We start from the raw sequence: 288,358 nt of genomic DNA, 5'->3' as shown, positions 1-288,358 counted from the left end.
TCAGCGGCATGTTCACACTCGCAGATGTGCTGTTCAATTGGCTATCCTCTCGATGCTGGTCAGGTCTTCTTTTTCCTGTTCACACAAACCAGCCTTCAGAAATCATTGGAATCTCCACTACAGAATGTTCCACTCAATCATTGCGTTTCTGGAATTCATCTGAATCGGCAGTACAGGCAGTCTTTCGTTACACCCCTGGTGAATGTTCAAGAAAACCAATGCTGATTTTTAGCGTCCCGTTCACACTCGCAGCCATGCTGCTCAATTTCCTCTCCATTCAAACCTGGTCAGCTCTTCATTTTCCTGTGTACACAAACAAGACTTCAGAAACCATTGGAATCTCCACTACAGAATGTTCCATTAATTCATTCACTGCGAATCTGGAATTCATATGAATCTGCACTCCAGGCAAACTTTCGTAACACCACTGTTGAATATCCAAGTAAACCAATACTGCTTTTCAGTGGTCTTTTCGTACTCGCAACTGGCTGCTTAATTGGCTATCGATATATCCCTGGTCAGCTCTTCATTTTTCTGCCCACACAACCAGGCCTTCAGAAATCATTGGAATCTCTGCTACAGAATGTTCCATTCAATCATTGCGATTTTGGAATTCATCTGAATCTGCAGTGCAGGCAGTCTTTCGTTACACCACTGGTGAATGTCCAAGTGACTCCATGCTGGTTTTAAGCAGCATGTTCACAGGCACAGCCATGCTGGTCAATTGCCTATCCACTCAACAGGGGTCAGCTGTTCATTTTCTTGACCACACAATCCAGTCTTCAGAAATCATTGTTAACTCCAATACAGAATGTTCCATTCATTCACTGCGGATCTGGAATTCATCGGAATCTCAACTCCCAGCAGTTTCTCATACAACACTGCTGAATTTCTAAGTAAGCCAATTCTGATTATCAGCAGCCTGTTCGTACTCGCAGCCATGCTGCTTAATTGGTTATCGATTTATCCCAGGTCAGCTCTTCATTTTCCTGTCCACACAAACCAGACTTCAGAAACCAAGGGAATCTCCGCTACAGAATGTTCCATTCATTCTCTGTGAATCTGGAATTCATCTGACTCTCCACTCTAGTTAGGTTTTCGTGACAACACTAGTGAAGGACCAAGAATCCCAATGCTGGTTTTCAGCTGCCTGTTCACACTCGCAGACGTGCTGTTCAATTGGATATTCGCTAAACCATGCTCAGCACTTCATTTTCCTCTCCACACTACCCCACCTTCAGAAATCATTGTTCTCGCCGCTAGAGAATGTTTTTTCTCTCACTGCGAATTTGGAATTCATCTGAATCTGCATTGCAGGCAGTCTGCGGTGACACCTCTGGTGAATGACCAAGTAACCCAGTGCTGGTTTTCAGCAGCATGTTCACACATGCAGATGTGCTGTTTAATTGGATTTCCACTCAAAGCTGGTCAGGTCTTCATTTTCTTGTCCACACAACCCAGTTTTCAGAAATCATTATTAACTCCAGTACAGAATGTTCCTTTCATTCACTGCGAATCTGGAATTCATCTGAATCTCCACTCTAGTTAGGGTTTCTTTGCAACACTAGTGAATGATCAAGAATCGCAATGCTGGTTTTCAGCTGCCTGTTCACACTCGCAGACATGCTGTTCAATTGGCTATCCACTAAACCCTGCTCAGCACTTCATTTTCCTGTCCACAAAACCCAGCCTTCAGAAATCATTGTTAACTCAAATAGAGAATATTCCATTCAATCACTGCGAATCTGGAATTCAAATGACTCTACACTCTAGGTACATTTTCCTTATACCACTGGTGAATGACCAAGTAACCCAATGCTGGTTTTCAGCGGCATGTTCACACTCGCAGATGTGCTGTTCAATTGGCTATCCTCTCGATGCTGGCTGGTCAGGTCTTCATTTTCCTGTTCACACAAACCAGCCTTCAGAAATCATTGGAATCTCCACTACAGAATGTTCCACTCAATCATTGCGTTTCTGGAATTCATCTGAATCGGCAGTACAGGCAGTCTTTCGTTACACCCCTGGTGAATGTTCAAGAAAACCAATGCTGATTTTCAGCGTCCCGTTCACACTCGCAGCCATGCTGCTCAATTTCCTCTCCATTCAAACCTGGTCAGCTCTTCATTTTCCTGTGTACACAAACAAGACTTCAGAAACCATTGGAATCTCCACTACAGAATGTTCCATTAATTCATTCACTGCGAATCTGGAATTCATATGAACCTGCACTCCAGGCAAACTTTCGTAACACCACTGTTGAATATCCAAGTAAACCAATACTGCTTTTCAGTGGTCTTTTCGTACTCGCAACTGGCTGCTTAATTGGCTATCGATATATCCCTGGTCAGCTCTTCATTTTCCTGCCCACACAACCAGGCCTTCAGAAATCATTGGAATCTCTGCTACAGAATGTTCCATTCAATCATTGCGATTTTGGAATTCATCTGAATCTGCAGTGCAGGCAGTCTTTCGTTACACCACTGGTGAATGTCCAAGTGACTCCATGCTGGTTTTAAGCAGCATGTTCACAGGCACAGCCATGCTGGTCAATTGCCTATCCACTCAACAGGGGTCAGCTGTTCATTTTCTTGACCACACAATCCAGTCTTCAGAAATCATTGTTAACTCCAATACAGAATGTTCCATTCATTCACTCCGGATCTGGAATTCATCGGAATCTCAACTCCCAGCAGTTTCTCATACAACACTGCTGAATTTCTAAGTAAGCCAATTCTGATTATCAGCGGCCTGTTCGTACTCGCAGCCGTGCTGCTTAATTGGTTATCGATTTATCCCAGGTCAGCTCTTCATTTTCCTGTCCACACAAACCAGACTTCAGAAACCAAGGGAATCTCCGCTACAGAATGTTCCATTCATTTTCTGTGAATCTGGAATTCATCTGACTCTCCACTCTAGTTAGGTTTTCGTGACAACACTAGTGAAGGACCAAGAATCCCAATGCTGGTTTTCAGCTGCCTGTTCACACTCGCAGACGTGCTGATCAATTGGATATCCGCTAAACCATGCTCAGCACTTCATTTTCCTCTCCACACTACCCCACCTTCAGAAATCATTGTTCTCGCCGCTAGAGAATGTTTTTTCTCTCACTGCGATTTTGGAATTCATCTGAATCTGCATTGCAGGCAGTCTGCGGTGACACCTCTGGTGAATGACCAAGTAACCCAGTGCTGGTTTTCAGCAGCATGTTCACACATGCAGATGTGCTGTTTAATTGGATTTCCACTCAAAGCTGGTCAGGTCTTCATTTTCCTGTCCACAAAACCCAGCCTTCAGAAATCATTAGTAACTCGAGTACAGAATGTTCCTTTCATTCACTACGAATCTGGAATTCATCTGAAGCTCCACTCTAGTTAGGGTTTCTTTGCAACACTAGTGAATGACCAAGAATCCCAATGCTGGTTTTCAGCTGCCTGTTCACACTTGCAGACATGCTGTTCAATTGGCTATCCACTGAACCCTGCTCAGCACTTCATTTTCCTGTCCACAAAACCCAGCCTTCAGAAATCATTGTTAACTCAAATAGAGAATATTCCATTCAATCACTGCGAATCTGGAATTCAAATGACTCTCCACTCTAGGTACATTTTCCTTATACCACTGGTGAATGACCAAGTAACCCAATGCTGGTTTTCAGCGGCATGTTCACACTCGCAGATGTGCTGTTTAATTGGATTTCCACTCAAAGCTGGTCAGGTCTTCATTTTCCTGTCCAAAAAAACCAGCCTTCAGAAATCATTATTAACTCGAGTACAGAATGTTCCTTTCATTCACTGCGAATCTGGAATTCATCTGAAGCTCCACTCTAGTTAGGGTTTCTTTGCAACACTAGTGAATGACCAAGAATCCCAATGCTGGTTTTCAGCTGCCTGTTCACACTCGCAGACATGCTGTTCAATTGGCTATCCACTGAACCCTGCTCAGCACTTCATTTTCCTGTCCACAAAACCCAGCCTTCAGAAATCATTGTTAACTCAAATAGAGAATATTCCATTCAATCACTGCGAATCTGGAATTCAAATGACTCTCCACTCTAGGTACATTTTCCTTATACCACTGGTGAATGACCAAGTAACCCAATGCTGGTTTTCAGCGGCATGTTCACACTCGCAGATGTGCTGTTCAATTGGCTATCCTCTCGATGCTGGCTGGTCAGGTCTTCATTTTCCTGTTCACACAAACCAGCCTTCAGAAATCATTGGAATCTCCACTACAGAATGTTCCACTCAATCATTGCGTTTCTGGAATTCATCTGAATTGGCAGTACAGGCAGTCTTTCGTTACACCCCTGGTGAATGTTCAAGAAAACCAATGCTGATTTTCAGCGTCCTGTTCACACTCGCAGCCATGCTGCTCAATTTCCTCTCCATTCAAACCTGGTCAGCTCTTCATTTTCCTGTGTACACAAACAAGACTTCAGAAACCATTGGAATCTCCACTACAGAATGTTCCATTAATTCTTTCACTGCGAATCTGGAATTCATATGAATCTGCACTCCAGGCAAACTTTCGTAACACCAATGTTGAATATCCAAGTAAACCAATACTGCTTTTCAGTGGTCTTTTCGTACTCGCAACTGGCTGCTTAATTGGCTATCGATATATCCCTGGTCAGCTCTTCATTTTCCTGCCCACACAACCAGGCCTTCAGAAATCATTGGAATCTCTGCTACAGAATGTTCCATTCAATCATTGCGATTCTGGAATTCATCTGAATCTGCAGTGCAGGCAGTCTTTCATTACACCACTGGTGAATGTCCAAGTGACTCCATGCTGGTTTTAAGCGGCATGTTCACAGGCGCAGCCATGCTGCTCAATTGGATATCCACTCAACAGGGGTCAGTTGTTCATTTTCTTGACCACACAATCCTGCCTTCAGAAATCATTGTTAACTCCAATAGAGAATATTCCATTAATTCACTGCGAATCTGGAATTCATCTGACTCTCCAATCTGCGTAGGTTTTCATTACAACACTGGTGAATGACCAAGTAACCCAATGCTGATTTTCAGCGTCCTGTTCACACTCGCAGCAGTGCTGCTAAATTTGCTCTCCATTCAACCCTGGTCAGCTCTTGATTTTCCTGTCCACACAAACAAGACTTCAGAAATCATTGGAATGTCCACTATAGAATGTTCCTTTCATTCACTGCGGATCTGGAATTCATCTGAATCTCAACTCCCGGCAGTTTCTCATACAGCACTGCTGAATTGCTAAGTATGCCAATTCTGATTATCAGAGGCCTATTCGTACTCGCAGGCGTGCTGCTTAATTGATTATCGATTTATCCCTGGTCAGCTCTTCATTTTCCTGTCCACACAAACCAGACTTCAGAAACCAAGGGAATCTCCGCTACAGAATGTTCCATACATTCTGTGCGAATCCGGAATTCATCTGACTCTCCACTCTAGTTAGGTTTTCGTGACAACACTAGTGAAGGACCAAGAATCCCAATGCTGGTTTTCAGCTGCCTGTTCACACTCGCAGACGTGCTGTTCAATTGGATATCCGCTAAAGCATGCTCAGCACTTCATTTTCCTCTCCACACTACCACACCTTCAGAAATCATTGTTCTCGCCACTAGAGAATGTTTTTTCTCTCACTGCGAATTTGGAATTCATCTGAATCTGCATTGCAGGCAGTCTGCGGTGACACCTCTGGTGAATGACCAAGTAACCCAGTGCTGGTTTTCAGCAGCATGTTCACACATGCAGATGTGCTGTTTAATTGGATTTCCACTCAAAGCTGGTCAGGTCTTCATTTTCCTGTCCACACAACCCAGTTTTCAGAAATCATTATTAACTCCAGTACAGAATGTTCCTTTCATTCACTGCGAATCTGGAATTCATCTGAATCTCCACTCTAGTTAGGGTTTCTTTGCAACACTAGTGAATGACCAAGAATCGCAATGCTGGTTTTCAGCTGCCTGTTCACACTCGCAGACATGCTGTTCAATTGGCTATCCACTAAACCCTGCTCAGCACTTCATTTTCCTGTCCACAAAACCCAGCCTTCAGAAATCATTGTTAACTCAAATAGAGAATATTCCATTCAATCACTGCGAATCTGGAATTCAAATGACTCTCCACTCTAGGTACATTTTCCTTATACCACTGGTGAATGACCAAGTAACCCAACGCTGGTTTTCAGCGGCATGTTCACACTCGCAGATGTGCTGTTCAATTGGCTATCATTTCGATGCTGGTCAGGTCTTCTTCTTCCTGTTCACAAAAACTAGCCTTCAGAAATCATTGGAATCTCCACTACAGAGTGTTCCACTCAATCATTGCGTTTCTGGGATTCATCTGAATCGGCAGTACAGGCAGTCTTTCGTTTCACCCCTGTTGAATGTTCAAGAAAACCAATGCTGATTTTCAGCGTCCTGTTCACACTCGCAGCCATGCTGCTCAATTTCCTCTCCATTCAAACCTGGTCAGCTCTTCATTTTCCTGTGTACACAAACAAGACTTCAGAAATCATTGGAATCTCCACTACAGAAGGTTCCATTAATACATTCACTGCGAATCTGGAATTCATATGAACCTGCACTCCAGGCAAACTTTCGTAACACCACTGTTGAATATCCAAGTAAACCAATACTGCTTTTCAGTGGTCTTTTCGTACTCACAACTGGCTGCTTAATTGGCTATCGATATATCCCTGGTCAGCTCTTCATTTTCCTGCCCACACAACCAGGCCTTCAGAAATCATTGGAATCTCTGCTACAGAATGTTCCATTCAATCATTGCGATTTTGGAATTATCTGAATCTGCAGTGCAGGCAGTCTTTCGTTACACCACTGGTGAATGTCCAAGTGACTCCATGCTGGTTTTAAGCAGCATGTTCACAGGCACAGCCATGCTGGTCAATTGCCTATCCACTCAACAGGGGTCAGCTGTTCATTTTCTTGACCACACAATCCAGTCTTCAGAAATCATTGTTAACTCCAATACAGAATGTTCCATTCATTCACTGCGGATCTGGAATTCATCGGAATCTCAACTCCCAGCAGTTTCTCATACAACACTGCTGAATTTCTAAGTAAGCCAATTCTGATTATCAGCGGCCTGTTCGTACTCGCAGCCGTGCTGCTTAATTGGTTATTGATTTATCCCAGGTCAGCTCTTCATTTTCCTGTCCACACAAACCAGACTTCAGAAACCAAGGGAATCTCCGCTACAGAATGTTCCATTCATTCTCTGTGAATCTGGAATTCATCTGACTCTCCACTCTAGTTAGGTTTTCGTGACAACACTAGTGAAGGACCAAGAATCCCAATGCTGGTTTTCAGCTGCCTGTTCACACTCGCAGACGTGCTGTTCAATTGGATATCCGCTAAACCATGCTCTGCACTTCATTTTCCTCTCCACACTACCCCACCTACAGAAATCATTGTTCTCGCCACTAGAGAATGTTTTTTCTCTCACTGCGAATTTGGAATTCATCTGAATCTGCATTGCAGGCAGTCTGCGGTGACACCTCTGGTGAATGACCAAGTAACCCAGTGCTGGTTTTCAGCAGCATGTTCACACATGCAGATGTGCTGTTTAGTTGGATTTCCACTCAAAGCTGGTCAGGTCTTCATTTTCCTGTCCACAAAACCCAGCCTTCAGAAATCATTATTAACTCGAGTACAGAATGTTCCTTTCATTCACTGCGAATCTGGAATTCATCTGAAGCTCCACTCTAGTTAGGGTTTCTTTGCAACACTAGTGAATGACAAAGAATCCCAATGCTGGTTTTCAGCTGACTGTTCACACTGGCAGACATGCTGTTCAATTGGCTATCCACTGAACCCTGCTCAGCACTTCATTTTCTTGTACACAAAACCCAGCCTTCAGAAATCATTGTTAACTCAAATAGAGAATATTCCATTCAATCACTGCGAATCTGGAATTCAAATGACTCTCCACTCTAGGTACATTTTCCTTATACCACTGGTGAATGACCAAGTAACCCAATGCTGTTTTTCAGCGGCATGTTCACACTCGCAGATGTGCTGTTCAATTGGCTATCCTCTCGATGCTGGCTGGTCAGGTCTTCATTTTCCTGTTCACACAAACCAGCCTTCAGAAATCATTGGAATCTCCACTACAGAATGTTCCACTCAATCATTGCGTTTCTGGAATTCATCTGAATCGGCAGTACAGGCAGTCTTTCGTTACACCCCTGGTGAATGTTCAAGAAAACCAATGCTGATTTTCAGCGTCCTGTTCACACTCGCAGCCATGCTCTCAATTTCCTCTCCATTCAAACCTGGTCAGCTCTTCAATTTCCTGTGTACACAAACAAGACTTCAGAAATCATTGGAATCTCCACTGCAGAATGTTCCATTTATTCATTCACTACGAATCTGGAATTCATCTGAACCTGCACTCCAGGCAATCTTTCGTAACACCACTGGTGAATATCCAAGTAAACCAATACTCGTTTTCAGTGACCTTTTCGTACTCGAAAATGGCTGCTTAATTGGCTATCGATTTATCCCTGGTCAGCTCTTCATTTTCCTGTCCACAAAACCAGGCCTTCAGATATCATTGGAATCTCTGATACAGAATGTTCCATTCAATCATTGCGATTCTGGAATTCATCTGAATCTGCAGTGCAGGCAGTCTTTCATTACACCACTGGTGAATGTCCAAGTGACTCCATGCTGGTTTTAAGCGGCATGTTCACAGGCACAGCCATGCTGCTCAATTGGATATCCACTCCACAGGGGTCAGTTGTTCATTTTCTTGACCACACAATCCAGCCTTCAGAAATCATTGTTAACTCCAATAGAGAATATTCCATTAATTCACTGCGAATCTGGAATTCATCTGACTCTCCAATCTGCGTAGGTTTTCATTACAACACTGGTGAATGACCAAGTAACCCAATGCTGATTTTCAGCGTCCTGTTCACACTCGCAGCAGTGCTGCTAAATTTGCTCTCCATTCAACCCTGGTCAGCTTTGATTTTCCTGTCCACACAAACAAGACTTCAGAAATCATTGGAATGTCCACTATAGAATGTTCCTTTCATTCACAGCGGATCTGGAATTCATCTGAATCTCAACTCCCGGCAGTTTCTCATACAGCACTGCTGAATTTCTAAGTAAGCCAATTCTGATTATCAGAGGCCTATTCGTACTCGCAGCCGTGCTGCTTAATTGGTTATCGATTTATCCCTGGTCAGCTCTTAATTTATCTGTCCACACAAACCAGACTTCAGAAACCAAGGGAATCTCCGCTACAGAATGTTCCATTCATTCTGTGCGAATCTGGAATTCATCTGACTCTCCACTCTAGTTAGGTTTTCGTGACAACACTAGTGAAGGACCAAGAATCCCAATGCTGGTTTTCAGCTGCCTGTTCACACTCGCAGACGTGCTGTTCAATTGGATATCCGCTAAAACATGCTCAGCACTTCATTTTCCTCTCCACACTACCCCACCTTCAGAAATCATTGTTCTCGCCGCTAGAGAATGTTTTTTCTCTCACTGCGAATTTGGAATTCATCTGAATCTGCATTGCAGGCAGTCTGCGGTGACACCTCTGGTGAATGACCAAGTAACCCAGTGCTGGTTTTCAGCAGCATGTTCACACATGCAGATGTGCTGTTTAATTGGATTTCCACTCAAAGCTGGTCAGGTCTTCATTTTCCTGTCCACACAACCCAGTTTTCAGAAATCATTATTAACTCCAGTACAGAATGTTCCTTTCATTCACTGCGAATCTGGAATTCATCTGAATCTCCACTCTAGTTAGGGTTTCTTTGCAACACTAGTGAATGACCAAGAATCCCAATGCTGGTTTTCAGCTGCCTGTTCACACTCGCAGACATGCTGTTCAATTGGCTATCCACTGAACCCTGCTCAGCACTTCATTTTCCTGTCCACAAAACCCAGCCTTCAGAAATCATTGTTAACTCAAATAGAGAATATTCCATTCAATCACTGCGAATCTGGAATTCAAATGACTCTCCACTCTAGGCACATTTTCCTTATACCACTGGTGAATGACCAAGTAACCCAATGCTGGTTTTCAGCGGCATGTTCACACTCGCAGATGTGCTGTACAATTGGCTATCATCTCGATGCTGGTCAGGTCTTCTTCTTCCTGTTCACAAAAACCAGCCTTCAGAAATCATTGGAATCTCCACTACAGAATGTTCCACTCAATCATTGCGTTTCTGGAATTCATCTGAATCGGCAGTACAGGCAGTCTTTCGTTACACCCCTGGTGAATGTTCAAGAAAACCAATGCTGATTTTCAGCGTCCTGTTCACACTCGCAGCCATGCTGCTCAATTTCCTCTCCATTCAAACCTGGTCAGCTCTTCATTTTCCTGTGTACACAAACAAGACTTCAGAAACCATTGGAATCTCCACTACAGAATGTTCCATTAATTCATTCACTGCGAATCTGGAATTCATATGAATCTGCACTCCAGGCAAACTTTCGTAACACCACTGTTGAATATCCAAGTAAACCAATACTGCTTTTCAGTGGTCTTTTCGTACTCGCAACTGGCTGCTTAATTGGCTATCGATATATCCCTGGTCAGCTCTTCAATTTCCTGCCCACACAACCAGGCCTTCAGAAATCATTGGAATCTCTGCTACAGAATGTTCCATTCAATCATTGCGATTTTGGAATTCATCTGAATCTGCAGTGCAGGCAGTCTTTCGTTACACCACTGGTGAATGTCCAAGTGACTCCATGCTGGTTTTAAGCAGCATGTTCACAGGCACAGCCATGCTGGTCAATTGCCTATCCACTCAACAGGGGTCAGCTGTTCATTTTCTTGACCACACAATCCAGTCTTCAGAAATCATTGTTAACTCCAATACAGAATGTTCCATTCATTCACTGCGGATCTGGAATTCATCGGAATCTCAACTCCCAGCAGTTTCTCATACAACACTGCTGAATTTCTAAGTAAGCCAATTCTGATTATCAGCGGCCTGTTCATACTCGCAGCCGTGCTGCTTAATTGGTTATCGATATATCCCAGGTCAGCTCTTCATTTTCCTGTCCACACAAACCAGACTTCAGAAACCAAGGGAATCTCCGCTACAGAATGTTCCATTCATTCTCTGTGAATCTGGAATTCATCTGACTCTCCACTCTAGTTAGGTTTTCGTGACAACACTAGTGAAGGACCAAGAATCCCAATGCTGGTTTTCAGCTGCCTGTTCACACTCGCAGACGTGCTGTTCAATTGGATATCCGCTAAACCATGCTCAGCACTTCATTTTCCTCTCCACACTACCCCACCTTCAGAAATCATTGTTTTCGCCGCTAGAGAATGTTTTTTCTCTCACTGCGAATTTGGAATTCATCTGAATCTGCATTGCAGGCAGTCTGCGGTGACACCTCTGGTGAATGACCAAGTAACCCAGTGCTGGTTTTCAGCAGCATGTTCACACATGCAGATGTGCTGTTTAATTGGATTTCCACTCAAAGCTGGTCAGGTCTTCATTTTCCTGTCCACACAACCCAGTTTTCAGAAATCATTATTAACTCCAGTACAGAATGTTCCTTTCATTCACTGCGAATCTGGAATTCATCTGAATCTCCACTCTAGTTAGGGTTTCTTTGCAACACTAGTGAATGACCAAGAATCGCAATGCTGGTTTTCAGCTGCCTGTTCACACTGGCAGACATGCTGTTCAATTGGCTATCCACTGAACCCTGCTCAGCACTTCATTTTCCTGTCCACAAAACCCAGCCTTCAGAAATCATTGTTAACTCAAATAGAGAATATTCCATTCAATCACTGCGAATCTGGAATTCAAATGACTCTCCACTCTAGGTACATTTTCCTTATACCACTGGTGAATGACCAAGTAACCCAATGCTGGTTTTCAGCGGCATGTTCACACTCGCAGATGTGCTGTTCAATTGGCTATCATCTCGATGCTGGTCAGGTCTTCTTCTTCCTGTTCACAAAAACCAGCCTTCAGAAATCATTGGAATCTCCACTACAGAATGTTCCACTCAATCATTGCGTTTCTGGAATTCATCTGAATCGGCAGTACAGGCAGTCTTTCGTTACACCCCTGGTGAATGTTCAAGAAAACCAATGCTGATTTTCAGCGTCCTGTTCACACTCGCAGCCATGCTGCTCAATTTCCTCTCCATTCAAACCTGGTCAGCTCTTCATTTTCCTGTGTACACAAACAAGACTTCAGAAGTCATTGGAATCTCCACTACAGAACGTTCCATTAATTCATTCACTGCGAATCTGGAATTCATATGAACCTGCACTCCAGGCAAACTTTCGTAACACCACTGTTGAATATCCAAGTAAACCAATACTGCTTTTCAGTGGTCTTTTCGTACTCGCAACTGGCTGCTTAATTGGCTATCGATATATCCCTGGTCAGCTCTTCATTTTCCTGCCCACACAACCAGGCCTTCAGAAATCATTGGAATCTCTGCTACAGAATGTTCCATTCAATCATTGCGATTTTGGAATTCATCTGAATCTGCAGTGCAGGCAGTCTTTCGTTACACCACTGGTGAATGTCCAAGTGACTCCATGCTGGTTTTAAGCAGCATGTTCACAGGCACAGCCATGCTGGTCAATTGCCTATCCACTCAACAGGGATCAGCTGTTCATTTTCTTGACCACACAATCCAGTCTTCAGAAATCATTGTTAACTCCAATACAGAATGTTCCATTCATTCACTGCGGATCTGGAATTCATCGGAATCTCAACTCCCAGCAGTTTCTCATACAACACTGCTGAATTTCTAAGTAAGCCAATTCTGATTATCAGCGGCCTGTTCGTACTCGCAGCCGTGCTGCTTAATTGGTTATCGATTTATCCCAGGTCAGCTCTTCATTTTCCTGTCCACACAAACCAGACTTCAGAAACCAAGGGAATCTCCACTACAGAATGTTCCTTTCATTCTCTGTGAATCTGGAATTCATCTGACTCTCCACTCTAGTTAGGTTTTCGTGACAACCCTAGTGAAGGACCAAGAATCCCAATGCTGGTTTTCAGCTGCCTGTTCACACTCGCAGACGTGCTGTTCAATTGGATATCCGCTAAACCATGCTCAGCACTTCATTTTCCTCTCCACACTACCCCACCTTCAGAAATCATTGTTCTCGCCGCTAGAGAATGTTTTTTCTCTCACTGCGAATTTGGAATTCATCTGAATCTGCATTGCAGGCAGTCTGCGGTGACACCTCTGGTGCATGACCAAGTAACCCAGTGCTGGTTTTCAGCAGCATGTTCACACATGCAGATGTGCTGTTTAATTGGATTTCCACTCAAAGCTGGTCAGGTCTTCATTTTCCTGTCCACAAAACCCAGCCTTCAGAGATCATTATTTACTCGAGTACAGAATGTTCCTTTCATTCACTGCGAATCTGGAATTCATCTGAAGCTCCACTCTAGTTAGGGTTTCTTTGCAACACTAGTGAATGACGAAGAATCCCAATGCTGGTTTTCAGCTGCCTGTTCACACTCGCAGACATGATGTTCAATTGGCTATCCTCTGAACCCTGCTCAGCACTTCATTTTCCTGTCCACAAAACCCAGCCTTCAGAAATCATTGTTAACTCAAATAGAGAATATTCCATTCAATCACTGCGAATCTGGAATTCAAATGACTCTCCACTCTAGGTACATTTTCCTTATACCACTGGTGAATGACCAAGTAACCCAATGCTGGTTTTCAGCGGCATGTTCACACTCGCAGATGTGCTGTTCAATTGGCTATCATCTCGATGCTGGTCAGGTCTTCTTCTTCCTGTTCACAAAAACCAGCCTTCAGAAATCATTGGAATCTCCACTACAGAATGTTCCACTCAATCATTGCGTTTCTGGAATTCATCTGAATCGGCAGTACAGGCAGTCTATCGTTACACCCCTGGTGAATGTTCAAGAAAACCAATGCTGATTTTCAGCGTCCTGTTCACACTCGCAGCCATGCTGCTCAATTTCCTCTCCATTCAAACCTGGTCAGCTCTTCATTTTCCTGTGTACACAAACAAGACTTCAGAAGTCATTGGAATCTCCACTACAGAACGTTCCATTAATTCATTCACTGCGAATCTGGAATTCATATGAACCTGCACTCCAGGCAAACTTTCGTAACACCACTGTTGAATATCCAAGTAAACCAATACTGCTTTTCAGTGGTCTTTTCGTACTCGGAACTGGCTGCTTAATTGGCTATCGATATATCCCTGGTCAGCTCTTCATTTTCCTGCCCACACAACCAGGCCTTCAGAAATCATTGGAATCTCTGCTACAGAATGTTCCATTCAATCATTGCGATTTTGGAATTCATCTGAATCTGCAGTGCAGGCAGTCTTTCGTTACACCACTGGTGAATGTCCAAGTGACTCCATGCTGGTTTTAAGCAGCATGTTCACAGGCACAGCCATGCTGGTCAATTGCCTATCCACTCAACAGGGATCAGCTGTTCATTTTCTTGACCACACAATCCAGTCTTCAGAAATCATTGTTAACTCCAATACAGAATGTTCCATTCATTCACTGCGGATCTGGAATTCATCGGAATCTCAACTCCCAGCAGTTTCTCATACAACACTGCTGAATTTCTAAGTAAGCCAATTCTGATTATCAGCGGCCTGTTCGTACTCGCAGCCGTGCTGCTTAATTGGTTATCGATTTATCCCAGGTCAGCTCTTCATTTTCCTGTCCACACAAACCAGACTTCAGAAACCAAGGGAATCTCCACTACAGAATGTTCCTTTCATTCTCTGTGAATCTGGAATTCATCTGACTCTCCACTCTAGTTAGGTTTTCGTGACAACACTAGTGAAGGACCAAGAATCCCAATGCTGGTTTTCAGCTGCCTGTTCACACTCGCAGACGTGCTGTTCAATTGGATATCCGCTAAACCATGCTCAGCACTTCATTTTCCTCTCCACACTACCCCACCTTCAGAAATCATTGTTCTCGCCGCTAGAGAATGTTTTTTCTCTCACTGCGAATTTGGAATTCATCTGAATCTGCATTGCAGGCAGTCTGCGGTGACACCTCTGGTGCATGACCAAGTAACCCAGTGCTGGTTTTCAGCAGCATGTTCACACATGCAGATGTGCTGTTTAATTGGATTTCCACTCAAAGCTGGTCAGGTCTTCATTTTCCTGTCCACAAAACCCAGCCTTCAGAGATCATTATTTACTCGAGTACAGAATGTTCCTTTCATTCACTGCGAATCTGGAATTCATCTGAAGCTCCACTCTAGTTAGGGTTTCTTTGCAACACTAGTGAATGACGAAGAATCCCAATGCTGGTTTTCAGCTGCCTGTTCACACTCGCAGACATGATGTTCAATTGGCTATCCTCTGAACCCTGCTCAGCACTTCATTTTCCTGTCCACAAAACCCAGCCTTCAGAAATCATTGTTAACTCAAATAGAGAATATTCCATTCAATCACTGCGAATCTGGAATTCAAATGACTCTCCACTCTAGGTACATTTTCCTTATACCACTGGTGAATGACCAAGTAACCCAATGCTGGTTTTCAGCGGCATGTTCACACTCGCAGATGTGCTGTTCAATTGGCTATCATCTCGATGCTGGTCAGGTCTTCTTCTTCCTGTTCACAAAAACCAGCCTTCAGAAATCATTGGAATCTCCACTACAGAATGTTCCACTCAATCATTGCGTTTCTGGAATTCATCTGAATCGGCAGTACAGGCAGTCTTTCGTTACACCCCTGGTGAATGTTCAAGAAAACCAATGCTGATTTTCAGCGTCCTGTTCACACTCGCAGCCATGCTGCTCAATTTCCTCTCCATTCAAACCTGGTCAGCTCTTCATTTTCCTGTGTACACAAACAAGACTTCAGAAGTCATTGGAATCTCCACTACAGAACGTTCCATTAATTCATTCACTGCGAATCTGGAATTCATATGAACCTGCACTCCAGGCAAACTTTCGTAACACCACTGTTGAATATCCAAGTAAACCAATACTGCTTTTCAGTGGTCTTTTCGTACTCGCAACTGGCTGCTTAATTGGCTATCGATATATCCCTGGTCAGCTCTTCATTTTCCTGCTCACACAACCAGGCCTTCAGAAATCATTGGAATCTCTGCTACAGAATGTTCCATTCAATCATTGCGATTTTGGAATTCATCTGAATCTGCAGTGCAGGCAGTCTTTCGTTACACCACTGGTGAATGTCCAAGTGACTCCATGCTGGTTTTAAGCAGCATGTTCACAGGCACAGCCATGCTGGTCAATTGCCTATCCACTCAACAGGGATCAGCTGTTCATTTTCTTGACCACACAATCCAGTCTTCAGAAATCATTGTTAACTCCAATACAGAATGTTCCATTCATTCACTGCGGATCTGGAATTCATCGGAATCTCAACTCCCAGCAGTTTCTCATACAACACTGCTGAATTTCTAAGTAAGCCAATTCTGATTATCAGCGGCCTGTTCGTACTCGCAGCCGTGCTGCTTAATTGGTTATCGATTTATCCCAGGTCAGCTCTTCATTTTCCTGTCCACACAAACCAGACTTCAGAAACCAAGGGAATCTCCACTACAGAATGTTCCTTTCATTCTCTGTGAATCTGGAATTCATCTGACTCTCCACTCTAGTTAGGTTTTCGTGACAACACTAGTGAAGGACCAAGAATCCCAATGCTGGTTTTCAGCTGCCTGTTCACACTCGCAGACGTGCTGTTCAATTGGATATCCGCTAAACCATGCTCAGCACTTCATTTTCCTCTCCACACTACCCCACCTTCAGAAATCATTGTTCTCGCCGCTAGAGAATGTTTTTTCTCTCACTGCGAATTTGGAATTCATCTGAATCTGCATTGCAGGCAGTCTGCGGTGACACCTCTGGTGCATGACCAAGTAACCCAGTGCTGGTTTTCAGCAGCATGTTCACACATGCAGATGTGCTGTTTAATTGGATTTCCACTCAAAGCTGGTCAGGTCTTCATTTTCCTGTCCACAAAACCCAGCCTTCAGAGATCATTATTTACTCGAGTACAGAATGTTCCTTTCATTCACTGCGAATCTGGAATTCATCTGAAGCTCCACTCTAGTTAGGGTTTCTTTGCAACACTAGTGAATGACGAAGAATCCCAATGCTGGTTTTCAGCTGCCTGTTCACACTCGCAGACATGATGTTCAATTGGCTATCCTCTGAACCCTGCTCAGCACTTCATTTTCCTGTCCACAAAACCCAGCCTTCAGAAATCATTGTTAACTCAAATAGAGAATATTCCATTCAATCACTGCGAATCTGGAATTCAAATGACTCTCCACTCTAGGTACATTTTCCTTATACCACTGGTGAATGACCAAGTAACCCAATGCTGGTTTTCAGCGGCATGTTCACACTCGCAGATGTGCTGTTCAATTGGCTATCCTCTCGATGCTGGCTGGTCAGGTCTTCATTTTCCTGTTCACACAAACCAGCCTTCAGAAATCATTGGAATCTCCACTACAGAATGTTCCACTCAATCATTGCGTTTCTGGAATTCATCTGAATCGGCAGTACAGGCAGTCTTTCGTTACACCCCTGGTGAATGTTCAAGAAAACCAATGCTGATTTTCAGCGTTCTGTTCACACTCGCAGCCATGCTGCTCAATTTCCTCTCCATTCAAACCTGGTCAGCTCTTCATTTTCCTGTGTACACAAACAAGACTTCAGAAACCATTGGAATCTCCACTACAGAATGTTCCATTAATTCATTCACTGCGAATCTGGAATTCATATGAATCTGCACTCCAGGCAAACTTTCGTAACACCACTGTTGAATATCCAAGTAAACCAATACTGCTTTTCAGTGGTCTTTTCGTACTCGCAACTGGGTACTTAATTGGCTATCGATATATCCCTGGTCAGCTCTTCATTTTCCTGCCCACACAACCAGGCCTTCAGAAAACATTGGAATCTCTGCTACAGAATGTTCCATTCAATCATTGCGATTTTGGAATTCATCTGAATCTGCAGTTCAGGCAGTTTTTCGTTACACCACTGGTGAATGTCCAAGTGACTCCATGCTGGTTTTAAGCAGCATGTTCACAGGCACAGCCATGCTGGTCAATTGCCTATCCACTCAACAGGGGTCAGCTGTTCATTTTCTTGACCACACAATCCAGTCTTCAGAAATCATTGTTAACTCCAATACAGAATGTTCCATTCATTCACTGCGGATCTGGAATTCATCGGAATCTCAACTCCCAGCAGTTTCTCATACAACACTGCTGAATTTCTAAGTAAGCCAATTCTGATTATCAGCGGCCTGTTCATACTCGCAGCCGTGCTGCTTAATTGGTTATCGATTTATCCCAGGTCAGCTCTTCATTTTCCTGTCCACACAAACCAGACTTCAGAAACAAAGGGAATCTCCGCTACAGAATGTTCCATTCATTCTCTGTGAATCTGGAATTCATCTGACTCTCCACTCTAGTTAGGTTTTCGTGACAACACTAGTGAAGACCAAGAATCCCAATGATGGTTTTTAGCTGCCTGTTCACACTCGCAGACGTGCTGTTCAATTGGATATCCGCTAAACCATGCTCAGCACTTCATTTTCCTCTCCACACTACCCCACCTTCAGAAATCATTGTTCTCGCCTCTAGAGAATGTTTTTTCTCTCACTGCGAATTTGGAATTCATCTGAATCTGCATTGCAGGCAGTCTGCGGTGACACCTCTGGTGAATGACCAAGTAACCCAGTGCTGGTTTTCAGCAGCATGTTCACACATGCAGATGTGCTGTTTAATTGGATTTCCACTCAAAGCTGGTCAGGTCTTCATTTTCCTGTCCACACAACCCAGTTTTCAGAAATCATTATTAACTCCAGTACAGAATGTTCCTTTCATTCACTGCGAATCTGGAATTCATCTGAATCTCCACTCTAGTTAGAGTTTCTTTGCAACACTAGTGAATGACCAAGAATCGCAATGCTGGTTTTCAGCTGCCTGTTCACACTCGCAGACATGCTGTTCAATTGGCTATCCACTAAACCCTGCTCAGCACTTCATTTTCCTGTCCACAAAACCCAGCCTTCAGAAATCATTGTTAACTCAAATAGAGAATATTCCATTCAATCACTGCGAATCTGGAATTCAAATGACTCTCCACTCTAGGTACATTTTCCTTATACCACTGGTGAATGACCAAGTAACCCAATGCTGGTTTTCAGCGGCATGTTCACACTCGCAGATGTGCTGTTCAATTGGCTATCATCTCGATGCTGGTCAGGTCTTCTTCTTCCTGTTCACAAAAACCAGCCTTCAGAAATCATTGGAATCTCCACTACAGAATGTTCCACTCAATCATTGCGTTTCTGGAATTCATCTGAATCGGCAGTACAGGCAGTCTTTCGTTACACCCCTGGTGAATGTTCAAGAAAACCAATGCTGATTTTCAGCGTCCTGTTCACACTCGCAGCCATGCTGCTCAATTTCCTCTCCATTCAAACCTGGTCAGCTCTTCATTTTCCTGTGTACACAAACAAGACTTCAGAAATCATTGGAATCTCCACTACAGAATGTTCCATTAATTCATTCACTGCGAATCTGGAATTCATATGAACCTGCACTCCAGGCAAACTTTTGTAACACCACTGTTGAATATCCAAGTAAACCAATACTGCTTTTCAGTGGTCTTTTCGTACTCGCAACTGGCTGCTTAATTGGCTATCGATATATCCCTGGTCAGCTCTTCATTTTCCTGCCCACACAACCAGGCCTTCAGAAATCATTGGAATCTCTGCTACAGAATGTTCCATTCAATCATTGCGATTTTGGAATTCATCTGAATCTGCAGTGCAGGCAGTCTTTCGTTACACCACTGGTGAATGTCCAAGTGACTCCATGCTGGTTTTAAGCAGCATGTTCACAGGCACAGCCATGCTGGTCAATTGCCTATCCACTCAACAGGGGTCAGCTGTTCATTTTCTTGACCACACAATCCAGTCTTCAGAAATCATTGTTAACTCCAATACAGAATGTTCCATTCATTCACTGCGGATCTGGAATTCATCGGAATCTCAACTCCCAGCAGTTTCTCATACAACACTGCTGAATTTCTAAGTAAGCCAATTCTGATTATCAGCGGCCTGTTTGTACTCGCAGCCGTGCTGCTTAATTGGTTATCGATTTATCCCAGGTCAGCTATTCATTTTCCTGTCCACACAAACCAGACTTCAGAAACCAAGGGAATCTCCGCTACAGAATGTTCCATTCATTCTCTGTGAATCTGGAATTCTTCTGACTCTCCACTCTAGTTAGGTTTTCGTGACAACACTAGTGAAGGACCAAGAATCCCAATGCTGGTTTTCAGCTGCCTGTTCACACTCGCAGACGTGCTGTTCAATTGGATATCCGCTAAACCATGCTCAGCACTTCATTTTCCTCTCCACACTACCCCACCTTCAGAAATCATTGTTCTCGCCGCTAGAGAATGTTTTTTCTCTCACTGCGAATTTGGAATTCATCTGAATCTGCATTGCAGGCAGTCTGCGGTGACACCTCTGGTGAATGACCAAGTAACCCAGTGCTGGTTTTCAGCAGCATGTTCACACATGCAGATGTGCTGTTTAATTGGATTTCCACTCAAAGCTGGTCAGGTCTTCATTTTCCTGTCCACACAACCCAGTTTTCAGAAATCATTATTAACTCCAGTACAGAATGTTCCTTTCATTCACTGCGAATCTGGAATTCATCTGAATCTCCACTCTAGTTAGGGTTTCTTTGCAACACTAGTGAATGACCAAGAATCGCAATGCTGGTTTTCAGCTGCCTGTTCACACTCGCAGACATGCTGTTCAATTGGCTATCCACTAAACCCTGCTCAGCACTTCATTTTCCTGTCCACAAAACCCAGCCTTCAGAAATCATTGTTAACTCAAATAGAGAATATTCCATTCAATCACTGCGAATCTGGAATTCAAATGACTCTCCACTCTAGGTACATTTTCCTTATACCACTGGTGAATGACCAAGTAACCCAATGCTGGTTTTCAGCGGCATGTTCACACTCGCAGATGTGCTGTTCAATTGGCTATCATCTCGATGCTGGTCAGGTCTTCTTCTTCCTGTTCACAAAAACCAGCCTTCAGAAATCATTGGAATCTCCACTACAGAATGTTCCACTCAATCATTGCGTTTCTGGAATTCATCTGAATCGGCAGTACAGGCAGTCTTTCGTTACACCCCTGGTGAATGTTCAAGAAAACCAATGCTGATTTTCAGCGTCCTGTTCACACTCGCAGCCATGCTGCTCAATTTCCTCTCCATTCAAACCTGGTCAGCTCTTCATTTTCCTGTGTACACAAACAAGACTTCAGAAATCATTGGAATCTCCACTACAGAATGTTCCATTAATTCATTCACTGCGAATCTGGAATTCATATGAACCTGCACTCCAGGCAAACTTTTGTAACACCACTGTTGAATATCCAAGTAAACCAATACTGCTTTTCAGTGGTCTTTTCGTACTCGCAACTGGCTGCTTAATTGGCTATCGATATATCCCTGGTCAGCTCTTCATTTTCCTGCCCACACAACCAGGCCTTCAGAAATCATTGGAATCTCTGCTACAGAATGTTCCATTCAATCATTGCGATTTTGGAATTCATCTGAATCTGCAGTGCAGGCAGTCTTTCGTTACACCACTGGTGAATGTCCAAGTGACTCCATGCTGGTTTTAAGCAGCATGTTCACAGGCACAGCCATGCTGGTCAATTGCCTATCCACTCAACAGGGGTCAGCTGTTCATTTTCTTGACCACACAATCCAGTCTTCAGAAATCATTGTTAACTCCAATACAGAATGTTCCATTCATTCACTGCGGATCTGGAATTCATCGGAATCTCAACTCCCAGCAGTTTCTCATACAACACTGCTGAATTTCTAAGTAAGCCAATTCTGATTATCAGCGGCCTGTTCGTACTCGCAGCCGTGCTGCTTAATTGGTTATCGATTTATCCCTGGTCACCTCTTCATTTTCCTGTCCACACAAACCAGACTTCAGAAACCAAGGGAATCTCCGCTACAGAATGTTCCATTCATTCTCTGTGAATCTGGAATTCTTCTGACTCTCCACTCTAGTTAGGTTTTCGTGACAACACTAGTGAAGGACCAAGAATCCCAATGCTGGTTTTGAGCTGCCTGTTCACACTCGCAGACGTGCTGTTCAATTGGATATCCGCTAAACCATGCTCAGCACTTCATTTTCCTCTCCACACTACCTCACCTTCAGAAATCATTGTTCTCACCGCTAGAGAATGTTTTTTCTCTCACTGCGAATTTGGAATTCATCTGAATCTGCATTGCAGGCAGTCTGCGGTGACACCTCTGGTGAATGACCAAGTAACCCAGTGCTGGTTTTCAGCAGCATGTTCACACATGCAGATGTGCTGTTTAATTGGATTTCCACTCAAAGCTGGTCAGGTCTTCATTTTCCTGTCCACACAACCCAGTTTTCAGAAATCATTATTAACTCCAGTACAGAATGTTCCTTTCATTCACTGCGAATCTGGAATTCATCTGAATCTCCACTCTAGTTAGGGTTTCTTTGCAACACTAGTGAATGACCAAGAATCGCAATGCTGGTTTTCAGCTGCCTGTTCACACTCGCAGACATGCTGTTCAATTGGCTATCCACTAAACCCTGCTCAGCACTTCATTTTCCTGTCCACAAAACCCAGCCTTCAGAAATCATTGTTAACTCAAATAGAGAATATTCCATTCAATCACTGCGAATCTGGAATTCAAATGACTCTCCACTCTAGGTACATTTTCCTTATACCACTGGTGAATGACCAAGTAACCCAATGCTGGTTTTCAGCGGCATGTTCACACTCGCAGATGTGCTGTTCAATTGGCTATCATCTCGATGCTGGTCAGGTCTTCTTCTTCCTGTTCACAAAAACCAGCCTTCAGAAATCATTGGAATCTCCACTACAGAATGTTCCACTCAATCATTGCGTTTCTGGAATTCATCTGAATCGGCAGTACAGGCAGTCTTTCGTTACACCCCTGGTGAATGTTCAAGAAAACCAATGCTGATTTTCAGCGTCCTGTTCACACTCGCAGCCATGCTGCTCAATTTCCTCTCCATTCAAACCTGGTCAGCTCTTCATTTTCCTGTGTACACAAACAAGACTTCAGAAGTCATTGGAATCTCCACTACAGAACGTTCCATTAATTCATTCACTGCGAATCTGGAATTCATATGAACCTGCACTCCAGGCAAACTTTCGTAACACCACTGTTGAATATCCAAGTAAACCAATACTGCTTTTCAGTGGTCTTTTCGTACTCGCAACTGGCTGCTTAATTGGCTATCGATATATCCCTGGTCAGCTCTTCATTTTCCTGCCCACACAACCAGGCCTTCAGAAATCATTGGAATCTCTGCTACAGAATGTTCCATTCAATCATTGCGATTTTGGAATTCATCTGAATCTGCAGTGCAGGCAGTCTTTCGTTACACCACTGGTGAATGTCCAAGTGACTCCATGCTGGTTTTAAGCAGCATGTTCACAGGCACAGCCATGCTGGTCAATTGCCTATCCACTCAACAGGGGTCAGCTGTTCATTTTCTTGACCACACAATCCAGTCTTCAGAAATCATTGTTAACTCCAATACAGAATGTTCCATTCATTCACTGCGGATCTGGAATTCATCGGAATCTCAACTCCCAGCAGTTTCTCATACAACACTGCTGAATTTCTAAGTAAGCCAATTCTGATTATCAGCGGCCTGTTCGTACTCGCAGCCGTGCTGCTTAATTGGTTATCGATTTATCCCAGGTCAGCTCTTCATTTTCCTGTCCACACAAACCAGACTTCAGAAACCAAGGGAATCTCCGCTACAGAATGTTCCATTCATTCTCTGTGAATCTGGAATTCATCTGACTCTCCACTCTAGTTAGGTTTTCATGACAACACTAGTGAAGGACCAAGAATCCCAATGCTGGTTTTCAGCTGCCTGTTCACACTCGCAGACGTGCTGTTCAATTGGATATCCGCTAAACCATGCTCAGCACTTCATTTTCCTCTCCACACTACCCCACCTTCAGAAATCATTGTTCTCGCCGCTAGAGAATGTTTTTTCTCTCACTGCGAATTTGGAATTCATCTGAATCTGCATTGCAGGCAGTCTGCGGTGACACCTCTGGTGAATGACCAAGTAACCCAGTGCTGGTTTTCAGCAGCATGTTCACATATGCAGATGTGCTGTTTAATTGGATTTCCACTCAAAGCTGGTCAGGTCTTCATTTTCCTGTCCACAAAACCCAGCCTTCAGAAATCATTATTAACTCGAGTACAGAATGTTCCTTTCATTCACTGCGAATCTGGAATTCATCTGAAGCTCCACTCTAGTTAGGGTTTCTTTGCAACACTAGTGAATGACCAAGAATCCCAATGCTGGTTTTCAGCTGCCTGTTCACACTGGCAGACATGCTGTTCAATTGGCTATCCACTGAACCCTGCTCAGCACTTCATTTTCCTGTCCACAAAACCCAGCCTTCAGAAATCATTGTTATCTCAAATAGAGAATATTCCATTCAATCACTGCGAATCTGGAATTCAAATGACTCTCCACTCTAGGTACATTTTCCTTATACCACTGGTGAATGACCAAGTAACCCAATGCTGGTTTTCAGCGGCATGTTCACACTCGCAGATGTGCTGTTCAATTGGCTATCCTCTCGGTGCTGGCTGGTCAGGTCTTCATTTTCCTGTTCACACAAACCAGCCTTCAGAAATCATTGGAATCTCCACTACAGAATGTTCCACTTAATCATTGCGTTTCTGGAATTCATCTGAATCGGCAGTACAGGCAGTCTTTCGTTACACCCCTGGTGAATGTTCAAGAAAACCAATGCTGATTTTCAGCGTCCTGTTCACACTCGCAGCCATGCTCTCAATTTCCTCTCCATTCAAACCTGGTCAGCTCTTCAATTTCCTGTGTACACAAACAAGACTTCAGAAATCATTGGAATTTCCACTGCAGAATGTTCCATTTATTCATTCACTACGAATCTGGAATTCATCTGAACCTGCACTCCAGGCAATCTTTCGTAACACCACTGGTGAATATCCAAGTAAACCAATACTCGTTTTCAGTGACCTTTTCGTACTCGAAAATGGCTGCTTAATTGGCTATCGATTTATCCCTGGTCAGCTCTTCATTTTCCTGCCCACAAAACCAGGCCTTCAGATATCATTGGAATCTCTGATACAGAATGTTCCATTCAATCATTGCGATTCTGGAATTCATCTGAATCTGCAGTGCAGGCAGTCTTTCATTACACCACTGGTGAATGTCCAAGTGACTCCATGCTGGTTTTAAGAGGCATGTTCACAGGCGCAGCCATGCTGCTCAATTGGATATCCACTCAACAGGGGTCAGTTGTTCATTTTCTTGACCACACAATCCTGCCTTCAGAAATCATTGTTAACTCCAATAGAGAATATTCCATTAATTCACTGCGAATCTGGAATTCATCTGACTCTCCAATCTGCGTAGGTTTTCATTACAACACTGGTGAATGACCAAGTAACCCAATGCTGATTTTCAGCGTCCTGTTCACACTCGCAGCAGTGCTGCTAAATTTGCTCTCCATTCAACCCTGGTCAGCTCTTGATTTTCCTGTCCACACAAACAAGACTTCAGAAATCATTGGAATGTCCACTATAGAATGTTCCTTTCATTCACTGCGGATCTGGAATTCATCTGAATCTCAACTCCCGGCAGTTTCTCATACAGCACTGCTGAATTTCTAAGTATGCCAATTCTGATTATCAGAGGCCTATTCGTACTCGCAGCCGTGCTGCTTAATTGGTTATCGATTTATCCCTGGTCAGCTCTTCATTTTCCTGTCCACACAAACCAGACTTCAGAAACCAAGGGAATCTCCGCTACAGAATTTTCCATACATTCTGTGCGAATCTGGAATTCATCTGACTCTCCACTCTAGTTAGGTTTTCGTGACAACACTAGTGAAGGACCAAGAATCCCAATGCTGGTTTTCAGCTGCCTGTTCACACTCGCAGACGTGCTGTTCAATTGGATATCCCCTAAACCATGCTCAGCACTTCATTTTCCTCTCCACACTACCACACCTTCAGAAATCATTGTTTTCGCCACTAGAGAATGTTTTTTCTCTCACTGCGAATTTGGAATTCATCTGAATCTGCATTGCAGGCAGTCTGCGGTGACACCTCTGGTGAATGACCAAGTAACCCAGTGCTGGTTTTCAGCAGCATGTTCACACATGCAGATGTGCTGTTTAATTGGATTTCCACTCAAAGCTGGTCAGGTCTTCATTTTCCTGTCCATACAACCCAGTTTTCAGAAATCATTATTAACTCCAGTACAGAATGTTCCTTTCATTCACTGCGAATCTGGAATTCATCTGAATCTCCACTCTAGTTAGGGTTTCTTTGCAACACTAGTGAATGACCAAGAATCGCAATGCTGGTTTTCAGCTGCCTGTTCACACTCGCAGACATGCTGTTCAATTGGCTATCCACTAAACCCTGCTCAGCACTTCATTTTCCTGTCCACAAAACCCAGCCTTCAGAAATCATTGTTAACTCAAATAGAGAATATTCCATTCAATCACTGCGAATCTGGAATTCAAATGACTCTCCACTCTAGGTACATTTTCCTTATACCACTGGTGAATGACCAAGTAACCCAATGCTGGTTTTCAGCGGCATGTTCACACTCGCAGATGTTCTGTTCAATTGGCTATCATCTCGATGCTGGTCAGGTCTTCTTTTTCCTGTTCACACAAACCAGCCTTCAGAAATCATTGGAATCTCCACTACAGAATGTTCCACTCAATCATCGCGTTTCTGGAATTCATCTGAATCGGCAGTACAGGCAGTCTTTCGTTACACTCCTGGTGAAAGTTCAAGAAAACCAATGCTGATTTTCAGCGTCCTGTGCACACTTGCAGCCATGCTGCTCAATTTCCTCTCCATTCAAACCTGGTCAGCTCTTCATTTTCCTGTGTACACAAACAAGACTTCAGAAACCATTGGAATCTCCACTACAGAATGTTCCATTAATTCATTCACTGCGAATCTGGAATTCATATGAACCTGCACTCCAGGCAAACTTTCGTAACACCACTGTTGAATATCCAAGTAAACCAATACTGCTTTTCAGTGGTCTTTTCGTACTCGCAACTGGCTGCTTAATTGGCTATCGATATATCCCTGGTCAGCTCTGCATTTTCCTGCCCACACAACCAGGCCTTCAGAAATCATTGGAATCTCTTCTACAGAATGTTCCATTCAATCATTGCGATTCTGGAATTCATCTGAATCTGCAGTGCAGGCAGTCTTTCGTTACACCACTGGTGAATGTCCAAGTGACTCCATGCTGGTTTTAAGCAGCATGTTCACAGGCACAGCCATGCTGATCAATTGCCTATCCACTCAACAGGGGTCAGCTGTTCATTTTACTGACCACACAATCCAGTCTTCAGAAATCATTGTTAACTCCAATACAGAATGTTCCATTCATTCACTGCGGATCTGGAATTCATCGGAATCTCAACTCCCAGCATTTTCTCATACAACATTGCTGAATTTCTAAGTAAGCCAATTCTGATTATCAGCGGCTGTTTGTACTCGCAGCCCTGCTGCTTAATTGGTTATCGATTTATCCCTGGTCAGCTCTTCATTTTCCTGTCCACACAAACCAGACTTCAGAAATTACTGGAATCTCCGCTACAGAATGTTGCATTCATTCTCTGTGAATCTGGAATTCATCTGACTCTCCACTCTAGTTAGGTTTTCGTGACAACACTAGTGAAGGACCAAGAATCCCAATGCTGGTTTTCAGCTGCCTGTTCACACTCGCAGACGTGCTGTTCAATTGGATATCCGCTAAACCATGCTCAGCACTTCATTTTCCTCTCCACACTACCCCACCTTCAGAAATCATTGTTCTCGCCACTATAGAATGTTTTTTCTCTCACTGCGAATTTGGAATTCATCTGAATCTGCATTGCAGGCAGTCGGCGGTGACACCTCTGGTGAATGTCCAAGGAACCCAGTGCTGGTTTTCAGCGGCATATTCACAAACGCAGATGTGCTGTGTAATTGGATTTCCACTCAAAGCTGGTCAGGTCTTCATTTTCCTATCCACACAACCCCACCGTCAGAAATCATTATTATCTCCAGTACGGAATGTTCCTTTCATTCACTTCGAATCTTGAATTCATCTGAATCTCCACTCTAGTTAGGTTTTCGTGACAACACTAGTGAATGACCAAGAATCCCAATGCTGGTTTTCAGCTGCCTGTTCACACTCGCAGACGTGCTGTTCAATTGGCTATACACTGAACCCTGCTCAGCACTTCATTTTCCTGTCCACAAAACCCAGCCTTCAGAAATCATTGTTAATTCAAATAGAGAATATTCCAGTCATTCACTGCGAATCTGGAATTGAAATTACTCTCCACTCTAGGTTCATTTTCGTTATAACACTGGTAAATGACCAAGTAACCCAATGCTGGTTTTCAGCGGCATGTTCATACTCGCAGATGTGCTGTTCAATTGGCTATCCTCTCGATGAAGGTCAGGTCTTCATTTTCCTGATCACACAAACCAGCCTTCAGAAATCATTGGAATCTCCACTACAGAATGATCCATTCAATCATTGTGATTCTGAATTCATCTGAATCGGCAGTACAGGCAGTCTTTCGTTACACCCCTGGTGAATGTTCAAGAAAACCAATGCTGATTTTCAGCGTCCTTTTCACACTCGCAGCCGTACTGCTCAATTTGCTCTCCATTCAACACTAGTCAGTTCTTCATTCTCCTGTGTAAACAAACAAGACTTCAGAAATCTTTGGAATCTCCACTACATAATTTTCCATTCATTCATTCACTGTGAATCTGGAATTCATCTGAACCTTCAAGCTAGCCAGTCTTTCATAACACCACTGGTGAATAAACAAGTAACCCAATACTGGTTTTCAGCAGCCTTTTCATACTCGCAGCAGTGCTGCTTAATTGGCTCTTGATTTATCCCTGGTCAGCTCTTCATTTTCCTGTCCGCAAAAACCAGCCTTCAGAAATCACTGGAATCTCCGCTACAGAATGTTCCTATCAGTCATCTCGATTCTGGAATTCATCTGAATCGGCAGTACAGGCAGTCTTTCGTTACACCCCGGGTGAATGTTCAAGAAAACCAATGCTGATTTTCAGCGTCCTGTTCACACTCACAGCCGTACTGCTCAATTTGCTCTCCATTCAACACTAGTCAGCTCTTCATTTTCCTGTTCACAAAAACAAGACTCAGAAATCATTGCAATCTCCAATCCAGAATGTTCCATTCAATCATTGCGATTCTGGAATTCATCTGAATCTGCAGTACAAGCCGTCTTTCGTTACACTACTGGTGAATGTTCAAGAAAACCAATGCTGATTTTCAGTGTCCTGTTCACACTTGCAGCCGTTCTGCCCAATTTGCTCTCCATTCAACCCTCGTGAGCTCTTCATTTTCCTGTGTACACAAACAAGACTTCAGAAATCATTGGAATCTCCACTACAGAATGTTCCATTCATTAATTCACTGCGAATCTGGAATTCATCTGAACCTTCACTCCAGGCAGTCTTTCGTAACACCACTGGTGAATATCCAAGTAACCCAATACTGCTTTTCAGTAGCCTTTTCGTACTTGCAGCCGGCGCTTAATTGGCTATCGATTTATCCCTGGTCAGCTCTTCATTTTTCTGTCCACACAACCCAGACTTCAGAAATCATTGGAATCTCTGCTACACATTGTTCAATTCAATCTTTGCGATTCTGAAATTCATCTGAATCTGCAGTGCAGGCAGTCTATCGTTACACCACTGGTGAATGTCTAAGTGACTCCATGCTGGTTTTAAGCGGCATGTTCACAGCCGCAGCCTTGCTGCTCAATTGGATATCCACTCAACAGGTGTCAGTTGTTCATTTTCTTAACCACACAATCCAGCCTTTAGAAATCATTGATAACTCCAATACAGAATATTCCATTAATTCACTGCGAATCTGGAATTCATCTGACTCTCCAATCTAGGTAGGTTTTCATTACAACACTGATCAATTACCAAGTTACACAATTCTTGTTTTCAGCGTCCTGTTCACACTCGCAGCCTTGCTCCTTAATTTGGTCTCCATTCAACCCTGCTCAGCTCTTCATTTTCCTGCTATCTATTCATTCAGTGTCAGCTCTATGTTTTCCTTTTCACACAAACAAGTCTTCAGAAATCACTGTTAAATCCACTACAGACTTTTACATTTATTCATTGCCATTTTGGAATTCATCTGAATCTGCACTACAGGAAGTCTTTCCTTACGCCCCTGGTGAATGTCCAAGTAACCCAATGCTGATTTTCAGCGTCCTGTTCACACTCGCAGCAGTGCTGCTAAATTTGCTCTCCATTCAACCCTGGTCAGCTCTTCAATTTCCTGTCCACACAAACAGGACTTCAGAAATCATTGGAATCTTCACTACAGAATGTTCCATTCATTCACTGCGAATCTGGAATTCATCTGAATCTCAACATCCGGCAGTTTCTCATACAGCACTGCTGAATTTCTAAGTAAGCCAATTCTGATTATCAGCGGCCTGTTCGTACTTGCAGCCGTGCTGCTTAATTGGTTATCGATTTATCCCTGGTCAGCTCTTCATTTTCATATCCACACAAACCAGACTTCAGAAATTACTGGAATCTCCGCCACAGAATGTTCCATTCATTCTCTGCGAATCTGGAATTCATCTGACTCTCCACTCTAGTTAGGTTTTCGTGACAACACTAGTGAAGGACCAAGAATCCCAATGCTGGTTTTCAGCTGCCTGTTTACACTCGCAGTCGTGCTGTTCAATTGGATATCCGCTAAACCATGCTCAGCACTTCATTTTCCTCTCCACACTACCCCACCTTCAGAAATCATTGTTCTCACCAATATAGAATGTTTTTTTTCTCTCACTGCGAATTTGGAATTCATCTGAATCTGCATTGCAGGTAGTATGCTGTGACACCTCTGGTGAATGTCCAATTAACCCAGTGCTGGTTTTCATCAGCATGTTCACACACGCAGATGTGCTGTGTAATTGGATTTCCACTCAAAGCTGGTCAGGTCTTCATTTTCCTCTCAACACACCCAGAGGTCAGAAATCATTGGAATCTACACTACGGAATGTTCCACTCATTCACGGGGAATGTGGAATTCATCTGAAACTCCACTACAGTCAGCCTTACATTACACAACTTGTGAATGTCCATGTAACCGAATGCTGATTTTCACACTCGCAGGCTTACTATTAAACTATTCGGAAATCTTTGACATCTCCATTAGAGATTTTTCCATTCGTTCACTGCGAATTTGTAAAACATCTGAATTCCAACTCCAGGCGAGTTTTCGTTACACCACTGGTGAATGTCCAAGTAACCCGTTGCTGGCTCTCAGCGGCCTGTTCAGACTCGCAGGCATGCTGTTCACCTGGCCATACACTCAACGCTGGTCAGCTCTTCATTTTCCTGTCCACAAAAGCGAGACTTCAGAAATCATTGGAATCTCTAGTACAGAATGTTCCAAACATTCACGTCGACTCTGGAATTAATTTGTATGTCCACTCCAGGCAGATTTTCGTTACACCACTTGTGAATGTCCAAGTAACACAATGCTGGATTTTGGCAACCTGTTCACAATCGCAGGGGTGATGTTCAACTGGCTATCCACTCAACCCTAGTCAGCCCCTCATTTTCCTGTCCACACAACCGAGACTTCAGAAATCATTGGTATCCTCTCTACAGAATGTGCCATTCATTCACTGCGAATCTGGAATTCTTCTCAATCTCCACTGAAGGCAAAATTTATTAACGCCACCTGTGAATGTCCAAGTAACCCAATGCTGGTTTTCTCTAGCCTGTTCCCAATCGCAGACATGCTGATCAATTGGCTTTCCGATCCAAACTGGTCAGCTCTTCATTTTCCTGTCCACACAACCCACCCTTCAGAAATTATTGGAATCTCCACTACAGAGTGTTTCATTCATTCACTGCGAATCTGGAATTCATCTGAATCTCCAATTCCACACATGCTATGGTTAAACCACTGATGAATATCCAAGGAACACAATGCTGGTTTTCAGCGGCCTGTTCACACCCGCAGGCGTGCTATTCATCTGGCTATCCACTCACACCTGGTCAGCTCTTCATTTTTCTGTCCACCCAACCCAGAATTCAGAAATCATTGGAATTACCACGACAGAATGTTCGAGTCATTCACTGCATATCTGGAATTCATCTGAATCTCCACTACAGAAGGCTTTAATTACACCACTGCTGGATGTTCAAGTAACCCAAAGCTGTTTTTCAGTGACCTGTTCACACTCGTAGGCATGCTGTTAAACTGGCTATGCACTCAACCCTAGTCAGCTCTTCATTTTCCTGTGCACACAACCAGAATGTTCAGAAATCATTGGAATCTCGACTACAGAATGTTCCGTTCATTCACTGCGAATCTGGAATTCATCTGAATCTCCACTCCAGGAAGGTTAATGTTACACCACTGGTTAATGTACCAGTAATCCAATGCTGATTTTCACCGTCCTGGACACTCTCGCTGGCGTTCTGTTCAATTGCGTATCTAATCGAACCTGGTCAGCTCTTCATTTTCCTTTCCATGAAACCCAGACGTCAGAAAAAATTGGAATCTCCACTAGAGAATGTGCCACTCGTTCACTGCGAATCTGATATTCATCTCAATATCCACTTGAAGGCAGACTTTCTTTACACCACAGGTAAATGTCCAAGTAATGCAGTGCTTGTGTTCTGCGGCCTGGTCACACTCGCAGGCGTGCTGTTCATCTGACTATCCACACAACCCTGGTCAGCTCTTCATTTTCCTCTTCACACAACCCAGACGTCAGAAATCATTGGAATCTCCACTACAGAATGTTCCACTCATTCACGGCGAATCTGGAATTCATCTGAAACTCCACTCTAGTCAGGCTTTCTTTACACAACTGGTGAATGTCCATGTAACCGAATGCTGATTTTCACACTCGCAGGCTTACTATTAAACTATTCAGAAATCATTGGAATCTCCATTAGAGATTTTTCCATTCATTCACTGCGAATTTGGAAAACATCTGAATTCCAACTCCAGGCGAATTTTCGTTACACCACTGGTGAATGTCCAAATAGCCCAATGCTGGTTTTCAGCAGCCTGTTCACACATGCTGATGTGCTGTGTAAATGGATTTCCACTCAAAGCTGGTCAGGTCTTCATTTTCCTGTCCACACAACCCAGCCTTCAGAAATCATTATTATCTCCAGTACGGAATGTTTCTTTCATTCACTGCGAATCTGGAATTCATCTGAACCTTCACTCCAGGCAGTCTTTCGTAACACCGCTGGTGAATAACCAAATAACCCAATATTGGTTTTCAGTGGCCTTTTCATACTCGCAGCCGTGCTACTTAATTGGCTCTCGATTTATCACTGGTCAGCTCTTCATTTTCCTGTCCACACAATCCAGCCTTCAGAAATCATTGGAATCTCTGCTACAGAATGTTCCATTCAATCATTGCGATTCTAGAATTCATCTGAATCTGCAGTGCAGGCTGTCTTTCGTTACACCACTGGTGAATGTCCAGGTGACTCCATGCTGGTTTTTATTGGCATGTTCACCAGCCATTCTGGTCAATTAGCTTTGCACTCAACAGGGGTCAGTTGTTCATTTTCTTGACCACACAATCCAGCCTTCAGAAATCATTGTTAACTCCAATACAGAATATTCCATTAAGTCACTGCGAATCTTGAATTCATGTGACTCTCCAATCTACGTAGGTTTTCATTACAACACTGGTGAATGACCAAGTATCCCAATGGTGGTTTTCAGCGTCCTGTTCACTCTCGCAGCCGTACTGCTCAATTTGCTCTCCATTCAACCCTGGTCAGCTCTTCTTTTTCCAGTTCACCAAAACAAGACTTCAGAAATCATTGGAATCTCCACTACAGAATGTTCCATTCATTCATTCACTGCGAATCTGGAATTCATATGAACCTTCACTACAGGCAGTCTTCCCTAGCACCTCTGGTGAATATCCAAGTAACCCAATACTGCTTTTCAGTAGCCTTTTTGTACTTCCAGCCGGCTGGTTAATTGGCTATCGATTTATCCCTGGTCAGCTCTTCCATTTCCTGTCCACACAACCCAGACTTCAGAAATCATTGGAATATCCACTACAGAATGTTCCATTCAATCATTGCAATTCTGAATTCATCTGAATCGGCAAAACAGGCATTCTCTCTTTACACCCCTGGTGAATGTTCCAGAAAACCAATGCTGATTTTCAGCGTCCTGTTAACACTCGCAGCCGTGCTGCTCAATTTGCTTTCCATTCAACCCTGGTCAGCTCTTCATTTTCCTGTGTACACAAACAAGACTTCAGAAATCATTGGAATCTCCACTACAGAATGTTCCATTCATTCATTTACTGCGAATCTGGAATTCATCTGAATCTTCAAGCCAGGCAGTCTTTCATAACACCAGTGGTGAATAAACAAGTAACCCAATACTGGATTTCAGCAGCCTTTTCATACTCGCAGCAGTGCTGCTTAATTGGCTCTTGATTTATCCCTGGGCAGCTCTTCATTTTCCAGTGCACAAAAAACAGCCTTCAGAAATCACTGGAATCTCCGCTACAGAATGTTCCATTCAAAAATTGCGATTCTGTAATTCATCTGAATCTGCAGTGCAGGCAGCCTTTCGTTACACCACTGGTGAATGTCCAAGTGACTCCATGCTGGTTTTCAGCGGCATGTTCACAGGCGCAGCCATGCTGCTCAATTGGCTATCAACTCAACAGGGGGCAGTTGTTCATTTTCTTGACCACACAATCCAGCTTTCAGAAATCATTGTTAACTCCAATACAGAATATTCCATTAATTCATTGCGAATCTGGAATTCATCTGACTCTCCAATCTACATAGGTTTTCATTACAACACTGGTGAATGACCAAGTAACCCAATGCTGGTTTTCAGCGTCCTGTTCACACTGGCAGCCGTGCTGCTCAATTTGCTCTCCATTCAACCCTGCTCAGCTCTTCATTTTCCTGTTCACAAAAACAAGTCTCAGAAATCATTGGAATCTCCACTGTAGAATGTTCCATTCAATCATTGCGATTCTGGAATTCATCTGAATCTGCAGAACAGGCCGTCTTTCGTTACATCCCTGGTGAATGTTCAAGAAAACCAATGCTGATTTTCAGTGTCCTGTTCACACTCGAATCCGTGCTGCTCAATTGGCTCTCCATTCAACCCTGGTTAGATCTTCATTTTCTGTGTACACAAACAAGACTTCAGAAATCATTGGCATCTCCACTACAGAATGTTCCATTCATTCATTCACTGCAAATCTGGCATTCATCTGAACCTTCAAGACAGGCAGTCTTTAATAACACCACTGGTGAATAAACAAGTAAATCAATTCTGTTTTTCAGTAGCCTTTTCAAAATTGCAGCCGGCTACTTAATTGGCTCTTGATTTATCCCTGGGCAGCTCTTCATTTTCCTGTCCACAAAAACCAGCCTTCAGTAATCACTGGAATCTCCGCTACAGAATGTTCCATTCAATCATTGCGATTCTGGAATTCCTCTGAATCTGCAGTACAGGCAGTCTTTCGTTACACCACTGGTGAATGTCCAAGTGACTCCATGCTGGTTTTAAGCGGCATGTTCACAGGCGCAGCCATGCTGCTCAATTGGATATCCACTCAACAGGGGGCAGTTGTTCATTTTCTTGACCACACAATCCAGCCTTCAGAAATCATTGTAAACTCCAATACAGAATATTCCATTAATTCACTGCGAATCTGGAATTCATCTGACTCTACAATCTACGTAGGTATTCATTACAACACTGGTGAATGAACAAGTAACCCAATGCTGGTTTTTAGGGTCCTGTTCACACTGGCAGCCGTGCTGCTCAATTTGCTCTCAATTCAACCCTGCTCAGCTCTTCATTATCCTGTTCACAAAAACAAGACTTCAGAAATCATTGGAATCTCCACTCCAGAATGTTCCTTTCAAAAATTGCGATTCTGGAATTCATCTGAATCTGCAGTGCAGGCAGTCTTTCGTTACACCACTGGTGAATGTCCAAGTGAGTCCATGCTGGTTTTAAGCGGCATGTTCACAGGCGCAGCCATGCTGCTCAATTGGATATCCACTCAACAGGGGTCAGTTGTTCATTTTCTTGACCACACTATCCAGTCTTCAGAAATCATTGTTAACTCCAATACAGAATATTCCATTAATTCACTGCGAATCATGAATTTATCTGACTCTCCAATCTACGTAGGTTTTCATTACAACACTGGTGAATGACCAAGTAACCCAATGCTGATTTTCAGCGTCCTGTTCACACTCGCAGCCGTGCTGCTTAATTTGCTCTCCATTCAACCCCTCAGCTCTTGATTTTCCTGTCCACACAAACAAGACTTCAGAAATCATTGGAATATCCACTATAGAATGTTCCATTCATTCACTGCGGAACTGGAATTCATCTGAATCTCAACTCCCGGCAGTTTCTCATACAGCACTGCTGAATTTCTAAGTAAGCCAATTCTGATTATCAGCGGCCTGTTCGTACTCGCAGCAGTGCTGCTTAATTGGTTATGGATTTATCCCTGGTCAGCTCTTCATTTTCCTGTCCACAGAAAGCAGACTTCAGAAATTACTGAAATCTCCGCTACAGAATATTCCTATCATTCTCTGTGAATATGGAATTCATCTGACTCGCCACTCTAGTTAGGTTTTCGTGACAACACTAGTGAAGGACCAAGAATCCCAATGCTGGTTTTCAGCTGCCTGTTCACACTCGCAGACGTGCTGTTCAATTGGATATCCGCTAAACCATGCTCAGCACTTCATTTTCCTCTCCACACTACCCCACCTTCAGAAATCATTGTTCTCGCCACTAGAGAATGTTTTTTCTATCACTGCGAATTTGGAATTCATCTGAATCGGCATTGCAGGCAGTCTGCTGTGACACCTCTGGTGAATGACCAAGTAACCCAGTGCTGGTTTTCAGCAGCATGTTCACACATGCAGATGTGCTGTGTAAATGGATTTCCACTCAAAGCTGGTCAGGTCTTCATTTTCCTGTCCACACACCCCAGCCTTCAGAAATCATTATTATCTCCAGTACGGAATGTTTCTTTCATTCACTGCGAATCTGGAATTCATCTGAACCTTCACTCCAGGCAGTCTTTCGTAACACCGCTGGTGAATAACCAAATAACCCAATACTGGTTTTCAGTGGCCTTTTCATACTCGCAGCCGTGCTACTTAATTGGCTCTCGATTTATCACTGGTCAGCTCTTCATTTTCCTGTCCACACAATCCAGCCTTCAGAAATCATTGGAATCTCTGCTTCAGAATGTTCCATTCAATCATTGCGATTCTGGAATTCATCTGACTCTCCAATCTGCGTAGGCTTTCATTACAACACTGGTGAATGACCAAGTAACCCAACGCTGGATTTCATCGGCCTAGTCAGACTCCCAGCCGTGCTGTTCAATTGGTTTTCCACTCAACCCTGCTCAGCTCTTCATTTTCCTGTCCACACAACCCGACCTTCAGAAACCATTGTTCTCTCCACTATAGAATGTTCCATTCATTCACTATGAATTTGGAATTCATCTGAATCTGTATTGCAGGCAGTCTACTGTGACAACTCTGGTGAATGTCCAAGTAACCTAGTGCTGGTTTTCAATGCCATGTTCCCACACGCAGATGTGCTGTTTAATCTGTTTAATCTGGAATTCATCTGAATCTCATCTCTAGCAATTTTTCATACAACACTGCTGAATTTCTAAGTAAGCCAATTCTGATTATCAGCGGCCTGTTCAGACTCTCAGCCTTGCTGTTCTATAGGCTATCGATTCATTCCTGGTCAGCTCTACATTTTCCTGTCCACACAAACCAGCCTACAGAAATCACTGCTATCTCCAATACAGACTATTACATTTATTCATTGTGAATTTGGAATTGATCTGAATCTGCACTACAGGCAGTCTTTCCTAACGCCCCTGGTGAAAGTCCAAGTAACCCAATGCTGATTTTTAGCGTCGTGTTCACACTCGCATCCGTGCTGCTCTATTTGCTATCCATTCAACACTGGTCAGCTCTTCATTTTCATGTCCACAAAAAGAAGACTACAGAAATCATTGGAATCTCCACTCCAGAATGTTCCATTCAATCATTGTGATTCTGGAATTCATCTGAATCTGCAGTGCAGGCAGTTTTTCATTACACCACAGGTGTTTGTCCACGTGACTCCAGGCTGGTTTCCAAGGGCATGTTCACAGGAGCAGACATGCTGGTCAACTGGCTTTGCACTCAACAGGGGTCAGTTGTTCATTTTCTTGACCACAATATCCAGCCTTCTGAAATCATTGTTAACTCCAATACAGAATATTCCATTAAGTCACTGCGAATCTTGAATTCATGTGACTCTCCAATCTACGTAGGTTTTCATTACAACACTGGTGAATGACCAAGTATCCCAATGGTGGTTTTCAGCGTCCTGTTCACTCTCGCATCCATACTGCTCAATTTGCTCTCCATTCAACCCTGGTCAGCTCTTCTTTTTCCAGTTCACAAAAACAAGACTTCAGAAATCATTGGAATCTCCACTACAGAATATTCCATCCATTCATTCACTGCGAATCTGGAATTCATATGAACCTTCACTACAGGCAGTCTTCCCTAGCACCTCTGGTGAATATCCAAGTAACCCAATACTGCTTTTCAGTAGCCTTTTTGTACTTCCAGCCGGCTGGTTAATTGGCTATCGATTTATCCCTGGTCAGCTCTTCCATTTCCTGTCCACACAACCCAGACTTCAGAAATCATTGGAATCTCCACTACAGAATGTTCCATTCAATCATTGCGATTCTGAATTCATCTGAATCGACAGTACAGGCAGTCTTTCGTTACACCCCGGGTGAATGTTCCAGAAAACCAATGCTGATTTTCAGCGTCCTGTTCACACTCGCAGCCGTACTGCTCAATTTGTTCTCCATTCAACACTAGTCAGCTCTTCATTTTCCTGTTCACAAAAACAAGACTCAGAAATCAGTGCAATCTCCACTCCAGAATGTTCCATTCAATCATTGCAATTCTGAAATTCATCTGAATCCGCAGTACAAGACGTCTTTCGTTACACCACTGGTGAATGTTCAAGAAAACCAATGCTGATTTTCAGCGTCCTGTTCACACTTGCTGCCGTTCTGCACAATTTGCTCTCCTTTCAACCCTTGAGCTCTTCATTTTCCTGTGTACACAAACAAGACTTCAGAAATCATTGGAATCTCCTCTACACAATGTTCCATTCATTTATTCACTGCGAATCTGGAAATCATCTGAATCTTCACGCCAGGGAGTCTTTCGTAACACCACTGGTGAATATCCAAGTAACCCAATACTGCTTTTCAGTACCCTTTTCGTACTTGCAGCCGGCTGCTTAATTGGCTATCGATTTATCCCTGGTCAGCTCTTCATTTTCCTGTACACACAACCCAGACTTTAGAAATCATTGGAATCTCTACTACAGATTGTTCAATTCAATCTTTGCGATTCTGGAATTCATCTGAATCTGCAGTGCAGGCAGCCTTCGTTACACCACTGGTGAATGTCCAAGTGACTCCATGCTGGTTTTAAGCGGCATGTTCACAGGCGCAGCCGTGCTGCTCAATTGGTTATCCACTCAAGAGGTGTCAGTTGTTCATTTTCTTGACCACACTATCCAGCCTTCAGAAATCATTTTTAACTCCAATTCAGAATATTCCATTAATTCATTGCGAATCTGGAATTCATCTGACTCTCCAATCTAGGTAGATTTTCATTACAACACTGGTCAACTACCAATTTACACAATGCTTGTTTTCAGCGTCCTGTTCACACTCGCAGCCGTGCTGCTCAATTTGCTCTCCATTCAACCCTGCTCAGCTCTTCATTTTCCTGCTACCTATTTATTCAGTGTCAGCTCTACATTTTCCTGTTCACACAAACCAGGCTTCAGAAATCACTGTTAACTCCACTACAGACTTTTACATTTATTCATTGCGATTTTGGAATTCATCTGAATCTGCACTACAGGAAGTCTTTCCTTAGGTCCCTGGTGATTGTCCAAGTAACCCAATGCTGATGTTCAGCGTCCTGTTCACATTCGCAGCCGTGCTGCTCAATTGGTCTCCATTCAACCCTGGTCAGCACTTCATTTTCCTGTCCACACAAAGAAGACTTCAGAAATCATTGGAATCTTCACTACAGAATGTTCCATTCATTCACTGCGAATCTGGAATTCATCTAAATCTCAACTCCCGGCAGTTTCTCATACAGCACTGCTGAATTTCTAAGTAAGCCAATTCTGATTATCATCGGCCTGTTCGTACTCGCAGCCGTGCTGCTTAATTGGTTATCGATTTATCCCTGGTCAGCTCTTCATTTTCCTGTCCACACAAACCAGACTTCAGAAACCAAGGGAATCTCCGCTACAGAATGTTCCATTCATTCTGTGCGAATCTGGAATTCATCTGACTCTCCACTCTCGTTAGGTTTTTGTGACAACACTAGTGAAGGACCAAGAATCCCAATGCTGGTTTTCAGCTGCCTGTTCACACTCGCAGACGTGCTGTTCAATTGGATATCCGCTAAACCATGCTCAGCACTCCATTTTCCTCTCCACACGACCCCACCTTCAGAAATCATTGTTCTCGCCACTAGAGAATGTTTTTTCTCTCACTGCGAATTTGGAATTCATCTGAATCTGCATTGTAGGCAGTCTGCTGTGACACCTCTGGTGAATGTCCAAGGAACCCAGTGCTGGTTTTCAGCGGCATGTTCACACAAGCAGATGTGCTGTGTAATTGGATTTCTACTCAAAGCTGGTCAGCTCTTCATTTTCCTGTCCACACAAACCAGACTTCAGAAATCACTGGAATCTCTACTACAGAATGTTCATTCATTCGCTGCGCATCTGGAAATCATCTGACTCTCCACTCTCGTTAGGTTTTTGTGACAACACTAGTGAATGACCAAGAATCCCAATGCTGGTTTTCAGCTGCCTGTTCACACTCGCAGACGTGCTGTTCAATTGGCTATCCACTAAACCCTGCTCAGCACTTCATTTTCCTGTCCACAAAACCCAGCCTTCAGAAATCATTGTTAACTCAAATAGAGAATATTCCAGTCATTCACTGCAAATCTGGAATTCAAATGACTCTCCACTCTAGGTACATTTTCGTTATAACACTGGTGAATGACCAAGTAACCCAATGCTGGTTTTCAGCGCCATGTTCACACTCGCAGGTGTGCTGTTCAATTGGCTATCCTCTCGATGCTGGTCAGGTCTTCATTTTCCTGATCACACAAACCAGCCTTCAGAAATCATTGGAATCTCCACTACAGAATGTTCCATTCAATCATTACGATTCTGAATTCATCTGAATCGGCAGTACAGGCAGTCTTTCGTTACACCCCTGGTGAATGTTCAAGAAAACCAATGCTGATTTTCAGTGTCCTGTTCACACTCGCAGCCGTACTGCTCAATTTGCTCTCCATTCAACACTAGTCAGCTCTTCATTTTCCTGTGTACACAAACAAGACTTCAGAAATCTTTGGAATCTCCACAACAGAATGTTCCATTCATTAATTCACTGCGAATCTGGAATTCATCTGAACCTTCAAGGCAGGCAGGCTTTTGTAACAGCACTGGTGAATAAACAATACTGGTTTTCAGCAACCTTTTAATACTCGCAGCCGTGCTGCTTAATTGGCTCTTGATTTATCCCTGGTCAGCTCTTCATTTTCCTGTACACAAAAATCAGCCCTCAGAAATCACTGGAATCTCCGCTACAGAATGTTCTATTCAATCATTGCGATTCTTTAATTCATCTGAATCTGCAGTGCAGGCAGTCTTTCGTTACACCACTGGTGAATGTCCAAGTGACTCCATGCTGGTTTTCAGCGGCATGTTCACAGGCGCAGCCATGCTGCTCAATTGGCTATCCACTCAACAGGGGGCAGTTGTTCATTTTCTTGACCACACAATCCAGCCTACAGAAATCATTGTTAACTCCAATACAGAATATTCCATTAATTCACTGCGAATCTGGAATTCATCTGACTCTCCAATCTAGTAGGTTTTCATGACAACACTGGTCAATTACCAAGTTACACAATGCTTGTTTTCAGCGTCCTGTTCACACTCGCAGCCGTGCTGCTCAATTTGCTCTCCATTAAACCCTGGTCAGCTCTTCATTTTCCTGTCCACACAAACAAGACTTCAGAAATCATTGGAATCTCCACTACAAATGTTCCATTCATTCACTGCGAATCTGGAATTCATCTGAGTCTCAAATCCCGGCAGTTTCTCATACAGTACAGCTGAATTTCTAAGTAAGGCAATTCTGATTATCAGCAGCCTGTTCGTACTCGCACCAGTGCTGCTTAATTTGTTATCGATTTATCCCTGGTGAGATCTTCATTTTCCTGTCCACACAAACCAGACTTCAGAAATCACTGGAATCTCCGCTACAGAATATTCCATTCATTCTTTGCGAATCTCGAATTCATTTGACTCTCCACTCTAGTTAGGTCTTCGTGACAACACTAGTGAATGACCAAGAATCCCAATGCTGGTTTTCAGCTGCCTGTTCACACTCGCAGACGTGCTGTTCAATTGGATATCCGCTGAACCATGCTCAGCACTTCATTTTCCTCTCCACACTACCCCACCTTCAGAAATCATTGTTCTCACCGCTATAGAATGTTTTTTCTCTCACTGCGAATTTGGAATTCTTCTGAATCTGCTTCTCAGAAAGTCTGCTGTGACAACTCTGGTGAATGTCCAAGGAACCCAGTGCTGGTTTTCAGCGGCATGTTCACACACGCAGATGTGCTGTGTATTTGGATTTCCACTTCAAGGCAGGCAGGCTTTTGTAACAGCACTGGTGAATGAACAAGTAACACAATACTGGTTTTCAGCAGCTTTTTCATACTCGCAGCAGTGCTGCTTAATTGGCTCTTGATTTATCCCTGGTCAGCTCTTCATTTTCCTGTCCAGAAAAACCAACCTTCAGAAATCACTGGAATCTCCGCTACAGAATGTTCTATTCAATCATAGCGATTCTGGAATTCATCTGAATCTGCAGTTCAGGCAGCCTTTCGTTACACCACTGGTGAATGTCCAAGTGACTCCATGCTGGTTTTCAGTGGCATGTTCCCAGGCTCAGCCATGCTGCTCAATTGGCTATCCACTCAACAGGGGGCAGTTGTTCATTTTCTTGACCACACAATCCAGCCTTCAGAAATCATTGTTAACTCCAATACAGAATATTCCATTAATTCACTGCGAATCTGGAATTCATCTGACTCTCCAATCTAGGTAGGTTTTCATGACAACACTGGTCAATTACCAAGTTACACCATGCTTGTTTTCAGCGTCCTGTTCACACTCGCAGCCGTGCTGCTCAATTAGCTCTCCATTAAACCCTGGTCAGCTCTTCATTTTCCTGTGTACACAAACAAGACTTCAGAAATCACTGGAATCTCCGCTACAGAATATTCCATTCATTCTTTGCGAATCTCGAATTCATTTGACTCTCCACTCTAGTTAGGTCTTCGTGACAACACTAGTGAATGACCAAGAATCCCAATGCTGGTTTTCAGCTGCCTGTTCACACTCGCAGACGTGCTGTTCAATTGGATATCCGCTAAACCATGCTCAGCACTCCATTTTCCTCTCCACACTACCCCACCTTCAGAAATCATTGTTCTCACCACTATAGTATGTAACCCAGTGCTGGTTTTCAGCAGCATGTTCACACATGCAGATGTGCTGTTTAATTGGATTTCCACTCAAAGCTGGTCAGGTCTTCCTTTTCCTGTCCACACATCCCAGACTTCAGAAATCATTGGAATCTCCACTCCAGAATGTCCCATTCAATAATTGCGATTCTGGAATTCATCTGAATCGGCAGTATATACAGTCTTTCGATACACCACTGGTGAATGCCCAAGTGAGTCCATGCTGGTTTTCAGCGGCATGTTCACAGGTGCAGCCATGCTGGTCAATTGGCTACCCACGCAACAGTGGTCAGTTGTTCATTTTCTTGACCACAACACAATCCAGCCTTCAGAAATCATTGTTAACTCCAATACAGAATATTCCTTTAATTAACTCCGAATTCTGAAATACATCTCACTCTCCAATCAAGGTACATTTTCATTACAACACTGGTAAATGACCAAGTAACCCAGTGCTTGTTTTCAGTGGCATGTTCGCACACGCAGATGTGCTTTTTAATTGGATTTCCACTCAAAGGTGTTTGGGTCTTCATTTTCCTGTCCACACAACCCAGCCTTCAGAAATCATTATTATCTCCAGTACAGAATGATCCTTTCATTCACTGCAAATCTGGAATTCATCTGAATCTCCACTCTAGTTAGGTTTTTGTTACAACACTAGTGAATGACCAAGAATCCCAATGCTGGTTTTCAGCTGCCTGTTCACACTCGCAGATGTGCTGTTCAATTGGCTATCCACTAAAACCAGTTCAGCTCTTCATTTTCCTGTCCACAAAACCCATCCTTCAGAAATCATTGTTAACTCAAATAGAGAATATTCCAGTCATTCACTGCGAATCTGGAATTCAAATGACTCTCCACTCTAGGTACATTTTCGTTATAACACTGGTGAATGACCAAGTAACCCAATGCTGGTTTTCAGCGCCATGTTCACACTCGCAGATGTGCTTTTCAATTGGCTATCCTCTCGATGCTGGTCAGGTCTTCATTTTCCTGATCACACAAACCAGACTTCAGAAATCACTGGAATCTCCACTACAGAATATTCCATTCAATCATTGCGATTCTGAATTCATCTGAATCGGCAGTACAGGGAGTCTTTCGTTACACCCCTGGTGAATGTTCAAAAAGGCCAATTCTGATTTTCACCGTCCTGTTCACACTCGCATCCGTGCTGCTCAATTTGCTCTCCATTCAACACTAATCAGCTCTTCATTTTCCTGTGTACAAAAACAATACTTCAGAAATCTTTGGAATCTCTACTACAGAATGTTTCATTCATTCATTCACTGCGAATCTGGAATTCATCTGAACCTTCAAGCTAGGCAGTCTTTCGTAACACCAATGGTGAATAAACAAGTAACCCAATACTGGTTTTCAGCAGCCTTTTCATACTCGCAGCAGTGCTGCTTAATTGGCTGTTGATTTATCCCTGGGCAGCTCTTCATTTTCCTGTCCACAAAAACCAGCCTTCAGAAATCACTGGAATCTCCGCTACAGAATGTTCCATTCAATCATTGTGATTCTGGTATTCATCTGAATCTGCAGTGCAGGTAGTCTTTCGTTACAGCACTGGTGAATGTCCAAGTGACACCTTGCTGGTTTTCAGCGGCATGTTCACAGGCGCAGCCATGCTGTTCAATTGGCTATCCACTCAAAAGGGGTCAGTTGTTCATTTCCTTGACCACACAATCCAGCCTTCAGAAATCATTGTTAACTCCAATACAGAATATCCCATTAATTCACTGCGAATCTGGAATTCATCTGACTCTCCAATCTTCATAGGTTTTCATTACAACACCTGTGAATGACCTAGAAACCCAATGCTGGTTTTCAGTGTCCTGTTCACACTCGCAGCCGTGCTGCTCTATTTGCTCTCCATTCAACCCTGCTCAGCTCTTCTTTTTCCTGTTCCCAAAAACAAGACTTCAGAAATCATTGGATTCTCCACTCCAGAATGTTCCATTCAATCATTGCGATTCTGGAATTCATCTGAATCTGCAGTACAGGCAGTATTTCGTTACACCCGTGGTGAATGTTCAAGAAATCCAATGCTGATTTTCAGCGTCCTGTTCACACTCGCATCCGTGCTGCTCAATTTTCTCTCCATTCATCCCTGATCAGCTCTTCATTTTCCAATGAATATCCAATACTGCTTTTCAGTAGCCTTTTCGAACTTGCAGCCGGCTGCTTAATTGGCTATGGATTTATCCCTGGTCAGCTCTTCATTTTCCTTTCCACACAACCCAGCCTTCAGAAATCATTGGAATCTCTACTACAGAATGTTCCTTTCAGTAATTTCGATTCTGGAATTCATCTGAATGTGCAGTACAGGCAGTCTTTCGTTACACCCCTGGTGAATGTTCAAGAAATCCAATGCTGCTTTTCAGCGTCCTGTTCACACTCGCAACCATGCTGCTCAATTTTCTCTCCATTCAACCCTGATCAGCTCTTCATTTTCCTGTATACACAAAAAGACTTCATAAATCATTAGAATCTCCTCTACAGAATGTTCCATTCATTCATTCACTGCGAATCTGGAATTCATCTGAACCTGCACTCCAGGCAATCTTTCGTAACACCACTGGTGAATATCCAATTAACCCAATACTGGTTTTCAGTGGCCTTTTCATACTCGAAACTGGCTGCTTAATTGGCTCTCGATTTATCCCTGGTCAGCTCTTCAATTTCCTGTCCACAAAACCAGGCCTTCAGAAATCATTGGAATCTCTGGTACAGAATGTTCCATCCAATCATTGCGATTCTGGAATTCATCTGAATCTGCAGTGCAGGCAGTCTTTCGTTACACCACTGGTGAATGTCCAAGTGACTCCATGCTGGTTTTAAGCGGCATGTTCACAGGCGCAGCCATGCTGCTCAATTGGATATCCAGTCAACAGGGGTCAGTTGTTCATTTTCTTGACCACACAATCCAGCCTTCAGAAATCATTGTTAACTCCAATACAGAATATCCCATTAATTCACTGCGAATCTGGAATTCATCTGACTCTCCAATCTAGGTAGGTTTTCATTACAACACTGGTGGATGACCAAGTAACACAATGCTGAATTTCAGCGGACTAGTCAGACTCGCAGCCGTGCTGTTCAATAGGTTTTCCTCTCAAAGATGATCAGCTCTTCATTTTCTTGCTTTCGTTTCATTCAATTTCAGCTCTACATTTTCCTATTTACACAAACCGGCCTTCAGAAATCACTGTTAACTCCACTACAGACTTTTACTTTTATTCATTGCGATTTTGGAATTCATCTGAATCTGCACTACAGGAAGTCTTTCCTTACGCCCCTGGTAAATGTCCAAGTAACCCAATGCTGATTTTCAGCGTCCTGTTCACACTCGCAGCCGTGCTGCTCAATTTGCTCTCCATTCAACCCTGGTCAGCTCTTCATTTTCCTGTCCACACAATCAAGACTTCAGAAATCATTGGAATCTCCACTACAGAATGTTCCATTCATTCACTGCGAATGTGGAATTCATCTGAATCTCAACTCCCGGCAGTTTCTCATACAACACTGCTGAATTTTAGTAAGCCAATTCTGATTATTAGTGGCCTGTTCGTACTCACAGCCGTGCTGCTTAATTGGTTATCGATTTATCCCTGGTTAGCTCTTCATTTTCCTGTCCACACAAACCAGACTTCAGAAATCACTGGAATCTCTGCTACAGAATGTTCCATTCATTCTCTGCGAATCTGGAATTCATCTGACTCTCAACTCTCGTTTTCGTGACAACACTAGTGAATGACCAAGAATCCCAATGCTGGTTTTCAGCTGCCTGTTGACACTTGCAGACGTGCTGTTTAATTGGCTATCCACTAAACCCTGCTCAGCTCTTCATTTTCCTGTCAACAAAACCGAGCCTTCAGAAATCATTGTTAACTCAAATAGAGAATATTCCAGTCATTCACTGCGAATCTGGAATTCAAATGACTCTCCAATCTAGGTACATTTTCGTTATAACACTGGTGTATGACCGAGTAACCCAATGCTGGTTTTCAGCGGCATGTTCACAGGCGCAGCCATGCTGGTCAATTGGCTACCCACGCAACAGTGGTCAGTTTTTCATTTTCTTGACCACACAATCCAGCCTTCAGAAATCATTGTTAACTCCAATACAGAATATTCCTTTAATTAACTCCGAATTCTGAAATACATCTCACTCTCCAATCAAGGTACATTTTCATTACAACACTGGTGAATGACCAAGTACCCCAATGCTGGATTTCAGTGCTTGTTTTCAGCGGCATGTTCGCACACGCAGATGTGCTTTTTAATTGGATTTCCAAATAAAGGTGTTCGGGTCTTCATTTTCCTGTCCACACAACCCAGCCTTCTGAAATCATTATTATCTCCAGTACAGAATGTTCCTTTCATTCACTGGAAATCTGGAATTCATCTGAATCTCCACTCTAGTTAGGTTTTCGTTCCAACACTAGTGAATGACCTAGAATCCCAATGCTGGTTTTCAGCTGCCTGTTCACACTCGCAGACGTGCTGTTCAATTGGCTATCCACTAAAACCTGTTCAGCTTTTCTTTTTCCTGTCCACAAAGCCCATCCTTCAGAAATCATTGTTAACTCAAATAGACAATATCCCATTCATTCACTGCCAATCTGGAATTCATCTGACTCTGCACTCTAGGTACATTTTCGTTATAACACTGGTGCATTACCAAGTAACCCAATGCTGGTTTTCAGCGTACTGTTCACACTCGCAGATGTGCTATACAATTGGCTATCCACTCTATGCTGGCCAGGTCTTGATTTTCCTGTTCGCACAAACCAGCCTTCAGAAATCATTGGAATCTCCGCGACAGAATGTTCCTTTGATTCACTGCGAATCTGGAATACATCTGACTCTCCACTACAGACTGTTACATTTATTCATTGCGAATTTGGAATTCATCTTAATCTGTACTACAGGCAGTCTTTCCTACGCCTCTGGTGAATGTCCCAGTAACCCAATGCTGATTTTCAGCGTACTGTTCACACTCGCAATCGTGATGCTCTATTTGCTCTCCATTCAACCCTGGTCAACACTTCATTTTCATGTCCACAAAAACAAGACTTCAGAAATCATTGGAATCTCCGCTACAGAATATTCCATTCATTCACTGAGAATCTGCAATACATCTGACTCTCCACTCTAGGTACATTTTCGTTATAACACTGGTGAATGACCAAGTAACCCAAAGCTGGTTTTCAGCGGCATGATCACACTCGCAGATTTGCTGTTCAATTGGCTATCCACTCAATGCTGGTCAGGTCTTCATTTTCCTGTTCACAAAAACCAGCCTTCAGAAAACACTGGAATCTCCACTCCAGAATGTTCCATTCAATCATTGCGATTCTGAAATTTATCTGAATCTGCAGTACAGGCAGTCTTTCGTTACACCCTGGTGAATGTTCAAGAAAACCAATGCTGATTTTCAGTGTCCTGTTCACACTCGCATCCGTGCTGCTCAATTTGCTCTCCATTCAACCCTCGTCAGCTCTTCATTTTCCTGTGTTCACAAACAACACTTCAGAAGTCATTGGAATCTCTACTACAGAACTTTCCATTCATTCATTCACTGCGAATCTGGAATTCAACTGAACCTTCACTCCAGGCAGTTTTTCGTAACACCAGTGGTGAATATCCAAGTAACCCAATTTTGCATTTCACTACCCATTTCGAACTTGCAGCCGGCTGCTTAATTAATTGCCTATGGATTTATCCCTGGTCAGCTCTTCATTTTCCTTTCCACACAACCCAGTCTTCAGAAATCATTGGAATCTCTGCTACAGAATGTTCCTTTCAATGATTTCGATTCTGGAATTCATCTGAATCTGCAGTAATGGAAGTCTTTCGTTACACCCCTGGTGAATGTTCAAGTGATCCAATGCTGATTTTCAGCGTCCTGTTCACACTCGCAGCCGTGCTGGTAAATTTGCTCTCCATTTTACCCTGGTCAGGTCTTCATGTCCCTGTGCACACAAACAATACTTCAGAAATCATTGGAATCTCCACTACAGAATGTTCCATTCATTCATTCACTGCGAATCTGGAATTCATCTGAACCTTCAAGCTAGGCAGTCTTTCGTAACACCACTGGAGAAAAACCAAGTAACCCAATACTGGTTTTCAGCGGCCTTTTCATACTCGCAGCAGTGCTGCTTAATTGGCTCTCGATTTATCCCTGGTCAGCTCTTCTATTTCCTGTCCACACAAACCAGCCTTCAGAAATCACTGTTATCTCCACTACAGACTGTTACATTTATTCATTGCGAATTTGGAATTCAGCTGAATCTGCACTACAGGCAGTCTTTCCTACGCCCCTGCTGAGTGTCCCAGTAACCCAATGCGGATTTTCAGCATACTGTTCACACTCGCAAACGTGATGCTCTATTTGCTCTCCTTTCAAACCTGGTCAGCTCTTCATTTTCATGTCCACAAAGGCAAGACTTCAGAAATCATTGGAATCTTAGCTACAGAATATTCCATTCAATCACTGTGAATCTGCAATACATCTGACTCTCCACTCTTGGTACATTTTCGTTATAACACTAGTGAATGACCAAGTAACCCAAAGCTGGTTTTCAGCGGTATGATCACACTCGCAGATTTGCTGTTCAATTGGCTATCCACTCAATGCTGGTCAGGTCTTCATTTTCCTGTTCACACAAACCAGCCTTCAGAAAACATTGGAATCTGCACTCCAGAATGTTCCATTCAATCATTGTGATTCTGAAATTCATCTGAATCTGCAGTAATGGAAGTCTTTCGTTACACCCCTGGTGAATGTTCAAGTAATCCAATGCTGATTTTCAGCGTCCTGTTCACACTCGCAGCCGTTCTGGTAAATTTGCTCTCCATTTTACCCTGGTCAGGTCTTCGTGTCCCTGTGCACACAAACAATACTTCAGAAATCATTGGAATCTCCACTACAGAATGTTCCATTCATTCATTCACTGCGAATCTGGAATTCATCTGAACCTTCATTCCAGGCAGTCTTTCGTAACACAACTGGTGAAAAACCAAGTAACCCAATACTGGTTTTCAGCGGCCTTTTCATACTCGCAGCAGTGCTGCTTAATTGGCTCTCGATTTATCCCTGGTCAGCTCTTCTATTTCCTGTCCACACAAACCAGCCTTCAGAAATCACTGTTATCTCCACTACAGACTGTTACATTTACTCATTGCGAATTTGGAATTCAGCTGAATCTGCACTACAGGCAGTCTTTCCTACGCCCCTGCTGAATGTCCCAGTAACCCAATGCTGATTTTCAGCGTCCTGTTCACACTCGCAACCGTGATGCTCTATTTGCTCTCAATTCAATCCTGGTCAGCTCTTCATTTTCATGTCCACAAAAGCAAGACTTCAGAAATCATTGGAATCTCCGCTACAGAATATTCCATTCATTCACTGTGAATCTGCAATTCATCTGACTTTCCACTCTTGGTACATTTTCGTTATAACACTGGTGAATGACCAATTAACCCAATGCTGGATTTCAGCGGCATGTTCACACTCGCAGATGTGCTGTTTATTTGGCTATCCACCCAATGCTGGTCAGCTCTTCTATTTCCTGTTCACACTAACCGGCCTTCAGAAATCACTGTTACCTCCACTACAGACTGTTACATTTATTCATTGCGAATTTGGAATTCATCTGAATCTGCACTACAGGCAGACTTTCCTTACGCCCCTGGTGAATGTCCCAGTACCCCAATGCTGATTTTCAGCGTCCTGTTCACACTCGCAGCCGTGCTGCTAAATTTGATCTCCATTTTACACTGGTCAGCTCTTAATGTTCCTGTGCACAGTGCAGGCAGTCTGTCGTTACACCACTGGTGAATGTCCAAGTGACTCCATGCTGGTTTTCAGCGGCATGTTCACAGGCGCAGCCATGCTGGTCAATTGGCTATCCACTCAACAGGGGTCAGTTGTTCATTTTCTTGACCACACAATCCAGCTTTTAGAAATCATTGTTAACTCCAATACAGAATATTCCATTAATTCACTGCGAATCTGGAATTCATCTGACTCTCCAATCTAGGTACATTTTCATTACAACACTGGTGAATGACCAAGTACCCCAATGCTGGATTTCAGCGGCCTAGTCAGACTCGCAGCGGTTCTGTTCAATTGGTTATCCATTCAACCCTGTTCAGCTCTTCATTTTTCTGTCCACACAACCCGACCTTCGGAAAACATTGTTCTCAGCACTATAGAATGTTGCATTCAGTCACTGCGAATTTGGAATTCATCTGAATCTGCATTGCAGGCAGTCTGCTGTGACACCTCTGGTGAATTTCCAAGTAACCCTGTGCTGCTTTTCAGCGGCATTTTCCCACACAGATATGTGCTGAATAATTGGATTTCCACTCAAATCTGGTCAGGTCTTCATTTTCCTGTCCACACAACCAAGCCTTCAGAAATCATTATTATCTCCAGTACAGAATGTTCCTTTCATTCACTGTGAATCTGGAATTCATCTGAATCTCCACTCTAGTTAGGTTTTCGTTACAACACTAGTAAATGACCAAGAATCCCAATGCTGGTTTTCAGCTGCCTGTTCACACTCGCAGACGTGCTGTTCAATTGGCTATCCACTCGATGCTGGCCAGGTCTTCACTTTCCTGTTCACACAAACCAGCCCTCAGAAATTATTGGAATCTCCGCTACAGAATGTTCCAATCATTCACTGCGAATCTGGAATTCATCTGACTCTCAACTCTCGGCAGTTTTTCGTTTTAACACTGGTGAATGACCAAGTAACCCAATGCTGGTTTTCAGCGGCATGTTCACACTAGCAGATGTGCTATTCAATTGGCTATCCACTCGATGCTGGCCAGGTCTTCATTTTCCTGTTCACACAAATCAACCTTCAGAAAACATTGGAAACTCCGCTGCAGAATTTTCCATTCATTCACTGCGAATTTGGAATTCATCTGAATCTGCACTACAGGCAGTCTTTCCTTACACCCCTGGTGAATGTCCAAGTAACCAAATGCTGATTTTCAGCTGTCTGTTCACACTCAGAGCCGTGCTGCTAAGTTTGCTCTCTATTTTACTCTGTTCAGGTCTTCATGTTCCTGTGCACAGTGCAGGCAGTCTTTCGTTATACCACTGATCAATTTCCAAGTGACTCCATGCTGGTTTTCAGCTGCATGTTCACAGGCGCAGCCATGCTGCTCAATTGACTATCCACGCAATAGGGGTCAGTTGTTCATTTTCTTGAACACACAATCCAGCCTTCAGAAATCATTGTTAACTCCAATACAGAATATTCCATTAATTCACTGCGAATCTGGAATTCATCTGACTCTCCAATCTAGGTACATTTTCATTACAACACTTGTGAATGACCAAGTACCCCAATGCTGGAAGTCAGAGGCCTAGTCTGACTCGCAGCGGTGCTGTTCAATTGGTTATCCACTCAACCATGCTCAGCTCTTCATATTCCTGTCCCACAACCCGTCCTTCGGAAAACATTGTTCTCAGCACTATAGAATGTTGCATTCACTCACTGCGAATTTGGAATTCATCTGAAACTGCATTGCAGGCAGTCTACTGTGACACCTCTGATGAATGTCCAAGTAACTCAGTGCTGGTTTTCAGTGGCATGTTCCCACACAGAGATGTGCTGTATAATTGGTTTTCCTCTCAAAGCTGGTCAGGTCTTCATTTTCCTCTCCACACAACCCAGCCTTCAGAAATCATTATTATCTCCAGTACAGAATGTTCCTTTCATTCACTGCGAATCTGGAACTCATCTGAATCTCCACTCTAGTTAGGTTTTCGTTATAACACTATTGAATGACCAAGAATCCCAATGCTGGTTTTCAGCTGCCTGTTCACACTCGCAGACGTGCTGTTCAATTGGCTATCCACAGAAACCTGCTCAGGAATTTATTTTCCGTTCCGCAAAACGAATCCTTCAGAAATCATTGTTAACTCAAATAGAGAATTTTCCATTCATTCACTGCAAATCTGGAATTCATCCGACTCTCCAATCTCGGTAGATTTTCGTTTTAACACTGGTGAATGACCAAGTAACCCAATGCTGGTTTTCAGCGGCATGTTCACACTAGCAAATATGCTATACAATTGGCTATCTACTCGATTCTGGCCAGGTCTTCATTTTCCTGTTCACACAAACCAGCCTTCAGTAATCATTGGAATTTCCGCTACAGAATGTTCCATTCATTCACTGCGAATCTGGAATTCATCTGACTCTCCACTCTCGGTAGATTTTCGTTTTAACACTGGTGAATGACCAAGTAACGCAATGCTGGTTTTCAGCGACATGTTCACACTAGCAGATGTGCTATCCAATTGGCTATCCACTCGATGCTGGCCGGTCTTCTTTTTCCTGTTCACACAAACCAGCCTTCAGAAATCATTGGAATCTCCGCGACAGAATGTTCCATTCATTCACTGCGAGTCTGGAATTCATCTGACTCTCCACTCTCGGTAGATTTTCGTTTTAACACTGGTGAATGACCAAGTAACTCAATGCTGGATTTAAGCGGCATGTTCACACTCGCAGATATGCTGTTTAATTGGCTATCCACCCAATGCTGGTCAAGTCTTCATTTTCCTGTTCACACAAACCGGCCTTTCGAAATCACTGTTACCTCCACTACAGACTGTTACATTTATTCATTGCGAATTTGGAATTCATCTGAATCTGCACTACAGGCAGTCTTTCCTTACGCCAATGGTGAATGTCCCAGTAACCCAATGCTGATTTTCAGCGTCCTGTTCACACTCGAAGCCGTGATGCTCTATTTGCTCTCAATTCAACCCTGGACAGCTCTTAATTTTCATGTCCACAAAAACAAGACGTCAGAAATCATTGGAATCTCCGCTACAGAATATTCCATTCATTCACTGCGAATCTGTAATTCATCTGACTCTCCAATCTAGGTATATTTTCGTTATAACACTGGTGAATGACCACGTAACCAAATGCTGGTTTTCAGCGGCATGTTCACACTAGCATATATGCTATACAATTGGCTATCTACTCAATGCTGTTCAGGTCTTCATTTTCCTGTTCACACAAACCTGCCTTCAAAAAACATTGAAATCTCCACTCCAGAGTGTTCCATTCAATCACTGCTATTCTGGAATTCATCTGAATTTGCAGTACATGTAGTCTTTCGTTACACCCCTGGTGTATGTTCAAGTAATCCAATGCTGATTTTCATCGTCCTGTTGACACTCGCAGCCGTGCTGCTAAATTTGCTCTCCATTTTACACTTGTCAGCTCTTAATGTTCCTGTGCACAGTGCAGGCAGTCTGTCATTACACCTCTGGTGAATGTCCAAGTAACCTAGTGCTGGTTTTCAGTGGCACACAGAGATTTGCTGTATAATTGGATTTCCACTCAAAGCTGGTCAGGTCTTCATTTTCCTCTCCACACAACCCATCCTTCAGAAATCATTGTTAACTCAAATAGAGAATATTCCATTCATTCACTGCGTTTCTGGAATTCATTTGACTCTCCATTCTCGGTACATTTTCGTTTTATCATTGCTGAATGACCAAGTAACCCAATGCTGGTTTTCAGCGGCATGTTCACACTAGCAGATATGCTATACAATTGGCTATCCACTCGATGCTGGCCATGTCTTCATTTTCCTGTTCAAACAAACAGGCCTTTACAAATCATTTGAATCTCCGCTAAAGAATGTTCCATTCATTCAATGCGAATCTGGAATTCATCTGACTCTCCACTCTCGGTAGATTTTCGTTTTAACACTGGTGAATGACCAAGTAATCCAATGCTGGATTTCAGTGGCATGTTCACACTAGCAGATGTGCTATTCAATTGTCTATCCACTCGATGCTGGCCAGGTCTTCATTTTCCTGTTCACACAGACCGTCCTTCAGAAATCACTGTTATTTCTTCTACAGACTGTTACATATATTCATTGCGAATTTGGAATTCATCTGAATCTGCACTACAGGCAAACTTTCCTTACGCCCCTGGTGAATGTCCCAGTAACCCAATGCTGATTTTCAGCGTCCTGTTCACACTCAGAGCCGTGCTGCTAAATTTGCTCTCCATTTTACCCTGTTCAGCTCTTCCTGTTCCTGTGCACAGTGCAGGCAGTCTTTCGTTACACCACTGGTGAATGTCCATGTGACTCCATGCTGGTTTTCAGCGGCATGTTCACAGGCACAGCCATGCTGGTCAATTGGCTATCCATTCAACAGGGGTCAGTTGTTCATTTCCTTGACCACGAAATCCAGCCTTCAGAAATCATTGTTAACTCCAATACAGAATATTCCATTAATTCACTGTGAATCTGGAATTCATCTGACTCTCAAATCCAGGTACATTTTCATTACAACACTTGTGAATGACCAAGTACCCCAATGCTGGATTTCAGTGGCCTAGTCAGACTCGCAGCCGTGCTGTTCAATTGGTTATCCACTCAACCCTGCTCAGCTCTTCATATTCCTGTCCACACAACCAGACCTTCGGAAAACATTGTTCTCAGCACTATAGAATGTTGCATTCACTCACTTCGAATTTGGAATTCATCTGAATCTGCATTGCAGGCAGTCTGCTGTGACACCTCTGGTGAATGTCCAAGTAACCCAGTGCTGGTTTTCAGCGGCGTGTTCCCACACAGAGATGTGCTGTATAATTGGATTTCCACTCAAAGCTGGTCAGGTCTTCATTTTCCTGTCCACACAACGTAGCCTTCAGAAATCATTATTATCTCCATTACAGAATGTTCCTTTCATTCACTTCGAATCTGGAATTCATCTGAATCTCCACTCTAGTTAGGTTTTCGTTACAACACTAGTGAATGACCAAGAATCCCAATGCTGGTTTTCAGCTGCCTGTTCACACTCGCAGAAGTGCTGTTCAATTGGCTATCCACTAAAATCTGCTCAGCTCTTCATTTTCCTGTCCACACAACCCATCATTCAGAAACCATTGTTAACTCAAATAGAGAATATTCCATTCATTCACTGCCAATTTGGAATTCATCTGACTCTCCACTCTAGGTACATTTTCGTTATAACACTGGTGAATGACCAAGTAACCCAATGCTGGATTTTATCAGCATGTTCACACTTGCAGATGTGCTGTTCAATTGGCTATCCACTCAATGTTGATCAGTTCTTCATTTTCCTGTTCACAAACCAACCTTCAGAAATCATTGGAATCTCCACTCCAGAATGTTTCATTCAATCATTTCGAATCTGGAATTCATTTTAATCTGCAATTCAGGCAGTCTTTCGTTACACACCAGGTGAATATTCAAGAAATCCAATGCTGATTTTCAGCCTCCTGTTCACACTTGCAGCCGTGCTGCTCAATTTGCTCTCCTGGTCAGCTCTTCATTTTCCTGTGCACACAAACAAGACTTCAGAAATCATTGGTATCTCCTCTACAGAATTTTCCATTCTTTCATTCACTGCGAATCTGGAATTCATCTGAAGCTTCACTCCAGGCAGTCTTCTATAACACCACTGGTGAATAACCAAGTTACCCAATACTACTTTTCAGTGGCCTTTTCGTACTCGCTACCGGCTGCTTAATTGGCTATCGATTTGTCCCTGGTCAGCTCTTCATTTTCCTGTCCACACAACCCAGACTTCAGAAATCCTTGGAATCTCTGCTACACAATGTTCCATTCATTCATTGCGATTCTGGAATTTATCTGAATCGGCAATGCAGGCAGTCTTTCGTTACACCACTGGTTAATGTCCAAGTAACTCCATGCTGGTTTTCAGCGGCATGTTCACACACGCAGATGTGCTGTTTAATTGGATTTCCACTCCAAGCTGATCAGGTCTTCATTTTCCTGTCCACAAAATCCAGTCTTCAGAAATCATTATTATCTCCAGTACAGAATGTTCCATTAATTCACTGCGAATCTGGAATTCATCTGAATCTCAACTCCTGCAGTTTTTCATACAACACTGCTGAATTTCTAAGTAAGCCAATTTTGATTATTAGCAGCCTGTTCAGACTCTATGCCTTGTTGTTGAATTGGCTTTCGATTCATTCCTGGTCAGCTCTACATTTTCCTGTCCACACAACCCATCCTTGAGAAATCATTGGAATCTCCACTAGAGAATGTTCCATTCATTCATTCACTGAAAATCTGGAATTCTTCTGAACCTGCACTCCAGGCAGTCTTTTGTAACACCACTGGTGAATAACCAAGTAACCCAATACTGCTCTTCAGTGGCCTTTTCGTACTCGCAGCCGGCTGCTTAATTGGCTATCGATTTGTCCCTGGTCAGCTCTTCATTTTCCTGTCCACACAACCCAGACTTCAGAAGTCCTTGGAATCTCTGCTACACAATGTTCCATTCAATCATTGCGATTCTGGAATTCATCTGAATCTGCAGTGCAGGCAGTCTTTCGTTACACCACTGATGAATGTCCAAGTGATTCCATGCTGGTTTTAAGCGGCATGTTCACCGGCGCAGGCATGCTGGTAAATTGGCTATCCACTCAACAGGGGTCAGTTGTTCATTTTCTTCACCACTTCAGAAATCATAGTTAACTCCAATACAGAATATTCCATTAATTCACTGCGAATCTGGAATTCATCTGACTCTCCAATCTAGATAGGTTTTCATTACAACACTGGTGAATGAGCAAGTAATACAATGCTGAATTTCACTGGCCTAGTCAGACTCGCAGCCGTGCTTTTCAATTGGTTTTCCACTCATCCCTGCTCAGCTCTTCATTTTCCTGCTATCAATTCATTCAGTGTCTGCTCTACATTTTCCTGTTCTCACAAACCGGCCTTCAGAAATCACTGTTAACTCCACTACAGACTTTTATATTTATTCATTGCGATTTTGGAATTCATCTGAATCTGCACTACAGCAAGTCTTTCCTTATGCCCCTGGTGAATGTCCAAGTAACCCAATGCTGATTTTCAGCGTCCTGTTCACACTCGCAGCCGTGCTGCTCACTTTGTTCTGCATTCAACCCTGGTCAGCTCTTCATTTTCCTGTCCACACAAACAAGACTTCAGAAATCATTGGAATCTCCACAATAGAATGTTCCATTCATTCACTGCGAATCTGGAATTCATCTGCATCTCAACTCCCGGCAGTTTCTCATACAACACTGCTGCATTTCTAAGTAAGTCAATTCTGATTATCAGCGGCTTGTTCGTACTCGCAGCCGTGCTGCTTAATTGGTTATCGATATATCCCTGGTCAGCACTTCATTTTCCTGTCCACACAAACCAGACTTCAGAAATCACTGGAATCTCTGCTACAGAATATTCCATTCATTCTCTGCGAATCTGGAATTCATCTGACTCTCCACTCTCGTTAGGTTTTCGTAACAACACTAGTGAATGACCAAGAATCCCAATGCTGGTTTTTAGCTGCCTGTTCACACTCGCAGACGTACTGTTCAATTGGATATCCGCTAAACCATGCTCAGCACTTCATTTTCCTCTCCACACTACCCCACCTTCAGAAATCATTGTTCTCACCACTATAGTATGTTTTTTCTCTCACTGTGAATTTGGAATTCATCTGAATCTGCATTGCAGGCAGTCTGCTGTGACACTGCATTGCAGGCAGTCTGCGGTGAATGTCCAAGTAACCCAGTGCTGGTTTTCAACGGCATTTTAACACACGCAGATGTGCCGTTTAATTGGATTTCCACTCAAAGCTGGTCAGGTCTTCATATCCCTGTCCACACAACCAGCCTTCAGAAATCATTATTTTTTTTATTCCAAATACTTTAATGTGTTAACCATGTGGTATAAAAGCCATCATATGTCATTTAATTTCATTATTTCAGTTCTGAAAAATAGATATTCTGGGTATCACAGGAATGGGATACTTCACAGATAATGAAACTGATGCTTAAAGTATAAATATTGCCTCCATGCTATATGCTAAGTGCTTACTGTTTAATGGGACTTTTCTCTACAATTGGAAAATGTATATATTCTTATACCTAGTAATAACGTTCACCTTGAATCTCTTTTCTAGAAAATATTCTTATTATATTTATAATCTGCCACGATTTTTCCATCTTTTACAGTTTAATCTACCTCAATTTGTGCAAATTTTTTAAAAATACTTTATAATTGATAATTTTTATATTATTACATAACTGAGATTATTTTACCGCAGGATTTAATCATTTTTTTTATTTTCATAAATCTTTTTTTCCCTTTATTTATTTTATTTTTTTTTACAGTTGTAGACTTACAAATTTTTGTGCTTTGGTTTCAATTATACAATGATCAGATACCCATCCCTCCACCAGTGCCCATTTTCCCCCACCATGGATAATATCCCTCCCACCCCCATCCCCCCATCCCCCCTGTCTCTGTGGCAAGGCAATCCCCTGTGTTCTCTCTCTCCTTTTGGGTGTTGTGGTCTGCAAAAGAGGCATTGAGTGGCAAACATGTTCAGTCCATAGTCTACTTTCGACATGCATCTCCCCTCCTGGGAGGATCTTCCAAACATCCTTTATTTGGTGCTCTCTTGTCTATCTGAACTGCCCTTTCCCCTAGGAGACCCGGCTGTCCTCTAAGTTATGGAGTAATCATCCTGGTGCTGATATGAGCTATTCTTGGGTATTAATCTCATACTTTGTTACTTTATATCCCCCAGATGAATGCAATCTTTCTATGTCTATCTCTCTCTTTCTGACTCATTTCGCTTAGCATGATTCTTTCCATATTGTACCACATGTATGTAAATTTCATGACTTCATCTTTTCTAACAGCTACATAGTACTCCATTGTGTAGATGTACCAAAGTTTCTTTAACCAGTCACATGTTCGTGGGCATTCAGGTTTCTTCCAGTTTCTGGCTATTGTAAAGAGGGCTGAAATGAACAAACAAGAGCAGATGTCACTTCGACTATACTTCAGAAATCATTGTTGTCACCACTATAGAATGTTTTTTCTCTCACTGCGAATTTGGAATTCATCTGAATCTGCATTGCAGGCAGTCTGCTGTGACACCTCTAGTGAATGTCCAAGTAACCCAGTGCTGGTTTTCAGCGGCATGTTCACACACGCAGATGTGCCGTTTAATTGGATTTCCACTCAAAGTAGGTCAGGTCTTCATTTTCCTGTGCACACAACCCAGCCATAAGAAATCATTACTATCTCCAGTACAGAATGTTCCTTTCATTCACTGTGAATCTGGAATTCATCTGAATCTCAACTCTCGTTAGGTTTTCGTTACAACACTAGTGAATGACCAAGAATCCCAATGCTGGTTTTCAGCTGCCTGTTCACACTCGCAGACGTGCTGCTCAATTGGCTATTCACTAAACCCTGCTCAGCTCTTCATTTTCCTGTCCACCATACCCAGCGTTCAGAAACCATTGTTAACTCAAATAGAGAATATTCCATTCATTCACTGCGAATCTGGAATTCAAATGACTCTCCACTCTAGGTACATTTTCGTTATAACACTGGTGAATGACCAAGTAACCCAATGCTGGTTTTCAGCGGCATGTTCACACTCGCAGATGTGCTGTTCAGTTGGCTATCCTCTCGTTGCTGGTCAGGTCTTCATTTTCCTGTTCACACAAATCAGCCTTCAGAAATCATTGGAATCTCTACTACAGAATGTTCCATTCAGTCATTGCGATTCTGGAATTCATCTGAATCGGCAGTACAGGCAGTCTTTCGTTACACCCCTTGTGAATGTTCAAGAAAACCAATGCTGATTTACAGTGTCCTGTTCACACTCACAGCCGTGCTGCTCAATTTGCTCTCCATTCAAACCTGGTCAGCTCTTCATTTTCCTGTGTACACGAACAAGACTTCAGAAATCATTGGAATCTCCACTACAGAATGTTCCATTCATTCATTCACTGCGAATCTGGAATTCACCTGAACCTTCAAGCCAGGAAGTCTTTCCCAACACCACTGGTGAATAAACAAGTAACCCAATACTCGTTTTCAGCATCCTTTTCATATTCGCAGCAGTGCTGCTTATTTGGCTCTTGATTTATCCCTGGTCAGCTCTTCATTTTCCTGTCCACAAAAACCAGCCTTCAGAAATCACTGGAATCTCCGCTACAGAATGTTCCATCCAAGCATTGCGATTCTGGTATTCATCTGAATCTGCAGTGCAGGCAGTCTTTCGTTACACCACTGGTAAATGTCCAAGTGACTCCGTGCTAGTTTTCAGTGGCATGTTCACAGGCGCAGCCATGCTGGTCAATTGGCTATCCCCTTAACAGGGGTCAGTTGTTCATTTTCTTGACCACACAATTCAGCGTTCAAAAATCATTGTTAACTCCAATACAGAATTTTCCATTAATTCACTGCGAATCTTGAATTCATCTGACTCTCCAATCTACGTAGGTTTTCATTACAACACTGGTGAATGACCAAGTAACCCAATTCTGGTTTTCAGTGTCCTGTTCACACTCGCAGCCATGCTGCTCAATTTGCTCTCCATTCAACCCTGCTCAGCTCTTCATTTTCCTGTTCACCAAAACAAGACTTCAGAAATCATTGGAATCTCCACTCCAGAATGTTCCATTCAATCATTGCGATTCTGAATTTCATCTGAATCTGCAGTACAGGCAGTCTTTTGTTACACCCCTGGTGAATGTTCAAGAAAACCAATGCTGATTTTCAGTGTCCTGTTCACACTCGCATCCGTGCTGCTCAATTTGCTCTCCATTCAACCCTCGTCAGCTCTTCATTTTCCTCTGTACACAAACAAGACTTCAGAAGTCATTGGAATCTCCACTACAGAAAGTTCCATTCATTCATTCACTGCGAATCTGGAATTCAACTGAACCTTCACTCCAGGCAGTCTTTCGTAACACCAGTGGTGAATATCCAAGTAAACCAATACTGCTTTTCAGTAACCTTTTCGTACTTGCAGCCGGCTGCTTAATTGACTCTTGATTTATCCCTGGTCAGCTCTTCATTTTCCTTTCCACAGAACCCAGCCTCCAGAAATCATTGGAAACTCTGCTACAGAATGTTCCATTCAATCATTTCGATTCTGGAATTCATCTGAATCTGCAGTGCAGGCAGTCTTTAGTTACACCACTGGTGAATGTCCAAGTGACTCCATGTTGGTTTTTAGCGGCATGTTCACATGTGCAGTCATGCTGCTCAATTTGCTATCCACTCAACAGGGGTCAGTTGTAAATTCTCTTGACCACACAATCCAGCCTTCCGAAATAATTGTTAACTCCAATACAGAATATTCCATTAATTCACTGCGAATCTGGAATTCATCCGACTCTCCAATCTAGGTAGGTTTTCATTACAACACTGGTGGATGATCAAGTAACACAATGCTGAATTTCACAGGACTAGTCAGACTCGCAGCCGTGGTGTTCAATAGGTTTTCCTCTCAAATATGCTCAGCTCTTCATTTTCCTGCTATCGATTCATTCATTGTCAGCTCTACATTTTCCTATTTACACAAACCAACCTTCAAAAATCACTGTTAACTCCACTACAGACTTTTACATTTATTCACTGCGATTTTGGAATTCATCTGAATCTGCACTACAGGAAGTCTTTCCTTACACCCCTGGTGAATGTCCAAGTAACCCAATGCTGATTTTCAGCGTCCTGTTCACACTCGCAGCCGTGCTGCTCAATTTGTTCTGCATTCAACCCTGTTCAGCTCTTCATTTTCCTGTCCACACAAACAAGATTTCAGAAATCATTGGAATCTCCACTATAGAATGTTCCATTCATTCACTGCGAATCTGGAATTCATCTGCATCTCAACTCCCGGCAGTTTCTCATACAACACTGCTGCATTTCTAAGTAAGTCAATTCTGATTATCAGCGGACTGTTCGTACTCGCAGCCATGCTGCTTAATTGGTTATCGATATATCCCTGGTCAGCACTTCACTTTCCTGTCCACACAAACCAGACTTCAGAAATCACTGGAATCTCTGCTACAGAATGTTCCATTCATTCTCAGCGAATCTGGAATTCATCTGACTCTCCACTCTAGGTAGGTTTTCGTGACAACACTAGTGAATGACCAAGAATCCCAATGCTGGTTTTCAGCTGCGTGTTCACACTCACAGACGTGCTGTTCAATTGTATATCCGCTAAACCATGCTCAGCACTTCATTTTCCTCTCCACACTACCCCACCTTCAGAAATCATTGTTCTCACCACTATAGTATGTTTTTTCTCTCACTGTGAATTTGGAATTCATCTGAACCTGCATTGCAGGCAGTCTGCTGTGACATCTCTGGTGAATGTCCAAGTATCCCAGTGCTTGTTTTCAGCGGCATGTTCACACACGCAAATGTGCCGTTTAATTGGATTTCCACTCAAAGCTGGTCAGGTCTTCATTTTCCTGTCCACATGACCCAGCCTTCAGAAATCATTACTATCTCCAGTACATAATGTTCCTTTCATTCACTGCGACTCTGGAATTCATCTGAATCTCCACTCTTGTTAGGTTTTCGTTACAACACTAGTGAATGACCAAGAATCCCAATGCTGGTTTTCAGCTGCCTGTTCACACTCGCAGACGTGCTGCTCAATTGGCTATTCACTAAACCCTGCTCAGCTCTTCATTTTCCTGTCCACCATACCCAGCGTTCAGAAACCATTGTTAACTCAAATAGAGAATATTCCATTCATTCACTGCGAATCTGGAATTCAAATGACTCTCCACTCTAGGTACATTTTCGTTATAACACTGGTGAATGACCAAGTAACCCAATGCTGGTTTTCAGCGGCATGTTCACATTCGCAGATATGCTGTTCAATTGGCTATCATCTCGATGCTGGTCAGCTCTTCATTTTCCTGTTCACAAAATCAGGACTTCAGAAATCATTGGAATCTCCACTCCAGAATGTTCCATTCAATCATTGCGATTCTGGAATTCATCTTAATTGGCAGTACAGGCAGTCTTGCATTACACCCCTGGTGAATGTTCAAGAAAACCAATGCTGATTTTCAGCGTCCTGTTCACACTAGCAGCCGTGCTGCTCAATTTGCTCTCCATTCAACCTTGGTGAGCTCTTCATTTTCCTGTGTACACGAACAAGACTTCAGAAATCATTGGAATCTCCACTATAGAATGTTCCATTCATTCATTCACTGCGATTCTGGAATTCATCTCAACCTTCACTCCAGGCAGTCTTCCGTGAAACCACTTGTGAAAAACCAAGTAACCCAATACTGGTTTTCAGTTGCCTTTTCATACTCGAAGCAGTACTGCTTAATTGGCTCTCGATTTATCCCTGGTCAGCTCTTCATTTTAGGTCCACACAAACTAGCCTTCAGAAATCATTGGAATCTCTGCTACAGAATATTCCCTTCAATCATTGCGATTCTGGAATATATCTGAATCTGCAGTGCAGTCAGTCTTTCGTTACACCACTGGTGAATGTCCAAAGGACTCCATGCTGGTTTTCAGCTGCATGTTCTCAGGCGCTGCCATGTTGGTCAATTGGCTCTCCACTCAACAGGGGTCAGTTGTTCATTTTCTTGGCCACACAATCCAGCCTTCAGAAATCATTGTTAACTACAAAGCAGAATACTCCATTAATTCACTGCGAATCTGTAATTCGTCTGACTCTCCAATCTAGGTAGGTTTTCATTACAACACTGGTGAATGACCAAGTAACCCAATGCTGGATTTCAGCGGCCTAGTCAGAATCGCAGCCATGCTGTTCAATTGGTTTTCCACTCAACCCTACTCAGCTCTTCATTTTCCTGTCCACACAACCCGACATTCAGAAATCATTGTTCTCTGCACTATAGAATGTTCCATTGATTCACTGCGAATTTGGAATCCATCTGAATCTGCACTGCAGGCAGTCTACTGTGACACCTCTGGTGAATGTCCAAGTAACCCAGTGCTGGTTTTCAACGGCATGTTCACACATGCAGATGTGAAGTTTAATTGGATTTCCACTCAAAGCTGGTCAGGTCTTCATTTTACTGTCCACACAATCCAGTCTTCAAAAATCATTATTATCTCCAGTACAGAATGTTTCATTAATTCATTGCGAATCTGGACTTCATCTGAATCTCAACTCCCGGCAGTTTTTCATACAACACTGCTGAATTTCTAAGTAAGCCAATTCTGATTATCAGCAGCCTGTTCAGACTCTTAGCCTTGTTGTACAATTGGCTATCGATTCATTCCTGGTCAGCTCTACATTTTCCTGTCCACACAACCCATCCTTCAGAAATCATTAGAATCTCCACTACAGAATGTTCCATTCATTCATTCACTGCGAATCTGGAATTCACCTGAACCTTCAAGCCAGGCAGTCTTTCGTAACACCACTGGTGAATATACATGTAACCCAATACTGGTTATTAGCAGCCTTTTCATACTCACAGTAGTGCTGCTTATTTGGCTCTTGATTTATCCCTGGTCAGCTCTTCATTTTCCTGTCCACACAACCCAGCCTTCAGAAATCATTGGAATCTCTGCTACAGAATTTTCCATTCAATATTTGCGATTCTGGAATTCATCTGAATCTGCAGTGCAGGCAGTCTTTCGTTACACCACTGGTGAATGTACAAGTGACTCCATGCTGGTTTTAAGCGGCATGTTCAAAGGCGCAGCCATGCTGGTCAATTGGCTATCCACTCAACAGGGGTCAGTTGTTCATTTTCTTGACCACACAATCCAGCCTTCAGAAATCATTGTTAACTCCAATACAGAATATTTCATTGATTCACTGCGAATCTAGAATTCATCTGACTCTCCAATCTAGGTAGGTTTTCATTACAACACTGGTGAATGACCAAGGAAAACAATGCTGAATTTAAGCGGCCTAGTCCGACTCGCAGCCGTGCCGTTCAATTGGTTTTCTACTCAACCCTGCTCAGCTCTTCATTTTCCTGCTATCGATTCATTCAGTGTCAGCTCTACATTTTCCTGTTCAGACAAACCAGCATTCAGAAATCATTGGAATCTCCCCTACAGAATGTTCCATTCAATTATTGCGATTCTGGAATTAATCCGAATCGGCAGTACAGGCAGTCTTTCGTTACACCCCTGGTGAATGTTCAAGAAAACCAATGCTGATTTTCAGCGTCCTGTTCACATTTCAGCCGTGCTGCTCAATTTGCTCTCCATTCAACCTTGGTGAGCTCTTCATTTTCCTGTGTACACGAACAAGACTTCAGAAATCATTGGAATCTCCACTATAGAATGTTCCATTCATTCATTCACTGCGATTCTGGAATTCATCTGAACCTTCACTCCAGGCAGTCTTCCGTGAAACCACTTGTGAAAAACCAAGTAACCCAATACTGGTTTTCAGTTGCCTTTTCATACTCGAAGCAGTACTGCTTAATTGGCTCTCGATTTATCCCTGGTCAGCTCTTCATTTTAGGTCCACACAAACTAGCCTTCAGAAATCATTGGAATCTCTGCTACAGAATGTTCCCTTCAATCATTGCGATTCTGGAATATATCTGAATCTGCAGTGCAGTCAGTCTTTCCTTACACCACTGGTGAATGTCCAAGCGACTCCATGCTGGTTTTCAGCTGCATGTTCTCAGGCTCTGCCATGCTGGTCAACTGGCTCTCCACTCAACAGGGGTCAGTTGTTCATTTTCTTGGCCACACAATCCAGCCTTCAGAAATCATTGTTAACTACAAAGCAGAATACTCCATTAATTCACTGCGAATCTGTAATTCGTCTGACTCTCCAATCTAGGTAGGTTTTCATTACAACACTGGTGAATGACCAAGTAACCCAATGCTGGATTTCAGCGGCCTAGTCAGAATCGCAGCCATGCTGTTCAATTGGTTTTCCACTCAACCCTTCTCAGCTCTTCATTTTCCTGTCCACACAACCCGACATTCAGAAATCATTGTTCTCTGCACTATAGAATGTTCCATTGATTCACTGCGAATTTGGAATCCATCTGAATCTGCACTGCAGGCAGTCTACTGTGACACCTCTGGTGAATGTCCAAGTAACCCAGTGCTGGTTTTCAACGGCATGTTCACACATGCAGATGTGAAGTTTAATTGGATTTCCACTCAAAGCTGGTCAGGTCTTCATTTTACTGTCCACACAATCCAGTCTTCAAAAATCATTATTATCTCCAGTACAGAATGTTTCATTAATTCATTGCGAATCTGGACTTCATCTGAATCTCAACTCCCGGCAGTTTTTCATACAACACTGCTGAATTTCTAAGTAAGCCAATTCTGATTATCAGCAGCCTGTTCAGACTCTTAGCCTTGTTGTACAATTGGCTATCGATTCATTCCTGGTCAGCTCTACATTTTCCTGTCCACACAACCCATCCTTCAGAAATCATTAGAATCTCCACTACAGAATGTTCCATTCATTCATTCACTGCGAATCTGGAATTCACCTGAACCTTCAAGCCAGGCAGTCTTTCGTAACACCACTGGTGAATATACATGTAACCCAATACTGGTTATTAGCAGCCTTTTCATACTCACAGTAGTGCTGCTTATTTGGCTCTTGATTTATCCCTGGTCAGCTCTTCATTTTCCTGTCCACACAACCCAGCCTTCAGAAATCATTGGAATCTCTGCTACAGAATTTTCCATTCAATATTTGCGATTCTGGAATTCATCTGAATCTGCAGTGCAGGCAGTCTTTCGTTACACCACTGGTGAATGTACAAGTGACTCCATGCTGGTTTTAAGCGGCATGTTCAAAGGCGCAGCCATGCTGGTCAATTGGCTATCCACTCAACAGGGGTCAGTTGTTCATTTTCTTGACCACACAATCCAGCCTTCAGAAATCATTGTTAACTCCAATACAGAATATTTCATTGATTCACTGCGAATCTAGAATTCATCTGACTCTCCAATCTAGGTAGGTTTTCATTACAACACTGGTGAATGACCAAGGAAAACAATGCTGAATTTAAGCGGCCTAGTCCGACTCGCAGCCGTGCCGTTCAATTGGTTTTCTACTCAACCCTGCTCAGCTCTTCATTTTCCTGCTATCGATTCATTCAGTGTCAGCTCTACATTTTCCTGTTCAGACAAACCAGCATTCAGAAATCATTGGAATCTCCCCTACAGAATGTTCCATTCAATTATTGCGATTCTGGAATTAATCCGAATCGGCAGTACAGGCAGTCTTTCGTTACACCCCTGGTGAATGTTCAAGAAAACCAATGCTGATTTTCAGCGTCCTGTTCACATTTCAGCCGTGCTGCTCAATTTGCTCTCCATTCAACCTTGGTGAGCTCTTCATTTTCCTGTGTACACGAACAAGACTTCAGAAATCATTGGAATCTCCACTATAGAATGTTCCATTCATTCATTCACTGCGATTCTGGAATTCATCTGAACCTTCACTCCAGGCAGTCTTCCGTGAAACCACTTGTGAAAAACCAAGTAACCCAATACTGGTTTTCAGTTGCCTTTTCATACTCGAAGCAGTACTGCTTAATTGGCTCTCGATTTATCCCTGGTCAGCTCTTCATTTTAGGTCCACACAAACTAGCCTTCAGAAATCATTGGAATCTCTGCTACAGAATGTTCCCTTCAATCATTGCGATTCTGGAATATATCTGAATCTGCAGTGCAGTCAGTCTTTCCTTACACCACTGGTGAATGTCCAAGCGACTCCATGCTGGTTTTCAGCTGCATGTTCTCAGGCTCTGCCATGCTGGTCAACTGGCTCTCCACTCAACAGGGGTCAGTTGTTCATTTTCTTGGCCACACAATCCAGCCTTCAGAAATCATTGTTAACTACAAAGCAGAATACTCCATTAATTCACTGCGAATCTGTAATTCGTCTGACTCTCCAATCTAGGTAGGTTTTCATTACAACACTGGTGAATGACCAAGTAACCCAATGCTGGATTTCAGCGGCCTAGTCAGAATCGCAGCCATGCTGTTCAATTGGTTTTCCACTCAACCCTTCTCAGCTCTTCATTTTCCTGTCCACACAACCCGACATTCAGAAATCATTGTTCTCTGCACTATAGAATGTTCCATTGATTCACTGCGAATTTGGAATCCATCTGAATCTGCACTGCAGGCAGTCTACTGTGACACCTCTGGTGAATGTCCAAGTAACCCAGTGCTGGTTTTCAACGGCATGTTCACACATGCAGATGTGAAGTTTAATTGGATTTCCACTCAAAGCTGGTCAGGTCTTCATTTTACTGTCCACACAATCCAGTCTTCAAAAATCATTATTATCTCCAGTACAGAATGTTTCATTAATTCATTGCGAATCTGGACTTCATCTGAATCTCAACTCCCGGCAGTTTTTCATACAACACTGCTGAATTTCTAAGTAAGCCAATTCTGATTATCAGCAGCCTGTTCAGACTCTTAGCCTTGTTGTACAATTGGCTATCGATTCATTCCTGGTCAGCTCTACATTTTCCTGTCCACACAACCCATCCTTCAGAAATCATTAGAATCTCCACTACAGAATGTTCCATTCATTCATTCACTGCGAATCTGGAATTCACCTGAACCTTCAAGCCAGGCAGTCTTTCGTAACACCACTGGTGAATATACATGTAACCCAATACTGGTTATTAGCAGCCTTTTCATACTCACAGTAGTGCTGCTTATTTGGCTCTTGATTTATCCCTGGTCAGCTCTTCATTTTCCTGTCCACACAACCCAGCCTTCAGAAATCATTGGAATCTCTGCTACAGAATTTTCCATTCAATATTTGCGATTCTGGAATTCATCTGAATCTGCAGTGCAGGCAGTCTTTCGTTACACCACTGGTGAATGTACAAGTGACTCCATGCTGGTTTTAAGCGGCATGTTCAAAGGCGCAGCCATGCTGGTCAATTGGCTATCCACTCAACAGGGGTCAGTTGTTCATTTTCTTGACCACACAATCCAGCCTTCAGAAATCATTGTTAACTCCAATACAGAATATTTCATTGATTCACTGCGAATCTAGAATTCATCTGACTCTCCAATCTAGGTAGGTTTTCATTACAACACTGGTGAATGACCAAGGAAAACAATGCTGAATTTAAGCGGCCTAGTCAGACTCGCAGCCGTGCTGTTCAATTGGTTTTCTACTCAACCCTGCTCAGCTCTTCATTTTCCTGCTATCGATTCATTCAGTGTCAGCTCTGTTCAGACAAACCAGCATTCAGAAATCATTGGAATCTCCCCTACAGAATGTTCCATTCAATTATTGCGATTCTGGAATTAATCCGAATCGGCAGTACAGGCAGTCTTTCGTTAAACCCCTGGTGAATGTTCAAGAAAACCAATGCTGATTTTCAGCGTCCTATTCACACTCGCAGCCGTGCTGCTCAATTTGCTCTCCATTCAACCCTGGTTAGCTCTTTATTTTCCTGTGTACACAAACAAGACTTCAGAAATCATTGGAATCTCCACTACAGAATGTTCCATTCATTCATTCACTGCGAATCTGGATTCATCTGAACCTTCACTCCAGGCTGTCTTTCGTGACACCACTGGTGAATAACCAAGTAACCCAATACTGGTTTTCAGTTGCCTTTTCATACTCGAAGCAATGCTGCTTAATTGGCTCTCCATGTATCCCTGGTCAGCTCTTCATTTTCCTGTCCACAAAAACCAACCTTCAGAAATCATTGGAATCTCTGCTACAGAATGTTCCCTTCAATCTTTGCGATTCTGGAATTCATCTGAATCTGCAATGCAGGCAGTCTTTCGTTACACCACTGGTGAATGTCCAAGTGACTCCATGCTGGTTTTCAGAGGCATGTTCTCAGGCACAGCTATGCTGGTCAATTGGCTATCCACTCAACAGGGGTCAGTTGTTCATTTTCTTGACCACAAAATCCAGTCTTCAGAAATCATTGTTAACTCCAATGCAAAATATTCCATTAATTTACTGCAAATCTGGAATTCGTCTGACTCTCCAATCTATGTAGGTTTTCCTTACAACGCTGGTGAATGACCAAGTAACCCAATGCTGGATTTAAGCGGCCTTGTTAGACTCGCAGCCATTCAGTTCAATTGGTTTTCCACTTAACCATGCTCAGATCTTCATTTTCCTGTCCACACAACCCGACCTTCAGAAATCATTGTTCTCTCCACTATAGAATGTTCCACTCATTCACTCCGAATTTGAAATTCATCTGAATCTGCACTGCAGGCAGTCTACTCTGACACCTCTGGTGAATGTCCAAGTAACCCAGTGCTGGTTTTCAGCGACATGTGGACACACACGCAGATGTGCTGTTTAATTGGATTTCCACTCAAAGCTGGTCAGGTCTTCATGGTCCTTTCCACACAATCCAGTCTTCAGGAATCACTATTTTCTCCAGTACAGAATGCTCCATTCATTCACTGCGAATCTAGAATTCATCTGAATCTCAACTTCCCTCAGTTTTTCATAAAACACTGCTGAATTTCTAAGTAAGCCAATTCTGATTATCAGCGGCCTGTTAAGACTCTCAGCATTGTTGTTCAATTGGCTATTGATTCATTCCTGCTCAGCTCTACATTTTCCTTTCCACACAACCCATCCTTCAGAAATCTTTGGAATCTCCACTACAGAATGTTATGTTCATTCATTCACTGCAAATCTGGAATTCATCTGAACCTGCACTCCAGGCAGTCTTTCATAACACCACTGGTAAATATCCAAATAACCCAATACTGCTTTTCAGTGGCCTTTTCGTACTCACAGACGGCTGCTTATTTGGCTATCGATTTATCTCTGGTCAGCTCTTCATTTTCCTGACAACACAATCTAGCCTTCAGAAATCATTGTTAACTCCAATACAGAATATTCCATTAATTCACTGCGAATCTGGAATTCATCTGACTCTCCAATCTAGGTACATTTTCGTTATAACACTGGTGAATGACCAAGCAACCCAATGCTGGTTTTCAGCGGCATGTTCACACTCGCAGATGTGCTGTTCAATTGGCTATCCACTCAATGCTGGTCAGGTCTTCATTTTCCTGTTCTCACAAACCAGCCTTCAGAAAACATTGGAATCTCCAACCCAGAATATTCCATTCAATCATTGCGATTCTGGAATTCATCTGAATCTGCACTACAGGCAGTCTTTCCTTACGCCCCTGGTGAATGTCCCAGTAACCCAATGCTGATTTTCAGCGTACTGTTCACGCTCGCAGCCGTGATGCTCTATTTGCTTTCCATTCAACCCTGGTCAGCTCTTCATTTTCCTGTCCACAAAACCCAGCCATCAATAATCATTGTTAACTCAAATCGAGAATATTCCGTTCATTCACTGCCAATCTGGAATTCATCTGAATCTCCACTCTAGGTACATTTTCGTTATAACTCTGGTGTATGACCCAGTAACCCAATGCTTGTTTTCAGCGGCATGTTCACACTCGCAGATGTGCTATTCATTTGGCTATACACTCGATGCTGGTCAGGTCTTCATTTTCTTGTTCACACAAACCAGCCTTCAGAAATCATTGGAATCTCCGCTACAGAATGTTCCATTCATTCACTGCGAATCTGGAATTCATCTGACACTCCACTCTAGGTACATTTTCGTTTTAACACTGGTGAATGACCATGTAACCCAATGCTGGTTTTCAGCGGCATGTTCACACTCGCTGATGTGCTATTCAATTGGCTATCCACTCGATGCTGGCCAGGTCTTCATTTTCCTGTTCACACAAACCAGCCTTCAGAAATCATTGGAATCTCCGCTACAGAATGTTCCATTCATTCACTGTGAATCTGGAATTCATCTGAACTCCACTCTAGGTACATTTCCGTTATAACACTGGTGAATGACCATGTAACCCAATGCTGGTTTTCAGGGCCATGTTCACACTCACTGATGTGCTATTCAATTGGCTATCCACTCGAAGCTGGTCTGGTCTTCATTTTCTTGTTCACACAAACCAGCCTTCAGAAATCATTGGAATCTCCGATACAGAATGTTCCATTCATTCACTGCGAATCTGGAATTCATCTGACACTCCACTCTAGTTACATTTTCGTTTTAACACTGGTGAATGACCATGTAACCCAATGCTGGTTTTCAGGGGTATGTTCACACTCGCAGATGTGCTGTTTAATTGGCTATCCACCCAATGCTGCTCAGGTCTTCATTTTCCTGTTCACACAAACCAGCCTTCAGAAATCACTCTTATTTCCACTACAGACTGTTAATCATTGTTAACTCAAATAGAGAATTCCATTCATTCACTGCCAATCTGGAATTCATCTGACTCTCCAATCTAGGTACATTTTAGTTATAACACTGGTGAATGACCAAGCAACCCAATGCTGGTTTTCAGCGGCATGTTCACACTCGCAGATGTGCTATTCATTTGCCTATACACTCGATGCTGGTCAGGTCTTCATTTTCTTGTTCACACAAACCAGCCTTCAGAAATCATTGGAATCTCCGATACAGAATGTTCCATTCATTCACCGCGAATCTGGAATTCATCTGACTCTCCACTCTCGGTAGATTTTCGTTTTAACACTGGTGAATGACTAAGTAACCCAATGCTGGATTTCAGCAGCATGTTCACACTCGCAGATGTGCTGTTTAATTGGCTATCCACCCAATGCTGGTCAGGTCTTTATTTTCCTCTTCACACAAACCGGCCTTCAGAAATCACTGTTTTCTCCACTACAGACTATCTATTCATTCAGTGTCAGCTCTACATTTTCCTGTTCACACAAACCAGACTTCAGAAATCACTGTTAACTCCACTATAGACTTTTACATTTATTCATTGCGAGTTTGGAATTCGTCTGAATATGCACTACCGGCTTTCTTTCCTTACGCCCCTGGTGAATGTCCCAGTAACCCAATGCTGATTTTCAGCGTACTGTTCACACTCGCAGCCGGGATGTTCTATTTGCTCTCCATTCAACCCTGGACAGCTGTTCTTATTCATGTCCACAAAAACAAGACTTCAGAAATCATTGGAATCTCCGCTACAGAATATTCCAATCATTCACTGCGAATCTGTAATTCATCTGACTCTCCAATCTAGGTATATTTTCGTTATAACACTGGCGAATGACCAAGTAACCCAATGCTGGTTTTCAGCGGCATGTGCACACTCGCAGATATGCTGTTCATTTGGCTATCCACTCAATGCTGGTCAGGTCTTCATTTTCCTGTTCACACAAACCAGCCTGCAGAAAACATTGGAATCTCCACTCCAGAATATTCCATTCAATCATTACGATTCTGGAATTCATCTGAATCTACAGTACAGGCAGTCTTTCGTTACACCCTTAGTGAATGTTCAAGTAATCCAATGCTGATTTTCAGCGTCCTGTTCACACTCGCAGCCATGCTGCTAAATTTGCTCTCCATTTTATCCTGGTCAGCTCTTCATGTTCCTGTGCACAGTGCAGGCACTCTTTGGTTACACCACTGGTGAATGTCCAAGTGATTCAATGCTGGTTTTCAGCGGCATGTTCACAGGCGCAGCCATGCTGGTCAATTGGCTATCCAGTCAACAGGGGTCAATTGTTCATTTTCTTGACCACACTATCCAGCCTTCAGAAATCATTGGAATATCCACTACAGAATGTTCCATTCAATCATTGAGATTCTGGAATTCATCTGAATCTGCAGTGCAGGCAGTCTTTCGTTACACCACTGGTGAATGTCCAGTTGACTCCATGCTGGTTTTAAGCGGCATGTTCACAGGCACAGCCTTGTTGCTCAATTGGCTATCCACTCAAGAGTGGTCAGTTGTTCATTTTCTTAACCACACAACCCAGCCTTCAGAAATCATTATTATTTCCAGTACAGAATGTTCCATTCATTCATTCACTGAGAACCTGTAATTCATCTGGACCTTCACTCCAGGCAGTCTTTCTTAACACCGCTGGTGAATAACCAAGTAACCCAATAGTGGTTTTCAGCGGCCTTTTCATACTCGCAGCAGTGCTGCTTAATTTGCTATTGATTTATGTCTGGTCAGCTCTTCATTTTCCTGTCCACACAAACCAGCCTTCAGAAATCACTTTTATCTCCACTAAAGACTGTTACATTTATTCATTGCGAATTTGGAATTCTTCTGAATCTGCACTAGAGGCAGTCTTTCCTTACGCCCTTGGTGAATGTCACAGTATCCCAATGCTGATTTTCAGCGTCCTGTTCACACTCGCAGCCATGATGCTCTATTTGCTCTCCATTCAACCCTGGTCAGCTCTTCATTTTCATTTCCACAAAAACAAGACTTAAGAAATCATTCGACTCTCCGCTACAGAATATTCCATTCATTCACTGCGAACCTGTAATTCATCTGACTCTCCACTCTAGGTATATTTTCGTTATAACACTGGTCAATGACCAATTAACCCAATGCTGGCTTTCAGCGGCATGTTCACACTCGCAGATGTGCTGTTCAATTGGCTATCCACTCAATGCTGGTCAGGTCTTCATTTTCCTGTTCACACAAACCAGCCTTCAGAAAACATTGGAATCTCCACTCCAGAATATTCCATTCAATCATTGCGATTCTGGGATTCATCTGAATCTGCAGTACAGGCAGTCTTTCATTACACCCCTGGTGAATGTTCATGTAATCCAATGTTAATTTTCAGCGTCCTGTTCACACTCGAAGCTGTGCTGCTAAATTTGCTCTCCATTTCAACATGGTCAGCTTTCATGTTACTGTGTAGACAAACAATACTTCAGAAATCTTTGGAATCTCCACTACAGAATGTTCCATTCATTCATTCACTGCGAATCTGGAATTCATCTGAACCTTCACTCCAGGCAGTCTTTCGTAACACCACTGGTGAATGTCCAAGTGACTCCATGCTGGTTTTCAGCGGCATGTTCACAGGCGCAGCCATGCTGGTCAATTGGCTATCCACTCAAGAGCGGTCAGCTGTTCATTTTCTTCAACACACAATCCAGCCTTCAGAAATCATTAACTCCAATACAGAATATTCCCTTAATTCACTGCGAATCTGGAATTCATCCGACTCTCCAATCTAGGTACATTTTCATTACAACACTGGTGAATGATTAAGTACCCCAATGCTCATTTCAGCAGCCTAGTCAGACTCGCAGCCGTGCTGTTCAATTAGTTATCCTCTCAACCCTGCTCAGCACTTCATCTTCCTCTCCACAAAACCCGACCGTCGGAAAAAATTGTTCTCAGCACTATAGAATGTCGCATGCAGTCACTGCGAATTTGTAATTCATCTGAATCTGCATTGCAAGAAGTCTCCTGTGACACCTCTGGTGAATGCCCAAGTAACCCAGTGCTGGTTTTCATTGGCATGTTCACACACGCAGATGTGCTTTTTAATTGGATTTCCACTAAAAGCTGGTCAAGTCTTCATTTTCCTGTCCACACAACCCAGCCTTCAGAAATCATTATTATCTCCAGTACAGAATGTTCCTTACATTCATTCACTGTTAACCTGGAATTCATCTGGACCTTCACTCCAGGCAGTCTTTCATAACACCACTGGTGAATAATCAAGTAACCCAATACTGGTTTTCAGCGGCCTTTTCACACTCGCATCCATGCTGCTCAATTTGCTCTCAATTTTACCCTGGACAGCTCTTCATGTTCCTGTGCACACAAACAATACTTCAGAAATCATTGGAATCTCCACTGCAGAATGTTCCATTCAATCATTACGATTCTGGAATTCATCTGAATCTGCAGTGTAGGCAGTCTTTCGTTACACCACTGGTGAATGTCCAAGTGACTCCATTCTAGTTTTCAGAGGCATGTTCACAGGCACAGTCATGCTGGTCAATTGGCTATGCACGCAATAGGGGTCAGTTGTTCATTTTCTTAACCACACAATTCAGCCTTCAGACATCATTGTTAACTCCAATACAGAATATTACATTAATTCACTGCGAATCTAGAATTCATCTGACTCTCCAATCTAGGTAGGTTTTCATTACAACACTGGTGAATGACCAAGGAAAACAATGCTGAATTTAAGCGCCCTAGTCAGACTCGCAGCCGTGCTGTTTAATTGGTTATCCACTCGACCTTACTCAGCTCTTCATCTTCCTGTCCACACAACCCGACCTTCTTAAAACATTGTTCTCAGCACTATAGAATGTTGCATTCACTCACTGCGAATTTGGAATTCATCTGAATCTGCATTGCAGGCAGTCTGCTGTGACACCTCTTGTGATTGTCCAAGTAACCCAGTGCTGGTTTGCAGCGGCATGTTCCCACACACAGATGTGCTGTATAATTGGATTTCCACTCAAACTGGTCAGGTCTTCCTTTTCCTGTCAACACAACCCAGGATTCTGAAATCATTATTATCTCCATTACAGAATGTTCCTTTCATTCACTGCGAGTCTGGAATTCATCTGAATCTCCACTCTAGTTAGGCTTTCGTTAAAACACTAGTGAATGAGCAAGAATCCCAATGCTGTTTTTCAGCTGGCTTTTCACACTCGCAGACATGCTGTTCAATTGGCTATCCATTAAAACCAGCTCAGCTCTTCATTTTCCTGTCCACAAAACCCAGCCATCAGAAATCATTGTTAACTCAAATAGAGAATATTCCATTCATTCACTGCTAATCTGGAATTCATCTGACTCTCCACTCTCGGTAGATCTTCGTTTTAACACTGGTGAATGATCAAGTATCCCAATTTTGGATTTCAGCGGCATGTTCACACTCAAAGATGTGCTGTTTAATTGGCTATCCACTCGATGCTGGTCAGATCTATATTTTCTTTTTCACACAAACCAGCCTTCAGAAATCACTCTTATCTCCACTACAGACTGTTACATTTATTCATTGCAAATATGGAATTCATCTGAATCTGCACTACAGGAAGTCATTCCTTACGCCCCTGGTGAATGTCCCAGTAACATAATGCAGATTTTCAGCGTACTGTTCACACTCGCAGCCGTGATGCTCTATTTGCTCTCCATTCAACCCTAGTCAGCTCTTCATTTTCATGTCCACAAAAACAAGACTTCAGAAATCATTGGAGTCTCCGCTACAGAATATTTCATTCATTCACTGCGAATCTGTAATTCATCTGACTCTCCACTCTAGGTATATTTTCATTATAACAGTGTTGAATGACCAAGTCACCCAATGCTGGTTTTCAGCGGCATGTTCACACTCGCAGATGTGCTGTTCAATTGGCTATCCACTCAATGCTGGTCAGGTCTTCATTTTCCTGTTCACACATACCAGCCTGCAGAAAACATTGGAATCTCCACTCCAGAATGTTCCATTCAATCATTGCGATTCTGTAATTCATCTGAATCTGCAGTACAGGCAGTCTTTCGTTACACCCCTGAAATCATTGTTAACTCAAATAGAGAATATTCCAATCATTCACTGCGAATCTGGAATTCATCTGACTCTCCACTCTCGGTAGATTTTCGTTTTAACAATTGTGAATGACCAAGTAACCCAATGCTGGTTTTCAGAGGCATGTTCACAGTAGCAGATATGCTATACAATTGGCTATCCACTCGATGCTGGCCAGGTCTTCATTTTCCTGTTCACACAAACCAGCCTTCATAAATCATTGTAATCTCCGCTACAGAATGTTCCATTCATTCAATGCGAATCTGGATTTCATCTGACTCTCGGTAGATTTTCGTTTTAACACTGGTTAATGACCAAGTAACCCAATGCTGAATTTCAGCGGCATGTTCACATTCGCAGAAGTGGATTCAATTGGCTATCAACTCGATGCTGGTCAGGTCTTTATTTTCCTGTTCACACAAACCAGCCTTCAGAAATCATTGGAATCTCCGCTACAGAATGTTCCAATCATTCACTGAGAATCTGGAATTCATCTGAATCTCCACTCTCGGTAGATTTTCGTTTTAACACTGGTGAATGACCAAGTAACCCAATGCTGGATTTCAGCGGCTTGTTCACACTCGCAGATGTGCTGTTTAATTGGCTATCCATCCAATGCTGGTCAGGTCTTCATTTTCCTCTTCACAAAAACCGGCCTTCAGAAACCACTGTTATCTCCACTATAGAGTGTTACATTTATTCATTGCGAATTTGGAATTCATCTGAATCTGCACTACAGGCAGTCTTTCCTTACGCCCCTGGTGAATGTCCCAGTAACCCAATGCTGATTTTCAGCGTCCTGTTCACACACGCAGCCGTTATGCTCTATTTGCTCTCCATTCAACCCTGCTCAGATCTTCATTTTCATGTCCACAAAAACAAGACTTCAGAAATCATTGGAATCTCCGCTAAAGAATTTTCCATTCATTCACTGAGAATCTGTAATTCATCTGACTCTCCAATCTAGGTATATTTTCGTTATAACACTGGTGAATGACCAAGAATACCAATGCTGATTTTCAGCTGCCTGTTCACACTCGCAGACGTGCCTTTCAATTGGCTATCCACTAAACATGCTCAGCTCTTCATATTCCTGTCCAAAAAACCCAGTCTTCAGTAAACATTGTTAACTCAAATAGAGAATATTCCATACATTCACTGCGAATATGGAATTCCTCTGACTCTCCACTCGAGGTACATTTCCTTTATAATATTGGTGAATGACCAAGTAACCCAATTCTGGTTTTCAGAGGCATGTTCATACTCACAGATGTGCGCTTCCATAGGCTATCCACTCGATGCTGGTCAGTTCTTTACTTTCCTGTTCACAAAACAGTCTTCAGAAATCATTGGAATCTCCGCTACAGAATGTTCCATTCATTCACTGCGAATCTGGAATTCATCTGACTCTCCACTCGCGGTAGATTTTCGTTATAACACTGGTGAATGACCAAGTAACCCAATGCTGGATTTTATCGGCATGTTCACACTCACAGATGTGTGTTTCAATTGGCTATGCACTCAATGCTGGTCAGGTCTTCATTTTCCTGTTCACAAACCAGCCTTCAGAAATCATTAGAATCTCCACTCCAGAATGTTTCATTCAGTCATTTCGAATCTCGAATTCATCTGAACCTGCAATACAGGCAGTCTTTCGTTACACCCCTGGTAAATGTTCAAGAAATCCAATGCTGATTTTAAACCTCCTCTTCACACTTGCAGCCGTGCTGCTCAGTTTGCTCTCCATTCAACCCTGGTCAGTTCTTCATTTTCCTGTGCACACAAAAACGACTTCTGAAATCATTGGAATCTCCACTACAGTATGTTCCATTCATTCATTCACTGCGAATCTGGTATTCACCTGAACCTTCACTCCAGGCAGTCTTTCGTAACACCACTGGTGAATAACTAAGTAACCCAATACTGCTTTTCAGTGGACTTTTCGTACTCGCAGCTGGCTGCTTAATTGGCTATCGTTTTGTCCCTGGTCATCTCTTCATTTTCCTGTCCACACAACCCAGACTTCAGAAATCCTTGGAATCTCTGCTACACAATGTTCCATTCAATCATTGCGATTCTGGAATTCATCTGAATCTGCAGTGCAGGCAGTCTTTCGTTACACCACTGGTGAATGTCCAAGTGACTCCATGCCGGTTTTCAGCGGCATGTTCACACACGCAGCTGTGCTGTTTAATTGGACTTCCACTCCAAGCTGGTCAAGTCTTCATTGTCCTGTCCACACAATCCAGTCTTCAGAAATCATTATTATCTCCAGTACAGAATGTTCCATTAATTCACTGCGAATCTGGAATTCATCTGAATCTCAACTCCCAGCAGTTTTTCATACAACACTGCTGAATTTCTAAGTAAGCCAATTCTGATTATCAGTGGCCTGTTCAGACTCTCCGCCTTGTTGTTCAATAGGCTTTCGATTCATTCCTGGTCAGCTCTACATTTTCCTGTCCACACAACCAATCTTTCAGAAATCATTGGAATCTCCACTAGAGAATGTTCCATTCATTCATTCACTGCAAATCTGGAATTCTTCTATACCTGCACTTCAGGCAGTCTTTCATAACACCACTGGTGAATATCCAAGTAACCTAATACTGCTTTTCAGTGGCCTTTTCGTACACGCAGCCGGCTGCTTAATTGGCTATTGATTTATCCCTGGTCAGCTCTTCATTTTCCTGTCTACACAACCCAGCCTTCAGAAATCATTGGAGTCTCTGCTACAGAATGATCTATTCAATCATTGCGATTCTGGAATTCATCTGAATCTGCAGTGTAGCCAGTCTTTCGTTACACACTGATGAATGTCCAAGTGATTCCATGCTGGTTTTAAGTGGCATGTTCACAGGCGCAGGCATGCTGGTCAATTGGCTACCCACTCAACGGGGGTCAGTTGTTCATTTTCTTGACCACACAATCCAGCCCTCAGAAATCATAGTTAACTAAAATACAGAATATTCCATTAAATCACTGCGCAACTGGAATTCATCTGACTCTCCAATCTAGATAGGTTTTCATTACAACACTGCTGAATGAGCAAGTAATACAATGCTGAATTTCAGTGGCCTAGTCAGACTCGCAGCCGTGCTGTTCAATTCGTTTTCCACTCATCCCTGCTCAGCTCTTCATTTTCCTGCAATCAATTCATTCAGTGCCTGCTCTACATTTTCCTGTTCACTCAAACCAGCATTCAGAAATCACTGTTAACTCCACTACAGACTTTTACATTTATTCATTGCGATTTTGGAATTCATCTGAATCTCCACTACCGGAAGTCTTTCCTTACGCCGCTGGTGAATGTCCAAGTAACCCAATGCTGATTTTCAGCGTCCTGTTCACACTCGCAGCCGTGCTGCTCAATTTGCTCTGCATTCAACCCTGGTCAGCTCTTTATTTTCCTGTCCACACAAACAAGACTTCAGAAATCATTGGAATCTCCACTACAGAATGTTCCATTCATTCACTATGAATCTGGAATTCATCTGAATCTCAAATCCCGGCAGTTTCTCATACAACACTGCTGAATTTCTAAGTAAGACAATTCTGATTATCAGCGGCCTGTTCATACTCGCAGTCATGCTGCTTAATTGGTTATCGATATATCCCTGGTCAGCACTTCATTTTCCTGTCCACACAAACCAGACTTCAGAAAACACTAGAATCTCCGCTACAGAATGTTCCATTCATTCTCTGCTAATCTGGAATTCATCTGACTCTCCACTCTAGTTAGGTTTTCGTGACAACAGTAGTGAATGACCAAGAATCTCAATGCTGGTTTTCAGCTGCCTGTTCATACTCGCAGACGTGCTGTTCAAATGGATATCCACTAAACCATGCTCAGCATTTCATTTTCCTCTCCACACTACCCCACCTTCAGAAATCATTGCTTTCACCAAAATAGAATGTTTTTTCTCTCACTGCGAATTTGGAATTCATCTGAATCTGCATTGTAGGAAGTCTGCTGTGACACCTCTGGTGAATTTCCAAGTAACCCAGTGCTGGTTTTCAGCGGCATGTTCACACACGCAGACGTGCCGTTTAATTGGATTTCCACTCAAAACTGGTCAGGTCTTCATTTTCCTGTCCACAGAACCCAGGCTTCAGAAATCATTATTATCTCCAGTACAGAATGTTCCTTTCATTCACTGCGAATCTGGAATTCATCTGAATCTCCTCTCTAGTTAGGTTTTCGTTACAGCACTAGTGAATGACCAAGAATCCCAATGCTGCTTTTCAGCTGCCTGTTCACACTCGCAGACGTGCTGTTCAATTGGCTATCCACTAAAACCTGCTCAGCTCTTTATTTTCCTGTCCACAAAACCCATCCTTCAGAAATCATTGTTAACTCAAATAGAGAATATTCCATTCATTCACTGAGAAATTGGAATTCATCTGACTCTCCACTCTCGGTAGATTTTCATTTTAACACTGGTGAATGAACAAGTAACTCAATGCTGGTTTTCAGTGGCATGTTCACACTAGTAGATGTGCTATACAATTGGCTATCCACTCGATGCTGGCCAGGTCTACATTTTCCTGTTTACACAAACCAGCCTTCAGAAATCATTGGAATCTCCGCTACAGAATGTTCCATTCATTCAATGCGAATCTGGAATTCATCTGACTCTCCACTCTCGGTAGATTTTCGTTTTAACACTGGTGAATGAACAAGAAACCCAATGCTGGATTTCAGCGGCATGTTCACATTCGCAGATGTGCTATTCAATTGTCTATCCACTCGATGCTGGTCAGGTCTTCATTTTCCTGTTCACACATACCGGCCTTCAGAAATCACTGTTATCTCCACTACAGACTGTTACATTTATTCATTGCGAATTTGGAATTCATCTGAATCTGCACTACAGGCAGTCTTTCCTTACGCCCCTGGTGAATGTCCCAGTTACCCAATGCTGATGTTCAGCGTCCTGTTCACACTCACAGCATTGATGCTCAATTTGCTCTCCATTCAACCTTGCTCAGATCTTCATTTTCATGTCCACAAAAACAAGACTTCAGAAATCATTGGAATCTCCGCTATAGAATTTTCCATTCATTCACTGAGAATCTGTAATTCATCTGACTCTCCAATCTAGGTATATTTTCGTTATAATACTAGTGAATGACTAAGTAACCCAATGCTGGTTTTTAGCGGCATGTTCACACTAGCAGATGTGCTGTTCAATTGTCTATCCACTAAATGCTGGTCAGGTCTTCATTTTCCTGTTCACACAAACCAGCCTTCAGAAAACATTGGAAACTCCACTCCAGAATGTTCCATTCAATCATTGCGATTCTGGAATTCATCTGAATCTGCAGTACAGGCAGACTTTCGTTAAACCCCTGGTGAATGTTCAAGTAATCCAATGCTGATTTTCAGCGTGCTGTTCACAGTCGCAGCCGTGCTGGTAAATTTGCTCTCCATCTTACCCTGGTCAGCTCTTCATGTTCCTGTGCACACAAACAAAACTTCAGAAATCATTGGAATCTCCACTACAGAATGTTCCATTCATTCATTCACAGCAAAACTGGAATTCATCTGAAGCTTCACTCCAGGCAGTCTTTCGTAACACCACTGGTGAATGTCCAAGTGACTCCAAGCTGGTTTTCAGCGGCATGTTCACAGGCGCAGCCATGCTGGTCAATTGGCTATCCACTCAACAGCGGTCAGTTGTTCATTTTCTTGACCACACAATCTAGCCTTCAGAAATGATTGTTAACTCCAATACAGAATATTCACCTAATTCACTGCGAATCTGGAATTCATCTGACTCTCCACTCTCGGTACATCTTCGTTTTAACACTGGTGAAAGACGAGGTAACCCAATGCTGGATTTCAGCGGCATGTTCACACTCGCAGATGTGCTGTTTATTTGGCTATCCACCCAATGCTGGTTAGGTCTTCATTTTCCTGTTCACACAAACCAGCATTCAGAAATCATTCTTATCTCCATTACAGACTATTACATTTATTCATTGCGAATATGGTATTCATCTGAATATGCACTACAGGTAGTCTTTCTTATGCCCCTGGTGAATGTCCCAGTAACCCAATGCTGATTTTCAGCGTACTGTTCACACTCGCAGCCGTGATGCTCTATTTGCTCTCCATTCAACCCTGGTCAGCTCTTCATTTTCATGTCCACAAAAATAAGACTTCAGAAATCATTGGAATCTCCGCTACAGAATGTTCCATTCATTCACCGCGAATCTGGAATTCATCTGACTCTCCACTCTCGGTAGATTTTCGTTTTAACACTGGTGAATGTCCAAGTAACACAATGCTGGTTTTCAGCGGCATGTACACACTCGCAGATGTGCTGTTCAATTGGCTATCCACTCAATGCTGGTCAGGTCTTCATTTTCCTGTTCATACAAACCAGCCTGCAGAAAACATTGGAATCTCCACTCCAGAATGTTCCATTCAATCATTGCGATTCTGGAATTCATCTGAATCTGCAGTACAGGCAGACTTTCGTTAAACCCCTGGTGAATGTTCAAGTAATCCAATGCTGATTTCCAGCGTGCTGTTCACACTCGCAGCCGTGCTGCTCAATTTGCTCTCCATTTTACCCTGATCAGCTCTTCATGTTCCTGTGCACACAACCCGACCTTCGGAAAACATTGTTCTCAGCACTATAGAATGTTGCCTTCACTCACTGTCAATTTGGAGTTCATCTGAATCTGCATTTCAGGCAGTCTGCTGTGACACCTCTGGTGAATGTCCAAGTAACCCAGTGCTGGTTTTCAGCGGCATGGTCCCATACACAGATGTACTGTATAATTGGATTTCCACACAAAGCTGTTCAGGTCTTCATTTTCCTGTCCACACAACCCAGCCTTCAGAAATCATTATTATCTCCATTAGAGAATTTTCCTTTCATTCACTGCGGATCTGGAATTCATCTGAATCTCCACTCTAGTTAGGTTTTCGTTTCAACACTCGTGAATGACCACGAATCCCAATACTGGTTTTTAGCTGCCTGTTCACACTCGCAGACGTGCTGTTGAACTGGCTATCGACTAAAACCAGCTCAGCTCTTCATTTTCCTTTCCACAAAACCCAGCATTCAGAAATCATTGTTAACTCAAATAGAGAATATACCATTAATTCACTGCCAATCTGGAATTCATCTGACTCTCTTCTCTAGGTACATTTTCGTTATAACACTGGTGAATGACCAAGTAACCCAATGCTGGTTTTCAGCGGCATGTTCACACTCGCAGATGTGGTATTCAATTGGCTATTCACTCGATGCTGGCCAGTTCTTCATTTTCCTGTTCACACAAACCACCCTTCAGAAAACATTGGAATCTCCGGTACAGAATGTTCCGTTCATTCACTTCGAATCTCGAATTCATCTGGATCTCCACTCTAGTTAGGTTTTCGTTACAACACTAGTGAATGACCGAGAATCCAAATGCTGGTTTCAGCTGCCTGTTCACACTGGCAGACGTGCTATTCAATTGGCTATCCAATAAAACCTGCTCAGCTCTTTATTTTCCTGTCCATAAAACCCATCATTCCGAAAACATTTTTAACTCAAATAGAGTATATTTCATTCTTTCACTGCCAATCTGGAAATCATCTGACTATCCACTCTAGGTACATTTTCGTTATAACACTGGTGAATGACCAAGAAATCCAATGCTGGTTTTCAGCGGCATGTTCACAATCACAGATGTGCTATTCAATTGGCTATCCACTCGATGCTGGCCAGGTCTTCATGTTCCTGTTCACACAAACCAGCCTTCAGAAATCATTGGAATCTCCGGTACAGAATATTCCATTCATGCACTGCGAATCTGGAATTCATCTGACTCTCCACTCTCGGTAGATCTTCGTTTTAACACTGGTGAATGACTAGGTATCCCAATGCTGGATTTCAGCGGCATGTTCACACTCGCAGATGTGCTGTTTAATTGGCTATCCACCCAATGCTGGGCAGGTCTTCATTTTCCTGTTCACACAAACCAGCCTTCAGAAATCGTTCTTATCTCCACTACAGACTGTTTCATTTATTCATTGCGAATATGGAATTCATCTGAATCTACACTACAGGCAGGCTTTCCTTATGCCCCTGGTGAATGTCCCAGTAACCCAATGCTGATTTTCAGCATACTGTTCACACATGCAGCCGTGATGCTCTATTTGCTCTCCATTCAACCCTGGTCAGCTCTTCATTTTCATGTTCACAAAACCAAGACTTCAGAAATCATTGGAATCTCCGCTACAGAATATTCCATTCATTCACTGCAAATCTGTAATAAATCTGACTCTCCACTCTAGGTATATTTTCGTTATAACACTGGTGAATGACCAAGTAACTCAATGCTGGTTTTCAGCGGCATGTTCACACTCAGATGTGCTGTTCAGTTGCCTATCCACTCAATGCTGGTCAGGTCTTCATTTTCCTGTTCACACAAACCAGCCTGCAGAAAACACTGGAATCTCCACTCCAGAATGTTCCATTCATTCATTGCGATTCTGGAATTCATCTGAATCTGCAGTACAGGCAGACTTTCGTTAAACCCCTGGTGAATGTTCAAGTAATCCAATGCTGATTTTCAGCGTGCTGTTCACACTTGCAGCCGTGCTGCTCAATTTGCTCTCCATTTTACCCTGATCAGCTCTTCATGTTCCTGTGCACACAAACAATACTTCAGAAATCATTGCAATCTCCAATTCAGGAAGTTCCATTCATTCATTCACTGCGAATCTGGAATTCATCTGAACCTTCACTCCAGGCAGTCTTTCATAACACCACTGGTGAATGTCCATGTGACTCCATGCTGGTTTTCATAGGCCTTTCCATACTCGCCGCAGTGCAGCTTAATCGGCTCTCAATTTATCCCTGGTCAGCTCTTCATTTTCCTGTCCACACAAACCAACCTTCAGAAATCACTGGAATCTCTGATCCAGAATGTTCCATTCAATCATTGCGATTCTGGAATTCATCTGAATCTGCAGTGCAGACAGTCTTTCGTTACACCACTGGTGAATGTCCAGGTGACTCCATGCTGGTTTTCAGCGGCATGTTCAGAGGCGCAGCCATGCTGGTCAATTAGCTATCCAATCAACAGGTGTGGGTTGTTCATTTTCTTGACCACACTATCCAGCCTTCAGAAATCATTGTTAACTCCAATACAGAATATTCCCTTAATTCACTGCGAATCTGTAATTCATCTGACTCTCCAATCTAGGTACATTTTCATTACAACATTGGTGAATGACCAAGTACCCCAATGCTGGATTTCAGCGGCCTAGTCAGACTCGCAGCCGTGCTGTTCAATTGGTTATCCACTCAACCCTGCTCAGCTCTTCATATTCCTGTGCACACAACCCGACCTTCGGAAAACATTGTTCTCAGCACTATAGAATGTTGCCTTCACTCACTGTCAATTTGGAGTTCATCTGAATCTGCATTTCAGGCAGTCTGCTGGGACACCTCTGGTAAATGTCCATGTAACCCAGTGCTGGTTTTCAGCGGCATGGTCCCATACACAGATGTGCTGTATAATTGGATTTCCACACAAAGCTATTCAGGTCTTCATTTTCCTGTCCACACAACCCAGCCTTCAGAAATCATTATTATCTCCATTAGAGAATTTTCCTTTCATTCACTGCGGATCTGGAATTCATCTGAATCTCCACTCTAGTTAGGTTTTCGTTTCAACACTCCTGAATGACCACGAATCCAAATACTGGTTTTTAGCAGCCTGTTCACACTCGCAGACGTGCTGTTCAACTGGCTATCGACTAAAACCTGCTCAGCTCTTCATTTTCCTTTCAACAACACCCAGTCTTCAGAAATCATTGTTAACTCAAATAGAGTATATCCCATAAATTCACTGCCAATCTGGAATTCATCTGACTCTCCTCTCTAGGTACATTTTCGTTATAACACTGGTGAATGACCAAGTAAACCAATGCTGGTTTTCAGCGGCATGTTCACACTCGCAGATGTGGTATTCAATTGGCTATTCACTCGTTGCTGGCCAGGTCTTCATTTTCCTGTTCACACAAACCAGCCTTCAGAAATCATTGGAATCTCCTCTACAGAATATTCCATTCATTCACTGCGAATCTGGGATTCATCTGAATCTCCACTCTAGTTAGGTTTTCGTTACAACACTAGTGAATGACCAAGAATCCCAATGCTCGTTTTCAGCTGCATGTTCACACTCGCAGACATGCTGTTCAATTGGCTATCCACTAAAGTCGGCTCAGCTCTTCATTTTCCTGTCGACAAAACCCAACATTCCGAAATCATTGTTAACTCAAATAGAGAATATTTCATTCATTCATTGCCAATCTGGAAATCATCTGACTATACACTCTAGGTACATTTTCGTTATAACACTGGTGAATGACGAAGAAAGCCAATGCTGGTTTTCAGTGGCATGTTCACAATCGCAGATGTGCTATTCAATTGGCTATCCACTCGATGCTGGCCAGGTCTTCATGTTCCTGTTCACACAAACCAGCCTTCAGAAATCATTGGAATCTCCGGTACAGAATATTCCATTCATTCACTACGAATCTGGAATTCATCTGACTCTCCACTCTCGGTATATCTTCGTTTTAACACTGGTGAATGACTAGATAACCCAATGCTGGATTTCCGCGGCATGTTCACACTCGCAGATGTGCTGTTTAATTGGCTATCCACCCAATGCTGGGCAGGTCTTCATTTTCCTGTTCACACAAACTGGCCTTCAGAAATCATTCTTATCTCCACTACAGACTGTTACATTTATTCATTGCGAATATGGAATTCATCTGAATCTGCACTACAGGCAGGCTTTCCTTATGCCCCTGGTGAATGTCCCAGTAACAAAATGCTGATTTTCAGCATACCGTTCACACTCGCAGCCGTGATGCTCTATTTGCTCTCCATTCAACCCTGCTCAGCCCTTCATTTTCATGTCCACAAAAACAAGATTTCAGAAATCATTGGAATCTCCGCTACAGAATTTTCCATTCATTCACTGCGAATCTGTAATAAATCTGACTCTCCACTCTAGGTATATTTTCGTTATAACACTGGTGAATGACCAAGTAACCCATTGCTTGTTTTCAGCGGCATGTTCACACTCGCAGATGTGCTGTTCAGTTGGCTATCCACTCAATGCTGCTCAGGTCTTCATTTTCCTGTTCACACAAACCAGCCTGCAGAAAACATTGGAATCTCCACTCCAGAATGGTCCATTCAATCATTGTGATTTTGGAATTCATTTGAATCTTCAGTAGAGGTAGACGTTCGTTACACCCCTGGTGAATGTTCAAGTAATCCAATGCTGATTTTCAGCGTCCTGTTCACACTTGCAGCCGTGCCGCTCAAGATACTCTCCATTTTAACCCTGATCAGCTCTTCATGTTCCTGTGCACACAAACAATACTTCAGAAATCATTGGAGTCTCCACTACAGAAAGTTCCATTCATTCATTCACTGCGAATCTGGAATTCATCTGAACCTTCACTCCAGGCAGTCTTTCGTAACAGCACTGGTGAATGTCCAAGTGACTCCATGCTGGTTTTCAGCGGCATGTTCACACTCGCAGATGTGCTATTCTATTCCCTATCCACTCGATGCTGGCCAGGTCTTCATTTTCCTGTTCACACAAACCAGCCTTAAGAAATCATTGGAATCTCCGCTACAGAATGTTCCATTCATTCACTGCGAATCTGGAATTCATCTGACTCTCCCCTCTCGGTAGATTTTCGTTTTAACACTGGTGAATGAACAAGTAACCCAATGCTGGATTTCAGCAGCATGTTCAAACTCTCAGATGTGCTGTTTAATTGGCTATCCACCCAATGCTGGGCAGGTCTTCATTTTCCTGTTCACACAAACCAGCCTTCAGAAATCACTGTTAACTGCACTACAGACTGTTACATTTATTCATTGTGAATTTGGAATTCATCTGAATCTGCACTACAGGCAGACGTTCCTTACACCCCTCGTGAATGTCCCAATAACCCAATGCTGATTTTCAGCGTACTGTTCACACTCGCAGCCGTGATGCTCTATTTGCTCTCCATTCAACACTGGTCAGCTCTTCATTTTCATGTCCACAAAAACAAGACTTCAGAAATCATTGGAATCTCCGCTACAGAATATTCCATTCAGTCACTGCGAATCTGTAATTCATTTGACTCTCCACTCTAGGTATATTTTCGTTATAACACTGATGAATGACCAAGTAACCCAATGCTGGTTTTCAGCGGCATGTTCACACTCGCAGATGTGCTGTTCAATTGGCTATCCACTTAATGCTGGTCAGGTCTTCATTTTCTAGTTCACACAATCCAGCCTGCAGGAAACATTGGAATCTCCACTCCAGAATGTTCCATTCAATTATTGCGCTTCCGGAATTCATCTGAATCAGCAGTACAGGCAGTCTTTCGTTTCACCCCGGGTGAATGTTCAAGTAATCCAATGCTGATTTTCAGCGTCCTGGTGACACTCGCAGCCATGCTGCTCAATTTGCTCTCCATTTTGCCCTGGACAGCTCTTCATGTTCCTGTGCACACAAACAATACTTCAGAAATCATTGGAATCTCCACTGCAGTATGTTCCATTCATTCATTCACTGCGAATCTGGCATTCATCTGAACCTTCACTCTGGGCAGTCTTTCGTAACACTAGTGGTGAAAAAACCAAGTAACCCAATAGTGGTTTTCAGCGGCCTTATCATACTCGCAGCAGAGCTGCTTAATTGGCTCTCGATTTATCCCTGGTCAGCTCTTCTTTTTCCTGTCCAAACAAACCAGTCATCAGAAAACATTGGAATCTCTCCTACAAAATGTTGCATTCAATCATTGTGATTCTGGAATTCATCTGAATCTGCAGTGCAGGCAGTCTTTGATTACACCAGTGATGAATGTCTAAGTGACTCCACGCTGGTTTTCAGCGGCATATTCACAGACTCAGCCATGCTGGTCAATTGGCATTGCAGACAATCTGCTGTGACTCCTCTGGTGAATGTCCAAGTAACCCAGTGCTGGTTTTGAGTGGCATGTTCCCACACAGAGAAGGGCTGTATTATTGGATTTCTACTCAAAGCTGGTCAGGTCTTCATTTTCATGTCCACACTACCCAGCCTTCAGAAATCAGTATTATCTCCAGTACAGAATGTTCCGTTCATTTACTGCGAATCTGGAATTCATCTGAATCTCCACTCTCGTTAGGTTTTCGTTACAACACTAGTGAATGACCAAGAATCACAATGCTGGTTTCAGTTGCCTGTTCACACTCGCAGACGTGCTGTTCAATTGGCTATCCAGTAAAACCTGCTCAGCTCTTCATTTTTTCTGTCCACAAAACTCATCCTTCAGAAATCATTTTTCACTCAAATAGAGAATACTCCATTCATTCACTGCCAATCTGGAATTCATCTGACTCTCCACTCTAGGTATATTTTCGTTATAACACTGGCGAATGACCAAGTAACCCAATGCTCGTTTTCAGCGGCATGTTCACCTTCGCAGATGTGCGATTCAATTGACTATCCATTCGATGCTGGCCAAGTCCTCATTTTCCTGTTCACACAAACCAGCCTTCAGAAATCATTGGAATCTCCGCTACAGAATGTTCCATTCATTCACTGAGAACCTGGAATTCATCTGACTCTCCACTCTCGGTAGATTTTCGTTTTAGCACTGGTGAATGAGCAAGTAACCCAATGCTGGATTTCACTGGCATGTTCACACTCGCAGATGTGCTGTTTAATTGGCTATCCATCCAATGCTGGGCAGGTCTTCATTTTCCTGTTCACACAATCCAGCCTTCAGAAATCACTGTTATCTCCACTACAGACTGTTACATTTATTCATTGTGAATTTGGAATTCATCAGAATCTGCACTAAAAGCAGTGTTTCCTTACACCCCTGGTGAATGTTCCTGTAACCCAATGTTGATTTTCAGCGTACTGTTCACACTCGCAGCCGTGCTGCCAAATTTGCTCTCCATTCAACCCTGGTCAACTCTTCATTTTCCTGTGTACACGAACAAGACTTCAGAAATCATTGGAATCTGCACTACAGAATGTTCCATTCATTCATTCACTGCGAATCTGGAATTCACCTGGACCTTCACTCCAGGCAGTCTTTCATAACACCACTGGTAAATAAGCAAGTAACCCAATACTGGTTTTCAGCAGCCTTTTCGTACTCGCAGCAGTGCTGCTTAATTGGCTCTTGATTTATCCCTGGTCAGCTCTTCATTTTCGTGTCCACGAAAACCATACTTCAGAAATCATTGGAATCTCCACTACAGAATGTGTCATTCATTCACTGAGAATCTGGAATTCATCTCAATCTCCACAGGAGGTCGTCATTTTTTACTCCACTGGTGAATGTCCAAGAAACTCAAGGCTGGTTTTCATCGGCCTGTTGACACTCGCGGGCGTGCTGTTAATCTGGCTGTCCATAAAACCCTGGTCAGCTCTTCATTTTCCTCTCCGCACAACCCAGACGTCAGAAATCATTGGAATCTCCACTACAAAATTTTCCATTCATTCATTCCGAATCTGGAATTCATCTGAATCTGCAAATCCAGGTAGGCTTTCGTTACACCACAGGTGAACGTCCGAGTAAACCGAATGCTGATTTTCACACTCGCAGGCTTACTATTAAACTATTCAGAAATCATTGGCATCTCCATTAGAGATTTTTCCATTCATTCACTGCGACTTTGGAAAACATCTGAATTCCAACTCCAGGCGAGTTTTCGTTCCACCACTGGTGAATGTCCAAGTAACCCAATGCTGTCTTTCAGCGGCCTGTTCACACTCGTAGGCATCCTGTTCTACTGGCTATCCACTCAACCCTGGTCAATTCTTCATTTTCCTGTCCACACAACCCCGACTTCAAAAATCATTGGAATCTCCACCCCTGAATGTGCCATTCATTCACTGAGAATCTGAAATTCATCTCCATCTCCAAATAAAGGCAGACTTTCGTTACACCACTGGTAAATGTACAAGTAAACCAATGCTGGTTTTCAGAGGCCTGTTCACATTCCCAGGCATGTTGTTTAACTGGATATCCACTCAACCCTGGTCAGCTCTTCATATTCCTGCGCACACAACCCAGACTTCAGAAATCATTGGAATCTCGACTACAGAATGTTCCGTTCATTCACTGCGAATCTGGAATTCATCTGCATCTGCACTCCAGGAAGTTTAATGTTACACCACTGGTTAATGTTCCAGTAATCCAATTCTGATTTTCACCGTCCTGGTCACTCTCGCTGGCGTTCTGTTCAATTGATTATCTAATCAAACATGGTCAGCCCTTCATTTTCCTGGTCACGAAACCCAGATGTCAGAAAAAAATGGAATCTCCGCTAGAGAATGTGCCATTCGTTCACTGCGAATCTGATATTCATCTCAATATCCACTTGAAGGCAGACTTCCTTTACACCACAGGTAAATGTCCAAGTAATGCAGCGCTTGTGTTCTGCGGCCTGTTCACACTCGCAGGCGTGCTGTTCTTCTGGCTATCCACTCAAACCAGGTCAGCTCTTCATTTTCCTGTCGATACAACTCAGATGTCAGAAATCATTGGAATCTCCTCGACAGACTCTGCTATTCATTCACTGCGAATCTGGGATTCATCTCAATCTCCACGCCACGCAGTCTTTCGTTACACCATTGTTGTATGTCCAAGTAGCCCAATGCTGGTTTTTAGCGGCCTGTTCACACTCACAGGCGTGCTGTTCATCGGGCTATCCATGCAACCCTGGTCAGCTCTTCATTTTCCTCTCCACACAACCCAGACGTCAGAAATCATTGGAATCTCCACTACAGAATGTTCCACTCATTCACGGCGAATGTGGAATTCATCTGAAACTCCACTCCAGCCCGCCTTACATTACACAACTGGTGAATGTCCACGTAACCGAATGCTGATTTTCACACTCGCAGGCTTACTATTAAACTATTCAGAAATCATTGGCATCTCCATTAGAGATTTTTCCATTCTTTCACTGCGAGTTTGGAAAACATCTGAATTCCAACTCCAGGCGAATTTTCGTTACACCACTGGTGAAAGTCAAAGTAACCCATTGCTGGCTCTCAGCGGCCTGTTCCGACTCGCAGGCATGCTGTTCACCTGGCTATACACTCAACGCTGGTCAGCTCTTCATTTTCCTGTCCACAAAAGCGAGACTTCAGAAATCATTGGAATCTCCACTACAGAATGTTCCAAACATTCACGGCGACTCTGGAATTCATTTGTATGTCCACTCCAGGCAGATTTTCGTTACACCACTTGTGAATATCCAAGTACACAATGCTGGATTTTTGCGACCTGTTCACAGTCGCAGGGGTGATGTTCAACTGGCTATCCACTCAACCCTAGTCAGCCCTTCATTTTCCTGTCCACACAACCCAGCCTTCAGAAACCATTATTATCTCCAGTACAGAATGTTCCATTCATTCACTGCGTATCCGGAATTCTTCTGAATCTCCACTCCATGCAGGTGTTCGTTACACTGCTGGTGAATATCCAAGAAACACAATGCTGGTTTTCAGCAACCTGTTCACTCTCACAGGCGTGCTGTTCTACTGGCTATCCACTCAAACCTGGAAAACACTTCACTTTTCCTGTACTCACAACCCAGACTACAGAAATCTTTGGAATCTCCACTAGAGAGTGTGCCATTCATTCGCTGAATCTGGAACTCATCGCAATCTCTACTCCACACAGGCTTTGGTTTCACCACTGGTGAAAGTTCAAGTAACCCAATTCTGGTTTTCAGCGGCCTGTTCACACTCACAGGCGTGCTGTTAAACTGGCTATGCACTAAACTCTGGTCAGCTCTTCATTTTCCTTTCTACACAAAACAGACAGCAGAAATCATTGGATTCTCCACTATAAAATGTTCTATTAATTCAATCTGAATCTGGAATTCTTCCTCAATATCCACTGCAAGTAGACTTTCTTTACACCACTGGTGAATGTCCAAGTAACCCAATGCAGGTATTCAGCTGCCTATTCAAACCCGCAGGCGTGCTGTTCTACTGCCTGTCGACACAACTCTGGTAGGCTCTTCTTTTTCCTGTCAACACAACCCATACTTCAGAAATCATTGGAATCTCCACTACAGAATGTGTCATTCATTCACTGAGAATCTGGAATTCATCTCAATCTCCACAGGAGGTCGTCATTTTTTACTCCACTGGTGAATGTCCAAGAAAGTCAAGGCTGGTTTTCATCGGCCTGTTGACACTCGCAGGCATGCTGTTAATCTGGCTGTCCATAAAACCCTGGTCAGGTCTTCATTTTCCTCTCCGCACAACCCAGACGTCAGAAATCATTGGAATCTCCACTACAGAATTTTCCATTCATTCATTCCGAATCTGGAATTCATCTGAATCTGCAAATCCAGGTAGGCTTTCGTTACACCACAGGTGAACGTCCGAGTAAACCGAATGCTGATTATCACACACGCAGGCTTACTATTAAACTGTTCAGAAATCATTGGCATCTCCATTAGAGATTTTTCCATTCATTCACTGCGACTTTGGAAAACATCTGAATTCCAACTCCAGGCGAGTTTTCGTTCCACCACTGGTGAATGTCCAAGTAACCCAATGCTGTCTTTCAGCGGCCTGTTCACACTCGTAGGCATGCTGTTCTACTGGCTATCCACTCAACCCTGGTCAATTCTTCATTTTCCTGTCCACACAACCCCGACTTCAAAAATCATTGGAATCTCCACCCCTGAATGTGCCATTCATTCACTGAGAATCTGAAATTCATCTCCATCTCCAAATAAAGGCAGACTTTCGTTACACCACTGGTAAATGTACAAGTAAACCAATGCTGGTTTTCAGAGGCCTGTTCACATTCCCAGGCGTGTTGTTTAACTGGATATCCACTCAACCCTGGTCAGCTCTTCATATTCCTGCGCACACAACCCAGACTTCAGAAATCATTGGAATCTCGACTACAGAATGTTCCGTTCATTCACTGCGAATCTGGAATTCATCTGCATCTGCACTCCAGGAAGTTTAATGTTACACCACTGGTTAATGTTCCAGTAATCCAATTCTGATTTTCACCGTCCTGGTCACTCTCGCTGGCGTTCTGTTCAATTGATTATCTAATCAAACATGGTCAGCCCTTCATTTTCCTGGTCACGAAACCCAGATGTCAGAAAAAAATGGAATCTCCGCTAGAGAATGTGCCATTCGTTCACTGCGAATCTGATATTCATCTCAATATCCACTTGAAGGCAGACTTCCTTTACACCACACGTAAATGTCCAAGTAATGCAGTGCTTGTGTTCTGCGGCCTGTTCACCCTCGCAGGCGTGCTGTTCTTCTGGCTATCCACTCAAACCAGGTCAGCTCTTCATTTTCCTGTCGATACAACACAGATGTCAGAAATCATTGGAATCTCATCGACAGACTCTGCTATTCATTCATTGCGAATCTGGAATTCATCTCAATCTCCACTCCACGCAGTCTTTCGTTACACCATTGGTGAATGTCCAAGTAGCCCAATGCTGGTTTTCAGCGGCCTGTTCACACTCACAGGCGTGCTGTTCATCGGGCTATCCATGCAACCCTGGTCAGCTCTTCATTTTCCTCTCCACACAACCCAGACGTCAGAAATCATTGGAATCTCCACTACAGAATGTTCCACTCATTCACGGCGAATGTGGAATTCATCTGAAACTCCACTCCAGTCCGCCTTACATTACACAACTGGTGAATGTCCACGTAACCGAATGCTGATTTTCACACTCGCAGGCTTACTATTAAACTTTTCAGAAATCATTGGCATCTCCATTAGAGATTTTTCCATTCTTTCACTGCGAGTTTGGAAAACATCTGAATTCCAACTCCAGGCGAATTTTCGTTCCACCACTGGTGAATGTCCAAGTAACCCATTGCTGGCTCTCAGCGGCCTGTTCCGACTCGCAGGCATGCTGTTCACCTGGCTATACACTCAACGCTGGTCAGCTCTTCATTTTCCTGTCCACAAAAGCGAGACTTCAGAAATCATTGGAATCTCCACTACAGAATGTTCCAAACATTCACGGCGACTCTGGAATTCATTTGTATGTCCACTCCAGGCAGATTTTCGTTACACCACTTGTGAATGTCCAAGTACACAATGCTGGATTTTTGCGACCTGTTCACAGTCGCAGGGGTGATGTTCAACTGGCTATCCACTCAACCCTAGTCAGCCCTTCATTTTCCTGTCCACACAACCCAGCCTTCAGAAACCATTATTATCTCCAGTACAGAATGTTCCATTCATTCACTGCGTATCCGGAATTCTTCTGAATCTCCACTCCATGCAGGTGTTCGTTACACTGCTGGTGAATATCCAAGAAACACAATGCTGGTTTTCAGCAGCCTTTTCACTCTCACAGGCGTGCTGTTCTACTGGCTATCCACTCAAACCTGGAAAACACTTCACTTTTCCTGTACTCACAACCCAGACTACAGAAATCTTTGGAATCTCCACTAGAGAGTGGGCCATTCATTCGCTGAATCTGGAACTCATCGCAATCTCTACTCCACACAGGCTTTGGTTTCACCACTGGTGAAAGTTCAAGTAAGTTCTGGTTTTCAGCGGCCTGTTCATACTCACAGGCGTGCTGTTAAACTGGCTATGCACTAAACTCTGGTCAGCTCTTCATTATCCTTTCTACACAAAACAGACAGCAGAAATCATTGGATTCTCCACTATAAAAGGTTCTATTAATTCAATCTGAATCTGGAATTCTTCCTCAATATCCACTGCAAGTAGACTTTCTTTACACCACTGGTGAATGTCCAAGTAACACAATGCAGGTATTCAGCTGCCTATTCAAACCCGCAGGCGTGCTGTTCTACTGCCTGTCGACACAACTCTGGTAGGCTCTTCATTTTCCTGTCAACACAACCCATACTTCAGAAATCATTGGAATCTCCACTACAGAATGTGTCATTCATTCACTGAGAATCTGGAATTCATCTCAATCTCCACAGGAGGTCGTCATTTTTTACTCCACTGGTGAATGTCCAAGAAACTCAAGGCTGGTTTTCATCGGCCTGTTGACACTCGCAGGCGTGCTGTTAATCTGGCTGTCCATAAAACCCTGGTCAGCTCTTCATTTCCCTCTCCGCACAACCCAGACGTCAGAAATCATTGGAATCTCCACTACAGAATTTTCCATTCATTCATTCCGAATCTGGAATTCATCTGAATCTGCATATCCAGGTAGGCTTTCGTTACACCACAGGTGAACGTCCGAGTAAACCGAATGCTGATTATCACACACGCAGGCTTACTATTAAACTGTTCAGAAATCATTGGCATCTCCATTAGAGATTTTTCCATTCATTCACTGCGACTTTGGAAAACATCTGAATTCCAACTCCAGGCGAGTTTTCGTTCCACCACTGGTGAATGTCCAAGTAACCCAATGCTGTCTTTCAGCGGCCTGTTCACACTCGTAGGCATGCTGTTCTACTGGCTATCCACTCAACCCTGGTCAATTCTTCATTTTCCTGTCCACACAACCCCGACTTCAAAAATCATTGGAATCTCCACCCCTGAATGTGCCATTCATTCACTGAGAATCTGAAATTCATCTCCATCTCCAAATAAAGGCAGACTTTCGTTACACCACTGGTAAATGTACAAGTAAACCAATGCTGGTTTTCAGAGGCCTGTTCACATTCCCAGGCGTGTTGTTTAACTGGATATCCACTCAACCCTGGTCAGCTCTTCATATTCCTGCGCACACAACCCAGACTTCAGAAATCATTGGAATCTCGACTACAGAATGTTCCGTTCATTCACTGCGAATCTGGAATTCATCTGCATCTGCACTCCAGGAAGTTTAATGTTACACCACTGGTTAATGTTCCAGTAATCCAATTCTGATTTTCACCGTCCTGGTCACTCTCGCTGGCGTTCTGTTCAATTGATTATCTAATCAAACATGGTCAGCCCTTCATTTTCCTGGTCACGAAACCCAGATGTCAGAAAAAAATGGAATCTACGCTAGAGAATGTGCCATTCGTTCACTGCGATTCTGATATTCATCTCAATATCCACTTGAAGGCAGACTTCCTTTACACCACACGTAAATGTCCAAGTAATGCAGTGCTTGTGTTCTGCGGCCTGTTCACACTCGCAGGCGTGCTGTTCTTCTGGCTATCCACTCAAACCAGGTCAGCTCTTCATTTTCCTGTCGATACAACACAGATGTCAGAAATCATTGGAATCTCCTCAACAGACTCTGCTATTCATTCACTGCGAATCTGGAATTCATCTCAATCTCCACTCCACGCAGTCTTTCGTTACACCATTGGTGAATGTCCAAGTAGCCCAATGCTGGTTTTCAGCGGCCTGTTCACACTCACAGGCGTGCTGTTCATCGGGCTATCCATGCAACCCTGGTCAGCTCTTCATTTTCCTCTCCACACAACCCAGACGTCAGAAATCATTGGAATCTCCACTACAGAATGTTCCACTCATTCACGGCGAATGTGGAATTCATCTGAAACTCCACTCCAGTCCGCCTTACATTACACAACTGGTGAATGTCCACGTAACCGAATGCTGATTTTCACACTCGCAGGCTTACTATTAAACTATTCAGAAATCATTGGCATCTCCATTAGAGATTTTTCCATTCTTTCACTGCGAGTTTGGAAAACATCTGAATTCCAACTCCAGGCGAATTTTCGTTCCACCACTGGTGAATGTCCAAGTAACCCATTGCTGGCTCTCAGCGGCCTGTTCCGACTCGCAGGCATGCTGTTCACCTGGCTATACACTCAACGCTGGTCAGCTCTTCATTTTCCTGTCCACAAAAGCAAGACTTCAGAAATCATTGGAATCTCCACTACAGAATGTTCCAAACATTCACGGCGACTCTGGAATTCATTTGTATGTCCACTCCAGGCAGATTTTCGTTACACCACTTGTGAATGTCCAAGTACACAATGCTGGATTTTTGCGACCTGTTCACAGTCGCAGGGGTGATGTTCAACTGGCTATCCACTCAACCCTAGTCAGCCCTTCATTTTCCTGTCCACACAACCCAGCCTTCAGAAACCATTATTATCTCCAGTACAGAATGTTCCATTCATTCACTGCGTATCCGGAATTCTTCTGAATCTCCACTCCATGCAGGTGTTCGTTACACTGCTGGTGAATATCCAAGAAACACAATGCTGGTTTTCAGCAGCCTGTTCACTCTCACAGGCGTGCTGTTCTACTGGCTATCCTCTCAAACCTGGAAAACACTGCATTTTCCTGTACTCACAACCCAGACTACAGAAATCTTTGGAATCTCCACTAGAGAGTGTGCCATTCATTCGCTGAATCTGGAACTCATCGCAATCTCTACTCCACACAGGCTTTGGTTTCACCACTGGTGAAAGTTCAAGTAACCCAATTCTGGTTTTCAGCGGCCTGTTCATACTCACAGGCGTGCTGTTAAACTGGCTATGCACTAAACTCTGGTCAGCTCTTCATTATCCTTTCTACACAAAACAGACAGCAGAAATCATTGGATTCTCCACTATAAAATGTTCTATTAATTCAATCTGAATCTGGAATTCTTCCTCAATATCCACTGCAAGTAGACTTTCTTTACACCACTGGTGAATGTCCAAGTAACCCAATGCAGGTATTCAGCTGCCTATTCAAACCCGCAGGCGTGCTGTTCTACTGCCTGTCGACACAACTCTGGTAGGCTCTTCATTTTCCTGTCAACACAACCCATACTTCAGAAATCATTGGAATCTCCACTACAGAATGTGTCATTCATTCACTGAGAATCTGGAATTCATCTCAATCTCCACAGGAGGTCGTCATTTTTTACTCCACTGGTGAATGTCCAAGAAACTCAAGGCTGGTTTTCATCGGCCTGTTGACACTCGCAGGCGTGCTGTTAATCTGGCTGTCCATAAAACCCTGGTCAGGTCTTCATTTTCCTCTCCGCACAACCCAGACGTCAGAAATCATTGGAATCTCCACTACAGAATTTTCCATTCATTCATTCCGAATCTGGAATTCATCTGAATCTGCAAATCCAGGTAGGCTTTCGTTACACCACAGGTGAACGTCCGAGTAAACCGAATGCTGATTATCACACACGCAGGCTTACTATTAAACTGTTCAGAAATCATTGGCATCTCCATTAGAGATTTTTCCATTCATTCACTGCGACTTTGGAAAACATCTGAATTCCAACTCCAGGCGAGTTTTCATTCCACCACTGGTGAATGTCCAAGTAACCCAATGCTGTCTTTCAGCGGCCTGTTCACACTCGTAGGCATGCTGTTCTACTGGCTATCCACTCAACCCTGGTCAATTCTTCATTTTCCTGTCCACACAACCCCGACTTCAAAAATCATTGGAATCTCCACCCCTGAATGTTCCATTCATTCACTGAGAATCTGAAATTCATCTCCATCTCCAAATAAAGGCAGACTTTCGTTACACCACTGGTAAATGTACAAGTAAACCAATGCTGGTTTTCAGAGGCCTGTTCACATTCCCAGGCGTGTTGTTTAACTGGATATCCACTCAACCCTGGTCAGCTCTTCATATTCCTGCGCACACAACCCAGACTTCAGAAATCATTGGAATCTCGACTACAGAATGTTCCGTTCATTCACTGCGAATCTGGAATTCATCTGCATCTGCACTCCAGGAAGTTTAATGTTACACCACTGGTTAATGTTCCAGTAATCCAATTCTGATTTTCACCGTCCTGGTCACTCTCGCTGGCGTTCTGTTCAATTGATTATCTAATCAAACATGGTCAGCCCTTCATTTTCCTGGTCACGAAACCCAGATGTCAGAAAAAATTGGAATCTCCGCTAGAGAATGTGCCATTCGTTCACTGCGAATCTGATATTCATCTCAATATCCACTTGAAGGCAGACTTCCTTTACACCACAGGTAAATGTCCAAGTAATGCAGTGCTTGTGTTCTGCGGCCTGTTCACACTCGCAGGCGTGCTGTTCTTCTGGCTATCCACTCAAACCAGGTCAGCTCTTCATTTTCCTGTCGATACAACACAGATGTCAGAAATCATTGGAATCTCCTCGACAGACTCTGCTATTCATTCACTGCGAATCTGGAATTCATCTCAATCTCCACTCCACGCAGTCTTTCGTTACACCATTGGTGAATGTCCAAGTAGCCCAATGCTGGTTTTCAGCGGCCTGTTCACACTCACAGGCGTGCTGTTCATCGGGCTATCCATGCAACCCTGGTCAGCTCTTCATTTTCCTCTCCACACAACCCAGACGTCAGAAATCATTGGAATCTCCACTACAGAATGTTCCACTCATTCACGGCGAATGTGGAATTCATCTGAAACTCCACTCCAGTCCGCCTTACATTACACAACTGGTGAATGTCCACGTAACCGAATGCTGATTTTCACACTCGCAGGCTTACTATTAAACTATTCAGAAATCATTGGCATCTCCATTAGAGATTTTTCCATTCTTTCACTGCGAGTTTGGAAAACATCTGAATTCCAACTCCAGGCGAATTTTCGTTACACCACTGGTGAATGTCCAAGTAACCCATTGCTGGCTCTCAGCGGCCTGTTCCGACTCGCAGGCATGCTGTTCACCTGGCTATACACTCAACGCTGGTCAGCTCTTCATTTTCCTGTCCACAAAAGCGAGACTTCAGAAATCATTGGAATCTCCACTACAGAATGTTCCAAACATTCACGGCGACTCTGGAATTCATTTGTATGTCCACTCCAGGCAGATTTTCGTTACACCACTTGTGAATGTCCAAGTACACAATGCTGGATTTTTGCGACCTGTTCACAGTCGCAGGGGTGATGTTCAACTGGCTATCCACTCAACCCTAGTCAGCCCTTCATTTTCCTGTCCACACAACCCAGCCTTCAGAAACCGTTATTATCTCCAGTACAGAATGTTCCATTCATTCACTGCGTATCCGGAATTCTTCTGAATCTCCACTCCATGCAGGTGTTCGTTACACTGCTGGTGAATATCCAAGAAACACAATGCTGGTTTTCAGCAGCCTGTTCACTCTCACAGGCGTGCTGTTCTACTGGCTATCCACTCAAACCTGGAAAACACTTCATTTTCCTGTACTCACAACCCAGACTACAGAAATCTTTGGAATCTCCACTAGAGAGTGTGCCATTCATTCTCTGAATCTGGAACTCATCGCAATCTCTACTCCACACAGGCTTTGGTTTCACCACTGGTGAAAGTTCAAGTAACCCAATTCTGGTTTTCAGCGGCCTGTTCACACTCACAGGCGTGCTGTTAAACTGGCTATGCACTAAACTCTGGTCAGCTCTTCATTTTCCTTTCTACACAAAACAGACAGCAGAAATCATTGGATTCTCCACTATAAAATGTTCTATTAATTCAATCTGAATCTGGAATTCTTCCTCAATATCCACTGCAAGTAGACTTTCTTTACACCACTGGTGAATGTCCAAGTAACCCAATGCAGGTATTCAGCTGCCTATTCAAACCCGCAGGCGTGCTGTTCTACTGCCTGTCGACACAACTCTGGTAGGCTCTTCATTTTCCTGTCAACACAACCCATACTTCAGAAATCATTGGAATCTCCACTACAGAATGTGTCATTCATTCACTGAGAATCTGGAATTCATCTCAATCTCCACAGGAGGTCGTCATTTTTTACTCCACTGGTGAATGTCCAAGAAAGTCAAGGCTGGTTTTCATCGGCCTGTTGACACTCGCAGGCGTGCTGTTAATCTGGCTGTCCATAAAACCCTGGTCAGGTCTTCATTTTCCTCTCCGCACAACCCAGACGTCAGAAATCATTGGAATCTCCACTACAGAATTTTCCATTCATTCATTCCGAATCTGGAATTCATCTGAATCTGCAAATCCAGGTAGGCTTTCGTTACACCACAGGTGAACGTCCGAGTAAACCGAATGCTGATTATCACACACGCAGGCTTACTATTAAACTGTTCAGAAATCATTGGCATCTCCATTAGAGATTTTTCCATTCATTCACTGCGACTTTGGAAAACATCTGAATTCCAACTCCAGGCGAGTTTTCGTTCCACCACTGGTGAATGTCCAAGTAACCCAATGCTGTCTTTCAGCGGCCTGTTCACACTCGTAGGCATGCTGTTCTACTGGCTATCCACTCAACCCTGGTCAATTCTTCATTTTCCTGTCCACACAACCCCGACTTCAAAAATCATTGGAATCTCCACCCCTGAATGTGCCATTCATTCACTGAGAATCTGAAATTCATCTCCATCTCCAAATAAAGGCAGACTTTCGTTACACCACTGGTAAATGTACAAGTAAACCAATGCTGGTTTTCAGAGGCCTGTTCACATTCCCAGGCGTGTTGTTTAACTGGATATCCACTCAACCCTGGTCAGCTCTTCATATTCCTGCGCACACAACCCAGACTTCAGAAATCATTGGAATCTCGACTACAGAATGTTCCGTTCATTCACTGCGAATCTGGAATTCATCTGCATCTGCACTCCAGGAAGTTTAATGTTACACCACTGGTTAATGTTCCAGTAATCCAATTCTGATTTTCACCGTCCTGGTCACTCTCGCTGGCGTTCTGTTCAATTGATTATCTAATCAAACATGGTCAGCCCTTCATTTTCCTGGTCACGAAACCCAGATGTCAGAAAAAAATGGAATCTCCGCTAGAGAATGTGCCATTCGTTCACTGCGAATCTGATATTCATCTCAATATCCACTTGAAGGCAGACTTCCTTTACACCACAGGTAAATGTCCAAGTAATGCAGTGCTTGTGTTCTGCGGCCTGTTCACACTCGCAGGCGTGCTGTTCTTCTGGCTATCCACTCAAACCAGGTCAGCTCTTCATTTTCCTGTCGATACAACACAGATGTCAGAAATCATTGGAATCTCCTCGACAGACTCTGCTATTCATTCACTGCGAATCTGGAATTCATCTCAATCTCCACTCCACGCAGTCTTTCGTTACACCATTGGTGAATGTCCAAGTAGCCCAATGCTGGTTTTCAGCGGCCTGTTCACACTCACAGGCGTGCTGTTCATCGGGCTATCCATGCAACCCTGGTCAGCTCTTCATTTTCCTCTCCACACAACCCAGACGTCAGAAATCATTGGAATCTCCACTACAGAATGTTCCACTCATTCACGGCGAATGTGGAATTCATCTGAAACTCCACTCCAGTCCGCCTTACATTACACAACTGGTGAATGTCCACGTAACCGAATGCTGATTTTCACACTCGCAGGCTTACTATTATTCTGAATAGTTATTCAGAAATCATTGGCATCTCCATTAGAGATTTTTCCATTCTTTCACTGCGAGTTTGGAAAACATCTGAATTCCAACTCCAGGCGAATTTTCGTTACACCACTGGTGAATGTCCAAGTAACCCATTGCTGGCTCTCAGCGGCCTGTTCCGACTCGCAGGCATGCTGTTCACCTGGCTATACACTCAACGCTGGTCAGCTCTTCATTTTCCTGTCCACAAAAGCGAGACTTCAGAAATCATTGGAATCTCCACTACAGAATGTTCCAAACATTCACGGCGACTCTGGAATTCATTTGTATGTCCACTCCAGGCAGATTTTCGTTACACCACTTGTGAATGTCCAAGTACACAATGCTGGATTTTTGCGACCTGTTCACAGTCGCAGGGGTGATGTTCAACTGGCTATCCACTCAACCCTAGTCAGCCCTTCATTTTCCTGTCCACACAACCCAGCCTTCAGAAACCATTATTATCTCCAGTACAGAATGTTCCATTCATTCACTGCGTATCCGGAATTCTTCTGAATCTCCACTCCATGCAGGTGTTCGTTACACTGCTGGTGAATATCCAAGAAACACAATGCTGGTTTTCAGCAGCCTGTTCACTCTCACAGGCGTGCTGTTCTACTGGCTATCCACTCAAACCTGGAAAACACTTCATTTTCCTGTACTCACAACCCAGACTACAGAAATCTTTGGAATCTCCACTAGAGAGTGTGCCATTCATTCTCTGAATCTGGAACTCATCGCAATCTCTACTCCACACAGGCTTTGGTTTCACCACTGGTGAAAGTTCAAGTAACCCAATTCTGGTTTTCAGCGGCCTGTTCACACTCACAGGCGTGCTGTTAAACTGGCTATGCACTAAACTCTGGTCAGCTCTTCATTTTCCTTTCTACACAAAACAGACAGCAGAAATCATTGGATTCTCCACTATAAAATGTTCTATTAATTCAATCTGAATCTGGAATTCTTCCTCAATATCCACTGCAAGTAGACTTTCTTTACACCACTGGTGAATGTCCAAGTAACCCAATGCAGGTATTCAGCTGCCTATTCAAACCCGCAGGCGTGCTGTTCTACTGCCTGTCGACACAACTCTGGTAGGCTCTTCATTTTCCTGTCAACACAACCCATACTTCAGAAATCATTGGAATCTCCACTACAGAATGTGTCATTCATTCACTGAGAATCTGGAATTCATCTCAATCTCCACAGGAGGTCGTCATTTTTTACTCCACGGGTGAATGTCCAAGAAACTCAAGGCTGGTATTCATCGGCCTGTTGACACTCGCAGGCGTGCTGTTAATCTGGCTGTCCAGCTCTTCATTTTCCTCTCCGCACAACCCAGACGTCAGAAATCATTGGAATCTCCACTACAGAATTTTCCATTCATTCATTCCGAATCTGGAATTCATCTGAATCTGCAAATCCAGGTAGGCTTTCGTTACACCACAGGTGAACGTCCGAGTAAACCGAATGCTGATTATCACACACGCAGGCTTACTATTAAACTATTCAGAAATCATTGGCATCTCCATTAGAGATTTTTCCATTCATTCACTGCGACTTTGGAAAACATCTGAATTCCAACTCCAGGCGAGTTTTCGTTCCACCACTGGTGAATGTCCAAGTAACCCAATGCTGTCTTTCAGCGGCCTGTTCACACTCGTAGGCATGCTGTTCTACTGGCTATCCACTCAACCCTGGTCAATTCTTCATTTTCCTGTCCACACAACCCCGACTTCAAAAATCATTGGAATCTCCACCCCTGAATGTGCCATTCATTCACTGAGAATCTGAAATTCATCTCCATCTCCAAATAAAGGCAGACTTTCGTTACACCACTGGTAAATGTACAAGTAAACCAATGCTGGTTTTCAGAGGCCTGTTCACATTCCCAGGCGTGTTGTTTAACTGGATATCCACTCAACCCTGGTCAGCTCTTCATATTCCTGCGCACACAACCCAGACTTCAGAAATCATTGGAATCTCGACTACAGAATGTTCCGTTCATTCACTGCGAATCTGGAATTCATCTGCATCTGCACTCCAGGAAGTTTAATGTTACACCACTGGTTAATGTTCCAGTAATCCAATTCTGATTTTCACCGTCCTGGTCACTCTCGCTGGCGTTCTGTTCAATTGATTATCTAATCAAACATGGTCAGCCCTTCATTTTCCTGGTCACGAAACCCAGATGTCAGAAAAAAATGGAATCTCCGCTAGAGAATGTGCCATTCGTTCACTGCGAATCTGATATTCATCTCAATAGCCACTTGAAGGCAGACTTCCTTTACACCACAGGTAAATGTCCAAGTAATGCAGTGCTTGTGTTCTGCGGCCTGTTCACACTCGCAGGCGTGCTGTTCTTCTGGCTATCCACTCAAACCAGGTCAGCTCTTCATTTTCCTGTCGATACAACACAGATGTCAGAAATCATTGGAATCTCCTCGACAGACTCTGCTATTCATTCACTGCGAATCTGGAATTCATCTCAATCTCCACTCCACGCAGTCTTTCGTTACACCATTGGTGAATGTCCAAGTAGCCCAATGCTGGTTTTCAGCGGCCTGTTCACACTCACAGGCGTGCTGTTCATCGGGCTATCCATGCAACCCTGGTCAGCTCTTCATTTTCCTCTCCACACAACCCAGACGTCAGAAATCATTGGAATCTCCACTACAGAATGTTCCACTCATTCACGGCGAATGTGGAATTCATCTGAAACTCCACTCCAGTCCGCCTTACATTACACAACTGGTGAATGTCCACGTAACCGAATGCTGATTTTCACACTCGCAGGCTTACTATTAAACTATTCAGAAATCATTGGCATCTCCATTAGAGATTTTTCCATTCTTTCACTGCGAGTTTGGAAAACATCTGAATTCCAACTCCAGGCGAATTTTCGTTCCACCACTGGTGAATGTCCAAGTAACCCATTGCTGGCTCTCAGCGGCCTGTTCCGACTCGCAGGCATGCTGTTCACCTGGCTATACACTCAACGCTGGTCAGCTCTTCATTTTCCTGTCCACAAAAGCGAGACTTCAGAAATCATTGGAATCTCCACTACAGAATGTTCCAAACATTCACGGCGACTCTGGAATTCATTTGTATGTCCACTCCAGGCAGATTTTCGTTACACCACTTGTGAATGTCCAAGTACACAATGCTGGATTTTTGCGACCTGTTCACAGTCGCAGGGGTGATGTTCAACTGGCTATCCACTCAACCCTAGTCAGCCCTTCATTTTCCTGTCCACACAACCCAGCCTTCAGAAACCATTATTATCTCCAGTACAGAATGTTCCATTCATTCACTGCGTATCCGGAATTCTTCTGAATCTCCACTCCATGCAGGTGTTCGTTACACTGCTGGTGAATATCCAAGAAACACAATGCTGGTTTTCAGCAGCCTGTTCACTCTCACAGGCGTGCTGTTCTACTGGCTATCCACTCAAACCTGGAAAACACTTCATTTTCCTGTACTCACAACCCAGACTACAGAAATCTTTGGAATCTCCACTAGAGAGTGTGCCATTCATTCGCTGAATCTGGAACTCATCGCAATCTCTACTCCACACAGGCTTTGGTTTCACCACTGGTGAAAGTTCAAGTAACCCAATTCTGGTTTTCAGCGGCCTGTTCACACTCACAGGCGTGCTGTTAAACTGGCTATGCACTAAACTCTGGTCAGCTCTTCATTTTCCTTTCTACACAAAACAGACAGCAGAAATCATTGGATTCTCCACTATAAAATGTTCTATTAATTCAATCTGAATCTGGAATTCTTCCTCAATATCCACTGCAAGTAGACTTTCTTTACACCACTGGTGAATGTCCAAGTAACCCAATGCAGGTATTCAGCTGCCTATTCAAACCCGCAGGCGTGCTGTTCTACTGCCTGTCGACACAACTCTGGTAGGCTCTTCATTTTCCTGTCAACACAACCCATACTTCAGAAATCATTGGAATCTCCACTACAGAATGTGTCATTCATTCACTGAGAATCTGGAATTCATCTCAATCTCCACAGGAGGTCGTCATTTTTTACTCCACTGGTGAATGTCCAAGAAACTCAAGGCTGGTTTTCATCGGCCTGTTGACACACGCAGGCGTGCTGTTAATCTGGCTGTCCAGCTCTTCATTTCCCTCTCCGCACAACCCAGACGTCAGAAATCATTGGAATCTCCACTACAGAATTTTCCATTCATTCATTCCGAATCTGGAATTCATCTGAATCTGCAAATCCAGGTAGGCTTTCGTTACACCACAGGTGAACGTCCGAGTAAACCGAATGCTGATTATCACACACGCAGGCTTACTATTAAACTATTCAGAAATCATTGGCATCTCCATTAGAGATTTTTCCATTCATTCACTGCGACTTTGGAAAACATCTGAATTCCAACTCCAGGCGAGTTTTCGTTCCACCACTGGTGAATGTCCAAGTAACCCAATGCTGTCTTTCAGCGGCCTGTTCACACGCGTAGGCATGCTGTTCTACTGGCTATCCACTCAACCCTGGTCAATTCTTCATTTTCCTGTCCACACAACCCCGACTTCAAAAATCATTGGAATCTCCACCCCTGAATGTGCCATTCATTCACTGAGAAATTTTCGTTACACCACTGGTAAATGTACAAGTAAACCAATGCTGGTTTTCAGAGGCCTGTTCACATTCCCAGGCGTGTTGTTTAACTGGATATCCACTCAACCCTGGTCAGCTCTTCATATTCCTGCGCACACAACCCAGACTTCAGAAATCATTGGAATCTCGACTACAGAATGTTCCGTTCATTCACTGCGAATCTGGAATTCATCTGCATCTGCACTCCAGGAAGTTTAATGTTACACCACTGGTTAATGTTCCAGTAATCCAATTCTGATTTTCACCGTCCTGGTCACTCTCGCTGGCGTTCTGTTCAATTGATTATCTAATCAAACATGGTCAGCCCTTCATTTTCCTGGTCACGAAACCCAGATGTCAGAAAAAAATGGAATCTCCGCTAGAGAATGTGCCATTCGTTCACTGCGAATCTGATATTCATCTCAATAGCCACTTGAAGGCAGACTTCCTTTACACCACAGGTAAATGTCCAAGTAATGCAGTGCTTGAGTTCTGCGGCCTGTTCACACTCGCAGGCGTGCTGTTCTTCTGGCTATCCACTCAAACCAGGTCAGCTCTTCATTTTCCTGTCGATACAACACAGATGTCAGAAATCATTGGAATCTCCTCGACAGACTCTGCTATTCATTCACTGCGAATCTGGAATTCATCTCAATCTCCACTCCACGCAGTCTTTCGTTACACCATTGGTGAATGTCCAAGTAGCCCAATGCTGGTTTTCAGCGTCCTGTTCACACTCACAGGCGTGCTGTTCATCTGGCTATCCATGCAACCCTGGTCAGCTCTTCATTTTCCTCTCCACACAACCCAGACGTCAGAAATCATTGGAATCTCCACTACAGAATGTTCCACTCATTCACGGCGAATGTGGAATTCATCTGAAACTCCACTCCAGTCTGCCTTACATTACACAACTGGTGAATGTCCACGTAACCGAATGCTGATTTTCACACTCGCAGGCTTACTATTAAACTATTCAGAAATCATTGGCATCTCCCTTAGAGATTTTTCCATTCTTTCACTGCGAGTTTGGAAAACATCTGAATTCCAACTCCAGGCGAATTTTCGTTCCACCACTGGTGAATGTCCAAGTAACCCATTGCTGGCTCTCAGCGGCCTGTTCCGACTCGCAGGCATGCTGTTCACCTGGCTATACACTCAACGCTGGTCAGCTCTTCATTTTCCTGTCGACAAAAGCGAGACTTCAGAAATCATTGGAATCTCCACTACAGAATGTTCCAAACATTCACGGCGACTCTGGAATTCATTTGTATGTCCACTCCAGGCAGATTTTCGTTACACCACTTGTGAATGTCCAAGTACACAATGCTGGATTTTTGCGACCTGTTCACAGTCGCAGGGGTGATGTTCAACTGGCTATCCACTCAACCCTAGTCAGCCCTTCATTTTCCTGTCCACAAAACCCAGCCTTCAGAAACCATTATTATCTCCAGTACAGAATGTTCCATTCATTCACTGCGTATCCGGAATTCTTCTGAATCTCCACTCCATGCAGGTGTTCGTTACACTGCTGGTGAATATCCAAGAAACACAATGCTGGTTTTCAGCAGCCTGTTCACTCTCACAGGCGTGCTCTTCTACTGGCTATCCACTCAAACCTGGAAAACACTTCATTTTCCTGTACTCACAACCCAGACTACAGAAATCTTTGGAATCTCCACTAGAGAGTGTGCCATTCATTCGCTGAATCTGGAACTCATCGCAATCTCTACTCCACACAGGCTTTGATTTCACCACTGGTGAAAGTTCAAGTAACCCAATTCTGGTTCTCAGCGGCCTGTTCACACTCACAGGCGTGCTGTTAAACTGGCTATGCACTAAACTCTGGTCAGCTCTTCATTTTCCTTTCTACACAAAACAGACAGCAGAAATCATTGGATTCTCCACTATAAAATGTTCTATTAATTCAATCTGAATCTGGAATTCTTCCTCAATATCCACTGCAAGTAGACATTCTTTGCACCACTGGTGAATGTCCAAGTAACCCAATGCAGGTATTCAGCTGCCAATTCAAACCCGCAGGCGTGCTGTTCTACTGCCTGTCGACACAACTCTGGTAGGCTCTTCATTTTCCTGTCAACACAACCCATACTTCAGAAATCATTGGAATCTCCACTACAGAATGTGTCATTCATTCACTGAGAATCTGGAATTCATCTCAATCTCCACAGGAGGTCGTCATTTTTTACTCCACTGGTGAATGTCCAAGAAACTCAAGGCTGGTTTTCATCGGCCTGTTGACACTCGCAGGAGTGCTGTTAATCTGGCTGTCCATACAACCCTGGTCAGCTCTTCATTTTCCTCTCCACACAACCCAGACGTCAGAAATCATTGGAATCTCCACTACAAAATTTTCCATTCATTCATTCCGAATCTGGAATTCATCTGAATCTGCAAATCCAGGTAGGCTTTCGTTACACCACAGGTGAACGTCCGAGTAAACCGAATGCTGATTTTCACACTCGCAGGCTTACTATTAAACTATTCAGAAATCATGGGCATCTGCATTAGAGATTTTTCCATTCATTCACTGCGACTTTGGAAAACATCTGAATTCCAACTCCAGGCGAGTTTTCGTTCCACCACTGGTGAATGTCCAAGTAACCCAATGCTGTCTTTCAGCGGCCTGTTCACACTCGTAGGCGTGCTGTTCCACTGGCTATCCACTCAACCCTGGTTAATTCTTCATTTTCCTGTCCACACAACCCCGACTTCAAAAATCATTGGAATCTCCACCCCTGAATGTGCCATTCATTCACTGAGAATCTGAAATTCATCTCCATCTCCAAATAAATAAAGGGAGACTTTCGTTACACCACTGGTGAATGTACAAGTAAACCAATGCTGGTTTTCAGAGGCCTGTTCACATTCTCAGGCGTGTTGTTTAACTGGATATCCACTCAACACTGGTCAGCTCTTCATATTCCTGCGCACACAACCCAAATTTCAGAAATCATTGGAATCTCGACTACAGAATGTTCCGTTCATTCACTGCGAATCTGGAATTCATCTGAATCTGCACTCCAGGAAGTTTAATGTTACACCACTGGTTATTGTTCCAGTAATCCAATTCTGATTTTCACCGTCCTGGTCACTCTCGCTGGCGTTCTGTCAATTGATTATCTAATCAAACATGGTCAGCCCTTCATTTTCCTGGTCACGGAACCCAGATGTCAGAAAAAATTGGAATCTCCGCTAGAGAATGTGCCATTCGTTCACTGCGAATCTGATATTCATCTCAATATCCACTTGAAGGCAGACTTCCTTTACACCACAGGTAAATGTCCAAGTAATGCAGTGCTTGTGTTCTGCGGCCTGTTCACACTCGCAGGCGTGCTGTTCTTCTGGCTATCCACTCAAACCAGGTCAGCTCTTCATTTTCCTGTCGATACAACACAGATGTCAGAAATCATTGGAATCTCCTCGACAGACTCTGCTATTCATTCACTGCGAATCTGGAATTCATCTCAATCTCCACTCCACGCAGTCTTTCTTTACACCAGTGGTGAATGTCCAAGTAGCCCAATGCTGGTTTCCAGCGGCCTGTTCACACTCATAGACGTGCTGTTCATCTGGCTATCCATGCAACCCTGGTCAGCTCTTCATTTTCCTCTCCACACAACCCAGACGTCAGAAATCATTGGAATCTCCACTACAGAATGTTCCACTCATTCACGGCGAAAGTGGAATTCATCTGAAACTCCACTCCAGTCCGCCTTACATTACACAACTGGTGAATGTCCACGTAACCGAATGCTGATTTTCACACTCGCAGGCTTACTATTAAACTATTCAGAAATCATTGGCATCTCCCTTAGAGATTTTTCCATTCTTTCACTGCGAGTTTGGAAAACATCTGAATTCCAACTCCAGGCGAGTTTTCGTTCCACCACTGGTGAATGTCCATGTAACCCATTGCTGGCTCTCAGCGGCCTGTTCCGACTCGCAGGCATGCTGTTCACCTGGCTGGTCAGCTCTTCATTTTCCTGTCCACAAAAGCGAGACTTCAGAAATCATTGGAATCTCCACTACAGAATGTTCCAAACAGTCACGGCGACTCTGGAATTTTTTTGTAGTCCACTCCAGGCAGATTTTCGTTACACCACTTGTGAATGTCCAAGTAACACAATGCTGGATTTTTGCGACCTGTTCACAATCGCAGGGGTGATGTTCAACTGGCTATCCACTCAACCCTAGTCAGCCCTTCATTTTCCTGTCCACACAACCCAGCCTTCAGAATCCATTATTATCTCCAGTACAGAATGTTCCATTCATTCACTGCGTATCCGGAATTCTTCTGAAACTCCACTCCATGCAGGTGTTCGTTACACTGCTGGTGAATATCCAAGAAACACAATGCTGGTTTTCAGCAGCCTGTTCAATCTCACAGGCATGCTGTTCTACTGGCTATCCACTCAAACCTGGAAAACACTTCATTTTCCTGTACGCACATCCCAGACTACAGAAATCTTTGGAACCTCCACAAGAGAGTGTGCCATTCATTCACTGAATCTGGAATTCATCTCAATCTCTACTCCACACAGGCTTTGGTTTCACCACTGGTGAAAGTTCAAGTAACCCAATTCTGGTTTTCAGTGGCCTGTTCACACTCACAGGCGTGCTGTTAAACTGGCTCTGCACTAAACTCTGGTCAGCTCTTCATTTTCCTTTCTACACAAAACAGACAGCAGAAATCATTGGATTCTCCACTATAAAATGTTCTATTAATTCAATCTGAATCTGGAATTCTTCCTCAATATCCACTGCAAGTAGACTTTCTTTACACCTCTGGTGAATGTCCAAGTAACCCAATGCAGGTATTCAGCTGCCAATTCAAACCCGCAGGCGTGCTGTTCTACTGCCTGTCGACACAACTCTGGTAGGCTCTTCATTTTCCTGTCAACACAACCCATACTTCAGAAATCATTGGAATCTCCACTACAGAATGTGTCATTCATTCACTGAGAATCTGGAATTCATCTCATTCTCCATAGGAGGTCGTCATTTTTTACTCCACTGGTGAATGTCCAAGAAACTCAAGGCTGGTTTTCATCGGCCTGTTGACACTCGCAGGCGTGCTGTTAATCTGGCTGTCCATACAACCCTGGTCAGCTCTTCATTTTCCTCTCCACACAACCCAGACGTCAGAAATCATTGGAATCTCCACTACAGAATTTTCCATTCATTCATTCCGAATCTGGAATTCATCTGAATCTGCAAATCCAGGTAGGCTTTCGTTACACCACAGGTGAACGTCCGAGTAAACCGAATGCTGATTTTCACACTCGCAGGCTCACTATTAAACTATTCAGAAATCATTGGCATCTCCATTAGAGATTTTTCCATTCATTCACTGCGACTTTGGAAAACATCTGAATTCCAACTCCAGGCGAGTTTTCGTTCCACCACTGGTGAATGTCCAAGTAACCCAATGCTGTCTTTCAGCGGCCTGTTCACACTCGTAGGCGTGCTGTTCTACTGGCTATCCACTCAACCCTGGTCAATTCTTCATTTTCCTGTCCACACAACCCCGACTTCAAAAATCATTGGAATCTCCACCCCTGAATGTGCTATTCATTCACTGAGAATCTGAAATTCATCTCCATCTCCAAATAAATAAAGGCAGAATTTCGTTACACCACTGGTGAATGTACAAGTAAACCAATGCTGGTTTTCAGAGGCCTGTTCACATTCTCAGGCGTGTTGTTTAACTGGATATCCACTCAACCCTGGTCAGCTCTGCATATTCCTGCGCACACAACCCAGACTTCAGAAATCATTGGAATCTCGACTACAGAATGTTCCGTTCATTCACTGCGAATCTGGAATTCATCTGCATCTGCACTCCAGGAAGTTTAATGTTACACCACTGGTTAATGTTCCAGTAATCCAATTCTGATTTTCACCGTCCTGGTCACTCTCGCTGGCGTTCTGTTCAATTGATTATCTAAACAAACATGGTCAGCCCTTCATTTTCCTGGTCACGAACCCCAGATGTCAGAAAAAAATGGAATCTCCGCTAGAGAATGTGCCATTCGTTCACTGCGAATCTGATATTCATCTCAATATCCACTTGAAGGCAGACTTCCTTTACACCACAGGTAAATATCCAAGTAATGCAGCGCTTGTGTTTTGCGACCTGTTCACACTCGCAGGCGTGCTGTTCTTCTGGCTATCCACTCAAACCAGGTCAGCTCTTCATTTTCCTGTCGATACAACACAGATGTCAGAAATCATTGGAATCTCCTCGACAGACTCTGCTATTCATTCACTGCGAATCTGGAATTCATCTCAATCTCCACTCCACGCAGTCTTTCGTTACATCAGTGGTGAATGTCCAAGTAGCCCAATGCTGGATTCCAGCGGCCTGTTCACACTCACAGGCGTGCTGTTCATCTGGCTATCCATGCAACCCTGGTCAGCTCTTCATTTTCCTCTCCACACAACCCAGACGTCAGAAACCATTGGAACATCCACTACAGAATGTTCCACTCATTCACGGCGAAAGTGGAATTCATCTGAAACTCCACTCCAGTCCGCCTTACATTACACAACTGGTGAATGTCCACGTAACCGAATGCTGATTTTCACACTCGCAGGCTTACTATTAAACTATTCAGAAATCATTGGCATCTCCCTTAGAGATTTTTCCATTCTTTCACTGCGAGTTTGCAAAACATCTGAATTCCAACTCCAGGCGAGTTTTCGTTCCATCACTGGTGAATGTCCAAGTAACCCATTGCTGGCTCTCAGCGGCCTGTTCCGACTCGCAGGCATGCTGTTCGCTGGCTATACACTCAACGCTGGTCAGCTCTTCATTTTCCTGTCCACAAAAGCGAGACTTCAGAAATCATTGGAATCTCCACTACAGAATGTTCCAAACAGTCACGGCGACTCTGGAATTTTTTTGTATGTCCACTCCAGGCAGATTTTTGTTACACCACTTGTGAATGTCCAAGTAACACAATGCTGGATTTTTGCGACCTGTTCACAATCGCAGGGGTGATGTTCAACTGGCTATCCACTCAACCCTAGTCAGCCCTTCATTTTCCTGTCCACACAACCCAGCCTTCAGAAACCATTATTATCTCCAGTACAGAATGTTCCATTCATTCACTGCGTATCCGGAATTCTTCTGAATCTCCACTCCATGCAGGTGTTCGTTACACTGCCGGTGAATATCCAAGAAACACAATGCTGGTTTTCAGCAGCCTGTTCAATCTCACAGGCATGCTGTTCTACTGGCTATCCACTCAAACCTGGAAAACACTTCATTTTCCTGTACTCACAACCCAGACTACAGAAATCTTTGGAACCTCCACTAGAGAGTGTGCCATTCATTCGCTGAATCTGGAATTCATCTCAATATCTACTCGACACAGGCTTTGGTTTCACCACTGGTGAAAGTTCAAGTAACCCAATTCTGGTTTTCAGCGGCCTGTTCACACTCACAGGCGTGCTGTTAAACTGGCTCTGCACTAAACTCTGGTCAGCTCTTCATTTTCCTTTCTACACAAAACAGACAGCAGAAATCATTGGATTCTCCACTATAAAATGTTCTATTAATTCAATCTGAATCTGGAATTCTTCCTCAATATCCACTGCAAGTAGACTTTCTTTACACCACTGGTGAATGTCCAAGTAACACAATGCAGGTATTCAGCTGCCTATTCAAACCCGCAGGCGTGCTGTTCTACTGCCTGTCGACACAACTCTGGTAGGCTCTTCATTTTCCTGTCAACACAACCCATACTTCAGAAATCATTGGAATCTCCACTACAGAATGTGTCATTCATTCACTGAGAATCTGGAATTCATCTCAATCTCCACAGGAGGTCGTCATTTTTTACTCCACGGGTGAATGTCCAAGAAACTCAAGGCTGGTTTTCATCGGCCTGTTGACACTCGCAGGCGTGCTGTTAATCTGGCTGTCCAGCTCTTCATTTTCCTCTCCGCACAACCCAGACGTCAGAAATCATTGGAATCTCCACTACAGAATTTTCCATTCATTCATTCCGAATCTGGAATTCATCTGAATCTGCAAATCCAGGTAGGCTTTCGTTACACCACAGGTGAACGTCCGAGTAAACCGAATGCTGATTTTCACACTCGCAGGCTTACTATTAAACTATTCAGAAATCATTGGCATCTCCATTAGAGATTTTTCCATTCATTCACTGCGACTTTGGAAAACATCTGAATTCCAACTCCAGGCGAGTTTTCGTTCCACCACTGGTGAATGTCCAAGTAACCCAATGCTGTCTTTCAGCGGCCTGTTCACACTCGTAGGCATGCTGTTCTACTGGCTATCCACTCAACCCTGGTCAATTCTTCATTTTCCTGTCCACACAACCCCGACTTCAAAAATCATTGGAATCTCCACCCCTGAATGTGCCATTCATTCACTGAGAATCTGAAATTCATCTCCATCTCCAAATAAATAAAGGCAGACTTTCGTTACACCACTGGTGAATGTACAAGTAAACCAATGCTGGTTTTCAGAGGCCTGTTCACATTCTCAGGCGTGTTGTTTAACTGGATATCCACTTAACCCTGGTCAGCTCTGCATATTCCTGCGCACACAACCCAGACTTCAGAAATCATTGGAATCTCGACTACAGAATGTTCCGTTCATTCACTGCGAATCTAGAATTCATCTGCATCTGCACTCCAGGAAGTTTAATGTTACAACATTGGTTAATGTTCCAGTAATCCAATTCTGATTTTCACCGTCCTGGTCACTCTCGCTGGCGTTCTGTTCAATTGATTATCTAATCAAACATGGTCAGCCCTTCATTTTCCTGGTCACGAACCCCAGATGTCAGAAAAAAATGGAATCTCCGCTAGAGAATGTGCCATTCGTTCACTGCGAATCTGATATTCATCTCAATATCCACTTGAAGGCAGACTTCCTTTACACCACAGGTAAATGTCCAAGTAATGCAGCGCTTGTGTTCTGCGGCCTGTTCACACTCGCAGGCGTGCTGTTCTTCTGGCTATCCACTCAAACCAGGTCAGCTCTTCATTTTCCTGTCGATACAACACAGATGTCAGAAATCATTGGAATCTCCTCGACAGACTCTGCTATTCATTCACTGCGAATCTGGAATTCATCTCAATCTCCACTCCACGCAGTCTTTCGTTACACCAGTGGTGAATGTCCAAGTAGCCCAATGCTGGTTTCCAGCGGCCTGTTCACACTCACAGGCGTGCTGTTCATCTGGCTATCCATGCAACCCTGGTCAGCTCTTCATTTTCCTCTCCACACAACCCAGACGTCAGAAATCATTGGAATCTCCACTACAGAATGTTCCACTCATTCACGGCGAATGTGGAATTCATCTGAAACTCCACTCCAGTCCGCCTTACATTACACAACTGGTGAATGTCCACGTAACCAAATGCTGATTTTCACACTCGCAGGCTTACTATTAAACTATTCAGAAATCATTGGCATCTCCCTTAGAGATTTTTCCATTCTTTCACTGCGAGTTTGGAAAACATCTGAATTCCAACTCCAGGCGAGTTTTCGTTCCACCCCTGGTGAATGTCCAAGTAACCCATTGCTGGCTCTCAGCGGCCTGTTCCGACTCGCAGGCATGCTGTTCACCTGGCTATACACTCAACGCTGGTCAGCTCTTCATTTTCCTGACCACAAAAGCGAGACTTCAGAAATCATTGGAATCTCCACTACAGAATGTTCCAAACATTCACGGCGACTCTGGAATTCATTTGTATGTCCACTCCAGGCAGATTTTCGTTACACCACTAGTGAATGTCCAAGTAACACAATGCTGGATTTTTGCGACCTGTTCACAATCGCAGGGGTGATGTTCAACTGGCTATCCACTCAACCCTAGTCAGCCCTTCATTTTCCTGTCCACACAACCCAGCCTTCAGAAACCATTATTATCTCCAGTACAGAATGTTCCATTCATTCACTGCGTATCCGGAATTCTTCTGAATCTCCACTCCATGCAGGTGTTCGTTACACTGCTGGTGAATATCCAAGAAACACAATGCTGGTTTTCAGCAGCCTGTTCAATCTCACAGGCGTGCTGTTCTACTGGCTATCCACTCAAACCTGGAAAACACTTCATTTTCCTGTACTCACAACCCAGACTACAGAAATCTTTGGAACCTCCACTAGAGAGTGTGCCATTCATTCGCTGAATCTGGAATTCATCTCAATCTCTACTCGACACAGGCTTTGGTTTCACCACTGGTGAAAGTTCAAGTAACCCAATTCTGGTTTTCAGCGGCCTGTTCACACTCACAGGCGTGCTGTTAAACTGGCTATGCACTAAACTCTGGTCAGCTCTTCATTTTCCTTTCTACACAAAACAGACAGCAGAAATCATTGGATTCTCCACTATAAAATGTTCTATTAATTCAATCTGAATCTGGAATTCTTCCTCAATATCCACTGCAAGTAGACTTTCTTTACACCACTGGTGAATGTCCAAGTAACCCAATGCAGGTATTCAGCTGCCAATTCAAACCCGCAGGCGTGCTGTTCTACTGCCTGTCGACACAACTCTGGTAGGCTCTTCATTTTCCTGTCAACACAACCCATACTTCAGAAATCATTGGAATCTCCACTACAGAATGTGTCATTCATTCACTGAGAATCTGGAATTCATCTCATTCTCCACAGGAGGTCGTCATTTTTTACTCCACTGGTGAATGTCCAAGAAACTCAAGGCTGGTTTTCATCGGCCTATTGACACTCGCAGGCGTGCTGTTAATCTGGCTGTCCATACAACCCTGGTCAGCTCTTCATTTTCCTCTCCACACAAACCAGACGTCAGAAATCATTGGAATCTCCACTACAAAATTTTCCATTCATTCATTCCGAATCTGGAATTCATCTGAATCTGCAAATCCAGGTAGGCTTTCGTTACACCACAGGTGAACGTCCGAGTAAACCGAATGCTGATTTTCACACTCGCAGGCTTACTATTAAACTATTCAGAAATCATTGGCATCTCCATTAGAGATTTTTCCATTCATTCACTGCGACTTTAGAAAACATCTGAATTCCAACTCCAGGCGAGTTTTCGTTCCACCACTGGTGAATGTCCAAGTAACCCAATGCTGGTTCCAGCGGCCTGTTCACACTCACAGGCGTGCTGTTCATCTGGCTATCCATGCAACCCTGGTCAGCTCTTCATTTTCCTCTCCACACAACCCAGACGTCAGAAATCATTGGAATCTCCACTACAGAATGTTCCACTCATTCACGGCGAATGTGGAATTCATCTGAAACTCCACTCCAGTCCGCCTTACATTACACAACTGGTGAATGTCCACGTAACCGAATGCTGATTTTCACACTCGCAGGCTTACTATTAAACTATTCAGAAATCATTGGCATCTCCCTTAGAGATTTTTCCATTCTTTCACTGCGAGTTTGGAAAACATCTGAATTCCAACTCCAGGCGAGTTTTCGTTCCACCACTGGTGAATGTCCAAGTAACCCATTGCTGGCTCTCAGCGGCCTGTTCCGACTCGCAGGCATGCTGTTCACCTGGCTATACACTCAACGCTGGTCAGCTCTTCATTTTCCTGACCACAAAAGCGAGACTTCAGAAAGCATTGGAATCTCCACTACAGAATGTTCCAAATATTCACGGCGACTCTGGAATTCATTTGTATGTGCACTCCAGGCAGATTTTCGTTACACCACTTGTGAATGTCCAAGTAACACAATGCTGGATTTTTACGACCTGTTCACAATCGCAGGGGAGATGTTCAACTGGCTATCCACTCAACCCTAGTCAGCCCTTCATTTTCCTGTCCACACAACCCAGCCTTCAGAAACCATTATTATCTCCAGTACAGAATGTTCCATTCATTCACTGCGTATCCGGAATTCTTCTGAATCTCCACTCCATGCAGGTGTTCGTTACACTGCTGGTGAATATCCAAGAAACACAATGCTGGTTTTCAGCAGCCTGTTCAATCTCACAGGCGTGCTGTTCTACTGGCTATCCACTCAAACCTGGAAAACACTTCATTTTCCTGTACTCACAACCCAGACTACAGAAATCTTTGGAATCTCCACTAGAGAGTGTGCCATTCTTTCGCTGAATCTGGAACTCATCGCAATCTCTACTCCACACAGGCTTTGGTTTCACCACTGGTGAAAGTTCAAGTAAGTTCTGGTTTTCAGCGGCCTGTTCACACTCACAGGCGTGCTGTTAAACTGGCTATGCACTAAACTCTGGTCAGCTCTTCATTTTCCTTTCTACACAAAACAGACAGCAGAAATCATTGGAATCTCCACTACAGAATGTGTCATTCATTCACTGAGAATCTGGAATTCATCTCATTCTCCACAGGAGGTCGTCATTTTTTACTCCACTGGTGAATGTCCAAGAAACTCAAGGCTGGTTTTCATCGGCCTATTGACACTCGCAGGCGTGCTCTTAATCTGGCTGTCCATACAACCCTGGTCAGGTCTTCATTTTCCTCTCCACACAACCCAGACGTCAGAAATCATTGGAATCTCCACTACAAAATTTTCCATTCATTCATTCGAATCTGGAATTCATCTGAATCTGCAAATCCAGGTAGGCTTTCGTTACACCAACCGTGAACGTCCGAGTAAACCGAATGCTGATTTTCACACTCGCAGGCTTACTATTAAACTATTCAGAAATCATTGGCATCTCCATTAGAGATTTTTCCATTCATTCACTGCGACTTTGGAAAACATCTGAATTCCAACTCCAGGCGAGTTTTCGTTCCACCACTGGTGAATGTCCAAGTAACCCAATGCTGTCTTTCAGCGGCCTGTTCACACTCGTACGCATGCTGTTCTACTGGCTATCCACTCAACCCTGGTCAATTCTTCATTTTCCTGTCCACACAACCCCGACTTCAAAAATCATTGGAATCTCCACCCCTGAATGTGCCATTCATTCACTGAGAATCTGAAATTCATCTCCATCTCCAAATAAATAAAGGCAGACTTTCGTTACACCACTGGTAAATGTACAAGTAAACCAATGCTGGTTTTCAGAGGCCTGTTCACATTCTCAGGCGTGTTGTTTAAGTGGATATCCACTCAACCCTGGTCAGCTCTTCATATTCCTGCGCACACAACCCAGACTTCAGAAATCATTGGAATCTCGACTACAGAATGTTCCGTTCATTCACTGCGAATCTGGAATTCATCTGAATCTGCACTCCAGGAAGCTTAATGTTACACCACTGGTTAATGTTCCAGTAATCCAATTCTGATTTTCACCGTCCTGGTCACTCTCGCTGGCGTTCTGTTCAATTGATTATCTAATCAAACATGGTCAGCCCTTCATTTTCTGGTCAAGAAACCCAGATGTCAGAAAAAAATTGGAATCTCCGCTAGAGAATGTGCCATTCGTTCACTGCGAATCTGATATTCATCTCAATATCCACTTGAAGGCAGACTTCCTTTACAATACAGGTAAATGTCCCAGTAATGCAGTGCTTGTGTTCTGCGGTCTGTTCACACTCGCAGGCGTGCTGTTCTTCTGGCTATCCACTCAAACCAGGTCAGCTCTTCATTTTCCTGTCGATACAACACAGATGTCAGAAATCATTGGAATCTCGTCGACAGACTCTGCCATTCATTCACTGCGAATCTGGAATTCATCTCAATCTCCACTCCACGCAGACTTTCGTTACACCAGTGGTGAATGTCCAAGTAGCCCAATGCTGGTTTCCAGCGGCCTGTTCACACTCACAGGCGTGCTGTTCATCTGGCTATCCATGCAACCCTGGTCAGCTCTTCATTTTCCTCTCCACACAACGCAGACGTCAGAAATCATTGGAATCTCCACTACAGAATGTTCCACTCATTCACGGCGAATGTGGAATTCATCTGAAACTCCACTCCAGTCCGCCTTACATTACACAACTGGTGAATGTCCACGTAAGCGAATGCTGATTTTCACACTCGCAGGCTTACTATTAAACTATTCAGAAATCATTGGCATCTCCCTTAGAGATTTTTCCATTCTTTCACTACGAGTTTGGAAAACATCTGATTTCCAACTCCAGGCGAGTTTTCGTTCCACCACTGGTGAATGTCCAAGTAACCCATTGCTGGCTCTCAGCGGCCTGTTCCGACTCGCAGGCATGCTGTTCACCTGGCTATACACTCAACGCTGGTCAGCTCTTCATTTTCCTGACCACAAAAGCGAGACTTCAGAAATCATTGGAATCTCCACTACAGAATGTTCCAAACATTCACGGCGACTCTGGAATTCATTTGTATGTCCACTCCAGGCAGATTTTCGTTACACCACTTGTGAATGTCCAAGTAACACAATGCTGGATTTTTGCGACCTGTTCACAATCGCAGGGGTGATGTTCAACTGGCTATCCACTCAACCCTAGGCAGCCCTTCATTTTCCTGTCCACACAACCCAGCCTTCAGAAACCATTATTATCTCCAGTACAGAATGTTCCATTCATTCACTGCGTATCCGGAATTCTTCTGAATCTCCACTCCATGCAGGTGTTCGTTACACTGCTGGTGAATATCCAAGAAACACAATGCTGGTTTTCAGCAGCCTGTTCAATCTCACAGGCGTGCTGTTCTACTGGCTATCCACTCAAACCTGGAAAACACTTCATTTTCCTGTACTCACAACCCAGACTACAGAAATCTTTGGAACCTCCACTAGAGAGTGTGCCATTCATTCGCTGAATCTGGAATACATCTCAATCTCTACTCGACACAGGCTTTGGTTTCACCACTGGTGAAAGTTCAAGTAACCCAATTCCGGTTTTCAGCGGCCTTTTCACACTCACAGGCGTGATGTTAAACTGGCTATGCACTAAACTCTGGTCAGCTCTTCATTTTCCTTTCTACACAAAACAGACAGCAGAAATCATTGGATTCTCCACTATAAAATGTTCTATTAATTCATTCTGAATCTGGAATTCTTCCTCAATATCCACTGCAAGTAGACTTTCTTTACACCATACTTCAGAAATCATTGGAATCTCCACTACAGAATGTGTCATTCATTCACTGAGAATCTGGAATTCATCTCAATCTCCACAGGAGGTCGTCATTTTTTACTCCACTGGTGAATGTCCAAGAAACTCAAGGCTGGTTTTCATCAGCCTGTTGACACTCGCAGGCGTGCTGTTAATCTGGCTGTCCATACAACCCTGGTCAGCTCTTCATTTTCCTCTCCGCACAACCGAGACGTCAGAAATCATTGGAATCTCCACTACAGAATTTTCCATTCATTCATTCCGAATCTGGAATTCATCTGAATCTGCAAATCCAGGTAGGCTTTCGTTACACCACAGGTGAACGTCCGAGTAAACCAAATGCTGATTATCACACACGCAGGCTTACTATTAAACTATTCAGAAATCATTGGCATCTCCATTAGAGATTTTTCCATTCATTCACTGCGACTTTGGAAAACATCTGAATTCCAACTCCAGGCGAGTTTTCGTTCCACCACTGGTGAATGTACAAGTAACCCAATGCTGTCTTTCAGCGGCCTGTTCACACTCGTAGGCGTGCTGTTCTACTGGGTATCCACTCAACCCTGGTCAATTCTTCATTTTCCTGTCCACACAACCCCGACTTCAAAAATCATTGGTATCTCCACCCCTGAATGTGCCATTCATTCACTGAGAATCTGAAATTCATCTCCATCTCCAAATAAAGGCAGACTTTCGTTACACCACTGGTGAATGTACAAGTAAACCAATGCTGGTTTTCTGAGGCCTGTTCACATTCTCAGGCGTGTGGTTTAACTGGATATCCACTCAAACCTGGTCAGCTCTTCATATTCCTGCGCACACAACCCAGACTTCAGAAATCATTGGAATCTCGACTACACAATGTTCCGTTCATTCACTGCAAATCTGGAATTCATCTGAATCTGCACTCCAGGAAGTTTAATGTTACACCACTGGTTAATGTTCCAGTAATCCAATTCTGATTTTCACCGTCCTGGTCACTCTCGCTGGCGTTCTGTTCAATTGATTATCTAATCAAACATGGTCAGCCCTTCATTTTTCTGGTCACGAAACCCAGATGTCAGAAAAAATTGGAATCTCCGCTAGAGAATGTGCCATTCGTTCACTGCGAATCTGATATTCATCTCAATATCCACTTGAAGGCAGACTTCCTTTACACCACAGGTAAATGTCCAAGTAATGCAGTGCTTGTGTTCTGCGGCCTGTTCACACTCGCAGGCGTGCTGTTCTTCTGGCTATCCACTCAAACCAGGTCAGCTCTTCATTTTCCTGTCGATACAACACAGATGTCAGAAATCATTGGAATCTCCTCGACAGACTCTGCTATTCATTCACTGCGAATCTGGAATTCATCTCAATCTCCACTCCACGCAGTCTTTCGTTACACCAGTGGTGAATGTCCAAGTAGCCCAATGCTGGTTTCCAGCGGCCTGTTCACACTCACAGGCGTGCTGTTCATCTGGCTATCCATGCAACCCTGGTCAGCTCTTCATTTTCCTCTCCACACAACCCAGACGTCAGAAATCAATGGAATCTTCACTACAGAATGTTCCACTCATTCACGGCGAATGTGGAATTCATCTAAAACTCCACTCCAGTCCGCCTTACATTACACAACTGGTGAATGTCCACGTAACCGAATGCTGATTTTCACACTCGCAGGCTTACTATTAAACTATTCAGAAATCATTGGCATCTCCCTTAGAGATTTTTCCATTCTTTCACTGCGAGTTTGGAAAACATCTGAATTCCAACTCCAGGCGAGTTTTCGTTCCACCACTGGTGAATGTCCAAGTAACCCATTGCTGGCTCTCAGCGGCCTGTTCCGACTCGCAGGCATGCTGTTCACCTGGCTATACACTCAACGCTGGTCAGCCCTTCATTTTCCTGACCACAAAAGCGAGACTTCAGAAATCATTGGAATCTCCACTACAGAATGTTCCAAACATTCACGGCGACTCTGGAATTCATTTGTATGTCCACTCCAGGCAGATTTTCGTTACACCACTTGTGAATGTCCAAGTAACACAATGCTGGATTTTTGCGACCTGTTCACAGTCGCAGGGGTGATGTTCAACTGGCTATCCACTCAACCCTAGTCAGCCCTTCATTTTCCTGTCCACACAACCCAGCCTTCAGAAACCATTATTATCTCCAGTACAGAATGTTCCATTCATTCACTGCGTATCCGGAATTCTTCTGAATCTCCACTCCATGCACGTGTTCGTTACACTGCTGTTGAATATCCAAGAAACACAATGCTGGTTTTCAGCATCCTGTTCACACTCACAGGCGTACTGTTCTACTGGCTATCCACTCAAACCTGGAAAACACTTCGTTTTCCTGTACTCACAACCCAGACTACAGAAATCTTTGGAACCTCCACTAGAGAGTGTGCCATTCATTCGCTGAATCTGGAATTCACCTCAATCTCTGCTCCACACAGCCTTTAGTTTCACCACTGGTGAAAGTTCAAGTAACCCAATTCTGGTTTTCAGCGGCCTGTTCACACTCACAGGCGTGCTGTTAAACTGGCTATGCACTAAACTCTGGTGAACTCTTCATTTTCCTTTCTACACAATACAGACAGCAGAAATCATTGGATTCTCCACTATAAAATGTTCTATTAATTCAATCTGAATCTGGAATTCTTCCTCAATATCCACTGCAAGTAGACTTTCTTTACACCACTGGTGAATGTCCAAGTAACCCAATGCAGGTATTCAGCTGCCAATTCAAACCCGCAGGCGTGCTGTTCTACTGCCTGTCGACACAACTCTGGTAGGCTCTTCATTTTCCTGTCAACACAACCCATACTTCAGAAATCATTGGAATCTCCACTACAGAATGTGTCATTCATTCACTGAGAATCTGGAATTCATCTCATTCTCCACAGGAGGTCGTCATTTTTTACTCCACTGGTGAATGTCCAAGAAACTCAAGGCTGGTTTTCATCGGCCTGTTGACACTCGCAGGCGTGCTGTTAATCTGGCTGTCCATACAACCCTGGTCAGCTCTTCATTTTCCTCTCCACACAACCCAGACGTCAGAAATCATTGGAATCTCCACTACAAAATTTTCCATTCATTCATTCCGAATCTGGAATTCATCTGAATCTGCAAATCCAGGTAGGCTTTCGTTACACCACAGGTGAACGTCCGAGTAAACCGAATGCTGATTTTCACACTCGCAGGCTTACTATTAAACTATTCAGAAATCATTGGCATCTCCATTAGAGATTTTTCCATTCATTCACTGCGACTTTGGAAAACATCTGAATTCCAACTCCAGGCGAGTTTTCGTTCCACCACTGGTGAAAGTCCAAGTAACCCAATGCTGTCTTTCAGCGGCCTGTTCACACTCGTAGGCGTGCTGTTCTACTGGCTATCCACTCAACCCTGGTCAATTCTTCATTTTCCTGTCCACACAACCCCGACTTCAAAAATCATTGGAATCTCCACCCCTGAATGTGCCATTCATTCACTGAGAATCTGAAATTCATCTCCATCTCCAAATAAATAAAGGCAGACTTTCGTTACACCACTGGTAAATGTACAAGTAAACCAATGCTGGTTTTCAGAGGCCTGTTCACATTCTCAGGCGTGTTGTTTAACTGGATATCCACTCAACCCTGGTCAGCTCTTCATATTCCTGCGCACACAACCCAGACTTCAGAAATCATTGGAATCTCGACTACAGAATGTTCCGTTCATTCACTGCGAATCTGGAATTCATCTGAATCTGCACTCCAGGAAGTTTAATGTTACACCACTGGTTAATGTTCCAGTAATCCAATTCTGATTTTCACCGTCCTGGTCACTCTCGCTGGCGTTCTGTTCAATTGATTATCTAATCAAACATGGTCAGCCCTTCATTTTCCTGGTCACGAAACCCAGATGTCAGAAAAAATTGGAATCTCCGCTAGAGAATGTGCCATTCGTTCACTGCGAATCTGATATTCATCTCAATATCCACTTGAAGGCAGACTTCCTTTACACCACAGGTAAATGTCCAAGTAATGCAGTGCTTGTGCTCTGCGGCCTGTTCACACTCGCAGGCGTGCTGTTCTTCTGGCTATCCACTCAAAGCAGGTCAGCTCTTCATTTTCCTGTCGAAACAATACAGATGTCAGAAATCATTGGAATCTCCTCGACAGAATCTGCTATTCATTCACTGCGAATCTGGAATTCATCTCAATCTCCACTCCACGCAGTCTTTCGTTACACCAGTGGTGAATGTCCAAGTAGCCCAATGCTGGTTTCCAGCGGCCTGTTCACACTCACAGGCGTGCTGTTCATCTGGCTATCCATGCAACCCTGGTCAGCTCTTCATTTTCCTCTCCACACAACCCAGACGTCAGAAATCATTGGAATCTTCACTACAGAATGTTCCACTCATTCACGGCGAATGTGGAATTCATCTGAAACTCCACTCCAGTCCGCCTTACATTACACAACTGGTGAATGTCCACGTAACCGAATGCTGATTTTCACACTCGCAGGCTTACTATTAAACTATTCAGAAATCATTGGCATCTCCCTTAGAGATTTTTCCATTCTTTCACTGCGAGTTTGGAAAACATCTGAATTCCAACTCCAGGCGAGTTTTCGTTCCACCACTGGTGAATGTCCAAGTAACCCATTGCTGGCTCTCAGTGGCCTGTTCCGACTCGCAGGCATGCTGTTCACCTGGCTATACACTCAACGCTGGTCAGCTCTTCATTTTCCTGACCACAAAAGCGAGACTTCAGAAATCATTGGAATGTCCACTACAGAATATTCCAAACATTCACGGCGACTCTGGAATTCATTTGTTTGTCCACTCCAGGCAGATTTTCGTTACACCACTTGTGAATGTCCAAGTAACACAATGCTGGATTTTTGCGACCTGTTCCCATTCGCAGGGGTGATGTTCAACTGGCTCTCCACTCAACCATAGTCAGCACTTCATTTTCCTGTCCACACAACCCAGCCTTCAGAAACCATTATTATCTCCAGTACAGAATGTTCCATTCATTCACTGCGTATCCGGAATTCTTCTGAATCTCCACTCCATGCAGGTGTTCGTTACACTGCTGGTGAATATCCAAGAAACACAATGCTGGTTTTCAGCAGCCTGTTCACTCTCACAGGCGTGCTGTTCTACTGGCTATCCACTCAAACCTGGAAAACACTTCGTTTTCCTGTACTCACAACCCAGACTACAGAAATCTTTGGAACCTCCACTAGAGAGTGTGCCATTCATTCGCTGAATCTGGAATTCATCTCAATCTCTACTCCACACAGCCTTTAGTTTCACCACTGGTGAAAGTTCAAGTAACCCAATTCTGGTTTTCAGCGGCCTGTTCACACTCACAGGCGTGCTGTTAAACTGGCTATGCACTAAACTCTGGTCAGCTCTACATTTTCCTTTTTACACAAAACAGACAGCAGAAATCATTGGATTCTCCACTATAAAATATTCTATTAATTCAATCTGAATCTGGAATTCTTCCTCAATATCCACTACAAGTAGACTTTCTTTACACCACTGGTGAATGTCCAAGTAACCCAATGCAGGTATTCAGCTGCCAATTCAAACCCGCAGGCGTGCTGTTCTACTGCCTGTCGACACAACTCTGGTAGGCTCTTCATTTTCCTGTCAACACAACCCATACTTCAGAAATCATTGGAATCTCCACTACAGAATGTGTCATTCATTCACTGAGAATCTGGAATTCATCTCATTCTCCACAGAAGGTCGTCATTTTTTACTCCACTGGTGAATGTCCAAGAAACTCAAGGTTGGTTTTCATCGGCCTGTTGACACTCGCAGGCGTGCTATTAATCTGGCTGTCCATACAACCCTGGTCAGCTCTTCATTTTCCTCTCCACACAACCCAGACGTCAGAAATCATTGGAATCTCCACTACAAAATTTTCCATTCATTCATTCCGAATCTGGAATTCATCTGAATCTGCAAATCCAGGTAGGCTTTCATTACACCACAGGTGAACGTCCGAGTAAACCGAATGCTGATTTTCACACTCGCAGGCTTACTATTAAACTATTCAGAAATCATTGGCATCTCCATTAGAGATTTTTCCATTCATTCACTGCGACTTTGGAAAACATCTGAATTCCAACTCCAGGCGAGTTTTCGTTCCACCACTGGTGAAAGTCCAAGTAACCCAATGCTGTCTTTCAGCGGCCTGTTCACACTCGTAGGCGTGCTGTTCTACTGGCTATCCACTCAACCCTGGTCAATTCTTCATTTTCCTGTCCACACAACCCCGACTTCAAAAATCATTGGAATCTCCACCCCTGAATGTGCCATTCATTCACTGAGAATCTGAAATTCATCTCCATCTCCAAATAAATAAAGGCAGACTTTCGTTACACCACTGGTGAATGTACAAGTAAACCAATGCTGGTTTTCAGAGGCCTGTTCACATTCTCAGGCGTGTTGTTTAACTGGATATCCACTCAACCCTGGTCAGCTCTTCATTTTCCTGCGCACACAACCCAGACTTCAGAAATCATTGGAATCTCGACTACAGAATGTTCCGTTCATTCACTGCGAATCTGGAATTCATCTGCATCTGCACTCCAGGAAGCTACACCACTGGTTAATGTTCCAGTAATCCAATTCTGATTTTCACCGTCCAGGTCACTCTCGCTGGCGTTCTGTTCAATTGATTATCTAATCAAACATGGTCAGCCCTTCATTTTTCTGGTCACGAAACCCATATGTCAGAAAAAATTGGAATCTCCGCTAGAGAATGTGCCATTCGTTCACTGCGAATCTGATATTCATCTCAATATCCACTTGAAGGCAGACTTCCTTTACACCACAGGTAAATGTCCAAGTAATGCAGTGCTTGTGTTCTGCGGCCTGTTCACACTCGCAGGCGTGCTGTTCTTCTGGCTATCCACTCAAACCAGGTCAGCTCTTCATTTTCCTGTCGATACAACACAGATGTCAGAAAGCATTGGAATCTCCTCGACAGACTCTGCTATTCATTCACTGCGAATCTGGAATTCATCTCAATCTCCACTCCACGCAGTCTTTCGTTACACCAGTGGTGAATGTCCAAGTAGCCCAATGCTGGTTTCCAGCGGCCTGTTCACACTCACAGGCGTGCTGTTCATCTGGCTATCCATGCAACCCTGGTCAGCTCTTCATTTTCCTCTCCACACAACCCAGACGTCAGAAATCATTGGAATCTTCACTACAGAATGTTCCACTCATTCACGGCGAATGTGGAATTCATCTGAAACTCCACTCCAGTCCGCCTTACATTTCACAACTGGTGAATGTCCACGTAACCGAATGCTGATTTTCACACTCGCAGGCTTACTATTAAACTATTCAGAAATCATTGGCATCTCCCTTAGAGATTTTTCCATTCTTTCACTGCGAGTTTGGAAAACATCTGAATTCCAACTCCAGGCGAGTTTTCGTTCCACCCCTGGTGAATGTCCAAGTAACCCATTGCTGGCTCTCAGCGGCCTGTTCCGACTCGCAGGCATGCTGTTCACCTGGCTATACACTCAACGCTGGTCAGCTCTTCATTTTCCTGACCACAAAAGCGAGACTTCAGAAATCATTGGAATCTCCACTACAGAATGTTCCAAACATTCACGGCGACTCTGGAATTCATTTGTATGTCCACTCCAGGCAGATTTTCGTTACACCACTTGTGAATGTCCAAGTAACACAATGCTGGATTTTTGCGACCTGTTCACAATCGCAGGGGTGATGTTCAACTGGCTATCCACTCAACCCTAGTCAGCCCTTCATTTTCCTGTCCACACAACCCAGCCTTCAGAAACCATTATTATCTCCAGTACAGAATGTTCCATTCATTCACTGCGTATCCGGAATTCTTCTGAATCTCCACTCCATGCAGGTGTTCGTTACACTGCTGGTGAATATCCAAGAAACACAATTCTGGTTTTCAACAGCCTGTTCACACTCACAGGCGTGCTGTTCTACTGGCTATCCACTCAAACCTGGAAAACACTTCGTTTTCCTGTACTCACAACCCAGACTACAGAAATCTTTGGAACCTCCACTAGAGAGTGTGCCATTCATTCGCTGAATCTGGAATTCACCTCAATCTCTGCTCCACACAGCCTTTAGTTTCACCACTGGTGAAAGTTCAAGTGACCCAATTCTGGTTTTCAGCGGCCTGTTCACACTCACAGGCGTGCTGTTAAACTGGCTATGCACTAAACTCTGGTTAGCTCTTCATTTTCCTTTCTACACAAAACAGACAGCAGAAATCATTGGATTCTCCACTATAAAATGTTCTATTAATTCAATCTGAATCTGGAATTCTTCCTCAATATCCACTGCAAGTAGACTTTCTTTACACCACTGGTGAATGTCCAAGTAACCCATTGCAGGTATTCAGCTGCCAATTCAAACCCGCAGGCGTGCTGTTCTACTGCCTGTCGACACAACTCTGGTAGGCTCTTCATTTTCCTGTCAACACAACCCATACTTCAGAAATCATTGGAATCTCCACTACAGAATGTGTCATTCATTCACTGAGAATCTGGAATTCATCTCCTTCTCCACAGGAGGTCGTCATTTTTTACTCCACTGGTGAATGTCCAAGAAACTCAAGGCTGGTTTTCATCGGCCTGTTGACACTCGCAGGCGTGCTGTTAATCTGGCTGTCCATACAACCCTGGTCAGCTCTTCATTTTCCTCTCCACACAACCCAGATGTCAGAAATCATTGGAATCTCCACTACAAAATTTTCCATTCATTCATTCCGAATCTGGAATTCATCTGAATCTGCAAATCCAGGTAGGCTTTCGTTACACCACAGGTGAACGTCCAAGGAAACCGAATGCTGATTTTCACACTCGCAGGCTTACTATTAAACTATTCAGAAATCATTGGCATCTCCATTGGAGATTTTTCCATTCATTCACTGCGACTTTGGAAAACATCTGAATTCCAACTCCAGGCGAGTTTTCGTTCCACCACTGGTGAATGTCCAAGTAACCCAATGCTGTCTTTCAGCGGCCTGTTCACACTCGTAGGCGTGCTGTTCTACTGGCTATCCACTCAAACCTGGTCAATTCTTCATTTTCCTGTCCACACAACCCCAACTTCAAAAATCTTTGGAATCTCCACCCCTGAATGTGCCATTCATTCACTGAGAATCTGAAATTCAGCTCCATCTCCAAATAAATAAAGACAGACTTTCGTTACACCACTGGTGAATGTACAAGTAAACCAATGCTGGTTTTCAGAGGCCTGATCACATTCTCAGGCGTGTTGTTTAACTGGATATCCGCTCAACCCTGGTCAGCTCTTCATATTCCTGCGCACACAACCCAGACTTCAGAAATCATTGGAATCTCGACTACAGAATGTTCCGTTCATTCACTGCGAATCTGGAATTCATCTGAATCTGCACTCCAGGAAGTTTAATGTTACACCACAGGTTAATGTTCCAGTAATCCAATTCTGATTTTCACCGTCCTGGTCACTCTCGCTGGCGTTCTGTTCAATTGATTATCTAATCAAACATGGTCAGCCCTTCATTTTCCTGGTCACGAAACCCAGATGTCAGAAAAAATTGGAATCTCCGCTAGAGAATGTGCCATTCGTTCACTGCGAATCTGATATTCATCTCAATATCCACTTGAAGGCAGACTTCCTTTACACCACAGGTAAATGTCCAAGTAATGCAGTGCTTGTGTTCTGCGGCCTGTTCACACTCGCAGGCGTGCTGTTCTTCTGGCTATCCACTCAAACCAGGTCAGCTCTTCATTTTCCTGTCGATACAACACAGATGTCAGAAATCATTGGAATCTCCTCGACAGACTCTGCTATTCATTCACTGCGAATCTGGAATTCATCTCAATCTCCACTCCACGCAGTCTTTCGTTACACCAGTGGTGAATGTCCAAGTAGCCCAATGCTGGTTTCCAGCGGCCTGTTCACACTCACAGGCGTGCTGTTCATCTGGCTATCCATGCAACCCTGGTCAGCTCTTCATTTTCATCTCCACACAACCCAGACGTCAGAAATCATTGGAATCTCCACTACAGTATGTTCCACTCATTCACGGCGAATGTGGAATTCATCTGAAACTCCACTCCAGTCCGTCTTACATTACACAACTGGTGAATGTCCACGTAACCGAATGCTGATTTTCACACTCGCAGGCTTACTATTAAATTATTCAGAAATCATTGGCATCTCCCTTAGAGATTTTTCCATTCTTTCACTGCGAGTTTGGAAAACATCTGAATTCCAACTCCAGGCGAGTTTTCGTTCCACCCCTGGTGAATGTCCAAGTAACCCATTGCTGGCTCTCAGCGGCCTGTTCCGACTCGCAGGCATGCTGTTCACCTGGCTATACACTCAACGCTGGTCAGCTCTTCATTTTCCTGACCACAAAAGCGAGACTTCAGAAATCATTGGAATCTCCACTACAGAATGTTCCAAACATTCACGGCGACTCTGGAATTCATTTGTATGTCCACTCCAGGCAGATTTTCGTTACACCACTTGTGAATGTCCAAGTAACACAATGCTGGATTTTTGCGACCTGTTCACAATCGCAGGGGTGATGTTCAACTGGCTATCCACTCAACCCTAGTCAGCCCTTCATTTTCCTGTCCACACAACCCAGCCTTCAGAAACCATTATTATCTCCAGTACAGAATGTTCCATTCATTCACTGCGTATCCGGAATTCTTCTGAATCTCCACTCCATGCAGGTGTTCGTTACACTGCTGGTGAATATCCAAGAAACACAATGCTGGTTTTCAGCAGCCTGTTCAATCTCACAGGCGTGCTGTTCTACTGGCTATCCACTCAAACCTGGAAAACACTTCATTTTCCTGTACTCACAACCCAGACTACAGAAATCTTTGGAACCTCCACTAGAGAGTGTGCCATTCATTCGCTGAATCTGGAATTCATCTCAATCTCTACTCGACACAGGCTTTGGTTTCACCACTGGTGAAAGTTCAAGTAACCCAATTCTGGTTTTCAGCGGCCTGTTCACACTCACAGGCGTGCTGTTAAACTGGCTATGCACTAAACTCTGGTCAGCTCTTCATTTTCCTTTCTACACGAAACAGACAGCAGAAATCATTGGATTCTCCACTATAAAATGTTCTATTAATTCAATCTGAATCTGGAATTCTTCCTCAATATCCACTGCAAGTAGACTTTCTTTACACCACTGGTGAATGTCCAAGTAACCCAATGCAGGTTTTCAGCTGCCAATTCAAACGCGCAGGCGTGCTGTTCTACTGCCTGTCGACACAACTCTGGTAGGCTCTTCATTTTCCTGTCAACACAACCCATACTTCAGAAATCATTGGAATCTCCACTACAGAATGTGTCATTCATTCACTGAGAATCTGGAATTCATCTCATTCTCCACAGGAGGTCGTCATTTTTTACTCCACTGGTGAATGTCCAAGAAACTCAAGGCTGGTTTTCATCGGCCTATTGACACTCGTAGGCGTGCTGTTAATCTGGCTGTCCATACAACCCTGGTCAGCTCTTCATTTTCCTCTCCACACAACCCAGACGTCAGAAATCATTGGAATCTCCACTACAAAATTTTCCATTCATTCATTCCGAATCTGGAATTCATCTGAATCTGCAAATCCAGGTAGGCTTTCGTTACACCACAGGTGAACGTCCGAGTAAACCGAATGCTGATTTTCACACTCGCAGGCTTACTATTAAACTATTCAGAAATCATTGGCATCTCCATTAGAGATTTTTCCATTCATTCACTGCGACTTTGGAAAACATCTGAATTCCAACTCCAGGCGAGTTTTCGTTCCACCACTGGTGAATGTCCAAGTAACCCAATGCTGGTTTCCAGCGGCCTGTTCACACTCACAGGCGTGCTGTTCATCTGGCTATCCATGCAACCCTGGTCAGCTCTTCATTTTCCTCTCCACACAACCCAGACGTCAGAAATCATTGGAATCTCCACTACAGAATGTTCCACTCATTCACGGCGAATGTGGAATTCATCTGAAACTCCACTCCAGTCCGCCTTACATTACACAACTGGTGAATGTCCACGTAACCGAATGCTGATTTTCACACTCGCAGGCTTACTATTAAACTATTCAGAAATCATTGGCATCTCCCTTAGAGATTTTTCCATTCTTTCACTGCGAGTTTGGAAAACATCTGAATTCCAACTCCAGGCGAGTTTTCGTTCCACCCCTGGTGAATGTCCAAGTAAGCCATTGCTGGCTCTCAGCGGCCTGTTCCGACTCGCAGGCATGCTGTTCACCTGGCTATACACTCAACGCTGGTCAGCTCTTCATTTTCCTGACCACAAAAGCGAGACTTCAGAAATCATTGGAATCTCCACTACAGAATGTTCCAAACATTCACGGCGACTCTGGAATTCATTTGTATGTCCACTCCAGGCAGATTTTCGTTACACCACTTGTGAATGTCCAAGTAACACAATGCTGGATTTTTGCGACCTGTTCACAATCGCAGGGGTGATGTTCTACTGGCTATCCACTCAACCCTAGTCAGCCCTTCATTTTCCTGTCCACACAACCCAGCCTTTAGAAACCATTATTATCTCCAGTACCGAATGTTCCATTCATTCACTGCGTATCCGGAATTCTTCTGAATCTCCACTCCATGCAGGTGTTCGTTACACTGCTGGTGAATATCCAAGAAACACAATGCTGGTTTTCAGCAGCCTGTTCAATCTCACAGGCGTGCTGTTCTACTGGCTATCCACTCAAACCTGGAAAACACTTCATTTTCCTGTACTCACAACCCAGACTACAGAAATCTTTGGAACCTCCACTAGAGAGTGTGCCATTCATTCGCTGAATCTGGAATTCATCTCAATCTCTACTCCAAACAGGCTTTGGTTTCACCACTGGTGAAAGTTCAAGTAACCCAATTCTGGTTTTCAGCGGCCTGTTCACACTCACAGGCGTGCTGTTAAACTGGCTATGCACTAACTCTGGTCAGCTCTTCATTTTCCTTTCTACACGAAACAGACAGCAGAAATCATTGGATTCTCCACTATAAAATGTTCTATTTATTCAATCTGAATCTGGAATTCTTCCTCAATATCCACTGCAAGTATACTTTCTTTACACCACTGGTGAATGTCCAAGTAACCCAATGCAGGTTTTCAGCTGCCAATTCAAACCCGCAGGCGTGGTGTTCTACTGCCGGTCGACACAACTCTGGTAGGCTCTTCATTTTCCTGTCAACACAACCCATACTTCAGAAATCATTGGAATCTCCACTACAGAATGTGTCATATATTCACTGAGAATCTGGAATTCATCTCATTCTCCACAGGAGGTCGTCATTTTTTACTCCATTGGTGAATGTCCAAGAAACTCAAGGCTGGTTTTCATCGGCCTATTGACACTCGTAGGCGTGCTGTTAATCTGGCTGTCCATACAACCCTGGTCAGCTCTTCATTTTCCTCTCCACACAACCCAGACGTCAGAAATCATTGGAATCTCCACTACAAAATTTTCCATTCATTCATTCCGAATCTGGAATTCATCTGAATCTGCAAATCCAGGTAGGCTTTCATTACACCACAGGTGAACGTCCGAGTAAACCGAATGCTGATTTTCACACTCGCAGGCTTATTATTAAACTATTCAGAAATCATTGGCATCTCCATTAGAGATTTTTCCATTCATTCACTGCGACTTTGGAAAACATCTGAATTCCAACTCCAGGCGAGTTTTCGTTCCACCACTGGTGAAAGTCCAAGTAACCCAATGCTGTCTTTCAGCGGCCTGTTCACACTCGAAGGCATGCTGTTCTACTGGCTATCCACTCAACCCTGGTCAATTCTTCATTTTCCTGTCCACACAACCCCGACTTCAAAAATCATTGAAATCTCCACCCCTGAATGTGCCATTCATTCACTGAGAATCTGAAATTCATCTCCATCTCCAAATAAATAAAGGCAGACTTTCGTTACACCACTGGTAAATGTACAAGTAAACCAATGCTGGTTTTCAGAGGCCTGTTCACATTCTCAGGCGTGTTGTTTAAATGGATATCCACTCAACCCCGGTCAGCTCTTCATATTCCTGTGCACACAACCCAGACTTCAGAAATCATTGGAATCTCGACTACAGAATGTTCCGTTCATTCACTGCGAATCTGGAATTCATCTGAATCTGCACTCCAGGAAGTTTAATGTTACACCACTGGTTAATGTTCCAGTAATCCAATTCTGATTTTCACCGTCCTGGTCACTCTCGCTGGCGTTCTGTTCAATTGATTATCTAATCAAACATGGTCAGCCCTTCATTTTTCTGGTCACGAAACCCAGATGTCAGAAAAAATTGGAATCTCCGCTAGAGAATGTGCCATTCGTTCACTGCGAATCTGATATTCATCTCAATATCCACTTGAAGGCAGACTTCCTTTACACCACAGGTAAATGTCCAAGTAATGCAGTGCTTGTGTTCTGCGGCCTGTTCACACTCGCAGGCGTGCTGTTCTTCTGGCTATCCACTCAAACCAGGTCAGCTCTTCATTTTCCTGTCGATACAACACAGATGTCAGAAATCATTGGAATCACCACTACAAAATTTTCCATTCATTCATTGCGAATCTGGAATTCATCTGAATCTGCAAATCCAGGTAGGCTTTCGTTACACCACAGGTGAACGTCCGAGTAAACCGAATGCTGATTTTCACACTCGCACGCTTACTATTAAACTATTCAGAAATCATTGGCATCTCCATTAGAGATTTTTCCATTCATTCACTGCGACTTTGGAAAACATCTGAATTCCAACTCCAGGCGAGTTTTCGTTCCACCACTGGTGAATGTCCAAGTAACCCAATGCTGGTTTCCAGCGGCCTGTTCACACTCACAAGCGTGCTGTTCATCTGGCTAACCATGCAACCCTGGTCAGCTCTTCATTTTCCTCTCCACACAACCCAGACGTCAGAAATCATTGGAATCTCCACTACAAAATTTTCCATTCATTCATTCCGAATCTGGAATTCATCTGAATCTGCAAATCCAGGTAGACTTTCGTTACACCACAGGTGAACGTCCGAGTAAACCGAATGCTGATTTTCACACTCGCAGGCTTACTATTAAACTATTCAGAAATCATTGGCATCTCCATTAGAGATTTTTCCATTCATTCATTGCGACTTTGGAAAACATCTGAATTCCAACTCCAGGCGAGTTTTCGTTCCACCACTGGTGAAAGTCCAAGTAACCCAATGCTGTCTTTCAGCGGCCTGTTCACACTCGTAGGCGTGCTGTTCTACTGGCTATCCACTCAACCCTGGTCAATTCTTCATTTTCCTGTCCACACAACCCCGACTTCAAAAATCATTGGAATCTCCACCCCTGAATGTGCCATTCATTCACTGAGAATCTGAAATTCATCTCCATCTCCAAATAAAGGCAGACTTTCGTTACACCACTGGTAAATGTACAAGTAAACCAATGCTGGTTTTCAGAGGCCTGTTCACATTCCCAGGCGTGTTGTTTAACTGGATATCCACTCAACCCTGGTCAGCTCTTCATTTTCCTGCGCACACAACCCAGACTTCCGAAATCATTGGAATCTCGACTACAGAATGTTCCGTTCATTCACTGCGAATCTGGAATTCATCTGCATCTGCACTCCCGGAAGTTACACCACTGGTTAATGTTCCAGTAATCCAATTCTGATTTTCACCGTCCTGGTCACTCTCGCTGGCGTTCTGTTCAATTGATTATCTAATCAAACATGGTTAGCCCTTCATTTTCCTGGTCACGAAACCCAGATGTCAGTAAAAATTGGAATCTCCGCTAGAGAATGTGCCATTCGTTCACTGCGAATCTGATATTCATCTCAATATCCACTTGAAGGCAGACTTCCTTTACACCACAGGTAAATGTCCAAGTAATGCAGTGCTTGTGTTCTGCGGCCTGTTCACACTCGCAGGCGTGCTGTTCTTCTGGCTATCCACTCAAACCAGGTCAGCTCTTCATTTTCCTGTCGATACAACACAGATGTCAGAAATCATTGGAATCTCCTCGACAGACTCTGCTATTCATTCACTGCGAATCTGGAATTCATCTCAATCTCCACTCCACGCAGTCTTTCGTTACACCAGTGGTGAATGTCCAAGTAGCCCAATGATGGTTTTCAGCGGCCTGTTCACACTCACAGGCGTGCTGTTCATCTGGCTATCCACGCAACCCTGGTCAGCTCTTCATTTTCCTCTCCATACAACCCAGACGTCAGAAATCATTGGAATCTCCACTACAGAATGTTCCACTCATTCACGGCGAATGTGGAATTCATCTCCATCTCCAAATAAATAAAGGCAGACTTTCGTTACACCACTGGTAAATGTACAAGTAAACCAATGCTTGTGTTCTGTGGCCTGTTCACACTCGCAGGCGTGCTGTTCTTCTGGCTATCCACTCAAACCAGGTCAGCTCTTCATTTTCCTGTCGATACAACACAGATGTCAGAAATCATTCGAATCTCCTCGACAGACTCTGCTATTCATTCACTGCGAATCTGGAATTCATCTCAATCTCCACTCCACGCAGTCTTTCGTTACACCAGTGGTGAATGTCCAAGTAGCCCAATGCTGGTTTTCAGCGGCCTGTTCACACTCACAGGCGTGCTGTTCATCTGGCTATACATGCAACCCTGGTCAGCTCTTCATTTTCCTCTCCACACAACCCAGACGTCAGAAATCATTGGAATCTCCACTACAGAATTTTCCATTCATTCATTCCGAATCTGGAGTTCATCTGAATCTGCAAATCCAGGTAGGCTTTCGTTACACCACAGGTCAACGTCCGAGTAAACCGAATGCTGATTTTCACACTCGCAGGCTTACTATTAAACTATTCAGAAATCATTGGCATCTCCATTAGAGATTTTTCCATTCATTCACTGCGAATTTGGAAAACATCTGAATTCCATCTCCAGGCGAGTTTTCGTTACACCACTGGTGAATGTCCAAGTAACCCATTGCGGGCTTTCAGCGGCCTGGTCAGACTCGCAGGCATGCTGTTCACCTGGCTATACACTCAACGCTGGTCACCTCTTCATTTTCCTGTCCACAAAAGCGAGACTCCAGAAATCATTGGTACCTCCACTACAGAATGTTGCAAACATTCACGGCGAATCTGGAATTCATTGTATATCCACTCCAAGCAGATTTTCATTACACCACTTTTGAATGTCCAAGTAACCCAATGCTTGATTTTTTCGACCTGTTCACAATGGCAGGGTTGATGTTCAACTGGCTATCCACTCAACCCTAGTCAGCCCTTCATTTTTCTGTCCACACAACCAAGACTTCAGAAATCATTGGTATCTTCACTACAGAATGTGCCATTCATTCACTGCGAATCTAGAATTCTTCTCAATCTCCAATGAAGGCAAAACTTCTTTATGCCACCTGTGAATGTCCAAGTAACCCAATGCTGGTTTTCTCTGGCCTGTTCACAATCACAGGCATGCTGTTCAATTGGCTTTCCACTCCAACCTGGTCAGCTCTTCATTCTCCTGTCCACTCAACCAATCCTTCAGAAAGCATAGCAATCTCCACAACAGAATGTTCCATTCATTCACGGCGAATCTGGAAACCATCTGAATCTCCAACTCAAGGCGGGCTATCCTTACACCACTGGTGAATGTCCAAGTAACCCAATGCTGTCTTTCAGCGGCCTGTTCACACTCGTATGCGTGCTGTTCTACTGGCTATCCACTCAACCCTGGTCAATTCTTCATTTTCCTGTCCACACAACCCCGACTTCAAAAATCATTGGAATCTCCACCCCTGAATGTGCCATTCATTCCCTGAGAATCTGAAATTCATCTCCATCTCCAAATAAAGGCAGATTTTCGTTACACCACTGGTGAATGTACAAGTAAACCAATGCTGGTTTTCAGTGGCCTGTTCACATTCTCAGGCGTGTTGTTTAACTGGATATCCACTCAACCCTGGTCAGCTCTTCATTTTCCTGTGCACACAACCCAGACGTCAGAAAACATTGGAATCTCCACGATACAATGTGCCATTAATTCACTGTGATTTTAGAATTCATCTGAATCTCCACTCCAGGCAGGCATTCATTACACCATTGGTGAATGTCCAAGTAACCCAGTGCTGTCGGTCTTCGGTCTGTTCACACTGGCAGGCGTGCTCTTCTTCTGGCTATCCACTTAACCCTAGTTTGCTCTTCATTTTCCTGCCCACACTACACACACTACAGAAATCAATGGTCTCTCCACTACTGAATGTTCGATTCATTCAATGCGAATCTGGAATTCATCTGAACATCCAACTCCAGGCAGGCTAACCTTACACTACTGGTGAATGTCAAAATAAACTAATGCTTGTTTTCAGCAGACTGTTAACAATCGCAGGCGTACTCTTCAACTGGCTATCGACACAAAACTGGTCACCTCTACATTTTCCTGTCCACACAACCCAGACTTCAGAAATTAGTGGAATCTCCAACACAGAATGTTTCATTCATTTACTGCGAATTTGGAATTCATCTGAATCTCCAATTCCACGCATGCTTTCGTTAAACCACTGATGAATATCCAAGTAACACAATGCTGGTTTTCAGCAGCCTGTTCACACTCGCAGGCGTGCTGTTCATCTGGCTATCCACTCAACCCTGGTCAGCTCTTCATTTTCCTGTCCACACAACCCAGACTTCAGAAATCATTGGAATTACCACGACAGAATGTTCGAGTCATTCACTCATATCTGGAATTCTTCTGAATCTCCACTCCAGAAGGCTTTAATTACACCACTGCTGAATGTCCAAGTAACCCAAAGCTGGTTTTCAGTGACCTGTTCACAGTCGTAGGCCTGCTGTTAAACTGGCTATGCACTCAACCCTAGTCAGCTCTTCAGTTTCCTGTGCACACGACCCAGACTTCAGAAATCACTGGAATCTCGACTACAGAATGTTCCGTTCATTCACTGCGAATCTGGTATTCATCTGAATCTCCACTCCAGGAAGGTTAATGTTACACCACTGGTTAATGTTCCAGTAATCCAATGCTGATTTTCACCGTCCTGGTCACTCTCGCTGGCGTTCTGTTCAATTGATTATCTAATCAAACATGGTCAGCCCTTCATTTTCCTGGTCACGAAACCCAGACGTCAGAAAAAATTGGAATCTCCGCTAGAGAATGTGCCATTCATTCACTGCGAATCTGATATTCATCTCAATATCCACTTGAAGGCAGACTTTCTTTACACGACAGGTAAAAGTCCAAGTAATGCAGTGCTTGTGTTCTGCGGCCTGTTCACACTCGCAGGTGTGCTGTTCTTCTGGCTATCCACTCAAACCAGGTCAGCTCTTCATTTTCCTGTCGATACAACACAGATGTCAGAAATCATTGGAATCTCCTCGACAGACTCTGCTATTCATTCACTGCGAATCTGGAATTCATCTCAATCTCCACTCCACGTAGTCTTTTGTAACACCAGTGGTGAATGTCCAAGTAGCCCAGTGCTGGTTTTCAGCAGCCTCTTCACACTCGCAGGCGTGCTGTTCATCTGGCTATCCATGTAACCCTGGTCAGCTCTTCATTTTCCTCTCCACACAACCCAGACGTCAGAAATCATAGGAATCTCCACTACAGAATGTTCCACTCATTCACGGCGAATGTGGTGTTCATCTGAAACTCCACTCCAGTCCGCCTTACATTACACAAGTGGTGAATGTCCACGTAACCGAATGCTAATTTTCACACTCGTAGGCTTATTATTAAACTATTCAGAAATCATTGGCATCTCCATTAGAGATTTTTCCATTCATTCACTGCGAATTTGGAAAACATCTGTATTCCATCTCCAGGTCAGTTTTCGTTACACGACTAGTGAATGTCCAAGTAACCCATTGCTGGCTCTCAGCGGCCTGTTTAGACTCGCTGGCATTTTGTTCACCTGGCTATACACTCAACGCTGGTCAGCTCTTCATTTTCCTGTCCACAAGAGCGAGACTTCAGAAATCATTGGAATCTCCACTACAGAATGTTCCAAACATTCACGGCGAATCTGGAATTCAGTTGTATATCCACTCCAGGCAGATTTTCGTTACGCCACTTGTGAATGTCAAAGTAACACAATGCTGGATTTTTGTGACCTGTTCACAATCGCAGGCTTGATGTTCAACTGGCTATACACTCAACCCTAGTCATCCCTTCATTTTCCTGTCCACACAACCGAGACTTCAGAAATCATTGGTTTGTTCACTACAGAATGTGCCATTCATTCACTGCGAATCTGGAATTCTGCTCAATCTCCACTGAACGCAAAATTTCTTTACGCCACCTATGAATGTCCAAGTAACCCAATGCTGGTTTTCTCTGGCCTGTTCACACTCGCACGCATGCTGTTCAATTGGCTTTCCACTCCAACCTTGTCAGCTTTTCATTTTCCTGTCCACACAACCCACCCTTCAGAAATCATGGCAATCTCCACAACAGAATGTTCGGTTCATTCACGGCGAACCTGGAATTCATCTGAATTTCCAACTCCAGGTGTGCTATCCCTACACCACTGGTGAATGTCCAAGTAACCCAATGCTGTCTTTCAGCGGCCTGTTCACACTCGTAGGCGTGCTGTTCTACTGGCTATCGACTCAACCCCGGTCAATTCTTCATTTTCCTGTCCACACAACCCCGATTTCAAAAATCATTGGAATCTCCACCCCTGAATGTGCCATTCATTCCGTGAGAATCTGAAATTCATCTCCATCTCCAAATAAAGGCAGATTTTCGTTAAACCACTGATGAATATCCAAGTAACAGAATGCCGGTTTTCAGCGGCCTGTTCACACTCGCAGGCGTGCTGTTCATCTGGCTATCCATGTAACCCTGGTCAGCTCTTCATTTTCCTGTCCACACAACCCAGACTTCAGAAATCATTGGAATTACCACGACAGAATGTTCGAGTCATTCACTGCATATCTGGAATTCATCTGAATCTCCACTCCCGAAGGCTTTAATTACACCACAGCTGAATATCCAAGTAACCCAAAGCTGGTTTTCAGTGACCTGTTCACACTCGTAGGCATGCTGTTAAACTGGCTATGCACTCAACACTAGTCAGCTCTTCATTTTCCTGTGCACACAACCCAGACTTCAGAAATCATTGGAATCTCGACTACAGTATGTTCCGATCATTCACTGCGAATCTGGATTTCATCTGAATCTCCACTCCAGGAAGGTTAATGTTACACCACTGGTTAATGTTCCAGTAATCCAATGCTGATTTTCACCGTCCTGATCACTCTCGCTGGCGTTCTGTTCAATTGAGTATCTAATCAAACATGGTCAGCCCTTCATTTTCCTGTTCACGAAACCCAGACGTCAGAAAAAATTGGAATCTCCGCTAGAGAATATGCCATTCGTTCACTGCGAATCTGATATTCATCTCAATATCCACTTGAAGGCAGACTTCCTTTACACCACAGGTAAATGTCCAAGTAATGCAGTGCTTGTGTTCTGCGGCCTGTTCACACTCGCAGGCGTGCTGTTCTTCTGGCTATGCACTCAAACCAGGTCAGCTCTTCCTTTTCCTGTCGATACAACACAGATGTCAGAAATCATTGGAATCTCCTCTACAGACTCTGCTATTCATTCACTGCGAATCTGGAATTCATCTCAATCTCCACTCCACGCAGTCTTTCGTTACACCAGTGGTGAATGTCCAAGTAGCCCAATGCTGGTTTCCAGCGGCCTGTTCACACTCTCAGGCGTGCTGTTCATCTGGCTATCCATGCAACCCTGGTCAGCTCTTCATTTTCCTCTCCACACAACCCAGACGTCAGAAATCATTGGAATCTCCACTACAGAATGTTCCACTCATTCACGGCGAATGTGGAATTCATCTGAAACTCCACTCCAGTCCGCCTTACATTACACAACTGGTGAATGTCCACGTAACCGAATGCTGATTTTCACACTCGCAGGCTTACTATTAAACTATTCAGAAATCATTGGCATCTCCTTTAGAGATTTCTCCATTCTTTCACTGCGAGTTTGGAAAACATCTGAATTCCAACTCCAGGCGAGTTTTCGTTCCACCACTGGTGAATGTCCAAGTAACCCATTGCTGGCTCTCAGCGGCCTGTTCAGACTCGCAGGCATGCTGTTCACCTGGCTATACACTCAACGCTGGTCACCTCTTCATTTTCCTGTCCACAAAAGCGAGACTTCAGAAATCATTGGAATCTCCACTACAGAATGTTCCAAACATTCATGGCGAATCTGGAATTCATTTGTATATCCACTCCAGGCAGATTATCATTAGACCACTTGTGAATGTCCAAGTAACCCAATGCTTGATTTTTGCGACCTGTTCACAATCGCAGGGTTGATATTCAACTGGCTATCCACTCAACCCTAGTCAGCCCTTCATTTTCCTGTCCACACAACCCAGCCTTCAGAAATCATTGGTATCTTCACTACAGAATTTGCCATTCATTCACTGTGAATCTGGAATTCTTCTCAATCTCCACTGAATGCAAAGTTTCTTTACGCCACCTGTGAATATCCAAGTAACCCAAAGCTGGTTTTCTCTGGCCTGTTGACAATCGCAAGCATGCTGTTCAATTGGCTTTCCACTCCAACCTGGTCAGCTCTTCATTCTCCTGTCCACTCAACCCACCCTTCAGAAATCATAGCAATCTCCACAACAGAATGTTCCGTTCATTCACGGCGAATCTGGAATCCATCTGAATCTCCAACTCCCGGCGGGATATCCTTACAGCACTCGTGAATGTACAAGTAACCCAATGCTGTCTTTCAGCGGCCTGTTCACATTTGTAGGCGTGCTGTTCTACAGGCTATCCACTCAACCCTGGTCAATTCTTCATTTTCCTGTCCACACAACCCCGACTTCAAAAATTATTGGAATCTCCACCCCTGAATGTGCCATTCATTCACTGCGAATCTGGAATTCATCTGAATCTGCACTCCAGGAAGTTAAATGTTACACCACTGGTTAATGTTCCAGTAATGCAATTCTGATTTTCACCGTCCTGGTCACTCTCGCTGGCGTTCTGTTCAATTGATTATCTAATCAAACAAGGTCAGCCCTTCATTTTCCTGTTCACGAAACCCAGATGTCAGAAAAAATTGGAATCTCCGCTAGAGAATGTGCCATTCGTTCACTGTGAATCTGATATTCATCTGAATATCCACTTGACGGCAGACTTTCTTTACACCACATGTAAATGTCCAAGTAATGCAGGGCTTGTGTTCTGCGGCCTGTTCACACTCGCAGGCTTGCTGTTCTTCTGGCTATCCACTCAAACCAGGTCAGCTCTTCATTTTCCTGTCGATACAACACAGATGTCAGAAATCATTGGAATCTCCTCGACAGACTCTGCTATTCATTCACTGCGAATCTGGAATTCATCTCAATCTCCACTCCACGCAGTCTTTCGTTACACCAGTGGTGAATGTCCAAGTACCCCAATGCTGGTTTTCAGCGGCCTGTTCAAACTCACAGGCGTGCTGTTCATCTGGCTATCCATGCAACCCTGGTCAGCTCTTCATTTTCCTCTCCACACAACGTAGACGTCAGAAATCATTGGAATCTCCAGTGCAGAATGTTCCACTCATTCAGGGCGAATCTGGAATTCATCTGAACATCCAACTCCAGGCAAGCTAACGTTACACTACTGGTGAATGTCAAAATAATCTAATGCTTGTTTTCAGCAGCCTGTTAACAATCACAGGCGTTCTCTTCAACTGGCTATCCACACAAAACTGGTCAGCTCTTCATTTTCCTGTCCACACAACCCAGACTTCAGAAATTAGTGGAATCTCCACCACAGAATGTTCATTCATTTACTGCGAATCTGGAATTCATCTGAATCTCCACTCCCAAAGGCTTTAATTACACCACAGCTGAATGTCCAAGTAACCCAAAGCTGTTTTTCAGTGACCTGTTCACACTCGTAGGCATGCTGTTAAACTGGCTATGCACTCAACCCTAGTCAGCTCTTCATTTTCCTGTGCACACAACCCAGATTTCAGAAATCATTGGAATCTCGACTACAGTATGTTCCGATCATTCACTGCGAATTTGGAATTCATCTGAATCTGCACTCCAGGAAGGTTAATGTTACACAACTGGTTAATGTTCCAGTAATCCAATGCTGATTTTCACCGTCCTGGTCATTCTCGCTGGCGTTCTGTTCAATTGATTATCTAATCAAACATGGTCAGCCCTTCATTTTCCTGTTCACGAAACCCAGACGTCAGAAAAAATTGGAATCTCCTCTAGAGAATGTGCCATTCGTTCACTGTGAATCTGATATTCATCTAAGTATGCACTTGAAGGCAGACTTATTTTACACCACAGGTAAATGTCCAAGTAATGCAGTGCTTGTGTTCTGCTGCCTGTTCACACTCGCAGGCGTGCTGTTCTTCTGGCTATCCACTCAAACCAGGTCAGCTCTTCATTTTCCTGTCGAAACTATACAGATGTCAGAAATCATTGGAATCTCCTCTACAGACTCTGCTATTCAGTCACTACGAATCTGGAATTCATCTCAATCTCCACTCCACGCAGTCTTTCATTACACCAGTGGTGAATGTCCTAGATGCCCAATGCTGTTTTTCAGTGGCCTCTTCACACTCGCAGGCGCTGGTCATCTGGCTATCCATGTAACCCTGGTCAGCTCTTCATTTTCCTCTCCACACCACCCAGACGTCAGAAATCACTGGAATCTCCACTACAGTATGTTCCACTCATTCACGGTGAATGTGGTGTTCATCTGAAACTCCACTCCAGTCCGCCTTACATTACACATCTGGTGAATGTCCACGTAACCAATTGCTGATTTTCACACTCGCAGGCTTACTATTAAACTATTCAGAATTCATTGGCATCTCCATTTGCGATTTTTCCATTAATTCACTGTGAATTTGGAAAACATCTGAATTCCATCTCCACTCAACGCTGGTCAGCTCTTCATTTTCCTTTCCACAAAAGCGAGACTTCAGAAATCATTGGAATCTTCACTACAGAAAGTTCCAAACATTCACAGCGAATCTGGAATTCATTTGTATATCCACTCCAGGCAGATTTTCGTTATACCACTTGTGAATGTCCAAGTAACCCAATGCTGGATTTTTGCGACCTGTTCACAATCGCAGGGTTGATGTTCAACTGGCTATCCACTCAACCCTGGTCAGCTCTTCATTTTCCTGTCCACACAACCCTTACTTCAGAAATCATTGGAATTACCACGACAGAATGTTTGAGTCATTCACTGCATATCTGGAATTCATCTGAATCTCCAAATAAAGGCAGACTTTTGTTACACCATTGGTAAACCAATGCTGTTTTTCAGAGGCCTGTTCAAATTCTCAGGCGTGTTGTTTAACTGGATATCCACTCAACCCTGTTCAGCTCTTCATTTTCCTGTGCACACAACCCAGACGTCAGAAAACATTGGAATCTCCACGACACAATGTGCCATTAATTCACTGTGATTTTAGAATTCATCTGAATCTCCACTCCAGGCAGGCATTCATTACAGCATTGGAGAATGTCCAAGTAACCCAGTGCTGTCGGTCTTCGGTCTGTTCACACTCGCAGGCGTGCTCTTCTTGTGGCTACTCACTTAACCCTAGTTTGCTCTTCATTTTCCTGCCCACACTACACACACTAGAGAAATCAATGGACGCTCCACTATAGAATGTTCCATTCATTCAATGCGAATCTGGAATTCATCTGAATATCCAACTCCAGGCAGGCTAACGGTACACTACTGGTGAATGTCAAAATAAAGTAATGTTTGTTTTCAGCAGCCTGTTAACAATCGCAGGCGTACTCTTCAACTGGCTATCGACACAAAACTGGTCAGCTCTTCATTTTTCTGTCCACCAACCCACCCTTCAGAAATTATTGGAATCTCCACTACAGAGTGTTTCATTCATTCACTGCGAATCTGGAATTCATCTGAATCTCCAATTCTGCGCATGCTTTCGTTAAACCACTGATGAATGTCCAAGTAACACAATGCTGGTTTTCAGCGGCCTGTTCACACTCACAGGCGTGCTGTTCATCTGGCTATCCACTCACACCTGGTCAGCTCTTCATTTTTCTGTCCACCCAACCGAGAATTCAGAAATCATTGGAATTACCACGACAGAATGTTCGAGTCATTCACTGCATATCTGGAATTCATCTGAATCTCCACTCCAGTAGGCTTTAATTACACCACTGCTGGATGTCCAAGTAACCCAAAGCTGGTTTTCAGTGACCTGTTCACACTCGTAGGCCTGCTCTTAAACTCCCTATGCACTCAAGCCTAGTGTGCTCTTCATTTTCCTGTGCACAAAACCAGAATGTTCAGAAATCATTGGAATCTCGACTACAGAATATTCCGTTCATTCACTTCGATTCTGGAATTCATCTGAATCTCCACTCCAGGAAGTTTAATGTTACACCACTGGTTAATGTTCCAGTAATCCAATGCTGATTTTCACCGTCCTGGTCACTATCGCTGGCATTCTGTTCAATTGAGTATCTAATCAAACCTGGTCAGCTCTTCATTTTCCTGTCCACGAAACCCAGACGTCAGAAAAAATTGGAATCTCCGCTACTGAATGTGCCATTCATCCACTGCGAATCTGATATTCACCACAGGTAAATGTCCGAGTAATGCAGTGCTTGTGTTCTGCGGCCTGGTCACACTCGCAGGCGTGCTGTTCATCTGACTATCCACACAACCCTGTTCAGCTCTACATTTTCCTCTCCACACAACACAGACGTCAGAAATCATTGGAATCTCCACTACAGAAAGTTCCAATCATTCAAGGAGAATCTGGAATTCATCTGAAACTCCACTCCAGTCAGCCTTACTTTACACAACTGGTGAATGTCCATGTAACCGAATGCTGATTTTCACACTCGTAGGCTTACTATTAAACTATTCAGAAATCATTGACATCTCCATTAGAGATTTTTCCATTCGTTCACTGCGAGTTTGGAAAACATCTGAATTCCACTCCAGGCGAGTTTTCGTTACACCACTGGTGAATATCCAAGTAAGCCATTGCTGGCTCCCAGAGGCCTGTTCAGATTCGCAGGCATGCTGTTCACCTGGCCATACACTCAACGCTGGTCAGCTCTTCATTTTCCTGTCCACACCAACTAGACTTCAGAAATTATTGGAATCTCCACTACAGAATGTTCCAAACATTCACGACGAATCTGGAATTCATTTGTATATCCACTCCAGGCAGATTTTCGTTACACCACTTGTGAATGTCCAAGTAACACAATGCTGGATTTTTGCAACCTGTTCACAATCGCAGGGGTGATGTTCAACTGGCTATCCACTCAACCCTAATCAGCCCTTCATTTTCCTGTCCACACAACCGAGACTTCAGAAATCATTGGTATCTTCTCTACAGAATGTGCCATTCATTCACTGCGAATCTGGAATTCTTCTCAATCTCTATTGAAGGCAAATTTTCTTAACGCCACCTGTGAATGTCCAAGTAACCCAAAGCTGGTTTTCTCTAGCCTGTTCACAATTGCAGACATGCTGTTCAATTGGCTTTCTGATCCAACCTGGTCAGCTCTTCATTTTCCTGTCCACAAAACCCACCCTTCAGAAATTATTGTAATCTCCACTACATAGTGTTTCATTCATTCACTGCGAATCTGGAATTCATCTGAATAACCAATTCCACACGTGCTTTCGTTAAACCACTGATGAATATCCAAGTAACACAATGCTGGTTTTCAGCGGCCTGTTCACACTCGCAGGCGTGCTGTTCATCTGGCTATCCACTCAAACCTGGTCAGCTCTTCATTTTTCTGTCCACCCAACCCAGAATTCAGAAATCATTGGAATTACCACGACAGAATGTTCGAGTCATTCACTGCATATCTGGAATTCATCTGAATCTCCACTCCAGTAGGCGTTAATTACACCACTGCTGGATGTCCAAGTAACCCAAAGCTGGTTTTCAGTGACCTGTTTACACTCGTAGGCCTGCTGTTAAACTCCCGATGCACTCAACCCTAGTCAGCTCTTCATTTTCCTGTGCACATAACCAGAATGTTCAGAAATCACTGGAATCTCGACTACAGAATGTTCCGTTCATTCACTGCGAATCTGGAATTCATCTGAATCTCCACTACAGGAAGGTTAATGTTACACCACTGGTTAATGTTCCAGTAATCCAATGCTGATTTTCACCATCCTGGTCACTATCGCTGGCATTCTGTTCAATTCCGTATCTAATCAAACCTGGTCAGCTCTTCATTTTCCTGTCCACGAAACCCAGACGTCAGAAAAAATTGGAATCTCCGCTAGAGAATGTGCCATCATTCACTGCGAATCTGATATTCTTCTAAATATCCACTTGAAGGCAGACTTTCTTTACACCAAAGGTAAATGTCCGAGTAATGCAGTGCTTGTGTTCTGCGGCCTGGTCACACTCGCAGGCGTGCTGTTCATCTGACTATCCACACAACCCTGTTCAGCACTTCATTTTCCTCTCCACACAACACAGACGTCAGAAATCATTGGAATCTCCACTACAGAATGTTCCATTCATTCACGGCGAATCTGGAATTCATCTGAAACTCCACTCCAGTCAGCCTTACTTTACACAACTGGTGAATGTCCATGTAACCGAATGCTGATTTTCACACTCGCAGGCTTATTATTAAACTATTCAGAAGTCATTGACATCTCCATTAGAGATATTTCCATTCATTCACTGCGAGTTTGGAAAACATCTGAATTCCAACTCCAGGCGAGTTTTCGTTACACCACTGGTGAATGTCCAAGTAACCCGTTGCTGGCTCTCAGCGGCCTGTTCAGATTCGCAGGCATGCTGTTCACCTGGCCATACACTCAACGCTGGTCAGCTCTTCATTTTCCTGTCCACACCAGCGAGACTTCAGAAATTATTGGAATCTCCACTACAGAATGTTCCAAACATTCACGGCGAATCTGGAATTCAGTTGTACATCCACTCCAGGCAGATTTTCGTTACACCACTTGTGAATGTCCAAGTAACCAAATGCTGGATTTTTGCGACCTGTTCACAATCGCAGGGTTGATGTTCAACTGGCTATCCACTCAACCCTAGTCAGCCCTTTATTTTCATGTCCACACAACCGAGACTTCAGAAATCATTGGTATCTTCTCTACAGAATGTGCCATTCATTCACTGCGAATCTGGAATTCTTGTCAATCTCCACTGAAGGCAAAATTTCTTAACACCACCTGTGAATGTCCAAGTAACCCAATGCTAGTTTTCTCTAGCCTGTTCACAATTGCAGACATGCTGTTCAATTGCCTTTCTGATCCAACCTGGTCAGGTCTTCATTTTCCTGTCCACACAACCCACCCTTCAGAAATTATTGGGATCTCCACTACATAGAGTTTCATTCATTCACTGCGAATCTGGAATTCATCTGATTAACCAATTCCACACGTGCTTTCGTTAAACCACTGATGAATATCCAAGTAACACAATGCTGGTTTTCAGCGGCCTGTTCACACTCGCAGGCGTGCTGTTCATCTGGCTATCCACTCAAACCTGGTCAGCTCTTCATTTTTCTGTCCACCCAACCCAGAATTCAGAAATCATTGGAATTACCACGACAGAATGTTCGAGTCATTCACTGCATATCTGGAATTCATCTGAATCTCCACTCCAGAAGGCTTTAATTACACCACTGCTGGATGTCCAAGTAACCCAAAGCTGTTTTTCAGTGACCTGTTCACAATCGGGGGCATGTTGTTAAACTCCCTATGCACTCAACCCTAGTCAGCTCTTCATTTTCCTGTGCACACAACCAGAATGTTCAGAAATAATTGGATTCTCGACTACAGAATGTTCCGTTCATTCACTGCGAATCTGGAATTCATCTGAATCTCCACTCCAGGAAGGTTAATGTTACACCACTGGTTAATGTTCCAGTAATCCAATGCTGATTTTCACCGTCCTGGACACTCTCGCTGGCGTTCTGTTCAATTGCGTATCTAATCAAACCTGGTCAGCTCTTCATTTTCCTGTCCATGAAACCCAGACGTCAGAAAAAATTGGAATCTCCACTGGAGAATGTGCCATTCGTTCACTGCGTATCTCATATTCATCTCAATATCCACTTGACGGCAGACTTTCTTTACACCACAGGTAAATGTCCGAGTATTGCAGTGCTTGTGTTCTGCGGCCTGGTCACACTCGCAGGCGTGCTGTTCATCTGACTATCCACACAACCCTGGTCAGCTCTTCATTTTCCTCTCCACACAACCCAGACGTCAGAAATCATTGGAATCTCCACTACAGAATGTTCCACTCATTCACAGAGAATCTGGAATTCATCTGAAACTCCACTCCAGTCAGGCTTACATTACACAACTGGTGAATGTCCATGTAACCGATTGCTGATTTTCACACTCGCAGGCTTACTATTAAACTATTCAGAAATCATTGTCATCTCCATTAGAGATTTTTCCATTCATTCACTGCGAATTTGGAAAACATCTGAATTCCAACTCCAGGCGAGTTTTCGTTACACCACTGGTGAATGTCCAAATAGCCCAAAGCTGGTTTTCAGCAGCCTGTTCACACGCTCAGGCCTGCTGTTTAAATGGCCATCCAGTCAACACTGGTAAGCTCTTTACCTTACTGTACATACACCCCAGATTCAGAAATTATTGGAATCTCCACTACAGAATATTCCATTCATTCACTGCGAATCTGAAATTCATCTGAATCTCCAAATCCAGGAGGCCTTTCGTTATACCACTGGTGATTGTCCAAGTAAACCAATGCTGGATTTCAGCGGCCTGTTCACACTCGTAGGCGTACTGTTAAATCTCGCTATCCACTCAACGCTGTTTAGCTCTACATTTTTCTGTCCACACAACCAAGACGTCAGAAAACAATTGGAATCTCCACTTCAGAATGCTCCACTGATTCACTGCAAATCTGGAATTCAGATGAATCTCCAACTTCAACGTTACACCACTGGTGAATGTCCAAGTAACCCAATGCTGGTTTTCAGCGGCCTGTTCAATCTCGCAGGCATGCTGTTATACTGGCTATCCACTTGACTCAGTTTAGCTGTTCATTTTCCTGTCCACACAAACCCGACTTCAGAAATAATTTTTATCTCCGTTACAGAATGTTCCATTCATTCACTGTGAATCTGAAATTCATTTGAATCTCCACTCCAGGCAGAGAAACTTTACACCATTGGTGAATGTCCATGAAACCCAATGCTGGTTTTCAGCGGCCTGTTCAGATTTGCAGCCATGCTGATCAATTGGCTATGCACTCAACCCTGTTCAGATCTTCATTTTTCTGTCTACATAAGCAGCCTTCAGAATCGCTGGATTCTCCAATATAGAACGTTCCATTCATTCACTGCGAATCTGGAATATACCTGTCTCTCTTCTCCAGGCAGGTTTTCTTTACACGGCTCTTGAATGTCCAAGCAAACCAATGCTGATTTTCTGGAGCCTTTTCATATTCGCTGCCGTGCTGTTTTATTGGCTATTGATTCATCCTTCATTTTCCTGTCCACAGAAACCTGCCTTCACAAATCATTGGAATCTACACTACAGAATGTTCCAATCATTCACTATGAATCTGGAATTCATCTGACTCTCCACTCTAGTTATGTTTTCGTTACAAAACTTTTGAATTACCAAGAAACCCAATGCTAGTTTTCAGCGACCCGTTCACACTCGCAGTTGTGCTTTTGAATTAGCTATCCACTAAACCCTGCTCAGCTCTTCATTATCCTGACCACAAAACTCAGCCTTCAGAAATAATTGTTATATCTACCCTGGTGAATGTCCAAGGGACCCAATGCTGATATTGATGGGCCTGTTCACACTCGCAGCCCTGCTGCTCAATTGGCTATCCATTTAACCCTGGTCAGCTCTTCATTTTCCTGTCCACACAAACAAGCCTTCAAAAATCATTGGAATCTCCACTCCAGAATGTTCCATTCAATCATTGCGATTCTGGAATTCATCTGAATCTGCAGTGCAGGCAGTCTTTCGTTACACCACTGGTGAATGTCCAAGTGAACCAATGCTGGAATTCAGCGGCATGTTCACAGTGGGTAGCCATGTGGGTCAATTGGCTATCCACTCAACAGGTGTCAGTGTTCATTTTCTGGACCACACAATCCAGAATTCAGAAATCATTGTTAACTCCAATACAGAATATTCCATTAATCCACTGCAAATCTGGAATACATCTGACTCTCCAATCTAGGTAGGTTTTCATTACAACACTGGTGAATGACCAAGTAACCCAATGCTGAATTTCAGCGGCCTAGTCAGACTCGAAGCAGTGCTGTTCAATTGGTTATCCACTAAACCTTGCTCAGCTCCTTATTTTCCTGTCCACACAAACCTACCTTCAGAAATCATTGTACTCTCCACTACAGAATGTTCCATTCATTCACTGCCAATTTGGATTGCATCTGACACTGCACTGCAGGCAGTCTACTGTGACACCACTGGTGAATGTCCAAGTAACCCAGTGCTGGTTTTCAGCGGCATGTTCACACACAGAGATGTGCTGTTTAATTGGATTTCCACTCAAAGCTGGTCAGGTCTTCATTTTTCTGTCCACACAAACCATCCTTCAGAAATCATTATTATCTCCAGTACAGAAAGTTCCATTCATTCACTGCGAATCTCGAATTCATCTGAATCTCAACTCTGGCAATTTTTCATACAACACTGCTGATTTTCTTTTCTTTTGTTTTTTATTAGTGAAACACCATGAGGTTCAGTTGTAGATTTACAAATTTTTGTGCTTGGATCTCGGTCATACCACGATCACATACCCATCCCTCCACCAGTGCCCATTTTCCACCACCAGGATAATATCCCTCCCCCCCCATTCTCCCATCCCCCCATCCCCCCCTGCCACTGTGGCAGGGCATTCCCTTTTTTTTTCTCTCTCCTACTGGGTGTTGTGATCTGCCAAAGAGGCATTGAGTGGCGAACATGTTCAGTCCAGTCTACTTTCAACCTGCATCTCCCCTCCTGGGAGGATCCTCCAAACACACTCCACTTGGTGTTCCCCTTTCTATGTGAATTGTCCTTTTTTCTAGAATACCCAGCTGGCTCTAAGTTATGGAGTAATTCTCCTGGTGTTGCTCTCAGCTATTTTTGGGTATTAATCTCATATTTTATTATTTTATATCCCCCAGATGAATGCTATCTTTCTATGTCTATCCCTCTCTTTCTGACTCATTTCGCTTAGCATGATACTTTCCATGTTGTACCACTTGTATGTAAAGTTCATGACTTCATATTTTCTAAGAGCCACATAGTACTCCATTGTGTAGATGTACCAAAGTTTCTTTAACCAGTCATCTGTTCTTGGGCACTCAGGTCTCTTCCAGTTTCTGGCTACTGTAAAGAGTGCTGCAATGAACAAACAAGTGCAGATGTCACATCGGCTACACATTTTTGCCTCTCTGGGATATATTCCCAGGAGTGGTATCGCTGGGTCAAATGGGAGCTCAATTTCTAATTTTTTGAGGAACGTCCATACTGTTTTCCAAAAGGGCTGAACTAGTCGGCATTCCCACCAACAGTGAAGGAGTGTCCCTTTCTCGCCACATCCGCGCCAGCAACGGTTGCTTTTGTTCTTTTGAATGTGGGCCAGTCTATGAGGTGTGAGATGGTATCTTATTGTGGTTTTGATCTGCATCTCCCTGATGATTAATGATGTAGAGCATTTTCTCATGTGCTTTTTTGCCATTCGGATTTCTTCTTTGAGAAAGTTTCTGTTCATTTCATTGCCCCATTTTTTGATGGGGTTGGATGTTTTCTTCTTGTGGAGTTAAACCAGTATTTTGTATATCCTTGATATCAACCCATTGTCAGATGTGTATTCGGCGAATATTCTTTCCCATTCTGTAGACTGTCTTTGTATTTTGGTCACTGTTTCTTTGGAGGTACAGAAACTTCTTAGTTTAAGGTAGTCCCATTTATCTATCTCTGTTTTCACTTGCTCAGCCAACACTGCTGAATTTCTAAGTAAGCCAATTCTGTTTATCACCGGCCTGTTCAGACTCTCAGCATAGGAATTCAATTGGCTATCGATTCATTCCTGGTCAGCTCTACATTTTCCTGTCCACACAAACCAGTCTTCAGAAATCATTGGAATCTCCACTACAGAATGTTCCATTCAATCATTGCGATTCTGGAATTCATCTGACACCTCTGGTGAATGTCCAAGTAACCCAGTGCTGGTTTTCTGTGGCATGTTCACACACACAGATGTGCTGTTTAATTGGATTTCCACTCAAAGCTGGTCAGATCTTCATTGTTCTGTCCACACAATCCATCCTTCAGAAATCATTATTATCTCCAGTACAGAAAGTTCCAATCATTCACTGCGAATCTCGAATTCATCTGAATCTCAACTTCGGCAATTTTTCATACAACAATGCTGAATTTCTAAGTAAGCAAATTCTGATTATCAGCGGCCTGTTCAGACTCACAGACTTGCTGTTCAATAGGCGGTCGATTCATTCCTTGTCAGCTCTACATTTTCTTGACCACAAAAACCAGCCTTCAGAAATCATTGGGATCTCCACGACAGAATGTTCCACTCAATCACTGCGACTCTGGAATTCATCTGAATCTGCCGTACAGGAAGTCTTTCGTTACACCGCTGGTGAATGCTCAAGAAAACCAATGCTGATTTTCAGCGTCCTGATCACACTCGCAGACATGCTGCTCAATTTGCTCTCCATTCAAACCTGATCAGCTCTTCATTTTCCTGTGAACACTAACAAGACTTCAGAAATCATTGGAATCTCCACTGCAGAATGTTCCATTTATTCATTCACTACGAATCTGGAATTCATCTGAACCTGCACTCCAGGCAATCTTTCGTAACACCACTGGTGAATATCCAAGTAAACCAATACTCGTTTTCAGTGACCTTTTCGTACTCGAAAATGGCTGCTTAATTGGCTATCGATTTATCCCTGGTCAGCTCTTCATTTTCCTGTCCACAAAACCAGGCCTTCAGATATCATTGGAATCTCTGATACAGAATGTTCCATTCAATCATTGCGATTCTGGAATTCATCTGAATCTGCAGTGCAGGCAGTCTTTCATTACACCACTGGTGAATGTCCAAGTGACTCCATGCTGGTTTTAAGCGGCATGTTCACAGGCGCAGCCATGCTGCTCAATTGGATATCCACTCAACAGGGGTCAGTTGTTCATTTTCTTGACCACACAATCCAGCCTTCAGAAATCATTGTTAACTCCAATAGAGAATATTCCATTAATTCACTGCGAATCTGGAATTCATCTGACTCTCCAATCTGCGTAGGTTTTCATAACAACACTGGTGAATGACCAAGTAACCCAATGCTGATTTTCAGCGTCCTGTTCACACTCGCAGCAGTGCTGCTAAATTTGCTCTCCATTCAACCCTGGTCAGCTCTTGATTTTCCTGTCCACACAAACAAGACTTCAGAAATCATTGGAATGTCCACTATAGAATGTTCCTTTCATTCACTGCGGATCTGGAATTCATCTGAATCTCAACTCCCGGCAGTTTCTCATACAGCACTGCTGAATTTCTAAGTAAGCCAATTCTGATTATCAGAGGCCTATTCGTACTCGCAGCCGTGCTGCTTAATTGGTTATCGATTTATCCCTGGTCAGCTCTTCATTTTCCTGTCCACACAAACCAGACTTCAGAAACCAAGGGAATCTCCGCTACAGAATGTTCCATTCATTCTGTGCGAATCTGGAATTCATCTGACTCTCCACTCTAGTTAGGTTTTCGTGACAACACTAGTGAAGGACCAAGAATCCCAATGCTGGTTTTCAGCTGCCTGTTCACACTCGCAGACGTGCTGTTCAATTGGATATCCGCTAAACCATGCTCAGCACTTCATTTTCCTCTCCACACTACCCCACCTTCAGAAATCATTGTTCTCGCCACTAGAGAATGTTTTTTCTCTCATTGCGAATTTGGAATTCATCTGAATCTGCATTGCAGGCAGTCTGCGGTGACACCTCTGGTGAATGACCAAGTAACCCAGTGCTGGTTTTCAGCAGCATGTTCACACATGCAGATGTGCTGTTTAATTGGATTTCTACTCAAAGCTGGTCAGGTCTTCATTTTCCTGTCCACAAAACCCAGCCTTCAGAAATCATTATTAACTCGAGTACAGAATGTTCCTTTCAATCACTGCGAATCTGGAATTCATCTGAAGCTCCACTCTAGTTAGGGTTTCTTTGCAACACTAGTGAATGACAAAGAATCCCAATGCTGATTTTCAGCTACCTGTTCACACTGGCAGACATGCTGTTCAATTGGCTATCCACTGAACCCTGTTCAGCACTTCATTTTCCTGTCCACAAAACCCAGCCTTCAGAAATCATTGTTAACTCAAATAGAGAATATTCCATTCAATCACTGCGAATCTGGAATTCAAATGACTCTCCACTCTAGGTACATTTTCCTTATACCACTGGTGAATGACCAAGTAACCCAATGCTGGTTTTCAGCGACATGTTCACACTCGCAGATGTGCTGTTCAATTGGCTATCCTCTCGATGCTGGCTGGTCAGGTCTTCATTTTCCTGTTCACACAAACCAGCCTTCAGAAATCATTGGAATCTCCACTACAGAATGTTCCACTCAATCATTGCGTTTCTGGAATTCATCTGAATCGGCAGTACAGGCAGTCTTTCGTTACACCCTTGGTGAATGTTCAAGAAAACCAATGCTGATTTTCAGCGTCCTGTTCACACTCGCAGCCATGCTCTCAATTTCCTCTCCATTCAAACCTGGTCAGCTCTTCAATTTCCTGTGTACACAAAAAAGACTTCAGAAATCATTGGAATCTCCACTGCAGAATGTTCCTTTTATTCATTCACTACGAATCTGGAATTCATCTGAACCTGCACTCCAGGCAATCTTTCGTAACACCACTGGTGAATATCCAAGTAAACCAATACTCGTTTTCAGTGACCTTTTCATACTCGAAAATGGCTGCTTAATTGGCTATCGATTTATCCCTGGTCAGCTCTTCATTTTCCTGTCCACAAAACCAGGCCTTCAGATATCATTGGAATCTCTGATACAGAATGTTCCATTCAATCATTGCGATTCTGGAATTCATCTGAATCTGCAGTGCAGGCAGTCTTTCATTACACCACTGGTGAATGTCCAAGTGACTCCATGCTGGTTTTAAGCGGCATGTTCACAGGCGCAGCCATGCTGCTCAATTGGATATCCACTCAACAGGGGTCAGTTGTTCATTTTCTTGACCACACAATCCAGCCTTCAGAAATCATTGTTAACTCCAATAGAGAATATTCCATTAATTCACTGCGAATCTGGAATTCATCTGACTCTCCAATCTGCGTAGGTTTTCATTACAACACTGGTGAATGACCAAGTAACCCAATGCTGATTTTCAGCGTCCTGTTCACACTCGCAGCAGTGCTGCTAAATTTGCTCTCCATTCAACCCTGGTCAGCTCTTGATTTTCCTGTCCACACAAACAAGACTTCAGAAATCATTGGAATGTCCACTATAGAATGTTCCTTTCATTCACTGCGGATCCGGAATTCATCTGAATCTCAACTCCCGGCAGTTTCCCATACAGCACTGCTGAATTTCTATGTAAGCCAATTCTGATTATCAGAGGCCTATTCGTACTCGCAGCCGTGCTGCTTAATTGGTTATCGATTTATCCCTGGTCAGCTCTTCATTTTCCTGTCCACACAAACCAGACTTCAGAAACCAAGGGAATCTCCGCTACAGAATGTTCCATTCATTCTGTGCGAATCTGGAATTCATCTGACTCTCCACTCTAGTTAGGTTTTCGTGACAACACTAGTGAAGGACCAAGAATCCCAATGCTAGTTTTCAGCTGCCTGTTCACACTCGCAGACGTGCTGTTCAATTGGATATCCGCTAAACCATGCTCAGCACTTCATTTTCCTCTCCACACTACCCCACCTTCAGAAATCATTGTTCTCGCCACTAGAGAATGTTTTTTCTCTCACTGGGAATTTGGAATTCATCTGAATCTGCATTGCAGGCAGTCTGCGGTGACACCTCTGATGAATGACCAAGTAACCCAGTGCTGGTTTTCAGCAGCATGTTCACACATGCAGATGTGCTGTTTAATTGGATTTCCACTCAAAGCTGGTCAGGTCTTCATTTTCCTGTCCACACAACCCAGTTTTCAGAAATCATTATTAACTCGAGTACAGAATGTTCCTTTCATTCACTGCGAATCTGGAATTCATCTGAATCTCCACTCTAGTTAGGGTTTCTTTGCAACACTAGTGAATGACCAAGAATCCCAATGCTGGTTTTCAGCTGCCTGTTCACACTCGCAGACATGCTGTTCAATTGGCTATCCACTAAACCCTGCTCAGCACTTCATTTTCCTGTCCACAAAACCCAGCCTTCAGAAATCATTGTTAACTCAATTAGAGAATATTCCATTCAATCACTGCGAATCTGGAATTCAAATGACTCTCCACTCTAGGTACATTTTCCTTATACCACTGGTGAATGACCAAGTAACCCAATGCTGGTTTTCAGCGGCATGTTCACACTCGCAGATGTGCTGTTCAATTGGCTATCATCTCGATGCTGGTCAGGTCTTCTTTTTCCTGTTCACACAAACCAGCCTTCAGAAATCATTGGAATCTCCACTACAGAATGTTCCACTCAATCATTGCGTTTCTGGAATTCATCTGAATCGGCAGTACAGGCAGTCTTTCGTTACACCCCTGGTGAATGTTCAAGAAAACCAATGCTGATTTTCAGCGTCCTGTTCACACTCGCAGCCATGCTCTCAATTTCCTCTCCATTCAAACCTGGTCAGCTCTTCAATTTCCTGTGTACACAAACAAGACTTCAGAAATCATTGGAATCTCCACTGCAGAATGTTCCTTTTATTCATTCACTACGAATCTGGAATTCATCTGAACCTGCACTCCAGGCAATCTTTCGTAACACCACTGGTGAATATCCAAGTAAACCAATACTCGTTTTCAGTGACCTTTTCGTACTCATAAATGGCTGCTTAATTGGCTATCTATTTATCCCTGGTCAGCTCTTCATTTTCCTGTCCACAAAACCAGGCCTTCAGATATCATTGGAATCTCTGACACAGAATGTTCCATTCAATCATTGCGATTCTGGAATTCATCTGAATCTGCAGTGCAGGCAGTCTTTCATTACACCACTGGTGAATGTCCAAGTGACTCCATGCTGGTTTTAAGCGGCATGTTCACAGGCGCAGCCATGCTGCTCAATTGGATATCCACTCAACAGGGGTCAGTTGTTCATTTTCTTGACCACACAATCCAGCCTTCAGAAATCATTGTTAACTCCAATAGAGAATATTCCATTAATTCACTGCGAATCTGGAATTCATCTGACTCTCCAATCTGCGTAGGTTTACATTACAACACTGGTGAATGACCAAGTAACCCAATGCTGATTTTCAGCGTCCTGTTCACACTCGCAGCAGTGCTGCTAAATTTGCTCTCCATTCAACCCTGGTCAGGTCTTGATTTTCCTGTCCACACATACAAGACTTCAGAAATCATTGGAATGTCCACTATAGAATGTTCCTTTCATTCACTGCGGATCCGGAATTCATCTGAATCTCAATTCCCGGCAGTTTCTCATACAGCACTGCTGAATTTCTAAGTAAGCCAATTCTGATTATCAGAGGCCTATTCGTACTCGCAGCCGTGGTGCTTAATTGGTTATCGATTTATCCCTGGTCAGCTCTTCATTTTCCTGTCCACACAAACCAGACTTCAGAAACCAAGGGAATCTCCGCTACAGAATGTTCCATTCATTCTGTGCGAATCTGGAATTCATCTGACTCTCCACTCTAGTTAGGTTTTCGTGACAACACTAGTGAAGGACCAAGAATCCCAATGCTGGTTTTCAGCTGCCTGTTCACACTCACAGACGTGCTGTTCAATTGGATATCCGCTAAACCATGCTCAGCACTTCATTTTCCTCTCCACACTACCCCACCTTCAGAAATCATTGTTCTCGCCACTAGAGAATGTTTTTTCTCTCACTGCGAATTTGGAATTCATCTGAATCTGCATTGCAGGCAGTCTGCGGTGACACCTCTGGTGAATGACCAAGTAACCCAGTGCTGGTTTTCAGCAGCATGTTCACACATGCAGATGTGCTGTTTAATTGGATTTCCACTCAAAGCTGGTCAGGTCTTCATTTTCCTGTCCACACAACCCAGTTTTCAAAAATCATTATTAACTAGAGTACAGAATGTTCCTTTCATTCACTGCGAATCTGAAATTCATCTGAATCTCCACTCTAGTTAGGGTTTCTTTGCAACACTAGTGAATGACCAAGAATCCCATTGCTGGTTTTCAGCTGCCTGTTCACACTCGCAGACATGCTGTTCAATTGTCTATCCACTAAACCCTGCTCAGCACTTCATTTTCCTGTCCACAAAACCCAGCCTTCAGAAATCATTGTTAACTCAAATAGAGAATATTCCATTCAATCACTGCGAATCTGGAATTCAAATGACTCTCCACTCTAGGTACATTTTCCTTATACCACTGGTGAATGACCAAGTAACCCAATGCTGGTTTTCAGCGGCATGTTCACACTCGCAGATGTGCTGTTCAATTGGCTATCATCTCGATGCTGGTCAGGTCTTCTTTTTCCTGTTCACACAAACCAGCCTTCAGAAATCATTGGAATCTCCACTACAGAATGTTCCACTCAATCATTGCGTTTCTGGAATTCATCTGAATCGGCAGTACAGGCAGTCTTTCGTTACACCCCTGGTGAATGTTCAAGAAAACCAATGCTGATTTTCAGCGTCCTGTTCACACTCGCAGCCATGCTCTCAATTTCCTCTCCATTCAAACCTGGTCAGCTCTTCAATTTCCTGTGTACACAAACAAGACTTCAGAAATCATTGGAATCTCCACTGCAGAATGTTCCTTTTATTCATTCACTACGAATCTGGAATTCATCTGAACCTGCACTCCAGGCAATCTTTCGTAACACCACTGGTGAATATCCAAGTAAACCAATACTCGTTTTCAGTGACCTTTTCGTACTCGAAAATGGCTGCTTAATTGGCTATCGATTTATCCCTGGTCAGCTCTTCATTTTCCTGTCCACAAAACCAGGCCTTCAGATATCATTGGAATCTCTGATACAGAATGTTCCATTCAATCATTGCGATTCTGGAATTCATCTGAATCTGCAGTGCAGGCAGTCTTTCATTACACCACTGGTGAATGTCCAAGTGACTCCATGCTGGTTTTAAGCGGCATGTTCACAGGCGCAGCCATGCTGCTCAATTGGATATCCACTCACAGGGGTCAGTTGTTCATTTTCTTGACCACACAATCCAGCCTTCAGAAATCATTGTTAACTCAAATAGAGAATATTCCATTAATTCACTGCGAATCTGGAATTCATCTGACTCTCCAATCTGCGTAGGTTTTCATTACAACACTGGTGAATGACCAAGTAACCCAATGCTGATTTTCAGCGTCCTGTTCACACTCGCAGCAGTGCTGCTAAATTTGCTCTCCATTCAACCCTGGTCAGCTCTTGATTTTCCTGTCCACACAAACAAGACTTCAGAAATCATTGGAATGTCCACTATAGAATGTTCCTTTCATTCACTGCGGATCCGGAATTCATCTGAATCTCAATTCCCGGCAGTTTCTCATACAGCACTGCTGAATTTCTAAGTAAGCCAATTCTGATTATCAGAGGCCTATTCGTACTCGCAGCCGTGCTGCTTAATTGGTTATCGATTTATCCCTGGTCAGCTCTTCATTTTCCTGTCCACACAAACCAGACTTCAGAAACCAAGGGAATCTCCGCTACAGAATGTTCCATTCATTCTGTGCGAATCTGGAATTCATCTGACTCTCCACTCTAGTTAGGTTTTCGTGACAACACTAGTGAAGGACCAAGAATCCCAATGCTGGTTTTCAGCTGCCTGTTCACACTCGCAGACGTGCTGTTCAATTGGATATCCGCTAAACCATGCTCAGCACTTCATTTTCCTCTCCACACTACGCCACCTTCAGAAATCATTGTTCTCGCCACTAGAGAATGTTTTTTCTCTCACTGGGAATTTGGAATTCATCTGAATCTGCATTGCAGGCAGTCTGCGGTGACACCTCTGATGAATGACCAAGTAACCCAGTGCTGGTTTTCAGCAGCATGTTCACACATGCAGATGTGCTGTTTAATTGGATTTCCACTCAAAGCTGGTCAGGTCTTCATTTTCCTGTCCACACAACCCAGTTTTCAGAAATCATTATTAACTCCAGTACAGAATGTTCCTTTCATTCACTGCGAATCTGGAATTCATCTGAATCTCCACTCTAGTTAGGGTTTCTTTGCAACACTAGTGAATGACCAAGAATCCCAATGCTGGTTTTCAGCTGCCTGTTCACACTCGCAGACATGCTGTTCAATTGGCTATCCACTAAACCCTGCTCAGCACTTCATTTTCCTGTCCACAAAACCCAGCCTTCAGAAATCATTGTTAACTCAAATAGAGAATATTCCATTCAATCACTGCGAATCTGGAATTCAAATGACTCTCCACTCTAGGTACATTTTCCTTATACCACTGGTGAATGACCAAGTAACCCAATGCTGGTTTTCAGCGGCATGTTCACACTCGCAGATGTGCTGTTCAATTGGCTATCATCTCGATGCTGGTCAGGTCTTCTTTTTCCTGTTCACACAAACCAGCCTTCAGAAATCATTGGAATCTCCACTACAAAATGTTCCACTCAATCATTGCGTTTCTGGAATTCATCTGAATCGGCAGTACAGGCAGTCTTTCGTTACACCCCTGGTGAATGTTCAAGAAAACCAATGCTGATTTTCAGCGTCCTGTTCACACTCGCAGCCATGCTCTCAATTTCCTCTCCATTCAAACCTGGTCAGCTCTTCAATTTCCTGTGTACACAAACAAGACTTCAGAAATCATTGGAATCTCCACTGCAGAATGTTCCTTTTATTCATTCACTACGAATCTGGAATTCATCTGAACCTGCACTCCAGGCAATCTTTCGTAACACCACTGGTGAATATCCAAGTAAACCAATACTCGTTTTCAGTGACCTTTTCGTACTCGAAAATGGCTGCTTAATTGGCTATCTATTTATCCCTGGTCAGCTCTTCATTTTCCTGTCCACAAAACCAGGCCTTCAGATATCATTGGAATCTCTGACACAGAATGTTCCATTCAATCATTGCGATTCTGGAATTCATCTGAATCTGCAGTGCAGGCAGTCTTTCATTACACCACTGGTGAATGTCCAAGTGACTCCATGCTGGTTTTAAGCGGCATGTTCACAGGCGCAGCCATGCTGCTCAATTGGATATCCACTCAACAGGGGTCAGTTGTTCATTTTCTTGACCACACAATCCAGCCTTCAGAAATCATTGTTAACTCCAATAGAGAATATTCCATTAATTCACTGCGAATCTGGAATTCATCTGACTCTCCAATCTGCGTAGGTTTTCATTACAACACTGGTGAATGACCAAGTAACCCAATGCTGATTTTCAGCGTCCTGTTCACACTCGCAGCAGTGCTGCTAAATTTGCTCTCCATTCAACCCTGGTCAGGTCTTGATTTTCCTGTCCACACATACAAGACTTCAGAAATCATTGGAATGTCCACTATAGAATGTTCCTTTCATTCACTGCGGATCCGGAATTCATCTGAATCTCAATTCCCGGCAGTTTCTCATACAGCACTGCTGAATTTCTAAGTAAGCCAATTCTGATTATCAGAGGCCTATTCGTACTCGCAGCCGTGCTGTTTAATTGGTTATCGATTTATCCCTGGTCAGCTCTTCATTTTCCTGTCCACACAAACCAGACTTCAGAAACCAAGGGAATCTCCGCTACAGAATGTTCCATTCATTCTGTGCGAATCTGGAATTCATCTGACTCTCCACTCTAGTTAGGTTTTCGTGACAACACTAGTGAAGGACCAAGAATCCCAATGCTGGTTTTCAGCTGCCTGTTCACACTCGCAGACGTGCTGTTCAATTGGATATCCGCTAAACCATGCTCAGCACTTCATTTTCCTCTCCACACTACCCCACCTTCAGAAATCATTGTTCTCGCCACTAGAGAATGTTTTTTCTCTCACTGCGAATTTGGAATTCATCTGAATCTGCATTGCAGGCAGTCTGCGGTGACACCTCTGGTGAATGACCAAGTAACCCAGTGCTGGTTTTCAGCAGCATGTTCACACATGCAGATGTGCTGTTTAATTGGATTTCCACTCAAAGCTGGTCAGGTCTTCATTTTCCTGTCCACACAACCCAGTTTTCAGAAATCATTATTAACTCCAGTACAGAATGTTCCTTTCATTCACTGCGAATCTGGAATTCATCTGAATCTCCACTCTAGTTAGGGTTTCTTTGCAACACTAGTGAATGACCAAGAATCCCAATGCTGGTTTTCAGCTGCCTGTTCACACTCGCAGACATGCTGTTCAATTGGCTATCCACTAAACCCTGCTCAGCACTTCATTTTCCTGTCCACAAAACCCAGCCTTCAGAAATCATTGTTAACTCAATTAGAGAATATTCCATTCAATCACTGCGAATCTGGAATTCAAATGACTCTCCACTCTAGGTACATTTTCCTTATACCACTGGTGAATGACCAAGTAACCCAATGCTGGTTTTCAGCGGCATGTTCACACTCGCAGATGTGCTGTTCAATTGGCTATCATCTCGATGCTGGTCAGGTCTTCTTTTTCCTGTTCACACAAACCAGCCTTCAGAAATCATTGGAATCTCCACTACAGAATGTTCCACTCAATCATTGCGTTTCTGGAATTCATCTGAATCGGCAGTACAGGCAGTCTTTCGTTACACCCCTGGTGAATGTTCAAGAAAACCAATGCTGATTTTCAGCGTCCTGTTCACACTCGCAGCCATGCTCTCAAATTCCTCTCCATTCAAACCTGGTCAGCTCTTCAATTTCCTGTGTACACAAACAAGACTTCAGAAATCATTGGAATCTCCACTGCAGAATGTTCCTTTTATTCATTCACTACGAATCTGGAATTCATCTGAACCTGCACTCCAGGCAATCTTTCGTAACACCACTGGTGAATATCCAAGTAAACCAATACTCGTTTTCAGTGACCTTTTCGTACTCGAAAATGGCTGCTTAATTGGCTATCTATTTATCCCTGGTCAGCTCTTCATTTTCCTGTCCACAAAACCAGGCCTTCAGATATCATTGGAATCTCTGACACAGAATGTTCCATTCAATCATTGCGATTCTGGAATTCATCTGAATCTGCAGTGCAGGCAGTCTTTCATTACACCACTGGTGAATGTCCAAGTGACTCCATGCTGGTTTTAAGCGGCATGTTCACAGGCGCAGCCATGCTGCTCAATTGGATATCCACTCAACAGGGGTCAGTTGTTCATTTTCTTGACCACACAATCCAGCCTTCAGAAATCATTGTTAACTCCAATAGAGAATATTCCATTAATTCACTGCGAATCTGGAATTCATCTGACTCTCCAATCTGCGTAGGTTTTCATTACAACACTGGTGAATGACCAAGTAACCCAATGCTGATTTTCAGCGTCCTGTTCACACTCGCAGCAGTGCTGCTAAATTTGCTCTCCATTCAACCCTGGTCAGGTCTTGATTTTCCTGTCCACACATACAAGACTTCAGAAATCATTGGAATGTCCACTATAGAATGTTCCTTTCATTCACTGCGGATCCGGAATTCATCTGAATCTCAATTCCCGGCAGTTTCTCATACAGCACTGCTGAATTTCTAAGTAAGCCAATTCTGATTATCAGAGGCCTATTCGTACTCGCAGCCGTGCTGCTTAATTGGTTATCGATTTATCCCTGGTCAGCTCTTCATTTTCCTGTCCACACAAACCAGACTTCAGAAACCAAGGGAATCTCCGCTACAGAATGTTCCATTCATTCTGTGCGAATCTGGAATTCATCTGACTCTCCACTCTAGTTAGGTTTTCGTGACAACACTAGTGAAGGACCAAGAATCCCAATGCTGGTTTTCAGCTGCCTGTTCACACTCGCAGACGTGCTGTTCAATTGGATATCCGCTAAACCATGCTCAGCACTTCATTTTCCTCTCCACACTACCCCACCTTCTGAAATCATTGTTCTCGCCACTTGAGAATGTTTTTTCTCTCACTGCGAATTTGGAATTCATCTGAATCTGCATTGCAGGCAGTCTGCGGTGACACCTCTGGTGAATGACCAAGTAACCCAGTGCTGGTTTTCAGCAGCATGTTCACACATGCAGATGTGCTGTTTAATTGGATTTCCACTCAAAGCTGGTCAGGTCTTCATTTTCCTGTCCACACAACCCAGTTTTCAGAAATCATTATTAACTCCAGTACAGAATGTTCCTTTCATTCACTGCGAATCTGAAATTCATCTGAATCTCCACTCTAGTTAGGGTTTCTTTGCAACACTAGTGAATGACCAAGAATCCCAATGCTGGTTTTCAGCTGCCTGTTCACACTCGCAGACATGCTGTTCAATTGGCTATCCACTAAACCCTGCTCAGCACTTCATTTTCCTGTCCACAAAACCCAGCCTTCAGAAATCATTGTTAACTCAAATAGAGAATATTCCATTCAATCACTGCGAATCTGGAATTCAAATGACTCTCCACTCTAGGTACATTTTCCTTATACCACTGGTGAATGACCAAGTAACCCAATGCTGGTTTTCAGCGGCATGTTCACACTCGCAGATGTGCTCTTCAATTGGCTATCATCTCGATGCTGGTCAGGTCTTCTTTTTCCTGTTCACACAAACCAGCCTTCAGAAATCATTGGAATCTCCACTACAGAATGTTCCACTCAATCATTGCGTTTCTGGAATTCATCTGAATCGGCAGTACAGGCAGTCTTTCGTTACACCCCTGGTGAATGTTCAAGAAAACCAATGCTGATTTTCAGCGTCCTGTTCACACTCGCAGCCATGCTCTCAATTTCCTCTCCATTCAAACCTGGTCAGCTCTTCATTTTCCTGTGTACACAAACCAGCCTTCAGAAATCATTGGAATCTCCACTACAGAATGTTCCACTCAATCATTGCGTTTCTGGAATTCATCTGAATCGGCAGTACAGGCAGTCTTTCGTTACACCCCTGGTGAATGTTCAAGAAAACCAATGCTGATTTTCAGCGTCCTGTTCACACTCGCAGCCATGATCTCAATTTCCTCTCCATTCAAACCTGGTCAGCTCTTCATTTTCCTGTGTACACAAACAAGACTTCAGAAACCATTGGAATCTCCACTACAGAATGTTCCATTAATTCATTCACTGCGAATCTGGAATTCATATGAACCTGCACTCCAGGCAAACTTTCGTAACACCACTGTTGAATATCCAAGTAAACCAACACTGCTTTTCAGTGGTCTTTTCGTACTCGCAACTGGCTGCTTAATTGGCTATCGATATATCGCTGGTCAGCTCTTCATTTTCCTGCCCACACAACCAGGCCTTCAGAAATCATTGGAATCTCTGCTACAGAATGTTCCATTCAATCATTGCGATTCTGGAATTCATCTGAATCTGCAGTGCAGGCAGTCTTTCGTTACACCACTGGTGAATGTCCAAGTGACTCCATGCTGGTTTTAAGCAGCATGTTCACAGGCACAGCCATGCTGCTCAATTGCCTATCCACTCAACAGGGGTCAGCTGTTCATTTTCCTGACCACACAATCCAGTCTTCAGAAATCATTGTTAACTCCAATACAGAATGTTCCATTCATTCACTGCCGATCTGGAATTCATCGGAATCTCAACTCCCAGCAGTTTCTCATACAACACTGCTGAATTTCTAAGTAAGCCAATTCTGATTATCAGCGGCCTGTTCGTACTCGCAGCCGTGCTGCTTAGTTGGTTATCGATTTATCCCTGATCAGCTCTTCATTTTCCTGTCCACAGAAAGCAGACTTCAGAAATTACTGGAATCTCCGCTACAGAATGTTCCATTCATTCTCTGTGAATCTGGAATTCATCTGACTCTCCACTCTAGTTAGGTTTTCGTGACAACACTAGTGAAGGACCAAGAATCCCAATGCTGGTTTTCAGCTGCCTGTTCACACTCGCAGATGTGCTGTTCAATTGGATATCCGCTAAACCATGCTCAGCACTTCATTTTCCTCTCCACACTACCCCTCCTTCAGAAATCATTGTTCTCGCCACTAGAGAATGTTTTTTCTCTCACTGCGAATTTGAATTCATCTGAATCTGCATTGCAGGCAGTCTGCGGTGACACCTCTGGTGAATGACCAACTAACCCAGTGCTGGTTTTCAGCAGCATGTTCACACATGCAGATGTGCTGTTTAATTGGATTTCCACTCAAAGCTGGTCAGGTCTTCATTTTCCTGTCCACACAACCCAGTTTTCAGAAATCATTATTAACTCCAGTACAGAATGTTCCTTTCATTCACTGCGAATCTGGAATTCATCTGAATCTCCACTCTAGTTAGGGTTTCTTTGCAACACTAGTGAATGACCAAGAATCCCAATGCTGGTATTCAGCTGCCTGTTCACACTCGCAGACATGCTGTTCAATTGGCTCTCCACTAAACCGTGCTCAGCACTTCATTTTCCTGTTCACAAAACCCAGCCTTCAGAAATCATTGTTAACTCAATTAGAGAATATTCCATTCAGTCACTGCGAATCTGGAATTCAAATGACTCTCCACTCTAGGTACATTTTCCTTATACCACTGGTGAATGACCAAGTAACCCAATGCTGGTTTTCAGCGGCATGTTCACACTCGCAGACGTGCTGTTCAATTGGCTATCATCTCGTTGCTGGTCAGGTATTCTTTTTCCTGTTCACAAAAACCAGCCTTCAGAAATCATTGGAATCTCCACTACAGAATGTTCCACTCAATCATTGCGTTTCTGGAATTCATCTGAATCGTCAGTACAGGCAGTCTTTCGTTACAACCCTGGTGAATGTTCAAGAAAACCAATGCTGATTTTCAGCGTCCTGTTCACACTCGCAGCCATGCTGCTCATTATCCTCTCTATTCAAACCTGGTCAGCTCTTCAATTTCCTGTGTACACAAACAAGACTTCAGAAATCATTGGAATCTCCACTGCAGAATGTTCCATTTATTCATTCACTACGAATCTGGAATTCATCTGAACCTGCACTCCAGGCAATCTTTCATAACACCACTGCTGAATATCCAAGTAAACCAATACTCGTTTTCAGTGACCTTTTCGTACTCGAAAATGGCTGCTTAATTGGCTATCGATTTATCCCTGGTCAGCTCTTCATTTTCCTGTCCACAAAACCAGGCCTTCAGATATCATTGGAATCTCTGATACAGAATGTTCCATTCAATCATTGCGATTCTGGAATTCATCTGAATCTGCAGTGCAGGCAGTCTTTCATTACACCACTGGTGAATGTCCAAGTGAATCCATGCTGGTTTTAAGCGGCATGTTCACAGGCGCAGCCATACTGCTCAATTGGCTATCCACTCAACAGGGATCAGTTGTTCATTTTCTTGACCACACAATCCAGCCTTCAGAAATCATTGTTAACTCCAATAGAGATTATTCCATTAATTCACTGCGAATCTGGAATTCATCTGACTCTCCAATCTGCGTAGGTTTTCATTACAACACTGGTGAATGACCAAGTAACCCAATGCTGATTTTCAGCGTCCTGTTCACACTCGCAGCAGTGCTGCTAAATTTGCTCTCAATTCAACCCTGGTCAGCTCTTGATTTTCCTGTCCACACAAAAAAGACTTCAGAAATCATTGGAATGTCCACTATAGAATGTTCCTTTCATTCACTGCGGATCTGGAATTCATCTGAATCTCAACTTCCGGCAGTTTCTCATACAGCACTGCTGAATTTCTAAGTAAGCCAATTCTGATTATCAGAGGCCTATTCGTACTCGCAGCCGTGCTGCTTAATTGGTTATCGATTTATCCCTGGTCAGCTCTTCATTTTCCTGTCCACACAAACCAGACTTCAGAAACCAAGGGAATCTCCGCTACAGAATGTTCCATTCATTCTGTGCAAATCTGGAATTCATCTGACTCTCCACTCTAGTTAGGTTTTCGTGACAACACTAGTGAAGGACCAAGAATCCCAATGCTGGTTTTCAGCTGCCTGTTCACACTCGCAGACGTGCTGTTCAATTGGATATCCGCTAAACCATGCTCAGCACTTCATTTTCCTCTCCACACTACCACACCTTCAGAAATCATTGTTCTCGCCACTAGAGAATGTTTTTTTCTCTCACTGCGAATTTGGAATTCATCTGAATCTGCATTGCAGGCAGTCTGCTGTGACACCTCTGGTGAATGACCAAGTAACCCAGTGCTGGTTTTCAGCAGCATGTTCACACATGCAGATGTGCTGTTTAATTGGATTTCCACTCAAAGCTGGTCAGGTCTTCATTTTCCTGTCCACACAACACAGTTTTCAGAAATCATTATTAACTCCAGTACAGAATGTTCCTTTCATTCACTGCGAATCTGGAATTCATCTGAATCTCCACACTAGTTAGGGTTTCTTTGCAACAGTAGTGAAAGACAAAGAATCCCAATGCTGGTTTTCAGCTGCCTGTTCACACTCGCACACATGCTGTTCAATTGGCGATCCACTAAACCCTGCTCAGCACTTCATTTTCCTGTCCACAAAACCCAGCCTTCAGAAATCATTGTTAACTCAAATAGAGAATATTCCATTCAATCACTGCGAATCTGGAATTCAAATGACTCTCCACTCTAGGTATATTTTCCTTATACCACTGGTGAATGACCAAGTAACCCAATGCTGGTTTTCAGCGGCATGTTCACACTCGCAGATGTGCTGTTCAATTATCTATCATCTCAATGCTGGTCAGGTCTTCATTTTCCTGTTCACACAAACCAGCCTTCAGAAATCATTGGAATCTCCACTACAGAATATTCCACTCAATCATTGCGTTTCTGGAATTCATCTGAATCGGCAGTACAGGCAGTCTTTCGTTACACCCCTGGTGAATGTTCAAGAAAACCAATGCTGATTTTCAGCGTCCTGTTCACACTCGCAGCCATGCTGCTCAATTTCCTCTCCATTCAAACCTGGTCAGCTCTTCAATTTCCTGTGTACACAAACAAGACTTCAGAAACCATTGGAATCTCCACTACAGAATGTTCCATTAATTCATTCACTGCGAATCTGGAATTCATATGAACCTGCACTCCAGGCAAACTTTCGTAACACCACTGTTGAATATCCAAGTAAACCAATACTGCTTTTCAGTGGTATTTTCGTACTCGCAACTGGCTGCTTAATTGGCTCTCGATATATCCCTGGTCAGCTCTTCATTTTCCTGCCCACACAACCAGGCCTTTAGAAGTCATTGGAATCTCTGCTACAGAATGTTCATTCAATCATTGCGATTCTGGAATTCATCTGAATCTGCAGTGCAGGCAGTCTTTCGTTACACCACTGGTGAATGCCCAAGTGACTCCATGCTGGTTTTAAGCAGTATGTTCACAGGCACAGCCATGCTGCTCAATTGCCTATCCACTCAACAGGGGTCAGCTGTTCATTTTCTTGACCACACAATCCAGTCTTCAGAAATCATTGTTAACTCCAATAGAGAATGTTCCATTCATTCACTGCGGATCTGGAATTCATCGGAATCTCAACTCCCAGCAGTTTCTCATACAACACTGCTGAATTTCTAAGTAAGCCAATTCTGATTATCAGCGGCCTGTTCGTACTCGCAGCCGTGCTGCTTAGTTGGTTATCGATTTATCCCTGATCAGCTCTTCATTTTCCTGTCCACAGAAAGCAGACTTCAGAAATTACTGGAATCTCCGCTACAGAATGTTCCATTCATTCTCTGTGAATCTGGAATTCATCTGACTCTCCACTCTAGTTAGGTTTTCGTGACAACACTAGTGAAGGACCAAGAATCCCAATGCTGGTTTTCAGCTGCCTGTTCACACTCGCAGACGTGCTGTTCAACTGGCTATCCAATAAACCCTGCTCAGCACTTCATTTTCCTGTCCACAAAACCCAGCCTTCAGAAATCATTGTTAACTCAATTAGAGAATATTCCATTCAATCACTGCGAATCTGGAATTCAAATGACTCTCCACTCTAGGTACATTTTCCTTATACCACTGGTGAATGACCAAGTAACCCAATGCTGGTTTTCAGCGGCATGTTCACACTCGCAGATGTGCTGTTCAATTGGCTATCATCTCGATGCTGCTCAGGTCTTCTTTTTCCTGTTCACAAAAACCAGCCTTCAGAAATCATTGGAATCTCCACTACAGAATGTTCAACTCAATCATTGCGTTTCTGGAATTCATCTGAATCGGCAGTACAGGCAGTCTTTCGTTACACCCCTGGTGAATGTTCAAGAAAACCAATGCTGATTTTCACCGTCCTGTTCACACTCGCAGCCATGCTGCTCAATTTCCTCTCCATTCAAACCTGGTCAGCTCTTCAATTTCCTGTGTACACAAACAAGACTTCAGAAATCATTGGAATCTCCACTGCAGAATGTTCCATTTATTCATTCACTACGAATCTGGAATTCATCTGAACCTGCACTCCAGGCAATCTTTCGTAACACCACTGGTGAATATCCAAGTAAACCAATACTCGTTTTCAGTGACCTTTTCGTACTCGAAAATGGCTGCTTAATTGGCTATCGATTTATCCCTGGTCAGCTCTTCATTTTCCTGCCCACACAACCAGGCCTTCAGAAATCATTGGAATCTCTGCTACAGAATGTTCATTCAATCATTGCGATTCTGGAATTCATCTGAATCTGCAGTGCAGGCAGTCTTTCGTTACACCACTGGTGAATGTCCAAGTGACTCCATGCTGGTTTTAAGCAGCATGTTCACAGGCACAGCCATGCTGGTCAATTGCCTATCCACTCAACAGGGGTCAGCTGTTCATTTTCTTGACCACACAATCCAGTCCTCAGAAATCATTGTTAACTCCAATACAGAATGTTCCATTCATTCACTGCGGATCTGGAATTCATCGGAATCTCAACTCCCAGCAGTTTCTCATACAACACTGCTGAATTTCTAAGTAAGCCAATTCTGATTATCAGCGGCCTGTTCGTACTCGCAGCCGTGCTGCTTAGTTGGTTATCGATTTATCCCTGATCAGCTCTTCATTTTCCTGTCCACAGAAAGCAGACTTCAGAAATTACTGGAATCTCCGCTACAGAATGTTCCATTCATTCTCTGTGAATCTGGAATTCATCTGACTCTCCACTCTAGTTAGGTTTTCGTGACAACACTAGTGAAGGACCAAGAATCCCAATGCTGGTTTTCAGCTGCCTGTTCACACTCGCAGACGTGCTGTTCAATTGGATATCCGCTAAACCATGCTCAGCACTTCATTTTCCTCTCCACACTACCCCACCTTCAGAAATCATTGTTCTCGCCACTAGAGAATGTTTTTTCTCTCACTGCGAATTTGGAATTCATCTGAATCTTCATTGCAGGCAGTCTGCGGTGACACCTCTGGTGAATGTCCAAGGAACCCAGTGCTGGTTTTCAGCAGCATGTTCACACATGCAGATGTGCTGTTTAATTGGATTTCCACTCAAAGCTGGTCAGGTCTTCATTTTCCTGTCCACACAACCCAGTTTTCAGAAATCATTATTAACTCCAGTACAGAATGTTCCTTTCATTCACTGCGAATCTGGAATTCATCTGAATCTCCACACTAGGTAGGGTTTCTTTGCAACACTAGTGAATGACCAAGAATCCCAATGCTGGTTTTCAGCTGCCTGTTCACACTCGCAGACATGCTGTTCAATTGGCTATCCACTAAACCCTGCTCAGCACTTCATTTTCCTGTCCACAAAACCCAGCCTTCAGAAATCATTGTTAACTCAAATAGAGAATATTCCATTCAATCACTGCGAATCTGGAATTCAAATGACTCTCCACTCTAGGTACATTTTCCTTATACCACTGGTGAATGACCAAGTAACCCAATGCTGGTTTTCAGCGGCATGTTCACACTCGCAGATGTGCTGTTCAATTGGCTATCATCTCGATGCTGGTCAGGTCTTCATTTTCCTGTTCACACAAACCAGCCTTCAGAAATCATTGGAATCTCCACTACAGAATGTTCCACTCAATCATTGCGTTTCTGGAATTCATCTGAATCGGCAGTACAGGCAGTCTTTCTTTACACCCCTGGTGAATGTTCAAGAAAACCAATGCTGATTTTCAGCGTCCTGTTCACAATCGCAGCCATGCTGCTCAATTTCCTCTCCATTCAAACCTGGTCAGCTCTTCATTTTCCTGTGTACACAAACAAGACTTCAGAAACCATTGGAATCTCCACTACAGAATGTTCCATTAATTCATTCACTGCGAATCTGGAATTCATATGAACCTGCACTCCAGGCAAACTTTCGTAACACCACTGTTGAATATCCAAGTAAACCAATACTGCTTTTCAGTGGTCTTTTCGTACTCGCAACTGGCTGCTTAATTGGCTATCGATATATCCCTGGTCAGCTCTTCATTTTCCTGCCCACACAACCAGGCCTTCAGAAATCATTGGAATCTCTGCTACAGAATGTTCATTCAATCATTGCGATTCTGGAATTCATCTGAATCTGCAGTGCAGGAAGTCTTTCGTTACACCACTGGTGAATGCCCACGTGACTCCATGCTGGTTTTAAGCAGCATGTTCACAGGCACAGCCATGCTGCTCAATTGCCTATCCACTCAACAGGGGTCAGCTGTTCATTTTCTTGACCACACAATCCAGTCTTCAGAAATCATTGTTAACTCCAATACAGAATGTTCCATTCATTCACTGCGGATCTGGAATTCATCGGAATCTCAACTCCCAGCAGTTTCTCATACAACACTGCTGAATTTCTAAGTAAGCCAATTCTGATTATCAGCGGCCTGTTCGTACTCGCAGCCGTGCTGCTAAGTTGGTTATCGATTTATCACTGATCAGCTCTTCATTTTCCTGTCCACACAAACCAGACATCAGAAACCAGGGGAATCTCCGCTACAGAATGTTCCATTCATTCTCTGTGAATCTGGAATTCATCTGACTCTCCACTCTAGTTAGGTTTTCGTGACAACACTAGTGAAGGACCAAGTATCCCAATGCTGGTTTTCAGCTGTCTGTTCACACTCGCAGACATGCTGTTCAATTGGCTATCCACTAAACCCTGCTCAGCACTTCATTTTCCTGTCCACAAAACCCAGCCTTCAGAAATCATTGTTAACTCAAATAGAGAATATTCCATTCAATCACTGCGAATCTGGAATTCAAATGACTCTCCACTCTAGGTACATTTTCCTTATACCACTGGTGAATGACCAAGTAACCCAATGCTGGTTTTCAGCGGCATGTTCACACTCGCAGATGTGCTGTTCAATTGGCTATCATCTCGATGCTGGTCAGGTCTTCTTTTTCCTGTTCAGAAAAACCAGCCTTCAGAAATCATTGGAATCTGCACTACAGAATGTTCAACTCAATCATTGCGTTTCTGGAATTCATCTGAATCGGCAGTACAGGCAGTCTTTCGTTACACCCCTGGTGAATGTTCAAGAAAACCAATGCTGATTTTCAGCGTCCTGTTCACACTCGCAGCCATGCTCTCAATTTCCTCTCCATTCAAACCTGGTCAGCTCTTCAATTTCCTGTGTACACAAACAAGACTTCAGAAATCATTGGAATCTCCACTGCAGAATGTTCCATTTATTCATTCACTACGAATCTGGAATTCATCTGAAACTGCACTCCAGGTAATCTTTCGTAACACCACTGGTGAATATCCAAGTAAACCAATACTCGTTTTCAGTGACCTTTTCGTACTCGAAAATGGCTGCTTAATTGGCTATCGATTTATCCCTGGTCAGCTCTTCATTTTCCTGTCCACAAAACCAGGCCTTCAGATATCATTGGAATCTCTGATACAGAATGTTCCATTCAATCATTGCGATTCTGGAATTCATCTGAATCTGCAGTGCAGGCAGTCTTTCGTTACACCACTGGTGAATGTCCAAGTGACTCCATGCTGGTTTTAAGCGGCATGTTCACAGGCGCAGCCATGCTGCTCAATTGGATATCCACTCAACAGGGGTCAGTTGTTCATTTTCTTGACCACACAATCCAGTCTTCAGAAATCATTGCTAACTCCAATAGAGAATATTCCATTCATTCACTGCGAATCTGGAATTCATCTGACTCTCCAATCTGCATAGGTTTTCATTACAAAACTGGTGAATGACCAAGTAACCCAATGCTGATTTTCAGCGTCCTGTTCACACTCGCAGCAGTACTGCTAAATTTGCTCTCCATTCAACCCTGGTCAGGTCTTGATTTTCCTGTCCACACAAACAAGACTTCAGAAATCATTGGAATGTCCACTATAGAATGTTCCTTTCATTCACTGCGGATCGGGAATTCATCTGAATCTCAACTCCCGGCAGTTTCTCATACAGCACTGCTGAATTTCTAAGTAAGCCAATTCTGATTATCAGAGGCCTATTCGTACTCGCAGCCGTGCTGCTTAATTGGTTATCGATTTATCCCTGGTCATCTCTTCATTTTCCTGTCCACACAAACCAGACTTCAGAAACCAAGGGAATCTCCGCTACAGAATGTTCCATTCATTCTGTGCGAATCTGGAATTCATCTGACTCTCCACTCTAGTTAGGTTTTCGTGACAACACTAGTGAAGGACCAAGAATCCCAATGCTGGTTTTCAGCTGCCTGTTCACACTCGCAGACGTGCTGTTCAATTGGATATCCGCTAAACCATGCTCAGCACTTCATTTTCCTCTCCACACTACCCCACCTTCAGAAATCATTGTTCTCGCCACTAGAGAATGTTTTTTCTCTCACTGCGAATTTGGAATTCATCTGAATCTGCATTGCAGGCAGTCTGCTGTGACACCTCTGGTGAATGACCAAGTAACCCTGTGCTGGTTTTCAGCAGCATGTTCACACATGCAGATGTGCTGTTTAATTGGATTTCCACTCAAAGCTGGTCAGGTCTTCATTTTCCTGTCCACACAACCCAGTTTTCAGAAATCATTATTAACTCCAGTACAGAATGTTCCTTTCATTCACTGCGAATCTGGAATTCATCTGAATCTCCACTCTAGTTAGGGTTTCTTTGCAACACTAGTGAATGACCAAGAATCCCAATGCTGGTTTTCAGCTGCCTGTTCACACTCGCAGACATGCTGTTCAATTGGCTATCCACTAAACCCTGCTCAGCACTTCATTTTCCTGTCCACAAAACCCAGCCTTCAGAAATCATTGTTAACTCAAATAGAGAATATTCCATTCAATCACTGCGAATCTGGAATTCAAATGACTCTCCACTCTAGGTACATTTTCCTTATACCAATGGTGAATGACCAAGTAACCCAATGCTGGTTTTCAGCGGCATGTTCACACTCGCAGATGTGCTGTTCAATTGGCTATCCTCTCGATGCTGGCTGGTCAGGTCTTCATTTTCCTGTTCACACAAACCAGCCTTCAGAAATCATTGGAATCTCCACTACAGAATGTTCCACTCAATCATTGCGTTTCTGGAATTCATCTGAATCGGCAGTACAGGCAGTCTTTCGTTACACCCCTGGTGAATGTTCAAGAAAACCAATGCTGATTTTCAGCGTCCTGTTCACACTCGCAGCCATGCTGCTCAATTTCCTCTCCATTCAAACCTGGTCAGCTCTTCATTTTCCTGTGTACACAAACAAGACTTCAGAAACCATTGGAATCTCCACTACAGAATGTTCCATTAATTCATTCACTGCGAATCTGGAATTCATATGAACCTGCACTCCAGGCAAACTTTCGTAACACCACTGTTGAATATCCAAGTAAACCAATACTGCTTTTCAGTGGTCTTTTCGTACTCGCAACTGGCTGCTTAATTGGCTATCGATATATCCCTGGTCAGCTCTTCATTTTCCTGCCCACACAACCAGGCCTTCAGAAATCATTGGAATCTCTGCTACAGAATGTTCATTCAATCATTGCGATTCTGGAATTCATCTGAATCTGCAGTGCAGGCAGTCTTTCGTTACACCACTGGTGAATGTCCAAGTGACTCCATGCTGGTTTTAAGCAGCATGTTCACAGGCACAGCCATGCTGGTCAATTGCCTATCCACTCAACAGGGGTCAGCTGTTCATTTTCTTGACCACACAATCCAGTCTTCAGAAATCATTGTTAACTCCAATACAGAATGTTCCATTCATTCACTGCGGATCTGGAATTCATCGGAATCTCAACTCCCAGCAGTTTCTCATACAACACTGCTGAATTTCTAAGTAAGCCAATTCTGATTATCAGCGGCCTGTTCGTACTCGCAGCCGTGCTGCTAAGTTGGTTATCGATTTATCACTGATCAGCTCTTCATTTTCCTGTCCACACAAACCAGACATCAGAAACCAGGGGAATCTCCGCTACAGAATGTTCCATTCATTCTCTGTGAATCTGGAATTCATCTGACTCTCCACTATAGTTAGGTTTTCGTGACAACACTAGTGAAGGACCAAGAATCCCAATGCTGGTTTTCAGCTGCCTGTTCACACTCGCAGACGTGCTGTTCAATTGGATATCCGCTAAACCATGCTCAGCACTTCATTTTCCTCTCCACACTACCCCACCTTCAGAAATCATTGTTCTCGCCACTAGAGAATGTTTTTTCTCTCACTGCGAATTTGGAATTCATCTGAATCTGCATTGCAGGCAGTCTGCGGTGACACCTCTGGTGAATGACCAAGTAACCCAGTGCTGGTTTTCAGCAGCATGTTCACACATGCAGATGTGCTGTTTAATTGGATTTCCACTCAAAGCTGGTCAGGTCTTCATTTTCCTGTCCACACAACCCAGTGTTCAGAAATCATTATTAACTCCAGTACAGAATGTTCCTTTCATTCACTGCGAATCTGGAATTAATCTGAATCTCCACTCTAGTTAGGGTTTCTTTGCAACACTAGTGAATGACCAAGAATCCCAATGCTGGTTTTCAGCTGCCTGTTCACACTCGCAGACATGCTGTTCAATTGGCTATCCACTAAACCCTGCTCAGCACTTCATTTTCCTGTCCACAAAACCCAGCCTTCAGAAATCATTGTTAACTCAATTAGAGAATATTCCATTCAATCACTGCGAATCTGGAATTCAAATGACTCTCCACTCTAGGTACATATTCCTTATACCACTGGTGAATGACCAAGTAACCCAATGCTGGTTTTCAGCGGCATGTTCACACTCGCAGATGTGCTGTTCAATTGGCTATCATCTCGATGCTGGTCAGGTCTTCATTTTCCTGTTCACACAAACCAGCCTTCAGAAATCATTGGAATCTCCACTACAGAATGTTCCACTCAATCATTGCGTTTCTGGAATTCATCTGAATCGGCAGTACAGGCAGTCTTTCGTTACACCCCTGGTGAATGTTCAAGAAAACCAATGCTGATTTTCAGCGTCCTGTTCACACTCGCAGCCATGCTGCTCAATTTCCTCTCCATTCAAACCTGGTCAGCTCTTCATTTTCCTGTGTACACAAACAAGACTTCAGAAACCATTGGAATCTCCACTACAGAATGTTCCATTAATTCATTCACTGCGAATCTGGAATTCATATGAACCTGCACTCCAGGCAAACTTTCGTAACACCACTGTTGAATATCCAAGTAAACCAATACTGCTTTTCAGTGGTCTTTTCGTACTCGCAACTGGCTGCTTAATTGGCTATCGATATATCCCTGGTCAGCTCTTCATTTTCCTGCCCACACAACCAGGCCTTCAGAAATCATTGGAATCTCTGCTACAGTATGTTCCATTCAATCATTGCGATTTTGGAATTCATCTGAATCTGCAGTGCAGGCAGTCTTTCGTTACACCACTGGTGAATGTCCAAGTGACTCCATGCTGGTTTTAAGCAGCATGTTCACAGGCACAGCCATGCTGGTCAATTGGCTATCATCTCGATGCTGGTCAGGTCTACTTTTTCCTGTTCACAAAAACCAGCCTTCAGAAATCATTGGAATCTCCACTACATAATGTTAAACTCAATCATTGCGTTTCTGGAATTCATCTGAATCGGCAGTACAGGCAGTCTTTCGTTACACCCCTGGTGAATGTTCAAGAAAACCAATGCTGATTTTCAGCGTCCTGTTCACACTCGCAGCCATGCTGCTCAATTTCCTCTCCATTCAAACCTGGTCAGCTCTTCATTTTCCTGTGTACACAAACAAGACTTCAGAAACCATTGGAATCTCCACTACAGAATGTTCCATTAATTCATTCACTGCGAATCTGGAATTCATATGAACCTGCACTCCAGGCAAACTTTCGTAACACCACTGTTGAATATCCAAGTAAACCAATACTGCTTTTCAGTGGTCTTTTCGTACTCGCAACTGGCTGCTTAATTGGCTATCGATATATCCCTGGTCAGCTCTTCATTTTCCTGCCCACACAACCAGGCCTTCAGAAATCATTGGAATCTCTGCTACAGAATGTTCATTCAATCATTGCGATTCTGGAATTCATCTGAATCTGCAGTGCAGGCAGTCTTTCGTTACACCACTGGTGAATGTCCAAGTGACTCCATGCTGGTTTTAAGCAGCATGTTCACAGGCACAGCCATGCTGCTCAATTGCCTATCCACTCAACAGGGGTCAGCTCTTCATTTTCTTGACCACACAATCCAGTCTTCAGAAATCATTGTTAACTCCAATACAGAATGTTCCATTCATTCACTGCGGATCTGGAATTCATCGGAATCTCAACTCCCAGCAGTTTCTCATACAACACTGCTGAATTTCTAAGTAAGCCAATTCTGATTATCAGCGGCCTGTTCGTACTCGCAGCCGTGCTGCTTAGTTGGTTATCGATTTATCACTGATCAGCTCTTCATTTTCCTGTCCACAGAAAGCAGACTTCAGAAATTACTGGAATCTCCGCTACAGAATGTTCCATTATTTCTCTGTGAATCTGGAATTCATCTGACTCTCCACTCTAGTTAGGTTTTCGTGACAACACTAGTGAAGGACCAAGAATCCCAATGCTGGTTTTCAGCTGCCTGTTCACACTCGCAGATGTGCTGTTCAATTGGCTATCATCTCGATGCTGGTCAGGTCTTCATTTTCCTGTTCACACAAACCAGCCTTCAGAAATCATTGGAATCTCCACTACAGAATGTTTCACTCAATCATTGCGTTTCTGGAATTCATCTGAATCGGCAGTACAGGCAGTCTTTCGTTACACCCCTGGTGAATGTTCAAGAAAACCAATGCTGATTTTCAGCGTACTGTTCACACTCGCAGCCATGCTGCTCAATTTCCTCTCCATTCAAACCTGGTCAGCTCTTCATTTTCCTGTGTACACAAACAAGACTTCAGAAACCATTGAATGTCCACTACAGAATGTTCCATTAATTCATTCACTGCGAATCTGGAATTCATCTGAACCTGCACTCCAGGCAAACTTTCGTAACACCACTGTTGAATATCCAATTAAACCAATAATGCTTTTCAGTGGTCTTTTCGTACTCGCAACTGGCTGCTTAATTGGCTATCGATATATCCCTGGTCAGCTCTTCATTTTCCTGCCCACACAACCAGGCCTTCAGAAATCATTGGAATCTCTGCTACAGAATGTTCCATTCAATCATTGCGATTTTGGAATTCATCTGAATCTGCAGTGCAGGCAGTCTTTCGTTACACCACTGGTGAATGTCCAAGTGACTCCATGCTGGTTTTAAGCAGCATGTTCACAGGCACAGCCATGCTGGTCAATTGGCTATCATCTCGATGCTGGTCAGGTCTTCTTTTTCCTGTTCACATAAACCAGCCTTCAGAAATCATTGGAATCTCCACTACAGAATGTTCCACTCAATCATTGCGTTTCTGGAATTCATCTGAATCGGCAGTACAGGCAGTCTTTCGTTACACCCCTGGTGAATGTTCAAGAAAACCAATGCTGATTTTCAGTGTCCTGTTCACACTCGCAGCCGTACTGCTCAATTTGCTCTCCATTCAACACTAGTCAGCTCTTCATTTTCCTGTGTACACAAACAAGACTTCAGAAATCTTTGGAATCTCCACAACAGAATGTTCCATTCATTAATTCACTGCGAATCTGGAATTCATCTGAACCTTCAAGGCAGGCAGGCTTTTGTAACAGCACTGGTGAATAAACAATACTGGTTTTCAGCAACCTTTTAATATTCGCAGCCGTGCTGCTTAATTGGCTCTTGATTTATCCCTGGTCAGCTCTTCATTTTCCTGTCCACAAAAACCAGCCCTCAGAAATCACTGGAATCTCCGCTACAGAATGTTCTATTCAATCATTGCGATTCTTTAATTCATCTCAATCTGCAGTGCAGGCAGTCTTTCGTTACACCACTGGTGAATGTCCAAGTGACTCCATGCTGGTTTTCAGCGGCATGTTCACAGGCGCAGCCATGCTGCTCAATTGGCTATCCACTCAACAGGGGGCAGTTGTTCATTTTCTTGACCACACAATCCAGCCTACAGAAATCATTGTTAACTCCAATACAGAATATTCCATTAATTCACTGCGAATCTGAAATTCATCTGACTCTCCAATCTAGTAGGTTTTCATGACAACACTGGTCAATTACCAAGTTACACAATGCTTGTTTTCAGCGTCCTGTTCACACTCGCAGCCGTGCTGCTCAATTTGCTCTCCATTAAACCCTGGTCAGCTCTTCATTTTCCTGTCCACACAAACAAGACTTCAGAAATCATTGGAATCTCCACTACAAATGTTCCATTCATTCACTGCGAATCTGGAATTCATCTGAGTCTCAAATCCCGGCAGTTTCTCATACAGTACAGCTGAATTTCTAAGTAAGGCAATTCTGATTATCAGCAGCCTGTTCGTACTCGCACCAGTGCTGCTTAATTTGTTATCGATTTATCCCTGGTGAGATCTTCATTTTCCTGTCCACACAAACCAGACTTCAGAAATCACTGGAATCTCCGCTACAGAATATTCCATTCATTCTTTGCGAATCTCGAATTCATTTGACTCTCCACTCTAGTTAGGTATACGTGACAACACTAGTGAATGACCAAGAATCCCAATGCTGGTTTTCAGCTGCCTGTTCACACTCGCAGACGTGCTGTTCAATTGGATATCCGCTGAACCATGCTCAGCACTTCATTTTCCTCTCCACACTACCCCACCTTCAGAAATCATTGTTCTCACCGCTATAGAATGTTTTTTCTCTCACTGCGAATTTGGAATTCTTCTGAATCTGCTTCTCAGAAAGTCTGCTGTGACAACTCTGGTGAATGTCCAAGGAACCCAGTGCTGGTTTTCAGCGGCATGTTCACACACGCAGATGTGCTGTGTATTTGGATTTCCACTTCAAGGCAGGCAGGCTTTTGTAACAGCACTGGTGAATGAACAAGTAACCCAATACTGGTTTTCAGCAGCTTTTTCATACTCGCAGCAGTGCTGCTTAATTGGCTCTTGATTTATCCCTGGTCAGCTCTTCATTTTCCTGTCCAGAAAAACCAGCCCTCAGAAATCACTGGAATCTCCGCTACAGAATGTTCTATTCAATCATAGCGATTCTGGAATTCATCTGAATCTGCAGTTCAGGCAGCCTTTCGTTACACCACTGGTGAATGTCCAAGTGACTCCATGCTGGTTTTCAGCGGCATGTTCCCAGGCTCAGCCATGCTGCTCAATTGGCTATCCACTCAACAGGGGGCAGTTGTTCATTTTCTTGACCACACAATCCAGCCTTCAGAAATCATTGTTAACTCCAATACAAAATATTCCATTAATTCACTGCGAATCTGGAATTCATCTGACTCTCCAATCTAGGTAGGTTTTCATGACAACACTGATCAATTACCAAGTTACACCATGCTTGTTTTCAGCGTCCTGTTCACACTCGCAGCCGTGCTGCTCAATTAGCTCTCCATTAAACCCTGGTCAGCTCTTCATTTTCCTGTGTACACAAACAAGACTTCAGAAATCACTGGAATCTCCGCTACAGAATATTCCATTCATTCTTTGCGAATCTCGAATTCATTTGACTCTCCACTCTAGTTAGGTCTTCGTGACAACACTAGTGAATGACCAAGAATCCCAATGCTGGTTTTCAGCTGCCTGTTCACACTCGCAGACGTGCTGTTCAATTGGATATCCGCTAAACCATGCTCAGCACTTCATTTTCCTCTCCACACTACCCCACCTTCAGAAATCATTGTTCTCGCCATTAGAGAATGTTTTTTCTCTCACTGCGAATTTGGAATTCATCTGAATCTGCATTGCAGGCAGTCTGCGGTGACACCTCTGGTGAATGACCAAGTAACCCAGTGCTGGTTTTCAGCAGCATGTTCACACATGCAGATGTGCTGTTTAATTGGATTTCCACTCAAAGCTGGTCAGGTCTTCCTTTTCCTGTCCACACATCCCAGCCTTCAGAAATCATTATTATCTCCAGTACAGAATGTTCCTTTCATTCACTCCGAATCTGGAATTAATCTTAATCTCCACTCTAGTTAGGTTTTCGTGACAACACTAGTGAAAGAGCAAGAATCCCAATGCTGGTTTTCAGCTGCCTGTTCACACTCGCAGACGTGCTGTTCAATTGGCTATCCACTAAACCCTGCTCAGCACTTCATTTTCCTGTCAACAAAACCCAGCCTTCAGAAATCATTGTTAACTCAAATTGAGAATATTCCAGTCATTCACTGCGAATCTGGAATTCAAATGACTCTCCACTCTAGGTACATTTTCGTTATAACACTGGTGAATGACCAAGTAACCCAATGCTGGTTTTCAGCGGCATGTTCACACTCACAGCTGTGCTGTTCAATTGGCTATCCTCATGATGCTGGTCAGGTCTTCATTTTCCTTAATACACAAACCAGACTTCAGAAATCATTGGAATCTCCACTCCAGAATGTCCTATTCAATAATTGCGATTCTGGAATTCATCTGAATCGGCAGTATATACAGTCTTTCGATACACCACTGGTGAATGTTCAAAAAGGCCAATGCTGATTTTCAGCGGCATGTTCACAGGCGCAGCCATGCTGGTCAATTGGCTACCCACGCAACAGTGGTCAGTTGTTCATTTTCTTGACCACAACACAATCCACCCTTCAGAAATCATTGTTAACTCCAATACAGAATATTCCTTTAATTAACTCCGAATTCTGAAATACATCTCACTCTCCAATCAAGGTACATTTTCATTACAACACTGGTAAATGACCAAGTAACCCAGTGCTTGTTTTCAGTGGTATGTTCGCACACGCAGATGTGCTTTTTAATTGGATTTCCACTCAAAGGTGTTTGGGTCTTCATTTTCCTGTCCACACAACCCAGCCTTCAGAAATCATTATTATCTCCAGTACAGAATGATCCTTTCATTCACTGCAAATCTGGAATTCATCTGAATCTCCACTCTAGTTAGGTTTTTGTTACAACACTAGTGAATGACCAAGAATCCCAATGCTGGTTTTCAGCTGCCTGTTCACACTCGCAGACGTGCTGTTCAATTGGCTATCCACTAAAACCAGTTCAGCTCTTCATTTTCCTGTCCACAAAACCCATCCTTCAGAAATCATTGTTAACTCAAATAGAGAATATTCCAGTCATTCACTGCGAATCTGGAATTCAAATGACTCTCCACTCTAGGTACATTTTCGTTATAACACTGGTAAATGACCAAGTAACCCAATGCTGGTTTTCAGCGGCATGTTCACACTCGCAGATGTGCTGTTCAATTGGCTATCCTCTCGATGCTGGTCAGGTCTTCATTTTCCTGATCACACAAACCAGACTTCAGAAATCACTGGAATCTCCACTACAGAATATTCCATTCAATCATTGCGATTCTGAATTCATCTGAATCGGCAGTACAGGCAGTCTTTCGTTACACCCCTGGTGAATGTTCAAAAAGGCCAATGCTGATTTTCAGCGTCCTGTTCACACTCGCATCCGTGCTGCTCAATTTGCTCTCCATTCAACACTAATCAGCTCTTCATTTTCCTGTGTACAAAAACAATACTTCAGAAATCTTTGGAATCTCCACTACAGAATGTTTCATTCATTCATTCACTGCGAATCTGGAATTCATCTGAACCTTCAAGCTAGGCAGTCTTTCGTAACACCAATTGTGAATAAACAAGTAACCCAATACTGGTTTTCAGCAGCCTTTTCATACTCGCAGCAGTGCTGCTTAATTGGCTGTTGATTTATCCCTGGGCAGCTCTTCATTTTCCTGTCCACAAAAACCAGCCTTCAGAAATCACTGGAATCTCCACTACAGAATGTTTCATTCATTCATTCACTGCGAATCTGGAATTCATCTGAACCTTCAAGCTAGGCAGTCTTTCGTAACACCAATGGTGAATAAACAAGTAACCCAATACTTGTTTTCAGCAGCCTTTTCATACTCGCAGCAGTGCTGCTTAATTGGCTGTTGATTTATCCCTGGGCAGCTCTTCATTTTCCTGTCCACAAAAACCAGCCTTCAGAAATCACTGGAATCTCCGCTACAGAATGTTCCATTCAATCATTGTGATTCTGGTATTCATCTGAATCTGCAGTGCAGGTAGTCTTTCGTTACAGCACTGGTGAATGTCCAAGTGACTCCATGCTGGTTTTCAGCGGCATGTTCACAGGCGCAGCCATGCTGTTCAATTGGCTATCCACTCAAAAGGGGTCAGTTGTTCATTTCCTTGACCACACAATCCAGCCTTCAGAAATCATTGTTAACTCCAATACAGAATATCCCATTAATTCACTGCGAATCTGGAATTCATCTGACTCTCCAATCTTCATAGGTTTTCATTACAACACCTGTGAATGACCTAGAAACCCAATGCTGGTTTTCAGTGTCCTGTTCACACTCGCAGCCGTGCTGCTCTATTTGCTCTCCATTCAACCCTGCTCAGCTCTTCTTTTTCCTGTTCACAAAAACAAGACTTCAGAAATCATTGGATTCTCCACTCCAGAATGTTCCATTCAATCATTGCGATTCTGGAATTCATCTGAATCTGCAGTACAGGCAGTATTTCGTTACACCCCTGGTGAATGTTCAAGAAATCCAATGCTGATTTTCATCGTCCTGTTCACACTCGCATCCGTGCTGCTCAATTTTCTCTCCATTCAACCCTGATCAGCTCTTCATTTTCCAATGAATATCCAGTACTGCTTTTCAGTAGCCTTTTCGAACTTGCAGCCGGCTGCTTAATTGGCTATGGATTTATCCCTGGTCAGCTCTTCATTTTCCTTTCCACACAACCCAGCCTTCAGAAATCATTGGAATCTCTACTACAGAATGTTCCTTTCAGTCATTTCGATTCTGGAATTCATCTGAATCTGCAGTACAGGCAGTCTTTCGTTACACCCCTGGTGAATGTTCAAGAAATCCAATGCTGATTTTCAGCGTCCTGTTCACACTCGCAACCATGCTGCTCAATTTTCTCTCCATTCAACCCTGATCAGCTCTTCATTTTCCTGTATACACAAAAAAGACTTCATAAATCATTAGAATCTCCTCTACAGAATGTTCCATTCATTCATTCACTGCGAATCTGGAATTCATCTGAACCTGCACTCCAGGCAATCTTTCGTAACACCACTGGTGAATATCCAATTAACCCAATACTGGTTTTCAGCAGCCTTTTCATACTCGAAACTGGCTGCTTAATTGGCTCTCGATTTATCCCTGGTCAGCTCTTCAATTTCCTGTCCACAAAACCAGGCCTTCAGAAATCATTGGAATCTCTGGTACAGAATGTTCCATCCAATCATTGCGATTCTGGAATTCATCTGAATCTGCAGTGCAGGCAGTCTTTCGTTACACCACTGGTGAATGTCCAAGTGACTCCATGCTGGTTTTAAGCGGCATGTTCACAGGCGCAGCCATGCTGCTCAATTGGATATCCAGTCAACAGGGGTCAGTTGTTCATTTTCTTGACCACACAATCCAGCCTTCAGAAATCATTGTTAACTCCAATACAGAATATCCCATTAATTCACTGCGAATCTGGAATTCATCTGACTCTCCAATCTAGGTAGGTTTTCATTACAACACTGGTGGATGACCAAGTAACACAATGCTGAATTTCAGCGGACTAGTCAGACTCGCAGCCGTGCTGTTCAATAGGTTTTCCTCTCAAAGATGCTCAGCTCTTCATTTTCCTGCTTTCGATTCATTCAATTTCAGCTCTACATTTTCCTATTTACACAAACCGGCCTTCAGAAATCACTGTTAACTCCACTACAGACTTTTACTTTTATTCATTGCGATTTTGGAATTCATCTGAATCTGCACTACAGGAAGTCTTTCCTTACGCCCCTGGTAAATGTCCAAGTAACCCAATGCTGATTTTCAGCGTCCTGTTCACACTCGCAGCCGTGCTGCTCAATTTGCTCTCCATTCAACCCTGGTCAGCTCTTCATTTTCCTGTCCACACAATCAAGACTTCAGAAATCATTGGAATCTCCACTACAGAATGTTCCATTCATTCACTGCGAATGTGGAATTCATCTGAATCTCAACTCCCGGCAGTTTCTCATACAACACTGCTGAATTTTAGTAAGCCAATTCTGATTATTAGTGGCCTGTTCGTACTCGCAGCCGTGCTGCTTAATTGGTTATCGATTTATCCCTGGTTAGCTCTTCATTTTCCTGTCCACACAAACCAGACTTCAGAAATCACTGGAATCTCTGCTACAGAATGTTCCATTCATTCTCTGCGAATCTAGAATTCATCTGACTCTCAACTCTCGTTTTCGTGACAACACTAGTGAATGACCAAGAATCCCAATGCTGGTTTTCAGCTGCCTGTTGACACTTGGAGACGTGCTGTTTAATTGGCTATCCACTAAACCCTGCTCAGCTCTTCATTTTCCTGTCAACAAAACCGAGCCTTCAGAAATCATTGTTAACTCAAATAGAGAATATTCCAGTCATTCACTGCGAATCTGGAATTCAAATGACTCTCCAATCTAGGTACATTTTCGTTATAACACTGGTGTATGACCGAGTAACCCAATGCTGGTTTTCAGCGGCATGTTCACAGGCGCAGCCATGCTGGTCAATTGGCTACCCACGCAACAGTGGTCAGTTTTTCATTTTCTTGACCACACAATCCAGCCTTCAGAAATCATTGTTAACTCCAATACAGAATATTCCTTTAATTAACTCCGAATTCTGAAATACATCTCACTCTCCAATCAAGGTACATTTTCATTACAACACTGGTGAATGACCAAGTACCCCAATGCTGGATTTCAGTGCTTGTTTTCAGCTGCATGTTCGCACACGCAGATGTGCTTTTTAATTGGATTTCCAAATAAAGGTGTTCGGGTCTTCATTTTCCTGTCCACACAACCCAGCCTTCTGAAATCATTATTATCTCCAGTACAGAATGTTCCTTTCATTCACTGGAAATCTGGAATTCATCTGAATCTCCACTCTAGTTAGGTGTTCGTTCCAACACTAGTGAATGACCTAGAATCCCAATGCTGGTTTTCAGCTGCCTGTTCACACTCGCAGACGTGCTGTTCAATTGGCTATCCACTAAAACCTGTTCAGCTTTTCATTTTCCTGTCCACAAAGCCCATCCTTCAGAAATCATTGTTAACTCAAATAGACAATATCCCATTCATTCACTGCCAATCTGGAATTCATCTGACTCTGCACTCTAGGTACATTTTCGTTATAACACTGGTGCATTACCAAGTAACCCAATGCTGGTTTTCAGCGTACTGTTCACACTCGCAGATGTGCTATACAATTGGCTATCCACTCTATGCTGGCCAGGTCTTGATTTTCCTGTTCGCACAAACCAGCCTTCAGAAATCATTGGAATCTCCGCGACAGAATGTTCCTTTGATTCACTGCGAATCTGGAATACATCTGACTCTCCACTACAGACTGTTACATTTATTCTTTGCGAATTTGGAATTCATCTTAATCTGTACTACAGGCAGTCTTTCCTACGCCTCTGGTGAATGTCCCAGTAACCCAATGCTGATTTTCAGCGTACTGTTCACACTCGCAATCGTGATGCTCTATTTGCTCTCCATTCAACCCTGGTCAACACTTCATTTTCATGTCCACAAAAACAAGACTTCAGAAATCATTGGAATCTCCGCTACAGAATATTCCATTCATTCACTGAGAATCTGCAATACATCTGACTCTCCACTCTAGGTACATTTTCGTTATAACACTGGTGAATGACCAAGTAACCCAAAGCTGGTTTTCAGCGGCATGATCACACTCGCAGATTTGCTGTTCAATTGGCTATCCACTCAATGCTGGTCAGGTCTTCATTTTCCTGTTCACACAAACCAGCCTTCAGAAAACACTGGAATCTCCACTCCAGAATGTTCCATTCAATCATTGCGATTCTGAAATTCATCTGAATCTGCAGTACAGGCAGTCTTTCGTTACACCCTTGTGAATGTTCAAGAAAACCAATGCTGATTTTCAGTGTCCTGTTCACACTCGCATCCGTGCTGCTCAATTTGCTCTCCATTCAACCCTCGTCAGCTCTTCATTTTCCTGTGTTCACAAACAACACTTCAGAAGTCATTGGAATCTCTACTACAGAACTTTCCATTCATTCATTCACTGCGAATCTGGAATTCAACTGAACCTTCACTCCAGGCAGTCTTTCATAACACCAGTGGTGAATATCCAAGTAACCCAATTTTGCATTTCACTACCCATTTCGAACTTGCAGCCGGCTGCTTAATTAATTGCCTATGGATTTATCCCTGGTCAGCTCTTCATTTTCCTTTCCACACAACCCAGTCTTCAGAAATCATTGGAATCTCTGCTAGAGAATGTTCCTTTCAATGATTTCGATTCTGGAATTCATCTGAATCTGCAGTAATGGAAGTCTTTCGTTACACCCCTGGTGAATGTTCAAGTAATCCAATGCTGATTTTCAGCGTCCTGTTCACACTCGCAGCCGTGCTGGTAAATTTGCTCTCCATTTTACCCTGGTCAGGTCTTCGTGTCCCTGTGCACACAAACAATACTTCAGAAATCATTGGAATCTCCACTACAGAATGTTCCATTCATTCATTCACTGCGAATCTGGAATTCATCTGAACCTTCAAGCTAGGCAGTCTTTCGTAACACCACTGGAGAAAAACCAAGTAACCCAATACTGGTTTTCAGCGGCCTTTTCATACTCGCAGCAGTGCTGCTTAATTGGCTCTCGATTTATCCCTGGTCAGCTCTTCTATTTCCTGTCCACACAAACCAGCCTTCAGAAATCACTGTTAGCTCCACTACAGACTGTTACATTTATTCATTGCGAATTTGGAATTCAGCTGAATCTGCACTACAGGCAGTCTTTCCTACGCCCCTGCTGAATGTCCCAGTAACCCAATGCGGATTTTCAGCATACTGTTCACACTCGCAAACGTGATGCTCTATTTGCTCTCCTTTCAAACCTGGTCAGCTCTTCATTTTCATGTCCACAAAAGCAAGACTTCAGAAATCATTGGAATCTCAGCTACAGAATATTCCATTCAATCACTGTGAATCTGCAATACATCTGACTCTCCACTCTTGGTACATTTTCGTTATAACACTAGTGAATGACCAAGTAACCCAAAGCTGGTTTTCAGCGGCATGATCACACTCGCAGATTTGCTGTTCAATTGGCTATCCACTCAATGCTGGTCAGGTCTTCATTTTCCTGTTCACACAAACCAGCCTTCAGAAAACATTGGAATCTCCACTCCAGAATGTTCCATTCAATCATTGTGATTCTGAAATTCATCTGAATCTGCAGTAATGGAAGTCTTTCCTTACACCCCTGGTGAATGTTCAAGTAATCCAATGCTGATTTTCAGCGACCTGTTCACACTCGCAGCCGTGCTGGTAAATTTGCTCTCCATTTTACCCTGGTCAGGTCTTCGTGTCCCTGTGCAAACAAACAATACTTCAGAAATCATTGGAATCTCCACTACAGAATGTTCCATTCATTCATTCACTGCGAATCTGGAATTCATCTGAACCTTCATTCCAGGCAGTCTTTCGTAACACAACTGGTGAAAAACCAAGTAACCCAATACTGGTTTTCAGCGGCCTTTTCATACTCGCAGCAGTGCTGCTTAATTGGCTCTCGATTTATCCCTGGTCAGCTCTTCTATTTCCTGTCCACACAAACCAGCCTTCAGAAATCACTGTTATCTCCACTACAGACTGTTACATTTACTCATTGCGAATTTGGAATTCAGCTGAATCTGCACTACAGGCAGTCTTTCCTACGCCCCTGCTGAATGTCCCAGTAACCCAATGCTGATTTTCAGCGTCCTGTTCACACTCGCAACCGTGATGCTCTATTTGCTCTCAATTCAACCCTGGTCAGCTCTTCATTTTCATGTCCACAAAAGCAAGACTTCAGAAATCATTGGAATCTCCGCTACAGAATATTCCATTCATTCACTGTGAATCTGCAATTCATCTGACTTTCCACTCTTGGTACATTTTCGTTATAACACTGGTGAATGACCAATTAACCCAATGCTGGATTTCAGCGGCATGTTCACACTCGCAGATGTGCTGTTTATTTGGCTATCCACCCAATGCTGGTCAGCTCTTCTATTTCCTGTTCACACTAACCGGCCTTCAGAAATCACTGTTACCTCCACTACAGACTGTTACATTTATTCATTGCGAATTTGGAATTCATCTGAATCTGCACTACAGGCAGACTTTCCTTACGCCCCTGGTGAATGTCCCAGTACCCCAATGCTGATTTTCAGCGTCCTGTTCACACTCGCAGCCGTGCTGCTAAATTTGATCTCCATTTTACACTGGTCAGCTCTTAATGTTCCTGTGCACAGTGCAGGCAGTCTGTCGTTACACCACTGGTGAATGTCCAAGTGACTCCATGCTGGTTTTCAGCGGCATGTTCACAGGCGCAGCCATGCTGCTCAATTGGCTATCCACTCAACAGGGGTCAGTTGTTCATTTTCTTGACTACACAATCCAGCTTTTAGAAATCATTGTTAACTCCAATACAGAATATCCCATTAATTCACTGCGAATCTGGAATTCATCTGACTCTCCAATCTAGGTAGGTTTTCATTACAACACTGGTGGATGACCAAGTAACACAATGCTGAATTTCAGCGGACTAGTCAGACTCGCAGCCGTGCTGTTCAATAGGTTTTCCTCTCAAAGATGCTCAGCTCTTCATTTTCCTGCTTTCGATTCATTCAATTTCAGCTCTACATTTTCCTATTTACACAAACCGGCCTTCAGAAATCACTGTTAACTCCACTACAGACTTTTACTTTTATTCATTGCGATTTTGGAATTCATCTGAATCTGCACTACAGGAAGTCTTTCCTTACGCCCCTGGTAAATGTCCAAGTAACCCAATGCTGATTTTCAGCGTCCTGTTCACACTCGCAGCCGTGCTGCTCAATTTGCTCTCCATTCAACCCTGGTCAGCTCTTCATTTTCCTGTCCACACAATCAAGACTTCAGAAATCATTGGAATCTCCACTACAGAATGTTCCATTCATTCACTGCGAATGTGGAATTCATCTGAATCTCAACTCCCGGCAGTTTCTCATACAACACTGCTGAATTTTAGTAAGCCAATTCTGATTATTAGTGGCCTGTTCGTACTCGCAGCCGTGCTGCTTAATTGGTTATCGATTTATCCCTGGTTAGCTCTTCATTTTCCTGTCCACACAAACCAGACTTCAGAAATCACTGGAATCTCTGCTACAGAATGTTCCATTCATTCTCTGCGAATCTAGAATTCATCTGACTCTCAACTCTCGTTTTCGTGACAACACTAGTGAATGACCAAGAATCCCAGTGCTGGTTTTCAGCTGCCTGTTGACACTTGGAGACGTGCTGTTTAATTGGCTATCCACTAAACCCTGCTCAGCTCTTCATTTTCCTGTCAACAAAACCGAGCCTTCAGAAATCATTGTTAACTCAAATAGAGAATATTCCAGTCATTCACTGCGAATCTGGAATTCAAATGACTCTCCAATCTAGGTACATTTTCGTTATAACACTGGTGTATGACCGAGTAACCCAATGCTGGTTTTCAGCGGCATGTTCACAGGCGCAGCCATGCTGGTCAATTGGCTACCCACGCAACAGTGGTCAGTTTTTCATTTTCTTGACCACACAATCCAGCCTTCAGAAATCATTGTTAACTCCAATACAGAATATTCCTTTAATTAACTCCGAATTCTGAAATACATCTCACTCTCCAATCAAGGTACATTTTCATTACAACACTGGTGAATGACCAAGTACCCCAATGCTGGATTTCAGTGCTTGTTTTCAGCTGCATGTTCGCACACGCAGATGTGCTTTTTAATTGGATTTCCAAATAAAGGTGTTCGGGTCTTCATTTTCCTGTCCACACAACCCAGCCTTCTGAAATCATTATTATCTCCAGTACAGAATGTTCCTTTCATTCACTGGAAATCTGGAATTCATCTGAATCTCCACTCTAGTTAGGTTTTCGTTCCAACACTAGTGAATGACCTAGAATCCCAATGCTGGTTTTCAGGTGCCTGTTCACACTCGCAGACGTGCTGTTCAATTGGCTATCCACTAAAACCTGTTCAGCTTTTCATTTTCCTGTCCACAAAGCCCATCCTTCAGAAATCATTGTTAACTCAAATAGACAATATCCCATTCATTCACTGCCAATCTGGAATTCATCTGACTCTGCACTCTAGGTACATTTTCGTTATAACACTGGTGCATTACCAAGTAACCCAATGCTGGTTTTCAGCGTACTGTTCACACTCGCAGATGTGCTATACAATTGGCTATCCACTCTATGCTGGCCAGGTCTTGATTTTCCTGTTCGCACAAACCAGCCTTCAGAAACCATTGGAATCTCCGCGACAGAATGTTCCTTTGATTCACTGCGAATCTGGAATACATCTGACTCTCCACTACAGACTGTTACATTTATTCTTTGCGAATTTGGAATTCATCTTAATCTGTACTACAGGCAGTCTTTCCTACGCCTCTGGTGAATGTCCCAGTAACCCAATGCTGATTTTCAGCGTACTGTTCACACTCGCAATCGTGATGCTCTATTTGCTCTCCATTCAACCCTGGTCAACACTTCATTTTCATGTCCACAAAAACAAGACTTCAGAAATCATTGGAATCTCCGCTACAGAATATTCCATTCATTCACTGAGAATCTGCAATACATCTGACTCTCCACTCTAGGTACATTTTCGTTATAACACTGGTGAATGACCAAGTAACCCAAAGCTGGTTTTCAGCGGCATGATCACACTCGCAGATTTGCTGTTCAATTGGCTATCCACTCAATGCTGGTCAGGTCTTCATTTTCCTGTTCACACAAACCAGCCTTCAGAAAACACTGGAATCTCCACTCCAGAATGTTCCATTCAATCATTGCGATTCTGAAATTCATCTGAATCTGCAGTACAGGCAGTCTTTCGTTACACCCTTGTGAATGTTCAAGAAAACCAATGCTGATTTTCAGTGTCCTGTTCACACTCGCATCCGTGCTGCTCAATTTGCTCTCCATTCAACCCTCGTCAGCTCTTCATTTTCCTGTGTTCACAAACAACACTTCAGAAGTCATTGGAATCTCTACTACAGAACTTTCCATTCATTCATTCACTGCGAATCTGGAATTCAACTGAACCTTCACTCCAGGCAGTCTTTCATAACACCAGTGGTGAATATCCAAGTAACCCAATTTTGCATTTCACTACCCATTTCGAACTTGCACCCGGCTGCTTAATTAATTGCCTATGGATTTATCCCTGGTCAGCTCTTCATTTTCCTTTCCACACAACCCAGTCTTCAGAAATCATTGGAATCTCTGCTACAGAATGTTCCTTTCAATGATTTCGATTCTGGAATTCATCTGAATCTGCAGTAATGGAAGTCTTTCGTTACACCCCTGGTGAATGTTCAAGTAATCCAATGCTGATTTTCAGCGTCCTGTTCACACTCGCAGCCGTGCTGGTAAATTTGCTCTCCATTTTACCCTGGTCAGGTCTTCGTGTCCCTGTGCACACAAACAATACTTCAGAAATCATTGGAATCTCCACTACAGAATGTTCCATTCATTCATTCACTGCGAATCTGGAATTCATCTGAACCTTCAAGCTAGGCAGTCTTTCGTAACACCACTGGAGAAAAACCAAGTAACCCAATACTGGTTTTCAGCGGCCTTTTCATACTCGCAGCAGTGCTGCTTAATTGGCTCTCGATTTATCCCTGGTCAGCTCTTCTATTTCCTGTCCACACAAACCAGCCTTCAGAAATCACTGTTAGCTCCACTACAGACTGTTACATTTATTCATTGCGAATTTGGAATTCAGCTGAATCTGCACTACAGGCAGTCTTTCCTACGCCCCTGCTGAATGTCCCAGTAACCCAATGCGGATTTTCAGCATACTGTTCACACTCGCAAACGTGATGCTCTATTTGCTCTCCTTTCAAACCTGGTCAGCTCTTCATTTTCATGTCCACAAAAGCAAGACTTCAGAAATCATTGGAATCTCAGCTACAGAATATTCCATTCAATCACTGTGAATCTGCAATACATCTGACTCTCCACTCTTGGTACATTTTCGTTATAACACTAGTGAATGACCAAGTAACCCAAAGCTGGTTTTCAGCGGCATGATCACACTCGCAGATTTGCTGTTCAATTGGCTATCCACTCAATGCTGGTCAGGTCTTCATTTTCCTGTTCACACAAACCAGCCTTCAGAAAACATTGGAATCTCCACTCCAGAATGTTCCATTCAATCATTGTGATTCTGAAATTCATCTGAATCTGCAGTAATGGAAGTCTTTCCTTACACCCCTGGTGAATGTTCAAGTAATCCAATGCTGATTTTCAGCGACCTGTTCACACTCGCAGCCGTGCTGGTAAATTTGCTCTCCATTTTACCCTGGTCAGGTCTTCGTGTCCCTGTGCAAACAAACAATACTTCAGAAATCATTGGAATCTCCACTACAGAATGTTCCATTCATTCATTCACTGCGAATCTGGAATTCATCTGAACCTTCATTCCAGGCAGTCTTTCGTAACACAACTGGTGAAAAACCAAGTAACCCAATACTGGTTTTCAGCGGCCTTTTCATACTCGCAGCAGTGCTGCTTAATTGGCTCTCGATTTATCCCTGGTCAGCTCTTCTATTTCCTGTCCACACAAACCAGCCTTCAGAAATCACTGTTATCTCCACTACAGACTGTTACATTTACTCATTGCGAATTTGGAATTCAGCTGAATCTGCACTACAGGCAGTCTTTCCTACGCCCCTGCTGAATGTCCCAGTAACCCAATGCTGATTTTCAGCGTCCTGTTCACACTCGCAACCGTGATGCTCTATTTGCTCTCAATTCAACCCTGGTCAGCTCTTCATTTTCATGTCCACAAAAGCAAGACTTCAGAAATCATTGGAATCTCCGCTACAGAATATTCCATTCATTCACTGTGAATCTGCAATTCATCTGACTCTCCACTCTAGGTACATTTTCGTTATAACACTGGTGAATGACCAAGTAACCCAATGCTGATTTTCAGCGTACTGTTCACACTCGCAATCGTGATGCTCTATTTGCTCTCCATTCAACCCTGGTCAACACTTCATTTTCATGTCCACAAAAACAAGACTTCAGAAATCATTGGAATCTCCGCTACAGAATATTCCATTCATTCACTGAGAATCTGCAATACATCTGACTCTCCACTCTAGGTACATTTTCGTTATAACACTGGTGAATGACCAAGTAACCCAAAGCTGGTTTTCAGCGGCATGATCACACTCGCAGATTTGCTGTTCAATTGGCTATCCACTCAATGCTGGTCAGGTCTTCATTTTCCTGTTCACACAAACCAGCCTTCAGAAAACACTGGAATCTCCACTCCAGAATGTTCCATTCAATCATTGCGATTCTGAAATTCATCTGAATCTGCAGTACAGGCAGTCTTTCGTTACACCCTTGTGAATGTTCAAGAAAACCAATGCTGATTTTCAGTGTCCTGTTCACACTCGCATCCGTGCTGCTCAATTTGCTCTCCATTCAACCCTCGTCAGCTCTTCATTTTCCTGTGTTCACAAACAACACTTCAGAAGTCATTGGAATCTCTACTACAGAACTTTCCATTCATTCATTCACTGCGAATCTGGAATTCAACTGAACCTTCACTCCAGGCAGTCTTTCATAACACCAGTGGTGAATATCCAAGTAACCCAATTTTGCATTTCACTACCCATTTCGAACTTGCAGCCGGCTGCTTAATTAATTGCCTATGGATTTATCCCTGGTCAGCTCTTCATTTTCCTTTCCACACAACCCAGTCTTCAGAAATCATTGGAATCTCTGCTAGAGAATGTTCCTTTCAATGATTTCGATTCTGGAATTCATCTGAATCTGCAGTAATGGAAGTCTTTCGTTACACCCCTGGTGAATGTTCAAGTAATCCAATGCTGATTTTCAGCGTCCTGTTCACACTCGCAGCCGTGCTGGTAAATTTGCTCTCCATTTTACCCTGGTCAGGTCTTCGTGTCCCTGTGCACACAAACAATACTTCAGAAATCATTGGAATCTCCACTACAGAATGTTCCATTCATTCATTCACTGCGAATCTGGAATTCATCTGAACCTTCAAGCTAGGCAGTCTTTCGTAACACCACTGGAGAAAAACCAAGTAACCCAATACTGGTTTTCAGCGGCCTTTTCATACTCGCAGCAGTGCTGCTTAATTGGCTCTCGATTTATCCCTGGTCAGCTCTTCTATTTCCTGTCCACACAAACCAGCCTTCAGAAATCACTGTTAGCTCCACTACAGACTGTTACATTTATTCATTGCGAATTTGGAATTCAGCTGAATCTGCACTACAGGCAGTCTTTCCTACGCCCCTGCTGAATGTCCCAGTAACCCAATGCGGATTTTCAGCATACTGTTCACACTCGCAAACGTGATGCTCTATTTGCTCTCCTTTCAAACCTGGTCAGCTCTTCATTTTCATGTCCACAAAAGCAAGACTTCAGAAATCATTGGAATCTCAGCTACAGAATAATCCATTCAATCACTGTGAATCTGCAATACATCTGACTCTCCACTCTTGGTACATTTTCGTTATAACACTGGTGAATGACCAAGTAACCCAAAGCTGGTTTTCAGCGGCATGATCACACTCGCAGATTTTCTGTTCAATTGGCTATCCACTCAATGCTGGTCAGGTCTTCATTTTCCTGTTCACACAAACCAGCCTTCAGAAAACATTGGAATCTCCACTCCAGAATGTTCCATTCAATCATTGTGATTCTGAAATTCATCTGAATCTGCAGTAATGGAAGTCTTTCCTTACACCCCTGGTGAATGTTCAAGTAATCCAATGCTGATTTTCAGCGACCTGTTCACACTCGCAGCCGTGCTGGTAAATTTGCTCTCCATTTTACCCTGGTCAGGTCTTCGTGTCCCTGTGCAAACAAACAATACTTCAGAAATCATTGGAATCTCCACTACAGAATGTTCCATTCATTCATTCACTGCGAATCTGGAATTCATCTGAACCTTCATTCCAGGCAGTCTTTCGTAACACAACTGGTGAAAAACCAAGTAACCCAATACTGGTTTTCAGCGGCCTTTTCATACTCGCAGCAGTGCTGCTTAATTGGCTCTCGATTTATCCCTGGTCAGCTCTTCTATTTCCTGTCCACACAAACCAGCCTTCAGAAATCACTGTTATCTCCACTACAGACTGTTACATTTACTCATTGCGAATTTGGAATTCAGCTGAATCTGCACTACAGGCAGTCTTTCCTACGCCCCTGCTGAATGTCCCAGTAACCCAATGCTGATTTTCAGCGTCCTGTTCACACTCGCAACCGTGATGCTCTATTTGCTCTCAATTCAACCCTGGTCAGCTCTTCATTTTCATGTCCACAAAAGCAAGACTTCAGAAATCATTGGAATCTCCGCTACAGAATATTCCATTCATTCACTGTGAATCTGCAATTCATCTGACTTTCCACTCTTGGTACATTTTCGTTATAACACTGGTGAATGACCAATTAACCCAATGCTGGATTTCAGCGGCATGTTCACACTCGCAGATGTGCTGTTTATTTGGCTATCCACCCAATGCTGGTCAGCTCTTCTATTTCCTGTTCACACTAACCGGCCTTCAGAAATCACTGTTACCTCCACTACAGACTGTTACATTTATTCATTGCGAATTTGGAATTCATCTGAATCTGCACTACAGGCAGACTTTCCTTACGCCCCTGGTGAATGTCCCAGTACCCCAATGCTGATTTTCAGCGTCCTGTTCACACTCGCAGCCGTGCTGCTAAATTTGATCTCCATTTTACACTGGTCAGCTCTTAATGTTCCTGTGCACAGTGCAGGCAGTCTGTCGTTACACCACTGGTGAATGTCCAAGTGACTCCATGCTGGTTTTCAGCGGCATGTTCACAGGCGCAGCCATGCTGGTCAATTGGTTATCCACTCAACAGGGGTCAGTTGTTCATTTTCTTGACCACACAATCCAGCTTTTAGAAATCATTGTTAACTCCAATACAGAATATTCCATTAATTCACTGCGAATCTGGAATTCATCTGACTCTCCAATCTAGGTACATTTTCATTACAACACTGGTGGATGACCAAGTACCCCAATGCTGGATTTCAGCGGCGTAGTCAGACTCGCAGCGGTTCTGTTCAACTGGTTATCCATTCAACCCTTTTCAGCTCTTCATTTTTCTGTCCACACAACCCGACCTTCGGAAAACATTGTTCTCAGCACTATAGAATGTTGCATTCAGTCACTGCGAATTTGGAATTCATCTGAATCTGCATTGCAGGCAGTCTGCTGTGACACCTCTGGTGAATTTCCAAGTAACCCAGTGCTGCTTTTCAGTGGCATTTTCCCACACAGATATGTGCTGTATAATTGGATTTCCACTCAAATCTGGTCAGGTCTTCATTTTCCTGTCCACACAACCAAGCCTTCAGAAATCATTATTATCTCCAGTACAGAATGTTCCTTTCATTCACTGTGAATCTGGAATTCATCTGAATCTCCACTCTAGTTAGGTTTTCGTTACAACACTAGTAAATGACAAAGAATCCCAATGCTGGTTTTCAGCTGCCTGTTCACACTCGCAGACGTGCTGTTCAATTGGCTATCCACTCGATGCTGGCCAGGTCTTCACTTTCCTGTTCACACAAACCAGCCTTCAGAAATTATTGGAATCTCCGCTACAGAATGTTCCAATCATTCACTGCGAATCTGGAATTCATCTGACTCTCAACTCTCGGCAGATTTTCGTTTTAACACTGGTGAATGACCAAGTAACCCAATGCTGGTTTTCAGCGGCATGTTCACACTAGCAGATGTGCTATTCAATTGGCTATCCACTCGATGCTGGCCAGGTCTTCATTTTCCTGTTCACACAAATCAACCTTCAGAAAACATTGGAATCTCCGCTGCAGAATTTTCCATTCATTCACTGCGAATTTGGAATTCATCTGAATCTGCACTACAGGCAGTCTTTCCTTACACCCCTGGTGAATGTCCAAGTAACCAAATGCTGATTTTCAGCTGTCTGTTCACACTCAGAGCCGTGCTGCTAAGTTTGCTCTCTTTTTTACTCTGTTCAGGTCTTCATGTTCCTGTGCACAGTGCAGGCAGTCTTTCGTTATACCACTGATCAATGTCCAAGTGACTCCATGCTGGTTTTCAGCTGCAAGTTCACAGGCGCAGCCATGCTGCTCAATTGACTATCCACGCAATAGGGGTCAGTTGTTCATTTTCTTGAACACACAATCCAGCCTTCAGAAATCATTGTTAACTCCAATACAGAATATTCCATTAATTCACTGCGAATCTGGAATTCATCTGACTCTCCAATCTAGGTACATTTTCATTACAACACTTGTGAATGACCAAGTACCCCAATGCTGGAAGTCAGAGGCCTAGTCTGACTCGCAGCGGTGCTGTTCAATTGGTTATCCACTCAACCATGCTCAGCTCTTCATATTCCTGTCCCACAACCCGTCCTTCGGAAAACATTGTTCTCAGCACTATAGAATGTTGCATTCACTCACTGCGAATTTGGAATTCATCTGAAACTGCATTGCAGGCAGTCTACTGTGACACCTCTGATGAATGTCCAAGTAACCCAGTGCTGGTTTTCAGTGGCATGTTCCCACACAGAGATGTGCTGTATAATTGGTTTTCCTCTCAAAGCTGGTCAGGTCTTCATTTTCCTCTCCACACAACCCAGCCTTCAGAAATCATTATTATCTCCAGTACAGAATGTTCCTTTCATTCACTGCGAATCTGGAACTCATCTGAATCTCCACTCCAGTTAGGTTTTCGTTATAACACTATTGAATGACCAAGAATCCCAATGCTGGTTTTCAGCTGCCTGTTCACACTCGCAGACGTGCTGTTCAATTGGCTATCCACAGAAACCTGCTCAGGAATTTATTTTCCTTTCCGCAAAACGAATCCTTCAGAAATCATTGTTAACTCAAATAGAGAATTTTCCATTCATTCACTGCAAATCTGGAATTCATCCGACTCTCCAATCTCAGTAGATTTTCGTTTTAACACTGGTGAATGACCAAGTAACCCAATGCTGGTTTTCAGCGGCATGTTCACACTAGCAAATATGCTATACAATTGGCTATCTACTCGATGCTGGCCAGGTCTTCATTTTCCTGTTCACACAAACCAGCCTTCAGTAATCATTGGAATTTCCGCTACAGAATGTTCCATTCATTCACTGCGAATCTGGAATTCATCTGACTCTCCACTCTCGGTAGATTTTCGTTTTAACACTGGTGAATGACCAAGTAACGCAATGCTGGTTTTCAGCGACATGTTCACACTAGCAGATGTGCTATCCAATTGGCTATCCACTCGATGCTGGCCGGTCTTCTTTTTCCTGTTCACACAAACCAGCCTTCAGAAATCATTGGAATCTCCGCGACAGAATGTTCCATTCATTCACTGCGAATCTGGAATTCATCTGACTCTCCACTCTCGGTAGATTTTCGTTTTAACACTGGTGAATGACCAAGTAACTCAATGCTGGATTTAAGCGGCATGTTCACACTCGCAGATATGCTGTTTAATTGGCTATCCACCCAATGCTGGTCAAGTCTTCATTTTCCTGTTCACACAAACCGGCCTTTCGAAATCACTGTTAACTCCACTACAGACTGTTACATTTATTCATTGCGAATTTGGAATTCATCTGAATCTGCACTACAGGCAGTCTTTCCTTACGCCAATGGTGAATGTCCCAGTAACCCAATGCTGATTTTCAGCGTCCTGTTCACACTCGAAGCCGTGATGCTCTATTTGCTCTCAATTCAACCCTGGACAGCTCTTAATTTTCATGTCCACAAAAACAAGACGTCAGAAATCATTGGAATCTCCGCTACAGAATATTCCATTCATTCACTGCGAATCTGTAATTCATCTGACTCTCCAATCTAGGTATATTTTCGTTATAACACTGGTGAATGACCACGTAACCAAATGCTGGTTTTCAGCGGCATGTTCACACTAGCAAATATGCTATACAATTGGCTATCTACTCAATGCTGTTCAGGTCTTCATTTTCCTGTTCACACAAACCAGCCTTCAAAAAACATTGAAATCTCCACTCCAGAGTGTTCCATTCAATCACTGATATTCTGGAATTCATCTGAATCTGCAGTACATGTAGTCTTTCGTTACACCCCTGGTGTATGTTCAAGTAATCCAATGCTGATTTTCATCGTCCTGTTGACACTCGCAGCCGTGCTGCTAAATTTGCTCTCCATTTTACACTTGTCAGCTCTTAATGTTCCTGTGCACAGTGCAGGCAGTCTCTCATTACACCTCTGGTGAATGTCCAAGTAACCTAGTGCTGGTTTCCAGTGGCACACAGAGATTTGCTGTATAATTGGATTTCCACTCAAAGCTGGTCAGGTCTTCATTTTCCTCTCCACACAACCCATCCTTCAGAAATCATTGTTAACTCAAATAGAGAATATTCCATTCATTCACTGCGTTTCTGGAATTCATTTGACTCTCCATTCTCGGTACATTTTCGTTTTATCATTGCTGAATGACCAAGTAACCCAATGCTGGTTTTCAGCGGCATGTTCACACTAGCAGATATGCTATACAATTGGCTATCCACTCGATGCTGGCCATGTCTTCATTTTCCTGTTCAAACAAACAGGCCTTTACAAATCATTTGAATCTCCGCTAAAGAATGTTCCATTCATTCAATGCGAATCTGGAATTCATCTGACTCTCCACTCTCGGTAGATTTTCGTTTTAACACTGGTGAATGACCAAGTAATCCAATGCTGGATTTCAGTGGCATGTTCACACTAGCAGATGTGCTATTCAATTGGCTATCCACTCGATGCTGGCCAGGTCTTCATTTTCCTGTTCACACAGACCGTCCTTCAGAAATCACTGTTATTTCTTCTACAGACTGTTACATATATTCATTGCGAATTTGGAATTCATCTGAATCTGCACTACAGGCAAACTTTCCTTACGCCCCTGGTGAATGTCCCAGTAACCCAATGCTGATTTTCAGCGTCCTGTTCACACTCAGAGCCGTGCTGCTAAATTTGCTCTCCATTTTACCCTGTTCAGCTCTTCCTGTTCCTGTGCACAGTGCAGGCAGTCTTTCGTTACACCACTGGTGAATGTCCATGTGACTCCATGCTGGTTTTCAGCGGCATGTTCACAGGCACAGCCATGCTGGTCAATTGGCTATCCATTCAACAGGGGTCAGTTGTTCATTTCCTTGACCACGAAATCCAGCCTTCAGAAATCATTGTTAACTCCAATACAGAATATTCCATTAATTCACTGTGAATCTGGAATTCATCTGACTCTCAAATCCAGGTACATTTTCATTACAACACTTGTGAATGACCAAGTACCCCAATGCTGGATTTCAGTGGCCTAGTCAGACTCGCAGCCGTGCTGTTCAATTGGTTATCCACTCAACCCTGCTCAGCTCTTCATATTCCTGTCCACACAACCAGACCTTCGGAAAACATTGTTCTCAGCACTATAGAATGTTGCATTCACTCACTTCGAATTTGGAATTCATCTGAATCTGCATTGCAGGCAGTCTGCTGTGACACCTCTGGTGAATGTCCAAGTAACCCAGTGCTGGTTTTCAGCGGCGTGTTCCCACACAGAGATGTGCTGTATAATTGGATTTCCACTCAAAGCTGGTCAGGTCTTCATTTTCCTGTCCACACAACGTAGCCTTCAGAAATCATTATTATCTCCATTACAGAATGTTCCTTTCTTTCACTTCGAATCTGGAATTCATCTGAATCTCCACTCTAGTTAGGTTTTCGTTACAACACTAGTGAATGACCAAGAATCCCAATGCTGGTTTTCAGCTGCCTGTTCACACTCGCAGAAGTGCTGTTCAATTGGCTATCCACTAAAATCTGCTCAGCTCTTCATTTTCCTGTCCACACAACCCATCATTCAGAAACCATTGTTAACTCAAATAGAGAATATTCCATTCATTCACTGCCAATTTGGAATTCATCTGACTCTCCACTCTAGGTACATTTTCGTTATAACACTGGTGAATGACCAAGTAACCCAATGCTGGATTTTATCAGCATGTTCACACTTGCAGATGTGCTGTTCAATTGGCTATCCACTCAATGTTGATCAGTTCTTCATTTTCCTGTTCACAAACCAACCTTCAGAAATCATTGGAATCTCCACTCCAGAATGTTTCATTCAATCATTTCGAATCTGGAATTCATTTTAATCTGCAATTCAGGCAGTCTTTCGTTACACCCCTGGTGAATATTCAAGAAATCCAATGCTGATTTTCAGCCTCCTGTTCACACTCGCAGCCGTGCTGCTCAATTTGCTCTCCTGGTCAGCTCTTCATTTTCCTGTGCACACAAACAAGACTTCAGAAATCATTGGTATCTCCACTACAGAATTTTCCATTCTTTCATTCACTGCGAATCTGGAATTCATCTGAAGCTTCACTCCAGGCAGTCTTCTATAACACCACTGGTGAATAACCAAGTTACCCAATACTACTTTTCAGTGGCCTTTTCGTACTCGCTACCGGCTGCTTAATTGGCTATCGATTTGTCCCTGATCAGCTCTTCATTTTCCTGTCCACACAACCCAGACTTCAGAAATCCTTGGAATCTCTGCTACACAATGTTCCATTCATTCATTGCGATTCTGGAATTTATCTGAATCGGCAATGCAGGCAGTCTTTCGTTACACCACTGGTTAATGTCCAAGTAACTCCATGCTGGTTTTCAGCGGCATGTTCACACACGCAGATGTGCTGTTTAATTGGATTTCCACTCCAAGCTGATCAGGTCTTCATTTTCCTGTCCACACAATCCAGTCTTCAGAAATCATTATTATCTCCAGTACAGAATGTTCCATTAATTCACTGCGAATCTGGAATTCCTCTGAATCTCAACTCCTAGCAGTTTTTCATACAACACTGCTGAATTTCTAAGTAAGCCAATTTTGATTATTAGCAGCCTGTTCAGACTCTATGCCTTGTTGTTGAATTGGCTTTCGATTCATTCCTGGTCAGGTCTACATTTTCCTGTCCACACAACCCATCCTTGAGAAATCATTGGAATCTCCACTAGAGAATGTTCCATTCATTCATTCACTGAAAATCTGGAATTCTTCTGAACCTGCACTCCAGGCAGTCTTTTGTAACACCACTGGTGAATAACCAAGTAACCCAATACTGCTCTTCAGTGGCCTTTTCGTACTCGCAGCCGGCTGCTTAATTGGCTATCGATTTGTCCCTGGTCAGCTCTTCATTTTCCTGTCCACACAACCCAGACTTCAGAAGTCCTTGGAATCTCTGCTACACAATGTTCCATTCAATCATTGCGATTCTGGAATTCATCTGAATCTGCAGTGCAGGCAGTCTTTCGTTACACCACTGATGAATGTCCAAGTGATTCCATGCTGGTTTTAAGCGCATGTTCACCGGCGCAGGCATGCTGGTAAATTGGCTATCCACTCAACAGGGGTCAGTTGTTCATTTTCTTCACCACTTCAGAAATCATAGTTAACTCCAATACAGAATATTCCATTAATTCACTGCGAATCTGGAATTCAACTGACTCTCCAATCTAGATAGGTTTTCATTACAACACTGGTGAATGAGCAAGTAATACAATGCTGAATTTCACTGGCCTAGTCAGACTCGCAGCCGTGCTTTTCAATTGGTTTTCCACTCATCCCTGCTCAGCTCTTCATTTTCCTGCTATCAATTCATTCAGTGTCTGCTCTACATTTTCCTGTTCTCACAAACCGGCCTTCAGAAATCACTGTTAACTCCACAGACTTTTATATTTATTCATTGCGATTTTGGAATTCATCTGAATCTGCACTACAGCAAGTCTTTCCTTATGCCCCTGGTGAATGTCCAAGTAACCCAATGCTGATTTTCAGTGTCCTGTTCACACTCGCAGCCGTGCTGCTCAATTTGTTCTGCATTCAACCCTGGTCAGCTCTTCATTTTCCTGTCCACACAAACAAGACTTCAGAAATCATTGGAATCTCCACAATAGAATGTTCCATTCATTCACTGCGAATCTGGAATTCATCTGCATCTCAACTCCCGGCAGTTTCTCATACAACACTGCTGCATTTCTAAGTAAGTCAATTCTGATTATCAGCGGCTTGTTCGTACTCGCAGCCGTGCTGCTTAATTGGTTATCGATATATCCCTGGTCAGCACTTCATTTTCCTGTCCACACAAACCAGACTTCAGAAATCACTGGAATCTCTGCTACAGAATATTCCATTCATTCTCTGCGAATCTGGAATTCATCTGACTCTCCACTCTCGTTAGGTTTTCGTAACAACACTAGTGAATGACCAAGAATCCCAATGCTGGTTTTTAGCTGCCTGTTCCCACTCGCAGACGTACTGTTCAATTGGATATCGGCTAAACCATGCTCAGTACTTCATTTTCCTCTCCACACTACCCCACCTTCAGAAATCATTGTTCTCACCACTATAGTATGTTTTTTCTCTCACTGTGAATTTGGAATTCATCTGAATCTGCATTGCAGGCAGTCTGCTGTGACACTGCATTGCAGGCAGTCTGCGGTGAATGTCCAAGTAACCCAGTGCTGGTTTTCAATGGCATGTTAACACACGCAGATGTGCCGTTTAATTGGATTTCCACTCAAAGCTGGTCAGGTCTTCATATCCCTGTCCACACAACCAGCCTTCAGAAATCATTATTTTTTTTTATTCCAAATACTTTAATGTGTTAACCATGTGGTATAAAAGCCATCATATGTCATTTAATTTCATTATTTCAGTTCTGAAAAATAGATATTCTGGGTATCACAGGAATGGGATACTTCACAGATAATGAAACTGATGCTTAAAGTATAAATATTGCCTCCATGCTATATGCTAAGTGCTTACTGTTTAATGGGACTTTTCTGTACAATTGGAAAATGTATATATTCTTATACCTAGTAATAACGTTCACCTTGAATCTCTTTTCTAGAAAATATTCTTATTATATTTATAATCTGCCACGATTTTTTCATCTTTTACAGTTTAATCTACCTCAATTTGTGCAAATTTTTTAAAAATACTTTATAATTGATAATTTTTATATTATTACATAACTGAGATTATTTTACCGCAGGATTTAATCATTTTTTTTATTTTCATAAATCTTTTTTTCCCTTTATTTATTTTATTTTTTTTTTACAGTTGTAGACTTACAAATTTTTGTGCTTTGGTTTCAATTATACAATGATCAGATACCCATCCCTCCACCAGTGCCCATTTTCCCCCACCATGGATAATATCCCTCCCACCCCCATCCCCCCATCCCCCCTGTCTCTGTGGCAAGGCAATCCCCTGTGTTCTCTCTCTCCTTTTGGGTGTTGTGGTCTGCAAAAGAGGCATTGAGTGGCAAACATGTTCAGTCCATAGTCTACTTTCGACATGCATCTCCCCTCCTGGGAGGATCTTCCAAACATCCTTTATTTGGTGCTCTCTTGTCTATCTGAACTGCCCTTTCCCCTAGGAGACCCGGCTGTCCTCTAAGTTATGGAGTAATCATCCTGGTGCTGATATGAGCTATTCTTGGGTATTAATCTCATACTTTGTTACTTTATATCCCCCAGATGAATGCAATCTTTCTATGTCTATCTCTCTCTTTCTGACTCATTTCGCTTAGCATGATTCTTTCCATATTGTACCACATGTATGTAAATTTCATGACTTCATCTTTTCTAACAGCTACATAGTACTCCATTGTGTAGATGTACCAAAGTTTCTTTAACCAGTCACATGTTCGTGGGCATTCAGGTTTCTTCCAGTTTCTGGCTATTGTAAAGAGGGCTGAAATGAACAAACAAGAGCAGATGTCACTTCGACTATACTTCAGAAATCATTGTTGTCACCACTATAGAATGTTTTTTCTCTCACTGCGAATTTGGAATTCATCTGAATCTGCATTGCAGGCAGTCTGCTGTGACACCTCTAGTGAATGTCCAAGTAACCCAGTGCTGGTTTTCAGCGGCATGTTCACACACGCAGATGTGCCGTTTAATTGGATTTCCACTCAAAGTAGGTCAGGTCTTCATTTTCCTGTGCACACAACCCAGCCATAAGAAATCATTACTATCTCCAGTACAGAATGTTCCTTTCATTCACTGTGAATCTGGAATTCATCTGAATCTCAACTCTCGTTAGGTTTTCGTTACAACACTAGTGAATGACCAAGAATCCCAATGCTGGTTTTCAGCTGCCTGTTCACACTCGCAGACGTGCTGCTCAATTGGCTATTCACTAAACCCTGCTCAGCTCTTCATTTTCCTGTCCACCATACCCAGCGTTCAGAAACCATTGTTAACTCAAATAGAGAATATTCCATTCATTCACTGCGAATCTGGAATTCAAATGACTCTCCACTCTAGGTATATTTTCGTTATAACACTGGTGAATGACCAAGTAACCCAATGCTGGTTTTCAGCGGCATGTTCACACTCGCAGATGTGCTGTTCAGTTGGCTATCCTCTCGTTGCTGGTCAGGTCTTCATTTTCCTGTTCACACAAATCAGCCTTCAGAAATCATTGGAATCTCTACTACAGAATGTTCCATTCAGTCATTGCGATTCTGGAATTCATCTGAATCGGCAGTACAGGCAGTCTTTCGTTACACCCCTTGTGAATGTTCAAGAAAACCAATGCTGATTTACAGTGTCCTGTTCACACTCACAGCCGTGCTGCTCAATTTGCTCTCCATTCAAACCTGGTCAGCTCTTCATTTTCCTGTGTACACTAACAAGACTTCAGAAATCATTGGAATCTCCACTACAGAATGTTCCATTCATTCATTCACTGCGAATCTGGAATTCACCTGAACCTTCAAGCCAGGAAGTCTTTCCCAACACCACTGGTGAATAAACAAGTAACCCAATACTCGTTTTCAGCATCCTTTTCATACTCGCAGCAGTGCTGCTTATTTGGCTCTTGATTTATCCCTGGTCAGCTCTTCATTTTCCTGTCCACAAAAACCAGCCTTCAGAAATCACTGGAATCTCCGCTACAGAATGTTCCATCCAATCATTGCGATTCTGGTATTCATCTGAATCTGCAGTGCAGGCAGTCTTTCGTTACACCACTGGTAAATGTCCAAGTGACTCCGTGCTAGTTTTCAGTGGCATGTTCACAGGCGCAGCCATGCTGGTCAATTGGCTATCCCCTCAACAGGGGTCAGTTGTTCATTTTCTTGACCACACAATTCAGCGTTCAAAAATCATTGTTAACTCCAATACAGAATTTTCCATTAATTCACTGCGAATCTTGAATTCATCTGACTCTCCAATCTACGTAGGTTTTCATTACAACACTGGTGAATGACCAAGTAACCCAATGCTGGTTTTCAGTGTCCTGTTCACACTCGCAGCCATGCTGCTCAATTTGCTCTCCATTCAACCCTGCTCAGCTCTTCATTTTCCTGTTCACTAAAACAAGACTTCAGAAATCATTGGAATCTCCACTCCAGAATGTTCCATTCAATCATTGCGATTCTGAAATTCATCTGAATCTGCAGTACAGGCAGTCTTTTGTTACACACCTGGTGAATGTTCAAGAAAACCAATGCTGATTTTCAGTGTCCTGTTCACACTCGCATCCGTGCTGCTCAATTTGCTCTCCATTCAACCCTCGTCAGCTCTTCATTTTCCTCTGTACACAAACAAGACTTCAGAAGTCATTGGAATCTCCACTACAGAAAGTTCCATTCATTCATTCACTGCGAATCTGGAATTCAACTGAACCTTCACTCCAGGCAGTCTTTCGTAACACCAGTGGTGAATATCCAAGTAAACCAATACTGCTTTTCAGTAACCTTTTCGTACTTGCAGCCGGCTGCTTAATTGGCTCTTGATTTATCCCTGGTCAGCTCTTCATTTTCCTTTCCACAGAACCGAGCCTCCAGAAATCATTGGAATCTCTGCTACAGAATGTTCCATTCAATCATTTCGTTTCTGGAATTCATCTGAATCTGCAGTGCAGGCAGTCTTTAGTTACACCACTGGTGAATGTCCAAGTGACTCCATGTTGGTTTTTAGCGGCATGTTCACAGGTGCAGTCATGCTGCTCAATTTGCTATCCACTCAACAGGGGTCAGTTGTAAATTCTCTTGACCACACAATCCAGCCTTCCGAAATAATTGTTAACTCCAATACAGAATATTCCATTAATTCACTGCGAATCTGGAATTCATCTCTCTCTCCAATCTAGGTAGGTTTTCATTACAACACTGGTGGATGATCAAGTAACACAATGCTGAATTTCACAGGACTAGTCAGACTCGCAGCCGTGCTGTTCAATAGGTTTTCCTCTCAAATATGCTCAGCTCTTCATTTTCCTGCTATCGATTCATTCATTGTCAGCTCTTCATTTTCCTATTTACACAAACCAGCCTTCAAAAATCACTGTTAACTCCACTACAGACTTTTACATTTATTCACTGCGATTTTGGAATTCATCTGAATCTGCACTACAGGAAGTCTTTCCTTACACCCCTGGTGAATGTCCAAGTAACCCAATGCTGATTTTCAGCGTCCTGTTCACACTCGCAGCCGTGCTGCTCAATTTGTTCTGCATTCAACCCTGTTCAGCTCTTCATTTTCCTGTCCACACAAACAAGATTTCAGAAATCATTGGAATCTCCACTATAGAATGTTCCATTCATTCACTGCGAATCTGGAATTCATCTGCATCTCAACTCCCGGCAGTTTCTCATACAACACTGCTGCATTTCTAAGTAAGTCAATTCTGATTATCAGCGGACTGTTCGTACTCGCAGCCATGCTGCTTAATTGGTTATCGATATATCCCTGGTCAGCAGTTCACTTTCCTGTCCACACAAACCAGACTTCAGAAATCACTGGAATCTCTGCTACAGAATGTTCCATTCATTCTCTGCGAATCTGGAATTCATCTGACTCTCCACTCTAGGTAGGTTTTCGTGACAACACTAGTGAATGACCAAGAATCCCAATGCTGGTTTTCAGTTGCGTGTTCACACTCGCAGACGTGCTGTTCAATTGTATATCCGCTAAACCATGCTCAGCACTTCATTTTCCTCTCCACACTACCCCACCTTCAGAAATCATTGTTCTCACCACTATAGTATGTTTTTTCTCTCACTGCGAATTTGGAATTCATCTGAACCTGCATTGCAGGCAGTCTGCTGTGACACCTCTGGTGAATGTCCAAGTAACCCAGTGCTTGTTTTCAGCGGCATGTTCACACACGCAAATGTGCCGTTTAATTGGATTTCCACTCAAAGCTGGTCAGGTCTTCATTTTCCTGTCCACATGACCCAGCCTTCAGAAATCATTACTATCTCCAGTACATAATGTTCCTTTCATTCACTGCGACTCTGGAATTCATCTGAATCTCCACTCTCTTTAGGTTTTCGTTACAACACTAGTGAATGACCAAGAATCCCAATGCTGGTTTTCAGCTGCCTGTTCACACTCGCAGACGTGCTGCTCAATTGGCTATTCACTAAACCCTGCTCAGCTCTTCATTTTCCTGTCCACCATACCCAGCGTTCAGAAACCATTGTTAACTCAAATAGAGAATATTCCATTCATTCACTGCGAATCTGGAATTCAAATGACTCTCCACTCTAGGTACATTTTCGTTATAACACTGGTGAATGACCAAGTAACCCAATGCTGGTTTTCAGCGGCATGTTCACATTCGCAGATATGCTGTTCAATTGGCTATCCTCTCGATGCTGGTCAGGTCTTCATTTTGCTGTTCACACAAGTAAGCCTTCAGAAATCATTGGAATCTCCACTACAGAATGATCCATTCAGTCACTGCGATTCTGGAATTCATCTGAATCGGCAGTACAGGCAGTCCTTCGTTACACCCCGGGTGAATGTTCAAGAAAACCAATGCTGATTTTCAGCGTCCTGTTCACACTCGCAGCCGTGCTGCCCAATTTGCTCTCCATTCAACCCTGGTCAGCTCTTCATTTTCCTGTGTACACGAACAAGACTTCAGAAATCATTGGAATCTGCACTACAGAATGTTCCATTCATTCATTCCCTGCGAATCTGGAATTCATCTGAACCTTCACTCCAGGCAGTCTTTCATAACACCACTGGTGAATAACCACGTAACCCAAAACTGGTTTTTAGCAACCTTTTCTTACTTGCAGCAGTGCTGCTTAATTTGCTCTTGATTTATCCCCGGTCAGCTCTTAATTTTCCTGTCCACAAAAACCAGCCTTCAGAAATCACTGGAATCTCCGCTACAGAATGTCCATTCAATCATTGCGATTCTGGAATTCATCTGAATCTGCAGTGCAGGCAGTCTTTCGTTACACCACTGGTGAATGTCCAAGTGACTCTATGCTAATTTTCAGCGGCATGTTCACAGGCGCAACCATGCTGGTCAATTGGCTATGCACTCAACAGGGGTTAGTTCTTAATTTCCTTGACCACAGTATCCAAACTTCAGAAATCATTGTTAACTCCAATACAGAATATTCCATTAATTCACTGCGAAACTTGAATTCGTCTGACTCTCCAATGTAGGTAGGTTTCCATTACAACACTGGTGAATGACCAAGTAACCCAATGCTGGATTTCAGCGGCCTACTCAGACTCGCAGCCATGCTGTTCAATTGGTTTTCCACTCAACCCTGCTCAGCTCTTCATTTTCCTGTCCACACAACCCGACCTTCAGAAATCATTGTTCTCTCCACTATAGAATGTTCCATTCATTCACTGCGAATTTGGAATTCATCTGAATCTGCACTGCAGGCAGTCTATTGTGACACCACTGGTGAATGTCCATGTAACCCAGTGCTGGTTTTCAGCGGAATTTTCACACAGGCAGATGTGCTGTTCAATTAGATTTCCACTCAAAGCTGGTCAGGTCTTCATTTTCCTGTCCATACAACCCAGCCTTCAGAAAACTTTACTATCTCCAGTACAGAATGTTCCATTCATTCATTGCGAATCTGGCATTCATCTGAATCTCAACTCCAGCAATTTTTCATACAATACTGCTGAATTTCTAAGTAAGCCAATTCTGTTTATCAGCGGCCTGTTCAGAATCTCAGCCTTGCTGGTCAATTGGCTATCGAATCATTCCTGGTCAGCTCTACATTTTCATGTCCACTAAAACCAGCCTTCAGAAATCACTGTTACATCCACTACAGACTGTTATATTTATTCATTGAGAATTTGGAATTCATCTGAATCTGCACTATAGGCAGTCTATCCTTACACCGCTGAGGAATGTCCAAGTAACCCAATGTTGATTTTCAGTGTCCTATTCACACTCGCAGCCGTGCTGCTCCATTTGCTCTCCATTGAACCCTGGTCAGCTCTTCATTTTACTGTACACAAAATCAGGACTTCAGAAATCATTGGAAGCTCCACTCCAGAATGTTCCATTCAATCATTGCGATTCTGGAATTCATCTGAATCGGCAGTACAGGCAGTCTTTCGTTACACCCCAGATGAATGTTCAAGAAAACCAATGCTGATTTTCAGCGTCCTGTTCACACTCATAGCCGTGCTGCCCAATTTTCTCTCCATTCAACCCTGGTCAGCTCTTCATTTTCCTGTGTACACGAACAAGACTTCAGAAATCATTGGAATCTGCACTACAGAATGTTCCATTCATTCATTCCCTGCGAATCTGGAATTCATCTGAACCTTCACTCCAGGCAGTCTTCTGTGACACCACTGGTGAATAATCAAGTAACCCAATACTGGTTTTCAGTGGCCTTTTCATACTCCAAGCAGTGCTGCTTTATTGGCTCTCGATTTATCCGTGGTCAGCTCTTCATTTTCCGGTCCACACAAACTAGCCTTCAGAAATCACTGGAATCTCTCTACAGAATGTTCCATTCAATCATTGTGATTCTGGAATTCATCTGAATCTGCAGTGCAGGCAGTCATTTGTTACACCACTGGTGAATGTCCTAGTGACTCCATGCTGGTTTTCAGCTGCATGTTCTCAGGCGCAGCCATGCTGGTCAATTGGCTCTCCACTCAACAGGAGTCAGTTGTTCATTTTCTTGACCACACAATCCAGCCTTAAGAAATCATTGTTAACTACAAAGCAGAATACTCCATTAATTCACTGCGAATCTGTAATTCGTCTGACTCTCCAATCTAGGTAGGTTTTCATTACAACACTGGTGAATGACCAAGTAACCCAATGCTGGATTTCAGCGGCCTAGTCAGAATCGCAGCCATGCTGTTCAATTGGTTTTCCACTCAACCCTGCTCAGCTCTTCATTTTCCTGTCCACACAACCCGATATGCAGTAATCATTTTTCTCTCCACTATAGAATGTTCCATTCATTCACTGCGAATTTGGAATCCATCTGAATCTGCACTGAAGGCCGTATACTGTGACATCTCTGGTGAATGTCCAAGAACCCAGTGCTGGTTTTCAGCGGCATGTTCACACACGCAGATTTGCAGTTTAATTGGATTTCCACTCAAAGCTGGTCAGGTCTTCATGGTCCTGTCCACACAATACAGTCTTCAAAAATCATTATTTTCTCCAGTACAGAATGTTCCATTAATTCATTGCGAATCTAGAATTCATCTGTATCTCAACTCCCAGCAGTGTTTCATACAACACTGCTGAATTTCTAAGGAAGCCAATTCTGATTATCAGCGGCCTGTTCAGACTCTCAGCCTTGTTCAATTGGCTATCGATTCATTCCTTGTCAGCTCTACATTTTCCTGTCCACACAACCCATCCTTCAGAAATCATTAGAATCTCCACTACAGAATGTTCCATTCATTCATTCACTGCAAATCTGGAATTCATCTTAACCTGCACTCCAGGCAGTCTTTCGTAACAACACTGGTGAATATCCAAATAACCCAATACTGCTTTTCAGTGGCCTTTTTGTACAATCAGCCAGCTGCTTAATTGGCTATCGATTTATCGCTGGTCAGCTCTTCATTTTCCTGTCCACACAACCCAGCCTTCACAAATCATTGGAATCTCTGCTAAAGAATGTTCCATTCAATCTTTGCGATTCTGGAATTCATCTGAATCTGCAGTGCAGGCAGTCTTTCGTTACACCACTGGTGAATGTCCAAGTGACTCCATGCTGGTTTTAAGCGGCATGTTCACAGGCGCAGCCGTGCTGCTCAATTGGCTATCTACTCAACAGGTGTCAGTTGTTCATTTTCTTGACCACACAATCCAGCCTTCAGAAATCATTCTTAACTCCAATACAGAATATTCCATTAATTCACGGTGAATCTGGAATTCTTCTGACTCTCCAATCTATGTAGGTTTTCATTACAACTCTGGTGAATGAGCAAGTAATACAATGCTGGATTTCAGAGGCCTAGTCAGACTCGCAGCCGTGCTGTTCAATTGGTTATCCACTCAACCCTGCTCAGCTCTTCATTTTCCTGTCCACACAACCCGACCTTCAGAAATCATTTTTCTCTCCACTATAGTATGTTCCATTGATTCACTGCGAATTTGCATTTCATCTGAATCTGCACTGCAAGCATTCTACTGTGACACCACTGGTGAATGTCCATGTAACCCAGTGCTGGTTTTCAGCGGTATTTTCACACACAGAGATGTGCTGTTTAATTAGATTTCCTCTCAAATCTGGTCATGTCTTCATTTTCCTGTCCATACAACCCAGCCTTCAGAAATCATTATTATTTCCAGTACAGAATGTTCCATTCATTCACTGCGAATCGGGAATTCATCTGAATCTCAACTCCGGCAATTTTTCATAAAACACTGCTGTATTTCTAAGTAAGCCAATTCTGTTTATCAGCGGCCTATTCAGAATCTCTGCATTGCTCGTCAATTGGCTATCGATTCATTCCTGGTCAGCTCTACATTTTCCTGTCCACTAAAACCAGTCTTCAGAAATCACTGTTATCTCCACTACAGACTATTACATTTATTCATTGAGAATTTGGAACTCATCTGAATGTGCACTATAGGCAGTCTATCCTTACACCGCTGGGGAATGTCCAAGTAACCCAATGTTAATTTTCAGCGTCCTGTTCACACTCACAGCCGTGCTGCTCCATTTGCTCTCCATTGAAACCTGGTCAGCTCTTCATTTTCCTGTTCACAAAATCAGGACTTCAGAAATCATTGGAATCTCCACTCCAGAATGTTCCATTCAGTCATTGCGATTCTGGAATTCATCTTAATTGGCAGTACAGGCAGTCTTGCATTACACCCCTGGTGAATGTTCAAGAAAACCAATGCTGATTTTCAGCGTCCTGTTCACACTAGCAGCCGTGCTGCTCAATTTGCTCTCCATTCAACCTTGGTGAGCTCTTCATTTTCCTGTGTACACGAACAAGACTTCAGAAATCATTGGAATCTCCACTATAGTATGTTCCATTCATTCATTCACTGCGATTCTGGAATTCATCTGAACCTTCACTCCAGGCAGTCTTCCGTGAAACCACTTGTGAAAAACCAAGTAACCCAATACTGGTTTTCAGTTGCCTTTTCATACTCGAAGCAGTACTGCTTAATTGGCTCTCGATTTATCCCTGGTCAGTTCTTCATTTTAGGTCCACACAAACTAGCCTTCAGAAATCATTGGAATCTCTGCTACAGAATGTTCCCTTCAATCATTGAGATTCTGGAATATATCTGAATCTGCAGTGCAGTCAGTCTTTCGTTACACCACTGGTGAATGTCCTAGTGACTCCATGCTGGTTTTCAGCTGCATGTTCTTAGGCGCTGCCATGCTGGTCAATTGGCTCTCCACTCAACAGGGGTCAGTTGCTCATTTTCTTGGCCACACAATCCAGCCTTCAGAAATCATTGTTAACTACAAAGCAGAATACTCCATTAATTCACTGCGAATCTGTAATTCGTCTGACTCTCCAATCTAGGTAGGTTTTCATTACAACACTGGTGAATGACCAAGTAACCCAATGCTGGATTTCAGCGGCCTAGTCAGAATCGCAGCCATGCTGTTCAATTGGTTTTCCACTCAACCCTACTCAGCTCTTCATTTTCCTGTCCACACAACCCGACATTCAGAAATCATTGTTCTCTGCACTATAGAATGTTCCATTGATTCACTGCGAATTTGGAATCCATCTGAATCTGCACTACAGGCAGTCTACTGTGACACCTCTGGTGAATGTCCAAGTAACCCAGTGCTGGTTTTCAGCGGCATGTTCACACATGCAGATGTGAAGTTTAATTGGATTTCCACTCAAAGCTGGTCAGGTCTTCATTTTACTGTCCACACAATCCAGTCTTCAAAAATCATTATTATCTCCAGTACAGAATGTTTCATTAATTCATTGCGAATCTGGACTTCATCTGAATCTCAACTCCCGGCAGTTTTTCATACAACACTGCTGAATTTCTAAGTAAGCCAATTCTGATTATCAGCAGCCTGTTCAGACTCTTAGCCTTGTTGTACAATTGGCTATCGATTCATTCCTGGTCAGCTCTACATTTTCCTGTCCACACAACCCATCCTTCAGAAATCATTAGAATCTCCACTACAGAATGTTCCATTCATTCATTCACTGCGAATCTGGAATTCACCTGAACCTTCAAGCCAGGCAGTCTTTCGTAACACCACTGGTGAATATACATGTAACCCAATACTGGTTATTAGCAGCCTTTTCATACTCACAGTAGTGCTGCTTATTTGGCTCTTGATTTATCCCTGGTCAGCTCTTCATTTTCCTGTCCACACAACCCAGCCTTCAGAAATCATTGGAATCTCTGCTACAGAATTTTCCATTCAATATTTGCGATTCTGGAATTCATCTGAATCTGCAGTGCAGGCAGTCTTTCGTTACACCACTGGTGAATGTACAAGTGACTCCATGCTGGTTTTAAGCGGCATGTTCAAAGGCGCAGCCATGCTGGTCAATTGGCTATCCACTCAACAGGGGTCAGTTGTTCATTTTCTTGACCACACAATCCAGCCTTCAGAAATCATTGTTAACTCCAATACAGAATATTTCATTGATTCACTGCGAATCTAGAATTCATCTGACTCTCCAATCTAGGTAGGTTTTCATTACAACACTGGTGAATGACCAAGGAAAACAATGCTGAATTTAAGCGGCCTAGTCAGACTCGCAGCCGTGCTGTTCAATTGGTTTTCTACTCAACCCTGCTCAGCTCTTCATTTTCCTGCTATCGATTCATTCAGTGTCAGCTCTACATTTTCCTGTTCAGACAAACCAGCATTCAGAAATCATTGGAATCTCCCCTACAGAATGTTCCATTCAATTATTGCGATTCTGGACTTAATCCGAATCGGCAGTACAGGCAGTCTTTCGTTACACCCCTGGTGAATGTTCAAGAAAACCAATGCTGATTTTCAGCGTCCTGTTCACACTAGCAGCCGTGCTGCTCAATTTGCTCTCCATTCAACCTTGGTGAGCTCTTCATTTTCCTGTGTACACGAACAAGACTTCAGAAATCATTGGAATCTCCACTATAGTATGTTCCATTCATTCATTCACTGCGATTCTGGAATTCATCTGAACCTTCACTCCAGGCAGTCTTCCGTGAAACCACTTGTGAAAAACCAAGTAACCCAATACTGGTTTTCAGTTGCCTTTTCATACTCGAAGTACTGCTTAATTGGCTCTCGATTTATCCCTGGTTAGCTCTTCATTTTAGGTCCACACAAACTAGCCTTCAGAAATCATTGGAATCTCTGCTACAGAATGTTCCCTTCAATCATTGAGATTCTGGAATATATCTGAATCTGCAGTGCAGTCAGTCTTTCGTTACACCACTGGTGAATGTCCAAGGGACTCCATGCTGGTTTTCAGCTGCATGTTCTCAGGCGCTGCCATGCTGGTCAATTGGCTCTCCACTCAACAGGGGTCAGTTGTTCATTTTCTTGGCCACACAATCCAGCCTTCAGAAATCATTGTTAACTACAAAGCAGAATACTCCATTAATTCACTGCGAATCTGTAATTCGTCTGACTCTCCAATCTAGGTAGGTTTTCATTACAACACTGGTGAATGACCAAGTAACCCAATGCTGGATTTCAGCGGCCTAGTCAGAATCGCAGCCATGCTGTTCAATTGGTTTTCCACTCAACCCTACTCAGCTCTTCATTTTCCTGTCCACACAACCCGACATTCAGAAATCATTGTTCTCTGCACTATAGAATGTTCCATTGATTCACTGCGAATTTGGAATCCATCTGAATCTGCACTGCAGGCAGTCTACTGTGACACCTCTGGTGAATGTCCAAGTAACCCAGTGCTGGTTTTCAGCGGCATGTTCACACATGCAGATGTGAAGTTTAATTGGATTTCCACTCAAAGCTGGTCAGGTCTTCATTTTACTGTCCACACAATCCAGTCTTCAAAAATCATTATTATCTCCAGTACAGAATGTTTCATTAATTCATTGCGAATCTGGACTTCATCTGAATCTCAACTCCCGGCAGTTTTTTATACAACACTGCTGAATTTCTAAGTAAGCCAATTCTGATTATCAGCAGCCTGTTCAGACTCTTAGCCTTGTTGTACAATTGGCTATCGATTCATTCCTGGTCAGCTCTACATTTTCCTGTCCACACAACCCATCCTTCAGATATCATTAGAATCTCCACTACAGAATGTTCCATTCATTCATTCACTGTGAATCTGGAATTCACCTGAACCTTCAAGCCAGGCAGTCTTTCGTAACACCACTGGTGAATATACATGTAACCCAATACTGGTTATTAGCAGCCTTTTCATACTCACAGTAGTGCTGCTTATTTGGCTCTTGATTTATCCCTGGTCAGCTCTTCATTTTCCTGTCCACACAACCCAGCCTTCAGAAATCATTGGAATCTCTGCTACAGAATTTTCCATTCAATATTTGCGATTCTGGAATTCATCTGAATCTGCAGTGCAGGCAGTCTTTCGTTACACCACTGGTGAATGTACAAGTGACTCCATGCTGGTTTTAAGCGGCATGTTCAAAGGCGCAGCCATGCTGGTCAATTGGCTATCCACTCAACAGGGGTCAGTTGTTCATTTTCTTGACCACACAATCCAGCCTTCAGAAATCATTGTTAACTCCAATACAGAATATTTCATTGATTCACTGCGAATCTAGAATTCATCTGACTCTCCAATCTAGGTAGGTTTTCATTACAACACTGGTGAATGACCAAGGAAAACAATTCTGAATTTAAGCGGCCTAGTCAGACTCGCAGCCGTGCTGTTCAATTGGTTTTCTACTCAACCCTGCTCAGCTCTTCATTTTCCTGCTATCGATTCATTCAGTGTCAGCTCTACATTTTCCTGTTCAGACAAACCAGCATTCAGAAATCATTGGAATCTCCCCTACAGAATGTTCCATTCAATTATTGTGATTCTGGAATTAATCCGAATCGGCAGTACAGGCAGTCTTTCGTTACACCCCTGGTGAATGTTCAAGAAAACCAATGCTGATTTTCAGCGTCCTATTCACACTCGCAGCCGTGCTGCTCAATTTGCTCTCCATTCAACCCTGGTTAGCTCTTTATTTTCCCGTGTACACAAACAAGACTTCAGAAATCATTGGAATCTCCACTACAGAATGTTCCATTCATTCATTCACTGCGAATCTGGATTCATCTGAACCTTCACTCCAGGCTGTCTTTCGTGACACCACTGGTGAATAACCAAGTAACCCAATACTGGTTTTCAGTTGCCTTTTCATACTCGAAGCAATGCTGCTTAATTGGCTCTCCATGTATCCCTGGTCAGCTCTTCATTTTCCTGTCCACACAAACCAACCTTCAGAAATCATTGGAATCTCTGCTACAGAATGTTCCCTTCAATCTTTGCGATTCTGGAATTCATCTGAATCTGCAATGCAGGCAGTCTTTCGTTACACCACTGGTGAATGTCCAAGTGACTCCATGCTGGTTTTCAGAGGCATGTTCTCAGGCACAGCTATGCTGGTCAATTGGCTATCCACTCAACAGGGGTCAGTTGTTCATTTTCTTGACCACAAAATCCAGTCTTCAGAAATCATTGTTAACTCCAATGCAAAATATTCCATTAATTTACTGCAAATCTGGAATTCGTCTGACTCTCCAATCTATGTAGGTTTTCCTTACAACACTGGTGAATGACCAAGTAACCCAATGCTGGATTTAAGCGGCCTTGTTAGACTCGCAGCCGTTCAGTTCAATTGGTTTTCCACTTAACCATGCTCAGATCTTCATTTTCCTGTCCACACAACCCGACCTTCAGAAATCATTGTTCTCTCCACTATAGAATGTTCCACTCATTCACTCCGAATTTGAAATTCATCTGAATCTGCACTGCAGGCAGTCTACTGTGACACCTCTGGTGAATGTCCAAGTAACCCAGTGCTGGTTTTCAGCGACATGTGGACACACACGCAGATGTGCTGTTTAATTGGATTTCCACTCAAAGCTGGTCAGGTCTTCATGGTCCTTTCCACACAATCCAGTCTTCAGGAATCACTATTTTCTCCAGTACAGAATGCTCCATTCATTCACTGCGAATCTAGAATTCATCTGAATCTCAACTTCCCTCAGTTTTTCATAAAACACTGCTGAATTTCTAAGTAAGCCAATTCTGATTATCAGCGGCCTGTTAAGACTCTCAGCATTGTTGTTCAATTGGCTATTGATTCATTCCTGCTCAGCTCTACATTTTCCTTTCCACACAACCCATCCTTCAGAAATCTTTGGAATCTCCACTACAGAATGTTATGTTCATTCATTCACTGCAAATCTGGAATTCATCTGAACCTGCACTCCAGGCAGTCTTTCATAACACCACTGGTAAATATCCAAATAACCCAATACTGCTTTTCAGTGGCCTGTTCGTACTCACAGACGGCTGCTTATTTGGCTATCGATTTATCTCTGGTCAGCTCTTCATTTTCCTGTCCACACAACCCAGCCTTCAGAAATCTTTGGAATCTCTGCTACAGAATGTTCCATTCAATCATTGCGATTCGGGAATTCGTCTGAATATGTAGTACAAGCAGTCTTTCGTTACATCCCTGGTGAATGTCCCAGTAACCCAATGCTGATTTTCAGCGTCCTGTTCACACTCGCAGCCGTGATGGTCTATTTGCTCTCCATTCAACCCTGGTCAGCTCTTCATTTTCATGTCCACAAAAACAAGACTTCAGAAATCATTGGAATCTCCGCTACAGAATATTCCATTCATTCAATGCGAATCTGCAATTCATCTGATTCTCCACTCTAGGTATATTTTCGTTATAACACTGGTGAATGACCAAGTAACCCAATGCTGGTTTTCAGCGGCATAGTCACACTCGCAGATGTGCTGTTCAATTGGCTATCCACTCAATGCTGCTCAGGTCTTCATTTTCCTGTTCAGACAAACCAGCCTTCAGAAAACATTCTACTCTCCACACCAGAATGTTCCATTCAATCACTGCGATTCTGGAGTTCTTCTGAATCTGCAGTGCAGGCAGTTTTTCGTTACCCCACTGGTGAATGTCCAAGTGACAACATGCTGGTATTCAGCGGCATGTTCACAGGGTCAATTGGCTATCCACTCTATGCTGGTTCATCCTGGTCAATTGGCTATCCACTCAACAGGGTTCAGTTGTTCATATTCCTGACAACACAATCTAGCCTTCAGAAATCATTGTTAACTCCAATACAGAATATTCCTTTAATTCACTGCGAATCTGGAATTCATCTGACTCTCCAATCTAGGTACATTTTCGTTATAACACTGGTGAATGACCAAGCAACCCAATGCTGGTTTTCAGCGGCATGTTCACACTCGCAGATGTGCTGTTCAATTGGCTATCCACTCAATGCTGGTCAGGTCTTCATTTTCCTGTTCTCACAAACCAGACTTCAGAAAACATTGGAATCTCCAACCCAGAATATTCCATTCAATCATTGCGATTCTGGAATTCATCTGAATCTGCACTACAGGCAGTCTTTCCTTACGCCCCTGGTGAATGTCCCAGTAACCCAATGCTGATTTTCAGCGTACTGTTCACACTCGCAGCCGTGATGCTCTATTTGCTTTCCATTCAACCCTGGTCAGCTCTTCATTTTCCTGTCCACAAAACCCAGCCATCAATAATCATTGTTAACTCAAATCGAGAATATTCCGTTCATTCACTGCCAATCTGGAATTCATCTGAATCTCCACTCTAGGTACATTTTCGTTATAACTCTGGTGTATGACCCAGTAACCCAATGCTTGTTTTCAGCGGCATGTTCACACTCGCAGATGTGCTATTCATTTGGCTATACATTCGATGCTGGTCAGGTCTTCATTTTCTTGTTCACACAAACCAGCCTTCAGAAATCATTGGAATCTCCGCTACAGAATGTTCCATTCATTCACTGCGAATCTGGAATTCATCTGACACTCCACTCTAGGTACATTTTCGTTTTAACACTGGTGAATGACCATGTAACCCAATGCTGGTTTTCAGCGGCATGTTCACACTCGCTGATGTGCTATTCAATTGGCTATCCACTCGATGCTGGCCAGGTCTTCATTTTCCTGTTCACACAAGCCAGCCTTCAGAAATCATTGGAATCTCCGCTACAGAATGTTCCATTCATTCACTGTGAATCTGGAATTCATCTGAACTCCACTCTAGGTACATTTCCGTTATAACACTGGTGAATGACCATGTAACCCAATGCTGGTTTTCAGGGGCATGTTCACACTCACTGATGTGCTATTCAATTGGCTATCCACTCGAAGCTGGTCTGGTCTTCATTTTCTTGTTCACACAAACCAGCCTTCAGAAATCATTGGAATCTCCGATACAGAATGTTCCATTCATTCACTGCGAATCGGGAATTCATCTGACACTCCACTCTAGTTACATTTTCGTTTTAACACTGGTGAATGACCATGTAACCCAATGCTGGTTTTCAGGGGTATGTTCTCACTCGCAGATGTGCTGTTTAATTGGCTATCCACCCAATGCTGCTCAGGTCTTCATTTTCCTGTTCACACAAACCAGCTTTCAGAAATCACTCTTATTTCAACTACAGACTGTTAATCATTGTTAACTCAAATAGAGAATTCCATTCATTCACTGCCAATCTGGAATTCATCTGACTCTCCAATCTAGGTACATTTTAGTTATAACACTGGTGAATGACCAAGCAACCCAATGCTGGTTTTCAGCGGCATGTTCACACTCGCAGATGTGCTATTCATTTGCCTATACACTCGATGCTGGTCAGGTCTTCATTTTCTTGTTCACACAAACCAGCCTTCAGAAATCATTGGAATCTCCGATACAGAATGTTCCATTCATTCACCGCGAATCTGGAATTCATCTGACTCTCCACTCTCGGTAGATTTTCGTTTTAACACTGGTGAATGACTAAGTAACCCAATGCTGGATTTCAGCAGCATGTTCACACTCGCAGATGTGCTGTTTAATTGGCTATCCACCCAATGCTGGTCAGGTCTTCATTTTCCTCTTCACACAAACCGGCCTTCAGAAATCACTGTTTTCTCCACTACAGACTATCTATTCATTCAGTGTCAGCTCTACATTTTCCTGTTCACACAAACCAGACTTCAGAAATCACTGTTAACTCCACTATAGACTTTTACATTTATTCATTGCGAGTTTGGAATTCGTCTGAATATGCACTACCGGCTTTCTTTCCTTACGCCCCTGGTGAATGTCCCAGTAACCCAATGCTGATTTTCAGCGTACTGTTCACACTCGCAGCCGGGATGTTCTATTTGCTCTCCATTCAACCCTGGACAGCTGTTCTTATTCATGTCCACAAAAACAAGACTTCAGAAATCATTGGAATCTCCGCTACAGAATATTCCAATCATTCACTGCGAATCTTTAATTCATCTGACTCTCCAATCTAGGTATATTTTCGTTATAACACTGGCGAATGACCAAGTAACCCAATGCTGGTTTTCAGCGGCATGTGCACACTCGCAGATATGCTGTTCATTTGGCTATCCACTCAATGCTGGTCAGGTCTTCATTTTCCTTTTCACACAAACCAGCCTGCAGAAAACATTGGAATCTCCACTCCAGAATATTCCATTCAATCATTACGATTCTGGAATTCATCTGAATCTACAGTACAGGCAGTCTTTCGTTACACCCTTAGTGAATGTTCAAGTAATCCAATGCTGATTTTCAGCGTCCTGTTCACACTCGCAGCCATGCTGCTAAATTTGCTCTCCATTTTACCCTGGTCAGCTCTTCATGTTCCTGTGCACAGTGCAGGCACTCTTTGGTTACACCACTGGTGAATGTCCAAGTGATTCAATGCTGGTTTTCAGCGGCATGTTCACAGGCGCAGCCATGCTGGTCAATTGGCTATCCAGTCAACAGGGGTCAGTTGTTCATTTTCTTGACCACACTATCCAGCCTTCAGAAATCATTGGAATATCCACTACAGAATGTTCCATTCAATCATTGAGATTCTGGAATTCATCTGAATCTGCAGTGCAGGCAGTCTTTCGTTACACCACTGGTGAATGTCCAGTTGACTCCATGCTGGTTTTAAGCGGCATGTTCACAGGCGCAGCCTTGTTGCTCAATTGGCTATCCACTCAAGAGTGGTCAGTTGTTCATTTTCTTAACCACACAACCCAGCCTTCAGAAATCATTATTATTTCCAGTACAGAATGTTCCATTCATTCATTCACTGAGAACCTGTAATTCATCTGGACCTTCACTCCAGGCAGTCTTTCTTAACACCGCTGGTGAATAACCAAGTAACCCAATAGTGGTTTTCAGCGGCCTTTTCATACTCGCAGCAGTGCTGCTTAATTTGCTATTGATTTATGTCTGGTCAGCTCTTCATTTTCCTGTCCACACAAACCAGCCTTCAGAAATCACTTTTATCTCCACTAAAGACTGTTACATTTATTCATTGCGAATTTGGAATTCTTCTGAATCTGCACTAGAGGCAGTCTTTCCTTACGCCCTTGGTGAATGTCACAGTATCCCAATGCTGATTTTCAGCGTCCTGTTCACACTCGCAGCCATGATGCTCTATTTGCTCTCCATTCAACCCTGGTCAGCTCTTCATTTTCATTTCCACAAAAACAAGACTTAAGAAATCATTCGACTCTCCGCTACAGAATATTCCATTCATTCACTGCGAACCTGTAATTCATCTGACTCTCCACTCTAGGTATATTTTCGTTATAACACTGGTCAATGACCAATTAACCCAATGCTGGCTTTCAGCGGCATGTTCACACTCGCAGATGTGCTGTTCAATTGGCTATCCACTCAATGCTGGTCAGGTCTTCATTTTCCTGTTCACACAAACCAGCCTTCAGAAAACATTGGAATCTCCACTCCAGAATATTCCATTCAATCATTGCGATTCTGGGATTCATCTGAATCTGCAGTACAGGCAGTCTTTCATTACACCCCTGGTGAATGTTCATGTAATCCAATGTTAATTTTCAGCGTCCTGTTCACACTCGAAGCTGTGCTGCTAAATTTGCTCTCCATTTCAACATGGTCAGCTTTCATGTTACTGTGTAGACAAACAATACTTCAGAAATCATTGGAATCTCCACTACAGAATGTTCCATTCATTCATTCACTGCGAATCTGGAATTCATCTGAACCTTCACTCCTGGCAGTCTTTCGTAACACCACTGGTGAATGTCCAAGTGACTCCATGCTGGTTTTCAGCGGCATGTTCACAGGCGCAGCCATGCTGGTCAATTGGCTATCCACTCAAGAGCGGTCAGCTGTTCATTTTCTTCAACACACAATCCAGCCTTCAGAAATCATTAACTCCAATACAGAATATTCCCTTAATTCACTGCAAATCTGGAATTCATCCGACTCTCCAATCTAGGTACATTTTCATTACAACTCTGGTGAATGATTAAGTACCCCAATGCTCATTTCAGCAGCCTAGTCAGACTCGCAGCCGTGCTGTTCAATTAGTTATCCTCTCAACCCTGCTCAGCACTTCATCTTCCTCTCCACACAACCGACCGTCGGAAAAAATTGTTCTCAGCACTATAGAATGTCGCATGCAGTCACTGCGAATTTGTAATTCATCTGAATCTGCATTGCAAGAAGTCTCCTGTGACACCTCTGGTGAATGCCCAAGTAACCCAGTGCTGGTTTTCATTGGCATGTTCACACACGCAGATGTGCTTTTTAATTGGATTTCCACTAAAAGCTGGTCAAGTCTTCATTTTCCTGTCCACACAACCCAGCCTTCAGAAATCATTATTATCTCCAGTACAGAATGTTCCTTACATTCATTCACTGCTAACCTGGAATTCATCTGGACCTTCACTCCAGGCAGTCTTTCATAACACCACTGGTGAATAATCAAGTAACCCAATACTGGTTTTCAGCGGCCTTTTCACACTCGCATCCATGCTGCTCAATTTGCTCTCAATTTTACCCTGGACAGCTCTTCATGTTCCTGTGCACACAAACAATACTTCAGAAATCATTGGAATCTCCACTGCAGAATGTTCCATTCAATCATTGCGATTCTGGAATTCATCTGAATCTGCAGTGTAGGCAGTCTTTCGTTACACCACTGGTGAATGTCCAAGTGACTCCATTCTAGTTTTCAGAGGCATGTTCACAGGCACAGTCATGCTGGTCAATTGGCTATGCAGGCAATAGGGGTCAGTTGTTGATTTTCTTAACCACACAATTCAGCCTTCAGACATCATTGTTAACTCCAATACAGAATATTACATTAATTCACTGCGAATCTAGAATTCATCTGACTCTCCAATCTAGGTAGGTTTTCATTACAACACTGGTGAATGACCAAGGAAAACAATGCTGAATTTAAGCGCCCTAGTCAGACTCGCAGCCGTGCTGTTTAATTGGTTATCCACTCGACCCTACTCAGCTCTTCATCTTCCTGTCCACACAACCCGACCTTCTTAAAACATTGTTCTCAGCACTATAGAATGTTGCATTCACTCACTGCGAATTTGGAATTCATCTGAATCTGCATTGCAGGCAGTCTGCTGTGACACCTCTTGTGATTGTCCAAGTAACCCAGTGCTGGTTTGCAGCGGCATGTTCCCACACACAGATGTGCTGTATAATTGGATTTCCACTCAAACTGGTCAGGTCTTCCTTTTCCTGTCAACACAACCCAGGATTCTGAAATCATTATTATCTCCATTACAGAATGTTCCTTTCATTCACTGCGAGTCTGGAATTCATCTGAATCTCCACTCTAGTTAGGTTTTCATTAAAACACTAGTGAATGAGCAAGAATCCCAATGCTGTTTTTCAGCTGGCTTTTCACACTCGCAGACATGCTGTTCAATTGGCTATCCATTAAAACCAGCTCAGCTCTTCATTTTCCTGTCCACAAAACCCAGCCATCAGAAATCATTGTTAACTCAAATAGAGAATATTCCATTCATTCACTGATAATCTGGAATTCATCTGACTCTCCACTCTCGGTAGATCTTCGTTTTAACACTGGTAAATGACCAAGTGTCCCAATTTTGGATTTCAGCGGCATGTTCACACTCAAAGATGTGCTGTTTAATTGGCTATCCACTCGATGCTGGTCAGATCTATATTTTCCTTTTCACACAAACCAGCCTTCAGAAATCACTCTTATCTCCACTACAGACTGTTACATTTATTCATTGCGAATATGGAATTCATCTGAATCTGCACTGGAGGCAGTCATTCCTTACGCCCCTGGTGAATGTCCCAGTAACATAATGCAGATTTTCAGCGTACTGTTCACACTCGCAGCCGTGATGCTCTATTTGCTCTCCATTCAACCCTCGTCAGCTCTTCATTTTCATGTCCACAAAAACAAGACTTCAGAAATCATTGGAGTCTCCGCTACAGAATATTTCATTCATTCACTGCGAATCTGTAATTCATCTGACTCTCCACTCTAGGTATATTTTCATTATAACAGTGTTGAATGACCAAGTCACCCAATGCTGGTTTTCAGCGGCATGTTCACACTGGCAGATGTGCTGTTCAATTGGCTATCCACTCAATGCTGGTCAGGTCTTCATTTTCCTGTTCACACATACCAGCCTGCAGAAAACATTGGAATCTCCACTTCAGAATGTTCCATTCAATCATTGCGATTCTGTAATTCATCTGAATCTGCAGTACAGGCAGTCTTTCGTTACACCCCTGAAATCATTGTTAACTCAAATAGAGAATATTCCAATCATTCACTGCGAATCTGGAATTCATCTGACTCTCCACTCTCGGTAGATTTTCGTTTTAACACTTGTGAATGACCAAGTAACCCAATGCTGGTTTTCAGAGGCATGTTCACACTAGCAGATGTGCTATACAATTGGCTATCCACTCGATGCTGGCCAGGTCTTCATTTTCCTGTTCACACAAACCAGCCTTCAGAAATCATTGGAATCTCCGCTACAGAATGTTCCATTCATTCAATGCGAATCTGGATTTCATCTGACTCTCGGTAGATTTTCGTTTTAACACTGGTTAATGACCAAGCAACCCAATGCTGAATTTCAGCGGCATGTTCACATTCGCAGAAGTGGATTCAATTGGCTATCAACTCGATGCTGGTCAGGTCTTTATTTTCCTGTTCACACAAACCAGCCTTGAGAAATCATTGGAATCTCCGCTACAGAATGTTCCAATCATTCACTGAGAATCTGGAATTCATCTGAATCTCCACTCTCGGTAGATTTTCGTTTTAACACTGGTGAATGACCAAGTAACCCAATGCTGGATTTCAGCGGCTTGTTCACACTCGCAGATGTGCTGTTTAATTGGCTATCCATTCAATGCTGGTCAGGTCTTCATTTTCCTCTTCACAAAAACCGGCCTTCAGAAACCACTGTTATCTCCACTACAGAGTGTTACATTTATTCATTGCGAATTTGGAATTCATCTGAATCTGCACTACAGGCAGTCTTTCCTTACGCCCCTGGTGAATGTCCCAGTAACCCAATGCTGATTTTCAGCGTCCTGTTGACACACGCAGCCGTTATGCTCTATTTGCTCTCCATTCAACCCTGCTCAGATCTTCATTTTCATGTCCACAAAAACAAGACTTCAGAAATCATTGGAATCTCCGCTAAAGAATTTTCCATTCATTCACTGAGAATCTGTAATTCATCTGACTCTCCAATCTAGGTATATTTTCGTTATAACACTGGTGAATGACCAAGAATACCAATGCTGATTTTCAGCTGCCTGTTCACACTCGCAGACGTGCCTTTCAATTGGCTATCCACTAAACATGCTCAGCTCTTCATATTCCTGTCCAAAAAACCCAGTCTTCAGTAAACATTGTTAACTCAAATAGAGAATATTCCATACATTCACTGCGAATATGGAATTCCTCTGACTCTCCACTCGAGGTACATTTCCTTTATAATATTGGTGAATGACCAAGTAACCCAATTCTGGTTTTCAGAGGCATGTTCATACTCACAGATGTGCGCTTCCATAGGCTATCCACTCGATGCTGGTCAGTTCTTTACTTTCCTGTTCACAAAACAGTCTTCAGAAATCATTGGAATCTCCGCTACAGAATGTTCCATTCATTCACTGCGAATCTGGAATTCATCTGACTCTCCACTCGCGGTAGATTTTCGTTATAACACTGGTGAATGACCAAGTAACCCAATGCTGGATTTTATCGGCATGTTCACACTCACAGATGTGTGTTTCAATTGGCTATGCACTCAATGCTGGTCAGGTCTTCATTTTCCTGTTCACAAACCAGCCTTCAGAAATCATTAGAATCTCCACTCCAGAATGTTTCATTCAGTCATTTCGAATCTCGAATTCATCTGAACCTGCAATACAGGCAGTCTTTCGTTACACCCCTGGTAAATATTCAAGAAATCCAATGCTGATTTTAAACCTCCTCTTCACACTTGCAGCCGTGCTGCTCAGTTTGCTCTCCATTCAACCCTGGTCAGTTCTTCATTTTCCTGTGCACACAAAAACGACTTCTGAAATCATTGGAATCTCCACTACAGTATGTTCCATTCATTCATTCACTGCGAATCTGGTATTCATCTGAACCTTCACTCCAGGCAGTCTTTCGTAACACCACTGGTGAATAACTAAGTAACCCAATACTGCTTTTCAGTGGACTTTTCGTACTCGCAGCTGGCTGCTTAATTGGCTATCGATTTGTCCCTGGTCATCTCTTCATTTTCCTGTCCACACAACCCAGACTTCAGAAATCCTTGGAATCTCTGCTACACAATGTTCCATTCAATCATTGCGATTCTGGAATTCATCTGAATCTGCAGTGCAGGCAGTCTTTCGTTACACCACTGGTGAATGTCCAAGTGACTCCATGCCGGTTTTCAGTGGCATGTTCACACACGCAGCTGTGCTGTTTAATTGGACTTCCACTCCAAGCTGGTCAAGTCTTCATTGTCCTGTCCACACAATCCAGTCTTCAGAAATCATTATTATCTCCAGTACAGAATGTTCCATTAATTCACTGCGAATCTGGAATTCATCTCAATCTCAACTCCCAGCAGTTTTTCATACAACACTGCTGAATTTCTAAGTAAGCCAATTCTGATTATCAGTGGCCTGTTCAGACTCTCCGCCTTGTTGTTCAATAGGCTTTCGATTCATTCCTGGTCAGCTCTACATTTTCCTGTCCACACAACCAATCTTTCAGAAATCATTGGAATCTCCACTAGAGAATGTTCCATTCATTCATTCACTGCAAATCTGGAATTCTTCTATACCTGCACTTCAGGCAGTCTTTCATAATACCACTGGTGAATATCCAAGTAACCTAATACTGCTTTTCAGTGGCCTTTTCGTCACGCAGCCGGCTGCTTAATTGGCTATTGATTTATCCCTGGTCAGCTCTTCATTTTCCTGTCTACACAACCCAGCCTTCAGAAATCATTGGAGTCTCTGCTACAGAATGATCTATTCAATCATTGCGATTCTGGAATTCATCTGAATCTGCAGTGTAGCCAGTCTTTCGTTACACACTGATGAATGTCCAAGTGATTCCATGCTGGTTTTAAGTGGCATGTTCACAGGCGCAGGCATGCTGGTCAATTGGCTACCCACTCAACAGGGGTCAGTTGTTCATTTTCTTGACCACACAATCCAGCCCTCAGAAATCATAGTTAACTAAAATACAGAATATTCCATTAAATCACTGCGCAACTGGAATTCATCTGACTCTCCAATCTAGATAGGTTTTCATTACAACACTGGTGAATGAGCAAGTAATACAATGCTGAATTTCAGTGGCCTAGTCAGACTCGCAGCCGTGCTGTTCAATTCGTTTTCCACTCATCCCTGCTCAGCTCTTCATTTTCCTGCAATCAATTCATTCAGTGCCTGCTCTACATTTTCCTGTTCACTCAAACCAGCATTCAGAAATCACTGTTAACTCCACTACAGATTTTTACATTTATTCATTGCGATTTTGGAATTCATCTGAATCTCCACTACCGGAAGTCTTTCCTTACGCCGCTGGTGAATGTCCAAGTAACCCAATGCTGATTTTCAGCGTCCTGTTCACACTCGCAGCCGTGCTGCTCAATTTGCTCTGCATTCAACCCTGGTCAGCTCTTCATTTTCCTGTCCACACAAACAAGACTTCAGAAATCATTGGAATCTCCACTACAGAATGTTCCATTCATTCACTATGAATCTGGAATTCATCTGAATCTCAAATCCCGGCAGTTTCTCATACAACACTGCTGAATTTCTAAGTAAGACAATTCTGATTATCAGCGGCCTGTTCATACTCGCAGTCATGCTGCTTAATTGGTTATCGATTTATCCCTGGTCAGCTCTTCATTTTCCTGTCCACACAAACCAGACTTCAGAAATCACTAGAATCTCCGCTACAGAATGTTCCATTCATTCTCTGCTAATCTGGAATTCATCTGACTCTCCACTCTAGTTAGGTTTTCGTGACAACAGTAGTGAATGACCAAGAATCTCAATGCTGGTTTTCAGCTGCCTGTTCATACTCGCAGACGTGCTGTTCAAATGGATATCCGCTAAACCATGCTCAGCATTTCATTTTCCTCTCCACACTACCCCACCTTCAGAAATCATTGCTTTCACCAAAATAGAATGTTTTTTCTCTCACTGCGAATTTGGAATTCATCTGAATCTGCATTGTAGGAAGTCTGCTGTGACACCTCTGGTGAATTTCCAAGTAACCCAGTGCTGGTTTTCAGCGGCATGTTCACACACGCAGACGTGCCGTTTAATTGGATTTCCACTCAAAACTGGTCAGGTCTTCATTTTCCTGTCCACAGAACCCAGGCTTCAGAAATCATTATTATCTCCAGTACAGAATGTTCCTTTCATTCACTGCGAATCTGGAATTCATCTGAATCTCCTCTCTAGTTAGGTTTTCGTTACAGCACTAGTGAATGACCAAGAATCCCAATGCTGCTTTTCAGCTGCCTGTTCACACTCGCAGACGTGCTGTTCAATTGGCTATCCACTAAAACCTGCTCAGCTCTTTATTTTCCTGTCCACAAAACCCATCCTTCAGAAATCATTGTTAACTCAAATAGAGAATATTCCATTCATTCACTGAGAAATTGGAATTCATCTGACTCTCCACTCTCGGTAGATTTTCATTTTAACACTGGTGAATTAACAAGTAACCCAATGCTGGTTTTCAGTGGCATGTTCACACTAGTAGATGTGCTATACAATTGGCTATCCACTCGATGCTGGCCAGGTCTACATTTTCCTGTTCACACAAACCAGCCTTCAGAAATCATTGGAATCTCCGCTACAGAATGTTCCATTCATTCAATGCGAATCTGGAATTCATCTGACTCTCCACTCTCGGTAGATTTTCGTTTTAACACTGGTGAATGAACAAGAAACCCAATGCTGGATTTCAGCGGCATATTCACATTCGCAGATGTGCTATTCAATTGTCTATCCACTCGATGCTGGTCAGGTCTTCATTTTCCTTTTCACACAAACCGGCCTTCAGAAATCACTGTTATCTCCACTACAGACTGTTACATTTATTCATTGCGAATTTGGAATTCATCTGAATCTGCACTACAGGCAGTCTTTCCTTACGCCCCTGGTGAATGTCCCAGTTACCCAATGCTGATGTTCAGCGTCCTGTTCACACTCACAGCATTGATGCTCAATTTGCTCTCCATTCAACCCTGCTCAGATCTTCATTTTCATGTCCACAAAAACAAGACTTCAGAAATCATTGGAATCTCCGCTAAAGAATTTTCCATTCATTCACTGAGAATCTGTAATTCATCTGACTCTCCAATCTAGGTATATTTTCGTTATAACACTAGTGAATGACTAAGTAACCCAATGCTGGTTTTTAGCGGCATGTTCACACTAGCAGATGTGCTGTTCAATTGGCTATCCACTCAATGCTGGTCAGGTCTTCATTTTCCTGTTCACACAAACCAGCCTTCAGAAAACATTGGAAACTCCACTCCAGAATGTTCCATTCAATCATTGCGATTCTGGAATTCATCTGAATCTGCAGTACAGGCAGACTTTCGTTAAACCCCTGGTGAATGTTCAAGTAATCCAATGCTGATTTTCAGCGTGCTGTTCACTGTCGCAGCCGTGCTGGTAAATTTGCTCTCCATTTTACCCTGGTCAGCTCTTCATATTCCTGTGCACACAAACAAAACTTCAGAAATCATTGGAATCTCCACTACAGAATGTTCCATTCATTCATTCACAGCAAAACTGGAATTCATCTGAAGCTTCACTCCAGGCAGTCTTTCGTAACACCACTGGTGAATGTCCAAGTGACTCCAAGCTGGTTTTCAGCTGCATGTTCACAGGCGCAGCCATGCTGGTCAATTGGCTATCCACTCAACAGCGGTCAGTTGTTCATTTTCTTGACCACACAATCTAGCCTTCAGAAATGATTGTTAACTCCAATACAGAATATTCACCTAATTCACTGCGAATCTGGAATTCATCTGACTCTCCACTCTCGGTACATCTTCGTTTTAACACTGGTGAAAGACGAGGTAACCCAATGCTGGATTTCAGCGGCATGTTCACACTCGCAGATGTGCTGTTTATTTGGCTATCCACCCAATGCTGGTTAGGTCTTCATTTTCCTGTTCACACAAACCAGCATTCAGAAATCATTCTTATCTCCATTACAGACTGTTACATTTATTCATTGCGAATATGGTATTCATCTGAATATGCACTACAGGTAGTCTTTCTTATGCCCCTGGTGAATGTCCCAGTAACCCAATGCTGATTTTCAGCGTACTGTTCACACTCGCAGCCGTGATGCTCTATTTGCTCTCCATTCAACCCTGGTCAGCTCTTTATTTTCATGTCCACAAAAATAAGACTTCAGTAATCATTGGAATCTCCGCTACAGAATATTTCATTCATTCACTGTTAATCTGTAATTCATCTGACTCTCCACTCTAGGTATATTTTCGTTATAACACTGGTGAATGACCAAGTTACACAATGCTGTTTTTCAGCGGCATGTACACACTCGCAGATGTGCTGTTCAATTGGCTATCCACTCAATGCTGGTCAGGTCTTCATTTTCCTGTTCACACAAACCAGCCTGCAGAAAACATTGGAATCTCCACTCCAGAATGTTCCATTCAATCATTGCGATTCTGGAATTCATCTGAATCTGCAGTACAGGCAGACTTTCGTTAAACCCCTGGTGAATGTTCAAGTAATCCAATGCTGATTTCCAGCGTGCTGTTCACACTCGCAGCCGTGCTGCTCAATTTGCTCTCCATTTTACCCTGATCAGCTCTTCATGTTCCTGTGCACACAACCCGACCTTCGGAAAACATTGTTCTCAGCACTATAGAATGTTGCCTTCACTCACTGTCAATTTGGAGTTCATCTGAATCTGCATTTCAGGCAGTCTGCTGTGACACCTCTGGTGAATGTCCAAGTAACCCAGTGCTGGTTTTCAGCGGCATGGTCCCATACACAGATGTACTGTATAATTGGATTTCCACACAAAGCTGTTCAGGTCTTCATTTTCCTGTCCACACAACCCAGCCTTCAGAAATCATTATTATCTCCATTAGAGAATTTTCCTTTCATTCACTGCGGATCTGGAATTCATCTGAATCTCCACTCTAGTTAGGTTTTCGTTTCAACACTCGTGAATGACCACGAATCCCAATACTGGTTTTTAGCTGCCTGTTCACACTCGCAGACGTGCTGTTGAACTGGCTATCGACTAAAACCTGCTCAGCTCTTCATTTTCCTTTCCACAAAACCCAGCATTCAAAAATCATTGTTAACTCAAATAGAGAATATACCATTAATTCACTGCCAATCTGGAATTCATCTGACTCTCTTCTCTAGGTACATTTTCGTTATAACACTGGTGAATGACCAAGTAACCCAATGCTGGTTTTCAGCGGCATGTTCACACTCGCAGATGTGGTATTCAATTGGCGATTCACTCGATGCTGGCCAGGTCTTCATTTTCCTGTTCACACAAACCACCCTTCAGAAAACATTGGAATCTCCGGTACAGAATGTTCCGTTCATTCACTTCGAATCTCGAATTCATCTGGATCTCCACTCTAGTTAGGTTTTCGTTACAACACTAGTGAATGACCGAGAATCCAAATGCTGGTTTCAGCTGCCTGTTCACACTGGCAGACATGCTATTCAATTGGCTATCCAATAAAACCTGCTCAGCTCTTTATTTTCCTGTCCATAAAACCCATCAATCCGAAATCATTTTTAACTCAAATAGAGTATATTTCATTCTTTCACTGCCAATCTGGAAATCATCTGACTATCCACTCTAGGTACATTTTCGTTATAACACTGGTGAATGACCAAGAAATCCAATGCTGGTTTTCAGCGGCATGTTCACAATCGCAGATGTGCTATTCAATTGGCTATCCACTCGATGCTGGCCAGGTCTTCATGTTCCTGTTCACACAAACCATCCTTCAGAAATCATTGGAATCTCCGGTACAGAATATTCCATTCATGCACTGCGAATCTGGAATTCATCTGACTCTCCACTCTCGGTAGATCTTCGTTTTAACACTGGTGAATGACTAGGTATCCCAATGCTGGATTTCAGCGGCATGTTCACACTCGCAGATGTGCTGTTTATTTGGCTATCCACCCAATGCTGGGCAGGTCTTCATTTTCCTGTTCACACAAACCAGCCTTCAGAAATCGTTCTTATCTCCACTACAGACTGTTTCATTTATTCATTGCGAATATGGAATTCATCTGAATCTACACTACAGGCAGGCTTTCCTTATGCCCCTGGTGAATGTCCCAGTAACCCAATGCTGATTTTCAGCATACTGTTCACACATGCAGCCGTGATGCTCTATTTGCTCTCCATTCAACCCTGGTCAGCTCTTCATTTTCATGTTCACAAAACCAAGACTTCAGAAATCATTGGAATCTCCGCTACAGAATATTCCATTCATTCACTGCAAATCTGAAATAAATCTGACTCTCCACTCTAGGTATATTTTCGTTATAACACTGGTGAATGACCAAGTAACTCAATGCTGGTTTTCAGGGGCATGTTCACACTCAGATGTGCTGTTCAGTTGCCTATCCACTCAATGCTGGTCAGGTCTTCATTTTCCTGTTCACACAAACCAGCCTGCAGAAAACACTGGAATCTCCACTCCAGAATGTTCCATTCATTCATTGCGATTCTGGAATTCATCTGAATCAGCAGTACAGGTAGACTTTCGTTAAACCCCTGGTGAGTGTTCAAGTAATCCAATGCTGATTTTCAGCGTGCTGTTCACACTTGCAGCCGTGCTGCTCAATTTGCTCTCCATTTTACCCTGATCAGCTCTTCATGTTCCTGTGCACACAAACAATACTTCAGAAATCATTGCAATCTCCACTACAGGAAGTTCCATTCATTCACTCACTGCGAATCTGGAATTCATCTGAACTTTCACTCCAGGCAGTCTTTCATAACACCACTGGTGAATGTCCATGTGACTCCATGCTGGTTTTCATAGGCCTTTCCATACTCGCCGCAGTGCAGCTTAATCGGCTCTCAATTTATCCCTGGTCAGCTCTTCATTTTCCTGTCCACACAAACCAACCTTCAGAAATCACTGGAATCTCTGATCCAGAATGTTCCATTCAATCATTGCGATTCTGGAATTCATCTGAATCTGCAGTGCAGACAGTCTTTCGTTACACCACTGGTGAATGTCCAGGTGACTCCATGCTGGTTTTCAGCGGCATGTTCAGAGGCGCAGCCATGCTGGTCAATTAGCTATCCAATCAACAGGTGTGGGTTGTTCATTTTCTTGACCACACTATCCAGCCTTCAGAAATCATTGTTAACTCCAATACAGAATATTCCCTTAATTCACTGCGAATCTGTAATTCATCTGACTCTCCAATCTAGGTACATTTTCATTACAACATTGGTGAATGACCAAGTACCCCAATGCTGGATTTCAGCGGCCTAGTCAGACTCGCAGCCGTGCTGTTCAATTGGTTATCCACTCAACCCTGCTCAGCTCTTCATATTCCTGTGCACACAACCCGACCTTTGGAAAACATTGTTCTCAGCACTATAGAATGTTGCCTTCACTCACTGTCAATTTGGAGTTCATCTGAATCTGCATTTAAGACAGTCTGCTGGGACACCTCTGGTAAATGTCCATGTAACCCAGTGCTGGTTTTCAGCGGCATGGTCCCATACACAGATGTGCTGTATAATTGGATTTCCACACAAAGCTATTCAGGTCTTCATTTTCCTGTCCACACAACCCAGCCTTCAGAAATCATTATTATCTCCATTAGAGAATTTTCCTTTCATTCACTGCGGATCTGGAATTCATCTGAATCTCCACTCTAGTTAGGTTTTCGTTTCAACACTCCTGAATGACCACGAATCCTAATACTGGTTTTTAGCAGCCTGTTCACACTCGCAGACGTGCTGTTCAACTGGCTATCGACTAAAACCTGCTCAGCTCTTCATTTTCCTTTCAACAAAACCCAGTCTTCAGAAATCATTGTTAACTCAAATAGAGTATATCCCATAAATTCACTGCCAATCTGGAATTCATCTGACTCTCCTCTCTAGGTACATTTTCGTTATAACACTGGTGAATGACCAAGTAACCCAATGCTGGTTTTCAGCGGCATGTTCACACTCGCAGATGTGGTATTCAATTGGCGATTCACTCGTTGCTGGCCAGGTCTTCATTTTCCTGTTCACACAAACCAGCCTTCAGAAATCATTGGAATCTCCGCTACAGAATATTCCATTCATTCACTGCGAATCTGGGATTCATCTGAATCTCCACTCTAGTTAGGTTTTCGTTACAACACTAGTGAATGACCAAGAATCCCAATGCTCGTTTTCAGCTGCATGTTCACACTCGCAGACATGCTGTTCAATTGGCTATCCACTAAAGTCGGCTCAGCTCTTCATTTTCCTGTCGACAAAACCCAACATTCCGAAATCATTGTTAACTCAAATAGAGAATATTTCATTCATTCATTGCCAATCTGGAAATCATCTGACTATACACTCTAGGTACATTTTCGTTATAACACTGGTGAATGACCAAGAAAGCCAATGCTGGTTTTCAGTGGCATGTTCACAATCGCAGATGTGCTATTCAATTGGCTATCCACTCGATGCTGGCCAGGTCTTCATGTTCCTGTTCACACAAACCAGCCTTCAGAAATCATTGGAATCTCCGGTACAGAATATTCCATTCATTCACTACGAATCTGGAATTCATCTGACTCTCCACTCTCGGTATATCTTCGTTTTAACACTGGTGAATGACTAGATAACCCAATGCTGGATTTCCGCGGCATGTTCACACTCGCAGATGTGCTGTTTAATTGGCTATCCACCCAATGCTGGGCAGGTCTTCATTTTCCTGTTCACACAAACCGGCCTTCAGAAATCATTCTTATCTCCACTACAGACTGTTACATTTATTCATTGCGAATATGGAATTCATCTGAATCTGCACTACAGGCAGGCTTTCCTTATGCCCCTGGTGAATGTCCCAGTAACCCAATGCTGATTTTCAGCATACCGTTCACACTCGCAGCCGTGATGCTCTATTTGCTCTCCATTCAACCCTGCTCAGCCCTTCATTTTCATGTCCACAAAAAAAAGATTTCAGAAATCTTTGGAATCTCCGCTACAGAATTTTCCATTCATTCACTGCGAATCTGTAATAAATCTGACTCTCCACTCTAGGTATATTTTCGTTATAACACTGGTGAATGACCAAGTAACCCAATGCTTGTTTTCAGCGGCATGTTCACACTCGCAGATGTGCTGTTCAGTTGGCTATCCACTCAATGCTGCTCAGGTCTTCATTTTCCTGTTCACACAAACCAGCCTGCAGAAAACATTGGAAACTCCACTCCAGAATGGTCCATTCAATCATTGTGATTTTGGAATTCATTTGAATCTTCAGTAGAGGTAGACGTTCGTTACACCCCTGGTGAATGTTCAAGTAATCCAATGCTGATTTTCAGCGTCCTGTTCACACTTGCAGCCGTGCCGCTCAAGATACTCTCCATTTTAACCCTGATCAGCTCTTCATGTTCCTGTGCACACAAACAATACTTCAGAAATCATTGGAGTCTCCACTACAGAAAGTTCCATTCATTCATTCACTGCGAATCTGGAATTCATCTGAACCTTCACTCCAGGCAGTCTTTCGTAACACCACTGGTGAATGTCCAAGTGACTCCATGCTGGTTTTCAGCGGCATGTTCACACTCGCAGATGTGCTATTCTATTCCCTATCCACTCGATGCTGGCCAGGTCTTCATTTTCCTGTTCACACAAACCAGCCTTAAGAAATCATTGGAATCTCCGCTACAGAATGTTCCATTCATTCACTGCGAATCTGGAATTCATCTGACTCTTCACTCTCGGTAGATTTTCGTTTTAACACTGGTGAATGAACAAGTAACCCAATGCTGGATTTCAGCAGCATGTTCAAACTCGCAGATGTGCTGTTTAATTGGCTATCCACCCAATGCTGGGCAGGTCTTCATTTTCCTGTTCACACAAACCAGCCTTCAGAAATCACTGTTAACTGCACTACAGACTGTTACATTTATTCATTGTAAATTTGGAATTCATCTGAATCTGCACTACAGGCAGACGTTCCTTACACCCCTCGTGAATGTCCCAATAACCCAATGCTGATTTTCAGCGTACTGTTCACACTCGCAGCCGTGATGCTCTATTTGCTCTCCATTCAACCCTGGTCAGCTCTTCATTTTCATGTCCACAAAAACAAGACTTCAGAAATCATTGGAATCTCCGCTACAGAATATTCCATTCAGTCACTGCGAATCTGTAATTCATTTGACTCTCCACTCTAGGTATATTTTCGTTATAACACTGGTGAATGACCAAGTAACCCAATGCTGGTTTTCAGCGGCATGTTCACACTCGCAGATGTGCTGTTCAATTGGCTATCCACTCAATGCTGGTCAGGTCTTCATTTTCCAGTTCACACAATCCAGCCTGCAGGAAACATTGGAATCTCCACTCCAGAATGTTCCATTCAATTATTGCGCTTCTGGAATTCATCTGAATCAGCAGTACAGGCAGTCTTTCGTTTCACCCTGGGTGAATGTTCAAGTAATCCAATGCTGATTTTCAGCGTCCTGGTGACACTCGCAGCCATGCTGCTCAATTTGCTCTCCATTTTGCCCTGGACAGCTCTTCATGTTCCTGTGCACACAAACAATACTTCAGAAATCATTGGAATCTCCACTGCAGAATGTTCCATTCATTCATTCACTGCGAATCTGGCATTCATCTGAACCTTCACTCTGGGCAGTCTTTCGTAACACTAGTGGTGAAAAAACCAAGTAACCCAATAGTGGTTTTCAGCGGCCTTATCATACTCGCAGCAGAGCTGCTTAATTGGCTCTCGATTTATCCCTGGTCAGCTCTTCTTTTTCCTGTCCAAACAAACCAGTCATCAGAAAACATTGGAATCTCTCCTACAAAATGTTGCATTCAATCATTGTGATTCTGGAATTCATCTGAATCTGCAGTGCAGGCAGTCTTTGGTTACACCAGTGATGAATGTCTAAGTGACTCCACGCTGGTTTTCAGCGGCATATTCACAGACTCAGTCATGCTGGTCAGTTGGCATTGCAGACAATCTGCTGTGACTCCTCTGGTGAATGTCCAAGTAACCCAGTGCTGGTTTTCAGTGGCATGTTCCCACACAGAGAAGTGCTGTATAATTGGATTTCTACTCAAAGCTGGTCAGGTCTTCGTTTTCATGTCCACACTACCCAGCCTTCAGAAATCAGTATTATCTCCAGTACAGAATGTTCCGTTCATTTACTGCGAATCTGGAATTCATCTGAATCTCCACTCTCGTTAGGTTTTCGTTACAACACTAGTAAATGACCAAGAATCACAATGCTGGTTTCAGTTGCCTGTTCACACTCGCAGACGTGCTGTTCAATTGGCTATCCACTAAAACCTGCTCAGCTCTTCATTTTTTCTGTCCACAAAACTCATCCTTCAGAAATCATTTTTCACTCAAATAGAGAATACTCCATTCATTCACTGCCAATCTGGAATTCATCTGACTCTCCACTCTAGGTATATTTTCGTTATAACACTGGCGAATGACCAAGTAACCCAATGCTCGTTTTCAGCGGCATGTTCACCTTCGCAGATGTGCGATTCAATTGGCTATCCATTCGATGCTGGCCAAGTCCTCATTTTCCTGTTCACTCAAACCAGCCCTCAGAAATCATTGGAATCTCCGCTACAGAATGTTCCATTCATTCACTGAGAACCTGGAATTCATCTGACTCTCCACTCTCGGTAGATTTTCGTTTTAGCACTGGTGAATGAGCAAGTAACCCAATGCTGGATTTCACTGGCATGTTCACACTCGCAGATGTGCTGTTTAATTGGCTATCCATCCAATGCTGGGCAGGTCTTCATTTTCCTGTTCACACAATCCAGCCTTCAGAAATCACTGTTATCTCCACTACAGACTGTTACATTTATTCATTTTGAATTTGGAATTCATCTGAATCTGCACTAAAGGCAGTGTTTCCTTACACCCCTGGTGAATGTCCCAGTAACCCAATGTTGATTTTCAGCGTACTGTTCACACTCGCAGCCGTGCTGCCCAATTTGCTCTCCATTCAACGCTGGTCAGCTCTTCATTTTCCTGTGTACACGAACAAGACTTCAGAAATCATTGGAATCTGCACTACAGAATGTTCCATTCATTCATTCACTGCGAATCTGGAATTCACCTGGACCTTCACTCCAGGCAGTCTTTCATAACACCACTGGTAAATAAGCAAGTAACCCAATACTGGTTTTCAGCAGCCTTTTCGTACTCGCAGCAGTGCTGCTTAATTGGCTCTTGATTTATCCCTGGTCAGCTCTTCATTTTCTTGTCCACGAAAACCAGCCTTCAGAAATCACTGGAATCTCCGCAACAGAATGTTGCATTCATTCATTGCGATTCTGGAATTCATCTCAATCTGCAGTACAGGCAGACTTTCGTTACACCCCTGGTGAATGTTCAAGTAATCCAATGCTGATTTTCAGCGTGCTGTTCACACTCGCAGCCGTGCTGCTCAATTTGCTCTCCATTTTACCCTGGACAGCTACTCATGTTCCTGTGCACTCAAACAATACTTCAGAAATCATTGGAATCTCCACTGCAGAATGTTTCGTTCATTCATTCACTGCGAATCTGGAATTTATCTGAACCTTAACTCCAGGTAGTCTTTCGTAACACCAGTGGTGAAAAACCAAGTAACCCAATACAGGTTTTTAGCGGCCTTTTCATACTCGCAGCAGTGCTGCTTAATTGGCTCTCGATTTTTTTTCAGATCTTCATTTTCCTGTCAAAACAAACCAGCCTTCAGAAAACATTGGAATCTCTGCTACAAAATGTTCCATTCAATCATTGGGATTCTGGAATTCATCTGAATCTGCAGTGCAGGCAGTTTTTCGTTACACCACTGGTGAATGTCCAAGTGACACCATGTTCGTTTTTAGCGGCATATCCACAGGCTCAGCCATGCTGGTCAATTGGCTATCCACTGAACAAGGGTCAGTTGTCCATTTTCTTGACCACACAATCCAGCCTTCAGAAATCATTGTTAACTCCAATCAAGAACATTCCCTTTATTCACTGCGAATCTGGAAATCATCTGACTCTCCAATCTTGGTACATTTTCATTACAACACTGGTGAAGACCAAGTACCCAAATGCTGGATTTCAGTGGCCTAGTCAGACTCGCAGCTGTGCTGTTCAATTGGTTATCCACTCAACCCTGCTCAGCTCTTCATATTCCTGTCCACACAACCCGATCTCCGGAAAACATTGTTCTCAGCACTATAGAATGTTGCATTCACTCACTGCGAATTTGGATTACATCTGAATCTGCATTGCAGGCAGTCTGCTGTGACACCTCTGGTGAATGTCCAAGTAACCCAGTGCTGGTTTTCAGCGGCATGTTCCCACACACAGATGTGCTGTATAATTGGATTTCCACTCAAAGCTGGTCATGCCATCATTTTCCTCTCCACACACCCCATCCTTCAGAAATCAGTATTATCTCCAGTACAGAATGTTCCTTTCATTCACTACGAATCTGGAATTCATCTGAATCTCCACTCTAGGTATATTTCCGTTATAACACTAGTGATTGACCAAGAATCCCAATGCTGGTTTTCAGCTGCCTGTTCACACTCGCAGACGTGCTGTTCAATTGGCTATCCATTAAAACCTGCTCAGCTCTTCATTTTCCTGTCCACAAAACCCAGCCTTCAGAAATCATTGTTAACTCAAATAGAGTATATTCCATTCATTCACTGCCAATCTGGAATTCATCTGACTCTCCACTCTAGGTACATTTCCGTTATAACCCTGTTGAATGACCAAGTAACCCAATGCTGGTTTTCAGCGGCATGTTCACACTCGCAGATGTGCTGTTCAATTGGCTATCCACTCAATGCTGGTCAGGTCTTCATTTTCCTGTTCACACAAAACAGCCTTCAGAATACATTGGAATCTCCACTCCAGAATGTTCCATTCAATCATTGCGTTTCAGGAATTCATCTGAATCTGCAGTACAGGCAGACTTTCGTTACACCCCTGGTGAATGTTCAAGTAATCCAATGCAGATTTTCAGCGTGCTGTTCACACTCGCAGCCGTGCTCCTCAATTTGCTCCCCATTATACCCTGGACAGCTCTTCATGTTCCTGTGCATACAAACAATACTTCAGAAATCATTGGAATCTCCACTGCAGAATGTTCCATTCATTCATTCACTGCGAATCTGGAATTCATCTGAACCTTCACTCCAGGCAGTGTTTTGTAACACTAGTGGTGAAAAAACCAAGTAACCCAATAGTGGTTTTCAGCGGCCTTTTCATACTCGCAGCAGTGCTGCTTAATTGGCTCTCGATTTATCCCTGGTCAGCTCTTCATTTTCCTGTCCACACAAACCAGACTTCAGAAATCACTGGAATCTCCGCTACAGAATGTTCCATTCATTTTCAGCGAATCTGGAATTCATCTGACTCTCCATTCTAGTTATGTTTTCCTTAAAACACTAGTGAATGACGAAGAATCCCAATACTGGTTTCAGCTGCCTGTTCACACTCGCAGACGTGCTTTTGAATTGGCTATCCACTAAAACCTGCTCAGCTCTTCATTTTCCTTTTCACAAAACTCCACTTTCATAAATTATTGTTATCTCCAATACAGAATATGCCATTAATTCACGGCGAATCTGGAATTCATCTGACTCTCCAATCTATGTGGATTTTCTATACAACACTGGTGAATGACCATGTAAACCAATGCTGGATTTCAGCGGCCTAGTCAGACTTGCAGCCATGCTGTTCAATTGGTTATCCAATGAACCCTCCTCAGCTCTTCATTTTCCTGTCCACAGAACCCGACCTTCAGAAATCATTCTTCTCACCACTATGGAATGTTGCATTTACTCACCTGGAATTTGGAATTCATCTGAATCTGCATTGCAGGCAGTCTGCTGTGAAACCTCTGGTGAATATCCAAGTAACCCAGTGCTGGTTTTCAGCGGCATGTTTACACACGCAGATGTGCTGATTAATTGGATATCCACTCAAAGCTGGTCAGGTCTTCATTTTCCTGTCCACACAACCCAGCCATCATAACTCATTATTATCTCCAGTACAGAATGTTCGTTTCATTCACTGCGAATCTGGAATTCATCTGAATCTGCAGTGCAGGCAGTTTTTCGTTACACCACTGGTGAATGTCCAAGTGACTCCATGTTCGTTTTTAGCGGCATATCCACAGGCTCAGCCATCCTGGTCAATTGGCTATCCACTCAACAGGGGTCAGTTGTCCATTTTCTTGACCACACAAACCAGCCTTCAGAAATCATTGTTAACTCCAATCAAGAACATTCCCTTTATTCACTGCGAATCTGGAAATCATCTGACTCTCCAATCTTGGTACATTTTCATTACAACACTGGTGAAGACCAAGTACCCCAATGCTGGATTTCAGCGGCCTAGTCAGACTCGCAGCCGTGCTGTTCAATTGGTTATCCACTCAACCCTGCTCAGCTCTTCATATTCCTGTCCACACAACCCGACCTCCGGAAAACATTGTTCTCAGCACTATAGAATGTTGCATTCACTCACTGCGAATTTGGATTTCATCTGAATCTGCATTGCAGGCAGTCTGCTGTGACACCTCTGGTGAATGTCCAAGTAACCCAGTGTTGGTTTTCAGCGGCATGTTCCCACACACAGATGTGCTGTATAATTGGATTTCCACTCAAAGCTGGTCATGCCATCGTTTTCCTCTCCACACACCCCATCCTTCAGAAATCAGTATTATCTCCAGTACAGAATGTTCCTTTCATTCACTGCGAATCTGGAATTCATCTGAATCTCCACTCTAGGTATATTTCCGTTATAACACTAGTGATTGACCAAGAATCCCAATGCTGGTTTTCAGCTGCCTGTTCACACTCGCAGACGTGCTGTTCAATTGGCTATCCATTAAAACCTGCTCAGCTCTTCATTTTCCTGTCCACAAAACCCAGCCTTCAGAAATCATTGTTAACTCAAATAGAGTATATTCCATTCATTCACTGCCAATCTGGAATTCATCTGACTCTCCACTCTAGGTACATTTCCGTTATAACACTGTTGAATGACCAAGAAACCCAATGCTGGTTTTCAGCGGCATGTTCACACTCGCAGATGTGCTGTTCAATTGGCTATCCACTCAATGCTGGTCAGGTCTTCATTTTCCTGTTCACACAAAACAGCCTTCAGAAAACATTGGAATCTCCACTCCAGAATGTTCCATTCAATCATTGCGATTCAGGAATTCATCTGAATCTGCAGTACAGGCAGACTTTCGTTACACCCCTGGTGAATGTTCAAGTAATCCAATGCAGATTTTCAGCGTGCTGTTCACACTCGCAGCCGTGCTCCTCAATTTGCTCCCCATTATACCCTGGACAGCTCTTCATGTTCCTGTGCATACAAACAATACTTCAGAAATCATTGGAATCTCCACTGCAGAATGTTCCATTCATTCATTCACTGCGAATCTGGAATTCATCTGAACCTTCACTCCAGGCAGTGTTTTGTAACACTAGTGGTGAAAAAACCAAGTAACCCAATAGTGGTTTTCAGCGGCCTTTTCATACTCGCAGCAGTGCTGCTTAATTGGCTCTCGATTTATCCCTGGTCAGCTCTTCATTTTCCTGTCCACACAAACCAGACTTCAGAAATCACTGGAATCTCCGCTACAGAATGTTCCATTCATTTTCAGCGAATCTGGAATTCATCTGACTCTCCATTCTAGTTATGTTTTCCTTAAAACACTAGTGAATGACGAAGAATCCCAATACTGGTTTCAGCTGCCTGTTCACACTCGCAGACGTGCTTTTGAATTGGCTATCCACTAAAACCTGCTCAGCTCTTCATTTTCCTTTTCACAAAACTCCACTTTCATAAATTATTGTTATCTCCAATACAGAATATGCCATTAATTCACGGCGAATCTGGAATTCATCTGACTCTCCAATCTATGTGGATTTTCTATACAACACTGGTGAATGACCAAGTAAATCAATGCTGGATTTCAGTGGCCTAGTCAGACTTGCAGCCATGCTGTTCAATTGGTTATCCAATGAACCCTCCTCAGCTCTTCATTTTCCTGTCCACACAACCCGACCTTCAGAAATCATTCTTCTCACCACTATAGAATGTTGCATTTACTCACCTGGAATTTGGAATTCATCTGAATCTGCATTGCAGGCAGTCTGCTGTGAAACCTCTGGTGAATATCCAAGTAACCCAGTGCTGGTTTTCAGCGGCATGTTTACACACGCAGATGTGCTGTTTAATTGGATATCCACTCAAAGCTGGTCAGGTATTCATTTTCCTGTCCACACAACCCAGCCATCAGAAATCATTATTATCTCCAGTACAGAATGTTCGTTTCATTCACTGCGAATCTGGAATTCTCCTGAATCTGCACTGCAGGCAGTCTTTCGTTACACAACTGGTGAATATCCAAGTGACCCCATGCTGGTTTTCAGCTGCCTGTTCTCACTCACAGACGTGCTGTCCAATTGGCTTTTCACTAAACCCTGCTCAGCTTTTCATTTTCCTGTCCACAAAACCCAGCCTTCAGAAATCATTGTTAACTCAAATAGAGAATATTCCATTCATTCACTGCGAATCTGTAATACATCTGACTCTCCACTTGCGGTAGACATTCGTTATAACACTGGTGAATGACCAAGTAACCCAATGCTCGTTTTCAGCGGCATGTTCACACTCGCAGATATGCTTGCTGTTCAATTGGCTATCAACTCGAGGCTGGACAGGTCTTCATTTTCCTGTTCACACAAATCAGCTTTCAGAAATCATTGGAATCTCCGCTACAGAATGTTCCGTTCATTCACTGCTAATCTGGAATTCATCTGACTCTCCACTCTCAGTAGATTGTCGTTATAGCACTTGTAAATGTCCAAGTAACCCAATGCTGTTTTTCAGCGGGATGTTCACACTCGCAGATGTGCTGTTCAATTTCCTATCCACTCAATGCTGGTCAGGTCTTCATTTTCCTGTTCACACGAAGCAGTCTTCAGAAATCATTGGAATCTCCACTCCAGAATGTTCCATTTAATCATTGCGATTCCGGAATTCATCTGAATCTACAGTGCAGGCAGTCTTTCGTTACACCCCTGGTGAATGTTCAAGTAATCCAACGCTGATTTTCAGCGTCCTGTACACACTCGTAGCCGTGCTGCTCAATTTGCTCTCCATTCAACTCTGCTCAGCTCTTCATTTTCCTGTGCCAACAAACAAGACTTCAGAAATCATTGGAATCTCCACTAGAGAATGTTCCATTCATTCATTCACTGCGATTCTGGAATTCATCTGAACCTTCACTCCAGGCAGTCTTTCGTAACACCACTGGTGAATAACCAAGTAACCCAAAACAGGTTTTCCATGGCCGTTTCATACTCGCAGCAGTGCTGCATAATTGGCCCTCGATTTATCCCTGGTCAGCTGTTCATTTTCCTGTCCACACAAAAAGCCTTCAGAAATCATTGGAATCTCCCCTACAGAATATTCCATTCATTCATTCCGATTCTAGAATTCATCTGAATCTGCAGTGCAGGCAGCCTTTCGTTACACCACTGGTGAATGTCCAAGTGACTCCATGCTGCTTTTCAGCGGCATGTTCACAGGCTCAGCCATGCTGGTCAATTGGCTATCCACTCAACAGGGGTCAGTTTTTTCATTTTATTGACCACAGAATCCAGCCATCAGAAATTATTGTTAACTCCAATACAGAATATTCCATTAATTCACCGCAGGTCTGGAATTCATCTTACTCTCCAATCTAGGTAGGTTTTCTTTACAACACATGTGAATGACCAGGTAACCGAATGCTGAATTTCAGCGGCTTAGTCATACTCGCAGCCGTGCTGTTCAATTGGTTATCTGCTCAAACCTGCTCAGCTCTTCATTTTCCTGTCCACACAACTCGACCTTCAGAAATCATTGTTCTCTCAACTATAGAATGTTCTATTCATTCACTGCGAATTTGGAATTCATCTGAATCTGCACTGCAGGCAGTCTTTTGTGACACCTCTGGTGAATGTCAAAGTAACCCAGTGCAGGTTATCAGTGGCATGTTCACACACGCAGATGTGCCGTTTATTTGGATTTCCACTCAAAGCTGGTCAGGTCTTCATTTTCCTGTCCACGCAATACAGTCTTTAGAAATCATTATTATCTCCATTGCGGAATGTTCCATTCATTCACTGCGAATCTGGAATTCATCTGACTCTCCACTCTCGGTAGATTTTCGTTATAGCACTGGTGAATGACCATGTAACCCAATGCTGGATTACAGCGGCATGTTGACACATTGCGATTCTGGAATTCATCTGAATCTGCAGTGCACGGACTCTTTAGTAACACCACTGGTGAATATCCAAGTAATCCAATACTGGTTTTCAACGGCCTTTTCGTACTCGCAACCGTGCTGCTTAATTGGCTATCGATTTTTCCCTGGTCAGCTCTTCATTTTCCTGTCCACACAAACCAGCCTTCAGAAATCATTGGAATCTCCGCTACAGAATGTTCCATTCATTCTCTGCGAATCTGGAATTCATCTGACTCTCCACTCTAGTTAGGTTTTCGTTGTAACTCTAGTGAATGACCAAGAACCCCAATGCTGGTTTTCAGCTTCCTGTTCACACTCACAGACGTGCTGTTCAATTGGCTATCCACGAAAACCTGCTCAGCTCTTCATTTTCCTGTCCACAAAACCCAGCCTTCAGTAAACATTGTTAACTCAAATAGAGAAAATTCCATATATTCACTGCGAATATGGAATTCCTCTGACTCTCCACTCTAGGTACATTTCCGTTATAATATTGGTGAATGACCAAGTAACTCAATGCTGGTTTTCAGAGGCATGTTCACACTCACAGATGTGCAGTTCCATAGGCTATCCACTCGATGCTGGTCAGGTCTTCATTTTCCTGTTCACAAAACAGTCTTCAGAAATCATTGGAATCTCCGCTGCAGAATGTTCCATTCATTGACTGCGAATCTGGATTTCATCTGACTATCCATTCGCGGTAGATTTTCGTTATATCACTGGTGAATGACCAAGTAACCCAATGCTGGATTTTATCGGCATGTTCACACTCGCAGATGTGTTGTTCAATTGGTTATCCACTCAATGCTGGTCAGGTCTTCATTTTCCTGTTCACAAACCAGCCTTCAGAAATCATTGGAATTTCCACTCCAGAATGTTTTATTCAATCATTTCGAATCTCGAATTCATCCGAATCTGCAACACAGGCAGTCTTTCGTTACACCCCTGGTGAATGTTCAAGAAATCCAATGCTGATGTTCAGCCTCCTGTTCACACTCGCAGCCGTGCTGCTCGATTTGCTCTCCATTCAACCCTGGTCAGCTCTTCATTTTCCTGTGCACACAAACAAGACTTCAGAAATCATTGGAATCTCCACTACAGAATGTTCCATTCATTCATTCACTGCGAATCTGGAATTCATCTGAACCTTCACTCCAGGCAGTCTTCCATAACACCACTGGTGAATAACCAAGTAACCCAATACTGGTTTTCAGCAGCCTTTTCATACTCGCAGCAGTGCTGCTTAATTGGCTCTCGATTTATCCCGGGTTAGCTCTTCATTTTCCTATCCACAAAAACCAGCCTTCAGATATCACTGGAATCTAAACTACAGAATGTTCCATTCAATCATTGCGATTCTCGGATTCATCTGAATCTGCAGTGCAGGCAGTCTTTCGGTACACCACTGGTGAATGTCCAAGTGACTCCATGCTGGTTTTCAGGGGCATGTTCACAGGCGCAGCCATACTGGTCAACTGGCTATCCACTCAACAGGGGTCAGTTGTTCATTTTCTTGTCCACACAATCCAGCATTCAGATATCATTGTTAACTCCAATACAGAGTATTCCATTAATTCACTGCGAATCTGGGATTCATCTGACTCTCCAATCTATGTAGGTTTTCATTAGAACACTGTTGAATGACCAAGTAACCCAATGCTGGATTTCAGCGGCCTAGTCAGATTCGCAGCCGTGCTGTTCAATTGGCTATCCACTAAACCCTGCTCAGCTCTTCATTTTCCTGTCCACACAACCCGACCTTCAGAAATCATTGTTCTCTACACTATAGAATGTTGTATTCACTCACTGTGAATTTGGAATTCATCTGAATCTGCACTGCAGGCCGTCGTGACACCTCTGGTGAATATCCAAGTAACACAGTGCTGGTTTCAGCGGCATGTTCACACACGCAGTTGTGCTGTTTAATTGGATTTCCAATTAAAACTGGTCAGGTCTTCATTTTCCTATCCACACAATCCAGCCTTCAGAAATCATTATTATCTCCAGTACAGAATGTTGCATTCATTCATTGCGAATCTGGAATTCATCTGAATCTCAACTCCGGCAAATTTTCATACAACACTGCTGAATTTCCAAGTAAGCCAAATCTGATAATCAGCGGCCTGTTCAGACTCTCAGTCTTGCTGTTCAATTTGCTATTGATTCATTACTGGTCAGCTCTACATTTTCCTGTCCACATATACCAGCCTTCAGATATCTCTGTTATCTCCACTACAGACTGTTATATTTATTTATTGCGAATTTGGAATTCATCTGAATCTGCACTGCAGGTAGTCTTTCCTTACGCACCTGGTGAATGTCCAAGTAACCCAATGTTGATTTTCATCGTCCTGTTTACACTCGCAGCCGTGCTGCTCAATTTGCTCTCCATTGAACCCTGGTCACCTCTTCATTTTCCTGTCCACACACACATGACTTCAGAAATCATTGAAATCTCCACTACAGAATGTTCCATTCATTCTCTGCGAATCTGGAATTCATCGGAATCTCAACTCCCGGCAGTTTTTCATACAACACTGCTGAATTTCTAAGTGCCAATTCTGATTATCAGCAGCCTGTTTAGACTCTCAGACTTGTTGTTCAATTGGCTATCGATTCATTCCTGGTCAGCTCTACATGTTCCTGTCCACACAACCCAGCCTTCAGAAAGCATTGGAATCTACACTACAGAATGTTCCATTCATTCATTCACTGCGAATCTGGAATTCATCTGAACCTTCACTCCATGCAGTCTTTCGTAACACCACTGGTGAATAACCAAGTAACCCAATACTGGTTTTCCACGGCCTTTTCATACTCGCAGCAGTGCTGCATAATTGGCTCTCGATTTATCCCTGGTCAGATGTTCATTTTCCTGTCCACACACACAAGCCTTCAGAAATCATTGGAATCTCCCCTAAAGCATGTTCCATTCATTCATTCCGATTCTAGAATTCATCTGAATCTGCAGTGCAGGCAGTCTTTCGTTACACCACTGGTGAATGTCCAAGTGACTCCATGCTGGTTTTCAGCGGCATGTTCACAGGCTCAGCCATGCTGGTCAATTGGCTATCCACTCAACAGGGGTCAGTTTTTCATTTTATTGACCACAGAATCCAGTCATCAGAAATTATTGTTAACTCCAATACAGAATATTCCATTAATTCACCGCAGGTCTGGAATTCATCTTACTCTCCAATCTAGGTAGGTTTTCATTACAACACTTGTGAATGACGAAGTAACCCAATGCTGAATTTCAGCGGCTTAGTCATACTCGCAGCCGTGCTGTTCAATTGGTTATCCGCTCAAACCTGCTCAGCTCTTCATTTTCCTGTCCACACAACCCGACCTTCCGAAATCATTGTTCTCTCAACTATAGAATGTTCTATTCATTCACTGCGAATTTGGAATTTATCTGAATCTGCACTGCAGGCAGTCTTTTGTGACACCTCTGGTGAATGTCAAAGTAACCCAGTGCAGGTTATCAGTGGCATGTTCACACACGCAGATGTGCTGTTTATTTGGATTTCCACTCAAAGCTGGTCAGGTCTTCATTTTCCTGTCCACACAATACAGTCTTTAGAAATCATTATTATCTCCATTGCAGAATGTTCCATTCATTCACTGCGAATCTGGAATTCATCTGACTCTCCACTCTTGGTAGATTTTCGTTATAACACTGGTGAATGACCAAGTAACCCAATGCTGGATTACAGCGGCATGTTGACACATTGCGATTCTGGAATTCATCTTAATCTCATCTCCCGGCAGGTTTTCATACAACACTGCAGAATTTCTAAGTAAGCCAATTCTGATTATTAGCTGGCTATTCAGACTCTCAGTCTTGTTGTTCAATTGGCTATCGATTCATTCCTGGTCTGCTCTACATTTTCCTGTCCACACAACAGAGGCTTCAGGAATAATTGGAATCTCCACTACAGAATGTTCCATTCATTCATTCACTGCAAATCGGAAATTCATCTGAACCTGCACTCCAGGCAGTCTTCGTAACACCACTGTTGAATATCCAAGTAACCCAATACTGGTTTGCAGCGGCCTTTTCGTACTTGCAGCCATGCTGCTTAATTGGCTTTTGATTTGTCCCTGGTCAGCTCTTCATTTTCTTGTCCACACAAACCAGACTTCAGAAATCATTGGAATCTCCGCTACGGAATGTTCCATTCATTCTCTGCGAATCTGGAATTCATCTGACTCTCTACTCTAGTTAGGTTTTCGTGACAACACTAGTGAATGACCAAGAATCCCAATGCTTGTTTTCAGCTACCTGTTCAAACTCACAGACGTGCTTTTCAATTGGCTATCCACTAAACCCAGCTCAGCTCTTCATTTTCCTATCCACAAAACCCCACCTTCAGAAATCATTGTTAACTTCAATACAGAATATTCCATTAATTCACTGCGAATCTGGAATTCATCTTACTCTCCAATCTTGGTAGGTTTCCATTACAACACTGGTGAATGACCAAGTAACCCAATGCTGGATTTCAGCGGCCTAGTCAGACTCGCAACCGTGCTGTTCGATTGGTTATCCAATCAACCCTCCTCAGCTCTTCAAATTCCTGTCCACAAAACCCGACCTTCAGAAATCATTTTTCTCTCCACTATAGTGTGTTCCGTTCATTCAATGCGCATTTGGAATTCATCTGAATCTGCACTGCAGGCAGTCTACTGTGACAACTCTGGTGAATGTCCAAGTAACCCAGTGCTGGTTTTCAGTGGCATGTTCACACACGCAGATGTGCTGTTTAATTGGATTTCCACTCAAAGCTGGTCAGGACATCATTTTACTGTCCACACAATCCAGCCTTCAGAAATCATTATTAACTCCAGTACAGAATGTTCCAATCATTCACTGTTAATCTGGAATTCATCTGAATCTCCACTCTAGTTAGGTTTCCGTTACAACACTAGTGAATGACCAAGAATCCCAATGATGGTTTTCAGCTGCCTGTTCACACTCGCAGGCGTGCTGTTCAATTGGCTATCCACTAAACCCTGCTCAGCTCTTCATTTTCCTTTCCACAAAACCCAGCCTTCAGAAATCATTGTTAACTCAAATTGAGAATATTCCATTCATTCACTGCGAATCTGGAATTCATCTGGCTCTCCACTCTAGGTACATTTTCGTTATAACACTGGTGAATGACCAAGTAACCCATATGTTTTCGTTATAACACTGGTGAATGACCAAGTAACCCAATGCTGGTTTTAAGCGGCATGTTCACACTCGCAGATGTGCTGTTCAATTGGCTATCCACTCGATGCTCTTCAGGTCTTCATTTTCCTGTTCACACAAACCAGCCTTCAGAAATCATTGGAATCTCCGCTACAGAATGTTCCATTCATTCATTGCGAATTTGGAATTCATCTGACTCTCCACTCTCAGTAGATTTTCGTTATAACACTGGTGAATGACCAAGTAACCCATTGATGGATTTCAGCGGCATGTTCACACTCGCAGATGTGAAGTTCAATTGGCTATCAACTCAATGCTGGTCAGGTCTTTATTTTCCTATTCACACAAACCAGCCTTCAGAAATCATTGGAATCTCCACTCCAGAATGTTCCATTCAATCACTGCGAATCTGGAATTCATCTGAATCTCCACTCTAGTTAGGTTTTCGTTACAACAATAGTGATTGATCAAGAAACCCATTGCTGGTTTTCAGCTGCCTGTTCACACTCGCAGACGTGTTGTTCAATTGGCTATCCTCTAAGCCCTACTCAGCTCTTCATTTTCCTGTCCACAACACTCAGCCTTCAGAAATCATTGTTAACTCTAATAGAGAATATTCCATTCATTTACTGCGAATCTGGAATTCAGCATCCACTCGATGCAGGCCAGGTCTTCATTTTCCTGTTCACACAAACAAGCCTTCAGAAATCATTGGAATCCCCGATACAGAATGTTCCATTCATTCATTGCGAATCTGAAATTCATCTGACTCTCCACTCTCGGTAGATTTTCGTTATAACACTGGTGAATGACGAAGTAACCCTTTGCTGGATTTCAGCGGCATGTTCACACTCGCAGATGTGCTGTTCAATTGGCTATCCTCTCAAAGCTGGTCAGGTTTACATTTTCCTGTTCATACAAACCAGCCTTCAGAAATCATTGGAATCTCCACTCCAGAATGTTCCATTCAATAATTGGGATTCTGGAATTCATCTGTATATGCACTATAGGCAGTCTATCCTTATGCCCCTGGGGAATGTCCAAGTAACCCAATGTTGATTTTCAGCGTCCTGTTCACACTCGCAGCAGTGCTGCTCAATTTGCTCTCCATTCAACCCTGGTCAGCTCTCATTTTCCTGTTCACAATAACAGGACTTCAGAAATCATTGGAATCTCCACTCCAGAATGTTCCATTCAATCATTGCGATTCTGGAATTCATCTGAATCTGCAGTACAGGCAGTCTTTCGTTACACCCCTGGTGAATGTTCAAGAAATCCAATGCTGACTTTCAGCGTCCTGTTCACACTCGCAGCTGTGCTGCTCAATTTGCTCTCAAATCAACCATGGTCAGCTCTTAATTTTTCTGTGCACTCAAAGAAGACTTCAGAAATCATTGTAATCTCCACAACAGAATGTTCCATTCATTAACTGCGAATCTGTAATTCAACTGAATCTCAACTCCAGGCAGTTTTTCATACAACACTGCTCAATTTCTAAGTAAGCCAATTCTGATTATCAGCGGCCTTTTAAGACTCTCCGCCTTGTTGTTCAATTGGCTATCGATTCATTCCTGGTCAGCTCTACATTTTCCTGTCCACACAACCCAGCCTTCAGAAATCATTGGAATCTCCACTACATAATGTTCCATTCATTCATTCACTTCAAATCTGGAATTCTTCTGAACCTGCACTCCAGGCAGTCTTTCGTAACAGCACTGGTGAATATCCAAGTAACCCAATACTGGTTTTCAGCGACCTTTTCCTCCTCACAGCCGTGCTGCTTAATTGGCTATTGATTCATCCCTGGTCAGTTCTTCATTTTCCTGTCCACACAAACAAGACTTCAGAAATCATTGTAATCTCCACTACAGAATGTTCCATTCATTCATTCACTGCGAATCTGGAATTCATCTGAACCTTCACTCCACTCCAGGCAGTGTTTTGTAACACCAGTGGTGAATAACCAAGTAACCCAATACTGGTTTTCAGCGGCCTTTTCTTACTCGCAGCAGTGCTGCTTAATTGGCTCTCGATTTATCCCTGGTCAGCTCAGCATTTTCCTGTCCACAGACACCAGCCTTCAGAAATCTTTGGAATCTCCGCTACAGAATGTTCCATTCAATAATTGTGATTCCGGAATTTATCTGAATCTGCAGTGCAGGCAGTTTTTTGTTACATCACTGGTGAATATACAAGTGACTCCATGCTGGTTTTTAGCTGCATGTTCACACTCGCAGACTTGGTTTTCAATTGGCTATCCTCTAAACCCAGCTCAGCTCTTCATTTTTCTGTCCACAAAACCCAGCCTTCAGAAATCATTGCTAACTCAAATAGAGAATATTCCATACATTCTCTGCGAATCTGGAATTCACTCACTCTCCCCTCTAGGAACATTTTCGGTATAACACTGGTGAATGACCAAGTAACCCAATGCTGCATTTCAGCGGCAAGTTCACACTCGCAGATGTGCTGTTCAATTAGCTCTCCACTCGATGATGGTCAGTTCTTCATTTTCCTGTTCACACAAACCAGCCTTCAGAAATCATTGGAATCTCCACTCCAGAATGTTCCATTCAATCATTGCGATTCTGGAATTCATCTCACTCTGCATTACAGGCAGTCTTTCGATACACCCCTGGTGAATGTTCAAGAAAACCAATGCTGATTTTCATAGTCCTGTTCACATTCACAGCCGTGCTGCTCAATCTGCTCTCCAATCAACCCTGGTCAGCTCTTCATTTTCCTGTGCACACAAACAAGACTTCAGAAATTATTGGAATCTCCAATACAGAATGTTCCATTCATTCATTCACTGCAAATCTGGAATTCATCTGGACCTTCACTCCAGGCAGTCTTTCCTAACACCACTGGTTAATAACCAAGTAACCCAATACTGGTTTTCAGCAACCTTTTCATACTCGCAGTAGTGCTGCTTATTTGGCTCTCGATTTATCCTTGGTAAGTTCTTCATTTTACTGTCCACAAAAACCAGCCTTCAGAAATCACTGGAATCTCCGCTAGAGAATGTTCCATTCAATCACTGCAATTCTGGAATTCATCTGAACCTGCAATGCAGGCAGTCTTTCGTTACACCACTGGTGAATGTCCAAGCGAATCCATGCAGGTTTTCAGCGGCATGTGCACAGGCGCAGCCATGCTGGTCAATTGGCTATCAACTCAACAGGGGTCAATTGTTCATTTTCTTGACCACACAATCCAGCCTTACAGAAATAATTGTTAACTCCAATAAAGAATATTCCATTAATTCACTGCGAATCTGGAATTGATCTGACTCTCCAATCTAGGTAGGTTTTCATTACAACACTGGTGAATGACCAAGCAACCCAATGCAGGATTTCAGCGGCCTAGTCAGACTCGCAGCAATGCTGTTCAATTGGTTATCCACTCAACACTGCTCAGCTCTTCATTTTCCTGTCCACACAACCCGACCTTCAGAAATCATTTTTCTCTCCACTATAGAATGTTCCATTCATTGACTGCGAATTTGGAAATCATATGAATCTGCACTGCAGGTAGTCCACTGAGACACCTCTGGTGAATGTCCAAGTAACCCAGTGCTGGTTTTCAGCGGCATGTTCACACACGCAGATGTGCTGTTTAATTGGCTATCCACCCAATGCTGGTCAGGTCTTCATTTTCCTGTTCACACAAACCAGCCTTCAGAAATCACTGTTATTTCCACTACAGACTCTTACATTTATTCATTGCGAATTTGGAATTCATGTGAATCTGCACTACAGGCAGTCTTTCCTTACGTCCCAGATGAATGTCCCAGTAACCCAATGCTGATTTTCAGCGTCCTGTTCACACTCGCAGCCGTGCTGCTCAATTTGCTCTCCATTGAACCCTGGTCACCTCATCATTTTCCTGTGCACACAAAGAAGACTTCAGAAATCATTGGAATCTCCACTACAGAATGTTCCATTCATTAACTGCGAATCTGGAATTCAACTGAATCTCAACTCCAGGCAGTTTTCATACAACACTGCTCAATTTCTAAGTAAGCCAATTCTGATTAGCAGCGGTCTGTTCAGACTCTCCGCCTTGTTGTTCAATTGGCTATCGATTCATTCCTGGTCAGTTCTACATTTTCCTGTCCACACAACCCAGCCTTCAGAAATCATTGGAATCTCCAGTACAGAATGTTCCATTCATTCATTCACTTGATATATGGAATTCATCTGAACCTGCACTCCAGACAGTCTTTCATAACACCACTGGTGAATATCCAAGTAACCCAATACTGGTTTTCAGTGGCCTTTTCCTACTCGCAGCCGTGCTGCTTAATTGGCTATCGATTTATCCCTGGTCAGCTCTTCATTTTCCTGTCCACACAAACAAGACTTCAGAAATCATTGGAATCTCCACTACAGAATGTTCCATTCATTCTCTGCGAATCTGGAATTCATCTGACTCTCCACTCTAGTTAGATTTTCTTTACAACACTAGTGAATGACCAAGAATCCCAATGCTGGTTTTCAGCTGCCTGTTCACACTCGCAGACGTGCTGTTCATTTAGCTATCCCCTCAACCCTGCTCAGCTCTTCATTTTCCTATCCACAAAACCCGACCTTCAGAAAGCATTGTTCTCTTCACTATAGAATATTCCATTAATTCACTGCGAATTTTATAATTAATCTGAATCTGCACTGCAGGCAGTCTACTGTCACATCACTGGTGAATGTCCAAGTAACCCAGTGCTGGTTTTCAGCAGCATGTTCACACACGAAGATGTTCTGTTTAATTGGATTTCCACTCAAAGCTGGTTAGGTCTTCATTTTCCTGTCCACACAACCCAGCCTTCAGAAATCATTATTATCTCCAGTACAGAATGTTCCATTCATTCACTTCGAATCTGGAATTCATCTGAATCTCAACTCCCGGCATTTTTTCATACAACACTGCTGAATTTCTAAGTAATCCCATTCTGATTATTAGCCTCCTGTTCAGACTCTCAGCCGTGCTGTTCAATTGGCCTTCCATTCATTCCTGTTCAGCTCTACATTTTCCTGTGCACACAAACCAGCCTTCACAAATCATTGTTATCTCCACCACAGACTGTTACATTCATTCATTGCGAATTTGGAATTCATCTGAATCTGCACCACAGGCAGTCTTTCGTTACACCCCTGATGAATGTCCAAGTGACCCAATGCTGATATTGTTTGCCCTGTTCACACTCGCAGCCGTGCTGCTCAATTGGCTATCCACTCAACCCTGGTCGGCTCTTCATTTTCCTGTCCACACAAACAAGACTTCAAAAATCATTGGAATCTCCACTACAGAATGTTCCATTCATTCACTTTGAATCTGGAATTCCTCTGAACCTGCACTCCAGGCAGTCTTTCTTAACAGCACTGGTGAATAAGCATGTAACCCAATACTGGTTTTCATTGACCTTTTCATACTCGCAGCAGTGCTGCTTAATTGGCTATCGATTTATTCCTGGTCTGCTCTTCATTTTCCTGTCCACACAAACCATCCTTCAGAAATCACTGGAATCTTCACTACAGAATGTTCCATTCATTCATTCACTGCGAATCTGGAATTCATCTGACTCTCCACTCTAGCTAGGTTTTCGTTACAACACTAGTGAATTACCAAGGTTCCCAATGCTGGTTTTCAGATGCCTGTTCACACTCGCAGACGTGTTGTTCAATTGGCTATCCACTAAACCCTGCTCAACTCTTCATTGTCCTGTCCACAATACCCAGCCTTCAGAAATCATTGTTAACTCAAGTACAGAATATTCCATTCATTCACTGCTAATCTGGAATTCATCTGACTCTCCACTCTAGGTAGATTTTCATTATAACACTGGTGAATGGCCAAGTAACCCAATGCTGGTTTTCAGGGGCATGTTCACACACGCAGATGTGCTGTTCAATTGGCTCTCCACTCCATGCTGGTCAGGTCTTCATTTTCCTGTTCATACTACCCAGCCTTCGGAAATCATTGCTATATCCACTACAGTACATTACATTCATTCACTGCGAATCTGGAATAAATCTGAGTCTCCACTCCTGGCAGGTTTTCATTACAACACTGCTGAATTTCCAAGTAAGACATTGCTGGTTTTCTGTGGCCTGTTCAGACTAGCAGCCGTGCTGTTCAATTGGATATGCACTCATCCCTGTTTAGCTCTTCATTTTCCTGTGCACACAACCCAGCCTTCAGAAATCATTGTTTTCTTCACGAGAGAAAGTTCCATTCATTAACTGGGAGTTTGGAAAGCATCTGAATCTGCACTGCAGGCAGTCTTTTATTACACCCCTGGTGAATGTCCAAGTGATCCAATGCTGATATTGATCGGCCTGTTCACACTGGCAGCCGTGTTGCTCAATTGGCTATCCACTCAACCCTGGTCGGCTCTTCATTTTCCTGTCCACATAAACAAGCCTTCAGAAGTCATGGGAATCTCCACTCCAGTATGTTCCATTCAATCATTGCGATTCTGGAATTTATCTGCATCTGCAGTGCAGGCAGTCTTTCGTTACAACACTGGTGAATGACCAAGTAACCCAATGCTGGCTTTCAGAGGCCTGTTCACTTTCGCAGCCGTGCTGTTCAGTTGGTTATCCACTCATCCCTGGTCAGCTCTCCCTGTTCTTATCCACATAACCCAGCCTTCAATATTCATTGGAAACTCCACTGCAGAATGTTCTATACATTCACAACGAATCTGGAAGTCATCTTAATATCTACTCCAGGCAGGATTTGTTACACCAGTGTTGAATATCCAAGTAACCCAATGCTGGTTTTCAGCGTCCTTTTCATACATGCAGCCGTGCTGTTTTATTGGCTACTGATTCATCCTAGGTCAGCTCTTCATTTTCTTGTGTACACAGCCCAGCCTTAAGAAATCTTTGGAATCTCCACGAGAGAATGTTCCTTTCATTCACTCCATATCTGAAATTCATCTGAATCTGTACTCCGGGCAATCTTTCGTTACACCACTGGTGAATGACCAAGTAATCCAATGCTGGTTTCAGCGGCCTGTTTACACTCGGAACCGTTCTGTTCAATTGGCTCTCCACTCATCCCTGTTCAGCTCTTCATTTTCCTGTCCAGATATCCCAACCTTCAGAAATCATTGGAACCTCCGCTACAGAATGTTACATTCATTCACTACGATTTTGGATTTCACCTGAATCTGCACTGCAGGCAGGTTTCTTTACACCACTGGTGAATGACCAAATAACCCAATCATGATTTTCAGTGGTCTGTTCACACTCTCATCCGTGCTGTTCAACTGGCTATGCACTCAACCCTGGTCAGCTCTTCCTTTTACTGTCCACACTACCCAGCCTTCAGAAATCATTGTTATCTCCACTGCAGAATGTTCCATTCATTCACTGCAAATTTGAAATTTATTCGAATCTGCATTGCAGGCAGTTTTTCGTTACAGCCTTCAGAAATCATTGCTATCTCCACTGCAGAATGTTCCAATCATTCATTGCGAATCTGGAATTCATCTGAATCTCCACTCTCGGCAGGTATCCAAGGGTGAATGTCCAAGTAACGCAATGCTGGTTTTCAGCGCCCTGTTTAGACTTGCAGCCGTGCTGTTGTTTTCCCTATCACCTCGACCCTGTTTAGCTATTCATTTTCCTGTCCACATAACCCAGCCTTCAGAAATCATTGGAATCTCCACTACAGATTGTTCCATTCATTCACTGCGAATCTGGAGTTTATCCGACGATCGACTCCAGGCAGGTGTTTTACACCGCTGTTGAATGATCAAGTGACCCAATGCTAGTTTTTAGTGGCCTGTTCACTCTCGCAGCCGTGCTGGCCAATTGGCTATCGACTCAAACATGTTCAGCTCATCGTTTTTCTGTCCACACAACCCAGCCTTCAGAAATCATTATTATCTCCACTACATAATGTTCCTTTCATTCAGTGAATCTGGAATTTATCTGATTCTGGATGCCGGCAGGCATTTTATACACCACTGGTGAATACCCAAGTAAACCAATGCTGATTTTCAGCGGCAAGTTCACACTCGCAGCCCTGCTGTTTGTCGGATATCCAATCCACCTGGTAAGCTCTTCATTTTCCTATCCACACAACCAAGAATTCAGAAATCATTGGACACTCCACTACACAATATTCCCTTCATTCACTGCGAAACGGGTATACATCTCACTCTCCACAACAGGCAGGTTTTCGTTAAACCACTGGTGAATGTCCAAGTAACACAATGCTGGTTATCAGTGGCCTGTTCATAATCGCATTCGTGCTGTTCAATTGTCTGTCCACTCCAACCTGGTCAGCTCTTCATTTTCCTTTCCACACAACAGACTTCAGAAATCATTGGAACTTTCACTACAGAATGTTCCGTACACTCACTGCGATTCTGGAATTCATCTGAATCTCCACTCCAGGCAGGTTTACGTTACGCCACTGGTGAATGTCCAAGTATCCCAATGCTGGTTTTCAGCGGCCTCTTCACAATCGCACCCGTGCTGTTCAATTGGCTATCCACTAAACCCTGGTCAACTCTTCATTTTCCTGTCGACACAACCCAGCCTTCCGAAATCATTGTTATCTGCACTACAGAATGTTCCATTCATTTACTGAAAATCTGCAGTTAATCTGAATCTATACTCAAGGCAGGCTTTCATTACACCACTGGTGAATGTCACGTAAGCCAATGCTGGTTTTCAGTGGCATGTTCACACTCGAAGCCGTGCTGTTCACTCACTATACACTCAACCTTGGTAATAGGCCCTCCCATTGATCATCGATTTGCTCGAGGGGTCCCAGTAACGTCTCCATTGGAGACTTTGTTGTTACTGTGTCTGGTATATCGAATACTCTCGGTAGCTTGCCGGGCTCTCCGAGAGTGGCGGAAGAATCGAACTCGGGTCGGTCATGTTGGCTGCATGCAAGGCAAATGCCCTACCCACTGTGCTATCGAAAGCTATTCATTTTTCTGTTCACACAAACCAGACTTCAGAAATCATTGGAATCTTTACTTTAGAATGCTCCATTTATTCACTGCGAGTCTGGAATTCATCTGAATCTCCAACTCAGGGGAGGCTTTCGTTACATCACTGGTGAATGTCCATGTAACCAAATGTTGGTTTTAAGCGGCCTGATCACACTCGCAGGCGTGCTGTTCTACTGGCTATCCACTCAACCCTGGTCAGCTCTTCACTTTCCTATCCACACAACACAGACATAAGCAATTGGAATCTGCAATACAGAATATTCCATTCGTTCACTGAAAATCTGGAATTCATCTGATTCTCCACTCCAGGAAGGCTATCCTTACACCTCTGGTGAAATTTCCAGTACCCATTGCTGGTTTTCAGTGGCCTGTTCACACTCGCAGGCATGCTGCTCTACTGGCTATCCATTCAATGCTGGTCAGTTCTACATTTTCCTATGCACACAACTCAGACTTCAGAAATCATTGGAATTTCCATTACAGAATTTTCCATTCATTCACTGCGCATCTGGAATTCATCACAATCTCCAACTCCAGGCGGGTTTTCGTTACACCACTCGTGAATGTCCAAGTAACCCAATGCTGGCTTTCAGCGGCCTTTTCACACTCGCAAGCATGCTGTTCAACTGGCTATGCACTCAACCTTGGTCAGCTCTTTATTTTCCTGTCTACACAACCCAGGCGTCAGAAATCATTGGAATCTCCACTACAGAATGTGCCATTATTCAATGCGAATCTGGAATTCATCTGAATCTCCACTCCATGCAGGCTTTCATTAGACCACTGGTGAATATCCAAGTAAGCCAATGTTTGTTTTCAGCGGTCTCTTCACATTCTCAGACGAGCATTTATTCTGGCTAACCACTCAACCCTGGTTAGCTCTCCATTTTCCTGTCTACACAGCCCAGCGTTCAGAAATCATTGGAATCTCCACTACATAATGTTCCTTTCATTCACTGCGAATCTGGAATTCATCTGATTCTGGATGCCGGCAGGCTTTTTATACACCACTTGTGAATGTCCAAGTAAACCAATGCAGATTTTTAGTGGCATGTTCACACTCGCAGCCCTGCTGTTCGCTGGATTTCCATTCCACCATGGTCAGCTCTTAATTTTCCTATGCACACAACCAAGAATTCAGAAATCATTGGACTTTCCACTACACAATATTCCCTTCATTCACTGCGAAACAGGAATACATCTCACTCTCCACAACAGGCTGGTTTTCGTTAAACCACTGATGAAAGTCCAAGTAGCACAATGCTGGTTATCATCGGTCTGTTCACAATCTCAGCCGTGCTTTTCAATTATCTATCCACTCCAACCTGGTTTACTCTTCAATTTCCTTTCTTCACAACACAGACTTCAGATATCATTGGAACCTCCAAAACAGAATGTTCCATTCATTCACTATGAATCTGGAATTCATCTAAATCTCCACTCCAGGCAGGCTTTCCTACACCGCTGGTGAATGTTCATGTAACCCAATGCCACTTTTCAGCGGCCTGTTCACACTCCCAGACGTGCTGAAATACTGGGTACACACTCAACCCTGGTCAGCTCTTCATTTTACTGTGCACACAACACAGACTTCAGAAATCATTGGAATTTTCACTACAGAATTTTCCATTCATTCACTGCGCATCTGGAATTCAACACAATCTCCATCTCCAGGCATGTTATCATTACACCACTCATGAATGTCCAAGTAACCCAATGCTGGTTTTCAGCGGCCTTTTCACACTCGCAAGCGTCCTGTTCAACTGGCTATGCACTCCACCCTGGTCTGCTCTTTATTTTCCTCTCTACACAACACAGGCGTCAGAAATCATTGGAATGTCCACTACAGAATGTGCCATTATTCAATATGAATCTGGAATTCATCTGAATCTCCACTCCAGGCAGGCTTTTGTTAGACCACTGGTGAATGTTCAAGTAACCCGATGTTGATTTTCAGTGGTCTGTTCACATTCGCAGGCGCGCTTTTATACTGGCTATCCACACAACCCTGGTTAGCTCTTCATTTTCCTGCCCACAAAACCCAGAATTCAGAAATTACTGAAATCTCCAATAGAGAATATTCCATTCATTCACTGCGAATCTGGAATTCATCTGAATCTCCACTCTAGGCAGTCTTTCGTTCCACCACTTCTGTATGCCCAAGTAAAACAATGCTGGTTTTCAGCAGCATGTTCATACTTGCAGGCCTGCTGTATAACTTGCTAACCACTTATCCCTGTTAACTTTTCATTTTCCTCTCCACACAACCCAGACATAATTGGAATCTGAACAACAGAGTGTTCCGTTCATTCACTGTGAATCTGGAATTCATCTAAATCTCCACTCCAGGCAGGCTTTCCTTACACCACTGGTGAATGTTCAAGTAACCCAATGCCGCTTTTCAGCGGCCTGTTATACTCACAGGCGTGCTGAAATACTGGGTATACACTCAACCCTGTTCAGCTGTTCATTTTCCTGGACACACATCCCAGACTTCAGAAATTATTGGATTTTCCGCTACAGAATTTTCCATTCATTCACTGCGCGTCTGGAATTCATCTCAATCTAGAACTCCAGGCGGGTTTTCGTTACACCACTGGTGAATGTCCAAGTAACCCAATGCCGGTTTTCAGCGGCCTTTTCACACTCGCAAGCGTGCTGTTCAACTGGCTATACACTCAACCCCGGTCAGCTCTTTATTTTCCTGTCAACACAACCCAGGCGTCAGAAAACATTGGAATCTCCACTACAGAATGTGCCATTCATTCAATGCGAATCTGGAAATATTCTGAATCTGCACTCTCCACAGGCTTTTGTTACACCATTGGTGAATGTCCAGGTAACAAAATGCTGGATTTCCGCAGCCTGTTAAACTCGCAACCATGCTGTTCACTGACAATACACTCCACCATGATCACCTCTTCATTTTCCTGCCCATACAACGCAGCATTCAGAAATCATTGGAATCTCCACTACATAATGTTCCTTTCAATCAGTCCGAATCTGGAATTCATCTGATTCTGGATGCCGGCAGGCTTTTTATACACCACTTGTGAATTTCCAAGTAAACCAATGCTGATTTTCAGTGGCATGTTCACACTCGCAGTCCTGCTGTTTGCTGGATATCCATTCCACCATGGTCAGCTCTTAATTTTCCTATTCGCAAAACCAAGAATTCAGAAATCATCGGAATCTCCACTACACAATATTCCCTTCATTCACTGGGAAACGGGAATACATCTCACTCTCCACAACAGGCAGGTTTTCGTTTAACCACTGATGAATGTCCAAGTAACACAATACTGGTTATCAGCGGCCTGTTCACAATCGCAGCCGTGCTGTTCAATTGTCTTTCCACTGCATCCTGGTCAGTTCTTCATTTTCCTTTCCACACAACACAGACTTCAGAAATCATTGGAATCTCCAATAGAGAATATGCCATTCGTTCACTGCAAATCTGGAATTCATCTGAATTTCCATTCGAGGCAGTCTTTCGTTACACCACTGCTGAATATCCAAGTAAATCAATGCTGGTTCTCAGCGGCATGTTCATATACAGCACTCGCAGGCGTGCTCTATAACTTGCTAACCACTCATCCCTGTTCACCTCTAATTTTCCTCTACACACAACCCAGACATCAGATATCATTGGAATCCCCACAACAGAATGTTCCATTCATTCACTGTGAATCTGGAATTCATCTAAATCTCCACTACAGGCAGGCTTTCGTTACACCACCGGTGAATGTTCAAGAAACAAATGCCGCTTTTCAGCGGCCTATTCACACTCGCAGGCACGCTGATATACTGGATATCCACTCAACCCTGGTCAGCTCTTCATTTTCCAGTACACATATCGGAAACTTCAGAAATTATTTGATTTTCCGCTACAGAATTTCCCATTCATTAACTATGCATCTGGAATTCATCTCAATCTACAACTCCAGGTGGGTTTTCGTTACACCACTGGTGAATGTACAAGTGACACAATGCTGGTTTTCAGCGGCCTTTCAGATTCGCAAGCGTGCTGTTCAATTGGCTATCCATTCAATCCTGGTCAACTCTTTTTTTTCCTGTCATCACAATCCAGGCGTCAGAAATCATTGGAATCTCCACTACAGAATGGAGAATTCAATTCATTCAATGAGAATCTAGAAATAATCTGAATCTGCACTCGCCGCAGCCTGTTGTTACACCACTGGTGAATGTCCAGATTACACAATGCTGGATTTCCGCAGCCTGTTAAACTCGCAACCATGCTGTTCACTGACTATACAATCCAACATGGTCACTCTTCATTTTCCTTTCCATACAACCCAGCATTCAGAAATCATCGGAATCTCCACTACACAATATTCCCTGCATTCACTGAGAAACGGGAATAGATCGCACTCTCCACAACAGGCAGGTTTTCGTTAAACCACTGGTGAATGTCCAAGTAACAAAATGCTGGTTATCAGCGGCCTATTCACAATCGCATCCATGCTGTTCAATTGTCTATCCACTCCAACCCAACCTGGTCAGCTCTTCATTTTCCTTTCCACACAACACAGACTTCAGAAATCATTGGAAACTTCACTACAGAATGTTGCATACACTCACAGCGATTCTGGAATTCATCTGAATCTCTACTCCAGGCAGGTTTTCGTTACACCACTGGTGAATGTCCAAGTATCTCAATGCTAGTTTTCAGCGACCTCCTCACAATCGGAGCCGTGCTGTTCAATTGGCTATCCACTCAACCCTGGTCAGCTCTTCATTTTCCTGTGGACACAACCCTGCCTTCCAAAATCATTGTTATCTGCACTATAGAATGTTCCATTCATTTACTGTAAATCTGCAGGTAATCTGAATCTACACTCCAGGCAGGCTTTCATTACACCACTGGTGAATGTCCAAGTAAGCCAATTCTGGTTTTCAGCGGCATGTTCACACTCGAAGCCGTGCTGTTCACTCACTATACACTCAAGCTCGGTAAGCTATTCATTTTTCGGTCCACACAAACCAGACTTCAGAAATCATTGGAATCTTTACTTTAGAATGTTCCATTTGTTCACTGCGAGTCTGGAATTCATCTGAATTTCCAACTCAGGTCAGGCTTTCCTTACATCACTGGTGAATGTCCACATAACCAAATGCTGGTTATAAGCGGCCTGATCACACTCGCAGGCGTGCTGTTCTACTGGCTATCCACTCAACCCTGGTCGGCTCTTCATTTTCCTGTCCACACAACACAGACGTCAGCAATTGGAATCTCCAATAAAGAATATTCCATTCGTTCAGTGAAAATCTGGAATTCATCTGATTCTCCACTCCAGGAAGGCTTTCTTTACACCACTCGTGAAATTCCAAGTAACCCATTGCTGGTTTTCTGCGGCCTGTTCACACTCGCAGGCATGATGCTCTATTGTCTATCTACTCAACACTGGTCAGTTCTTCATTTTCCTGTCCACACAACACAGACTTCAGAAATCATTGAAATTTCCACTACTGAATTTTCCATTCATTCACTGCGCATCTGGAATTCATCACAATCTCCAACTCCAGGCAGATATTCGTTACAACACTCATGAATGTCCAAGTAACCCAATGCTGGTTTTCAGCGGCCTTTTCACACTCGCAAGCGTGCTGTTCAACTGGCGATTCACGCAACCCTGGTCATCTCTTTAGTTTCATGTCTACACAACCCAGGCGTCAGAAATCATTGGAATCTCTACTACAGAATGTGCCATTATTCAATGCGAATCTGGAATTCATCTGAATATCCACTCCATGCAGGCTTTCGTTAGACCACTGGTGAATATCCAAGTAAGCCAATGTTGGTTTTCAGCAGTCTGTACACATTCGCAGACACGCTTTTATACTCGCTATCTACTCAACCCTGGTTAGCTCTCCATTTCCTGTCCACACAACCCAGACTTCAGAAATCAATGGAATCTCCACTACCGAATATACCATTCATTTGTTTCAAATCTGGAATTCATATGGATATCCAACTCCAGGCATGCTATCATTTCACCACGGGTGAATCTCCAAGTAATACAATGCTTGTTTTCGGCGGCCTGTTCACAATTGCAGGCGTGCTGTTCAACTGGCTATCCACTAAAACGTGATCCACTCTTCATTTTCTTGTCCACACAAATCAGACGTCAGAAATCATTGGAATCTCCACTACAGAATGTTCCATACATTCACTGCGAATCTGGAATTCATCTGAATTCCAACTCCAGGCAGTCTTTTGTTACACTACTGGTGAATGTCAAAGTAACCCAATTCTGGCTTTCAGCATCATGTTCACACTCGCAGGCGTGCTCTACAACAGGCTATTCACCCAACCCTGTTCAACTCATTATATTCCTGTCCACGCAACCCAGACTTCAGATATCATTGGAATCTCTAAAACAGATTGTTCCATTCATTCACTGCGAATCTGTAATTCATCTGAATCTCTCACTCCAGGCAGGCTTTCATTACAACACTGGTGAATGTCCATATAACCCAATGCTGGTTTTCAGTGGCCTGATCACACTCGCAGGCGTGCTGTTCAAGTAGCTATCCTCTCAACCCTGGTCATCTATTCATATTCCTGTCCACAAAAACTAGACTTCAGAAATCATTACAAATCTCCACTACAGAATGTGCCATTATTCAATACGAATCTTGAAATCATCTGAATTTCCACTCCATTCAGTCTTTTGTTTGAGCACTCTTGAATGTCCAAGTAACCCAATGTTGGTCTTCAGCGGTCTGTTCACTTTCGCAGGCTCGCTTTTATACTGGCTATCCACTAAACCCTGGATAGCTCTTCATTTTCCTGTCCACACAACCCAGACTTCAGAAATCACTGGAATCTCCACTACCAAATGTTCCATTCATTCACTGCAAATCTGGAGTTCATATGAATATCCAACTCCAGGCAGGCTGTCGTTTCACCACTGTGAATGTCCACGTAACCCAATGCTGGTTTTCAGCGGCCTATTCACAATCGCAGGCTTGCTATTCTACTGGCTATGCAATCATCCCTGCTCACCTCTTCATTTTCCTGTCCTCCCAACCCAGACCTCAGAAATCATTGGAATCTCCAATAGAGAATATTCCATTCGTTCCCTGCGAATCTGGAATTCATCTGAATCTCCACTTTAGGCAGTCATTCGTTACACCACTGCTGAATGTCCAAGTAAAACAATGTTGTTTCTCAGCGGCATGTTCATACACAGCACTCGCAGGCGTACTCTATAACTTGCTAACCACTCATCCCTGTTCAGCTCTAATTTTCCTCTCCACACAAACCAGACAACAGATATCATTGGAATCTCCACAACAGAATGTTCATACATTCACTGTGAATCTGGAATTCATCTAAATCTCCACTACAGGCAGGCTTTCGTTACACCACCGGTGAATGTTCAAGTAACAAATGCTGCTTTTCAGCGGCCTGTTCACACTTGCAGGCGTGCTGATATACTGGGTATCCACTCAACCCTGGTCAACTCTTCATTTTTCTGTGCACACACCCCAGACTTCAGAAGTTATTTGATTTTCTGCTAGAGAATTTTCCATTCATTAACGGCGCATCTGGAATTCATCTCAATCTACAATACAAGGCGGGTTTCCTTACACCACTGGTGAATGTCTAAGTAACCCAATGCTGGGTTTCAGCGGCCTTTCGCTCTTCCAAGCGTGCTGTCCAATTGGCTATCCACTCAATCCTGGTCAACTCTTTTTTTCCCTGTCTACACAAATCAGGCGTCAGAAATCATTGGAATCTCCACTACAGAATGTGCCATTCATTCAATGAAAATCTAGAAATAATCTGAATCTGCACTCCCCGCAGCCTTTTGTTGCACCACTGGTGAATGTCCAGATTACACAATGCTGGATTTCCGCAGCCTGTTAAACTCGCAACCTTGCTGTTCACTGACTATAAACTTCACCATGGTCACTCTTCATTTTCCTTTCCACACAACCCAGCATTCAGAAATCATCGGAATCTCCACTACACAATATTCCCTTCATTCTCTGCGAAACGGGAATAGATCTCACTCTCCACAAAAGGCAGGTTTTCGTTAAACCACTGGTGAATGTCCAAGTAACAAAATGCTGGTTATCAGCGGCCTGTTCACAATCGCAGCCGTGCTGTTCAATTGTCTATCCGCTCTAACCCAACCTGGTCACCTCTTCATTTTCCTTTCCACACAACACAGACTTCAGAAATCATTGGATACTTCACTACAGAATGTTGCATACACTCACAGCGATTCTGGAATTCATCTGAATCTCTACTCCAGGCAGGTTTTCGTTACACCACTGGTGAATGTCCAAGTATCCCAATGCTGGTTTTCAGCGACCTCTTCACAATTGCAGCCGTGCTGTTCAATTGGCTATCCACTCAACCCTGGTCAGCTCTTCATTTTCTTGTGGACACAACCCTGCCTTCCGAAATCATTGTTATCTGCACTATAGAATGTTCCATTCATTTATTGAAAATCTGCAGTTAATCTGAATCTGCACTCCAGGCAGGCTTTCATTACATCACTGGTGAATGTCCAAGTAAGCCAATTCTGGTTTTCAGCAGCATGTTCACACTCGAAGCCGTGCTGTTCACTCACTATACACTCAAGCTCGGTAAGCTATTCATTTTTCGGTCCACACAAACCAGACTTCAGAAATCATTGGAATCTTTACTTTAGAATGTTCCATTTATTCACTGCGAGTCTGGAATTCATCTGAATCTCCAACTCAGGTCAGGTTTTCCTTACATCAGTGGTGAATGTCCACGTAACCAAATGCTGGTTTTAAACAGCCTGATCACACTCGCAGGCGTGCTGTTCTACTGGCTATCCACTCAACCCTGGTCAGCTCTTCATTTTCCTTTCCACACAACGCAGACGTCAGCAATTGGAATCTCCAATAAAGAATATTCCATTCGTTCACTGCAAATCTGGAATTCATCTGATTCTCCACTCCAGGAAGACTTTCTTTACAACACTGGTGAAATTCCCAGTAACCCATTGCTGGTTTTGAGCTGCCTGTTCACACTCGCAGGCATGCTGCTCTACTGGCTATCCACTCAACCCTGGTTAGTTCTTCATTTTCCTGTCCACACAACCCAGACGTCAACAATTGGAATCGCCAATAAAGAATATTCCATTCGTTCACTGCAAATCTGTAATTCATCACAATCTCCAACTCCAGGCAGATATTCGTTACAACACTCATGAATGTGCAAGTAACCCAATGCTGGTTTTCATCGGCCTTTTCACACTCGCAAGCGTGCTGTTCAACTGGCGATTCACGCAACCCTGGTCATCTCTTTAGTTTCCTGTCTACACAACCCAGGTGTCAGAAATCATTGGAATCTCCACTACAGAATGTGCCATTATTCAATGCGAATCTGGAATTCATCTGAATATCCACTCCATGCAGGCTTTCGTTAGACCACTGGTGAATATCCAAGTAAGCCAATGTTGGTTTTCAGCGGTCTGTACACATTCGCAGACACGCTTTTATACTCGCTATCTACTCAACCCTGGTTAGCTCTCCATTTCCTGTCCACACAACCCAGACTTCAGAAATCAATGGAATCTCCACTACCGAATATTCCATTCATTCTTTTCGAATCTGGAATTCATATGAATATCCAACTCCAGGCAGGCTATAGTTTCACCACAGGTGAATGTCCAATAATACAATGCTCGTTTTCAGCGGCCTGTTCAAAATTGCTGGCGTGCTGTTCAACTGGCTATCCACTAAAACGTGGTCTACTCTTCATTTTCCTGTCCACACAACTCAGACGTCAGAAATCATTGGAATCTCCACTACAGAATGTTCCATTCATTCACTGCGAATCTGGAATTCATCTGAATCTCCATCTCCAGTCAGTCTTTTGTTACACTACCGGTGAAAGTCAAACTAACATAATGCTGGTTTTCAGCGGCATGTTCACACTCGCAGGCGTGCTCTACAACAGGCTATCCACTCAACCCTGTTCAACTCTTTATTTTCCTGTCCGCACAACCCAGACTTCAGATATCATTGGAATCTCTAAAACAGATTGTTCTATTCATTCAGTGCGAATCTGGAATTTATTTGAATCTCCCACTCCAGGAAGGCTTTCATTACAACACTGGTGAATATCCATGTAACCCAATGCTGGTTTTCACCTGCCTGATCACACTTGCAGGCGTGCTGTTCAAGTAGCTATCCACTCAACCCTGGTCAGCTATTCATATTCCTGTCCACACAAACCAGATTTCAGAAATCATTGGAATTTCCAATACAGAATTTTCCATTCATTCACTGTGCGTCTGGAATTCATCACAATCTCCAACTCCAGGTGGTTTTTCGTTACACCACTCGTGAATGTCCAAGTAAACCAATGCTGGTTTTCAGCGTCCTTTTCACATTCGCAAGCGTGCTGTTCAACTGGCTACGCAGTCAACCCTGTTCAGCTTTTTATTTTCCTGTCTACACAAACCAGGCATCAGAAATCATTGGAATCTCCACTACAGAATGTGTCATTATTCAATACGAATCTGGAATTCTTCTGAATTTCCACTCCAGGCAGGCTTTTGTTAGAGAACTGGTGAATGTCCAAGTAACCCAATGTTGGTCTTCAGCGGTCTGTTCACATTCGCAGGCGTGCTTTTATACTGGCTATCCACTCAACCCAGGTTAGCTCTTCATTTTCATGTCCACACAACCCAGACTTCAGAAACAATTGGAATCTCCAATAGAGAATATTCCATTAGTTCACTGCGAATCTGGAATTCATCTGAATCTCCACTCTAGGCAGTTTTTCGTTACACCACTGCTGAATGTCTAAGTAAAACAATGCTGGTTTTCAGCCACCTGTTCACAATCGCAGCCGTGCTGTTCAATTTTCTATCCACTGCACCTGGTTAGCTCTTCATTTTCCTTTTCACACAACACAGACTTCAGAAATCATTGGAACCTTCACTACAGAAGGTTGCATACACTCACTGCGATTCTGGAATTCATCTGAATCTCCACTACAGGCAGGTTTTCGTTAGGCCACTGGTGAATTTCCAAGTATCCCAATGCTGGTTTTCAGCGGCCTCTTCACAATTGCAGCCGTGCTGTTCAATTGGCCATCCACTCAACCCTGGTCAGCTCTTCATTTTTCTGTTGACACAACCCAGGCTTCAGAAATCATTGTTATCTGCACTATAGAATGGTCCATTCATTTACTGCAAATCTGCATTTAATCTGAATCTGCACTTCAGGTAGACTTTCATTACAAGACTTCTGAATGTCCAAAAAAACCAATGCTTGTTTTCACCGGCATGTTCACAATCCTAGCCGTGTTGTTCAATTGGCTATCCACTTAACCCTGGTTAGCTCTTCATTTTCCTGTCCACACAACCCAGACTTCAGAATGGATTGGAATCTCCATTACAGAACGTTCCATTCATTCACTGCGTATCAGAATTCATCTCAATCTCCAGTCCACGCAGGTTTTCGTTACACCGCTGGTGAATGTCCATGTAACTAATGCTGGTTTCAGCGGACTGTTCACCCTCGCATGCGTGCTGTTCAACTGGCTATCCACTCAACCCTCGTCCACTCTTCATTTTCCTGTCCACAAAACCCAGACTTCAGAAATCAGTGGAATATCCCCTACAGTATGTTCCATTCATTCACTGCGAACCTGGAATTCATCTGAATCTCCACTCCCGGCAGCATTTATTTACACCACTGGTGATTGCTCAAGCAACCAAATGCTGGTTTTCAGCGGCCTGTTCACAGTCGCAGCCTTGTTGTTTAATTGGCTATCCACTCAACCTTGGTCAGATCTTCATTTTCCTGTCCTCACAACCCAGCCTTCAGAAATGATTAGAATCTCCACTACAGAATGTTCCGTTCATTCACTGCGAATTAGAATTCATCTCAATCTCCACTACAGACAGTCTTTCGTTAAACCACTGGTGAATTTCCAAGTAACACAATGCTGATTTTCAGTGGCATGTTCATACTCGCAGGTGTGCTGTAGAACTTGCTATCCATTGAACCCTGTTCACCTTTCACTTTCCTGTCCACACAAACCAGACATCAAATATCATTGGAATCTCCACAACAGAATATTCCATTCATTCACTGTGAATATGGAATTCATCTGAATCTCCACTCCAGGCAGGCTTTCGCTACACCACTGGTGAATGTACAAGTAACACAATGCTGGATTTAATCGGCCTTTTCACACTCGCAAATGTGCTGTTCAACTGCCTATGCACTCAACCCTGGTCAGCTTTTCTTGTTCCTGTCCACACAACCCAGACTTCAGAAATCATTGGAAACTCCAACTCTAGGCAGGCTTTCATTACACCACTGGTGCATGTCCAAGTAACCGATTGCTGGTTTTTAGCGGCCTGTTGACACTTGCAAGCATGCTGTTCTACTGGCTATGCACTCACCACTGGTCGGCACTACATTTTCATTTCTTCACAGAGCAGACTTCAAAATCTTCAAAATGTTCCATTCATTCACTGAGAATCTGGTATTCAAGACTTCAGAAATCATTAGAATCTTTACTACAGAATGTTCCATTCATCCATTGCGGATTTGGAACTCATCTGAATCTACAACTCCAGTCAGGCTTCCGTTACACGACTGGTGAATGTCCAAGTAACCAATGCTGATTTTCAGTGGCCTGATCACACTCGCAGTCGTGCTTTTCAACTGGTTATCCACTCAACCCTGATCAGCTCTTCAATTTCCTGTCAACAAAAACCAGGCTTCAGAAATCATTCTTATCTCCACTACAGAATGTTCCATTAATTCACTGCGAACTTTGAATTCATCTGAATCTGCACAGCAGGCAGTCTTTCATTACACCACTGGTGAATGTCCAAGTAACCCAATGCCGGTTTCCAGCGGCATGTTCACACTTGCTGACGTGCTGTTCAATTGGCTATCCACTCAATACTGGTCAGCTCTTCATTTTCCTGTTCACACAACACAGGTTTCAGAAATCATTGGAATATCCACTACAGAATGTTCCATTCATTCAATGCGAATCTAGAAGTCCTCTGAATCTCCACTCCCGGAAGGTTTTCATTACACCACTGGTGAATGTCCACGTAACCCAATGCAGGTTTTCTACGGCATGTTCACACTCGCAGGCGTGCTGTTCTACTGGCTATCCACTCAACCCTGGTGAGATCTTCATTTTCCTTTCCACAAAACCCAGATTTCAGAAATCATTGGAATCTCCCCTATAGAATATTCCATTCATTCACTGCGAATCTGAAATTAATCTTAATCTCCACTCCAGGAAGGCTTTCTTTACACCACTGGTGAAAATCCAAGTAACCCAATGCTGTTTTCAGCGGCCAGGTCACACTCCACATCGTGCTGTTCTACAGGCTATCCTCTTAACCCTAGTTAGCTCTTCATTTTACTGTCTACACAACCCAGACTACAGAAATCACTGTAATCTCCACTACAGAATGTTCCATTCATTCACTGTGAATCAGGATTTCATCTCATTCTGCACTCCTGCCAGTCTTTCCTTAGGCCACTGGTGACTGTCCAAGTTACCCATTGCTGGTTTTCAGAGGCATGTTCACACTCACATCCTTGCTGTTCACTGGCTATTCACTCCACCCTGTCAGCTCTTCATTTTCCTATACACATAACCCAGAATTCAGACATCATTGGAACCTCCACTACAGATGTTCTATACATTCACTACGAATATGAAATTCGTCTGAATCTCCACATTTGGCATGATTTCGTTACACCAGTGCTGAATGTCCAAGTAACCCCAAGCTGGTTTTCAGCGGCCTTATCACAATCGCAGCAGTGTTGTTCAATCGGGTATCCACTCAACCGTGGTTAGCTCTTCATTTTCCTTTACACACAACCCAGCCTTCAGATATCATTGGAATCTCCACTACAGAATGTTCCATTCATTCACTGCAAATCAGAATTCATCTCAACTCCAGTCCAAGCAGGCTTTAGTTACACCACTGGTGAATGTCCAAGTAACCAATGCTGGCTTTCCGCGGACTGTTCACACTCCATGCGTGCTGTTCTACTAGCTATCCACTCAATCTTAATCAGCTTTTTATTTTCCTCTCCACACAACCGAATCTTCAGAAATCATGGGAATCTCCACTACAGAATGTTCCATTCATTCACTGCGAATCTGGAATTCATCTAAATCTCCACTCCAGCAAGGCTTTCTTTAAACCAATGGTGAAATCGAAATAACTCAATGCTGGTTTTCAGCAGCCTGGTGACACTCTGAGGGGTGCTGTTCTACTGGTTATCCACTCAACCCTGGTCAGCTCTTCATTTTCCTGTCCACACAACCCAGACTTCAAAAATTTTTGTAATCTCCACTAGAGAATGTTCCATTCATTCACGGCGAATCTGGAATTTATCTGAATCTCCAACATCTGGTGAGTTTTTGTTACAGCACCGTTGAAAATTCAAGCAATCCAATGCTGGTTTTCAGCAGCCTGTTCACACTCGCAGGCATGCTGTTCAACTGGATATGTACTCAACCGTGGTTAGCTCTTCATTTTCCTGTCTACACAACCCAGACGTCAGAAATCATTGGAAATTCCACTACCGAATGTGCCATTTATTCACTGCGAAACTGGATTTCATCTGAGTTTCCACTCCAGGCAGGCTTCCGTTATACCACTGGTGAATGTTTAAGTAACCCAATGTTGGTTTTTAGCGGCCTGTTCACACTTGCAGTCGTTCTGTTCTACTGGATATACCCTCAACAATGGTCATCTCTTCATTTTCCTGTCCACACAACACAGACTTTAGAAATAATTGGAAGTTTCAAATATAGAATGTTCCATTAATTCACTGCGAATTTGGAATTCATCTGAATCTCCAACTCCAGGTAGGCATACATTACAACACTGGGGATTCTCCACGTAACCCAATGCTGGTTTTCAGCGGCCTGGTCACACTCGCAGGCGTGCTGTTCTACTGGCTATCCACTCAAGCCTGGTCAGCTCTTCATTTTCCTGTACACACAACCCAGACTTCAGAAATCATTGGAATTTCCTCTACAGAATTTTCCATTCATTGTCTGCGCATCTGGAATTCATCTTAATCTCCAGCTTCAGGCGGGTTTTCCTTACACAACTGGTGAATGTCCAAGTAACCCAATGCTGATTTTCAGCGGCAATTTTCACACTGCAGGCTTGCTGTTCAACTGGCTATGCACTCAACCCTGGTGAACTCTTCATTTTCCTGTCTAAACAACACAGGTGTCAGAAATCTTGGAATCTCCACTACAGAATATGCCATTCATTTACTGTGAATCTGGAATTCATCTCAATCTCCCGTCCACGCAGGCTTTCTTTACACCACTGGTGAATATCCAAGTAACCAATGCTGGTTTTCAGCGGCTTAGTCACACTCGCAGGCGTGCTGTTCTACTAGCTATCCACTCAAACTTAGTGAGCTCTTCAATTTCCTCTCCACACAACTGAGTCTTCAGAAATCATGGGAATCTCCACTACAGAATGTTCCATTCATTCACTGCGAATCTGGAATTCATCTAAGTCTCCACTCCAGCAAGGCTTTCTTTAAACCACGGGTGAAAGTTGAAGTAAATCAATGCTGGTTTTCCGCGGAATGTTCATACTCGCAGGCTTGCTGTACAACTTGATATCCACTCTACCTTGTTGAACTTCCATTTTCTTGTTCACACATCCCAAACATCAGAAATCATGGGAATCTCCATAACACAATGTTCAATTCATTCATTGCGAATCTGAAATTCATCTGAATGACCACTTAAGGCAGGCTTTCATTAAACCACTGGAAAATATCCAAGTAATCCATTGCTGGTTTTCAGCGGCCTGTTCACACTCGCAGGGGTGCTATTCAACTGGCTGTGTTCTCAACCCTGGTCAGCTCTTCATTTTCCTGTCTACACA

Source organism: Sorex fumeus, unplaced genomic scaffold (genome assembly GCF_029834395.1).
Source record: "Sorex fumeus unplaced genomic scaffold, SorFum_2.1 ptg000043l, whole genome shotgun sequence".
NCBI classification, from domain to species: domain Eukaryota; kingdom Metazoa; phylum Chordata; class Mammalia; order Eulipotyphla; family Soricidae; genus Sorex; species Sorex fumeus.
The sequence above is the reverse complement of the archived record's forward strand: the minus strand, read 5'-3'. Positions refer to the sequence as shown.